At 40.9% G+C, this 220681-nt stretch overlaps 2 protein-coding genes and 1 pseudogene across 11 annotated transcripts; 2 read left to right on the top strand and 1 right to left on the bottom strand.

Annotated features, from left to right (window-relative positions):
* Nucleotides 1-14336: 14336 nt before the first annotated feature.
* Alpk2 (alpha kinase 2) lies at nucleotides 14337-134803 on the bottom strand. Of its 7 annotated transcripts, none has more exons than XM_074069733.1 (14): nucleotides 134201-134798; nucleotides 127096-129457; nucleotides 122830-122956; nucleotides 119444-119561; nucleotides 97985-99659; nucleotides 54772-58153; nucleotides 49875-50022; nucleotides 44405-44532; nucleotides 44269-44304; nucleotides 39465-39739; nucleotides 38305-38393; nucleotides 33564-33781; nucleotides 28451-28499; nucleotides 14337-15058 (listed from the first exon to the last, which is right to left on the bottom strand). In XM_074069733.1, the coding sequence occupies exons 3-14, from the start codon at nucleotides 122936-122938 to the stop codon at nucleotides 14845-14847; spliced, it is 6441 nt and encodes a 2146-aa protein (XP_073925834.1). In that variant the 5' UTR covers nucleotides 122939-122956; nucleotides 127096-129457; nucleotides 134201-134798; the 3' UTR covers nucleotides 14337-14844. The 7 variants fall into 7 exon arrangements, 6 of the variants coding, with proteins under 6 accessions (XP_073925834.1, XP_073925833.1, XP_020026119.2 ...); XM_074069732.1 differs by having other exon boundaries at nucleotides 127096-127131; XR_012447017.1 differs by lacking the exon at nucleotides 127096-129457 and adding an exon at nucleotides 31779-31829 and having other exon boundaries at nucleotides 14986-15058; nucleotides 134201-134800.
* Nucleotides 71117-71917, top strand: LOC141422463 (small ubiquitin-related modifier 2 pseudogene; annotated as a pseudogene).
* Nucleotides 134804-169177: 34374 nt separating the features above from the next.
* Malt1 (MALT1 paracaspase) lies at nucleotides 169178-220398 on the top strand. Of its 4 annotated transcripts, XM_020170531.2 has the most exons (17): nucleotides 169178-169571; nucleotides 175267-175433; nucleotides 185578-185699; nucleotides 188820-188979; nucleotides 189734-189912; nucleotides 190282-190378; nucleotides 191160-191192; nucleotides 194690-194716; nucleotides 196908-196940; nucleotides 202098-202301; nucleotides 208205-208382; nucleotides 209224-209298; nucleotides 210234-210361; nucleotides 213677-213826; nucleotides 216035-216192; nucleotides 217444-217569; nucleotides 218421-220398. In XM_020170531.2, the coding sequence occupies exons 1-17, from the start codon at nucleotides 169363-169365 to the stop codon at nucleotides 218859-218861; spliced, it is 2487 nt and encodes an 828-aa protein (XP_020026120.2). In that variant the 5' UTR covers nucleotides 169178-169362; the 3' UTR covers nucleotides 218862-220398. The 4 variants fall into 4 exon arrangements, with proteins under 4 accessions (XP_020026120.2, XP_073925830.1, XP_073925831.1 ...); XM_074069729.1 differs by lacking the exon at nucleotides 191160-191192; XM_074069730.1 differs by lacking the exon at nucleotides 202098-202301.
* The last annotated feature ends 283 nt before the right edge of the window (nucleotides 220399-220681 follow it).

Below are 220681 nucleotides of genomic sequence, written 5' to 3'. Positions count from 1 at the left end.
CAATCTCCTTAATGAACATTGATGCAAAAATCCTCAACAAAATAATGGCAAATCGAATTCAGCAACACATCAAAAAGATTATTCACCACGACCAGGTAGGCTTCATCCCAGGGATGCAGGGGTGGTTCAACATACGAAAATCAATAAACGTAATAAACCACATTAACAGAAGCAAAGACAAAAACCACTTGATCATCTCAATAGATGCAGAAAAAGCCTTTGATAAGATCCAACATCACTTCATGATAAAAGCTCTAAGAAAACTAGGAATAGAAGGAAAGTTCCTCAACATTATAAAAGCTATATATGACAAACCTACAGCCAGCATTATACTTAACGGAGAAAAATTAAAACCATTCCCTCTAAAATCAGGAACCAGACAAGGATGCCCACTATCTCCACTCCTATTCAACATAGTACTGGAATTCCTAGCCAGAGCAATTAGGCAAGAAGAAGGAATAAAAGGAATACAAATAGGTAAAGAAACTGTCAAAATATCCCTATTTGCAGACGACATGATCCTATACCTTAAAGACCCAAAAAACTCTACTCAGAAGCTTCTAGACATCATCAATAGCTATAGCAAGGTAGCAGGATATAAAATCAACATAGAAAAATCATTAGCATTTCTATACACTAACAATGAGCAAACGGAAAAAGAATGTATGAAAACAATTCCATTTACAATAGCCTCAAAAAAAATCAAATACCTAGGTGTAAACCTAACAAAAGATGTGAAAGACCTCTACAAGGAAAACTATACACTTCTGAAGAAAGAGATTGAGGAAGACTATAGAAAGTGGAGAGATCTCCCATGCTCATGGATTGGTAGAATCAACATAGTAAAAATGTCTATACTCCCAAAAGTAATCTACATGTTTAATGCAATTCCCATCAAAATTCCAATGACATTCATCAAAGAGATTGAAAAATCTACTGTTAAATTTATATGGAAACACAAGAGGCCACGAATAGCCAAGGCAATACTCAGTCAAAAGAACAATGCAGGAGGTATCACAAATACTGACTTCAAACTATATTACAAAGCAATAATAATAAAAACAGCATGGTACTGGCACAAAAACAGACATGAAGACCAGTGGAACAGAATAGAGGATCCAGATATGAAGCCACACAACTATAAGCAACTTATCTTTGACAAAGGAGCTAAAAATATACGATGGAGAAATAGCAGCCTCTTCAACAAAAACTGCTGGGAAAACTGGTTAGCAGTCTGCAAAAAACTGAAACTAGATCCATGTATATCACCCTATACCAAGATTAACTCAAAATGGATCAAGGATCTTAATATCAGACCCCAAACTCTTAAGTTGATACAAGAAAGAGTAGGAAATACTCTGGAGTTAGTAGGTATAGGTAAGAACTTTCTCAATGAAACCCCAGCAGCACAGCAACTAAGAGATAGCATAGATAAATGGGACCTCATAAAACTAAAAAGCTTCTGTTCATCAAAAGAAATGGTCTCTAAACTGAAGAGAACACCCACAGAATGGGAGAAAATATTTGCCAACTATACATCAGACAAAGGACTGATAACCAGAATATACAGGGAACTTAAAAAACTAAATTCTCCCAAAACTAATGAACCAATAAAGAAATGGGCAGGTGAACTAAACAGAACTTTCTCAAAAGAAGAAATTCAAATGGCCAGAAAACACATGAAAAAATGCTCACCATCTCTAGCAATAAAGGAAATGCAAATTAAAACCACACTAAGATTCCACCTCACCCCTGTTAGAATAGCCATCATCAGCAACACCACCAACAACAGGTGTTGGCGAGGATGCGGGGAAAAAGGAACCCTCTTACACTGTTGGTGGGAATGTAGACTAGTACAACCACTCTGGAAAAAAATTTGGAGGCTACTTAAAAAGCTGGACATCGATCTACCATTTGATCCAGCAATACCACTCTTGGGGATATACCCAAAAGACTGTTACTCCAGAGGCACCTGCACATCCATGTTTATTGCGGCACTATTCACAATAGCCAAGTTATGGAAACAGCCAAGATGCCCCAGCACTGACGAATGGATTAAGAAAATGTGGTATCTATACACAATGGAATTTTATGCAGCCATGAAGAAGAACGAAATGTTATCATTCGCTGGTAAATGGATGGAATTGGAGAACATCATTCTGAGTGAGGTTAGCCTGGCTCAAAAGACCAAAAATCGTATGTTCTCCCTCATATGTGGACATTAGATCAAGGGCAAACACAACAAGGGGATTGGACTATGAGCACAGGATAAAAGCGAGAGCACACAAGGGAGGGGTGAGGATAGGTAAGACACCTAAAAAACTAGCTAGCATTTGTTGCCCTTAATGCAGAGAAACTAAAGCAGATACCTTAAAAGCAACTGAGGTCAATAGGAGAAGGGGACCAGGAACTAGAGAAAAGGTTAGATTAAAAAGAATTAACCTAGAAGGTAACACCCACGCACAGGAAATCAATGTGAGTCAATGCCCTGTATAGCTATCCTTATCTCAACCAGCAAAACCCCTTGTTCCTTCCTATTATTGCTTATACTCTCTCTACAACAAAATTAGAGATAAGGGCAAAATAGTTTCTGCTGGGTATTGAGGGGGGGAGCGGGAGGGGGTGGAGTGGGTGGTAAGGGAGGGGGTGGGGGCAGGGGGGAGAAATAAACCAAGCCTTGTATGCACATATGAATAATAAAAGAAAAATGAAAAAAAAAATAAAAAAAAAAAAAGAAGAGATGAGCAATAAAAAAAAAAAAAAAAAAAAAAAAAAGAAAATTCTCTGGGCAAACTTTAAACTATTGCCAACCCATTATACATATATAAACTTATAAGCTTTTAGACCTTAATTTATATCTTGAAACAACCTTTGTAAAAATCCAAATTTATATAACACTGTTTTAGTAAAATTCTTAATAAGCTTATATTTTAAAAGACTTATATAAAAATTAAATTAAGCTATCCTTTTAATAATTGCAACCTACAAGAGCGCATGGGACAATAAACCTAATTATAAAAGAGTTAAATGCGAATTACACTTATGATAAAATGAAACAGATTATCATCCAAAAAATTTTGTCCGAAAGTGGAGGATAGTTAGTCCTGGTGGGATTAGAACTTTAGGTAGCTTTTGAGACAGTTGTACATATCAACTGTATAAAAGTAGCTTAAGAACCATCCTAAAGATATCTACACACGCACACACACACACACACAGATGCTTTAATCGAGGTATGATAAGGAATAAGTGCACATAATGAGCTCAAAATTTAGTGGCCACAAGTTATAGGAGACAGAGTAAGACATACACAGAAAGCACACACAATGACAAATAAAATAATCACATTAATTTAGAGCGCACTCTTAAATTAATTTTTGTCATTATCTTTAGATTAGTCAGCTAGATTTCTAAGTAGTTTACAACAGATCTCCAGTACAAACACTCTACCCTGTGTCCAATCCTTAACAGACCAACACAGTAAAAATGACATGTACAGAAACTGTATTTAGAGAATTTTAACCACCAGTTAGTTATAATTTTCCTAGAGGATGGCAAGATGGCGCTGAACACATGGTGGCTTCATTATGGTGGCAGTATTTCTTGTGATCACATGCTCTCTCCAAAGGGTCACAAAGATATGCTACACATATGGAACACAAATGGGACACAAAGATATGCTACATGCAACATACAGGCTCAAGATAGCAATCTGTTATAGGAATAAAAGACATTTTCCCCTGGGAGACAGGTGTCCATATGGTTAGTCATCCTAATGAAAAGACCAAATAATTGAAGCAAGCTAAGGTGGGATTTAAAAGGTTTTGTTGCCTCTTTGGATGTGACATCACATGATAGTTTTGGAGAACGAGTCATAGGTTATAGAACATTTTTTCTTTTGAATATAATGTCCTGTCTTTTAGTTTTAAAGGCTTATCTAAATTTAGGATTACTAGGGCTAGGGCAAATAGTAGTAAACCTTTAAGCTGTACATGGCTTTGTTAGTGCACAGTTTACTCCAGGTAGTTACAATTTGATTCTGGATTTCCTCATAAAGGGTATTTGTGATCACCTAGAAATCTAAGAATTCAAGTCCTGTAGAACCAGCATTTATAGGTCTACAGTTTGAAAGGACCTTAAACAAGTTTAGAATCTGACATACTAATCAATTGAGAACAAAGTTTTATTAATTTTAAAATAAAAATAATTGCTAGGAATAAAAACCTCTAATTAAATTGCCTATTTAAAATACCCACCCACGAGGACCTATTCTTTTAAACCTCTTGGTTTTAAGTAAGCCTAATCTTATCAACAGGAAACAGTTGAAGTTAGAATGTTTTAAAATGTTTATTGTATATTGCATTTTAGAATAATAATTATGATGGACAGCATTAATTAAAATCGTTAAGTTTTTCTTCTCTGAAGTATATATTTTAGTGTAAAAATGACATTATATTAATATAATAAATTATCCCTTTAAATTTTGCCGTTAGAGTAAATGAATTTCAAATAAGTTACAATTTTTTTGTTACAGATATACTTTATGAGTAACAATGTTAAATCCTTAATTAAATGGTAATGTTTTTAAGTTTAGAAAACATACTTAAGAGAATTTAAATACATTTAACATTTAAGGATAGCAACAATCAACATCACAGCTACACAGATGTAACCTACATGTTAATTAAGATTTTACCTTTGAATGGAATTTAGAATCTTTGGCTAAGATAGGCAGACAAGTCCTTGTTAGCCCCGGGACAAGGGAATGTGACCTTGGGGTGAGTGTTTCCTCCACAGCCTGCAGGCTATGGGGCCAAAGAGAGCATGGGCAAGAATTGGATGGGGTGTCTAGAGCACACAGGCATGGCAGGTAGGCGGGCAAGGAAGGGGTTGGCGGAAGAAGATAGAGAAGGTTGCAGATAGGAAGAAGGGGGTTTGACTAGGCACGGGACTTTGGTCACAAGAAATGGTGCCCTTTTAAAAAAATTTTTTTTGTTCCCCGGAGTGGGGAACTGTGGATCCAGGCGTGTAGCCCCCTCCTGTTGTCACCATTGCCATGGGGCTTGGAAAAGCATGCATGGTCCCAGTGGGCTGCTGAGCCATCACCCACCTAGGACCCGGTGACAAGCCTCCCTGGCCTTCCCCCTGGCGGTGGAGCTGCCATACCTTTGCGCTCCCTCTTAGCTAGCTCAGGCACTTGGAGCCTTCCAGCTGGAGGCTGCTGGCCCACGCAGAGGGCCCGAGCGTGCACACATGCACAGGCAGGTGCCTCGCCCCTTTTGCATGCTGTAGCCACGGCTGTAACTATTGCAGCACACACATTGCCAACACTACTGCCTCTGTGGTCACAGTTGCTCTGTGACCATGTGGCTGGCTAGGGGGGCTCCCAGCCCATGCTGAGAAGCTGGGCCGGGGCCTGTGCCAAGTGTAGGCCTGCGGGGAGAACTGGAGGACCACACTGAGTGGTGGCCCATGAGGCAGGATCCCAGAGGTCCTGCCAGGGTCCCACCAGACAACAGTGGGAGTTCCAGAGGTCCTGTGCCAGCAGCAGCCTGCGGGCAGGACCAGATGTCCTCCCAGACAGCAGCACTGGGAGTCTCAGGGGTCCTCTACTGCGGCATCCTGCTCCAGCCCCCCTGGACCTCAACTTCCGGTCCTCTGGAGGCGGGACTCCCAGTCCTGTGGAGGTGGGACTTCCGGTTGACTGGAGGCAAGACTTCCTTCCTCCCTGAGGGGCAGGCCGGGAGGCATGTGCACACACTCGTTCCCAGGTGCTGGCGGTGGTCAGCAGTCAGGATGGGGCAGTAAGGCTCTGTTCCCTTTTCTGCTAGAGTGTGTGTCTGGTAGGTCTAAACACCTGCAGTTTTTATTCCCCCCTGGGGCGAGTGCAGGGACCCCCAAGTGTACCAACCCATAGGTAGCAGTGTATTTGCTCCCTGTTCATGAGGCCCTCTCCCCTGCTCTCCATGCTGTGCCAGGCAGGTGTCAGTTAGCCCCTCCAGGAGTAGTTTTTCTTCTTTTTAAAAATAAGCCTGTGGCCTGGTGGGCTGAATGAGGTGTGCCTCCCATTTGTTTTCTTAAAACTGCTGGTTAGGGGGGAGAGGGAGAAAGAGAAAAGACGAAGAGAAAGAAGGTGTGTGGGGGGAGGTGGAGAAACCCAGTCCAAATGGTGGGGCAATTCTAATTGCCCCTGGCCACATGGGGGTTAGACACCTTGGAGTATGATCTCTCACAGCACTACTAATTATCAGCAAAGGAAAGCACGGGGTGGAAGGTTAAGGGTTAGGAAGTGTAAGGTTAGGGAAGGGACATCTAGCTTTAATGTGGTCCATCCCCGCGGACAGGATCAGGAACTCGGACATGAACCCTGTGCCTTGAGACACTTGGGGGAGCTCATGAGTCCTGCAGGTAGATGTTGCATCCTGCCAATCAGGGTGCAGCCTGTCTGCACCAGGGCTCTGAGTGAGTCATTGGGTGGATGTCCCAATATGAGGGTCCCACACCATCCAAGGTGTGGGTGGGATCAGAGGACAGAGAAAGATGGATTGAAATAAAAAGGATTAGCAGAGATAGTATATTGGGATCTTGCCCCTCGGTTGCTCCTGTCTGGCTCGCCACATATGCTATTGGCTTTCAGAAGATCTTGGTCCTTGTGTTCCAACTGGAAGAATCCAGGCAGAACACATGGATGGGGTGAGGTAGAATATCTTTATTGAGGGAAGGGGAATCACCCATTCTGCCAGGTGAGGGAGGAGAAGAAGAAGGGCTGTGGTCTATTGGTAGGTTGTTTTTATACCACATTGAACTTGGAGGTGGGGAGACAATACATCATCACCTGGCTCATCTCACCTGTGGGGTAGGGGGAAGAGCCCTTGAGCCAAGAGGGGAAGCAGTTCCAGACTATTCCTAACCTAGCCTGCCTCATGATTACTCCGCCTTGGAAGAGAGAACAGAGTGTCTTCAGCACTGGCTGCTCCTTAGAACCACTTGAGAACATCTAGAACCTCCATTCCCATCACTCAGAGTCCCTGAGGGGCACCAGGCTGTAGCAACTGGGAAGTGCCAAAGGACAGTCAGGACTGAGCATGCACAGGAAGAGGGGGTGTTAGCAAGATGTTCTGCTTTGAATGGCCTGGTGAGCAGGAGCAATTTACATAAAAGTATGATTCAAGTAATAAGTGATATAAATAAAATGGAGTTTTTTTTTTATCTACTATAATAAAACATCTGGCGGTAGAGAGCCTAGTCATCAGTTCTACAATGTCTTGAGAACTTGGGATCCTTCCAGATGGTCACTCCATCCAGTCTCCATGGCCACAGTTGGAGCTACCCACACTCATCTTCCAGAAAGAGAAACCTTACAGGAAAAACAAAAAGGGTAAACAAAAAGGCAGGTGCTATGTAACTCAAAGCTCTTTGAAGAACACTCCTGGAAACTCCACCCAGAGATTTCTGCTTAGATGTCATTGGTCAGAACTGCAACATAAGACTACTCTCAGCAGCAAGGGAGTCTGGGAAATGCAATATTTTAACCAAGCACTTTGCCATAGTGAACAATAATGGGTTCTTTTACTAAAGAAGGGGGAAATGCATATTAGCTAGAGAGAAAGAAGACAAGGTAAGCAGCTGCTAGTCCATTTCTACACTAGGGTTCTTGAGAGAAGAAGAACCAACAGGACAGTTAGAATGATAGACAGATAAGGTTAGATCCAATGCCTTGGAGCCAAAGAGCCCAGGGTATAGATTCAAGAGTGAGTTTGAAGACCTGAGAACTCAGAACACTGATGGTAGCAGATCAATGTCCCAGCTCAAGCAGTCAGGCAAAGTGAATTCAACCCTCCTCCACCTTTTGGTGCTATTCAGGGATGATATCCACCAAATTGAGGAGAGCCATTTGCTTATCCAACCAACCGAATGTTAATCTCTTCTGGAAACACCAGAAATAATGTTTAACTAGGTATCTGGGTATCTGGTGGTCCAGTCAAGTTGACACATAAAATTAACCATTACAGTTTCATAGATGAACAATTTAGGGGCATTTGTGCTACAAAACCATGTTAGACTCAAACATAGGAATTTCCCAGAATGCAGCAGGGCTACCACCTTTTCAGAATCAAAGGGTGAAACAGAACATAGTTTTCTCCCCATCCAGGAGGGGAGAAGGGTGCCCTGGGTTGGACGCAGTGTGCAGCACTAGGAAAAGGATCAGACGTTAGAACTATTGGTGTCAGATGCTGGGGTCTATAGAGGACACCCTTGAGCCTGAGACAGTCTCTAGAGAGTTGTGACGGTCTTAGGAGTTGTATTAGCTGTTTATCTGGTTGCTGTGAGGTGACATTTCTATGACAGTTACCTACTCAGACCTAGGGGATGCTCAGGATAGGATGTCCAGATGTCCCTTCCTACCTAAGATAACTTGAGCTCCTTCCCAAGGACCACAGATGACCAGATGCACTCTCACACAATGGCCCCTAACAATAACTCCCTGTCTCAGACTCAGGTGAGCCTCCAGAGCTGCTGTTTGGGTAAGAGAGGCAAAGCCCAGTCCCTGGACAGTGATGGATGCCTACCATCTCCAGATTCCAACACAGGCTAAGCATAAGGAGTGCTAAGGAGTCTGAAAGAGCAGCCAGCTCCAAACAAAGCCAGGAGGTGACCTTTAATCACCCACTCACGCGATGTGCTCATTGTATGAGTGTGTCTATAGATGATAGATAGATGATAGATAGATAGAGATATACACACACACACTAAAAAGCCCAGAGGTTTTCTTTTCAGTTGTTTGAAGATGGCAATTTAAATGAGCTGCTATACAATAAAGATAAAAGGATAAGAATAGAAGCGGTTAAGGTTATTTGATACAACATCTTGAAGGCATCCTAGAAAATTCACTACACAATGGGTGACGCAGCCACAAGTCTCTATCTCAATTCCAGTGCCAAGAAATAAATGTGTCAGAGGCAATGAGCCTTGAGAGAGAGAGAACTTGTTAGAGGGTAGTGACACTGGTTTCCCAGTGTTCTCTGTTGGCCCAGAGATCTTCAGGTGGTAGTGAGATGCCCTGTTCTTTCTCTTCCTTCTGCCTTCTGCTGGTACAAGCACTGCGCTCTTTAGGGTACTGCAGTTTAGCCCATGTTTACAGCTACCGAGCCCCAGCTTTCATGGAGTGCACACAAACAAACCCATCCCTGACCAATCAATAAAGACCCTGCCCTAGGCAAACCCCTAGTCTGCTCCTCTATGCTCCTTACTCAGGGATACCTCCTTTGTGGCCAGGAAATTTTGTCTATTGTTGTTTAAGGATGTTCTTATTCTTGCTTCTGAACTCTGCCTTTGAGAGTCTCAAATGGGTTACTTTCCTTTTTTCTCCCTGCTGGCCCATCACCTTCTTTTGATGCTGTGCTCAAAATTCATCTCTTTCAGAAAATTGGAAGATGAAAGAGGGGCAGGAAGCTGGAAGGGCTACTGATCAAAGCCATGCTTATCTAAAAGCAGTGTGAAGATGGCACACATGGGCTTGTCAACAACTCCTCGACCATTTTCAGGCAGCCAGGGCTCCTTGATGTTTCAAGTGAGTTTTTGAGGGTCCTGTAGCAAAATAATGAAAACTTCGATTGCCTAGGGCTCTAGGGAGCTGAGCTAATAGGGGGCTTTACAGTATGGGCCAATGAAACTGTATAGAATGACTTTTGAAAATCAACCCCTGAAAAAATCATTATATAAATCCATCATATGATATGATTTCTTCTCATTTTCTTCTCTTAAATGTCAACGACAGTGAAAAATACAGTTAATTTGTGGTTGTGATTTTTAGTTGTATTGCTTTCCCCCAGGGAATAGTAAAATGATTTATGAAACTCATTTCTTTATTATGAATGAGATTTAGAGATTAATATAGGTGGCCTTTGAGCTAAAAAAATATAAAACTTAGTCATTATAATTATTTATATTTTGGGATGCCACCCTTGGTCAGTTTTTTCTATTCATAAATAAATTCTCACATCCCTGTAAATAGGCTCCATTATACCAATTTATCAGATGGGGCTGGTGGGGTTCAGAAAGATTAAGCTGTTCTTTAAACTCCCTTAGCTGATATGTGTCAGAACGGAGCCTGGAGTGCAGCTGGCATGGTTCAGAGTGGGGGTATCTTACCACTCAGGCTGCCTTCCTGCTTTAAAAGTGTTTTGAGTATAATAATCCCATGTAAAGGATCGGGAGAAGCTAGAAATTTCCATCACATCCAATTGACCTAAAAAAAGGATGCAGTACCTCTCCATCTGGGAACACTAGCATAGATAGGCCAGAGATTTTCATCCAGTGAGCAAATGTACATCAAAAGTCTTCTATGTGCCAGGTATTGGGATGCAGCAATGAATAAACCAAGGAGAAAACCCTACCCTCAGGGAAATTACATTCTATTGTGGAGAAAACAGACAAAAAAGAACAAAATGCATAGTGATAAAAGCTCTAGACAGAAAGCACAGAGGGAGTTAAGGGGAGCCAGGAGAGAGGGCATAGGGAAATGAGAAAGGTATTTGGGATATAGTGGAGGGTCTTGTTGACCTACTGGGTGAATTTGGCCTTTCCTCTGAGGGAAATGAAAAGCTATTAGAGGGGTCTAAGAAGACAGCCAACATGGTTTCACTGTGCTTTAAACAGGATCAACTGAAGGACTGTGGTGCAATTTTATTGGCAGTCAGCTGAGAGCTCTGAGGACAGGTTCCTCCATTAGGTTCTTGAGGTCACACTTTAGGAGGGCTGGGACAGGCAGCATGATCATCACCCTGGTCCCTGGGATTTGGGCACAGCTGTGTTCTCAATGATAACCTGTACCTTTCCAGCTTTTGATTTTTCTAAAACTCTGGAAAATGGAACTGGGAATACAAATGATGGTATTTCTGTTCATGGTGAGGGTCAGAGAGAACCAGGGAACATTCCTATGGGGCTGAAATTCGATGATGCCAGCAAGAATGAAGTGCTGGAGGAACTTGAGGCATCATCTTTATTTCCTCTGGTCTGAGACTCTGAGCTGAACAAAATGCCTGGAAATAAATGTGGAAGTGAAGGATGAGGACATTGTCATGGATTTAATTGTCTCCCCCTTAAGTCCCAACTTACAGTACCTCAGAATATGACATATTATTTGGAAAAATTGTGTTTTACTAAGTTAAAATGAGGTCACCAATACAACCAGTGTCCATATGTGAAGGAGAAATTTGGATGCAGACATACACACAGGAAGAACATCATGTGAAGATTGGAGCTAAACCAAGAAACTCCTGGAAGCCAGAAGAGAAGCCTGGAGCAGAGGCCTCCCTCAAGCTTTCTGAGGAAGACAACCCTGCCAACAATATGGCCCAGGACTTCCAGCCTCCAAATGTGAGACACTGACTCTCTGTTGCTTATGCCACTCCAACACTTGTGGTACTTAGTTACAGCTGAGCTTTGGAACTAATACAAAGGAAGGCAACTCAGTGCTGGAGAGCAGCAAGCTGCTACCTTTTCATCCTATGTAGATGTAGAGAGAAAGAAGAAATGGTGGGCTGGTGGGGAAGATGGGGGCTAGATAGCTCAATAGAATTGCTTCTGATACTTCTGGGCTCCAAAATGGAAGCCAACAAATTGGCTTTTCTTGGCATTATGAAATTAAAGGTGTGACTTTTGGAAAAAAAGAAAACTCTTTGAGATGCTATTTGGACCATTTTGGCTTCTCATGAAAAATAGAATTAAAAATCTTGATCAATCAACTGACTCAATTAATGCTTGTAAAGATTTGCTTATCAAATCATAAAATTGAAGGTTGGCTTACATGATCACTTGGATAGAACTGGCTACCATCTTGGTTGCCAGTTCTTACAAAATCATCTTAGATCAAACAGGCTCTCCATGGATTTCAGATCCACCCCAGCAACATGGTGGAAAGCATTTCCTGTACTGAAGACACAGAGATTTCGTAACTCTTTGATTTTTTTTTTTCTAAACTGGTTAAGCTCATGTGGCATCTGCAGATGTAGGTGGGGAGAAATGTTGCTCTGTTCTCTTGGGCACACTGGTCCAGGGGAGCAGAACATATACAGACAAAACAAGCAGGAACCAGGTTATTGGCAAGCTCTTCCAGTCTACATCTAGTTGAACATATGCCTAACACACACACAGGATGTATGTTTAGAAAAGAGAACACTTTATAATTAGAAAGTAATGGTTGCTTCCTTTGGTTTTCTTTGTAATAGGATCCTATTAAAACCCTTTGCTAATATGAGTCTCTTCAGAAGCACGGCTGGGAGGCACTAGTACACAGATAACATGAAATATTAATACAAGGTAGCCATCCACTCAGCCAACATTGGACATCTCCAGAACAGGATGCCCACTGGCAAGAAGTCCTCATTTCCCTGCCATTCTCATTGGGGATGAATCTGTGGATGGAAACACAGGCCCCTTTTCATGAAGCTTTCATTTGTTTTGTGATCCACCCATCACAAAGCTTCATCATCAAGCTTCTTAGGAAACTGAGATATTTCTGTATGTGACCACCATGCAGGTATCAGGAAGAGACAAGTCCCACCTGGACCCATGGAGACATCCTAGCTCCATGGCTGGGTTGAGCATTCATGGTATTTATTGTCTTCCTAACACTGCACATTTGTGGAGAATGGGAGAATCAACAAAAACTGGGTTGCTGCAAAGTAGGCTATAACCACAGAAATGAGGCTGAGCATTTCTGAGACCCCAGAACCATACCACTGGTGCTCTCCCTGTTATTTGGCTTTGCCAGGAAAACAACACATTATCTCAGAACAGAAGGGCTTGTACAGATGGCCACATAGCCACAGCAAGGCCATCTCCAAGAGTCCCGGCTGGGCCAAACCCCAGAACTCTGCTCCTTCTGTCTCTGGGTCTTCAAATGTTTATAAACAGGTGGAACCAGATTGCAATAAACAATATGGGCACTTCGAGAAGCAAAAACTTAAGCATCTGTGAAAGGAGGTAGAGACTTCTGTCACCATGGGCTGACTGTGAAACCCAGAATCTGAGAGCAGACAAGCCTTTGTTTACAACTGTCTCTCCAAGACAAGAATCAAAGCCAGCTAAAGGGGAAGAGGTTCTAGGATGACTTTAGCTTTTCACTTTGTACCTTTCTATACTGTTTAAAACATGTGTTTTGATGTTATTTTTATAATTAACAATTATGTCAGGGTTTTTGTGTGTGTATGTGTGTGGTATTGGGGATTGAACTCAGGATCTCATACTTGCTAGGCAAGCTCTCTACCACTGGAGCTACACTTCCAGCCTATAATTATCAATTATTACCGAAGAAAACACCCTAGCTTGTCAATAAGGCTCTGATTGTACATACACTAACATATAAATGATAGATAGTAACAGATAGGTAGGAAGTAGACAGATGATTGATAGATGATGATAGATCTATATGATAGTAGATGATAAATGATATATAGATGAAAGATAGATGACACAGTGTAGCTAGAATAGATGACAGGTAATAGCTAGATGATAGGTGACGAAAGGCAGATAGATAGATAGATAGACAGATACCACAAATAATAGATGATAATGTTAGGCAGTTGATAGGTAGGTAGATGATAGGTAAACCTACTCAAAATGTATCCTGAGCCTTTTTGCCATTGTGGAATTTTCTAGAACTCCACTGTTGCATATATTTGAAGGCTCTCTATGGGCAAAGCAGGTTAGAGGCAAACTCATAGAAAAATGAGTATTTTAAATTCGTAAGTCAGAGGAATCGCTTCAGAAGAAAGGCTAGAAATGGCTGATTTTTTGAAAAAGATGAGAACTTCCTGACGAGGGTTTTCTCCTTCAAATCCCTTTTCAATACAAAAATCCCACCTATGCTCCATTTTTCATCAAAACATCGTGCAGAGAAGAACAAAAATAATAAAGCTAAATAAGCCAGGAGTCTCCTATTTGAGGCCACCTGCTGTTCCCTCAGAGGGCTGCATGTACCTCTACTTCCATAATGTCTGCCTTTTCCAGAATGTCCTATTGGGATATACAGGGAAGGAGGCTTGGCACGTGAGGAGACCAGCGTGGAGTCAGGCAGAGCAGGATCCCTGCCAGCTCAGTTACCCAAACCAGGATGAACACCCATCTTCTGGTGGGTTGGTCCTGGGCTTAGTGATACCACGTTTAAGGGAGAAAGGCAGAACTCAGCTCTAATGTAAGAACGGGGCAAAACACAGATGCAAATATTTTGTGCTCCATTAAATCTATTAGGAAATTTGTAAATTACTACATCCTGGGGGAATGTGAAATATGACACAAATTCCAAAGAGCAAGTATCTATGTGCATCTTACACTTGTTGTTAAATATGAATTTAATGAACAGAACATTTGTATCTGACTGTGTGAATAATAATGGGAAATGGCCTGATGGTTCAGAAGCCACTTCCAGCAACAGTAGCATACTTGACACTTGTGCAACAACTTGACATTCATGATTTCTGTTCACACCTTGGCTGGATATGTCTAGAAACCCTGAGGTGAGGAGGATTTCGGCTGTGAACAGACCCTGTGCAGCACCAAGTCCTGGACAACAAACCACGTGCAAATATACAAATGACACATAACATGAAGTTGGTAGACACGCTAGCTGTGTACACGAGTGGACTGTTTTTGAGACTGACTCTTGTGGGAGTCTCTCTCACAAGTCTTATTCCAAAGTCATTTCAGTAGATGGCAGGTGACAGGCGTGGAAGCCTCTGGGGCACAGTTGGCTGTGAGGAAATGTTGTCACAAGCTCTCTGTAGACTCCATGTTATTGTCCCCTGCTAGCTGGTGGCTGCTGGTTATGAAGCGATGAGGGCCCTAGGCTTTCTTTTCTGCTGGGGTCCCAGGTTCCGACTTCTTGGCCATTGCGGAGTTTGTCTGAACTCTACTTTTCCCAATTGGCTTCTTTGCTTGCTGGCTGTTGTTTTGAAGGGATTTCAGCCCCAGCATCTTACAATACTTGTTACACTGGTGTAGTGCTTTAAACTGATCAATGAAGCTTATGGAACAGTTGCCCTTAAATCCTTTGTACCTGTAGGTTTGGGTGAAAGGAAATAATTTTTTTTAAATGACACTTTGCCAGCTTAAAAAGAAACATTTGGAAGGAGAAAGTGATGATGCATGGGAAATGTATTTATCACCATTCTAGACAAGAATCCCACGTGGTTGACACCATTAGAGGAAAAAAACAAAGATGATGGAATTCATAAAGACAAAGATCCACTGGCATGCACGGTAGAGGTCAAAGGCTGATGATGACAGTAGCATTCCACTGCCATGGCTGCAACCTTCCAGCATATTCTCGTCCTTTTCTTCTTAGTTCTGGACTTTGATAAAGATTAGATTTTTTTTATGACCTAAAAGCTACTCCCATCCCACCCAAAGGTTCTGAATAAAGAATTTTAGAACTCTGGAATTGTAAGAAATTAATTAGTATAGACTCTTTAACTTAGTGTTGAAGGACTTCAGACTTAGAGGTGGCACCAGCCCAAGGAGCAAAGCCAGGTGATACAAGAGACAGAATGAAAACGCAATACTCTGAGTCCTCCTCATGCCACATAGCTCCCTCCTGTGACAGCCCATTTTATTCCCAGGAGATGAACCTCAGCCTTCGTCTCCAGCTGGTTCTAGGAAGGACCGTCTACCCTTGCCTGGAGTACTCTCAGTCTCAGGCTGTTACACTGGGTTGGAGCATTTAGTACTGAAGTAGTGAGTGACTGTGTTTTCCCATCCCAGTCATGGCATGGTAGTATGCTCCTGGAATAACATGTGCCCAGGCACCCACGTCTCCCTTTTTAAACCTCAGATGAACAAGAACCGTCAAGAAAGTTGGTGAAAGGCTCAGACCTCCTGGGCTCTGGGCTGAAATTCTAAGGGTAGCCAACTGTTGCTGCTTGTTTTGTGTCTGGGAAAGTGATCCTGCAGGTCTTTCTGCCAGCTGCAGAAAATCCCCAAATTCCACGTGCACTGACTCCACTCACACCTCCTTAGAGATGAGAACGGTTGGCCAAGGAGAATGAATATGGCACCAATTCTCTCCCCCATGAGTGGCATCTCCTTGAGATGTCCCAATGGTCCTCCTTCTCACCACAGATGAGCTCATTTGATTGCCAAAGGAATTCATCTTCCACTTGAATCCCCTGTGAGTAAAAGCTTGGGAGTAGTACCTACATACACCTGCATGGTCCATCTTGCATCCACTGGACCATGCTCCATCAATGCGTTCTGCACGTTGCCACCAGAGTGACCTCTACAAAGCCAAGTTATGTCATTCATGCTTAAAATTCCACTGTTGAAGCCAGGTACGGTGGTTCACAACTATAATCCCAGCTGCACAGGAAAGCAGCTATGTGGGAAGTTTACGTAGAATGATCCTGGTCCAGGCCAGCCCAATGTGAGACCCTACCTGAAAACAGCTAAAGTGAAAAAGGACTGGGGGCATGGCTCAACTGCTAGAGCTCCTGCCTAACAAGCTTGAAGCTCTTGAGTTCAAACCCAATACCTTCCCTCACCCCCCGCCAAAAAAAAAAATTCCATTACTGTTCAAATAAAGACAAAATTCCTTGCCCTGCCTACAATCCTGCCAGCTGGCTGCATCTCACAATCCTTGACCTCCTTTCAGGTCTCATAGAAGAGGCTATGCTCATGCCTTCTAAGAGCCTGTCCAGAGTGTTCCCCTGCGTGGGATGACCTGCCTCCCTTCTCTCTCTCAGTCCTACTTTCCTTCTATCTACATATCCTTCTACTCCCCTCAGGGAGCCTTTCTTGACCTCCCCCAGCCAAGTCACATCCCCAATTAAAGGAAAGCACCTTTCCTTCGCAGCATGTGCACAAGTGCCCTGCGGCATTGTGAGTGGAAGAGTTGGGAATGCCTGTCCCTTGTCACACTGCAAACTCTATGAGGACAGAGCAGAGGTCAGCATGCTCTTTTGCCAGTGCTCCCTGACACCTCATCTGGTGGAACTCAATACATAGAGGATGGTAGAAAACAAGCCTGATGGTACTTTTAATTTGTGGTTGTTCACTGTTTTTCCAATGTTCGCTTCATGTGTTGACCTGGGTCAATGCTGAGTTCTGGAGGAGGAACTCAGGTGCTTCTCTATTCAGCACCTAGTCAAGTACTGTGCTAGAGGCAACAGGTACAGCAGAGACCAAGCAAGACACAGAACCCATAGGCTTGTTATGTAGGCAAGAAGATGAATGTCGAATCACCCCAATGACATGTGATACTGGTAAAGTATTCATGGTTTGCTTGGTACCTTAGACACTGAGCCTCTTCAGGCTTCTTCCAGTTTTCTCATCTTCAAAGTGGGAAGAATGGTAATGCCTACCCCAAAGTGTTGTTGAGAGGATAGATGAGGAAATACACATAACCATCTAGCTTAATACACAACACGTAGTACATCCAATTGGTGATGGCCATGTTAATACTATAATTATCAATATTATAATTGGTGCAACTGAGTGAGTCCTCTCATGGAAGTAATGCTGAATCTCAGATTGAAGGATGAGAAATTTTCCAAGTAAAGGAGAGGGACAAAGGAGTACCTAGCATACAGGGATGCTGACATAATTTTCAGGGCCAAGTGCAAAATGAAAAGATGGCTCCTTTTTAAAAAAATTATTAAGAATTTCATGACAAAAGCAGCCAAACAGTAAACTAAACACAGGGCCTTTCTGAATGCAGGGTTCCACACTGCTACATGAACTGTATACCCATGAGACTTAGCCCTGCTGGTGGGAAAATTCAGGCCATTTCTAACAGGACCAAACACAAATTGGCAACAAGAAGTTTGTGATTCTGGCACAATGAAGTGTTATAGGTAATATGATTCAAGAAATCAGGTCTCTTTCATTTGCTGAAAGAAACCATAAATGTCCGCATGCATGGAATGGGAAGTGGGGCTGTGCTGCTTTGGATTCATGCCAGGTTTTAAGCTCTCAGGGCTTGAAAGCTTTCTTTCCTTCTGTAGCAACAGCCTGGGCCTGCAGCTTATCCTGACATGCGATATGTGAACTGCAAATCCAGCCCTGCTTCTTCTTCCTCCCTGCTAAGTTGCTGTTCTGCCCCCAGGAGCCCACAGTCTGTTTCATTGTGAAAAGTGACTCAATTTTTAAAAGCCAGGCTTGTTTGTCAGAGAAAAAGTCAACCAAAGACAGGAATTGAATCTAGCAGGGTAGGGAAAATTCCACTGCTAAGCGTGTCATTTTTATATCTCTATCTTCCTATGCAGGAGACTCCAGAAAAGGTCAGAATGCCAGCCTGCCTGCATTTCCTTCGTGCCTGCCCACTCCCTGGGAGACACACAGCCCGCTGCACCTGTGTGTGCAGACACAGTAGAAGGCTCATCCTACCTGCTGCAGGTGGGGATGGGGAACTCTGCTAGAAGCAACTCCTCTGCATCTCAGACAACGTGGGAATGTCAGGAACAGGGCAGCTACCCAGTCTAAGATCTGGGAAACAAGTTCTGGACATTTGTGCCAGGAGTGCCTTGAGGAGTTTAAACTTTTTGACATCTCACTTCTGTAGAGAAAAATAACTAATTCACACTATGACCTCCCAGAAAGGCCACTACTCCCTCCTGAAGCACTGCTTTGCAGCTGTGTTAATGCTGGGTAACAAGTTAGTTCTTACCTAACGGTCCCCACCTCTGGAATGGAAAAAGCAGAGTTTGCTTACAGGAGCATGACTTCTGGGCCCCTGGGAACTCAGACCTCTTTTAGGAATCCAGCTCCTTCTTTTCTTCCACTTATCCTACCTCCTTTATCCTTGAAGAAAGTCAGAGGCAGGCCAGAGAGACTTGAGCTGGATTGACTGTAGATGTTTGCGCATGGGCAGACCTAAGGCCTAAGGTGATGGTGTCCTCTCATGGTCTAGAAGGGTCTTTTCCTGCCCCCAGCCCTGCATCTCCTTGAGGACGAGATCCATTTCTTGGAATCAGAGAGGAATGCACATCTCTCTAGAGGCTGTGACTGCTCCCACGACACTTCTTTGTGCCAGTGATTCCTGTCCAGGGGAGCTCTTACATAAATGCTCAAGGAACAAATAAATGGATAACCAACCTCATCCTCCGGGCTCCCTAATCCTGGCTCAAAGGGCCTCCGTATCACAATTCTGAACTTCCCTTTCTCTCTGTATTTTTCTATTTTCTTTTGCTGTAACAAAACATCTGAGGTGAAGAACTTCATAAAGAAGAGAGTTATTTGGCTCATGATACTGGTGGTTAGATCCCAACATGGCATCAACATGCTGGTGAGGGCCCCTGGTTGCCTCCCTAGAGGAAAAGTAGGAAAAGAAACAGTTGGGTTTAGAAGAGGTCAAGTGTGTGAGTGGCCTTGCCTTACAACAACCTGCTCTTGTGAGAACTAACTACATGAGGCCCTTCTGAGGCCATGACCCATGACCTAATTACCTCCCACCAGGCCCTACCTGTTAGAGATTCCATGTCTTGAATACCACCACACTGAGGAGCAAGCTTCCATTCCAGCACATGAACCTTTGGGGATGGACACACTCAAACCATATCCAAACCAGAGCATTCTTCCTCTTCTGTTGGATTCTCACTATTTTCAAGATCAAAAGTCCCTCATCAGCTTTCTCAGATGCTGACTTTTTTTCCCTACACAGCATCTTACAGAAATAAGATTCTTTCTCCTTTCTTAATTTGGTCTCTGTCTCAGCCAGGATGTTGGACTTCAGCTTTGACCTATTATTCTCTCAAACTGGCAGCATTACCATTGCCTTTGCCCAGAAATTAAAAACAGGACAACATTCTTATGTTTCTAGACCGATTAACCCCAGATTTATTAAAACGACATGAGTCCAATTTTACCAAACTCTCATTTGTCCAAGCAATGGGAAACAGTCCTTCTGCTTGTGACCTACTTGGAGGGCCACACACATACCATCTGCTGCCCTCAGGATTGGAGGTGACCACATATCTAGCCTTTCATGACATCTGTATGACACGAGCACCATTGCAGAAACTCACCTTGATTTTTCCTATTGGAAAGACATACAGGGTTGAATCTCTCAAAAGTCATACCTTTCCCAAGAGCTCCAAGTATAACCTAATTTGGAAAGAGTGCCATCACAGATGTAGTTACTTAAGACGAGGTCATGCTGGAGTAGGGTGAGCCCTTACTCCAATGTAACTGGGATCTATATATGAGGAGGAGAAAAGACACGGGCACACAAGAGAAATGCCTTATAAAATCTGAGGCAGAGATCAGAGTGATACAGCTGCAAGCCAAGAAACCTGAAGGATTGCAGCCACACAACAGAAACCGGGAGAGAGAGATCCTCCAGAAGGAACCAGCCCCACCTAAACCTTGATTTCAGGCTTCCAGCCTCCAGAGCCATTAGATCAGAAATTCCTATTATTTTCCATCTCTAAGTTGGTGACGATTTGTTACTGCTGCCCTAAGAACATAATGTAAGAGGGAATCTTGTATTTGAGACTTTTTCACACATTTCTATTTTTAGAAACCTTAGCTCTGCTGAGTTTTACTAACTGGATGTTTCTATCTTCAATCTCCAACTAGTGTAATTTTGCAGCCCATCACTTTGTGTTAAGTAGCCATCCATTCACAGTGTCCAGAGTGGAGCATTAATTGTGTTCCACTAAACGTCCATCAGAGGACTCTTTTCTCAGACTTCCTTCCCTTGGAGAGAGTGGTGCATACGAATTGCCTACGAATCTTGTTCTAATACTGATCTCACAAAGAGCACCAGGTGACAGTGTGGCCCTTCCTCTCAATGTGTTTGCTCACAGCTTCCCTGTGCAATTTGCTGCCTGCAAACATGCCTAGAGAGAAGAGCGGATAGGACAAAGCTGCAGAAACTTCTCCTGGCTGTGTTGAAGATACTGAGGTTCTCAAATGACTTGATAAAGGCTTATTTAAAGAACACTAGGTGAAACAAGAAAACCCTACAAAGAATTTTCCCATCCATTGTTAGCCCTGTTTTAGAAGCAAGTCTGAAGCTATTTATAACACTTTTCATTTTTCATTTATAGGAAATAGCTATAAGGGCAAGGAATTTAGTTTGAGGATACAGGTAAGGAATTGACACAAACCCCTCTTTGGAGTGTGTGTGTGTGTGTGTGTGTACACACTCACATACACTATGACTTTACTCTGTGTTAAAGGCTTGGTCCCAGCCCATGTGAGGTGGTAGAACCTTTAAGAGGTGGGACGTGGTAGGAGGAAGTTAGGTCACTGGCGGCGTGCCCTTGAAGGGAATATTGGGATCCCACACTTCCTATCTGTCTTTGCCACCTGCCTGCTATGAGGTGAGCAGCTTCCCCCACCATGTACTCCAGCCACAATATGTTGCTTCATAGCAGAGCCAAAAGCAATGAAGTCAACCAACCATGGGCTCCAAAACAATGAGCCAAAATAAACTTTTCATTTTTTAAGTTGACTATCTCAGGTGTCTTATTACAGTAATGGAAAGCTAACAGTGTGTATGCCCATGTGCACACATTTTAAATAAAGCCAGGGCTGGATTTGTGCATTAGTAGGACAGATTGTCACCTTCACATACAACAAGGGGCACTAGGGCATTGTTGTTACTATGAAAACATCTACTAATTTTGGATTTCTATCAATGTCCTTCATTTCTTCAGGTTTAATTGATGAATTCTTTTAGTGAATGGTAGGCACTGGGAAACTAGAAGGGATTACTGAGCTATGTGGCTCTTTTCCAGAGGCAGCCACTTAAGGGCACACACATCAACTAGTAATGGCAGTATTTGGTGCAAAGTGCTGTGGACCTCAAAGGATGCAGTTTTTCCACACTGCTTTTGGAGTCCAAGAAGGTTTCACAGCAGAAAGATGGTTTGGGGTTTACCTGGCAGAGGGAATGGTACAGAACAGTCTCAGAAGCACATTCTAAGCAAGAGCAGCTGTTCTGAGGAGATATCAGGTCAGAGGACACTTGTGAAGTAGCTTTGGCATCATTTTTTGTGAATTGGCACTTCCTAAAATATGTTCCAAGGACCAAGAATCCCACAAGATGCCTTGGAAACAACTTTTTCATTCTTTCTTTTTGCAGTGCTGGGGATCAAATCTAGAGCCTCAAGCATGTAGGCAAGTGCTCCATCACTGAGCTACTCCCCCAGCTCAGAAACAACATTCTGTGGTACAAATTCTACGAGAAATGCTATGTCATCTCCCTCCCTGCTCCCTTTACACAATTAAAATACACATCAGCTTTTTAAAGATCCTATGAAATCTCACACTAATGAAACCTCCTGAACTATCCAACACAGGGTTTTCCCAAATTATTTGAAAAGAGAAATCTTGTTCTCATACTTTGAAAAATACTTCTGTTAGCCATGGAGGGCTGTGGAATGGGGACTTTATAATATGACTGTATCTGAGTTTTCTAGAGAAGTTGTGTTCTGAGAGTATCTGCTTGGTGACCTTCTCTTTGGCAGTTGACCTTCGGCATCCAATCTCCACAAAGTCCACAGGCACCCATCCCTCCCCTTGCCTACTGAGGTAGCCTCTTAGTGGTTGGCCCTTGCTTCCCACTCTGTCCAAATAGTCTATTCTCCTGCTGTCACCCTAGTGTAAGTCAGATTGTGGCCAAACATGTGCCAGAATGTTCCCTCTCCCTTAAAATAAACTCCCTTTCCATTGGCTTTACAGGTCTTCTCTCTCTCGCTCCATCCCACTCCTGCCCTGATAACCAAGCCCTTGGTTTCAGAATAGGCAACAGCCTGGGCTGCCTCCATGGAAACGATCGCTGGCACTTTCTTCCCTGACAGCCACTCCAGCTGGAAGAAAGAAGAGGGCTGTAGGCTTCTTCCTTTTGCAGGAAAATGAGAGAGGAGGGCAAGAGCACGCTGCCACAAGTTTGGTCTCATGGCATTTTCGTAGCACATTCCTTCTTCTATCCCTGTTGCTTGGCTCCCCACAGCTGTGCTGGGCTTAGACCTTCCTGAAGGCCTGCCCTTATAATGCTTTTCTGAACAGCTATGGTCTGGTCTTCACCCAGTCCTCTATACTTAGGCTGTCCTGATCCTGTGCCTTCCTTCTCTCTGTCTCCTCCTTCTGTTCCCACTCTGCCTGCCGGGGGTGGTCTCAAGTCTACCAGGCTTTTCCCTAGATGTTCCTTCTGTTTGAACTTGTCTCTAGGTTCAGACAACAAATGATAAGAAAACTGTCTATGAGTCCCTCAGGTCTTGGAAGTGGACTGGGCAGAGGGATAAAAAGGGAGTAGCATCAGGAGTACTGGGAGGAACACCACAGCTCCCTCTATTTTAACAGAGCAGTCCTTCGTGAAACTTCGGAGCAGGGGCCAGAAGATGGCCCTGCTACTTCCACCTAGTGAAGGGATGGCTCTTATCTGTTCTGTTGGGCCCTGAAAGCTCCAATTGCACACAACTCAGTACATTGCTATAGTGTAAGGTTTGCCAAAATAGTGAAATTATGGCCATGGGCTTCCAGAATTCCTTGATGGCAAAGACTGGCCAGATAAATCAGACAGTGGGCCAACTAGCTCTACCACTGCATGGCTTGATCAGATTAAAATGGGGTGTGAGCCACCTTCCAAGGAAGGTGATGGTGGTGGCAGTCTGGGAATGTAGATATTTGGGGTGTCAAAGCATCTGTCTCCAGTGCATTAGGCCTGTGAGATTGGTCCCAGGAGGGCTGGCATTGGTGAGGCAGCTAAAATAGTTAGTGTCCTACAGTGACACAATGGGTCCTGAAGTGAGACCAGTGGAAAGATGTTGGGAAATTCTGTCATAGAGCTCCCTTATTTCCACCCATGCTGGCAGATGCACACATTGCTTTAAATAGCCTGTCCGTGTCACCCTTCACACAAGCAGCCTTTCTAGGGCTGCAACCTTGAAGATGAGATGCCATTTCTTCCCATTATCAAATTGGTTTCAGCCCTTCCTCTCCACGTGTGCTGCTGTCTGGGTCTTGGGCCTGATTAAGCATCCAGCTGGCCACTGGCCCCTCTGTCTACCACTGGGCACACAAGGGGTCATCACTGGGCTGCTCTTGGGCCTGAGGGCAGAGCCTTGTCTCTGGAGCCCAGGGTGATTGACCCTTCCCTCTCCTTCATGGCGTGGAGAGTTGGGCAGGCAGGTGCCAAGAAAGGCAGCTGTACTCCAGGCGCATCTGTCTTGCTGCCTGGGCCCTTGTCACCTTACCATTGCCCTCTGCAGGGAACAAACCCTTCATGATTCTGTCCAGGGTCTCCTAAAAGTAGTTTCCATGTCAGGGATGCCTGAAACTTGTCATGAACCCTTAAGCCTTGTTGGTCTTTTTTCCAAGGTACAAAAGCACAGTGCTGGCTGGCAGACACACTGAGGGGTGTCCTTGGTGGCTATTCATAGCCATCTTATTTTGGCTTAGTGCTTACTGACTCAGAAATCTGCTTAGGGTATTTTTCTTTGTTTTACAATTCAGCAACAGGAACCTGGCTCTTAATTTTTAAGACTACAGAGGGCAAAGTATTGGCTCTGCTGCCCCCTGGTGGCTAAATCACAATCCTTCCTTCACCCCAGGAACTGAATGGGCCAAAAAACACAAACATGTGTTTGCAGGTCCATGACATGTGTGTGTCTGCTCCCCTGCACTCCTTGGTTTGGGTTGGTTACATTAAATTTCCAAATCTCCAGTTATAAGATTAGACATTTTTTCCTCATCTCCTTCAAAGAACTCTAAGTGTGTGAGCAACTCCAATTTAGAATCAAAGCTGCAGTTAGTATATTCAGTCTATCAGGAGAACAGATTGCTGGATAGCAAAACACCCTATTTGTGATCTGTTGTAACTCACAACTTTTGTACTCAAAACTACTGAAAGATGAAGGGTGTTGAGGTGTAAATGATGCACTTCTAGACACAATCATATCACTGACTCCCAGGAGAGATATTTTTGTCTTAAGGATCATACCAAGTCAAATTGAATTGAAATGAGTAAGTCATGACAATTCCTTATTTTCTTTTATGAGATTATAAGTAAATTATTTACTACAAAAATAGTACAACAACCTTTGACTTCATTAGAGAATAAGACATGTTGCATCGATTGGAGTGTCAGTGAAATATATGGTGCAGATTGAGACATAGAGAATATATTATTTAAATGACACAGAACATTACATCTTATGATGGTGTCTCTCCCCACAGTCTAGTGCTCCTGGGGCCAACCGGCCACACACCTCTCAACTCTCCCCTTCCATCACGAATGAAGTAGGCTTGCTGAGGAGAATGGGTTTAACCCATCTTTTATTCATCTGTCTCTTCTCTTCACTCTATGGAAGTCCTCTGCAGTCTGCCATGCTCTCCTCCCTTTCTTCCTGCTGTTCATTAGCATCCCACCTGGACATCTCTTTTTCCTGTCCACAGGAGTCTTTGAACTTGAACCTTTTCCAAGTCTATCACCATTCTTTTCACTCCACTTTGCAGCTGTGGCTTTCACTGGAGAGTATCTTCAACCAAATCTTGCCTCTCTGATTGGGATCTGACCTTCACTGTGGGGGTGCTTGGCCAGACATTGTGTGCTCCCTTCTTCTAATAGTGGCCCTCCTATAAGCAGCTACTGATCCTGTACTTCCTCTTCACTCATGAAGTCTGTGTGGTAGCTATCAGGTAGTTCTAGGAACCTATCTTTATATGCTTCTCACCCTCTAGTGGGAGAAGTCCCTCTTTCATCAGATTTTTAAACTATGCTGCTAAGATCTAGGGGTTTTTTGGGGGAGAGTCGGGGGAGGAATCTGTGGCTTTAAAAAAATTCTGATTTCTCTTCAACCTTTCAAAGAATATATTTTTTTAAATGGACAAGATTATCTAATATCCCTTTGAAAGTTCTCAAACACTTCAGAATTCCCTTCTTGCCCATCTCCCTCCACCCCTGCACCCGTCCGTCTCTCCTTGGGTGGGAAAGCAGTCAGTAAGTAACACTTTATAGGCAGCATTTTGCCCTGGGCCCCAGCCATCCACTTTTCTAATTGGGCCTTGGGCAGCAGTCCCAGGCCAAATAAGTCACATTAAAGCTGAGAACAAAACCAAGGGATTAGGTTTCTTTTTAAATTGGGGAAAAAATGTACCATTTGAAACTCTCAGATGGTTTGGGTTCCTGGAAGCTGTTGATGTACTTTTAAAAGATGTCTTAAATCACTGTGTTCTTAGGCCCATCTTAGTTTTTGGAACTTCTTGCATAGATTTCTGCTTTGTTTTGGTAGAAAGTTTCTCTAAGTAATGGTATGAAATTTGCCTGCTCTGATGTCAGGCTGATGTGTGAGAGGGGAAGAAAGCTAGTATTTACCTAGTTCATACTGAGCTTCAAGGTCTAGAGGCAGATTAACTAGCAGAATCCTCAGGGCAGGCCTGGGTGTCCCCATTCTATAGATGAATGGCTTCCAGAATGTCAAGTCGCATGCCCACACAGTTGGTATGATGGGATGCCAGAACTCAAATGGTCTGACTGGTGCCAGAATTTACCTTGGCTTACAGAGAACATGGAGTCTTTAAAGAAAGGCTCCATTCAGGAAATCCTCCTTAGGTCAGAGGCTTTCGTAAATAGGGCATCACTTAGTTATCTTCTAAATGGGAACACTTGTCCAGGACAAATGCTGAAGTAGATAGAGGCGAGAACATCAGGCACTGTCACAGCATTGTCATGGAGAAAAGGAGATGTACAACCACCCCCCTCCTCACATAGGCTAGACAGATGCCTGCAATGCCAAGAGGCAAGGCTACCACCAGGAGAAAAAGAAGTGTGGCCCAGATTTAAATCAAGTCTCTCTAAAGCCCCTGCTTTCCCAACTACATCATAACCCCTCCTAGTATGCATCTTTTACAGGTCCAAGGCCACGACCAAGGTCCTTGAGGCTTATGACATTTCTGTACAGTGCTAAGGGAGGAGTGTGGGATTTAGTTCTAGCATAAAACTTTATCATGGCTAAGTAGTTTGTCAGAAGGAACCACATCAGGGAATTTGCTTCTAAAGTCAAATTGGAAGCTTTGTGTGATCAGTGAGAACTTTAAGTATTGACCTACTGAATAAAGGAAAGGAAGTCCCTTTCTCCTTTCCCAAATCCCTCTACTCTCCTCTATCTTTCACTGAAGCTGAAAGTTAGCATATTTGTTAGAGCATAGTTGATACAACTATCTGAAATATCCAGAAAATTCTTATAGATAAGTCATTCCAGACTTGGGGGATCCAGCTATGTTCTTCATATATTGTATTTTCTATATTTTTATGTCTTAACATCACTGTCCATCTCAGGGCTTGACAATTCCTGGAGACAGCCAGTGACCCATCTTCTAGAACACCTTCATATGCAAACCACGAGATCCAAAGCCCACACCCCTCACCTCCTCTACCAGCTTCTCACATTCTAGGCCACCATCTACCTGCCCTGATTCCCTACAGCAGGTACCAGATAAATAGGAACAACCTCTATGCCCAAAACCTGCTGAAATGATTCAAATGAGAAAATCCTAAACCTGATTACCTTGCTTCCCCCATTCCTTCCTGTAAAAACTATACCTGCCTATGTTTTGCCCCCTGATTACCCGTGTGGCATGGTGTGCCCCCTCCTGTTGGGAACTGTACCAGACGATTTATGAATGGCAGTTGTCTCCTGATCTGTTGGCCTAACCACACCTAATCAATACTAAAATTTACATTTAAAAAAAGCCATCTGCTCCAGAGGGCATTGCCCTCTTCTGCTTACAGATGATTTTAGCATGCAGGAGGAGCAGTTTGGGGCAGGGCTAGGGCAGCTCCAGCAGAACTCCACAAATAGCCGGATTTCTCCTAAGTGGTAGCCCAGTTAACGCAGCAAGAAAGGACAGTGAAGATACCCTGGTAGAATGTTGTCCTAGCATCATCTGGGAAGTCTACTGAGCAAATGAACTAAACTGGAGAAACAAAACCACCACCAGCAGCAAGAAGTAACCAATCATAGCTCAATAGACATTAGTTCCTGTAATAATCATCATGGATGCCTGAGATCTGCCTAAAGTACTTTTGGGAGAAAATAAACAAAAATATGCAAGTGAATTCATTTTGCCTAACTGCAAAAAAATACATTTTTAAGAAGCTTTTAATATGAAGATATTAAATGGAGAAAAATGGAATTTTAATAGTTAAAAGCTATCCCAATACTGCTGGCATATTTTTTTTTTTCTCTGTGGCACTCCTGTGAGTAATTAATCTTGAAGTGTGTTTGCAACAGTTCTTGTTTGCTTCAAAGTTAGGGAACAAATGTGTTTCCCTGCGAGAACAAAGTCCATAAATATTTTATGTGAGTGAGAGAAGTGAATTGAATTCATCCCAAGAACATTTGTTGGCCACAGGAAGGACAAGAAATCCACTTTGCCCTCATCAGCTGAGCAGTGTTTGCTGGAAGCCCAATGTTAAATGACACCCACTTGATTTTTCTCTACTCACCCTTTGGCCAGTGTTGCTATGCCAACGTCAGTTAACTTCATTCCTACACCTATGGGAAGAGAGAGCACAGATGGAGTTTGAGTTACTGGGGGATCCTCAAAGGATCAGCTGGCTACTCTTAGGGAAGGGTAGGTGGGATGACTTTGCACTTTTCCTTCCTGTGCAACTGCTCTTTCCTCCTGCTTTCCACCCCCAGAGGCCTCTTTGTGAAGGCTGACAGCCTTTCTGACATGCAGCCTCTGCCATAGCAGTGCAGGGGTGTCAAGCCTTCCTGGTTCATCTCTCCTTAGGATGGAGGAGGGAACCAGCTGCTCTGTAATGCTGCTGAAGCCTGTTGTTTCCTCTGAGCTGTCTCCCCACAAATGCTGACTTGGGCTCAGGTCTGGAGAGTGGAAATCTTAACACAACGGAAGGAGGAGGGGGCATGGGCTGCAGTGGTCTCAGTTAAAACCAAACTCCAAACATGCATTTTCCCATTTCCATTAAGGTCATTTCCCATCCAGGGCTAGGAGTTTCTGGATCAGCTTCAGATCCAGGGAAACAATCCTGATTATAGGTGGAGTTTTAATCATTGGTCTGGAGAGGCTGACATTTGGAACTCATGGTTTGACCCATTGACACTTGTCCTAACCTCTGTCAATTGGACCATGAAGGGGGAGGGGTGGAAGTGTTGAGTACCAAACCCGAAAGGTCAAAACAGCACCCAAGCTTCCTACTGCGGTTCAGTGAAACACCATGGGTGTCCCAGGTAGAATCTCAAGCACATAGAAGTCTTCTGGTTCCTGTCCTCCCAGGAGGGGCAGCTGGAAGAGTCACTACAGAACCAGGGATGCCAGGAGAGTGGACAATTTACTTTCTTCTAGAAAGGAGCCATGTTGCTCCTTCCACCCCACCCTCAGCCTACATCCTTAACTCTCCAGAGTCTAGCAGGGAGGAAGAGCTTCTCTCTGATGCCCAGAGTGTGGTGGCTTCTGGGCTTTTCTAGCATCTTCTTCCCCCAACCAGGTAGCCATTCTGTTCCGATTTCCTAGGGCATGTGCCCCAACTCACTAGACTCCCATCTTTTATCACAGAGCATAGCGTCATAATGCCACTCCACCAGTGTCTGATCTGTTGGACATCTCCTCTCTAACCTATGACTGGTCCTTAATGGCCTGGGCTGTAAGCACTGGTATCCCAGCAGGTGAGTTGGCCATGGAAGAGCCAGACAGCCTAGAAACCAGTCTGGCTTAGAAAGAAGTAGCCAGGTCCCCCTAAAGCCAACCTGGGGTCAGATCTGATGCAACCTACTTCCTTGGTGCTCCATCCCACAGGCCCAGGAATGGAAAACTGGAGGCTCAACACTTTCAGCAGTGTCTGCCTGGAACGTGACAAAAATGCAGGACATGGTGCTAGTCAGACTGGTTAGTTGGACAGAAGCAATGAGCCTGGCTTTTCTGTACTGCACCTGTGAGCAAAATTAGACACAGTGCTTTGGTGGTGCCAGTGAGCATTTAAAGGCCTCTTTCACAGTTGGTAACTAATTCATCTCATTCTTTCAATGCTGCTAACAACCTAAACATATGTAGAAATGCTTCACATAGCTTTTATTACAGGCTCTATGGTTAAAAAAAAAAAAAGACTCCAAATTGTAAATGTCCTATTTGGACATCATTTCATGGAAAGTTGCATTTAAAAATTATAGCTGTAAGTGACATAGAAGTCCAATTTTTAAAAAGCCATTCAGCAAAAGGTCTTGAACTTGGGCAATTACTCTCCCTTGTGTCTCATAATTACCAGCTGTCACTTTCAGTTTAGAAAAATAGAACATAATTTGTTAAGAGAAACTTCTGTCTCATGGTTTAATAATCTCTCAGCAATTCAACCAAGGTTATTACCAATCACTTGAGGATAATAATTTAAGTTTTAGTGTACACCTATCAAACTGAGTTGAGGATAACAATGATTTACAGGTTGTTTCCGATGGATGAAAGGGAGTTTGACAGAATTAGGAGAACATTCTCAGAACTTAAGCTCATTGGTCTTGTGGGTGATGGTTCCTTAAAAAGCCTAGTGGTCTCACTAGGGCACAGGTCCTGGTTCCACATCACAGACTTGCCTTTTACTCCCCAAAAACCTGCAGGCCCTGGCACACTCCAATAAAGACCAGCGAGAAGAATTCAAGAGTCTAAGAAGGTGATGGTTGGGAGGGGGTGGGGGGAAGGGGGGAGTAATGATCCAATCATTGTATGCACATATGAATAAAAGAAATGAAAAAAAAAAGAAGGTGATGGTTGAGTTTTAGGCTTGTTTGTTTTAGCCTAAGTCCAGTGTCTCAGTAAAATTATAAAAAGTAGAGAGGTCATCGCTTAGAGAGCAGATGTGCTACCTTGTGCCATAATGATGATGACAATAGTAAGATTTTCTCAGCAGCAGAGAGGAAATAAACACTGTTATGAAACATGGCAGCAACACACTTAAGCACACACATCATTTATAGAGAGATGTAATATTCCACTATGGTAACAGTGCCTCGAAGCAAAACTAGCTGGGCATGAAGCTCCAGGTTGCTGTTTTTCAGTAGACAAACTATATTTAATGCAAAATTAACTCTGAAGAAGATGGAGAGGGGGCAACCTCAATTGCACAGCTATGATCTGAGTAGAATAAATGGCTGTCAATAGGAGAAGGGGACCAGGAACTAGAGAAAAGGTTAGATCAAGAAGAATTAACCTAGAAGGTAACACACACGCACAGGAAATCAATGTGAGTCAATGCCCTGTATAGCTATCCTTATCTCAACAAGCAAAAACCCTTGGTCCTTCCTATTATTGCTTATACTCTCTCTTCAACAAAATTAGAGATAAGGGCAGAATAGTTTCTGCCTGGTAGCGAGGGGTAAGGGGGCGTAAGGGAGGGAGTGGGGGGGGAAGGAAGGCAGAGGGGGGGGAGGAGGGGCGGAGGGAAGGGGGGAGAAATGACCCAAACAATGTATGCACATATGAATAAAATAAAAATTAAAATAATAATAATAATAAATGGCTGTCTGTTGAGAGCACATTTTGTGTGAGTGTGGCAGCAAAGTCTCTTCAAAGAAGGAGTCTTAAAGGTGCAGTTTAGCTCATTTGAAAGACAGTGATGTTTCATTTCCCAGATGACCTGCAAGAGTCCTCAAAAGGCTCAGGAGGAAGAAGGACAATACACGCATACCACAGCCTTTTAATATCAGGAGATACTTGGAAAGATGGGGGAAAAATCTCCTGCAAATTTGCTAATTTGTGGTTAATGGAGGAAAGCATGAGATCTGGAGTCAGAAAATGTGGTTGGAGTCTTGGACTTCTCTACTCACGAGGTGACTGGCAGCAATTAAGTCACTGCTGCTGATCCTCAGTTTTCTCATCTGTAAAATGGGAATCATGATATTTTCTTTACAGAGTTATTATGAAGGCTAAATAAAAATAATTTTAAAAACTGATGAGCTTCAAGTCAGTGAAAACATTGTGTCAGTGTCTGCCTCCTGGTTTTAAAAACATGCTATAGTTAAATGAGATGCTATCAAGAAGCAAAGCTGGGTAAAGGGGTACATAGGAACCTTTCTGTATATTTTTGAAACTTTTTGTGAGCCTATAGTTATTTCAAAATAAGGAATTTTAAAAACTAGGACACATTTTATTATGAGGCAATGCTGCAGTAAATGTTTCACTATCTCAGTTAATCCTCACAACAACCCCATGTAGAAGGTGCTGAGAGAAGCAAGTCATTTGTCCAAAGACTGACAGCTAGGAAATGGCTGAGCAACAGTGTCTGACATTTGATAACCATACAATGATATGGTTCAGACTGTTCTTAGCATTATTATCTGGAAAGAAAAAGGAATGGGGTGCCTTATGTCAGAAGCTGTTAGCAACCCACTTCTCGTCCTTACCCTAGCCACTTCTGAGTGTGCTGGTTCTTCCTACAGGGCCACCGCCAGCATTTCTTTCCCTAAGAACTTTCTCTGTTCATGTTTTCCCCAGTGTGGTTTGCTCATGTGGCAGGTGCCAGTGTGGGAGAGTCAGTGCCCCACCACAGCAGCCTTCAGCTGGTGTTAAGGGGGCTGGTAGCTAATCACCCCTGCTCCCCTTCTACTCCCCCCTCCCATGCATCTCCATCTCCCCATTGGCTGTCTACGCTTCTCTAATTACTCTTCCTCACTTGCCTACCACTGGTTGCTGGGATCCTCTCCCAAATAAGCTATCTGTACTCTATACAGGTTCTCTGGCCCTGCCTTCACATCTTGGATTTGGTCAAATCCAAGGATACAGAAGTATTCAAAAAACATTGCATCCGTACTGAACATGTACAGACTTTTTGGTCATTATTCCCTAAACAATACAGCATGACAACTATTTACAGAGCATGTACACTGTATTAGACATCACACATAATCTAGAGATGATTGAAAGTATACAAGAGGATGTGTGTCCATTACCTACAAATACCATGCCATTTTACGTAAGGGACCTATCTACTTATGTACAGGGGTCCCAAAACTAAACCTTGTGGATTCCAAGGGATGACTGTACTTGACTGAGATCTGTTCCTGGTGGAACTCTAACAATGACAATGCTTTTGCATATAAGAAATGTCATTCTTAAAAATTGTGTACAGATTGAAAGCAGACTGCAAATTCACCGGGGGAACTTAAAATCTCAAACATTCTAAAGACTCATGTTCTGGTTTATCCTATCACATAAATCTTTTCCCTTTTTACTAAAGACCCTTCCACCTATTGAGAAGGAAATATTACATTTCAGTTTATCTTTTGGTGCATCTGGATTTTTTGTATGAACTTCTGAGTTTGCACCTAATGAGGATATAACAATCAAGCTAATCTCTGGTTACTTTGGTAATGGGAAGGCATTACTGGAACAGTTATTAAGATGAACTTTGGTACTCCATTTGGATAGTCATTTCAGGCTCCTTTGCCAAACTTTGTTTCTGGTGAGATATAGGAACACCTTCTTTGGAAAAACGTGCTTAAAGTCACCAGCAGATCTCTCCTTTCCTTCCATATCCCTCTTCTCTCTCCCACCCTTAGGAACACCCTAGGCCCATAACTTCCCTGGAGCCCTGGTCAAGCTGCTTTCCTCACCCTGCATGTCTGTGACCAAGAGGCAGCCGCTGGTTTTCTGATATACCCAGTGCTGGAAGGTACAGCATTTCTGACCAGCCTCTGATTCTCTTCTCAAGAAGTTGATTTCCTTCCCATCTCTTATGGAATACTTCACAAATTCTCCAATCAGCTCCTCTTCCACTGTTGCATAAGGGATGTTGTTCTCAGGCCGATGGATAAGAAAAATAGGAATGATCCTAGCAGGAAAGAGAAGATAAACATATGTCAAGTTCTCAGATGGAAAGACAAGTGTCTGAGCCATTCTCCCCTCATCTGGAGCAGCAGGGAACTACAGAATCAATCCCCAGACTTTGTGTGTGCATGTGGGTGGGTATATGAGAGAGAGAGAGAGAGTGTGTGTGTGTGTGTGTGTGTGTGTGTGCATGTGTGGTGGTGGGGATCAAACCTGGGGCCTTACAAATAAATGCTAGGGAAGCAATCTACCACTAAGCCACATCCCTAATTCATTCATTAGATTTAGACTAAAAATCCTCCCAATTATTACGTAATGAGTAAGGAGACTCATTTCTGTTTTTATTTGTTTTTAGAATTATTTAGAAATTCCTTCTTGGAATTAATTTTAATTGCTTGTGTAGGAATGAATATTATCATTATAATCATATCCTAATAACTCATTGGTCTATGATTATCATCCATCTGTAACAGGTGCTTAAACTACTTTTGCTGAAAAGCACTGAATCATTACTTGGGCCTGTGAATTAACTAAAAATAAGAGAAGGTTTGTCATCCCTGCCTCCATCTTGTATTTATCTTTAAGCTATTCACTTTGCAGTCACCTAGGGTTCCAGGAAAGACAGGACAGATTGATAGCATCTTTATGACAAGGGACTAAAACTATCCCTAAGGAACAAACAGCACCTTGTAGGACAGACACTCCCTCCCTTGATTACCTAAAATGATGACGCTGCACCCAGCATCTCATGGGAAACAGATTTCTCCCTTCAAATGGTGACAGTGATAACAATTTCTCCAAACCCAGAACCCCACAGAACCATAACTGAGATAATAATCAATCAGGCCACACTTTGACCAGGCCTTTTTAGTTATACACCCTTTCTCTGTCCCAATTCTTTGTCTATTTAAACTTAGAGCTTATACCTGAAGATGGTCTGAAGTGTCTACTCTGCCATGTCCTGTCTTAGGTCAATTAATAAATCTCCTTTCTCTACCCTTTACTTGTCTGTTTATTTGCATATGGGGTAAGTGGTTGGACCTGACATGTAGAAGCTCACGAGTTTGGTCCTGGGGTTGGCATGGATGGTTTCACATCCATCCATCCAACTATTCATCCATCCATCCTTCTTTCCTTTCATTCAGTCAAAGAACATTCATTCTGTGGCCTCTATGTATCAGAAACTCTTCCATAAATAGCAAATAAAGAAAACAGGTTTTATTCCCAGGAATCTTACATTTAAATGATGGAGACAGTTGATAAATGACTAAATGCAAGGTGCTGAGTGCTAGGCAGAAACACAAAGCAGTGGAAAGGAGACATGTGGCACAGGGGAAGGAAGGGGCTGCCATTTTATTTAAGGAGGTCAGAGACTGTCCTTGCTAATTAATGAAGCATGTGTGAGCAGAGACCTGTAGGAAGTGAGAGGGGAGCCATGAGGATATCTCAGAGAAGAATATTCCAGGTGAAGGCATAGCAAATGGAAAAGGCCCTGAGCCTTAAAGCATTTTTTTTCCCATTTTAGGATGAAAGCTCTTTGTGTCTTGTTAGAGAAATTTCAAATAACAGCCATATGGGAGCAGGCAAATTGGAGGCAGTGGCCTATCCCATATCCCTAAAAACAGCCTGGTCACCAAGCCTCCATCTGTCACATGTCATCATTTTTGTAATATTCAGGGGACTCTCTGAAGACCCCCTCTGGGCCAGTGGCCCTTTTACCAAGCAAAAGGGTTCAAGGGTTTTCCTGGTTCTTATTAATTCCTCAGCCTTTGGGGAAAGGAAAAAAAAAAAAAAAAAAAAAACAGAAACAAGGGCTGGACATTATTCACTGTCTTAATTAGCCTGGTCTCTGCTCAGTGGGATGCAATTTGCATAGACAATGTGACGCCATTGATATTCATAAATTCAAAAACAGACTCTGCAGGAGTGTGGAGTATTTTCTCTTCAATATCCCATGGGCTGTGTGAAAGAGAACTGCTTGAGGCCCTCATCATTGTCTGGAAGTAAACATGAGGGGCCTGCAGTCCAGAGCTTTGGGGACCCAGTGATGTGGGCTTTTGGAGAAGGCTGGGAATGTGCAGAGCCAGCTCATGGTGTGTATGTGTGTGTGTGTTCCTGCTGTAGAGTCACTTACCCTTCCATATACTAAAATCCTCCATGTGGGCAGAAATTCTCCCATTGTAAGGAAAGCAAAATAGGTTTTGGCAGAAAAATGTCCTCATCTATCTTCAGGACAGTGGCCTGTTTATTGGAATGGTGATGAAGCCAATTAAACTCTACCCTGGTCCTTTCCAAGTTCCCCATCAGTCTCAATATTCATAATGCTGAACTCTTTTCCTTTCCAAGGACCCCAGATGGTGTCAAGCTGCATGATTTTTGGGTCTCCCTCCCTCCTGGAGGGCACTGTGGTTCCATGTGTGGGGATGCATTAGTTGATCCACTCTTTTCTCCTTTAAGGAGGAACTTAAGAGGAGACTAAAAAGAGGGTGGGTGGTTCAAGAAAGACAGCAGGCCAGCTCTTCTAATACAGACTTAACTCATCCCAGATTGCTGTCTCAGTGCATTTAACAGAAAAACAATTGATCTTTCTCTTTATAATATATTAATTTTTCTTAAAGTTGCTAACAAATACTTGTGTACTAAATAAATGTTAAGGATTTTTTTTTTTGGCAAAGAGCAGAAAGCATTAGACTTCTACATTGCCTGCTTAACATACCACCTAAAGGAAAGTATTTTTCTCATTTTGTGAGTTAACAGAGGAAAACTAGAGGAGAATTCTTTCCTCTTTCCCCTCCCAGTTTTTACTCATATATAAATGGCTGCTTTGCCTGGAATTTCCAATGTGTGCTAGCAAGGCCCTTTTTCTTTCCACTTAGTGTGTTAATACGTCTTGAACCAAGCAATCGGGGTAGTAAACACAAGCTCCAGACTCCCAAGAATTTGCTGAGGCCAAAAATACTTAGGCAGTGAGCACGTAAAAGTAACCAGTATAATTTATATCTGTAGGATTCCAAGAAGTGAGTGCTGTATTACTGATTATCCAATCCCCTTCCCTGTCACATCACCATGGTTTCTTTTCATCACAGGACTAATTGCATTAGAATAGCCTCTTGTTCTTTTGTGTTTGCTTATTGTTTATATCCATGATAGTAGATACTTCTTTTCTACTTAACACAGTAGGTACATTTATTGAATGAATTTATCTACTCATGTGTTAGTGTGAACATAAGGGAAGCCATGTTAGGATCAACGCCCACCCCCCACACCATACAGGCAGCTTACTAGAAATAAACCACCACTTGTAAGAGGTACTCAAATTGCTTTTGCTGAAAAGCACTGACTCCTTACTTGGGCACGCAATTAACTAAAAACAGGAAAAGCTTGGTATCTCCATTTTCTATCTGTCTTTGCTCTAACTCATTCTCTTTGTAGTCACTTTGCAATAACCTTGGATTCCAGAAAAGACAGAACTGATAACATCTTTATGATAAGAGACTGAAACTTCTCGAAAGGAACAGCAGAGACTTGCAGGACAGACCACCCTCCAAATGAGGACGATTGCCTATAATGAGGTGGCTGTACCCTGGAGCAGGAGCGATCATCTCATGGGAACCAGATTGCTCCACTCAAGAGATGACAGTAACATCTTCTCTGGAATCCTTCTGAGAACCCTCAAGCTGAGACAATGGTCAACCAGAACACACCTCTGACTGGAACTGTTTATGAATACCTTTGTCCCCGATCCTAGTTCATGTCTGCACCCTGAAGATGACTGAAGATGAGCTGAGTGCTTACTCTGCCTCTTCCTCTGGCATGTCCTGAGTCATGCAATAAATCTTTCTCTGCCTTCACCATGCCAGAGGCATGGAAGCTGGGGCAGGAAGCTGGACCTGGCATATGGAACCTCAGGAGTTTGGGCCTTGGGTCCAAAACTCCGGTTTCATACTTACTGGAAGGATCACCAGGACCACCAGGAATGACAAACTCTCACCTTGCGGGAGTGGAGGTGGGGAGACGAGATGGTGTGGGAGTTGGTTGAGCAACCAATCTACCTAATTACCACTTATCTTCTCTAACTTCCCCTAGCAATTTTTAACCCCAAACTTTCCCATCCAGCTAAACTTCCCCTCCAGACCCCTTCCCTATATCTACTCCAAGTCTGTAAGTGGCAATGGCGTTCTGGCTATGGCCAGATACTCCCCTCCATAGGGTTTCTTCCCGAGTAAACTCTGTGCTGGCGTTTGAGCTGCCTCCTGCCTATCTATTCTGTGCCTCTTTCAGTCTAACACCATCCATCCATCTACACATACATTTATTTAAAGACTATTTATCAGGCACCTCTCTGTATGCCTCTAGAGACCAAACAAGAACAATAGAAGCCATATGATCCCTTTAACAGCTTATAGACAGAGACCAACAGGACAGACAGAAGGACCTACAGGTCCTTCTCACCCTCCCACTCCTCTAGGTCTTCCACGGCCCTAGCAGGTCAGGGGTAGTAACACAGGACAGGGTTGGCACACTTACTCTGGCACTTCTCCGAAGCCTTCCAAAGGCTGTGCTTCAGCAGCATAGATCTTGGCATAGTGTCTGGCCATATTTTGAACATAGCATTCCTGTGTCATCCAAATACATGGGAAATTCATATGATTAGAAGAATTCAGAGTATTGTCAGCAAGACTGTTCAGGAGATTTTCTAAGATAGGTCAAGCCAGTGGATTCCTGGACACATCCCCAGGTTGGGGTCTTAAAAGCAAAACTTTTGGGTGAGGGGGTATTAGGGATATAACCCAGGGACTGCTGCATGCTAGGCTGAGCTATATCGCCCAGCCCCTGAAGCAACCTACGGTTCACCATGTTCAGAAGAGCCCTAAGATATGAGGAACTATCCAGGCTACAGTCAAGGTGTCCCTGAACTATAAAATTTCCATAACCAGCATGGCTGAACTTCACCCCTAAACATTACGGGACTGGCCCCTTGGCACGATGTGTGATAATGTTTGCTGGGGGCAGGGGGCCCTCTTGCCTTTCTTATGAGATCTCCCACTGTAATTCCTTTTGGAGTAGTAAATTATGACCATGATAAGATTTTTTACTTAGGAAAAGCAAAGTGGATTCTGCTTTCTATTCTCTCAAGTTCTGTGACCCAATAACAGAAAGAGGTGGGAACTTAGCTAGAGACTTGGGTCAATCTCCCCTCATAGTTTATAGGCTGACTTTGAACCAAACTCTGGAAAGCAGGAAACAAGCCAAATGCTGGCCCTTCTGAAGATGCTCTCCTTCTTCCCCAGCCCCTCCATAAAACAAAGCACTCCAGAATCTAGTGCTGATTTTGTCTGTTCTCAGGAATCTAGTGTTGCTCAGAATTCCAAACTTCCTATCATCCTCTGTCCAAGTAGATTCAAATTCCCAGGGACCTCATGGGCTTCTTAGGGATGAAAACGATCAGATCCCAGGTGAGAACTGGGGAGGTGTCTCCAAATACTGGCTGAGTCCCAACTGGCTGACATAAGCCAGGAAACTCCTCCTAAGAACTGAGAAGTGACACCCAGCCTTCAGCCTTAATCCATAGCCAAAATAAGACAAACACCCTGTGGAGACGCTCCCACACCTCCGAGTCTGATTTTCTCATGTTATCTCGGGTCACTCTCACACCTGAAGGGATACCTTTGAGCACACTGTCCCACCTGGGCAGCGAGTTTGTAGTTCCTCTGCACAAGCTCGTCATTGTTTTTGGTCCCATGGGCGACAGCATTGTGCACCTTGAGCACGCAGGCATGGCCTGGCTGGAAGACGGGCATGAGGCCTTGCATCACAGTGCTGCGGAAGGCTTTGCGGTGCACCCCCTCCCCAAAGTGCAGCTCTTCTGTGGCGATCTGGCCATGCAGGCGGTCCCCAAAATAGCTGTCATTGAGGAAGTCCTCTCTGAAGATGAGCTGACTGAATTCAATCTCTTCACATCCTAAAATAGCATAGGTTTGGTTGGACAGACTATTCCCCAGTCCTGATCCTTGGTCAACTAGTCTCCCTGGGGTAGGTTAAGGGCAAGATTGACTACACTTAACTTTCAACAGAGACATATCTAAAAGGAGGGGGGCAGAGAGGAAGAGAAAGGTCATTGAAGGAGAATAAGGAAGGATCAGACTGGAGCTCCAGTGGGTTACACACAAGGGAAGATCATTTAGAGCAAAGCTCAGAGACCAGGAAAAGAATTTTTTTTGTTTGTTGCTTTGTTTTGAAACATGGTTTCACTATATAGCCCAAGCTGGCCTTGAACCCTTGATCCTCCAGCTTCAGTCCTTGAGTGCTGGGTTACAGGCATGCACCACCTCCCCAGGCCAGGAGAAGAAGTTTAGACACATTCAGAAAACAAAAGCAGAACTACGCAGAGCAACTAAAAGCAATAGAAAAGGTGGGTGAAAGTACAGAAGAGGAATGGAGACCCAACGGCATCATATCAACCTTTTTCAATTTGCTCCCCCAGGAGACTCTTTGGGCATTTTTTTCTAATTGTTCCCCTTTGAAATGTTAATACTACAAATGTGGTATGTGAGCACCATGCTTGTACCATATGTAGATGGTACAAATTTATACCATATGTATATAGTGTGTAACATAGCATATCAATATTTACACACAGGAAGAATAAGATATTTTGCCCCCTGGGGGAGTGATATTACCTCCATTGAGAAGGCATGTGATACATATATGTCGGAGACAAGGCTCCCTTTGTGAGCCATTCTGTCTTGACCTTGCCCACGGTTGTTTGTACCAACTTCTCCACCTCCAGCACAAGATGGCGCCGTCCCTGCTTCTCTTCTGGGAGTTTACCTTGCCGCCGGCGAGAACGTGCACCCTATCAGAAGTCCTATAGCAGAACCAGCCAACCAGCCTGCACCTCGTCGTACCCCTCACCCCCTCAGCACATAAATACCCCTGTGTGAACAATAAAATTTTGCAGCTTGATCAGAACTCCTGTCTTGCTGTCATCCTTCGTGTCTCCTGTCCCTTCATTCTTCCCCTTCTAGGTTCGCTACCCACGCTGATGTGTCCTGCAGGACGGGACACATATATAAAAAACAAGTAGGCAAAAAATAAAACAAAAAAGTAAAGAGAATTGCCTTTGAAAATAAATGTTTTAAAAAGTAGAGTCATTTTGTATTTCTTTGTAAAAGAAAAGTGGAATTATTTTCTGAGTTTCCTAGCAGCTATTTTTCAGAGAGTAGATAATGGATTCTATCAGGATGCTCTATTTTCAGCCAGAGATGATCAAATCAGATCTGTGATTTGCTGAGAGAAGGAAATAGATAACTTTCAATGTAACAAGATTGTTGAGATTTTAAAAGCACCTTCCACTTCTCAGAGCAGATGAAAACTGACATATTTGGGTCATGTGAAAATCTCACTTCATGGTTTTGTACAGAATATTTACAGAAATATTTTTGTGTTCTTTATGAAATATTTTAAAGCATATGCTTTAAGAGCAGTCTGTCACTGACACTAGCTGTAAAGAGCCTGAACCTATTCCTAGGAGCATTGGTTGGTACCAGGTGGGGGGAAAGGGAGGTAGCTCAGTGGTAGAGTGCTTTCCTGGCAATATGAGAAGCCCTGATTTCAGTACCCAACACTGGAAAAAAAGAGAAAGTACTGGTTAATGCAAAGGCCTAGTTAGTACCAAAAAGAAAAAAGTAGGCGAAGGATTTTCAAATAGAAAAAAATGGGTGAAGAGCTAGAAGCTGCCAGAAGGAAGAGGATATCAGAAAATGCACCAAACCTTTTCATAAAGGCTAGCAGAAGAGTGGGGGGACCAGAACATGCCACTCCAAAATGTGTCTGTTTAGGAAAAGGGCTGCAGAGCCAAAGACAACCAAGAAGCAGATGTGGAAGAGCACTTGTCGAACATGTGTCAAGCTGTGGGTTAGATTCCCAACCCCACAAGAAAAAAAAAATCAAATTTAAATAAAGACCGAAGTTGTTCCAGACTGTATGCTTAGAAATGGGAAGGTAAAATTTGTTGCACAGTATTATATGTGGTATAATTAACAATCCTGACCATAAGTTCCAACAGAAATGTCTACTTAAGAAGGCTAAAACCATGAGAGAGAAAAGCAACTTCAGGACTGTTCTCCATCTCTGCAGAGTCCTGTGGGGAAAGAGCTGGAACTTTGGCTGAACATGCCTCTCTCTGCGGAGGAAGCACCTTTGCAGAGAGGACCTGCTGTCCAAAGATGCCTACAATGTCACCGTTAATGAGTGAGTCATTAGAGCTTCGCCCTCTTTTAAAAGGGGAGATGGCAATAAGAATTATTTATTTAGGCCATTTCCTTTCTGGGAAGAGTGATTCAGGTAGGAAGAAGGTGGAATTTTCCCTGAAGTTTTGTGAAGACCAACATGCTTGGACTCACTCCAGACCGCCTCAAGTGTCCAAGGGGGCAGTTCCAGAAGAACCAGGAAAGACTCCTTGGAATTAAACAATCAGGTGTGTACAGATGAGTGTTGGGAAATCAAAACACTTCACCAAGGCTCTGCTGCACCCAGGAATTGCAAAGTTCAAATCCTAAAGACAGAGAAACTGTGTGGGTACCTAATACCCCCGGTGCCAAAGGCTACTTTGAGGTTAGAGAAAAGTGATTCACAAATTTATTCATAAAATGTAACAACATCATTAAGGTGGGCTGCTTTGTGTTTTAGTCGGCCCCATCAATCGTCTTGACCTCTCCTATGAGTTTCGTTTTATTGGATTTTAAATTAGAGACTGACTTGCAAAGTGTTATTAATTCCTCCTATAGAACATTTAATGAATCAATTGGGCAATGAGAGAATCTTCCAAATAAAAACAGGTGATTAGAAGTAAATCAGCAGGGTGCAGTAGTGCACACCCATAATCCCAGCACTTGAGTAGTGGAGGCAGGAGGATTATGAGTTTGAGGCCAGTTTGAGACTGGCCTCATAGGGCTATAGAGCAAGACCCTTTCTCAAAAAAAAAAAAAAAAAAAGCATAAGTAATTTTCAGCTTCTACTTTACGGCCCAGACCCAAACTTTATGGTTAGAGTCACTGGGCCTTAACAGAAGTAGCATTTCCACATGGTGGCCTGTCACTTATCCCCCATGGGGTCTCATTCCTGACTCTTAAAAACCTTGAGAAATGAGTTTATGCAAACCTAAATGAGTAAACCTAAATGAGATGTGACTGCCAATTACTGCTAAGAAGCTGACAAGATGGTATTCTGAAAGTCATTTTGTTTTCTAAAGTACAAAAAAGGAAGGAGATTCTTGCATATTTTGATTTTTGGGTATACAGAGCAGAAAAAGGAATCATTTAAAATTATAGCACATTTAAAATTATAGCACAAGTACACTGTGCATTGAAGATAGGTATTTAGCACGTGAATGAGTTTGTGAGGAGCTTGTATTTAAGTTCATTGTTTTGGATAAATATTGCAATATTTGCTGGGCCACTTATAACTCACAACCCCAGCTTCTTGCCCTCCATGTACTGGATGAAGTGCACTTTCATTTCTTCTATTGTCCTTTTTCACAGAGTTTTCAGATGTTTGGAAATACATCTTTAAGATGCTAACCCAGTTTCATTATCAGGCTTTTTCCATATTTCTCCTAAAACTGACCAGTGGTCCTACACTGGTTAAAGGTTATATGACCATGGGGGCTCAGGAGGACTGCAGTGATGTGTGGGCTGGCTTGCTCCAGCTCCTGAGGACTAAGTGTGGGGATCTCTTCCCAGCTCCATAATTTGAGAGCACATAGGTAGTATAAAATTATTCATGCTTTGGGTATTTATGCCTCAGAAACTGAAAAACTCTACAAACCAGGGCTTCCCTGCTCCCCCAGCTCATGATGTAGAAGTAGGCATGGGTGTGTGGAGGCGAATAAATAATTTTCCCTAAGAGGGAACATAAGGAAAGCATGGTTCCACCATTCTGTGGGCAACTCTGTGGATGGCCCAGTGGCTGCAGAGTGTTCAGGAGCAACAGCTATTAGGCTGTAGTGATGCCAGATGTACATAAAAACCCATCTTTCATTTTCATTAGGATGCAGTCAGATGGGGTTGTACTCCATACACTTGGCTGTCTCTGCTCAGCTAGTCAAATGAAAAGGAAATTGAAGCAACAAAACCTGCTGTATAGTGTTAGGGAGGCTGGAAAACATGCAAGGAAGGCTGAATGCAAAACAGGCTTAGAGGAAAAAGTCAGATTTAAACTCCCGCCCCAAGGGTTCCTAACAATGGCACTGTCACAGTCTAATCTCGCCTTTAAATGATACACTTCTGGGTACTGGCGTTCGAAGGAAATGATAATGGGGAACATAGCCCTTACAATCATGTGCAAATGGCTCAGAGTTGTGGCTCACTTCTGTCCTTCCTGAGAGCTCCCCACTTGGTGCACAGGAACAATGCCCTACCATTCTCTCCAGGAGCAATTTGTGTTTTGGGGGAGTTCATTTCCTTTGGCAGGTCGCTTACATTGGCTTACCTTTGCTATCTGGGTGGCCTGCAAGCTGTTTGAGAACTAGAAGGAGACAAAGAAGAGACTGGCATTAGCACAGATGTCCACAGGAGCCCATCCAGCCCATGGGTTTTCACTTGGAGTTGAGAAGGCCAAGGCTTACCTTGAGCTGTGAGGTTGAACTCAGCAGTGACTTTTCCATAGCTGTTCTTGATGCAGCAGTAATAGAGGCCCTGGTCCTTCTGCCCAGCTTGAACAATAGCCAAGGAAACACTGGAGTTGTCCCCCGCACTGTAACGGGGGACATTAACATTCACATGCTTCATCATTCTGAAGTTTTAATGTCACGATGGAAAAAAAAGATAAAGTCTCCCGCCCTGTTGTTTTCAGCCAATGAGCTGGCTGAAGTACAAGGTCCCCACCCCCATCAGCTGATAATATAATTTGTTTATCCATAGGGGAGGATTATGGCATTTGGGCTTAATGCCCTCACTCCAATGTACGATATGAATACACAAGTGACATCCCAGAGGACTAACTGCCATCAGTAGAGCCAAGAATTGAAATTGTGAGTTTTGGGAGCTGTTGCTAATATCTCTGCTCAGAACCTAACCTTAGTTATATTAGTAATCCAGGTATTCTGTGCTTGAGGGAATCTGGTGACTCCAAACCCAAATCTAAACACAGGCATAACAAGGGACAAAAGAGACAGGGCTCTTTGCCTTACATAAGAACTCATAACTGCAGTCTCTCTATTTTTTATGATTTTTTTTTTTTGAGAAGGTGTCTTGCTATGTTGCCCAGGCTATTCTTAAGCTCTGGGGCTCAAGTGATCCTCCCATCTCAGTCTCCCAAGTAGCTTGGATTACAGATGTGTATCACTGTGCTCAGTTTTTTGAAGCCCCCCTTTTGTGGTGTTGGGTTAAACTCTGGGCTTTGTACTAAGTGCTATACCACTTAAGTCATACCCCCAGTCTTTTTGCTTTTTTGGTTTAATTTTCAGAAAGAGTCAAGCTTTGCCAGGGCTGGCCTTAGACTGTGATCCTCCTACCTCCACTTTCTGAGTAGCTGGGACCACCAGCATCTGCCACCACACCCAGCTTATTTTTGAGCTATGTCTTGCTGATTTTTGTGGAGGCTGACCTCAAACCTCAATCCTCCCAATCTCTGCTTCTTGAGTAGATGGCATTACAGATGTGAGCCACCACTCTTAGCATGGGTCCTTCTAAGTACCATCCAAGTGAATATCACCCATCCATCTATCCTCCCACCCCATGTTACCAAGTTCCAGGCATTGTGCTATGAATATAAAAACTGATGGTAGTGGTGGTAAATATGTGTGATGATGATGGTGGTGATAGCTAATGTGTATTGAGCATTTGGTAGGTATCAGGTATTGTGCTAAATCACCTAAATGTCATCCTCAGGACAATCTAATGAGAGAATGACAATTGCTATTTTCAATTCACAGGTGAGAAAACTGAGACACAGAAATTTAAGAAAACATTCTTGATCTCCTTATATTGCCTCCTCAAGTAAATTCTGATTTCTGCCCTAAAACTGGGGGTGATTTGAAATTGAAATCTTTATTAAAAAGCCTCAAAAAACTTACTTTGCAGCAAAAATTTCAAATATTGTTCTACATAATGAATTTTGCTTAAATACCAAGATTGTGTGCATGTAGGCAGTACAGTTCAGTCTGGGTTAATTTCATAGTTTAACAGCAAAAATCCATGCTACTTGTTTCTTTTATGTGCACATTCAACAAAAGTGTCTGTCATTGGTTGGTTTTTCAGTAGATTTCAAGTCTGACTTACACATGTCTCTCCTGGAGGCATGAAACCATGTGCCCATGGTTTCAAACAAGTCCACTAAATCATAACACTTCGTCCACTGATGGAAGTTCCAAACACATCCTGAATGTATGGTTAAAAGTAGCTGTGAGCAGGTCCAGCTCTAAGGGGAAGAGTTCCTGTTAGAGTACTGAAATGTTGAGCGAATCACTGAGTACGGTGGGATGACCTACAAGGATTCATAGACCAGCACACCACTTCCTCATGGAAAGGGGTGGTCAAAATCTTCCAAAAGGCTGAAGCTAAACTAGAACAATTGTCCTATGAGCATCTTCCTTGAAGCACAGAAATTCTTTAATCTTGACCCCAACTAGGAAGACCTTTGTCTGTCTTGGTCGTCCTCTGCTCCTCAAGGAGGAAATGCTGAGGAGTCAGAAAGTGTCTGGATTTCAATCCTGAGGCTGTCCTTGGACACATTATTCAGTTGCACTCTCCTATTCCTTGTGTGTGAAACTAGAAGCACAAGATCAGGATTGGATGTGTTGCAAGGAGCAACTGACACCAGACGTGAATCTCTAGCAAAAGTCCCCATCTTATGAGTTCCCATAAGCCATTAGTGTAGGGAATAGTGAATTTTCCCTATGATAGAAAACCACCTCTTTATGTCCCAAAGAGGACTGCCATGTGCTCGATACCAGGAGATTCAGTGAAGGGGAAGAAAGGTACAGTCCTTGCCCTTGAGGGTCTTCTAGCCCTGGTGGAGATGGACAAAAAAAAAAAAAAATGGCAATGTAACTGTGGAAAGTAAAAAGGTGCAAGATCACCTATAGGTGCTGTTTTTAAGCCACCCTAAGAGCCTGATCCTTCCCCTTTCCTCAGGGAATATACTTTCATGCTTTTACTCACTCTCTTTCAATAAAAATCTGCTAACTACTTTGTAATCATCCAAGTCTTTGTTTCAGAAGCCAAGGATCTGAGATCTTCTTGACCAGGGTGTTTTGAGATCACCCACCAGTAACAAGAACTTGTTCAGCTGTCAGCCAGGCCACTCCATGTGGACAGCAACTCATTCAAAAGCCCAGGCACTCCTAAGTGCTTCTCTCTCCAGAGTGGAGGCTGGGTAAGTGGTGACCAAGAAGGCCAGTAGCACTGGAGGGTGCCAGCTTGAGAGCTCCTGAGAGCTAAGACAGATCACTGCTACAAGAACACAGAACACACTACGGCATTCTTCTTCTTGGTGTCCTCAGAGTCTTGCCCTGGCCTCAGAAGTGTTCTGACATCTAGCTTCCAAAGGAAGCCCCCAAACCTTTGACAAAAGCAAAAATGGGACCATCACCATTTAACAGGCTCCCCAAGGGTTACTTTAGTAATAAGAGAATGCTTCTGTGCTTAACCTTGCTATTACATTAATCAGTCTTTTACATCTATTTGGATTTTTATTTCTACATTCCCTCACCTGATGGATTATAGAAATCTCCATTCTTCAAATGCTCATTTGAACAGCTTTGCTGTATTACTGGTTCCCTCTTTATTTAATGAGTTCAAGATTTTTGCATGTTCATATTACATTTGAGAGATTTCAACTCACAAAATTATTCCTTGACAAGTGAATTTTGAATGTCCAACAAAGATCCATGCAGTAAAGGCTTGGTCGCCCACTGGTGCTATTGGGAGATAAGTGGACATTTAAGAGGTAGAGCCTAAAGGAAGGCCCTTAGATCTTTGGGGAGATGGCCTCCAGGGGGATTATGGGACCCCAGCTGGTCCTCTCTTGCTTCCTGGTGATGAGGAAAGCCGTTTGCTCTACTACATATTTACCACATTGGCCTCGGGCAACCCCATCAGAGGCCCAAAGCAGTAGGTCTGCCTGACCTACAAAATAAAACTCTCTTTCTCAGTTAATTATCTCAGGTTATTTCATTATAATCATGGAAAGCTGACTAACACAAGGCAGTGAGATATTTCATGGAGGGACATGTGAAAGGAAATATTCTGCCGGAAGTAAGGGTCAGATAAATTAACTAATATTTGAAAATCTACCAGAATAACATAAAAGATCTGTCAATATACAAAGGAGTTATGACTCCCAAACATTCTCAAGTGTTAGCTTGCAGAAAGCAAATGGGTTCAACTGAGCAATTGCCAAGACGAAATGAAGAAAGCATCACTAAGAATTTAAAGGCTGAGCGTGCTTACCAATGACATATGTTCCCTAGAGGGAAGGTGAGTTTTTGTAAACGTGCCTCAAGTAGATAGAGGAACCTGGAAAATTCAAATACCAATCCTGGGCTTACAGCAAGGCTGGTTAATTGAAAAATGCTGAAAATGCTGGTTAACTGCTCTGGGATGACAGCTTCAGAAAATAATTAAAATGAATAATTAGTACTTTTTTATAAAGCACTAGGGAACCTCCATGATTTACAAATCAAACCACCACAATGAAACCCCTTTGTATAAGTAATATACACTAATAAAAAAGTTAAGTAGGGGGAAAAAAAATCAAGCTACTTCTCCCCTATAATTCTTTTTAAGCCACACATAAGACAGGCAAGGTAATGGTGACATTTTCAGCCAAGTGGTTATTACATCAATTACAATCCATTTAGATTTTCTGGAGTGATGTTAATAGAAATGAAACCATAGCTTAAATCTTCCTTAGTTGCATTTGAGAAATAATTTCCAGACATATGCTCTAAGCAGATGCATTTGATTTAATTATACAGAGAAGTCTCAGATTTTCTTACTTTTTCTGTCTACTTGTGACAAGATTAGGGAGATAGGAGTACTTCCCATAGCTCAGGGAACTGAACTGGGGCCTCCGTTGGCAGAAATAAGCTTCTGGGGGTTGTTTGAATTAGGGTGTTTTCCACAGAACCAGGTGTTTTGTTTCTAGAACGTACCAGATGAAGCTGGAGTTCAACAGTTTCTTTGAAATAGCATTAATGAACAGGAAGGTGCACTAGGGAGGCACGAAGCAGGTCCATCCCACATGGGGTCTCTCTTTCTCCCTTCCTCTCTTCCTTGTTTAAAAGCTTTTTTACTAGCATATATTAGTTGTACAGTGAGGTTTTATTATTACATTTGCATATATACTTACAATGTACCTTGGTTAGATTTACTCCCTCTGTCATTCTCACTCATCTCCCTTTCCCCACTTCTTAAAACAGTTCCAAAGAGTTTCACTGTTCTATTTTCATACAAGTATACAAAGTATATTGACCATATTTATCCTCTTCATCCCCTCTTTTCAAGATCAGGGTGCTCTTGGCAATGATTCTCCTCTCACCTCTTCCTCAGGCTCCTTTTCTGTAATGAATGTTACAGGGATCCAGAAATGAACTGGTCTTTCCACCTTAGAGATGGTCGCCTGTCATCTTCAATACCTATTACTTTTTTATAACCTCATGGGTTGTTTTTTCCTGTTGATTTGCCTTCTTAGCTTTGTTTGACCTTTGTCAGATTAATGGGAATTGATGAAACAGAAAACACCTATCAGCAAAATTCAGACCTACAGAAGAGAGCTCTTTAAACTTGGGACCACAGAGCTTCAGTCTAGAATATTTTTTGACATATTTCCTGATTTTAAAATGAGTGAAATGTTCTGTGGCTTACTATGAACACAGACCTCAAGGGTGGTAGAGTGAGTGAAAGCAAGCACCTTTCACCATGCATCCTGTCCAGACACATATGCGCCATCCTTATTCTTCTTGGATGTCACAGATGTGGAATCTCTGCTTCAACTTGCCTTTGCACTTCCTGTAACTGATTATTTTCTTTTACAACTGCTCTAAGAAATAGGCAAGCAAAACTATGAAGAGTAAGCAGGGGAAAATATCTCACCTTCTCTGAAATTGGGCTATTGACTTTGAATCTTTTGTCCACCAGATAGTAGAATCTTCATGAATTTCTGCAAACTGGCAGCTCAACTTTACATTTCCAGAGTGGTCAGGGAATCTCTCGGCTCGGATCTTTTTGAGTAATATTGGAGCTAGAAACAAGAGATTTGCAGGTCAGTGTAGGCAAAAGACTTTCCTTTTTATCTCCTTTAATTCTCATAAAAGAGAGGAATAATATCCCCAATTTTTGAGCTGGGGACACTGAGTGTCTAAGAGATGTATCTTGCTTAAGCATAAACAGTAGGAAAATGAACAACTCAATATAATATAAAACTCTTGCATTTCATTATTTAAAATTCCTTGGGTGAAGTCCACAATGCTCAAAGTGAGTTAGAACTTGAGAAATTGTTTTAGAAAAAGGGAGTAGGAGTGAGACAGATCATAGAGACCTAGTCTCTAGGATCTGATCTAAATAAAGATGCTTTTAAATAATTACCAGAAGATCCAGGTCAAAATCATATCTGGAGATTAGGGATTAAAATCTGGATTATCTAAGCAACTGTGGTTAAGACTCCAAAACAGAAAAGGCAAATCAATAATAAATTATTTATGGAACAATATTCATCTGTCTTTCCCCCTTGGTCACAGTTGTCTTTGATAAATAGGGCCTAGTGGATTGGACAGATGGTCAACATCAATCTTATTTACAAAAAAGGGGTCTACTTGAATAAAATAGGAGGTGATTTTCACAACCTTTGGTTGTTTGTTTTTTGTTATTGTTGTTTTGGGTGGTACGGGGACTTGAACTCAGGACCTCACTTTTGGTAGGCCTGCTAAGCAGGCTTTCTACCACTTGAGCCACTCCACCAGCCAGCCCTAAAACCTTTGAAACTTCCCACTGAATTTTACCAGTGGTGAGAGCTTGGCCTGCTGGGCAAATGTGTAATTGAAAAGGGCAGCCACTGGGTGGCAGCACAGACATTAGAAGATTAGGACTGTGGACCGGGCCCAGTGATCAGAACAATTTGGAAAGCAGTGAGATTACTGGAAACGTGGTCTCAGTTTATTAAAATCCAAGCTCCATAACCTCATAATTCAGTAATGCACAAGAGTTATCATTACAGACCATTACAGAATCCATAGGCAGGTCACATGTATTGGTACAAATTCCACTACAGTGAAACAGTTGAAGCCTTAACTGAGTTTCCCATCTCTCCTCAGCCCCAGCAGACACTTGGATAGTAGGATGCATATTTAAAAGCTAACTCTGTGCCCAGGAAGTGGAAATGGGCTGGTTAAATAACAAATCCCTCAACCGGACAGTAGCTGAGCCTACTGCCAACGTTATGGAAGTCAAGCCCGTCACGGAGAGAGATAAAATACACCAAATCCTTACTGATGGCAAACCTCATTTTGATTCATTTGACGCCAGAGCTCTTGCCCAAGCTAAGACTATTTAGGTGGACCATGGCTTTGACTGAGCCCATGCCCTTAACTGGGTCACTTCCTTGAAGGTCCTTCCAACGTGATGTGGTGGCAGTCTTCATGGGTGACATAGGAACAGAAAGAACATTGGAGGATGGAGGAAAAGGCATAAAATGGGCACAGAACTGAATGCCAGGCTTTGGGAAACATAAGGCTGGCTCTTGCAAGGAGCCTCAAGAAGGCTCCTGTTTATGTGAGAGAGGAGTAAAAATGAGCAAAAGGAGGCCTGGAAGTGCCTATAGATTTATCTTCAGTGCACATCTTTGCCAAATTTCTAGGGAAGACAAGAGGAAAATCCTCTGGGGAAGATGACAGATAAGTCCTCTGGTGGATATTAATACTTGGATGCCAAAAAAAAAAAGGTAACTCAGTCTTTGTTTTCTTTTTTTCAGAATCATCCATGTCACCCTCACATGGACGCATGCTCTTAACTCTTACCCACCAGGTCACTGGTGTGGAGGGTTGTGGAAACTAGGCTGCTTTGGGGAGGGAGGGGTGGGTACCAGGTTGCTGTGCATGCACAGTTGAGGCATTACCAAAGTCTAGAGTATCCTCCAGAGCAGTGATGAGGACTCAGGTCTTAAAAAACCCTGCTATCACAAGGGATGAGAACTTTTTAGCATTGCAAACATAACAAAACAAAAAACAATGAAATTACTGCAGCTGAAGCTGGGGAAACAAAACTAAAAATTTTTGTGTACTTGCTGGTGCAGTAGATTTTGAAAGAAATTGGTCATAGATAGAAACCCATAAAGAAGAGTTAGAAGATAATTAGTTAAAGGGAAAGGTAAGCCATTGTCAAGGGCAAGTCTTAGTACACTGTCATCCTAAATGGTAAATTCCAGAAGAGAACCATTTTTTTCTATCACTGGTCCTCAGTTATGTTAACTCATGTGGATTAGTGCACACAGAAGATGCTTATTAATACTACATAATTATCACAAGTAATTGGGGTTGATCCATACCATCAAGTCAGGTGAGGGCTCTCTCTGTGGGATGTCCTGGTGCTGGCTGTAGTTAGGGCAGGGAGCTAAAAGCCCAAAAGAGGGGGTGCCAGAGTTCCAGGCACCTGTTTTTCTATCTTTCTCTCCAAAGGAAATTCCCACACAACAAGGGAGATGCTGGACCTAGTGACAACCCCTCTGCAGCTGGGAAAAGGTGACAGGATGAAGACCTACCCAGGTATGAGCAAAATTTGCCTGGGACCCCCGTTGCGTGGCTGACTCAAGAGGAACTTAGATGAGGGTCCCAAACCTGTCCTCCACTAGACAGCTCCCACCTTCCAGCAAGGCCCTGAGTTCTTCGGAGAGGAAGGCTACACATACAAGAGCCAGTCTTTATTCTAATTCTAGGTTAGTATCAACTCAGACACAATGACCTTGTACCTGAACTAAGTTCTTAACTTACTTCACAAGCATAATATTCAGCATAGAAACTGCCTCATTCATACTTTATAAAAAAAATAATAATAATAACCAGTAGCTAACAATGAGGACTTGGGCTGAGCCAAACACCCTCCATATTGCTTTATATTTTTCTAGTGGAATGAGTCCAGTTATCTGTACCGTCATTTAACAAGTAAGGAAAATGAGGTTCTAGAGATTAAGCCATTTGTCCAAGGCTGCCCAGTTCTTGGCAGAAGCCAGAACTGAACCCTAGCAATTGACTCCTAACCTGTGCTCTAAACCACTATACCATAGCTTCCTCACACTCGGGGCCCAAACTCCTGCAAAAATCTCAGCTCTGACTCTGTGCCTCTCAGTGGTCTCTTGGCTTGGTGGTTTTGGAAACAGTCCTTCACCACCATGTTGGGTTGGAAAAGTCTTCGGTTGTCTCCATCTTGAGGTCTCTGGCAAGGGCCCTCTCAAGACTTGGCTCTCAGCTTTTGGTACCTGTTTCAGTAGCACTGCGCCCTCTCAGAACGCTCTGTGCTCTGCCTCAGCAGCCCTTAGTGCTGGCTGAGGTCACATTGACCACAGCAGCAGCAATCTGGCAAAAGTCATGTAGACAAGAATTTCAAATAAATTCTTCCCTCTTTACTGAAATCACTTTTGGGGGCTTTTAAGGCATTGCCTGTCTTTAGATACACTTACACATATGGACTAAAAACCCAGTTGGAGAGCTCTGCACTCCTAGTTGGCAAACAGTGCTCAGGACCTGTTTGATGTGGGCTGGGAATAATGAACACCAGCCTTCAGGTCTGAGGACTCGGGTTAAGACAGGAGAAAATTCCTCCCTTCAGATCAAACAGGGCCAGAGCCTCTGCTGCAGCACACAGGGGCCGCTGGAGCTCACTGAGGTTTTTCTCTCTGATTTCTGCCAGGTTGCGTGGGGATGGAAGATGAGCTCTGAAATAAGGGAGGCTAGTGTTGCTCTATGGCATAGGACTGGAAACCAAAGGGATTCCTTAGGTGAAGTAGAAGTGACTGCTGTGAGAGCCCTGAAACCTGGACCATGCTCCCCAGAAGAGGAAGATTTGGAGAGTTGGGAGGGAGAGTGGGAAAGAAATTTCATACTCCAATTTGGAAGAAAAACCAAAGTTTAAGCCATGTTTAATGAAAATCAATGACTAAAGACGAGAATCCCAAATTGTGCTGAAATACTTTTCTCTGTAACTCCTGCTTAGGGTATGGTCTGTTTAATTATACTAATTAGCTGCATTAATGAATGCTTCTGCTTATCTTTTTAAAACAGATTTTTTAAAAGGATAATCAAACACAAAGGCATTGTAATCACACTCCCTCAGTCAAACATACCTAAAGGCAGCCTTGTCCCAACCAGATCATCTGGAGACTTGATAGAAGTGCAGATTCTTGAGTTCCACCAACCCCACTGAACAGAAACTCTGGGGTGGGGCCCTGAAATCAGCAATTTTTTTTGGTGGTCCTGGGGTTTGAACTCAGGGCCTCATGCTTTGCTAGGCAGGTGCTCTACTACTTGAGCCAAGCCTTTAGCCCTTTTTTGCTTTTTAGGTGAGGTCTCCCACTTTGGGCCCAGGCTGGCCTTAGACTGTGATTCTCCTATTTATGCTTTCCACATAGCTGGGATTATAGACTTGAACCACCATACCTAGCTTGTTGGTTGAGATGAGTTCTCAATAACTTTTTGCCTGGGTTAGCCTCAAACCTTAATCTTACTGATCTCTGCCTCCAGGATAGCTGGGATTACAGGTGTGAGCCACCAGGCCCAGCCTACAATCTGCATTTTAACAAGCCCTCCAGTGAGCCTGATGCCTACTCAAGTTTGAGAACCACAGGCCTATAAGTTCAGGTCACTTGGCTATAACTATGGCTTCAATGCTGACCTGGTTGGTGGATGCTCATCTGAACTGCAAAGGACTCAAGAGGACACAGGAACCTCACACCTGGTTTTATAAACTCAAACATCAACAATGACAGAAAGTAACAGAGCCTCACCTTTTCCTTCTCTTTTGCAAGGTGCCTTTTTGGGGTCTTTTTTCTCATTGGTACATGATAATGATTTTTCGAGCTTAGGAATTTTTTTAAGACTCAAGTTCTTTCTGGCATTTTCCTTCTCTTCTAATCTCAGTCTCAGGGCGGCCACCCTGGACAGAATTTTCTTCTTGACTCCCTCAGCTAAATGTCCACTTCCTGAGAGTTCTTGCTTCTTCTTGACCTCTTCTGACCCAGCCCATGCTGACCGGGCACCTGGTAATTTGCCAGTCTGGTTGGCCACATGGCTGGCCTTCTCCCTGGACTTTTTTCCACTGCCCAGGGTGGAGCCCTTTTGATCCGGGTCCTGTAGTAACTCAGGGGCTTTCTCTGACTCATACTCTCTTGAAATGAAAGCCAAAGTCATTCCTGGGGAGGTAGATGGGCTTGGGAGTTTGGTTTCCCCAATTTGAGGCTCCTTCACTTTTAGTTCCTCAGTGCTATGGCTTATTGAAAAGTGTGTGACATTTCCTTTGGGTGATGGGGTAGAAGGCAACTGCATAAGAACGCTGAGCGAGGACACATGTTTCCCACACTCGCTCTCAATAGTTCCCCTTTCCTCTGAGTTGCAAGATATATTCTGATGGGTTTTGTGCTCAATGAAGTCATTCACAGATCCACTGTGAATTTGGCCTACCAAGCAGTGAGTATTAATCTCAACAGGAGTATGAGTCATTATTGCAGGACAACTAGAAAGAGGTGAAGTGGGGGAAATAAATTCAGCTCTGTCCTTTTTACTTTGCTCAGCCTCCCCCAAGCTTTTGTCACTGCCATCTTGAACTTGGCCTGTGCTGCATGCCCTTGGAATTCTTTGCTTAACTTCATTAGGACCTGAGACTTGCCAAATGACAGGCTGTATTTCCACTTTTGCTTTTTTGGGTTGTCTTTGTTTGGCCTCTTCTCTTTCACTGTCTGCTTGGTCTTGGTTGATTCTGTCTTTGTTGGGAATGGTTTCCCCTCTGTTATAGGGACTTGAAATTTGCAGAATGGCAGGTTGGACTTCCACTCTCTGGCCCAAGTTTCCATCAGTGGATTTGTTCTGCTTTCTGATGGCCCCCGATGTGGGGTCAGCAGGCCCAGTGTTCTCAGCCTGCGGAGGCTCCATCTTGCCTGGCTCATCAATGGGGTCTACGGAGGACTCTAGGATGTTAGAGAAAGTCAGAAGCTGGTTAAGGAAGGCAGGGTGACCCACTTTGAGCTGATTTCCCTCCTGGTCTTGACTCAGATCTTTAACTTTTTCCTTCCCTCCAATTTTGGAAGCTTCTGATAGGGAATCTGTGACATATAATTCCTTTTCCTCGACAGGGTCCACAGATGACTCCGGGAATCTGTATTGACTCAAACCCTGGGACCAAGGACTATTCCAATGTGCATTGCTGGCTGCTGTGTCTCCTTTACCAATTTCCCTGTCATTATCGAGGGCGGAGGCCATCTCAGCCTGGGGACTGTGAGCCCATGATGCTGTCCCTGACGGTTCCAGGTCAGGCACGGCAGCATCTGACTTCAGAGTATCAGATAGAGCCCAGGCCCTATCAGAGACTACGGGACCAGCTGCCTCCTTGTACTCAAGATCTGTCACTTGCCTTGGTGGCAAGATTTCAGAAGCAGAATCCTCTAGAGTGACAGCCTTCACCTTGTTACCTAGTACTGTGTCGTCAGACTCTCCCAGGAGCATTTCAGAGAGAGACGGAACGTTGCTCGGTACCTGGCTGTCTTCTTCCACAGTTGCCTGTGCCACCATGGAGACACTGGCCTCCAGGCCTGAGCTGTGCCCTCTCTCTTCCCTAGAACTTCCTGGGGAGGGCTCGGAGAGTCCCAGGTTGGCTTCCTCTTTTGCAGGAGATGAGGGGGACAAACTTTCTTGGAAATCATGTGCAGAAAAAGAACCGTGGTAGTGCGGGATCTCTGACTGGATTCTCTGCTTTGTTTCACTTCCTTTTTCTTGGAAATCCTCTTCAGGGCTCCCATTGTCTGCTCTGTCCCTGGTCTGGCTCTCATCTGTAGACTGGCCTTCAGTGTGAAGAGGACAATTGCTACAGAAACCCTCTCCCTCTGGGAGCGAGTGACCATGGCCAGGAATTCCTAGAACATTGGGGCTTGAGCAAAGCAGCTCTTCTACGGACTCCAGAGCAGAGCCATTTAACTTATGACCTGACTGCACATTGGAGGGAAATTGGAAGAGATTTTCATTTGGTGCCTCGGATGGGTTTTCCTCAGTGTCATCTGCATGGTTGTTTTCAGAAACTGAAACAGTGTGGTATTTGGCTAGGTGGGCCTTGGTGGCAACAGCAATGATTGATAGAGCCTCACTAGCCCCCGTCACCTGAAGACACTTAACATTAGCAGTTAATGCTGTTGACTTGTCCTGTGGGAACTTCATGACTGAACTATGGCTGGCTGGTGTGTCTGTGGCAACTGGGGCACTGATTTGGGGGCTCTTGTCGATGCCTCCGTTAAGGTGCACAAAAGAGTTATTAGAAGAATGGGGCTGTGTCCCCCCAGGTTCTCCTGAATCGAGGAGGCTCAGCCTCTTCTGGCCAGCCAGGGCTGTGGGGGACAAGACAGATGGAGCGTTCTCTACCTCAGTTAGATGTTCCCCTGTGGTACCTTCACTGTCCTCCTGCGACACGTTCCAGGTGAAAGCACTGAGAAAAAGTGGAAACATGGCCAAGTTTCTATCCTTGTTGTGTTTGCATGTGGCTTGTGCAGGCTCAGAACCTTGTGTCTGAGGAAGAGCTGCCAGTGTCTTGTCATCAGGAGAACATAAATCACATACTTTGCTTTGACCTTCTGTCCGCTCAAAGTCCGTGAAGCAAATTTCTTCAGGCAAATATTTATCAAGTGATGCTCCAACAGAAGAATCCATGGTATCATAACATGTTCCTTGGTCAGCGGTTTCAAAACACTCCATCATGCACACTTCTTCTCTGCCCCTTGGCCCACTGAATACATTTTCCAGGGTGAAAGCAGTGTCTGTGGGCTCAGGGGAGGTAACAAAGAGATCCTTGGGCTCCCTGCAGTCAGTGCTGGCATCCTGGGGGAGATGCACTGAGGGTACAGCCAGGGACATGCTTTCATCGGCAGCTTCTGGAGTGCTCAGCTCATGTTCTAGGTCTGCCCAGGACCTGGCAGGTGTGTTGCCTTCTCTGTCTTGTTTTTCTGCCTGCTGTGGGTCTTGAGTATAGTTTTCCAACTCTAGGTGTTGAGTCAATGATGTGTTTTCCTCATGAATCCCTCCTGAGTTGGAGAAGGACTCCCTTGTGGTCCCAGTGAATGGAGACTCCTTGCCAGCAGACTCTGAGAAAGCTGGCATCTGGCTGGAAGAGCTGCTATCCTGAATTTGCACCTAGGAAGAGGAAAATTGGTATTAATAGAGTTCTTCCTGGGAGAGGTCACAAAAGAACACATCTGTAATCCTGAGAGTGTTAATGAATCCCCCATGACTGTAATGGATAAGATCAGTAGCAGGAATGGCTGAAATAGGACCCAAATTCTCAAACGTAGTTAGAGATGTCTGGGCCAACTGCAAATTAAAATCATTCTGGGTTCCAAGGCACCCTTGCCCAAAATGCACCATTGTAGGCTAACGGCTTCCTGGCAATTAACATTTATTTAATGATTTAATAATTTATTTAATAATAGAAATAAATTAAATGGTAACTATGCTGATCAAATAAGTCACAAGAGCTGCATACATTTTTCTAGAAAGATAAATTTCACATGACCTTTACTAATTAAATATACAGTAGTTGCCAAGTAGCAATGAACAAAGTTTGTCACCAAAATAGGATGGCTTCTTGGTTAATAACATTACTAAAGAAAAGAGAGAGGCCTGTCTTTTGAGCCTGCCTCTAATGAAGTAATGGACCTGTGATTGGCCATCAGCTGCTAATCATCTCTGCCCCAGAAACATCCTGGAATGCCACCCAGATTTTAATACAGAGGCCCCGTGGCAGACAACCACCTCCATAAGAAATTGGGCATTCATGACTGGTTAGTTTGTTGGGAAAGTGGATGGGAAAAGTCAGAAAGAAAAAAAGGAAGGAAGGACAGGAAAGAGGGAGGTGGGAGGGAGGGAGGGAGGGAAAACAACAGGAAGAAAGAAATCTCAACATCTGAAGACTGAGGCCATTAACAGCACTATCCAAATGTTGTGTGATTGGAACGTTGTTCAAGGAAGCAGCAAACTCTTTGACCGCGTTCTTGTTTTTTGAAACTTTTAGCGCATTGATTATTTCAAAACAAACAAAATTATGTCCAAATTAAGCTACCCTGAAAGTCACTTTAACACAGATTTTATTGCCATAAAAATACTAACTGAAGAAGAAGAAATTAAATATGAACTCCATAAGGGTTACAACCATTTGAATGCCTCCTATGTACTAGAAGGTGTTCCAGTAATGAGGACACAAGACAGGAAAATGCTCAACTGTAAGAAGCCCCCATTCAATGCTTTTCATAGTGATAAGTGCACAGTATGTATTTAATAAGTATTTGTTGTAATAATAAATGAATGAAACATATACCAACTGAGACAGCTTTTACCTAAGGTCAGCCATGAAACCTCTGTATCTGGATGAATTTGGTCTTCAATCTGCTCCTAAGTTGGGAACAGTCCTATTTTAAAGGAGACTTCTAACCTTAGCACACTGGTACACAAGTTCAAATCTTGGTGTTCCTAAAAAGAAAGATATTTATTCTCTTTCTAAATCTTGTTTTCTTCCTCATCATATTAAGATGGAAATGGGAAAACAAGAAAGGTAATTTCTAGGGAGAAACAAGGGACTTTTAAATCATCTAAGAGTTTAATGACTGATGAAATATATAGTATTTGCAAAGTAGCCAAGAGCAATCTTTGTTCCTCAAAAGGGTTTCCTTCCTATACCTGAATATTTACATCGCATTGATGGAGTATTCTTATTTCGTGTTTTGGTTCAGATTTTTCATAATGTGCTATAGCATAAACATACCCAATTATTGAGCACTTCCTGGCCATGGTTGGAATGTGCAATCAAAAATGCCATACTCCTCTCAGGCCTAAGTATTCTTCCTGAGCCCCCATCAACCATGTCAAACCTTTATCTTAAGGTCTCACTGTCATCACAGTGTCATCAGTGCCAGTGGACATTTGAGGAATAGCTGCTATGTGGAGATCCTCTGCCAGGCACTCGGTAATTTTTCCCAAAGGGCTCAGTTTAAAAAGCTGCTATGATTCTTATTGAGATGCATTTTACCCTCTCATTAATGATAACTATCAACAGTGTAATTGGCTGATACAGAGAAGAGAATAACATCTGTAAACAAGTAAGCTCTGATTAGGACAAATTTGGTCACTGGACTATATTATCATAATATACCATGATTTACAAAATAGTGCATTTGTTCCTTCCCTTTCTTACTTTAAAAATAAATTTCTACTTTAAAATCCCCTAGAGAATTCAGGTGCCAGTGGCTCATGCCTGTAATCCTAGCTACTTGGGAGACTGATCAGGAGGATCATAGTTTGAAGCCAACCCCAGGCAAAAAAGTTAGCGAGACTCCATCTGAATGGAAAAAAGCTGAATGTGGTGGTATGCACCTGTCATCCCAGCTAAAGCAGGAAGTGTCAAATAGAAAGATAGCAGTTCAGGCCAGCCTGGGCAAAAAGCGAAATCCTATTTCCAAAATAACCAGACAAAAAAGGGCTGGAGGTATGGCTCAAGTGGTAGAGCCCCAGTCTAGAAAGCACAAAGTTCTAAGTTCAAACCCCAGTACCACACAAAAAAAAGAAAAATTCCTAGGGAAGCCCCAATGTAATGACATATGGTGGGTCAGTCCTTGACTGTAAACTCATCCATTTGAAAAACATGTAGTGAGTGTCTACTATATAACAAATGCTGTTCTAAGCACCTAGGAAATATCAGCAAACAAAGACTGCTGACCTTTGGAAGTCACCTTCAAGCAACAACCATGTCATTGGTCACTGCTGTTGTGAAATTCCATAAATTTGATTTTAACCAATGGGAGTTTTTCAGAGTAGAGACTTAGCAGCCTGCTCCCTATGCCCAAGGCCAAAGGCATCAGGTCCAAGAGCAGACTTCTTGGCTCACACTCAGGCCAGCTCTTAAAGGAGGGAAACCACAGGCGCTCACCTTGTCAGTGACTCAGAGCTTTCTCTGGAGAGCAGATCTCCTAGTTGAGTCACGAAAGAACTCCAGCAAATGGCTCTGCTGCCATGCTGCTGCTTTCATCTTAAGAGTGAGTGGTAAGACTCAGGAGTGTCTGTTATATGGAAAAATTGTTCTCATTCAGGTGAAAAGGAGCATTTAGGGCATCAAGGGAAGCCCATGATTGCGTATGGTATGTTGACTGGGACGACTGGCAACCTGACTTTGTGGCCAGGGTAATCCACTATGGCACACATGATCTTAGGTAACCTCCTTAACTTCTCTGACCCTCTGACTCCTCCTCTAAGGCTAACCACATGTACGTCATCATCATCCTGTTAAGTGCCTGGCATACTGCCTGGTACCCAGAAAACTCTCAGTTACATTAGTTTCCCTGTTCTCTGTGAAAAGAAAATTGCAGCTAAGGCAAAGAGGAAATGGAAGAGCCCAGATGAGCAGTGCCTTTTTTACCGATGAGCCAAATAACCGAGCTCTTATCAGGAGACAGAAACCACAAAGTAGGCTATTTAGAGAAGCTTAATACAAAAAACTGGGAACTGTGATGGAAGACCCCTATAAGACAGTAGGAAGCTAGGTACCCTAGTGTAAGGAAAGGGAATAGGGGAGGGCAGGCTTGGAAGGGGCTCATTCCCAGTTGGAGAAGGTTTGATTAGACCACCAGATAGCAGAGTAGTTCTCTGATTTAACCAGGCCAAAGCTGGTCTGGAATTGCTGTGTGATCAATAGGTGACCCATCCAAGTCAGGTAGGGACCAGATGGTCACATCCAGTGGTATGGTTATGCAGAGGAGTCTGGGCACTGGCAGGCACAAAGACTGAGGTGTCATAGCATGTGTAGTGGGGCTAAGGTTTGCAAAGGATCACTACTCCATGTGTGCCAGATCTCAGGAAGCCATAGGAGTTCATGGAGGGAGTCCAGGGGTTTCTATAGGCAGGAGGCCTTTGGGATGGGCAGGTCATGTTAGGCACTGACTTCAAACACAATGGACTGCAGGCAAGTTGGCACTGGGCTAAGCCTGCAAGGTCATAGATGGACCAGGTTCTGGGTTCACAGGTGGGCAGACTCTATGAATGACTAGATACCTCATTTTAGAGAAAAACAATGGATTTTTGGTACCACAGGCTATGTATTAAAGGATGGATTCATGCTGAAAAGTGTTGAGGACCTGTATATGAAGTAAATGATATTCAGGTGTTACAAACTCCCCAGTGTTCCAGAGTCAACAGCAGGGCAGGAATTAAAGCCATCTGTCTGGCTACAAAGCCCTTTCAACCCAGCTTCATCTTTTTCTTTTCTGCTAGGTGAGTGTTCTAGCATTGAGCTGCACCCCACCCATAAACCCAGTTTTTCCAAACAGAGAAGTTACAATAAACCTCATCCCACCAAGGGCCAGGAACTCCCCTTAATGTAAACCCAGAATTTCTTGAGCCGAGAGACTTAGGATGCAAGACCACAGTGGCCCTTCTTATATGCAATGTGACCGTGTGTTGACGTGTCTGCTTCCCTACAAGTTCTAAGGGCAGATACTCTCATATTTATTTCTGAGTCTCTAGAACACAGCACATAGAAGGGGCTCAAATAATTTCGCTGAATGAGTAAACAGGTGAATCAAGATGAGGAGAGAAAATGGTAAACTAAATTTAGAAACACTTCCATTTCCACCTCCCCCCCCCTTTTTTTATGGTACTGGGGTTTGAACTCAGGACTTTGTGCTTGCAAGGCAGATGTTCTACCATTTGAACCACACCTCCAGTCCTTTTTGCACTGGTTATTTTGGAGATAGGGTCTCACTTTTTGCCCAGGCTGACCTGGACCGCGATCCTCCTATTTTATACTTCTCACTGTAGCTGGGATGACAGGCATGTACCACCACACCATGATGAGATGAGGTCTCACGAACCACAATTCTCTTGATCTAAGCCTCCTAAGTACCTAGAATAACAGGCATGAGCCACTGGCACCCAGCTTTCCATAGTCATTTTCAAGGTTAATGCTTGAAAACTTAAACTTTTCCTGCATAGTATTTTCCAACTGAAACCCTATTCAACACACCTCTGATTCCATTCACAAACCTATTGCGTTCATTGATTGGTTTTGCCCAAAATTTTGCCTCCTAAGTATGTCTGCACTGGGTCTCCTGGAAAGGTGTGTTGCCTTTTTGTCACCCCATGGTGCTCAGGGTTATTCTCATCTGACGATAGTGTCCTGGATGACACCAAAGTTCATGATACTAATTTGAGTCTCTACCTATCAAAGGTGGTATGAGATAAGATCCCTCTTTGCAAATGGCTTATAATCCAGTTAAAGACACAAGATGTACGTGGAAAAAACAAAGAACAATTCTTGACAAGTTGTGCTAGTAACAAAATGTATAAAACTTCCCTATCGGTCCTGCTCTGTGACAGAATGTAGAAAGTCACCACTGAATTGTCCTCTTCCTCTAATGATCTCATTCCTCTAACAACAGGATTTTTGCAGTACAAAACCCAGAGGCTGTACTCTTCTGTTGTATTATCAATTCTGAGAAAGTTCCTAAGCATGCCAGTGCAATCTCAGGACATTCTCTACTGAGTAGAATGGGGAGGTATGGTCATACCCACTGGTAGAAAACTCCACAGCAGCCCTAATCCCGTTCTTTCTTGTTACTTCTAACTAAAGAGATGGAAAACCATGTATTCTCCCAGACTCCTGCACAGCCAAATGAAGCCACAGGGTCAGTCTGGCTAATCAGATATATGGGCAATTCTACCAAAGTACTTTCACAGAAGCATTGCTTTAAGATAATGTCTTAGTCCATTTTAAGTTGCTATAACAAAATACCTAAGACTAGGAGTAGAAGTGTATTTGATTATACTGGAAAGTCTAAGAGATAGCCCTAGCATCAGCTCAGCATCTGGTGAGGGCCTTCTCACTGCGCCAAAACATGGCAGAAGGCATCACATGGCAAGACAGAGCAAGTGTGTGTGGCTCAGGTCTCTTTTCCTCCTCTTAAAAAGCCACCAATGCTATGGGGGGGAACCCTAATGACTTCATCTAATACTAATGACCTCCCAAAAGCTCCACCTCCTAAAATGATTAGCAAATTTATTTGGGGACCAAGTTTATAATACATGAACTTTTGGGGGACACAGTCAAACCACAGCAGCACATATCTGATGGCTACCTTGCTTATCCCCTCCTTCCTTTCATCTAAATGTGATGCCTGCCAACATAGTATGACTATCAGCATCACTGAGCTGCTAGAATGACACCAAAGCCTTCTACCCCTCCCCCCCACTTCTTGTGATACGCAAAGGTTGTTTTAGGCCACTATTATTTGGTAATTCTGTTAATAGCAGCTAAAGTCTCCTAAAGAATATGAGAAAGGTTACTGCAGAGGGATAAGGAAGGCAGCATGTGAGGTTCACCTGGAGCCCTCCAAGGCACCAGGCAGCTCCTGATGGGATCAGTTATAAGAACAGTGTCACAAAGGGCAAGGGGTGTGGCTCCTGGGAAGAGAGCTCGAGGGCCTGGTAAAAATGCCAAGGGATCAAAAGGGCCCAGGCAAGGTGAACTTGAAGTAGAGCTGGGAGGGGCAATGGGGAAATATGAGAAGATGGATCATCAAAGGAGAGAGGCCAGGGTTCTAAAGGCCAAGTACACCACCAAGGGCCAGGAGAATCAAGCCACTTGGGCCATTCCTTCAGCTGGGAAACACTTCAAGAGTCCAATATGTCCTACTATAGGATGATGTTCTTTTTCTAACTCCTTTTTCTTTTTGTAGTGCTTGCTTATTAATTAATTAATTTATTTATTTATTTTGGCAGTAGTGGGGTTTGAACTCATGGCCTGGTGCATGTTAGGCAGGCACTCTACTACTTGAGCCATACCCCCTAGTTTTTTTTTTAACTTTATCTTTTCAGATAGAGTCTCATGTTTTTGCCCAGGACCAGCCTCAGACCATGATCTTCCTTACTGTACCTCTCATGTAGCTGGGCTTACAGAGGCACACCACAATACCCAGCTTTTTGGTTGAGATGGGGTCTAGCTTTGACTGGGCTGCTCTCGACCATGATCCTCCCTTCTCTACCTACGTTCTTTTAATGTTCTTTCCTCCTTATCTGGACTAGGCCCAGGTACCACTATGTCCTTCATGGTTGTCTACACATAATCAATTTACCCCATGGACCCAGGAATCTTTAAATGAGAATGTCCGCAGGCTCCTTACCATCTGGGCTCCTGTGGCCTCACCCACGGGTAACCTTTCCTAAGTATCTGCTGAGCCCTCGTGGCAGGCATGGCATCACTTGGTCATTCGATAGATCAAATCCATACCACCTGGGGCCGTGAAACTGAAAATAGATAGCCCAGTCCCAAGCCAAGGGAAGCTTAAAGGCAAACTAGAATATTCCAGGAACTTGAGTTTATTTTTAGGAGTTGTCTGGTTGCCCAGAAAGAAGCTTCACTTAAAACCTTTGAATGTGAAAATAACACTTAACCGAGTTGAGGTGCCTTATATGGTACTCGTTGAAAAGCTCCAATCCTCAAATTGGATCCCAAATACTCCTGTCCCCTGACCGGCTCTTCTTTGTCCCATTGCCTCTTGGGAGAAAGAGGTCTTCAGACAACTGTTGTCACAATCCTGTCTTGATTCCTTGGGAAAGTCCCAGTTTGTGAAATACAGTTTCGTCTCTCACTGGGAGAGGACGGGGTTTCCATGACTGGTCCCCTTCCTAGGGCTTTCGCTCTCTGTGGGTCAGTGGGGGTCTTTGTCTTGTAACGTGGTGTGAGCGGAAGAGCAGCAGAGCTCTTCTGTGTTTACTGTGCATCTTCCATGACGTGCGGTTGGTAGTAGTACCAGCAGTGCTTCTCATCGCTCATTCCCCAGCAATGTCCTCACCTGGTGTTAGTAAAATGACGTGGAAGGTTAGGACTCCAGGACCTTGTGGATCGTTAGGAGCCACATGCCACCCATTTCACCGTGGGAGATGACCACTTAGTGGCAGACTCTCACATAAAATGTGGCAGAAAAGGAGTCATTTTTCTTTGCTGTATGCATCTCAGTTTCCCTGCATCTAGGAATGGGCTCGGAGATGAGAGGGAGAGTCTTTACTTCCAGCAAGTGCAGCTGGGAAATACGCAAACAAGGAAAGACAGGGCTGGGAATTCCACTCTGCATCTCTCAATAATCTGAATTTTTTAAATTTTTGTTTGTTTGCTTTTGTCTTTGTTTTTCCTTTGACTTGAAGAAAGCAGGACTTGGATGAGAAGGGAAAAGGACTAGGGTGATGGAAAAAGGATTGGGACTCAGAAAACTCAGGTTGGTCCTGGATCTGCTGCTACATGGAAAGTGGCTTTGGAAGTCACTGGATCTTCCTGAGTCCGTTTCTCCCCAGTAAAGAAAGACGGATGGAAAGGATCTCTTGGTTCCAACAGCTTCCGTGTTCTGTGACCTGCTGCCATGCAAACAACACAAACACTGATATGGGGCTTAAGCCTCACCCTTCATGTGGAAACAGATTTTCCTTTGACTCCAAAGACTTCTAGACTTAATTTTCTCTAGCAACTATGAAAGTTGATAGGGAAAAGGATACCACATGTTAAAATATGTAGATGAATCCAAGAATGAACTGGTGGGACCCCAGAGAGGAGCAGGGGCGAGACCATGGACTGGAGTATCCTCAAGACATGTGCTTTCTGGATTCCTAGCTCTTCTGCCTCCCACGTTTCTTTGCTTTTCCCACCTGTATCTGTTTGGTGCCTCATCTTTTTGGTGAGCACATGGGCCCTAATGCTGATCCTGTAGCATTCCAGTGGCTCACAGACCTGGTCCAAGCCAATGAAAACCATCCCAGTCACAGAATGGAAGACCCATGGCATGGGCCCTCAACTTTGTTAAGCTTTTGTAAGTTGCAGCTCTCTGACGAGCCCAGAAAAGTTATGATTTCTTCCTAGAAAATCTTGTTTGACCCATATAATGATGCATATAGCTTCAGGTGACTCCAGGCCTCTTGGGGCTCAAGGATTCCCCTCCTAAGGGCCTCAGAATGAATCCCTGCTGTAGGCTGAGAGTCTAGGGTGAGCAGAATGGTCTTGTTTACTTCCCACAGATTGAAACTTCACTGCCGACTTCAGACTGGATGATAAGCGGAAAAATTAAATCTTATTCAGGTTCTAGGAGAGTGTTTCCAAATCAATACTTCTCTTTACAGTTTCTAGAATCTGTGAGCAAAATCAAAACCGAGGTAGGAGCAATTACCGTACTGCACTGACAATAATACCTTGTACAAAGTGAGTTCTTGTAAACTTTAGAAACAGGAAATACTTGTCACAGTTACTACAACTGTGCTTTGCCTACTCAGTGTGGGCTTCAAAGCATACAATAATGATGGCATTTGGCACTAGGAAAATCTGAATGTAAACATAAATATTAGGCAGGTCGCATACCACAGGTGGTCATTCCAAGGGATGGGGAGAGTACGGAGGTTTATGATTGGATATAGCCCACCTATCTCCTCTAGCAGGGCCACAGGAGAGCTATGTGTCCTTAAGTTTGGTTTCCTTTTTACATATTTTTCTTTTGCTGTGCTAGGGATGGAACCCAGGTCCTTACACATGCTAATCATGGGCGCTACCATTGACATACACTCCCAGCAGGTTTGGTTTCCTGATCAACAGAAAATATCCCCTGAGGCAGAATAGTTACAGGAGGGTATGATCACTCAGCAGGTGATATCTCACCCAATGTATCAATTCAGAGGCAGCTGTGCTCAGCCGAGGAGCCAACTATCTCCTGGGGTATTGAGACCCTTGAGAGTGAGGACTGGGTTAGTGTTGCTCAGCTGGGTATGAGGCACATAGCAGTACTCAGAAATTATGTCAAACTGATGAATATCCATCTAACCTGATCTTGGTCCAATTGTTCTTTGCCAACAGATGTAAGAAGGCTTGGTTTCTTTAGTCTGGTTCCCTCCCTCTCTCCTCCATTGAGACATTGCTCTCCTGCCTGAAAAATTGCCCCAGGGTGCTGTGCTTTGGTTAGTATGCAGTTCTTATGGAGCTAACACTCTGCACTACTAATAATTTGGTGCCTGGTTTCTCTGATCTTATTTAGGTCTGAGTTAAAGCCTTATGTTCTCTTTTGAGTACAGAGATAGGAGCATCTTGTGTGCCCTTCAGTTTTTGAAGCACCATGAACAACTGAAGTTTCAAACATATATACCCAGAGGACATCAGCACAGTTTACTAACTCTAGCTGGGCACTAGGTTCTTAAGGTAGCCATGTCCTATTTACCATGGACACAGAGCTATAAAGTTGCAATGCAACAGAAAGGTTAAGTCTAAACAACTTATGCTTCTTTAAAGAAGAATGAGAAGTGAGGAAGACCAGGAGCAGATTACACAAAAAAATCCAGGGTTCCCTTTGGATAAATCCATCCAAATAAACTTTCCTCTTGTAGATGGAAGAAAAATAATGACTTACAAAGATGTGATTGGGAAGTTGAAGTAGGTGGGGAGGTGCTTTGAACCAAGAAAGAAAGAAAATGTCTGTGACTCAGTATTGTGATGTGAGCTAGGAAGCAAAATATGCACTGAGTTGATATTTGCATATGATGGCTTGAACAATCTCATGCATTACTTCTCAGAGGCATGAGCAATTCCTTAATTTTTTTTCTCTAGAACTGATCCATATTCCTCATGGGCCCCAATCACATGCAGGGACATGGGGCGATGAGTGGAGAACAACAATATCCCCTCTGATTAAACCTGCTTCTCATTCAATACTTTGAACATCCTGTTGGAACACTTGTACCCTCTCAGTTCTGCATTCCTTTCCCTGCTGTTTGGAAGATGGTGTCTGAGCTGCCCCACATTGGTAACTAGAGGGCTAGCTAGTTCCAGTGTCCCAAGAATGAAGTAAGGAGAGTTTTCTTCCCCTAGCTTGCTAATGCAACAGGAAAAATGAAGTCAGGACTCAAAAGCCTGTCTGGCCCCGACTCTCTCTGTGTCATCTCCCTTTTCCCACTTGTCCACAGCCTCTCCCACTTTCTGATGGTGCAGAGATAAGACTCTCTGAGCTATGAAAAAGAAAGGAATTAGAAAAACCATTCTTAGAACAAAGCCCAGTTTTAAAGACGATTGTCCTGCTTAACAAAACCAATACCTGAAATCTGTTTCTTTTTGTTGGTTTGCACCCCACACTATAACTCTATCATCTGTATTCCCATCACCATCTCCAGTTCTCCACTGTGATGCCCATAGTGTCCTGACCTGCTTTGGAGGAAGAAATGGAAAATACCTTTTCTAACATTTCTAACATTTCAATGTCTACACCATGGGCAACTATGTATGTTCTCTAGAGCGTCATGCATCTATTTTCTCAGTTCTGGAGGCCGATAGTTTAAAATGAAGGTACCCCTGGGGCCATGCTCTCTCTGAAGGTGCCAGGAAAGAATCCTCCTTGCTTCTGGTGGCTCTTCCAGATTCTGGTAGCTCCCAGCAATCCTTGTGGCTCTCTGACTTATAGCTGCATCGCTCCAAGCTCTGCCTCTGTTTTCATGTGGTCACCTTCCCTCTGCGTGCCCTCTCCTTTTCTTATAAGGACATCAGTCACTGGAGTAGGGCCCACTCTAATCCAGTATGACCTCATCTTTAATTATAACTGCAAAGACCACACTACTAAATCAGGTCACATTTTAAAGTTCTAGATGGAAATTAATTTGAGTGGACACTGTTCAACCCAATACTATTCTTTTCCTGGCCTGTCTTTCCCCCTTCCCCATGTCCATTTTTTCATCTGCATTCCACAAAGAAAGCTGATGACTTGATTGGTTGGTGTGGACTTTAGAAAAGTCTAGAATGATATTGTCGTGGCAAGACAATTAAAAGGAGGCTGGCTTTCTTCTGGAGGTTAGATAAACAAAGTCTGTCCAGAGAGTAGAATGCAGTCAATCAAGAGTCTACCCTTGTCACTAGTGCAGCCTCCCAGGCTCTGTACTCAGCTCCAGGCCACTTCAGGGTATCTTATAAAGACCAACCTATACTTGAGCTGGATGGCTCCCAGCTGCTCATGGAAATGCAAGTAATTGGGGGTTCCTTATGTTCATTGTCAGACTTCAACCCTGAACTAGAAATCTGAAAGATGAAGGGGTAAGTGGTTCTCACAATGGTTATTCCCCCACCCAACCCTACCAGGTCAATGGTAAATGTGAAAGCACTTGTTTTTAAGCCATTGCTTTAAAAAAAATGCCCCGAATCTCAAGACAGTATCAAAATACCTGTGCTGACTCAGAAAGATCATTTTTCAAGCATCAGCAGAAAGGGGAACTTACAGAATTTGCAATTTTACCTCCTGTCCCACCTCTCACCCCCGCTCCAGCTCAGCAGAAGCGGTGGCGGCAGTCAATTGGAGGGGGTGGGGGAATATGGTTTTTCATATTTCTGTCTGGTCTTTTTAACTGGATTTAGTTCTGTTCAACAAATACTGATAGGCACTATATTTGTTCTGAGGCTTCAAAAATGATTCAAAGTCAACATCTGTTTCCACGTACTTCACAGAATAACATCCCAGCTGGGCAAGAGAATGACTGTACCATACAGTTGGCACTGAGATGGAAGTAACATGGTATGGGAGAAAGTCATCCTACTTCTGGGGGAGAAGAAAGTTCAAGTATACCAGAGAAAGATACAGAATGGATTCACTTACTGCCTATGCACTTATATTTATTAATTATTTCATTCCTTTATTTCACAAATAACTGTTGGAAGGCCTCTATGTTTTAGGCCTTGTCCTATCTTCTAGGGAAACTAACTTCCAGGTAAACTCTCTTTCTTCTTGGAACTTACAATCTGTGTAGGGAAGTGGTCAGGACTTAAGGACAGCAGATGTTCTACAAAGATCATTAGTGGTCTAGAAAGAAAGTTAGCACAGTGGCCCAGGGTCATAAAAGGATGAAGCCTGGGTTACAGTGGTAGCTGAAAAGATGGAAGGTATGTTGAATTGTGTGTCTCCCAAAAAGATAACTCTTGGTACCTGTGAACATGGCCTTATTTAGACATAGGGTTTTGCAGATATAATCAAGATGAGGTCATACTGGCTGGAGTAGAGTGGGCCCTAATCCAATGACTGGTATCTTTATAAGAAAAAGAAAATCTGGTCCTTCTGCCGCTGTGATGCTGCTTGTGTGCTCGTTTGGTGTGGACCGGGTACCTCTTTTGTGAAGTGGCAGCTGAGGAGACTCCGGCGTTTGCCATGGCTGACGAAAAGCCCAAGGAAGGAGTCAAGACTGAGAACAACGATCATATTAATTTGAAGGTGGCGGGGCAGGATGGTTCTGTGGTGCAGTTTAAGATTAAGAGGCATACACCACTTAGTAAACTAATGAAAGCCTATTGTGAACAACAGGGTTTGTCAATGAGGCAGATCAGATTCCGATTTGACGGGCAGCCAATCAATGAAACAGACACATCTGCACAGTTGGAAATGGAGGATGAAGATACAATTGATGTGTTCCAGCAGCAGACAGGAGGTGTCTACTAAAAAGGGAACCTGCTACTTCAGAACTTTGTTCTAATAGACCAAGAATACATTCTCAATTAGAAAACTGCAATTTGGTTCCACCACTTCCTGACTACTACAGTATAGTTTTCTCTATTCTTTCATTTTCCCCTTTCCCCATTCCTTTATTGTACATAAAGTAACTGGTGTATGTGCACAAGCATATTGCTTTTCTTTTTTTCTTTTTTCTTTTCTTTTTTTTTTTTTTTTTACTAAATGGCCAATGGTATGTTTTGATAAACATCAAATGGAGATGGAATGGGGAAAAATACTGGTTCTGTGAAAATATCCCCTTTCTCCATTAGTGGCATGCTCATTCAGCTTTTATCTTTATATTCCAGTAAGTTATTTTGCTTTCACTGTTTTAACAAAAAAACCAACAACATAAAAATCCTTGCATATCTTGTTTGATTGGAGAATTTTAATGTTTTCATTTATCATTGTAAAACCAAGGACAATTTTATAACTTTTTTGTACGTAGCTGTTACATGTAGGGCAATCTGTCTTTAAGTAGGGGTAAATTACTCTTTAAAAAAAAAAATCGTAGATAGTTTTCCCTTCAAGTCCAGCATCTTGTTGTTTAAGTAAACTTCTTGTTTAAAAAAAAAAAAAAAAAGAAAAGAAAAAGAAAATCTGAACCCAGAGACAGAAAGGAAAGGTCATATGGTGATGGTGGCAGATACTGAAGTGATACAGCCATGAGCCAAGGAACACCAGGGGCTGCCACCGGTCACTAGAAGGCATGGTATGGTTTCTCCCTGAGCTTCCAGATGGAACCCACCCTGATAACACCTTGATTTCAGACTTCTGACCTTGAGGACTGTGACACAGTATATTTCTATGTTTGAATGCCCCCAGTGTGGGGGGATTTGTTACAGCTGAAACTAATGCAGAGAGAAAGATTCCAACTAAGGGGACATTTTAGCATTAAAATAACAGGACTGGGGTGGGGGTAGGGTTAGACCTATGAATATATCAAGACCTTGTCTCCAGAGTCCAGCTCAGGGAGTTTCACTATGAAGAAGGTCTCCAAAGGACAGAGCCCACTTGCTACAGTACTCAGTACACTGAGTAAATGCATCATAACATGTTAGATCAGTGATTGTCCTTGGAGCTGGGAGGGAGCCACTGCACAAGTTCACCATTTGTGCCAAAGTTCCACAGGGGGCATCTGGGGAAGAGGAAGGCCAAGTGGGTTCAGAACCTTAACAGTGGAAAATCTTTCTCGAGGGAAGCACACTGGGCACCTGGTTGCTGTGCATGATGGTCTTCAGCGTTCATTTTGATCTTTGTTGCCATAGGTCACATCCTGAACTCTGTTCCTCCAGCCCTAATCACTAGACAACAACATCTCTGAGTAGATGCTGACCACCCAATGTGGGATGCCATCCCAGTAGCCTGTCAAGTGTGCCCGGCCTCTGCTTCTCTTGAGGACACTGCCTGGGGTCCCCTGGGATCAGTGTCTCTGCCACCTTAGTTAGTCCTTTGGATTAGCCACAGATCAGCAGGCTTCTGTGTCCTCTCTCTTCTCAGTGGCTTGGAGACACGAAGGATCTGGCCAGGGTTTAACCAGCCCAGTCCATGCTGTGTTGCTGGAATCAGCTCAGCATGCACATGGCAGAGCTGGCATGTCTCACAGTCCTCAAGTCAGAAGTTCGAAATCAAGGTGTTATCAGGGTGGGTTCCATCTGGAAGCTCAGGGAGAAGCCATACCATGCCTTCTAATGACTGGTGGCAGCCCCTGGTGTTCCTTGGCTCATGGCTGTATCACTTCAGTATCTGCCACCATCACCATATGACCTTTCCTTTCTGTCTCTGGGTTCAGATTTTTTTTTCTTATAAAGATACCACATGACACACCAAGAAGATGGGAACATTGAAGATGATCTGAGTAGCTCCAGGCAGGAGGATGACATTGTAGGTGCTGTGGAGCAGCTGGCTACTCTCTTCCTAGTGTTTCTTTTTGGGCTTGTGCGGCCCTTACCCTTTTTGAAGGTAATGAGAAGAGACTCTGGGTTATCAGGAGCAGACTCAAGGGTGACTGTCATTTGTTGGAACCTGGGCAACTCCTGCTGCTGTGAGCTTTGACTTTCTCTAAATTCAAATCTGATCATACCTCTTTAAGCCAATGCTCTGAGTTTCTGGGTCCTCAGAAAGGTCAACACAGCAACAATGATGAACACCAACTTCAGATAGGGGATTAGCAGCTCCATACCTTCTTACCGTCCATCAATCTTTGTGCTGCCCACCTACATGAGTCCTCTTAGTATGAGATATGGAATAGCCACACATAAATTTGAGCTGAGGAAATTGTAGGGATAGGGAGACCCTACAGGAGGTATGACACATGGCACTCCCTGTTTCATTACTTCATTGTTGAAGGACATTATACCAAGGTTGTTTTTCTCCATGGCTTTCCCTCTAGCTCTGTCTGCATTCAAACAAATGGAGAGGTTATTCATCACCAGGCAACGAATTGGAAGAGAACTAGCCTGCAGCCAGACTCTCAGTCTCCTGGGTAAGCTTATGGGTACTTAGAAGATTTGTAGAACAGTTAGAAGATTTGGAAGGATCTGACATTCTTCACAAAGAGCATCTGTCACCACTCCCTCTCCTGCTCTGTCCACCTTCATAGCACTCACTCATCACTGGCTGATACCACAGAGCATGTCTGTGTGTGCTTATATCTGTGCCCTGAGGGCTGGGACTTGCCTTTGCTCATTGTTGCATCCCTGGCACTTAGAAAGGGTTCTGACACTCAGTGGATGTATAGTAAGTATTTGCTGGATGAACAAAGAACAGGTAGGGACATTTTGTTCAAAGATTTGAAGGAAGTCTGACTTCTCCTGGAAGAGGAAGTCATCAGCCTGGGGGTGAAGGGAAAGAAAGGGTAGCCATGATGTATGTCTTCATCCACCTCTGCAGAGGCTTGCCCCAGGGAAGCAGCAAAATCCCAGAAAGGGCATGGCTGCATGGCACCCCGAAAGATGGGATATCAAGACTCTAGTGCAGCATAGAAAGGGCAGAGAGCCAGAAGACCTGAGGACACATAGGTCAGAGTGATAGTCACCTCTCACGAGTGTCCTCAGTGGACCAACAGCAGAAGGACAGGCCCTGGGCATCTTGCCACACCAAGTGGAACAGGAGACAAAGATCTTCAAAAGCTCCAGGGACTGTTCTGGAGTCTTGCAAAGCATGTGGTTCAAAATGACTCTTCTGTAGAGCTGCAGAATGGTTCTTACAACTGAGTGTTGGGCTGAGCTTTACTGCAGTGACATTCCTTCTGCTGATGGTCATAGGGACAGAGTAAGGACGACTGGACAATAAACATTTGTTAAGCAAATGAAAACTTTTGAGCTAATTATTTCTTCAGGGGCTGGATAGAAGTGTCCAAAGGTATTTTGAGCAGAGCAGAAGCATATTATTTCTTTGGCATTTGTCTGGGTTACTTCCCTTAGGCTGGTGACAATGCCCTACTAGCTTCTGGTCCCAACCTTCCTAATATTATAATCTATATGCACCATATTCCAGCCAAACTGGCCCTTGTCTTCCCCTAAGCCAACTAATACCTTAAGGTATTAATGTTAACTTAGGCCTTCTTTGCTATGACTAATTATACTGGAAACTGATCTGTTCAGTAAAAATTGGTTAGGCCAGAGTCTCTTTTTGTAAATTATTCTTAGTAATTAGATTCACTTACTGTGTGGATTTAGAAGTACTGAAACTGCACTGCTTTAGAACATATGTTAAATTCACATTTGTACGATCACAATAGTAAGGTTAGTGAGCTGGCATTGAATCATATCTGGGTACCCACAATGGTTAAGCTCAAACATTTTTTGTTGATATGCTTTTCTCCTTTTTATTAACGTGTGATGTCACAAAAGATAACATAGCAATCCAAAGCTGTGACATGCTGTCTGAGGGGAAGGAATTCTCACATTTGACTTTGAATATCACCATTTTTAACCAATGTTATCCACTCATCAAACTGTTTCTATAGAGACTACCTACTCTGGAAAAGTCCCCACCAACCAAGTAGTAAATGTATCACTTATCAACGGGAAGTTGCAGGTCAGCCTTGTTCTTTACATTCCCAAAGGATGGGCGGTATCTGGCCAGGGCTAGAAGAACTGCTCTCATCTTTGCAGTGATACTGAATGCTAACACAGAAGAGAACATCTCACCCCTCTACCCTGAGAACATGTCTTGAGAACAAACCCAGCTATTGGTTTATGGTTGTGACTACAAAGGCCATGGCTTATTTTTAAAAACTGTTTTCAAAACTATTCATTAATTTAATACACACAGAGTACAAAATGCACGAGGTATCCAGTGAAAGGGTAAATAGTGACAAACACATGTCCCTCTATCCCTGTACCCAGTTACTCTGTTCCGTGCACTAGAGGCAGCCACAGTAATGGACAAGTTTATTTTAGTTCCAGAGAGAGTCAAGGAAATCTGACCTAAAATGGAATTAGGGAAGCTATTGAATGTGGAGGATGGAGAAGAGGGCGTGGAGTCAGGCAGACTCTGCTCAAACAAGGTGTCACCACTTCCTATCACAGAGCCTGGATAAAAACAGGGTTTATCTCATGAGGTGGTTGAGATAATGAAATAAGCAACCCAAGCAGAGGCTTAGCACATTCCCTGGCATGGATTTCTACTCCATAAGTGTCAGTTCTGATTAGTGATGGGGCAACTGAGCATGGTAGAAGAAGCTGGGTGGGAAGGATGGGTGCATTGAACACTGTCTGGGGAAGCCCTAAACCTGCTTACTCAAAGTGAGTCACTGGAAATCCCTGGGAGTTTGTTAGAAACACAGGATCCCAGGCCTCCCCATACTGGTCATTCAGAAGCCGTGTGGTGACAAGCCCCCTGGGAGGACAAGCAGTGTTCCAAGTGATCCCTGGAAGCCTATAGGGCTGTGCTTCAGATCCCTGGCCTAGGGGAGATGGTGCTACTGTTTCCTCTCCTGTGGACATAAGCTTTTGGACTGGGCATGGTGAAAAGCTATCCCCACCCCCCAAGTCCATCCCTGCACCGCTCTTCCACACCTGATTTCCCAAGCCCAATAACCTGTGACCTTAAAGATGACTGGAATGTGTCCTCTTTTGTGCCATAGCTTGATGGTAACCTGATAGATGGCCCTGGGGCAGGGTGGCATGTTGTTTTTAAAGTAATACAAGATACATGGTAAAGCCTGCCCAACAAACAGCAGGGCTGCCAGGATGCCAACTGGGACACCTAAGCCCTGGCAGCAGGGGCTGCCTTAGCCAGAGCTGGTCATTAGAAATCAGTTCTGCCAGGCTTGAATGCTGAGAGGACAGAGGGGTCTCAGGTGACAAGTGCCACTGTTGCACCAAACCAGTAGACCTAGGCTAGGAATATATGGTGTATAGGAAGGCCCTTTTCTTTCAAATAGAATTACACACTGTAATGGTGGATATACATATGGTCCAAACATACAGAATACACAACACCAACCGTGAGTCCTTGTGTGAACGATAGACCTTGAGTGATTGTGAAGTGTCACCCCGATTCAGTGATTATGGCAGTGGGAAGAATGTCCCTATGGAGGTGCAGAAGGAGCAGAGGAGCTTTCTGGCCTTTCTGCTCAGTTTTGCTATGAACCTAGAACTGCTCTAAAAAAAATACAGTCTATTTTAAAAGAGAGAAAGAGAATTATAGCTTGTCACTGGTCAGCTGCAAAAGGAAAAAGAAAACCGAGGTTGAGGCCCGAAGCAGTATGCTTTTTTTTTTTTTCTGGAACTGGAGTTTAAACTTAGAGCTTCACACTTGCAAAGCAGGCACTCTACTGCTTGAGTCCATTTTGCTTTGGTTATTTTAGAGATAGAGTCTTGCAAACTATTTGCCAGGACTGACCTCAAACCTTGATACTCCCAAGTAGCTAGGATTACAGGTGTAAACCACTGGTGCCCAGCACAACATGCCTTTTAAAAATCACAACAGCAACAGAAACAATGTAGAGCTGGGCTATCCAACCCAGTAACCATGGCCAGATGTTGTTAGTGAGCATTTACCATGTACCTGTGTGACAAAGGAACTGAATTTTAAGTTTTACTTAATTTTAATTAATGAATTATAAACATAAAACACTGATGTGGGTAATTCCACTTGGAAAAAAATTCAGCAGGTTTGTAACAATTTGGGTATATGAATCTACACTTTTAACTGGTAATTGCCTGAATGCTAACACAGATCAAGTATTTCCAATGAAATACTCTGGAGTTAGTAGGTATAGGTAAGAACTTTCTCAATGAAACCCCAGCAGCACAGCAACTAAGAGATAGCATAGATAAATGGGACCTCATAAAACTAAAAAGCTTCTGTACATCAAAAGAAATGGTCTCTAAACTGAAGAGAACACCCACAGAGTGGGAGAAAATATTTGCCAACTATACATCAGACAAAGGACTGATAACCAGAATATATAGGGAACTTAAAAAACTAAATTCTCCCAAAACTAATGAACCAATAAAGCAATGGGCAAGTGAACTAAACAGAACTTTCTCAAAAGAAGAAATTCAAATGGCCAAAAAACACATGAAAAAATGCTCACCATCTCTAGCAATAAAGGAAATGCAAATTAAAACCACACTAAGATTCCACCTCACCCCTGTTAGAATAGCCATCATCAGCAACACCACCACCAACAGGTGTTGGCGAGGATGCGGGGAAAAAGGAACCCTCTTACACTGTTGGTGGGAATGTAGACTAGTACAACCACTCTGGAAAAAAATTTGGAGGCTACTTAAAAAACTAGACATGGATCTACCATTTGATCCAGTAATACCACTCTTGGGGATATACCCAAAAGACTATGACACAGGTGACTCCAGAGGCACCTGCACACCCATGTTTATTGCGGCACTATTCACAATAGCCAAGTTATGGAAACAGCCAAGATGCCCCAGCACTGACGAATGGATAAAGAAAATGTGGTATCTGTACACAATGGAATTCTATGCAGCCATGAAGAAGAACAAAATGTTATCATTCGCTGGTAAATGGATGGAATTGGAGAACATCATTCTGAGTGAGGTTAGCCTGGCCCAAAAGACCAAAAATCGTATGTTCTCCCTCATATGTGGACATTAGATCAAGGGCAAACACAACAAGGGGATTGGACTATGAGCACATGATAAAAGCGAGAGCACACAAGGGAGGGGTGAGGATAGGTAAGACACCTAAAAAACTAGCTAGCATTTGTTGCCCTTAACGCAGAGAAACTAAAGCAGATACCTTAAAGCAACTGAGGCCAATAGGAAAAGGGGAACAGGTACTAGAGAAAAGGTTAGATCAAAAAGAATTAACCTAGAAGGTAACACCCACGCACAGGAAATCAATGTGAGTCAATGCCCTGTATAGCTATCCTTATCTCAACCAGCAAAAACCCTTGTTCCTTCCTATTATTGCTATACTCTCTCTACAACAAAATTAGAAATAAGGGCAAAATAGTTTCTGCTGGGTATTGAGGGGGGGGAGAGGGAGGGGGCGGAGTGGGTGGTAAGGGAGGGGGTGGGGGCAGGGGGGAGAAATGAACCAAGCCTTGTATGCACATATGAATAATAAAAGAAAAATGAAAAAAAAAAGTATTTCCAATGAATACCTAGTGTCCAAGTTGAGATATGTTGTAATTATAAAATACACACGAGATTTTAAAGACTTAATGACAAAATGTAAAATATCTCATTAACACTTTTTATACCGATTACATATTGAAACAATGTTTTGATTATATTGAGTTAATAAAATGTTATTAAAGCTTATTTCACCTGTGTCTTTGTACTTTTTTAAAATGGCTTCCACCTAGGCATTGGTAACTCACACTTGTAATCCCAGCTACTTGGGAGGCTGAGATTAGGAGGATCAAGGTTTGAGGGCAGCCTGGACAAATAGCTCCAGAGACTCTATCTCCACAATAACCACAGCAAAACGGACTGGAGGTGTAGCTCAAAGGTAGAGCGCCTACTTTGCAAGTGTGAAGCCTTGATTTCAAATCCTAGTTCTACTCCCAAAAAATGACTTCCAAACTCCATAAAATAACACATGTGGTTACCCACATACAATGTAAAATGGTACAGCTGCTTTGAAAATGGTACTGCTGTTTTGACAGTTCCTCAAAAGATAACACAAAGTTACCCAGCAATTCCACTCCTAGGTATTTGCCCAAGAGGATTGAAAATATATGTCCACACCAAAAATGTTCATAGTAACATAATTCATAATAGCTACAAAGCAGAAACCACCCAAATGCCCATCAGCTGATGCATGGATAAAAACAAATGTAGTATATCCATACCCAATATTATTCAGCCATAGAAAGCCAGTGATACAACAAGGGGATTGGACTATGAGCACATGATAAAAGCGAGAGCACACAAGGGAGGGGTGAGGATAGGTAAGACACCTAAAAAATTAGCTAGCATTTGTTGCCCTTAATGCAGAGAAACTAAAGCAGATACCTTAAAGCAACTGAGGCCAATAGGAAAAGGGGACCAGGAACTAGAGAAAAGGTTAGATCAAAAAGAATTAACCTAGAAGGTAACACCCACGCACAGGAAATCAATGTGAGTCAATGCCCTGTATAGCTATCCTTATCTCAACCAGCAAAACCCCTTGTTCCTTCCTATTATTGCTTATACTCTCTCTACAACAAAATTAGAGATAAGGGCAAAATAGTTTCTGCTGGGTATTGAGGGGGGGGAGCGGGAGGGGGTGGAGTGGGTGGTAAGGGAGGGGGTGGGGGCAGGGGGGAGAAATGAACCAAGCCTTGTATGCACATATGAATAATAAAAGAAAAATGAAAAAAAAAAAAAGCCAGTGATAGACGCTGCCACATGGATGTCCCTTGGAAATATTGTGCTGAGCAAAAGAAACCAGACACATAAAAGCCATATACTATATGATTACATTTATATGAAATGCCCAAAATAGGCAAACCCACAAAGACAGGAAGTAGATTAGGGATTGCCAGAGGCTGGAGGTGACTGCCAGTTCTAACCTATACCCATTAGCAGAGAGTTCTTTGTGGAATGATATAAATATTCTGGAATAAAACAGTGGTCACAGTCATATAACTTGTGACTATACATAATTACAACAAATTACATGTGTGACTTGCATTAATTTCTGCTGGACAGAGCTACTTTCAGTGAGATATTGTCTTTCCCAGTTGTTACTAATGAGGGTTACAAACTTTAGCCAGAGCTAAACCGCACAAGTTTATTTCCACTCCTTTCTACTCCAGGGGACATTTGGCAGGGGTCATGTGGAAAGATTGCTGCTGGTCAAGGATGCTCCCAAACATTGATGCTGTACAATGCAGAGGGCAGCTGCCTGTATCAAAGAGCTATCCCACTCACAGCATCAGTGGCGTAGAGGTTGAGAACCCACGGAAGGCTGCTCAGAGGCCCCTTGTTCTAACCACTGCCTCCTTTGCACCCTCTCAGTCTTCCACTTTCCTGGATTCAGGCATAGCCTTTCACTAAAACTGTCTCCTGGAATCCACGAATTACAGGCATCCTCAGGCTTGGAGCTCTCAGTTCAACAGTGACTCTGGGGACATAGGGACAGCCTAATCAGTGCCATGAAGAGGACCAGGGGTTTTGCAATTGGCTATGGAAATATCTACTCTGACCTTATTCTGTGAGGCATTCTGAGACTCCAAATGTTAAACTTATTTTAAACTAAGCTGGTCCTATCCCAGGTAAGGGATCCATACTAGACTTTCTAAGCCAAAAACAAATGGAATTTATACTCTGTGTCATGAACAGGCTCCTCTCTGTTCCTTCTTTGTAAAATCCAAAGAAGGATATCCCATCTTGCTTTGAACTACTTTAAAGTTGCCTATTCTGCCTGTATGAGTTTCTGATGGCTAGTGTAACAAATTACCACAAAACCTATGGCTTAAAAGCATATAAATTTATTATCTAATCACTCTAGACATCAGAAATCCAACATAGGTCTCTCTGGACTAAACTCAAGGTGTCAGCAGTTCTGTGTACCTTCTAGAGGCTCTTAGGGAAAGAATTGCTTTTCTTTTTCCAGCTTTCAGAGGTGGCCAGCATTCCTTGGCACATGGTCCTTTCCTCGGTCTTCAAAGCTAGCAGAGTAGCATTTTCACATCTCTCTCTGACTCTAATTTTCTCATCTTCCTCTTTCACTTGTAAGGACCTTTGTGATTACATAGCTCCACCTGCATAATTCAAAATAATCTCCTCACCTCAAGGTGAGAAATTACCCATTTCTTTTGCCCAGCATGGTGACAAATTGACAGGTTCTGAGAATTAGGATATGGATATCTTTGTAGGCATCATTCTGCCTACCATACTATTAAATAGGCATAGGCAGGTGCCACACTCTGCAGCCTTCATTCCATGAGGAAAAGGAATTTTGCACTTTTGTTTTTCTTGAGTTGGGGGATTTGTGCAATCTTCATTTTGCTTTCTTTCCAAATCCTAATTCTCAGTGGGTTGATACCTTAGAATGGTCACTCAGAGGTTGATAAACTTCTCTTACATATTTATACTTTTGTAGTTGAAAACAAGTTTATATGATTCAGATATTTATGTTGTTGGTGGTTGTTCATGGTGTTTTCAAAATTGATGTCACACCTGTTAAGTCTAAATCCCTTTTACTAGGTGGACCCATCAGATAGCACACTGATTTTCAGCTCAACTGTTCTTGTCAAGTACTAGATGTACTCAATAAAGCCAAGCGCTGACACACAAGGAATTTACAGTCTAGTAGGGGCACAAACCAGCATATTGTCAATCTCACCCAGAGGGATCTGCAGCAAAGGTTCAGAAGTCAGTAAATTGAAGAGCTATAGGACCAGGGAAGAGGGCACAAATCAGGACTGCACAGTCATGCAGGATATTAAAATCTCCAAAGTGTTATGAAGTTAAAAACACTTGAGTCTTGGGTCCTAAGAGTAGGCCTGAATTCTTCAAGGCCAAATTCATACAGGGAGTGCCTCAGTTCTAGGGCATGGGAAAACCAACCTTCATGACAACCTTAGGAATTGGGGTGATTTTAGGTTATTCCCTCAGAGCAGACTCTGAGACAAGAACTTCGATGTAGTTTATTTGGAAATGATCCAAGAAAACGTAGGGAAAGGGGGAATGTGAGAGAACAGCCAGTAAATGGGACATGAATGAATGCTGCTGCTGAGAGTAACCTCAGCCTGATTACGTGGGGACTCTCTAAGGAACTGTGTGACACTTGCCTTGGAACCATTCCATGGGAGGCAGGGGAGGCTGGGATATTATCTACCAACTCCTACTCCCATTGGTTAAGAACTTCCCTGACTTCAGATGCACTGCTGAGTGTGACCACGCAACCTCCTAGTCATGGGGAAGGTTCTCAGGCAGGGTTTGCTGTTGAGTGCTGGAAATCCCTGTGTGGACCAAGCAACTCTGAGGCAGGACATCATCAGCCTCTGCCTAAGAAGCAATCAGGTAACTTCACAAATAGGCTGGACACTGGGGCCAGTCAATGAGGTTCTTTCACCTGAATGGTTCTGACTCTACTGTCAAAATTCAGTGGTGTCAAAGTCTTACCAGTCTCCACTGTGCTAAGATAATCTGATTTCCTTATGGAATTTGAGTTCCAGTTTTGCCACTTAAAACAGATATGCCCTGGGTATATTCATTAACCTCTTTAACTCTGTGTGTCAGCTCACAGTTTTGTTATATGAATTGCAGGAAATACTAGACGCTGGGCTTTGAGGCAGGATAGGGAACACACAAACACTCAGTAAATGAGTATTTCTTCTGTGGATGATGATGACACTCATTTCTCCCGCCGTCAGTGAAAACATTTTGACTAGGATCAGAAGTTGAGGTGTGATCTAAAAATATCTCTTCAGAATGGTGCCATCTTTGTGCTTTCTAACTACACAACTGATAGAATTTTTGACTTATTGCTTAGTTTTGGTAAATAAAAATTTTATGACAGAAAAATGCCTCACTAAGTTGTTGGGTATCATTGTGTCATTGAGCACAATGGTATCAACATTTCTATCCATTAGAACTTAGTCTCCCAGTGAACAGACAAACCTCTGCTATAAACCACACACATATGGAAACTATTTGTAACTTGGAAATGTCATAGTTTACTACATTAGTGCACCAAATGGTTCCCAAATTCATGGGCCCTGAATGTAATTTTTGAGGTGCACTCAGGCTGCTATCACAAAGTGTCATAGACTGGATGGCTTAAACAAGAGACATTTATTTCTTACAGTTCTGGAGGCTGAGAAGTTCATGATCAAGGTACTGACTGAATCAATTCCTGATGAGGGCACTCTTCCTGGGTTTTAGGTTAGTCTCACGTGGCAAAGAGAGAGGAAGCAAGTTCTCCAGTGTTTCTTTTTTTTTTTTTTTTCCAGTAAAGGGATTTGAACTCAGGGCGTCAGGCTTACTAAGCAGGTGCTCTACCTCTTAAGCCACTCCGCCAGCCCTTTTATGTGTTGGGTGTTTTTGAGATAGGGTCTCATGAACTATTTACCCTAGCTGGCTTTGAGCCACCATCCTCCTGATCTCTGTCTCCTGAGTATCTAGGATTACAGATGTGAGCCACTGGTGCCCAGCCTAGTGCTTCCTCTTATACGGGCACCAATCCTACCATGGGCGCCACCCTCATAATGCATCACCTCCCAATACTTTCATGTTGGAGGTTAGGGCTTCAACATGAGAATTTTCAGAGGACGCAGTGTAGAGGAAAACCTGTTTCTCACAGTCTCATCAGTGCAAGGGATTATCACTTCCAGATCTCTGAAAGCTGAGGGAGGGAGAAAAGAACTTAGGGAAGAAGGCAAAAGGAAGGGAGTTCATCAGTCTATGATGTATTTGTGAATCTTTTTATGAATTGCCTATTTGATTCCTTTGCCTGGTTTTGATTAAGCTAGTCATTTTTTCTTACATCATTTTCTTTGACTATACATCACAAATACTTTCCTAAGTTTTTTGTTGCTGCTGTTGTTGTTTTGTTTTGTTTTGGGTGGTTTCTTTTGGTTTCTTGCTGGTACTGGGGATAGAACTCAGAGCCTCAGGTTCACAGTTCTCTTTGTTTTTAAATTCAGTTTAGGGTGGGGTTTGTTGTGCAAAATTCTTATATCATCAGAGTTAGTCTTTTTGCTTTTCCTTTTATGCCCCTTACATGAAGAGCCACCTTTTTTCCACTTTATTTTATACTCACTTTGGCAGCTAATATAAAATTCAGAATTCATGGGAGAGTTAGAATTCTTCAAGTTTAGTCATTCAAAGATATGCTGCTTGCTCATGACTGGACAAGAACATTGAACCAGGACTAAAAGCAAGGATTTCCAGACATAGACTGGGAGGTTATGCTTTCTGTTTTCCTTTTCTTAGAAAAAAATCTGTTTCAATAATATTGGTAATAAATGAATACCATTATTCATTTATGAAATATTAATATTTCTTATAAATATGAAATATTGAATATTATTAATCACTTCACCAAATTCTAGATTCCTGCTTCCCTCCCCAGAGCTAATCACCTTCATCATTTTGGCATCTTCTCCCAGAATTTAAAAATAATAATTATTATTATTTTTTATCTATCTATATAGATAGATAGATAGATGCACATAAGTAACATACTATTAAGGTTTGGTTTGGGGCATAAATGATACAGTGGCATGAATTATTTTGCAATGGGCCTTTCTCACTGTTATATTCGAGATGTCCATCATTTGGACAGGCCCTGGTCTGTTTAGCCATTTCTGATGTTGCCTTCATGACTCCACAGCACATGTTATGGTACATGTGCAAGCTTTTCTCAAGAGGAGATATTGAGAAGTGAAACTGCTTTTGTCAGTTACTTTTCTTGTCACTGTGACAAAATACCTGACAGAAACCACTTAAGGGAGAAAGGATTTATTTTGGCTCATGATTTCAGAAGGGGCAGTCCATCATGGTGGGAAGGCCATGGTAGGTGATTGCAGCTAACATCATGGCAGCCAAGAAGCAGAAGAAGGGATACAGAAAGATGCCAGAGCAAGATATATCCAAGGTTACACCTGCAGTGACCTACTTCCTCCATTGGGCCCACCTCCTACCTCTCACTACCTCTCAAAAGTGTCATCAGCGAATGGATTAAGACAATGTGGTATTTATATACAATGGAATTTTATGCAGCCATGAAGAAGAACGAAATGTTATCATTCGCTGGTAAATGGATGGAATTGGAGAACATCATTCTGAGTGAGGTTAGCTTGGCCCAAAAGATCAAAAATCATATGTTCTCCCTCATATGTGGACATTAGATCAAGGGCAAACACAGCAAGGGGATTGGACTGTGAGCACATGATAAAAGCGAAAGCACACAAGGGAGGGGTGAGGATAGGTAAGACACCTAAAAAATTAGCTAGCATTTGTTGCCCTCAACGCAGAGAAACTAAAGCAGATACCTTAAAAGCAACTGAGGCTAATAGGAAAAGGGGACCAGGAACTACAGAAAAGGTTAGATCAAAAATAATTAACCTAGAAAGTAACACACACGCACAGGAAATTGATGTGAGTCAACTCCCTGTATAGCTATCCTTATCTCAACCAGCAAAAACACTTGTTCCTTCCTATTATTGCTTATATTCTCTCTTCAACAAAATTAGAGATAAGGGCAAAATAGTTTCTGCTGGGTATCGAGGGGGTGAGGGGAGGAGGAAGGGGGTGGAGTGGGTGGTAAGGGAGGGGGTGGGGGCAGGGGGGAGAAATGACCCAAGCCTTGTATGCACATATGAATAATAAAACAATAAAAAAAAAAGAAAAAGAAAATGTGGTATCTATACACAAAGGAATTTTATGCGGCCATGAAGAAGAACGAAATGTTATCATTTGCTGGTAAATGGATGGAATTGGAGAACATCATTCTGAGTGAGGTTAGCCTGGCCCAGAAGACCAAAAATCGTATGTTCTCTCTCATTTGTGGACATTAGATCAAGGGCAAACACAACACAACTTTATCTCACATGATAAAGTGAGAGCACACAAGGGAGATATGAGGATAGGTAAGACACCTGAAAAACTAGATAGCATTTGTTGCCCTCAATGCAGGGAAACTAAAGCAGATACTTTAAAGCAACTGAGGACAAAAGGAAAAGGGGATCAGGAACTAGAGAAAAAGTTAGTTCAAGAAGAATTAACTTAGAAGGTAACACACATGCATAGGAAATTAATGCGAGTCAACTCCCTGTATAGCTATCCTTATCTCAACCAGCAAAAACCCTGTTCCTTCCTATTATTGCTTATACTCTCTCTACAACAAAATTAGAGATAAGGGCAAAATAATTTCTGCTGGGTAGTGAGGGGGTGGGGGGGAGAGGGAGGGGGCGGGGGGGGTAAGGGAGGGGGTAGAGGATGGGGGGAGAAATGACCCAAACATTGTATGCACATATGAATAAAATAAAAATAAAGTGTCATTAAGTTATGAGTCTGTCAAGAAATTAAGTCATTCACTAGATCAGAGCCTTTATGATCTAATTGTCTCTAGAAACGCCATCTCAGACAGATCCAGAGGTGTGCTTCACTAATCCCCTAGGCATTTCTTAATCCAATTAAGTTGACAATCAGGTTTAACCATCACACATCCTGGGTAACACTTCTCTTAGTTTTAAAAGATATGGCCAACTACACTCCTGCTGGCAGTGTATCCATTTCCCATAATCTCAAATTGGTATTATCGTCCTTTTAACTTTTTTATCTAAGGGGTAAAAGACATATTTTTAAAGTCTGTCTTCTGCTAATTTCTCACGAGCTGGAGCATCTTCTCTTCTATGACCTTCAAATTTATTTATCTTTTAAAAACATTTTTGTAGTTTGGAGTCTTATCTCTGTTTCTTATATACTTTGAAAATTAATCTTTGTTATATCTGGTTTACATTTCTCCCAGTGTGTGGCTTTCCTTTTATTTTTATTTATATTTTTGTTACAGAAAATGTTTTCCCTTTGATGTATTCAAAATTATCATTTTTCCTTATTATTATTATTATTATTTTGGTGGTACTAGAACTTGAACTCAGAGCCTCATGCTTTCTAGGCAGGTGTTCTACCTCTTGAATCACTCCAACATCCCTTTTTCTTGTTTTTAAATTCTTCGTGTCCTAAACGACCTAGCTCAGAAAACCTAGCTCTTTCAAGATTATGAGAATAGTTTCCAATATTTTTTCTATTAGTTTATAGGGCTTTTTTTTTTTTAGATGTTTAACCTAGGGATCCAGCAGATGTTATTTGGGGTCCATTGGAGGGGACTAATATTTTCTCCATAATGGCTAATTACATTACCCTGCAGATGTTGGTTTTCCCTGAAAAGTTGAAAGGCTGCTTTTACCATAAACCCAGTTCCAGTACTGGATTTCATTCTGTAATCTCTACTTAATCTGATTATCTATTTATCTGATGGGGGCCACTGCCACACTGTTTTGATTACCATAGTGCTATTTGTCTCAAGAGATGGTTGGTTAAGCTTAATTTTTTTCATCTTATATCAGAGATGCAAGTTCATCTTCAGTCATAGCAAAAGACAGACCAATAAAGCATGGCTTTGGCACCCAGCTCCAACTGGCAGTGGTGAGAGATTTGGTATTGGGATAAAAACCTACCCTCTCAGCTAAATGACCCTCCTCTCACCAGCCTCCCCTCTGCCACCCAAATTCCTGTCACTGTACTACTCCTCAAAATAAAACTCAGCTGCAAATGGCACACCTGTTCTGGATTAGTTACAATAAATCAGGTCTGTGTTTATTTCAGTTGTGCAGACAGGTGAAGAACAAGCTGCATTTATAGAAAGCCAACAAGAAAGTGGAGGAAAATCCAGATCACTAGCAGGTAGTTTTCCTCTTAGGGTAAAGGGTTATGCTTGACAAGCTCTAAACTTCCTGATGTTTCCAAACTTGGGAGATTCTTTACAGAAAAGCCACGAGTTGCAGTAGTCACTCTAGGTTTGGCTAATGAAGCGTGTGGCTTCTAAACCTTAATGCCCACCAGAGTCTCTCAGAGAGCTTATTAAAAATGCAGGTTCGACAAGTCTGGGGTAAAACTTAGAGGTCTGCATCTCATCAGGGGATTCTGATGCAAATAAACCAGGCCTTCACTTTGAGAAACCTTCCTGTGGATGCAAAGCAAACTAAGACCTTCTAGGACCTTCTGCTTCACTGAGCAGAAGGCCATCAGAGCAGTTTCTTTGCTATAACACACACTTTTGAAATGAGTTGGCATGGGTGAATAATAAATAGGTTGCTAGGAGATGCGTCCTTGGGGAGTGAGGTATGCCTGCTACTGAAGGTGTGCTGGTTTCCGTGCAGGTTTTCCTGGGCAAAGGGATCCTGAATAGCTGGAACAAATTACAGAATCTCAAGCAGGAAAGAAAAACCCTTTAACACAGCTTTTCCCTCGGTCCCCAGGCCTACCTTGACAGCAGCTAGGTGAACTCACAGAGCCACTTCTGTTTTCACAGTCTCAGCACCCTTCAGCATGTTCTAAAGGGTGGCCAGCATCTCCACTCAATGTTGTATTTTTAAATCTTCATGACAGCCTCCAGCCAACCTGGGCAGCCCAAGTAAGTTCCTCAGTACATTTTTGTATTTATTCCCCTTTGGCTTTAAAATGGTCTATTTCCTAAATGACCTGCAGGGAATTCAGTTTTCCCCAGAACTCCTGATATGTAAGTGCAACATTTTGAGCCTATGAGGTGTTTCAGGAATATGGATATCACTGGGGCAGAAACATCTTAAGTGCAAAGAATGCCCATTGCCACTGTTGGAAAGTGGTATTGAATAACCTAGTGGTTTGTTCCTCGGCTAAAAGTATGGCAGGGGAAAAGAAGAGCTTCAGGATGCCTCAGAAAGCTTTCAAGTTTTAGGTCTTTGTGGCCCTGTTTGCAGGGTACAACTTGAATCCCTAGGCCAACCCTTGCATCCATTCTATGTGGACTCCAGGACTCTGCCAGGCTGTGCCTCAAGTTAGCTGAGTTTATGGGGTGTGTTCGCCAGGGCACACGTGCCTGAACCCTGCCCTGGAACTGCCACACTGACACCAGAACCTCTGGGGGGTAGGGGTTGGTTATCTGTATATTTAGAAGGTACCATGCTGGGTATGAAAGAAACTAGGACCCTCAACCTTGGAGGTATTTGTTGAATTACATGGGAGTTTTTTGTTGTTTTTATTTCTGTTTTTGTTTGGGGCAGTACTGGAATTTGAACTTGGAGCCTCCAACTAGGCAGGCACTCTAGGACTTGAGTCCCCTTGTAGCCCCTTTCACTTTTAGTTATGTTTGGGACAGGGTCTTGCTTTTTGTCCAGGTTGGCCTGGTTGGCCTGGATCTTCCTATCTATGCTTCTGAGTATCTGAGATGACAAGTGAGAGTCATCATGCCAACTATTGGTTGAGATGGGGGTCACAAGAATTTTTTGCCTGTGCTGGCCTTGAACCACAGTCCTCCCAATCTCTGCCTACTGAGTAGATAGGATTATAGGTATAAACCACTACCTGGGAACTTTTAAAATGCTCAACACCCAAGCCACACTTTAGGCCTGATCATGTGGGAATCTGGGATGGGAGTCAGACAGCTTCCAGATGATTCCAGATACAGCAAGGGACAAGAGCAATAGTTTAGCATCTTTTTTTGTAGCTCTAGGGATCAAATCCAGAGCCTCAGACATGCTAGGCAAGTGCTCTGCCACTTAGCTATATCCAAGCTCCCTTAAGATCTTTTCTAATCTGAGGAAGATCTTGTACTCTGTAGAGCAGGGCTTCTGAAACTTTGGTGCACATAGGAGTCCCCTAGGGAACAGTCAAAACGCAGACTCTGACTCAGTAGGCCTCGTGTGGGGTGGAAGAGTTTGCCCTTATAATCAGCTGGTCCACACACCACACAGTGGGCTGCAGGACGGGAAGCACTGATAATTTTTCTTTAATTATTTGACACTGACAGTACAATGACTGCCGTGAGCCTGAACTTTAACAGACCTTGTCCATCCAGGGTGATTAATGGTATCTGGCAGAAGTTGAACAGAAGGCTTTGTGATTAAAAACAAAACAAATGTTTGTGCTACTTCCTGGGTCAGTCATAAGTGCTGCTCAGCTGAGAGAGATGAACCAGTACAGCCCCCGCCTTACCTGTTACTGTCATTGTCAGTCATCATAGAGGGCTGGCTTATCAGCCCTCTGGAGCCACCGTTTTAACAGTTTTTTTGGGTTTTTTTGAGGTAGGGAACACATTTTGTTATGCAAAAGAATTCAAGATCTCAGATTGTTCTGCCCCAAATCTGAAAGCTTATTGCAAGAAGGCTTAGATCATTTGCATTTCTTTTCCTGTGCCCACCCCAAAATATTTCATAGAAACCTGCTTTGTGCCCTGCCTGCTACTGGATGGTCACACAAATTCTCGTGTTGCTGCATCCCTGTTCTTGTATTGCCTGCTGAACACCTAGGCTGAACTTAGCAAACCATCAGCTCATATACCTTTAACCCAAAAGAGGTAAATCTTCTGCTATGCTACTTAAAGCACCACTGGGAACTAATGCACAGGCTGGCAGTCAGCCACCTTAAGAAGCATATTCACCCCCAGAGACATGTATACATCATTCAGTAGGAACTGCTGGTCTTGGACCTCAAGATCTCTGTCTCTATGTCTCTCTCACCCTTTGGCTTATGTTTAAATCAGTCAGCGCCCAAACTGTGAGCAAATCGAAGACTGATTTACCCCAACTTTTGCCTTCATTCCAAATAGCACAAATTGTTATTATGTTCTACTGTTAATTAACCACCTCTTAGAATTCAAAGTACACTTGGTTTCTTTGACTTTAATCCATCTGAGCCCCTCTCTCCTACTTAGATCCCAAGCTCTTGACCATGAGGCTGATATTGATCTGGCCATTGGTAAAAATTCCTAGCAGGAAAGTGGTAATAAGCTTTTATCAGCTCTCAAAGAGGGGATGAGATTCTGACATGTATATTGCCTGGCAGTGTGCTAAGTGCTCTTTTTATAAATAGGTGTAATCTTATCAAGAAATGGTGTTAAAAGGATTGGACGCCATAGGAAAAAGAGAACCTCAATCTAAACCTTTATTCCTTCTTCAAAATGAGTCATAAAATTTAAATAAACCTTTGGAACTTACAGAATAAGTAGGAAAAATCCTTCAGAATGTAGGGCTAGCTAGAGAGTTCTTAGGCTTAACCAGAGCATAGCCATAAGGGGAAAACTGATAAAGTGGACCTCATCAAAGTTGCTAACTTTTGCTCTGTGGAAGTTCATGTAAAGATGGTGAAAAGACAAGCTATGGCCTAGGAAAAAATATTTGTAAACCAACAAAGGACTAGTGTCTAGAATAGACACAGAACTCTCAAAACTCTGCCATAAAACAGCAAATAATTCAATTAGAGGACGGATTTAGCAGACATTTCACTAAAGAGGATATACAGTTGATGAAGAAGCTCATGAAGAAAATGTCCAACATCATTAGCAATTAGGGAAGTGCAAATTAAGCCACATTAAGTTATCACTGCATGCATCAGAATGGCTACAAAAAAAAGTGGCAATAGTGACATGCTGGCAAGGATGTGGAGAAACTATACCACTTATAAGTTGCTAATGGGATTGTAAAATGATGCAGTTATCCTGGAAAACAGGTGGCAGTTAAAAAAAAACAAAAACAAAAAAAACTAAACCTGCAGCCACCATGTGACACAGCAACTGTACTCTTGGGCATTGATCTCGGAGAAATGAAAATTTATGTTTACGTAAAATCAGTACACAAATGTCTTATTCATAATAGCAAAACACTGGGATCAGTCCAAATTTCTCCATTCAGTGACTCAGTAAACAAATGGCAGAACACATACCATGGAATACTACTCACAACAAAAAATGACCTGTTTTTGTTCTTGTCTTTGTTTTTAGTTTTTTGAGACAGGGTCCAACCTAGCCTGGACGTTACTATGTAACCCTGGCTGGCTTCAGACTCATGATTTTTCTGTTTTGGTCTCCAAGTGCTGGTATTACAGTCATGTGCTACCCCATCTGGCTAGGAGTAAACTTCTGATACACACAATATGGATAAATCTCTGGGAATTATGCTGAGTAGGAAAAACTCCCAAAAGGTTACGTATTTTCTGATTCCATTTACATAACATTTTTTTGGCAGTAGTGGGGTTTGAACTTAGGATTTCATACTTGCAGGCTAAAGCTGTATGGCATGAGCCATGTATCCAGCTCTGTACAGCATTTTTGAAATGATAAATTTTTAGAGTTGGAGGACAGATTAGAGGTGGCCAGGGCATAGGGCAGGGGGGTGAAGGAGTGAAGGGTGTGGTTATTGAGGGTAATAAAGACCTTGACTCTGGTGGTGGATAAAGGAACTTACGCAGGTTCCTATATGCACAAGATTGAATCTAAGGCTTTGTACATGCTTAGCATGCACTCTACCTTTCAACTACACCCTCAGTTTCACTATAAATACATGTCAACACACATACTCACACAGGAGGATAAATGCAGCTGGAGAACTCTGAATAAGACTGTCAGGTCGTCCATATTGAGGTTGTGATACTGTGCTGCAGTTTTGTAAAATGTTTCCATTGGGAAATCTGGACAAAGTGTACAAACATCTCTGTGAATTATTTCTTTTTCCTTTTTCTTTTTCTTTCTTTGTTCTTTTCTTTTTTCTTGTTTGGTAGTATCCCTTAGCACCCTTTTTTGTTTCAGCTATTTTAGGGATAGGGCCTCACATTTTTGGCCTCAGCTAGTGATCCTCCTGATCTCTGCCTCCTGAGTAGCTGGGATAACAGTGTGAGCCACCACACTCAGCCCTCTCTGAATTATTTTCTACAATGACATGTGAACGTACTGTTAGCACAATAAAAACAAGTATAAAACCATTTGCAGCCAGACCTTAGGAAGTCTTCAATATGGGAAGAAAAGGCATGTGTTAAGAAGGTAAGTATGGCTTGGGACATAGCTCAGTGTGTGTGAGGCCCTGGATTTGATCCCCAGCATCGCAAAATAAAGAATATAATAGTAATAAAACAAAAATGATAATAAGACTAATACACATTAAATATTAACTGTGTAATAAGCACTGTGCTGAGCATTATATGTACAAGATTTTAATCCTTAAGACACTTGGAGGTGTTATTATTTCTCTTTTACGGGTGGAGACACTGGAGCTCAGCGAGCTTACACAGTTTTTCCTACGCTCACAGGGTTAGAAGGTGATAGGGTAGGAACAAAACTCACTCAGTCCCTCCACCCTATACAGTGGTTCCTTCTTATTCACAGGGGATATACTCCAGGACCTCTGATGGGTGACTGAAATCATGGAGAGGACCCAACCTTATCATTTAATGTCTTTTCCATCATAACTAAGCATTTATCAGACACTGTGGCTGTACCTTTTGCAGTTTGAAGTGCAACAGCAAAACTAGCATGAATGGTTTACTCATTCACCATTTCACAGGTGAAAGATTTATTACTATAGGGCTTAGCAACCTCAACCTATGATTGCTTTTCTTCCCTTACTAAGAGCTTTCACCTTTCCACTTAAAGAAAGCACCTTCCAGCTTCGCTTTGGCTTGGCAGATGAACTGCCCACATCTCTATGTGTACACTTTGTACCCATTATTAAGTAAAATAAGGGTTACTCAAACATAAACACTGCAGTACCATAACAGTCAAACTGATAACTGAGATGGTTATCAAGTGACTAACAGAAGGGTAGCAATTGAGAATGATACAAAATTTTAAATGTATGAATTGTTTATTTCTGAAACCACAGAAAGCCAAACTGCAGGTAAGAGGCACGGGACTATTGTATGAAGAATTCAGACAAGAATGCTATGAGTTTCTCTGAAGAGAGAAATCACAGTTAGGGATGAAGAAAGCAATCTGCCACACTTTGGCCTTGAAAGTACCAGGAAGGCTGAGCTAGTAACATACTGGCAAAAGTACGCCAGACAAGAAGATGGACATTGTCCACCAGGTACCTGAGAAGATGCTACATTTTCCAGATGAGGAAAACAGTGTGCATGCCTGCTTCGCTTCTGAGAGATAGACAAAGGCAAAATGGTGGAAGGTCTTGAGTGCTTGGTGAATTGTGGTTAGATCTTCTGGATCTAATCAGCATTTTATGACAAAGGAATCCAAATCCAAGGTATGAATGGTTTAGAAAAAACGGATCCATTTCCAGGGCCAAAGAGGCAAGGGAAGCACATTGTATTAGTGGGAGCTAGAGATAGCATCCTGTATGAGAATGCAACCACAGAATGTACTCAGGAAAATAAAGGCTATAAAGTGGTTGAGATCAGAGAGCATTAGAAACACACCTAACGAGGCACTTAATCTCATATGTTACAGGTACTTACTCATCCAATGACCCAGTGCCCATTATGTGGCAGGCACTATTCCAGATACCTGGGATTTATCAGTGACAAAATACACTTAATAAATTATCTTCTACCGAGGAGCTCTCCTTCTATGATTGGTGCTAATTCCTGGTCGGGAAAATTCTTGACTCCCAGAATCTGAGGATAGAAATACTGTACACTTGTGATCTCATGATCCCAAACAGAAATGCAAATCTCTCTGGGATGAAGCTGAGTGGCTATGCAAAAGGACAGACACAGCACTTCTGATTTAAGAGCAAGGATGATCTTACCCCAGTGTGGCTGGGGAAAGAAACTTAAGATGGGCGGATTGTCAGGCTTTCCTCTGAGTTGGATCAGGAAAGCAAGCTCAAAACCAAGGTGAAGAGTTGGCAGTGTGACCCTTGAAGAGGATTCCCGTTAGCCTGGGGCACCCTCTCTGTTTTCCACTCCCAAGGTGGAATTAATTTTGTAATCTTCCATAATGTAGACAAACCGGAGACTTTCCAATCCCAGCTTGGGTGGGTACTATTTCAAGACAAATTGTAACAAGATGGCCTTTCACTGTAAAAGAGAGACAGGAGGCAGGAAGTAAATACACCTGGATACATGTTTAAACGGGAGAGATTCTGCAAGAAAGCCTTGGTTGTAAGACAGAAAATTAGAGAGATGGAATTTTTCTCAGATTCCTAAAAGCACTATGCAGATGAAGATAAGATACTAAAAGCAGCTACTCACTTTCTGCAAAAAGACAGCTCAAGGTAAGTGAACCACCCAAGACTCAAGAGTGGCAAAATGTGTTAGTATTACCCATAACTCAAGATTTGTAGTCATTTTTAACTCTTTAGGCTGAAAATAAATATTTAAAATGTCTTTGAATTTAGTTATGGAAAGGTGCACTAATCTATTTCTTTTGCTAGGCACTATTAAAAAGAGTTTCATTAAATCCCAACAACCCCTACATTTCTATGTCAAATTTGCACTGACATTTTGTCATTTGCTATCACCTTGGTTGTATTTTACAGTGTGCAAGAAATACAGGCATCTTCTACAATTAAATAGTAACTTTTTGAATGGGTAAGAGAATCTGCATTTTCAAATGTGCCAATTCCTGTGGCAAAATTTTTTTGTTTTAGTCCAAGGAAAATAAATGCCACAGGTCTAAAGATCCCATTTTTAACTTGAAGCTGCACAGAACTGCTCTTGAATGTCCAGCTTCCATTCAAGTTTCTAGCTGTCCCTTGAGAGGTCAGTTCTGCTAACGACCTGCAAGGTGAGACATGTTCCCACTCCCTGAGAAAATGCAAGTTCTTTGTTTGGTTTTCTGAGCAGGAATGTTCATGGTTCTGGGACAATTGCCTTAGTCACCGCACAATGCCCAGGTCAAGGTGAGATGGATATATATTCATGAATGTTTATGAGAGAGGGTAGTAAGCAGAAGAGTTCCATAAGATCTCTGATGGATTCTACACAATAAATGACCTTGGTCCCATTTTATTTAGCTACACTTCCAGTAAATGAGTGAGCCTGTTGGCCACAGGGACTCTTTAGGGTACAAGCTGAGGATGGTCACAGGGTTCCTTCCTTCCATGAATTGAAAATTTCACCAGTTGAGGGAACTAGAACTTGCCTACCACAATGGTGAGTCTAAAACTGACACTGTCAATAGCTCCCTTCCTTTCCACTTTATAATAAAAGTGATTTGTCCAATGAAACACATGCTAAGTGGATAAACAACGATGAAAATGCACTTAGCTTTGCAATGAAGAGCTTTTTATGAATAGAAAGGAAATACTGTATTTACTGACATGAAATAGTAACACTGACACTTTATATTAATATTTGGCTAAACCACCTCCCTAGATGTATTTTGGGTCATCTGTGGTCACCAGTGTGTGAGCTGCTAAGAACTAAATAGGGTCTAAATTGGCTCACCTGCAAAAAGTAAAGTCTAAATGTGGTTTTATCTAGCTAAATTGACCTGCAGGAAGACAATAATTCGCTCAGTCAAAAGCTATCTCAGATCTGGAGATTTGTAGATCAGCTATTTTTGTGACAGGATCAGGGTCTTTTGAAATCAGTGTATGAATTTCTTCTTGTTTCACAAAGCACTCAATAGTTGTGTCTTGAAGAATATTTTTAGAAAGTCTTCTGTAAAAATAGTACCAGATTCTTATTGCAAGTTTGGGGGAAGGATGCACATGAAACAAAGTAAAAATAATTGATGGAAGTCAAATCTTTGTCATGGTACAGCACCAGTCCAAAAAGTCCATTTGGAACTCTTTAATATAAGAATATAATTAAAAATAAAAGTGGCAAATTGATCTCAACATGCTTTGTGCATTAATTATTCCTATGAATGTAATTCCATCTCTTTAACATCAGTATTAAAAGTACCCCCAAATCAGCATTAGGGGAGAATGTATTTTTTTCCTGGCAGGATATTCTTGGCCTCTTTTATATTTTGTAGTCTATGAAAAGCAAAATAAAGCAAGTATCCAATCAAAAACAAGTCCCCAGCACAGCAAAATCGACTTTGTCTACTTTCTCCAGCGTCACAGAATGAATCCTAGAAGTCTTTCACATACACTGACATCCTTTCATTTGGACTATGAATTCCAATTAAGCCAAATGCACCTAAAAGTGAGCCCCCAAAAATACTTTTTCCCTGTAATGGGTATTCCCAAAACATTTGCTTGAGAAACTTTCTAAATAGTGAACACTGCCTAGTAAAACACATGCAGTAGACAAAATATCAGGTTTCTTTTTCCAGCTGTCCAGAATCCCATTAGTGCTCTCACTTCTATCAGTCTTTTGCTATAATTAGGATGGCTTAGGGTTTATCTGGGCTTTTTTTCAAAACCAGATTTCCTTCCTAGCAGCAGCAGCAGCAGCAGCAGCAGCAGCTGTCATTCACAAGTACCCTGATGGTACTGGGAGACTTATTTTGATTTGCATTATGGTACAAGAATCATGTCTATGAAGTGAAAGAAAACACACACACACACAGTCCTGCACACATGCATGCAAATCACTTTTTTGCTTTAATTTTTATAAAGGGGTCTTACCTGAAGATGAGCACTCTGGTCTGGAATCTGGTGTGTATCAAATAAGCCATTAACCTGCATCACTTCTCCCTCGAAGCTTGTGTCCCTTTCCTTGGAAAGTGAGTCTGCAGGGAGTGGAACTGTTTCCATGTCTCGCTCTGCGGAGGATGAAATTGCACATGGCTGTGCATGGGAGTGGGAATTCCGGCAAGGAGCTCCAGCTTTGGTGGGTAGAGTCTCTCTTTGATGGCTCCGGTTTAGGGGGTGCTGCTTGGGTTCCTTGAGGAGGGGATTAAAGATGCCATCTGGGGCGCTCTCTTTGTGGGTCAGCTTCTTAGTGTTTCCCTTCATTGCCGACCACCACACTCTGGTGGGTCTCTGGGGGCCCCTCCTGAGGACTGCATGCTTTTCCTCTGGTCTTTTCTCAGCCAGGCTCTCTGAACCCTGCCTCATCCCTGACTTATCTGATCCCCCAGACAAGGGCTTCACCTCTGCCTCTGTCGCTGCCTTATCCATGGTTAGCAGATTGTCACTGGGAAATTCCTCTCCTGCTTGGTGTCTGTCTCTGGTTTCTCCTGGAATTCCTGGACAATCATCTTCAGCAGCCTCAGAAGCAGTGGGGAGTGGACAACTCCCCTGGCCGGTCACCGTACCCATTCCATCCTGGTGAGGTCCCAGAGTAAGAGTCATCCCTGTTTGCAGGGATGAGGGACTGTGCCTAGAGACTCTATCTCTGACCCCTACTTCTTGGGGTTGTGAGTGATAACCACAGACGGCAGTGATGGCAGCCATGGGCCTCATGTCACCTGACACCTGAGGCCCACAACCCATTTCACGGAGGAAATGCTCACACCCACCCAAGTCACACTCACTGAATTCCATTTCTTCGTCATGGCTTTCTAATAAAAAAACATGCTCAGTCCCCTGCAGGCTCTGTTGCCAAATTGCATTAGAGTAATCTGTCATAACATCGGAACATTCCAGATACTCCAGGTCATCATCTGAAAACTCCTCCATGTAGGTTAGGGTTATCTCTGGGCAAAGTTCATAGTCGCTGTCAGAGTCTTCACTGGAAACCTGGTGCTTGTTGACTGAGGCGCTGTCACCTGGATAAATGCATGCGATTGCCTCGGACAGCGGTACGCTGAAGCTAATGTATTTCTGTGCTTTGGGGTTTTCATGACTAGAAGCGATGGCTTCCTCACGAGGGCCATCATCACTTAGACCACCATCCACTAACGGTGAGGCTGTGGGACACACTGTCCTGTAGCAACATACATTGTGTTTGTCCGGAATATTATTTGAATTAAGGAAACTTTCTTCTGTGTTATTTGGATCATAAGCTTCTGCCTTTGGTATTGTTCCTTTAACATCCAGGGGATTTTCAGAACTGGGAGCAATAATGTCATGATTGGCCAATACCTGGGGTGAACATATGGGGCTGAATTTGCGGGGGGAGGAATCAGGTGGTGGGGGATCCCCCCAGGAGGCATGTTCTTCTTCTTCCTTACAAGGATGCTCTTCTTCATACGTCTCTGTTTCACATTTCCACCCCATGACCGTGCCATGTCTCAGGTCAGGAGAGCATTGTGGGTTCTCTGATGAAGACTTGACCTCCAGGGAAGCAGAGCAGCAGATCATCCCCAGACAGCTTTTAGCAGAGACTTGATAAACAGCAGCATCACTTCGGGTGCAGCTAGGATGAAGAGAACGTAGGGGTAAGTCTGGATCTGCATGCCGCCACTGCTCATTGACTGTGGGGTAAATGGCTATCAAGGGGCTGTACACTCAGATCTGTGGTGTCCCTGGAACAGGGCTTGCAGTCAGGGCAGCTGGCCCCTGGGCTCCGGCTATCCTAAGAGCTGAAATCCTGGGATGCTTAGAATTTTCCTACAATCTTACCCCAAATGAAAATGCTGAGAATTTCTTAAATGGGAGAAATGTTTGAAATTCTAATTTATTATTTTTGCCTTTTGAGTCATTTTTATGTTGTGGTGTGGGAATTCAAAAGAGGATTCTTTTTCTGGAGTGAGACATTGTACACAAATAAGTAAAGTAAAATAGTGTCAACAACTGTTCCTTTTAAGTTCATGTGAGAGGGCATGTTTCTTGCCAGGAGTTTGTAAAGATAACACCATAATAGTGTTATATGTATGGAAGCCAGTGCCATTTCCTCCTTAATTTGATGTCACTAAAAAATCTAAATCACAGCCATGAGCCCCACTGGCTGGAAACTCATGTCCACATGTCATCCTGACTAACATAGAACAAGCCAGGTGTTCGGCTTTGGCCCAACAGGGAAGAAACAGAATCCTGGATCAGACTAAGCCTGCATTCCCTGTTCCAAGAGGGATGGCACTCCTGTGGTTCCTCCCTATAGTGACTGGAGCCACATGGAGACTTGCTTTATTGACTCATTTCCTTCTAGGACCCTTCACCAGGCTCTGCCTATAAAGGTTCGTTACACTTGTATAAGTTATATTTATTTATCCCACTTGACCTCCTTGTGACATTGTCAATCTCCACTATGCATCATCCAGTTTAGAGGGCAGCAAACATTTTCAGAAGGCAGGAGTTGTAGGTCTGGCTCGAACTTGGAAACAATGCTTGTATCTTCATTGACTGTTCTCTGTGTAAAATATGTACAAAGTTCTAACTGGGGAGGGGTGACTGTTAGACACAGACAGATACTGTCATCCTTGTCCTTTCTCTTCCTCACTGGAAGGAACCCTTTGCTAAGGCCATAAGCCTTCAATTGTTGGGTGGTCGCTCACACAAGCCTCACTTTCAGAAACCATAGACTAATTCCAATGTCGATAATGTTTTGTTTTGTTGGTGACCTGGCTCCACTATGGCTTGGGCTTGACCATAACCCACATCTGATATCTGGCTCTGTCTCAGTCAACAGTACAAGCAGACTGAAATTCAAGGCAACTTTCTGGAGGAAATAGTACCTGTTCCTGTTTATTTCACAAACCCATTCAGGCTCAAATGAGAAAAATCAGCATAAAGGGGCCAGATATATTCTCTTAAGACTCAAATGAGATATATTCTCTTAAGATATATTATATTCAGATATATATTCAGATATATTCTCTTAAGACTGTAAAACTACCAAGACCAAGTATCCTCTGCTTCACCAGTGGTGGACAGAAGAATCACCAGAGAACTCTGCTAAAAGTAGCTACATCAGAATCCCTGGGTAAAGAACAGAGAATCAGATTCTAAAGATCCTGTGCTATTCTAATGCAGATTGTCCTCCACATCTACTTTGGAAACATCCCTTTCTCATCCTCATAAATTAGGAGATGGTCTCCTAATTTTTTGGTTAAAACCAAAAATTTAGCTGAAGAAAAGTACTTAGTTGCAGTTCCACATTACACACATCATTCCCTTCACAAAACTTTTGTGATTAATTCTTGGAGATTTGGCCTTAGTTAAAAGTTAAGTTATAGGGGGTATAAAAGAACATTATGGACTCTGGAAAACTTCCAAGTCATTCAGATTTCCTGACTTAGCCAGGGCATGCACCCTCTGCCGAGAAACCAACTCTTCTGAAGGTACCATGACTTGTGTGGAAAGAAGAGAAAGAAAATGAGGCAAAGAGAAAGATGCAAAGGGTCAAGTAAGAAAGGATAGGAATACAGATGATTCTCGAGACTCAAGGAGAGAAAATGAAAAGAATTTTAGAAAAATACAGAGAAAATAATTAGGTTAAATATATTTAACTTAGTGACTAAATAAACAGATTGGAAATTGTCATGATTTAGTGATATTTAATTTTATGCACCATGTGTTTTAGCTGATAGAAGATTTACAATCCATCCTAAGTATACTAAATAAAGTGGAAAAGCAACTGGATTAAGCATAATTAAGTTCTCACTGGTTAATGAATGCCTATGAGTTATGTTTAGTGGTTGACACATCCTTCATAATTATCTCTAAGCATCCTACAGACGATGGGGAGAAAATCAGGCAAGGAACCCAACATCTGTTAGACTGTGTTAAACAGTCTAGCTAGCTGCTTCCTATGTGGGAAAATGAGACTTAAAGGAATCTTCCCAAAATGGCAAGCTAGGAAACCATAGAGCTAGAATAAGCAAACAGAGCCCAGAGTTGTGGGACTCTGAAGCGTAGCTCTGCTCATGCTGGTAGAAAACTGACATTCAGAGAAAGGAAATTGTGGCAGTAGGGAGAGAATTGTGCAAATGGTGTTTCTGTCCTATCTCCATCTTGATTAGTTGGTTGGCAAACGCCTGGAGAGTATGTGCTTGACCCAGCATTATGTTAGGACCTGGAGATGATGGGGAGTCGGGGTGGGGAGGGGAACGGGTGTAAGTAATGAAGTTGTGTGAGACATCAGGTTTAGCAATTAACTTCTCAAGAGAGCCTAGTAGGTCAGCTCCAGGCTAAGCTATACTTTGCACAGGGGAAGGGGAAATGACGCTGACAAAGGGACTTTGGTGATGCTAGGCTAGTGGAGGTGTACAATCTTCACAACATGCTGGCAGAAGACCTGTGTGCCCCACAGTGATCTGACAGGAATGCAAAAACATCCAGAAGAAATTCCCTGAACAATTAATCGACTTCCCTCCTTGGTATCTTTTCTTTTGGCCGAGGGAAGCAGTAACATTCTGCCACCCTGCTCAGAAAGTCTTGAATGAATTCTCTAGGATCTTTTTAAGTTAATCATTCCCTTATTAACATAAAAGAGGTCCATGTTACTATAACTGCTGGGGCTTCTTGTGAGTTTGAACCCCCAGAATCAGCCTAAACTAGAGGTTCTGAAAGCATTTGACATCAGGACTTGTCAGACTTTAAAAATGGTTGAGAATGACAAAGAACTTTTATTCTTAGCTTATAGCTTGTATCTTATATTTAGCACATTAAAATTAAAACACAAATGTTAAATGTTTATTAATTCTTTTAAAAATAAATTCATAATGCACTAACATAAATAAATGTTTATGAATAACAACTATATTTTTCCAAAACAAAACAAAATGTTATGGCATTATTTGACATTGTTTCAGATATCTTTAATAGGCTTAATGGAAGACCACTGGATTTTTACTTCTATTTCTGCATTTGATTGTTTCAAATGAAGTATGTGAAGACAATTTGACCTCACATAGATACACATAACAATGCCAGAAGGAAAGGAGACAGGGAAAGAGTCAGGAAGATTATTTGAGGAAACTGGAAGTCCCTGGTCAAGAGAAGAGACTGAATGATAGTTTGAAATTTCGGATTTTATCACTGGCAAGAGATACTTTTAATTTTCCTTAGAGTTCAAACTTAACTTTGTTCATTACTGAGAAAATATCAGCCAAATACCCAAGGCTGAATAACCATCATTTGCCCACTGTTCTTTCATGTAAAGATTGTACTCTGTGAAGAAAGTGGCCAGTTCTCCTGCAAGTTAGACAATAATGCAGGTGCTTTTCTCAATCAACTCTAGGTAAAGTAGCAGAGTGCACATGTAGATGTCCCATTTGAGCACATGGGTATTAAAAGGACCTTTACTGAGTTATCAAGATTTAATAAAAGTATCTATTTTTTACTGATGCCTGAAGGACAATTAATTATCAAGTAAAACTCTGTTGTTTTAAACTATAACTATACTCAGTGAAGAATTTGATGACAGTTTGGTACTGCTGCCTTGATTCATACAAAGGCACCAATCAATTTCCCCTCCAATGCTTTTTGCCATCAGTGTTCATATCAACATAGAGAAAAAGGCAAATGGTATTTGAGTATTTTTATGATAATAGTTTTGACCTTATAGAACCCCCAGAGGTTTTAAGGAACCACTGGAGGCCCATGGAAAACTGGAGAACCTTTGGCATAAGCTAGTCACCAAGGGAAGCTGGAACATACAGCATCTTCTCACGGCACAGCACTGGCTATCAAAGGAGGGGCCTTCGCTTGGTGGGTAGGTTTGTTGCTTGGTATGATCATTTATGTGCCCTCTTAGGCAGATGACTTAAAGTTTTTGGTTTTCCTGATTTACAAAGGGGAAAGACCTATGTCTGGACTCCATTCCCAAAGATTCTGATTCAATGCTTAATGCTAATGCCTGTGTGGTTTAATTTAGGTAAGAGAAGGTGGCTTTCATCAAATTTGAGAGGGCTAATCCTCAAGTTCTTCAGGACTCACCAATTTAGCAGGATTTTGTACTTTGGAAACAAGGAGTAAAAATGTGAGAACCAAGAGGGACAAGAAGCCACAGGCATTTAGGTAACCCTATCAAATAGGAATGTGAAGACAAGGCATTAGGAAAGAGAAAGTATGTAGAAAGGGCAAAGGTAGATATAGACTTATTTTTTCTAGTTACCAGTACAAGGTCCTCATCAAAACTGGTATATTTTTAAATCTCTACATTTAATCTTTAACTGTTATCTCCACAGTCATCAGTATAGTACTCTCAGGGTGTTGTGTGCTCATATTCAATATTCATACATCCTATTGGTCATGAAGATGGGTGACTCCACTGGCACAAGTAAACCTAAAATCAGGATAGGAATTCCCATGTGGACTGAAGAATGGATCAGCTCAGCCATGGCTGCTGCTCTCCTGCCTATGGTCTACGCTGATGCCATGTCCCTGCTCCTAAACCATTTTCCCAGTAATACTAAAATTACTGAAAGTCAAACTGTTCCATTTGACCAGGAGCCCTGAAGACAGAGTTAGAGGACAGGCTAGAGATAAGATGTGGAATCTCTCTGGACCTTAGATATTATACAGCCACCATCCTGCATCATGGCCATTCCATTTTATTAGCATCCTACCTTCCAGTGGAAGTAAACAAGATCTGAGAAAGCAATGTCTGCAGGGTTTCACCTGTGTCCAGGAACACAGGGGTGGGGAATATCACTGAAGTTTCCACTGGCTGTGAATTGAGCCTTGCTTACCCTTGCTGCAGGGAGGGGTAAGAGGACTCAATAAATAACTACACAATGACATCTGTGTCCTTGTTTTTAACACCACGCTAAGGTCATAATATTTTCTTAGGCTATATTTTATTACCTGCCTAACTGATCTTAATTGAATTATTCAGAATAACTGAAGAAATAAGGAAGGCTTTGGTGATTTTGTTTTATGCTATACGACAGGGCTTTACCTTCTAAGGCCATGGCTTTGGTTTTTTTCTAAGCCCAAAAAGCTATGTGTATGTCACAGAAATGAAAAAATTATAATATAAGAAACACATAGAATTTCTTGATCATGACCAGAGTTGAGAAAAGAGGGCTCTTGCTCTCCAAACTCCATGTGGCCTGTGGTCCCATATGTCCAACTACATATACCTAGCTTGAGAAGGGAACAAGAAGTTAGTATGAGACTTGATTTCTCCCCTGGGGAAACTGCCAACATTATAAAGATAAGGCTTTCAGATATTAAATAGGTAGCAGTCTGGGATTTACAAACTCTATTTTCATCAAACTCCAAAAGGCAAATTGAGGCAGTGAGTGCTTAGGGTAGTTAGGAGGGGAGAGGTCAGGGTGGCCTGGATCTCTAGGGAACAAAGCCAGTGCAGGGAACTTGAACCCAGCAGGGAAGGATTAAGCTTTGGCTTTGGGAAAGAGGGGAGGGCATTCCTGGCAGATGTAATGGAGCTGGAATAAGCAGGTCATGTGGAGGGTCAGTAAAGCAAGTTGCTGGCATGGAAGTCCCAGCTAACTGGGGTTAGGGGAGATGACCTTAAGGACAGGAACAGTAGGCTGAGCAAAGACACTGAGACAGACTCAGAGCACCACATGGGAGGAAACTGCATAGCAGTTTTGACTCTTCACCTAAGTGCAATTCTGAGATGATGAAGTCAGTGCAGCATCATGGTTAAGGGACAGACGTGCAGCAAATGTGCCTGGGATCACACACCATGAGCGATGTTGGATAGTTACTTAACAGCTCTGGACAATGACTGTACCTATGCCAGTGGGGTGATATGAAGATTATAGGAGTTAATTCCTATAAAGTGCTTAAAGCAGAGCTTGGCACACAGCAAGCCTGATATCAGTAGTTCTCAGTCCTGGCTATGCATTAGAATAACTTAGAGAGCTTTTTAAAAATAATAGTGCCAGGGTAGTGTTCTATACATCATGATCCCTTTGTTTAGATTCATTGAATGGACCCTACCAAGAGGGATCCCTTTGTAAACTGTGGACTTTGAATGACAATGACATGTCACTTTGAATGACAATGACATGTCACCATACATTTGTAGACTTAAAAAACATACCACTCTGGTGAGGGTGAAGATCGTGGGGGAGCCTGTGCCTGTGGGGGGGAGTATATAGGAAATCTCTATCTTCTGCCCAATTTTGATTCAAACCTAAAACATTTCTAAACAAATGAAGTCTAAGGCTGGCAGGGTGGCTCAAGTAGTAGAGTGCCTGCCAAGCAAGCATGAGGCCCTGAGAAAAAGAGAGAGAAGGAAGGAAGGAAGGAAGGAGGGAGGGAGGGAAGGAAGGAAGGAAGGAAGGAAGGAAGGAAGGAAGGAAGGGGAAAAAAAGGAGTCTACTTAAAATAGTACAGTGTCAGGACCACCAGGAAAGATAAGCATCAAGCAGCACCTCAGGGGGAAAGTGCCATGGGTATTTTTTAAAGCTTCCAGGTGATTTTAGTGAGCAGCCAGCACTCAGAAGTACTGAACTAAGTGATCGTTAGACCTTGGTCAATTGAGCTTGAGAATCAGCAAGTCAGGGTCTTTTCCTAAGGATGTATCAGGAGTGGCTTCCTGGTTCTCAATGAGTACAAAAGCACTTCACTTTCGATGATTTTCTGAGCCCCCAGGAGTAATGTGAACCCACCAGAAATTCTTTGAACATGAAATGAGCAAAGTGGGGCTGGACATGGTAGCTCATGCCTGGAATCCCAATTATTGGGGAAGACAGGAGATAGGAAAACCACAGCTGGAGGCCAGCCCAGGTAAAGTTAATGAGACCTAATCTGAAAAACAAACTAAAAGCAAAAGGCTTGGGGAGAGACTCCAGGAGCAGAGCACTCACCTAGCAAGTACGAGGCCCTGAGTTCAATCCCCAGTACCACGAAAAAGAAAAAAAGATATGTGCAAAGTGATTTTAGAAATCACTGGAAATTACTACCACTAGACTTAATTACCCTTGTTATCAAAGGGCCAGGTAATTAGAAACAGTCTCCACCTCCACAAGTACTAGAGTACCAACCTAGTATAATGTTCCAGAAGTCTCATGAAGCATGGTGACGATATAAAAAAAAATCCTAAGTTAAATTGTGAATTTATTCTATGAAACACACAGCCCCTAAGAGCAGGACGGAGGATAATGTACCACTAGACAGGCCATAGTAGGTAGTCACAGTGTTCAGTGGCACAAGTGTCACTAGCCAGTGAGCCCAGCGTACTTCGGAAAAGCCAGGTAGCATAGCGTTCTGAAAGAATGATACTGCTAATGCATCAAACACCAACATCACTAAAACCAAACTATGCATGTTCCTACCCAAACTGCTTCTCTCAAAAACGCTGCCATTCCATTCTTCCAACTACTCAGGCCCAAAACACTGAAGCCTGACTTTCACTCCCCTTCTGCATCCAGGGCAACAACACTCATGTTGGACATAGTCACTTCTCTGACTTCTCCAGGACCCCCTGACCAAAGCTACAATCACCTCATCTGAGTTCCTGCAAAGGCTACTCGCTTATCTCCCCACCATCCCGACCTCTGTGCAGACAGCATACTCACAGCACTGCAGCCAGAGTGATCTTTTCAAAATTATGCCAGAAAATATTACGTCTCTGCTTAGAAATCCTCCAGTGCATCCCCATCTCGTTCAAAATAACTTCCAAGTCCTGATCAGCTGCCATGACCAACCAGACTCTACAATCTTGCCTTCTCATCTCTTGGATTCAGCCACAATGGCCTGGAGTGTTCCTACCTTTAGGCTTCAGCCCTTATCACTATTCCCTTGTTCGAGAACATTCTTCCCCCATATAATCACCACATCATCCTTCTGCCCTTCCTCGTCCCCTCTCTGCTTGTAGCACCCCATCAGAGAGACCTCCCTTCCTTACCCCACTTTCCCTCTCCTTGCCTCCTTTTGCTCTTTTTCACCAGAAACATTGCATAGTTGCTGGCTTGCTGAATGTCTCATGCCCCATATTATTTTTATGCCAGGAGATCAGGGACTCTTGTGTTCATTGCTATTTCCCCAGGGTCTAGAATGGTCCCTAGCACAGAGTAGGCCCTCAGCTAATCCTCACTTTTGAATAAAGTCCTTGCAACTACTCCTTTTTTGAGTTATATTCCAGCCTGGACATTAGTAGATTTTATTTTCTGGGACAGCACTGATAGCATGAGGTGCAGTGGGCAATGTAAAAACTCAGGGTCCTGAGAAGCAGAATACTTGGGTTCTAAGCCTAGCTTTGCTCCTAACTAGCTGAGTTATTTTGAATGGGTCTCATGATTTCTCTGGGCATTGGGTGGCCTGTAAAGTGTAAGTAGACCAATAGATTTGACAAAAAAAAACAAGCAGAATTTCTTCCAAGGTGGGGGATGGGATGGGTTGAGCATCAGGATTTGCTTTCTTTTTTAGTTTCCCAAGTGCCATATTATTGGAATGGGATAATTCTTAGAACCGGCCTTCTCCTGCTTAGCCATGCACATGAATCCACCAGGAGCTCATTAAAAGTCCAGGCTGGGATTGATTAGGTCTGCAGCTGGGGATGGGTTTCTGCCATTATATCAAGCTCCCAGGGGATGCTGATCCTGATGGTCCCAAATCAAGCGGCAAAGTCAGAGTTGCTTCCAGTTCTGTGGCACCAATGAGCCTATGAAAGCCCCCTTTATTAAATTCTCAGAAAAATACCAGCTGTCACTTGACTTGCTGCTCAATTTGGGCTGAGTTCCTAGGCAGTTCCTGCAAGCTGCCACCACCACCCCTACACCACAACTCTTGCTGTTGAGTTACTTTTGCTGTAAAAAAAAAAAAAATCATAGCAAATCTAATTTCTGAACCAAGACAGGAGGAAGGAGAAAATCAGCAGAAGACTTCTCTCTCTCAAAAGCTGGCTTACCTAGCATGCAAGAGGTCTGAAGTTCCATCCCCTGGTACCATACACAAATAAATAATAAATAGCAGACCAAGAGACTTGCCCTCAGGGAGAAAACCTGTCACAATTTAATTGCTTTTCTCTGCTTGCTGCTCTGTCCTCAGGGCCTGCATGCCTGCTGTGACCTTCTTCGTCTTCTTAATAGACATCTTGTTGTGCCTCTGCCACACTGCCATCTTGATGCCCACTGGGCAAGTGAAGGCAAAGCAGCAACTGGCAGATGAAGGGGAGAGCAGGAGGGCAGCATGGCACAGGGGTGGGGTGGGGTAGCAGCCCTGTGTTAGAGATTCCCTAACTAGCAGCTCTGACAAGAAGAACCTTCACCTGCTGGAGCAGCAGCCTAGGGAACAGAGGGTGACAAGGACAAAAAGGGCCAGCCACAGAATGACCAGAAGCTCAGACATCCCGCAGTTTAAATGGTGACAAGAGCAGCCAACAGAGTGGCCTTTTTCCACAGAGACAGCAGGAGGCCTTTAAAAACTGTTCTGTTTTCACAATGCTCTTGAACAGGAGTGCCTTTAACTACCAAGAGGGACAGTAATTCAAGTCATGTCCCCAGGCTCAGATGGCTGTGCATGGAATACTCTTCCTCTCTCCTCAAACCAGGGTCAGAAGAGTAGAACAAAAGCACTGGATGCATCTGCAACTCTTTCTACAAATCTTTATTGAAGAAACAGGCTAAATGCTAGAGGTATAGCAGGGACAAGGCTCACAGATCTGTGGCACTTGCATTCCATGTGAGTCCCATGCCAGTCAGGGACAAACAAATAAATATACACCATGACCGGGAACAACCCACGTGTCATCAACAGGTGAACAAACAACAAATTTTAATAGATCCAAACACTGAAGTACTGCAACACTACTCAACAGTAAAAGGAATGAGTTATAAACATGTCAAACAACATGGATGATGCTCCTAATTATTATGTGGAGGGAAAGACACCAGGGACAAGAGAACACAGCCTGTGATCTCTTTTATAGAAAATTCTAGAAAATATAAGTGAGACTATAGGGGCAGAAAAAAGCAGATTAGCTGCTATTTGGGGATGAGTGAACAGAGAGGGGCAAGAGGTGGGATTATAAGGGTACTAGAGACTGAACTCAGAGCCTACAGCCTGAGCCATGCCCCAAGTCCTTTTGCTTTTAGTTTGTTTTGCAGATAAGGACTAGTACTAACTTTGCCTGAGATTGACCTCAGACTTCAATCCTATCTTTATCTCCACAGTAGCTGGAATATAGATGTCCATTACTGCATCTGCCTAGAGAAATCTTCTGAGGAGGCTAGATGTATTCATAATCTTGATTGTGGTGATGGTTTCATTGGATGTATGCATGTGTTAATGCTTATCAAACTACACATATACACATGCATATATAGCATATATAGTACACATATCATGTCATACGTTCAGTGAAACATTAGGTGATTTTGTGCAGAAACCTGAAGTCAGAGAGCTAGCCACAGAGTTATGTGGGGAAAGTGCAAGTAGAAGTGTGCTACTAGATCTAATCTACATCTTTGAGCTCTGTAATGGTTCAGAACTGAGTTCATGCTTTAACATTTGAACTACACAATTGCCTGAGGCTCCATATGCCATCTATCTTTACATCTCTACTGCCCATCCATGTAGAGTCCATGTCCTGGCTTGTGCCTGGCTTCTTAGCACCTATACAAGGAATTGTCACAACACACTAGCTCTAGAGCTCAGTCCTAGGATTCTCATCAAGAATTCAGAGATGTGTTTGATCCAATCTTCTCTAAAACACTTTGGTCAGGCAGCCTGATTCCCACTTCATACTCTCATGACCAAGAGGGATTGATTCTGACAACACACAGGGGAGCTCAAAGTAAAAAGAGCTACCATTTACTTAGCCTTTTCTAAAGCACTTTTTAAAGAGACTATCTTATGTGTGTCACCTCATTTGATCTTACCCAGCCCTGCAAGGTAGATCCTACTAGTGTTTATAAGTATGGAAAGTGAGTTAAGCAACCTGGTCTAATAAGAGATGGGGCCAAGACTTGAATGTAGGCAGTCTGATTCAAAACTGGCCCGTGAGTACCCACACATGATCTCAGAGAGTGTTGCAAATCCCTGACTCTGAACCAATAGGCCCCTGTCCACCCACTACTGGCCTATCCCTAACCTGTCTCTGCACATGGCAATGAAACCTTTCATGTTTGGATTGGTGGTGTAGACTGAACTGTGTCCCCTACCCCAAATTTGTATGTGGAAGTTGTAACCCCCATCGTAATGGTATTTGGGAATGGGGCTTTGTGGAAGTGATTCGGTTCAGATGAGGTCATGAATTGATATCCTAATGATAGGATTAGTGCCCTTACAAGAGTGCTCTCTCTCTCTCTCTCTCTCTCTCTCTCTCTCTCTCTCTCTCTCTTTCTCTTGCCCCCCCTCCCCCACCCTCCCAGTACTGAGAAATAGCCTTCAGCAAACCAGGGCAAAGACCCTCACCAGAACCTGACCACATTGCACCCTGATCTTGAACTTCCCAACCTCCAGAACAGTAAAGAATACATTTTTTGTTGTTGTTATTTAGGCCAGTCTGTCTATGGTATTTTGTTAAGGAAGCCCAAGTTGACTATGACAGGTAGAATCAGAACATCCCATGTCCAAATCCCTGTTATAGGCCATACCATTATTTGCTTCATATGGAGGGTGATCTGGAGAGGATTCAGAGTGGTGGCCTTTTCTTCCATGTGAATGGGAGTCCAGCTGAGGCCTGGCCTGGTGTCTCAGGAGCTATGGGATGGGAGGTACTGAGATCTGCTAATGTTATGGGACACAGAGACAAGGGAACCCTAGCATGTGTTTCAGAGGAGGCAAGTCAGGAAGTCAAGGTGACAGAGCCCAGAAGAAGACTAGGGAGAGGTATACAGGACAAGGCAAACATAGTTCACAGAGAACTCTACCACAGGATGAGGGGTGGAGCAGGGTCAGGAGAGATTCTGAACATGAATGTGCAACAGGGAGGGACTTGGTGTCTTTCATGAGATGCCCTCAGCTGTAAACATGAGGGGGAAAAATCAGGCTGGGTCAGGATAAAGACATATTCTGTCAAGTGTGTCTGCTCCTGTCCCAGTGAAGCTAGGGAAAAGCCATTCCTTTCAACTCATAGGCCTGATTTGGTTCCAGCTCTGCCTTGAACAGCAAGCCACTCTTGTCAAGTGCCTTGGCAGGTGTCAGCCAAATGTTCTCAAGTGCTAGAATACTGTGGTTTCTCTGTTGGTGAGATGTCCCATCTTTTTAATCCTCAAAGACATCTGACCATAACTGTGATTACAAAGGAGGACCAAGAACACCCTTAATGCTTGTGGTCTGCTCTCAGGCCTCAGAGGGTGTTGATAAAGGGACATTTTGAGAGATATTCAGTATGTACTCAGTCTCAGTTACCTCTTCCTGGCTATCTTGAGGAGAGGCTCTTAGAGCAGTCTGTTCCCTGCCTCTGCACTAGCATGATTTTCCCTGAGTGATCAACACCACAGTGGAAGCAGCCACCAAGTTCTTGTCCCCAAGAAAAGGTGAGTAAGTTCCCACAGCCTGTCCTATGAGTATGCTCCTCTGAGACATTCACCTACCAAAGCCACAATTGGAATATGATGACAGGCATTGGATTCTCAGATGGAACCTATTACCTCAGGAACTGAATGGGTGTTTCTCGTCAAGACACTTAGAACCCATTCAAGTAGGGATCCAGGTGTGGCGTGAGCAATGGCCATGATGCACACCTGCTGAGTTCATGCAGGAAGAATGCCACAGAAGCCCTGTGCTGGGAACACAGGGGCCTTCCAGATGCCAGAAAAGTTCTCCCAGTCATCCTTAAGACTTGTTACACCTACTTAAGATCACAGGACATAAAGTTCACAAAATACTTTCCAGTCTTGGATAAGAAGCATTGCTGCTTAGCCAAGAAATAGCAAGATTCAGTCATCTTTATTTCTACCCAATGAGTCCTTAATCAAGCACATTAATTATACTTTACCTCCAAGAAGAGCAGAAAGGAAAAATGTTGCCATGCTAAGCTACCACCTTTTTTTTTTACTTTCAAAATGACTATTTTAATGAATTCCAAACTAGATTTTATTTATTTATTTTTTATTTGTTTGAGGAAGGTTTCACTATGTAGCCCAGGCTTACCTGGAACTCACTATGTAGCCCAGGCTGGACTTCAACTCATAAGCCTCCTGCCTCAGTTTCCTCAGGGCTGAGATCATAGTCATGCAACACTACTCCCAGCAATTCCAAGATTATAGTTCTGCTTATGGCACTTGTTTAAAGCAATAAAATAGCTACTGTTATTATTGAGTATCCTAAACTCATTGCATGTGTTGATTTAATCTCCACAAAAACCCTATAAATCAGGTATTATTAATATCCCCATCTAAAAACCATCCAAACACAGTTGCAAGTATAAACACAAATAAAAAAAAACAGCTTAACCCTTGCCTGGGCTACAGTGCTCCTGATAAACATCCACTTCTTTTTATCTGTCTGTTTCCTCAACTGGACTGTGAGATCATACAAGACATATTAGTGCTCTTATTGCTTGTTGAATAAATGAATGGACTAAAAACGAAGAAAATTATGCTACACATAAGGGGTAGCTATAGATGGTGGGAGGAGTTGTTTTTAGTTTGCTCTGTTTAAGCAGTATAAGACATCTACAGATAGGTGGTTTAAAAGATTCATTACACATTCTGTTGATGGAGGATGGAGTCAATTATAAATTTTGGCCACTAGTTCCTTCCATCTGAGTCTGCACACCGTACACTGTGTGACCTTCTCTCTCCCCTCTTCAAGAGGTGGAGCCTATTTTCCTGCCTCTTCAATCTGGGCTGTCCTGTGGCTTGCTTCAATCAAGAGAATGTGGAGGATTGGTGCTGGGGTGGGCTCAAGAGTTCCTTCAGCTCCAATGCCTTGGAACGCTGCCCAAGACTACCAGCTCGCACCTCCTGGAGATGAGAACCCAGATGGAGAACTGAGGTAGCCTGACCAACAGCAACATTAGTGGTCAGACCCCTTAGTAAAGCCATTTTTGGACCTTCCAACTCAACCAGTCCTCAAACTGGTACAAATGGAATGAATAAGCATGAGTGACCCATTGAGAGGTGGTGGAGCCTTTGACAGGTGGTGTTTTGTGGGAGGCCTTTGCATGATATGGAGTGTAGAATTCCAGGCTTCTCCTCACTCCCTTCTGTTTCCTGGCCATGGGATAAGTGGTTTTACTCCTCCATGTGCTCCTGCCATGATGTGATATCTCACTCACTCCAGGCCCAAAAGTAATGGGGCCAGCCAATCATAGACTAGAACCTCCAAAACTATGAGCCCAGATAAATATCTCTTTATAAGTTGACTGGCTCAGGTATTTGTTATAGGGATGAGAAGGTGACAAACACATTACCTAACTTGGATCACAATTAGAAAATGTTCTTTGACCCCTAACTTATAGTCACCTCCAGGTGGCCTGGATGTACTTGGCTGGTGTGTTGGGAGCCAGCTCTATGTTATGAGATGATGCTGCCAGGCCTCATGTCAAAGGGCAGCATTTTTTTTAGTAGACTGCTCATATATCATGTAAGAGTGTCCTAGAGCTGCCATAACCAACTCCCACAAACTAGGTGTCATAAAACAATAGAAATCTATTTTCTCATGCATTTGGAGGCTAGATGCCCAAAGTCAAGATGTTGTCAAAGCCATGTTCCCTCTGAAGGTTCTAGAGAATAATCTTTGCTTGTCCCTTCCTAACTCCTGGTGGTTACTGACAGTCCTTGGCATTTCTTGGCTCACAGCTGATTTATCCCAATCTCTGTCTCCATCTCCTCTGGCTGTTTTCCCTTTCTCTAAGAACACCAGTCACTTGTTCACCCTAATCCAATATGAACTCAGCTAAAGTCACCTGCAAAGATCCTATTTCCAAATGAGGTCACACTCTGAGGTTTCAAGTAGGTATGGATTTTGGGGGTGACACTATTCAACCTTGTATACTCCATGAGCCCACAGGCTTGTGGTGACTGTGCCGTTCTCCTGACCATCATCCCCACCCAGCACTCTTCAGGGCTTGCCCTAGCCCAGCCAATGCCAGAACTGAGTTTAGCACACTGGAAGGGCTGTTTCACCCTACTCTGACCAGGCACTGGCTGAGCTCCACTGTTCCTGCCTCACTTGTAACCTTTGTTCTCTTTCAGCACAGCAGAACCTGACTGTAACCTTCAAAAAGGCCTCCTTGTTGCAAAGAAGAGGTTGTCTCACAAGTGTGATCCCCAGACAGATTTTTATCTGTTTCTTTGCTGCCTTTTTAAAAATGATGTTCATGAAAGACCACAATTCCCCGTTTACACACACGTCGGTACCAATTGATTTCACGAGGTAAAAAAGTCTTTGAATTTTTCCTCCCTCCTTTCAACTCCCACATATTTTGAATAAAAAACAAAGCTCTTTTTCAAGCTACAGTACATGCTATGATTGATGTTTCTTTCCCTTCAAGTACTTTCTTGGCTTTCCATTTCTCCTTCCTGCCAAGCCCCCAGACCTGTGGCCATGTAAGGGTCACAGCACTGACACACCTCTTCTGTTAAGAATGGTATGAGAAGGAGAATTCAGGGAGGACTGGATGGGTTGTCACCAGGTATAGGAGAGAGGGAAAGCCAAAGAATGATAAATACAGCAGCAGGGGTCTTGGCTCAAAGCAGAGCTGCAGATTAGAGTTGTTAAACCCAAAAGGCCCTGGAGAAACAGAAGCTTTCAAATATCTAAGAGCTCAGATTTAATGACCCAAACTGAGGTAGATAAAGAAAAGTGCTTTTCTTTGGGCTATGAGCTAATCCAGTGGTTTACACTGCATTAATAATAGCAGGACAATTTGAGACTAACTAACAACTTGCTGAAAGAGAGCAAAGGTTACAAGTGAGGCAGGAACAGTGGAGCTCAGCCAGTGCCTGGTCAGAGTAGGGTGAAACAGCCCTTCCAGTGTGCTAAACTCAGTTCTGGCATTGGCTGGGCTAGGGCAAGCCCTGAAGAGTGCTGGGTGGAGATGATGGTCAGGAGAACGGCACAGTCACCGCAAGCCTATGGGCTCATGGAGTATACAAGGTTGAATAGTGTTAGTTGTCTAACAACTAGCCTGTAATCTTTGGAAGGCATTTGCATAAGAGACCAATGGTTTTCCTAACCAGATTCAATATATTGGTATAAGTCATATTACTTTCCAGTGAATTTTTAGGAGACAAAGTGTTTTTTGTCTTGGGCAACACATTGGAATGACCTGGCATTCAGATTTGATCAGTTAAAGGTAAAACCCAAACAAACATTGGTGGGGTTCTGCCGTTGATGCCAAGGGGCAGCTCCAGTCCAGGACAACTAGTGTAAAACATCAGAACATTCAAAGGTCATAGGTACCCAGCAAAGTGTGACCCTATCTATTGTCATATAATTCTATCATCAGATCTTCCTTTAGGACTGAATACTTCTCCCAGTAGGTGGGGCTACTTTTCAAAATGGTGGGCCAGGAGCTTGAAAAGAGTGAATACTGTTACGGTAAATCTTCAAGTTTTACAAAAACTACTACCCTGGTGGACACAGAGCAGAGAACAGTGACTCCCTGACCCTTCCATAGTACAAGTTCCCTTCCTATCCTGTCTTCCCCGCTTTGGCCTGCTCACCTGTCTTTGGGACTTCATCATAGCTTTCTGCATCCCTTACCACCATGGCCCTATATAAACAACACAAACGGTAACAGACAATCTCAGTTTTTAAAGGAATACACATCAAACTTCTCTTCAATCTAAAATGTGAGCACTATATTTTGGCTTAGCATAAAAATAAAATTGAGAAATATGTAGTAAGCACTTATAGAGAAAAAAAAGCAGCATATAAATCCTCAAATCTGCCCCCATTTTTTTTTCAATAAAATAAAATTTTTATAAAAATAAAATTGAGAAATATGTAGTAAGCACTTATAGAGAAAAAAAAGCAGCATATAAATCCTCAAATCTGCCCCCATTTTTTTTTCAATAAAATAAAATTTTTATTGGGACATGACTATGGTTTTTTTGGGGGGGTGGGGTTGGAGGTTGAACTCAGGGCCTTGCTAGGCACATGCTCTGCCACTTGAGTCATGCCTTCAGCCCTTTTTTGCTTTAGTTATTTTCCAGATAAAGTATCACATTTTTGTTCCGGCCAGCCTGGACTGAGATCCTTCTACCTAGGGCCTCCTGCATAGTTGGGATTGCAGGCATGAACCACCAAGCCCAGATTTTTGTTGTGGTATCCTTACTAACTTTTTGCCTGGGCTGTCCTTGAACCCAGTCTCTGCCTCCCAAGTAGCAAGCCCAGAGATCTTGCTTGTATTTAAAATATCATCTAGCCAGGCGTGATGGTGCACATCTATAATTCCAACGCTCAGGAGGAGAAGGCAGGAGGTTCAAGAGTTCAAGGCCAGTCAGGGCTACGTCATCTATGGATGCTTTTGCACTACAGTGACAGAGTTTAATTGTTGTGACCTATTTTTACATCTAGCCTGCAAAGTGTAAAATATTTCCTATCTTACCCTTTATAGAAAAAGTTCACCAAGAGCTGTGATGGAGCTCAGCGGTACACCACTTGCCTAGCATGCACGAGTCCTGGATGTAGATAAACTAACAACAGCAAATACATGTTTTAACAAATATTCATGTTGTGAGCACTGTACCAGGCTCAGGGGACATATTTATGTGAAACAGAGAGGATAACTAATGCCTATGAGACCCACAGTCCACCAAACCATGGCTCTAGCCTGATGGATGCAATAAATAAGCACCAAAAAGGAGACCTGTGCAGCAAGATCAAAGGGAAAAAGAACACTGAGGATGGAAAAAGCTATGAGTTGCCTGTGAGCCTCAGAGGAGTGAGGAGGGGAAGACTGGGCAAGATTGGAATGAAGAGGCAGCAAAGTCCAAGACAGGCTCAAGGGGCACAAATGTCACTGCTTCCCAGTTCATTGGTGTGGTGAAGGGTTCTATTTTCCATGCTGAGGTGGAAGTTCTGCCAGGGTGTGGACAATGTTTGTATTATTCACCTCCCCTCCATCTTTAGCATTCAGTAAAATGCTTAGCATGTAGTACCTATAGATATTATTCAATGAATTAAAGAACAGGTGAATAAATGGGTGTCTTGAATGTCAGGCTGGATATGCTGTGACATTCCATTTCATGATTCCATGAATCAGCCATGCATGGTAAAATGACCTCTGATCTACTTTAAACAAAAGGATGCATGAGGGAGATAAGAAAGTTAGTTTATTGAACAAGTACTATAGAAAAAGGGTTTACAAGTGTAAAATCATTTAATTCTCTTAAAATGAATGGTCAAATCACTGGCCAAGGTCACACAGTGAGAAAATGGCAGAGCCAGAATTCAACCCCAAGTGATGTTTTCTTATTCTCAGAGCCAGGGCTATAGGGACAGGCTCAGGTCTGCCAGTCATTTTCATACCACGCTCTTCAGCATCCTCTGTCTCCTCAGAGCTACATACAGGCATTACGACCAATTCAGTGACATTGGGGACCAAGAGCACAGGCTCCTTACCCAGGTTCAACCAAAAAAGTTCTCTCTCTTTTTTTTTTACACGTCAAGCTTCCTGATTTCATTCAAACATAGTTTCTGGAGGAACAAAAAAGACTTAGAAACCACTGTACTGGACCACAGTCACTTCCTGAAATAAAGCCTTGAAAGTATGGTTTCCAGACTTAATTCATCACCAATTGCTGTGGGATCAGGTCAGTCATTGCCGCTTCCTTTTCACACATGGAAGGCTCGATGACAGCAAGAAAAGTTCATCTAAGAGAAGAAAATGGCTGGTTCCTCCCTTGAATAAATTCTAGAGAAAGTTTAACTCTATCAATGGCAGTAAACTAGAGAAGTATAACTAGTTACTGAGTTCAGTAAATACAGTGGTCACTCAGTATCCAAAGGGGGTCAGTTCCAGGATTACTCCCACCTCTGGGGATATTAAGTTTCTTCCACAGAATGGTACAGTATTTACACATAACCTGTGCCCATCCTCGCTTGGGCTCTAAGTTATCTCTGGATTACCTCTAATACCTAATGCAATGTAAGTGTTATATAAATAGCTGTTATACTGAATTGTTTGGGGGAATGAAGACAAGGAAAATAGTCTAAAGTGTTTAGTACAGATGCAATTTTTTTCAAATACTTTCAATCCACAATTAGTTGAATCTGCATGACACAGAATGATAAATGTATCTTTGCTGCATGCCTTGGCTAACGCCTGTCAATGACACTGAAAATTAGGACTGCAGCAGCAAACACAATCTAGCACAGTAATCAGCACATGACGGAATACAGAATGTTAGTACAATGTCACAGGGCAAAGCCACTTACCAAGACAGATGCAACAAGTGAATATACTGGTTCTCAAGGAACTCATAACTGGAAACAATGCCACACTCATCTATGGCTTGACCATTCTTGTACCAAGTTACCTCTGGCTTGGGCTGGCCTGATGATAAAAAGAAAAAAAAAAAAAGAATATTCTCAATACTTTAAGTATATTTAATAGAAAAAAAGTCATAAAGCTATGAACAAAAATGACAATAAACAATAGGGATGAGCACAATGGATTGTCACTTGGGGAACTAGAAAGCTTCCTCCCACTGATACAAATGTGCAATTCAGTAAGTGCAACAGTATTTATCTGAGGATATATTATGTGCCTCTGATAGTGCTGTGCTGGGAAGGGGAATACAAAATGAAAAATGCCATCCCAAATCACAAGGAGCCATAAAGCAATATTATCTAATAAGCAAAGATATGAATGGTATCTTTTTTATTGTCACATGGAGGCAAGGCTCATCCAAGAATGATCTGGGGTAATGTACTTTGTTTTACTCAGTGGTTATTGATTGAAATGCCCAGATTCAGTGAAGGTGTGTTATATTCACTTGTAGGTTTGTATCCAACAGAAAGGCAAGTAATTTCCATCTAGCAGAGAAGATAACTCCATGAGCTTTTTTCTGCCCTACGGGACATTAAACAGTGTTATACCTAACCCAGCAAACTTATCCTAAAATTATAGGCAATCCTAGCTTCTCAGACCTTAATACTCTCTGGTTCCCTAATTAATGACTTGAATAAACCTTTGAAATGTTAATTTCATATTTGCATGGAAATCACTTTTCCTTTTTGAAAATTGTACTTTAATAGTGCTCAAAGTCAGGTGTATGGTGTGGTACAAAATACAGAGAAGAATGAAGTGGATGAGAAGAACAAAAATGGTATTTATTTTTACTTTCTCCTGAGGAGAAAGGAATTCTAAGTGTACATTTTCTGGGCTGACACTATGCATGTGTGACTGATGTTATCACAGAAATTGACCCAAGCTTTCTCCCTCAGAAGGGTTCATCCTTCCCTGGTATGATACTAATGGACAAATCAGGTAGAACCCCTAGGAATTGGCCCACCTCTTGGGATTTTCCCCCCCTCCTTGTTACAAGGCAAGAAAATCTCCAGTGTGTCCCACAGATCTCTCTAGCTTCCATGTCACTAAGAATTTCAAAATGTAAGGAAAGCCTGGTATTTTCAAATAATATACCATTCAGAATCCATTCCAGAAATGTTCTTGTGTTTTTGTCTTGTTCATTATATGAGTTTTGGAAAGCAACCCTAAACCATTAGGGTAAGAATGCCCTATGCTTTTTCTTTTTTTTTTTTTTTTTGTTTTTTGAGGCAAAGTCTCACTTTATAGCCCACACTGGCCTCAAACTCACAATCCTCCTGCCTCAGCCTCTTAAGTGCTAGGATTCCAGGTGTGCACCACCATGCCCAGCTTATGAATGTCCTTTTCTTCTAAGTCCATAGGAAGGAGAGTGCTAAAAGAGACCAGGAAGGTAATAAGAAAAAGTTGGTGAGACCTGTGCCATGGGCAGGACCTAAAACTGCTCAGAGCCCCTCTTTCTCCTTCTGTCTGTGCCAATGCCATGAATGTCCTTTTTGGCAACTAAGGGTTCTTCTTCATTGCCTCCTCCTTCAAGTAGGGCCTGAATAGCTATCCCCTGGGCTAGAAGCAAGAGACCTTATACAAGGACATGTCCTTCTCCAGCAGCTGCTTGCCTGAGTTCTTACAGGCAACCCTTCCCAAGTGAGCTTCCTGAAAACCATCACAGATGTTGCCTGGCAGAATTCATTTCTGCCTGTTCTTATCAACCTTGTATCCTGCATTCAGTTAGTTTTACTAGCTTGCTGTTCAGAAAGCACTCAATTGCTCCTCCGGTGTGTGTGCATGCCTTTTTTGAAGAAAGTGTATAAAATGTATGTGAGCTAGCCAGGGAAAGCTATTCTGGCCTCCGGGACCCCAGTTGTTCATTCAGACTGATCAGAGCTGGTTGATTTCCCCCAGGTTCCTGATGGCTGACTGATTTTTTCCCTTTGTGCAGTTTAGATCTGAACCATCAGCCAGAAATGAGAAGCAGTGTTTTGTACCTTGTGGGTGGTTCTCTTTTCTCCCTCACTTGCTGGAAATTTCACCTGGAAATTCTCCCTTCCCCCCCCCTTTTTTTTATTCAAAAGAGGTTTTGGAGGTACTAGAAATTGAACTCAGGGCCTCACACTTGCTGGGCAAGTGCTCACCACATGAACCATCGCTCCAGTCCAAATCCTTTTTTTAAAAAACTTAAAGATTTAATTATCTTATTTCACTTGTTTTCCAGTGCTGGGGGGTAGAACTCAGGGACTCACGCGTGCTAGGCAAGCCATTTACACCCCTAACCTTTCCTCCTCTTGTTTTTGGATCTGTGAGTCACATATTGATAGCCACCTCCTGGACATTTCAGAATTGTGCGGCTAATGTACACGTGTAAGGACCAGCAACCAAGTTTAGGTTCTAAACTTGGGCAGGGGTGGGGGGGGGTCTGTCAGAAGACTCAAGGTCAACTCATATCCCTCAAGGTCAACTTGTATCTCTCTGCCTGTCTAAATGATGATCGATGAACACAAAGAAAGCAAGCTCTGGGCTTGGGAAGGCTGAGCTCAGTTGGCCTCCAGATCAAAGACAAGGTTTTATATGACTTCTGCTAGCAAAGGGCAGCCATTAAGTTCCAAGGCCTCCACATCTTCTTTCTGGATTTAGTAAAAAGAGGACAAGAGATTTCTGTTTGCCCTTAGGAAACATCACTGGGGCATTCATGTTTTTGAAAGCAAGCCACAGTCTAAGAAAGAAAAGGGAACCACCCAGAAGAGACAAGGTATCCCTTCTCTATCCAGTTGCTATGTTAGTCTCTCTTAATCAGCAATCCTTTTTGCCATTTGTAGCACTAACACCTGATCAACTCTGACTTATTTTCCAAACCAGGGGAAATTCCAATCCTTGGCTTTCCTCCACCAGATACCCTTTGCCTCTGTTTTAAACTGTTCAATGTTTACTAGCATGCCTGAGGATGGCAAGCAGTGGGAAACAAATTTAGCCAATTTGGCAACAGAAGCGCTCAATCAACTTTCTAAAGTGAAGTTACTCGTGCCATTCCTAGGCGTCACAGGAAGTGAACTGTGGATTACGTGAAAAATTAGCCAGTGTCAGCGTCGCCCAACCAAGAACCACAACATGAAGTGAAGAAGATCACCAAACAGTTAGGACTTAGTTGCTTAACTGATTACTCAGAATAAATTTCCAAGATAATTTTCCTAAGTGATGTTTTCATTGTGTCTTTGTAAGCCAAAAAAGCTGGTCTGCGGGAAAGCATTTGAAGGTGAGCAGCCAGTCTAGGAATGGTTACCAGCTATCATGCAGCGAAGCACGGCGTTGGACTTCTCTGGAACCTTCTGGGAGAGCAACGTGGATAAAAAACACAGCTTGGGCTTCTGGGGCCTGCCTGAGTCTGTCATCCTTTCATGCCTTGTGATCTAGAAGAGAAACATGAAAACATCACCATGCCTTCTGCAATTGCCCTGGTGCTCCCCAGGAATTCCAGAAGCCAGATGGTGTGGCTTTGATGTTCACCTGCACTCAGGTCAATGGCAGGTGGAAGTTCCCTGTGGTCCTGGACCACAGTGCTACTGGTCCACGGTGCTGAGGGTCTTCCTGTGCCTTGTGGGATGTTTAGCAGTGTCCTGGGCCTCTATCCACTAGATGCCAGCAGCACTTCCCACTTCTTCAAGTATGACACTGTCCAGTGTTCCCTGGGGTGGAGGGCAGCCCTATTTGAGAGCCACTAATTCCATAGTGCTAGGGCCATTCCAAGGCAGACAGAGCCCAGACGTGGAGGGAAGAAACCCATGAACTTGGGACTAGTGCCCCCTCCTCTCACTTCGCTTTCTTTCTCTCTTGAACATTTTTTCATATTGGACTCAAAAAAGTTTGTATGGCAGTGGTGGTGGTGCATGCCTATAATCCCAGCACTCTGGAGGCTGAGGCAGGAGGATGGCAAGTTCAAAGCCAGCATGGGCTACCTAACAAGACCAGTATATACATATATGTCTTTGATTCCTGAAAAAGAAGCTGACTACGTTCCAGTGAATTTCCAGGTAGACAGATTTGGAAATTGGGAAACTGCTGCTTCTTTAGAGCTCCAGACAGGAGCCCCAGGGGAGGGCAGGGACCAGGTTGCATTTTTGAGCTAACATGCTTCCATTAATAGAAACAGGCAGTAAGCACTTGATTAGTCCCCAGGTACATTATTTCATTTAATTTGTCTTAAGCTGACAAAAGGATAGTTACTACTGCCTACTACATTTTATGGGCCAAGAACATGAGGCTCAGAGAGGTTCATCAACCGTCTTAAGAGCACACAGCCATAAGGCTGCCTTCAGAGCTGTGCAGCCAGACCTGTTTAGCATGTAAGGGGTCACCAGAGCTGCACAGGGCACAACTCACACGGATATGGGGCAGTTCTGAAAACACAGGTGGGTCTGAATCCAGACCCTTCTTCCCATTCATTCTACCTGCAGACATGTGTTAGCACCACTTGGGTATGAACTTAGGACTTTGCACTTGCAAAGCTGATGCTCTGACACTTGAGCCTCACCTCCAGACCATTTTGCTCTAGTTATTTTGGAGATGGGGTTCTCACAAACTATTTGCTGGGGCTGGCCTTGAAGTATAATCCTCTCGCTCTCAGCTTCCCAAGTAGCTAGGATTATAGGCATGAGCCACAGGCACCCAGTTCCAAACTTATCCTTCATGGAGCCCTGAGCCTGGAAATCATATCCAAACAGTGGGGTCCCACTTCCCCTTACAGGCCTCAAACACTAAGGGGCTCAGGAGAAGGAAAGAACCACACTGTGGTGAACAAGAACAGAGAAGAGGCAGTTAGAAACTGCAAATGGTGAGTCTGGGGATCCTGGGAGCCCTAAAACAGAAGCCCAAACTAAGCTTGTGGTGGGAAAGGCTGACCCTAAAGGATTCAATTGTACCACAGAAGAGGAACCCCTATTCCATGTGACTTCAGCTGCTCAACCATTGACAGACACCCAATTCCTGCCTTGCTCCTACTTTTTCAGGCTGTCTGATACCCTGAGAGATGGTTGCCTGAGCCAAGTTTCCTGACAACAGTTCAAGGTTTCACTAACACCTAAAAATCCTCCAGTGATTAGAAATGAGGAGAGGAAGAGGGAGCCCAGGTGGGGTTGCACAATGTTAGGAGAACTTTGCCTCAGCAGCAGGCTCTAGATTTCTTATAACACCTAGCACGATGTAAATTCTATGCAAATAGTTGCTAGATAATATTGTTTAGAATGACAGAAATCTATACTTGTTCAGCACAGATGCAATTTTTTTCCAAATATTTTTGATCTGCAGTTGGTTATATCCATAGATGTGGAACCGACAGATGTGGAGGGCAGACTATATTTCTTAGAGGTCATAAAAATGCATAATGAGAAAGTTGTCCCCACTAGACTGAAAGTGTTTTTTAAATTCCATTTTTTAAGCCCAGCATGGTGGTATACGTCTATAAACTACTCAAGAGACATGGGCAAAGGATTGTGAGTTTGAGGCTAGCCTGGACAAATACCATGTAAGATCATGTCTCAAAAACACAACCACAAAACAAAAGGTCTGGAGGCATAGCTCAAGTAGTAGAGAGCTTGCCTAACATGTGTGAGCCTCTGGATTCAATCCCCAGTACTGAAACAGTAACAACAAAAAAATAATTTTTTAAAAAAAGAATTGACAACTCTTATGATACCTATCTTACATGAGAATGAAAAACTTTAAAGAAAACTTTGGAGTGGGGAGGGTAACACAGTAATAGAACACTTGCCTATCATGTTGGGGGCCCTGGGTTTCATCCCTAGCACTGCAAAAAAAAAAAAAAAAGGAAAGGAAGGAGGGAAAGGAGGAAAAGGAAGGGATGGAAAGAAGGAAGGAGAAAAAGAAGGGAGGAAGGGTGAAGGAAGGAAGAAGGAAGGGAAGGGAAAAGGGAGGAAAAGGAGGAAGGAAGAAAAGAAAGAAGCTTGACTTGCAACAAGTATAGGTCTAACATTACACAGAGAACCAAGAAAAGTGAATGGAAACACACTGTCCCCATGCTGATGAGAACAGGTAGCCTACCCACCTTTGCAGAACAGATGGAAAGGAACAGCTTTCCTGTTGACAGCAGTTGGTAACAGAAATTTACTTGTCCCACTAGAGGTTCAAGTCAAGGACAGAAGCAAGAATTGTAAATTTGCTTTGAAATAAAGGGTTTATATTGCTCAGTATTACTGAGCAAATAATTTAAGGGCTAAATGTAAACATACGGCAGAAAGAACAAAATCTAAGTTCAATTTTATTTTGCTTTATTTTATTTTGTGGTGCTGGGGAGAAAGCCCAGGGCCTTACACATACTAGGCAAGTGCTCTACCACTGAGCTATATTCCCAGCTCCAGTTTAATTTTTTATGGTACCTTATAACTAGTGTGGCAGCACACAGCACAAGGATGGGACAAGGGCCAGCAAATGTATAAAAGTGTGGTTTTGAGTTGGAAGTGCCAGGTCCTGTGATCCACAGTAATAGCATCTCTTTAATATCTCTCTCTTTTTTTTTTTTTGTTAGAGCTGGGGTTTGAACTCAGGGCTTCGAGCTTGCAAAGCAGGTGCTCTATAACATCTCTCTTTTTAAAAACAGCTTTAATGAGACAATTCATATACCATACAATTCACCCACTTAAAGTATACAAACAACCCAATGGCTATCATTATAATTGGGTTGTACGACCATCATTACAATCATTTCTAGAATGTTCTCCTTACACTAAAAAGAATCCTATACCTCTCCAGTTCCCCAAGTCCATGCCCAGTGCCAACACATATGCAGCCCCAGGTAAACACTAGTCTAAGTTCTGTCCCTATAGACTTGCTTCTTCACATTTCATATAAATAGAATCCTTACTTAGACTGATGTACTGTGTGTACTGATGTATTTCATTCGTTTTTTTTTTTGGACAGCCTTCAATACTGCTTGGATGATGACTCTCCACATTCCTAGAGAACTTACCCAACAATCTGGAGGAACCTCATGGCTAGAAAACACTTTTCTGACCAGGAGGCATCACAGGTCTATGGACCAAACCCTGGCTGCCAGGGACAAATCTACATCTGGCTCTGCTGCTTACCTGGGCAAGGTGTTGAGCCTATTTTTTCAACTGTAAAGGAGGTAATGAGAACATTCTAAGGATTAGAAGAATGTGTGTCAGGTGCCTGGTAAGAACCTGTTACATAAATGGTGTGCATAATATTACTCAGGAGGCTTTAAGGAGAGACTTGAGTTGGTTCATGAGCTTCCTTTTCTGTTGTGGTTACCGCAGTGATCTCTTTTTAAAGTGATGTACCAATTAATGGTAAACATGTCTCCAGAGTAATGCTCACCTGAGAGAGTCATTTACAGCATGGCATTCTGGGGACCACTGCTAATGATGGAGAGGAAAGAGAGGGCATACTAACTTGTCAGGGCCCGGGCTGTTAATGAGGACCCTGTGCGTCAGCTGCGATACCTCCCCGGGTGACCACTTCCTGAAAGTGTTGTCCCACACATGAAAACACTGACACACACTGTTTGACTCACAGTTTAGTCACCACACCGTGGAGCACTGACTGTTCTCTGGAAGGCAAAAGAACAGTTAAGACAGACTGTGGTTCATGTTTCGTGGCTTCTCTGAAGGTGAGAAAGTCTGAGGACAGATTTATTATCCTCTGCTAGAGATGACAAGTCAATATCAAGTTATGTGTATTAACAGAGGGGTCATGGTAGGCTTCAAAGACAACCTTAGAGAAACAATGTGTTAACTGGAAAGAACACAGGATTTACCTTTCTTTCTTTTCTCTTTTTCTTTTTTTTTTTAGGGAAAGTTTATTATTTTTTTAAAGTTTTATGCCCAATTTAATTATACAGATCATAAATAGATACATTTTTGTTCCTAAAAATAGACAGGATGTCCCCCCACTCTCTGCACCATCCCTGTATCTCAGTATGCTCCCAGGAGGGAAGGATTTGGTTAAACTTTCAGGCATTTTTCTACTTGTTACATGATAGTAAATTTTACTGTACATATAGTATTAAATTGTATTTACTTTCTTTGCAATTGGCTTCTTTTACTTTATAATAAATTTTGGGAATCTTATAATGTCAATCCAATTCCAAAGAACTCCATCCTTTTTTAAAAACAGGTAGGTAGTATTAGTATCTCAGTACAGCAGTCCCACACTTTGTCTACTCTTGTACTGATGGTGATGTATAGCTTGGCTAGAGTTTTTTAAACTTACAAATGTGTCTCAGTGAACATTCTGGCACATGCCTCCTCAGGCATGTACTGGTTCTCTAGACTATGTACCAAGAAAGAGCACTGTCTGATTGAAGAGTGCTCACATGCTACATTTTTAATAGCTAGTGCAGAATAGCAGAATAATGTGATGAAGGGCACAGATTCTTATACCATGTTGCCTGGGTTCAAATCTCAGCTCTGCCATTACTAGTTTATCTGCTCCCTGCCTCAGTTTCCTCATCTATGAAATAAAGATAATTACAGAATCTGTTTGATTTGGCTGCTGTGACAATTAAGTGATGGGCTGGTTGAGTGGCTCAGGGGGCAGAGCACCCACCTAGCAAGCATGAGGTCCTGAGTTTAAACCCCAGTTCCATCAATACAAAATAAACTTGAAATTAAGTGAGTCTGTCTATATAATGCTCTTCTGAATAGCATAGTAAACCCTGCATGAGTGTTAGCTATTGTCAGTGACTTTGGGTTTAATATCAGCAAAATTACAAAAATAACACCTTTCTCTCAAATTGGAGAGCAACTGAGAGGCAATAAGTGAGTTCTTGGAATGTTCCAAACACTCAAATGATGCCAAGTTTTATTTTAGCTAATCTATCCCACCTAGATAGCTAGTAGCGTGGTGTGGCTGCTGTCAGCAGGGAGCCTGCTGTCAGTGAGGGGATCAGGGAAGAGGTCACAGTCTATATGCAGAGCATGGGGAACTGGCTCTTATGGAGTTGGCCCAAAAGCCAGTCGTCGGAGTGTCTTCTCACTGGGACAGAAGGGATTAGTTCTGATTACCCAGCCTAATCCAATGGCAATTGTGTTTCTGAATTTGCCCACTCAGTTACTGTAGATTTTGACACAATACCCACTGCCACTTAGTACTCAGTCCCATGTTAGTTAGGGGAAGTACTCTCACAGAAATGGGTTCTGCACATCTGTGTGGGGAGGAGTTGGAGACAAACAACACGGGAAAAGTAAGACATTTTGGTGCCTATACTTGACACCACGGCTTCACACTTCATAGATGTGGCCATATTTAATGCTCACAGCAAACCTGCCAGGTGCATGTTTTTTCCTACCTCAGAGATAATGACTTGAAAGCTTAAGTAACTATTATTTTTCTACTTTTTTTAAAGACAGGGTCTCACTATGAAGCTCAGGCAGGCCTTGAACTTCGAATCCTCCTGCCTCAGCCTCCTGAGTGCTGGGATTGCAAGATGTGTGCCACCATACCTGGTATAAGTAACTTTTAAAGGTTACTTTAAAAGTAACAAGCCTAATTTCTTATGGCTTGAAAGCGGCAGAGCTGAGATGCTAGCCCAGGTTTATTGGAACCCAAATGTTGTGTTCTTTCTTGGGTACAAGGTTAAGGTTGTATGTGAGGAATAGAGACAAGACAATATACACATGAAAAGATGCTCAAAATCATTAGTCATTACAGAAATGCAAATCAAAACCACAATGAGATACCACTACATACCCACTGTGATGGCTATAATAAATAGACAGTGACTGTTGGTGAGGATGTGGAGAAGAACACAACCCCCATATATCACCAGAGTGGATGCAAAAATAGTACAGACATTTTGCAGAATGGTTCAGAAGTTTCTTAAAGAGTTAAATATAAATTTACCAAATGACCCAGCAATTCCACTCCAAGGTATCCTGCCAAGAGAAATGAAAACATATTTACACAAAAACTTTACACAAATATGCTTTGCAGGATTATTCAGAATAGTCACAAATCAGAAACAATCTGAATGTCCACTAGAAACAACCTAAATCTCCACCTAGCAAATGGATAGACAAAAAGTGGCTTAGCCATACAACTGAGCAACAAAATGGAGCAAAGGACATATATGTGGTATGACATGGATGAACCTCAAAAACATTCTCATTCTATTTGAAATAAGCCAGATATCAGTGACTGTATACTGTATTGTTCATTCTTATGAAATGTTCAAAGAAGCAACAGAGGACACAAAGTAGATTTGTGATAACTGGTTACAGTAGGGAGAACAGTAATTAACAGTAAGAGTGACTGAGGGATCTTTTTCAGGTGGCAAAAATGTTTTAAAACTCATCTATGGTGATGCTTGTACATTTGATAAATTTACTAAAACATCATTGCATTGAACACTTTAAAAGGGTGAATTATATGACATGCAAAATTCTCACCTCCATACCCTCCTTCACTACTCCATTGCGCCTATGTTTAATCAAACAAGGCTCAACCACAGCCTTTGAGGAATGGCTGTGCTTGTGCCTTAGTTTTCATACTTTCCATAATACTCACAAACACTGTCTTGTATACATGGATTTACCCTACATTTCATGGCTATCGATTCCCAATGAAGCGACTTGGGTCCAAACCTCACCCTTCCTACTTTGTGGGCTCTGACTGGTGTGCTCACTGATTGGTTCAGTAACCCAAGTCTAAGCCAATCAGCATGGAGCTCTCTCCATAAAGTTAGCTCAGGGGATGACCCAAACAGTGCAAAACTTAGGTCTTTCACTCTCCTTAACAGGAAAAAGAAAGCATACATACAGCAGGGTCTCTTTCTTCAGAGACAGCTGTCTTGAGACTGTGTGAAAGCTGGCTTGAGGTTGAAACCAAAACGGAGAGACGTTGAGCCTCCATAAATGCACAGAAACAGAGCTGGGTCCTGACCAATCTCTTGGACTTTTCCATTGTGTGAGCAATTAATTCTCATGTTGTTTAAGCTAATTTGAGTTGATTTTTCTGTTACTTGTAGAAGGCATATTGAAGCAACCACATGCTCTCCTCCGCTACCCACAGCTCCTGAAATTCTTATCATTGGTTATTCATTCCAGATCTTGGTGTTGGACACCATGTTAGAACTAAGTTACTGACAGAACTAATGGATTTAAGATTAGATGGCTTAATCACAGATTGCTTCCCCAAGAGAGTTCTGGGGAGAACTATGAAAAGCCAAGCCCAACAAACTCACTTCTGATTTCCATACTAATTCCACCTCTTTCTGGCCTTCATGTTTTTGTTTTGTTTTTCTTACCAAGAAGGACCACCTACCATCTCCATCTGTTCAAAACCTTCCAGCTTTCAAACACCTAAGCTCAAATGCTTGCTTTCTTTGAAGGTGTTCCCGATATCTTCAGCTGTAAAAAAGACAGTCCTCTCCAAAGGATGAACCACTTTGTGGTACAGGGTGTGCTCCCCACACCCAGAATTCCCTCACAAATAGCTAGATGTGTACTGTTTGCCTGCAAGGTACCTGTTTGGTTTATCTTTTGTGTGCTCCATAGCACTAGCACATTTTGTTCATGACCTTGGCAACTGTGAGAAGCAAAGCAAAGTAAGATCAGTGATTGAAAACAAGCACAGGGAGGTGACCCAAATAATGTATACACATGTAAGAAAATGCAAAAATGATAAAATAAAATAATAAAAAGAAAGAAAACAAGTGCAAATAGGTTTTCTTCAGGAATTGCATAGTTCTCTCTGAGTGTGGTTCCTGCCCCACACCATCAACATCATTTGGGAACATGGAAGAAATGTAAATTCTTGGGACTTTCAGAACCAAGGTCCCTGGGGATGAAGCCCAGCAACCAGTGTTTTAACAAGCTCTCTAGATTCTGATACACTTGGAAGTTTGAGAACAACTGATTTACAGCAAGTCTTAAGCTAGGGAGGAGCAGATGAGCCTAGCAGTCTAGAGTGAGGATCAAAGTGAGCTGTACCACACCAGACGTGTTGATGGCAGCCATGGAAGATTTGGCCCTGGAGAGGTGGGTGCAGGGTATCCAGAACTGAACTTCTCTTTAGCCTGGCATTCAACTCTTTGATCCAATGTTCAGACTGTCCTGACTAGTTACGTCCACATAGGCCATGCCCCTGTGGAGACCCCAAGGAGGACTCAGACACTTCTAAATGTTCTTTTCTCTCATGTAGGTCAGGTGTTTATTCCCTCCTTTTGCCAGCCTTAAGATGACACTATTACATTCTCCCAAGTTTCTTTACAGTTCTGCATTTAAAATTTTCCTTTTTGGCAGAATTAGCTCCAAATAACACATTCCTTGTGAACCTGTGAACCTGCCAGTAACTCAAGCAAAGAATTTAAGATACTCTGATGTCCCATGGGAAAAGCCCATGGGTATCTCAATGAAAAAGGGAGGGGGACAAGAAGAAAAATATCTAGCTAAAGTTCTACAGAGCTATCCCACAAGCCCTATGATTCTTATCAGCCCCGTCCTGTGCCTCACCAGCTTTTACCCAGAACAAAGGAGCACCCTGTTCATTGTTAGCTTTCACCACAGACCCCAAAGTTCCAGCCCAGTGCGCTCCTTAGACCAGAAACTGTGCTGTTCCCAAGGTGGCCCATGCAGGTGCTGCTGCTGCTGCTCAGCCCCACCAACTTAGGCCTCTTTAGAAAGTCTTCACTTCCACTTCTACTCCCACCGCTCCTCAGTGCTATATTTCATCAATGCAAGGCTCAACCACAGCCTCTGAGGAATGGCTGGGCTTGTGCCTGTGTTCAGAGTTTCCATAATAATCACAAGCATTGTCGTATATGTGTGGATTTACGCTACCTTCCATGGCTATGGGCTCCCAAAAACTCATATCTAAATGTGGTGCTGGTAGGTATTAAAAAGTATTTCATACTCAAAATACATTTTGAGATGATGTTGATGAATCTCCACCTCTTTTTTTTTAGAAATTAAACATGCCACCAACTATTTTCACCAATTTCTTTTCTTATTTATTGTAGATACATTCTAAAATAAAATTGTTTTTAAATTTTGCCTTTGAACCCATTATTTCCAAATATAGAATTTTCCTCAACCTAATTTTCTGTTATTTTAGTCATTGCACCAATGTCAATAAGGTGTAGTTTCTACTACTTTATATAGTTAATAACATAATCATATCCTGAAGTCTTACAGAGAGAGACTTTTAATAATTAAAGAGGAAGAAATATGACAGATACTTTAAAAGTAGACATTGCTGTCTTCATTTTACAGACTGGAAAAACTGGGCTGAAGTCACACATTGATGTCACATCTAGCTCCAAAGTCTGGGCTTTCTTCCCAAGGACCTCTAATTCCCCCAGCTCCATCTAGATTAGAATAATCACAACTGCTTCCTTCCTGCTTCGGCTGATATCTGCATACATGTGCACGGAGCTGTTAAAAACAAATGCAGTTGGAGATTCGGGTGGCACCTTTGCAGGTGAGTAAATAGGAATTCCATACTCCTAAAAACATCCTCACATCGTGACAAAATGTTCTGTAAGAACTTCAAAAGGGCAATGTACTTTGCATTTAGTTTCTTTTCCATCCTGATTTCCAAGATCTGAACATGTTTATTAGCCATCAGCACCTTTTAATATAGGATGTGTCAAGCTGTTGATTCAGAAGGTAGCTGACAACAATCCTTGGTTTCAACTGAGAGCACTGAAAGCAAACAAGTCCCTTACATTTCCCCTTAGCTGGTATGCTATTATAATCAGACCACAGGCCTGCAGAGTAATTGAGTCACCAATATCTGGTTAGTTGATCTTAACCATTCCCACTTAGATAAAGGCTACTTTCACACAAGGAAAAGATGGTGGAAAGGAAACAGTTCAAGCAGAAGTGGCTCTAAATGCTGTTCTTGCTATTATCTATTTTTAAATGGTTGTCAGATGTCTGTAACTGACACCCTTAACCAGTGGTTCTAAAGTTTAGATGTGTTCATTAAAATGTAACATGACATGGTGTCATTTTATTGACAGGTTCTTTTTTTTTTTTAACTAACTTTTTGCCTTAATTAAAAAAAAAAATGTGCTTAACTACTGGGTGGATACTTTTTGTATGAGCCATTTTGAAATACCTGATAGCTTTTCAGCAAGTTGCATTACCTTTTGTCAGACAAGACACTGCTGTGTCCATTCAGAGAGAGGAGATTTTCAATCATTCAGATAACCCACGGGAAAAGGAATAACTTTTAACTAAAATACTCAAATATTTCAGGCAGAGTATCTGGGGCTGGAGTTACCTAAATAACTACCTCAATTTTTCATGCTGGTACTGCCTTTACAAATCACTCCTTTGATTCATCCTTTATGTTTGTTTTTTTTCTAGTTGTTGAGACATACATTATATGAAAGAAACTATTTTAATTATTGTCAAGCCAAAATAAACATTTTAAAATAATCATCATTTTCCAAAAAAAAAAGGTCAGAGTGGTCTTAAACTACAAGACCATGAGCATTTGGCTGTATTAAAACCCGGTATGTCCCAATATCCCTTCTAGCCTTTGCTTGGTTCATCTTCTTCTAGTTCATAAGGAAGCAATCTGTTTTGTTCTTTGTCATAGAAAATATGTTTATTTATATATTTAAAGTGCAGCCATTCCTTACGTAAAAAGCCAAAAGTCTCCATACTTACTTTTCAATACTGTTTGTCCAAGAGATGTTATTGGAGGGCTGGCTCAATGCTGGGCTCCCCAGGCTCTGTGTGAGGCACTGAGTGGGAGTCCCTGCCCCCAGGACAGGGACTCAAACACAGGGTCTTTTCCACAAACAGGTCAAAGCACACATGGGTTTGTTTTCAGAAAATTTCATGTCTTCTGAAGAGGAAAAAGTCCATGCCCAGGCAAGTTCTGGAAGAAGAGCATTTTTCCCTGCCCTTGAGTGAACTAGGTCATTGCTGAAGCTAGGGAACATTTCTTAGCATCACTGTGAGGGCCGTTTCTGCAGTAGGTGCGATACGCCGCCAAGGAGGCCCTGGCAAAGAGACCTGGTGAAACACAGCCCAGTGAGCTGATGAAACCCAGACGTGCTGTCACTGACTACTGCTGGGGAGATGGGACAGCTCTTTGCAAAGGCCATGCAGGACCTGGGTTTAACTGCTCACTTCTTAGGAAAGTAAAAGGTTGGAGTAACACAACCAACTGGTTTTCATGCTGAGGGGATCAGGCGTTTGAAGTACACATTGGAAACCTATGAGGAGGGTGGGAAGGAGGTGAAAATAAGAGTCATGTGTTGTTCATTTAGACATGGCACTACAGTTGTCCTCTGCCACAGAAGCAAGGCAGGATACTGGTCCCAATCTCTCTCTCTCTCCCCACTTCTCCCTCTATCTCTGTCTCTCTCTCTCTCCTCCCTATTTTGCCTGCAGTAGGAAGAACTAAAAGAATGAACAGAGATCAAAAGAAATTCATAGAAAAAAACACCAGGGGCCCTGTTTGTAGCCTTCAAGTGGTCAGGAATTATTTCTGCTGACAAAGAATGTTGATAATGTGGACATTTCTTTGAGTGATTTTTGTTCAAATCCTAAAAGAACATAGAAAATTCAGAGGCATCCTTCAGTAACTACTTTGACTCACTACAAAAGTATTTTAATGTGTGATACCAGGAAACTGACAGCTTAGAAAGAAACCTTTTGTGAGACACAGAAGGCTAAAATTAGCAACTCCAAGTGGGTGACTTTGAAAGAGACGTAACTGTAAGTTTTCACTTTGTGAAACACACTATAATCCTCAAAAGCAAAGTGTCTTTGCATGCACAGTGTATGCACCACTATACCTTGATGGAATGAAATTTTTTACAAGGCAAAAAAATCCTCAACTAAAATGATTAAATCTCAAGCTCAGTACTGAAAAATGATTAAATCGCTGGAGGTGTGGCTCAAGTGATAGAGCACCTGCCTAGCAAGCATGAAGCCCTGAGTTCAACCCCCAGTACCACTCATCCCTACCCCCCCAAAAAATATATATGTATATATACACAAAAAATAAAAGGGCTTGGGGTATGGCTCAAGTGGCAGAGTGCTTGCTTTAGTACGCACAAAGTCCTTGGTTCAAACCCCAGTATCACAAAAAATAAAATTATTAAATCACAAGAAGTGTACTGTACACTTGATGTATTCTGTTTCTAGTTTTATCTTCATTTGAGAAGAAAGATATTGAAAGCTGAGAGACTCTAAAGTAATCCCTGTCTCTTTGGGAACACATCTATGAAACAGAAAGTTAAAACTCACTATGAAGCTTAATTTTGTTTCAAAACCAATTCCTTCAATTCATAGCATTCATCTTCTAACAAATGTAAGAACACAGGAATACACAGACACACATGTATAGCAGACTTGACTGGGCCTTATTATTTATCTCATTACCCTGCAGCTAATAGAATATTTATTTTAATTGCAGGTTTTTGGGAGCTGCGATAGAGGAAAATCAGAAACAGAGACCTTGGAATTAAACTCAAGTCAGGACACTTGCCCTGAATTTTCTGATTATTCAAAGGCAGATGGAAGAGGTAAGATGCTGAAGAGAAAAAGGTAGGCATGTGTTGACCTTTGTTACATTAAAAAAAATTAGCTTGTGGTTAAAAATAAAGAGATGAAAATATTTGTATCATTCCAAGTAAATGTATTAGATTTTCTGTGTGTGGGACTGGGGTTTAAACTCAGGGCTTTGCACTTGCAAAGCAGGCACTCTACTACCTGAGCCATACGTCCTAACAGATATTTTTTAATACCCTCTTTGAAAGGCCTTTAGGGCTTTCTAAAATTCCAAATGTTATTTTCTTAGCTTCACGAGTGAGTAGGTGCCCCTGTGGCCACCAGACACCCTAGGCTTACTAGGGGTGGGGATCTAGTCAGTTTCTAGCTAATCTGAACACTTAAAGCAAACTCATTAGGTTCTCATGCTGTTCTTTGCTCAATAACTTGGGTTAAGATTGGTACATGAGAGGTTCATCTGTTCATTTTAGTCCTTCTGGCATATAAGTCCATGAATACTGGTGTAGAATGGCACAAGTGATGTCATGCCCTTCTCAGCTGGGCACATTCTTGGCTGAGGCCTAGTACCAATCACATGCCTGATCACAGTTCTGCCAGGACCCTCAGGCCAGGCTGGAACTGCACAGGTCACTCCTGCTACAGAGAGCTGGCAACACTTGGGTACCCCAAGCCCAGAGCATCCACTCCCTCTCTCAACAATTCATTGATCCAGGGGTTCTCAGTTGACTGGACATGCAACCTTCATTCAGTTCACCTGCCACCACTTAGGCAGGTCCACTTAACAGGCATTTTCCTCTCAAGTACAGAGCAAAAAAATATTATAACCCTCTGTCCTCTTGTGGGGTTTTTCACTCCAGGTGACAGACTTCTATAAAAGCCTGCAGGAAAAGATGTCTAAAAATACTTGCAAAATAACAATAAAAATACAATTTTAGCAGAATTGGTATATTTGAGAGGAACTTTTCCAAACCTGTTCTTTGAAACCTAGAATTTATTTTCCCCAGAGTATACAAATTACTAATGGGAGTTAGGTTCACAGGATATAGAAGTATTTAATCTATCATGTGCATGAAGTACTATATTTTAGCTACCTATAACCAAAATATCAAAATCAGGTTAAAATTCAACTTAACTAAATATGAGAATCTAAATGCTTAGAAAACACCTGCAGATTTCCAAGAGAATACTCTGTCATGATTTATTCCTGAGCTTCAGTTTGATTTTTTAAATACTCATAAAAAAGCACCTCAACTCTTAGAATAGGAGCAAAATTTCAATTACTTTTTTTAGCTGTACTGGGATTCCAATTCAGTGTCTTGAGCCAAGCTTCTAACCGATTTTGCTTTAGTTATTTTTCAGATAGGGTCTCATGTTTTTGCCCAGGGTTGGCCTCAGACTATGATTCTCCTACCTAAGACCTACTTATAGCCAGGATGACAGGTGCACACCACCACACCTGGATTATTAAGATGAAGTCTTGCCAACTTTTTGCCCAGGATGACCTCAAACCACCATCTTCCCAATCTCTGCCTCCCAAATAGCTGGGATTCTATAGGCATGAGCCACCGCATCTGCCTGTAAATTTTCAATTTTCAGAAAGTTGTATGATCAGCCCTAGGCCCCACTGTACAAATGCTAAGAAAAAATTAGTTGGATAGTGTGTGAAAATTGAAATTTTGGAAAAAATGCATATGCTATAAATTTCTAATTCCTCATCGCCCACAGACAGCTCTATTAACAGTTTGGTGTATTTCCTTCTACCCTTTTTATTTTCTCTTTGTGCATGCTTCACACATATATGAAGACACAGACAATTTACATTATTATTATGCACAATTTTCTTCTCTGTTCTTTTTTTTCACTTAATAGGAGCAGGTTACTAAGAATTCTTTAGGAAAACCTGCCCACTATCTGTCATATAAATGCATTATACTTTATTTAGCCAGGATTTCACAGTTAGATATCTGGATTTTTGTACATCTTTACATTTATAAGTAATGATGTTCTAAACATTCTTATATATAAATTTTTAGGTTCATCACTCTTGTCTAAGGACAGGATCTTAAAAGTGACATTACTAGATCAACAGTTATCAATATGTGAAGGTTATGAAACATATTGTCAAACAAAACTCTAGCAGTTGCACTGCATTATGTTTCCAAAAGCAGGTAGGAGATGGTCCACCCCACCAAGGGAGTAACTCCCAGCACTGAGCACTGTCCTTCAAAATGTTTTTGCCCATCTGAGATGCAAAGCTGGTATCTCATTTTAATGTGCATTTCTTTGATTGCTAATGAGGTTATAAATTCATTGGCCCTTTCTCTTTTATGGATTGTTCTTTTCATGTTTCTGGTCAACTTGGCTGAGTGTTATCCTTTTGCTCATTGCTATGATTTGGATATAGTTTGTGTCCCCCAAAGGTCCATGCAGGCTTGGCCCCCAGGGTGATACTATCAGGAAGTGGTGGAATGCTTTAGAAGTAGAGCCTAGTAAAAGGTTTTTTAGTCTTTGGAGCTATGCTCTACAAAGGTAGTTCTCATGTGAGCCCTTGAGTTCTTGCCAGAGGGTTGTTGTTATAAAAGGACCAAGCCCACTCCCTCCAGCTCTTTCTGCTTCCTGGCTCAAGATGTAATGTTCTTGCTCCCTACAAGTCCTCACTTCATTGCTGTCTGCTATGAGGTGAGCAGCCAAGGTGCAGGGGCACAAAACAGAGCCTGTGCTATGCCATATAGACTTTCAGCCTCCAAAACTGAGCTAAATAAACCTCTTTTTCCACAAGTAGCTTGTGTCAGGTATTTCACTATAATGATGAAAGCTACTGAAACATTCACATAAAAGCATCTCACATATAATTTGCCATAAATAGGTTTCCAACTTTTAATTTTAAGTTTTGACATATAGAACTTACAGATTTTTATATAATAAAAATTATTTCAGAGGGAGTGTTAGGAAAAATGCCGCTCTCAAAGAAAGCTCACGAGAAAACTCACGTCCATAGAGCAAAGTTTAATGGCAGGCCCAGACTGCCAGGCTGGCCGGGGAAAAGATGGCACAGCCCCAAGCCTGGGCGAGCAGTGGCTTTTATAGAAGGGGGAGGGTAAGGAAGTTAATACATGTACAGTAGTCTATGGTAGGGGTGGGGCTGTCTTAGAGCACGGGAATTTGTTTAAGGGCGGGGCTGCCATTTTGGCTGATTCACAAAATGGCGACATTATTGTTCTGTCATTCCCCCATATTTTCTTTAATAATGATGAGGGTAGGGGCTGAGGATCAGGAATTGGGGCGAAGCATCGATCTCTTTAGCTGCTTCCTGCTGGCAGGGGGCATTGTATGGGGCAGGATCCTGTGGGTCCTGGATGGGGCCTGCACAGTAGTTTTCAGGGCAGTTTTGGAGAGGTTGGTGTCCCTGGAGGTACAACTGGTTAAACTTTTGATTAGCAAGAGCAGACATGCAGTATGACACAAGGGAGGAAGCTTAAGAATAGGAGAGCAAGAACATAGGCATTAGGATGGGTGTTGGCCAGGAGAACCACTGTGAAATGTTCTTCCCTAGACAATTTCAAGAGTCCTCCAACTACAGAGAGAGAAATGGGTGGCCATACATTATCTAAGACCCAAATAGGAATATTACGAGGAGCATAAAAAGGTGTCTGTTCAGGGACTACATACCTAGGAATCTAAATTCTGCAAAATCCTATAACTGCCAGGAAAACTGTAAGCCATCTTATGGTATGGGGGTTGGGAAATGGAAGATTGGGTTGATGCATTTATGTCTCAGGGAGTGAGTCTGTCCCTTTAACGCCACACCTAGATAGGTGACCTGTGGGAGGCAGGGACACTCTTGGATAAAAGAGAGCTTTAGCTCATTATTTTATATAAATTGTCACTTTTAACTTTTTAATGTTTGTACCATATTTAGATAAAGTATAACATAACACTGTTACAAGGTGGTCATTTAAGACACATAAGCAAATATATAAATGAACTCTGATTTAGTAGCACTTAAAAGCTTGACAAGATCAGCAGAAAACACAAATAATTTCATTGATAAAAATCTTTCTCTGTAATGGTTTTTGTTTAATATTGCCCTCAGAGCAGAACAATATTAAGATAACCTTGTTATTTTATACACACAGAGGATTTGATTTTAGTTTGACATGACCCTAAAAATCTTTTAGGCAACTCTTAGATTATATTCAACTTTAACTTTATTACACACTGAAGTTTCTTATTATGCACTTTTAAAACTTACTTAGATCTTTATATCACATACTAAACCCTTTGATGGCTTGTTTTTATCCCTCCTATTTGAAACAATCTTTAGGATAAACCCTTTTTTTAAAAATCCCTTCTCATCCAAAAAAAAAAATTCCTTTTTCCCTTAACATCTCAAAAAACTACATTTATTACCTATCTATATCCTTTCCAGTTGTTTACTTTGTAACTTGTATTTTAAAATTAACTTTTATAAGAATTTTAAATTTATTACAGGGGCTGGAGCAACTAACTAGTAGCCCTTGTTGTTTTAAGGAATTTATGAGAGGCATAAGTCCTCATTGTTCCTCAGGCTTGAGGGGATATTGTTTTAGGTGTGGAAACTGTGAGGGCCTTTTGAGTTTTATTTGAATAGGGAGGGCTGTCCTGGCTCACCCTACACTCATCTCATCAGTCCACACTGTGGAATCTCTTTGTTCCTGAAGGAGGGGGCAGCAGAGATAGCCGCCTGGGGGGAGGAGAATTTGAGCTTTTAATTGAGATAGTAAATCCTGTCTCATCAGGGGCACTGGAGTTTCAGGTACTATGGGGAAAAAGTGACAGAAGAGCAGGTCTCCCCAAGAGCAGGCCAGAGGCCAGGTAAACTAGTGCTCTAGGGGCTAGCCAGATTTGCCCCAAACAATAACTTTTGTCATTGGACCGGGGACCAGGAGAAAAAGGTAAAACACAGAAATGGGCTCCACTGTCTAGGAGGAAAATGGCCTTTTGTTTTTCTGCCATATGGCTCCTCAACATTGATGCCAAGAAGTGGAGTGTGGACAGGAGGCTTGGACCCCTCAATCCATAGGAAGGTGGAACCTCACCTTGCATCTGGTGACGGGGGCACTTAGACCTCCAGTGGTTACCCTTGCAGAGGGCAGGGTCCCGGTTGGGGGCGGGGCTGTCTCCCGGGCTGTCCCCCCTTAAGCATTCTCTGCAGAAGTGCCCCTCCTGTCCACCATGGTAGCAAGTTCAGGATACAGGCCCCAGTCAGGTGGGGCCCTCTCTGAGAGCAGCAATGAGGCCATGGTGTCTCTTATCTTTTTCTCTCTGTTAGTAAGGTCCCGGACATACAGACATGGCCATAAATACAGACATGGCTAGCTGCATTACTTGGTTCAGTGACTTTTCCCTTCAGCCACAGTCTGAGTTTTTTACGAATATCTGGGGCTGACTGTTAGAAATTTATCTTTGAGGAGAACCTCTCTCACCTGTGACTCTGAGTCCACTGTGGTATGCTTTCTGACAGCCTCCTTAAGATGCTGTAGAAAGGTAAGAAGATTTTTTCTTTTTAAGTTGTTGCTATAAAGTAAAGTTGTTATTTTACATTGACACCTGACACTCTGGAGAGCAAGTCTCTGAACTGTTCTGGGCCTCAGTTTCCTTGCTTGAAGAATGAGGGATCTGGTCTAGGTTAAACTACGTTTTTCTACTATGAGATGACTGAAGTGACATTAGTGCCACTTATCTTCTTTACCATTTTTTATTTATTTATTTATTTTAGTAATGCTGGGGAATTGAACCCAGGGCTTTGCACATGCTGGGCAGACATTCTCCCATTGAGCTACTTCCTCAGCCACAAATATTATTATTATTTTTTTTACTTTGGCTGTACTGGGCTTGAACTCAGGACTTTCTGCTTGTAAAGCGGCACTCTACTGCTTGAGCCATATAATCGTTTCCAACCTGAGTGGCCTGGGCCAGAACCCATTGCTTCTCTAAGGAGATAAGAGTCTGGTCTAGTAGAAGCATAATATCCTTTCGTGTCAGTTGAAAGGTTTGGATCACAGAGATAAAGGCTTGAATGTATTCGTCTGGGCATCAGTAGAGCTGTTTAGATGTTTTTAAATTTCCCTTAGATCTGATAACTGGAAGGGGACATACAGTTTGCCCTCTTCATACCAGAGGGAAGATGCTGAGGCCAAAAGTATAGAAAATTCTAAATGAGAAATCTAGAGACCACAGTATTGTCTATTTAGTTATTTCTGGAACTATAACCTTGAGCTAACAATTGACTTTCAAGGGTCTGATGCCCTGAGGTGTGAGATGGGGCTAGGAGCAGGGCTTGTGCAAGGCGCCACTCCCTCCACACACACCTGGGACAAATGACCCTGACTGCCTAAGCCTGATCCTGTGGCCTGTCACCCCTCCCCCCTTCCTGTGTACTCTGCATGCGTTTATTCTAGGGGAAGTGGCGGCAGGCTGCAGCCATCACCACGTGTGCCTGGCGGCCCAGGATGTGCTGGGTCCTCTCTATGGATTTTCTTAGCTATGGCAGGCATTTTTGCTGTGTCCAGGAGCTGGCATCCTGTGCACAGGTGCGCCTGTTGCTTCCCCTCCTCCCCTTGTGGGGGTGAAGTTAGAGCATAAGCGTGGCAGCCACAGTTTTTTGTAAGCACTTTTGTAAAGCGGCTGATTTAAAGTTACTTTAGACTGAGAGGCCTGGAAAACTAGTTGGAGTAACTTAAGTCATAAGGTACCATGCTACAGGTTTTTCATGGGAGGCAGGGTCCCAGTAAGCCCAGGGAGGGGAAGGCAGACAGAGACAGAGGACACGTGGTGAGACCATGGAGGAGGCAGAAAAGGTGTGCTGACATCTTAGGTAAGGGGGGGGGAAGGCAGAGCCTGAAGGCATGACACACGCTTAAGGGATTAGCCATCACCTGTGTCTCCAGGTTGCTCCCATTGATTGGTACTGGCAGGCTTTCAGCAAAATGAAACCTCCACTCTCTGGTAGCCGAATAAATCCAGCCCACAAGAAGGGAGCATGAGCTCTCCCAGAGCTGGAACCGCTTGAGGCCAGACTTGGCAAGGAGTGGCTTGCTTAACTCCATGATGGGGAAAGTTTTTCAGGAAGATAGGAGGAGATAGGCATGGTAAGCAGTGCAAGAAGTCTGCTTACATGGGGAAGGAGGAGGTTTGGGAGAGAAATGGGCTGATTTAGAAACTGGTTTACAGGCTGATAGAATCTGCGCAGGGGAACAAAAAGTACAGAGGGAGGGTTTGATGCAGAGATAGTGAAAGGATTGGACGTAGGAAAGTTCCTTCCATTTACCAGCATGCTCACAGAGATTGTATAAATCCCTTAAAATATTGGGATTGAAAGTGCCATTAAGTGGCCATTTGGAGGCATTGTCCAATGGATATTGGGGCCAGGCCTGATTACACAGAAAAATGAGCTTTCATGGCTTAAGATCAGGCGTTAGGCAGAGGGGCCCAAGGTTGGCCAGGAGACATCCCATTGGGGAGTCTGAAGGAATTTGGGATGGTCCAACTCCCATGGTGAAGGCCTGACCTGAGGAGAGATATGGCAGGCGTCCCTGAAATATCAGGTCCTCAGGAGAGAGAGAGAGAAATGTGGAAAACAACCCCTAGAAGGAATGTCTTCACTACCTGGGCATCCACAGTCCCAAGTGGGGAACCCAGTTCCCGGGACAAGAGCGAGCTGCGACCTAGCACTAGGGTTTTCAAGGAAATGAGAGAGAGAACACAGCTCTGCATGCAAGGAGGACTCACCGAGGGAGAGAGGACCTTAAGGGAGGATTGGCCGGTGGTGGATGGTGGTTGGAGGCGCACTGGGGAGGAGGAACTTCCCTGTGAGCTAGTGAGAGAATGGCACTTTCTAGGATCAGGGGTCCCGGTTAGGCAGCTCAGATCCCAGAGGAAAGCCGGGAGAGCAAGGTCAGTGCCGGGAACTCAACCCGATCCTGGGTTTCAGCACCAAATGTTAGGAAAAACGCCGCTCTCAAAGAAAGCTCACAAGAAAAGTCATGTCCATAGAGCAAAGCTTAATGGCAGGCCCAAACTGCCAGGCTGGCCGGGGAAAAGATGGCGCAGCCCTGAGCCTGGGCAGGCAGTGGCTTTTATAGAAGGGGGGTAAGGAAGTTAGTACATGAGCAGTAGTCTCTGGTACGGGTGGGGCTGTCTTAGAGCATGGGAATTTGTTTAAGGGCGGGGCTGCCATTTTGGCTGATTCACAAAATGGAGACATTATTGTTCTGTCAGGGAGGGAGAAAGTCTATAACATTCAATGACTATGGAGTTTCAGATCTGCAGATGAAAAGGTTCTGGAGATGTTTCTCAACAATATGCATATACTTAACACTGCTTAAATATACATTTTAAAATGACTAAGAAGATAAATTTTATGTTGTTTTCTTACTGCAATAGTTTTTTAAATAGCCCTTTTTTGTTAGTTTCTTCATTTGCTTATAAAGTCTCTGTACCTCTACAAATTTGTCCACTATTTCATACTGCTATAAGGTATATAGTAGGGTTGGGTTCAAATCATGCTCTTCTCCTCCTTTTTCACTCTACTTGGTCTGTGCTAACCTACAGGATCAGGTTGTGCCTTTTCTTATCTGGATATGTAATGTTCTCAAGTTTCCCAGCACTTAGGGACATCTACTTTTTGCAACTAAGAGATTAACATAGGCATAGAACTTTGGCTAGACAATTCTATATTTTCCCCCATTAAAAACAGAATTACATGGGAGTTAAGACTGTCAGCTATGACTGAATGAGGAAACTTAGAAAATCCTCTTGCCAAAAAGAAACTACAAAAATGGACAATATCATACGTGGGATGATGGCACATACTTATGATCCTAGCACTTGGGAATCTGAAGCCAAGCTAAGCTACACAGTAAGTTTTAGACCATCCTGGACCACTTGCAAGATTCTTTAACTTAAAAAAAAAAAAGAAAATATAGATGAATAGCCAGTGTTCTAGAAATCAACCAAAGGCACACAACAATTTGAGAAGTATTTATGGGTGAAAACCTTCAATTTTGAGTAATAACAGTTAATCTCTGTGGTTCTTGCCTGGAGCTGCTCTTATTCCACCACCTGGCTCTGACACCACAGCAGTTCTACCAGGGAAGGCTCTGAGCAGGGGCATTTTCAAAGCCACTGTTGAAGGAGGTTCACTGGATTTAGAGCAGTAGATCATGCCTGTGCTATGGATGGATGTGATACTGGCAGCAGGTGAGTAGAGAGTGTCACCACCTTTACAAGCTAAAGGATGAGACAGGGGTTGAGACAAGCATTGGACTGGCTGTGTACATGGGCACCAGAGACCAGGGAGGACCCAGCATGAACAAAAGAATCAGGACAGGGTCCAGCAGAAAGAAAACCTCAGAGCAGACTCAAAAATGGCAAAAAGTTGAATGCACTCCTCTATTCACATATTAATCCACTGGCAGAAGGTGGAAGCTTTAATGGCTGAGATATTGGAGCACAATCTTTGTCCAATCACTAGGTGACCATTAAGCTATTCAGAAACAGGGGCCACCCCTAGGAAGTCAGGATTTTTAAAAAGTAAGAATTGAGCCAGGTGCAGTGGTACACACCTGTAGTTCCAGCATGTGGGAAGGTAAGCAGGAATATCAGTTGAGTCTAGGAGTTTGAGACCAGCTTGACTAACATAATAATACCCCACCTCAAACAAAACAAAACAAAACAAAACAAAAAAGCAAGACTCTAAAAAAAAAGCTGAGCAGAGATATTCAGGTCCAACACTTTGGGGAAGATGGATTTCATAGATTTAACCCAGGTGAGTTATTAACTAGCGAACAAACAAACCAAATAGAAACAACAGCTTTTGGGAAGGAGAAGATAATCCAGAATTACTACAACATACTATCTAAAATTTTATATTATCTAATTTTTACTTTTAACACAAAGTTATGAGACATGAAAAGAAACAGGAAAGGGTACTCTTGGGAAGAAAAAAGCAGGCACAAACTGTTTCTCAGTATTATTCTGCTACTCTAGTCCAAGATACTGTAAGAAAATAAAACTAAAGACCAATATTTGGGGGAATATAAATGCAAAAAGCCTCAACAAAGCCAGGCATCGTGGCTGAACACTTATAATCCCAACTAGTCAGGAGGCAAAGATTGGGAGAATCGCAGTTTGAGGCCAGCCCAGGCAAAAAGCTAGTAAGACCCCCATCTCAAGCACTAATAAGGGTATGGTGGTGTGTGCTTGTGGTCCCAGCTATGTGGGAGGCCATAGATAGGAAGAAATCTGTCTGAGGCCAGCCCTGAGCAAAAAGCTTGATATCCTATATGAAAAATAACCAAAGCATGATAGAGAGAGAATGATATTGAAATGCAATTCATCTATGAATGAAGATAGTATGATGTAATGCACTGTAAACTGCTGAATAATAGGGGAGCATGGTGATGGGGAAAGAATAATAGATTAAAGCACTATATATACATGTCCAAAATACCAACGTGAAACGCCCTTGAACAATCAATGTACACTTAAAAAATGAAGGACAAGGAGGTAAAACAAGTCCTATCTACAGGTGGGTACCAGTGGAAAGGGGAGGGTAAACAGAGAGAAGGTGAAGGAGAGTGAATATGATGGGTGTATTTTGTATTCGTGTATGAAAATAGAACAATGAAACTTACTGAAATTGTTCTAGGAAAGGGGGAAGGAAATGAGGGAGAATGATGGAGGGGTGAATCTAATTAAGATATGTTGTAAGCATATATGTAAATGTTACAGTGTATCCCTCTGTACAACTATTACATGTACGTAACTTTTAAACATAACTAAAGAAAAAAAAACTTACCAAAATATTCAGATGGAATCCAGAAACACAATATACCCCATGATTGCCTGGATTGATCCTAGGAATGTAAGGATGGTTTAACATCTGAAAGTCAATTAATTTAACACACTGTTGACAGAATAAAAGACAATTGTCAGGCCAACAGAGACAAAAAAAAAAAAAACATATGGCAAACCCCAATAGCCACTCATCGTTAAAAACTCTCAACAGCTGGGCACGATGGCAAGATGCTTGTAATCCCAGCTACTCAGGAGGCTGGGGCAGAAGGATCATGAGTTTGAGCCCCTTCTGGGCAACACAGCAAGACTCCACCTCAGAGTGAGAGAGAGAGAGAGTAGAAAGAGAAGGAGAAGACGGAGGAAGAGGAAGAGAGAAGAGGAGGAACAGGAGGAGGAGGGGGAGCAGGAGGAGGAACCTTCAACAAATTAGAACTATAAGGGAGTTTTCCACTAATTATCTACAAAAAATACCCACAGGTAATAGTCTACTTAATAGTGAAAGACTATTGTTCCCTATTATTATGAACAACACAAGGATGTCCACTATTGCTACATCTATTCAACACTGTCATTCCAATAAGAAGAAAACATAATGCATTCATATTAGAAAAGGAATAAGTAAAAATGTCTTCATTCACAGATGACATGACCTTTTATGTAGTAAATCCCAAAGAATGGACAAACCTCTAGAACTAATAAACAAGGTTATCAAAGTCACATTTTGATATAAATCAAACAAAAATCAATTGTATAATTATATTTCTATACATTAACAACTGTCCAAAAATTAAATTAGGAAAACAATTCCATTCACAATAACATCAATAAGAATAAAAGATTTAGGAGTAAATTTAACAAAAGATATGTATGCTGAAAACTATAAAGCATTGAAAAGAGAAATTAAAATTCAGTAAATGGAGAAACATTCCATGTTTATGTATTGGAATACTGTCAAAGTGAAAATTCTCCCCAAGTTGATTTATATATTCAATATAACCTCTATCAAAATCCAGCAGGGTGGGGGGGAGAGGGAGGGGGCGGAGTGGGTGGTAAGGGAGGGGTGGGGGCAGGGGGGAGAAATGAACCAAGCCTTGTATGCACATATGAACAATAAAAGAAAAAAAAAAAAGAAAAAAAAATCCAGCAGGGTTTTTTATAGCTATTAATGAGTTGATTCTAAAATTTATATGAAAATGTGATGGAATTAGAATAATCAAAACAATTTGGAAAAGAATAAAATTGGAGAACTTACACTACCTCACTTAAAACTTACTAGAAAGCTAGTCACTACGATAATACTAGTATAGTATCATATGGATACATTATCTATGTAGGTGCACAGGTACCAAGACAATTTAACAAGACAAAGGATGGTCTTCTTAATAAAGGTGCTGGAAAAATTAAGACAGCCATATACAAAACAAAACAAAACAAAAACATCAAAAGCTGAACCTAGACCCTGCCTCATACCATGGCGAAAGTCCACTCAAAATGGATCCATGGACCTAAATGTAAGTGCTACAATGATAAACTTCAATAAGAAAATACAGGAGAAAGTCATGACCTTAGGCCAAGCAGGCAACTCCTTATATATGACACTAGAAACATGATCCATAAAAATAAAAGAATGAGAAACTATATTCCCTCAAAATTAAAAATGTTTGTCTTCAAAAGACATTACATGCTATAAATTGAGAAAAAAATTTGCAAACCATATCTTATAAGGAACTTATATCCAAAATATTATTTTTTATATTGCTAAAACTCAACAGTAGAAAGACAATAACTCAACTTAAAAATGGGCAAAAGATTTAAATAGACATTTCACCAAAGAAAATATACAGATGGCTAATGAGAATATGAAAGGTTGTTCAATCATTATTCATTAGGGAAATGCAAAGTAAAACACAATGAGATACTACTACAATACACACAAAAAAATTACTCTCCACTAGGGAAGGTGAAAGAAAAAGACAGACAACATCAAGTATAAGGGGGATGCAAAGAAACGCATTCTCATACAGTGCTGGTAGGCATGTCAAATGTCACAGCTGTTTTGGAAAACACTTTGGTTACTCCTTAGAACATAAAGCATAACCTACCATATGACCCAATAATTCCACTCCAAAGAACCTGCCTATGAGAATGAAAACACATGTCTGAAGATGTGTATGCCAATCCAAAAAAACAATTCCAATGTCTGTCAATCAGTGACTGGATTAGGCAAACTATGGACAGTAATATGATAGAACACTATTCAACAATAAAAAGCAAAGAACAACAGGTGCTTGCTACAACTTGGATGAACCTTTAAAATACAATGCTAACTCAAAGAAGTAAGCTATAAAAGTCTGCATATTGAATTTTCCATTAATATGGAAGTCAAAGGCTGGGAATGGGGCTCAAATGGCAGAGTGCCTGCCTAGCAAGCATGAAGCCCTGAGTTCAAACCCCAGTAGATAAACTAATAGAGACACAAAACAAATCAGTTCTAGGGCTGTGGAGGTGGGAGCAGGGATTAGCTGCAAGTAAACTTCAAAGACTATTTGGGGGAGATGGAAATGTTCTTAGGAGCTGGGGGTGTAGTTCAAGTGGTAGGGGCCCTGAATTCAAACTCTGGCACTGCCTAAATAAATAAATGTTCTCAAACTGCACTGTGGTAATGATTACACAACTCTATACATATAATTTAAAATTGCTGAATCATCCACTAACCATGGGAGGATTTTATTTTATATACCTGATATCTTAATAAAGCTTTTTAAATAGTATAATAAAACAATTAATGGACTTCCTGCTTATCTTGCTCAACAATATGACATTTTCTGACCTTTATTCTTAAGTAGCACTATGGTTCCATACAAATTTTAGGAATGTTTTTTAGGACTGAAGAATGTCATTGGTATTTTGGTAGGGATTGCGTTGAATCTGTAGATGGCTTTGGTTAGCATGGACATTTTATTGAGTCATTGCTTGGTAAACCTGTGTCTCTAAATGATTACTTCAGATTTTAAGTCCCTTGAGACACTGAAGCAGACACCTAGTAAAGAAATACTTCTGAACATGATACTCCTCATGACAGATGCCAAGGGGCAACAGTACAAGACAGGAATTATCACCAAGCACTCGTGTCCCTTTTGCTTGCTCCACAGTCTTATTATGAAATGCCCTTATGTAACAAGGCAATGTGTGGGACTGTCCTCCATCCAGTGTGAAGGTGACAGAAAGAACAGTGTGCTCCACAAGCAGTGTCAAGATCAGGAATGTTACTCCTGAACTGGTCTACCACTGGTTACCTGCTGGTCAGGTAGCCTTGAAGAATTTCATGTCAAGATTCTGCATTACTAACACTAATATTTATTTGGTCTTAAGTCAGAATTTGTAGCAAAATATCATGTTTTCTGTCCCTACCATTTACTTTCCTAGTTACATGGCCAGTTAAGAAAATCATCAGTTCTTCTTGATTGATAAATCAATAGGAAAAGTCGAAGCTCCTTGTCTGGAGCAAAATTTCACAAAGGAGGTCTACTCCAAGTTTCAGCTTTTGGAGGCACATCTCCTCCCTCCCTCCATTGCCCTCTCTCCCATTCTTGAACTCTGAGGTCCTATCCAAACTTCATGCAGTTAAGTTAAACCGTTTTTGGTAAAAGACTCATGTGGCTGAGTTGTGGAATTTTTCTTTTTCTTTTTTTCTGGCAGTTCTGGGGCTTAAACTCAGGGCTTTGTGCTTGCTAGGCAGGTGCTCCATGTGAGCCATGTATCCAGCCAAGATGTGGGTTTTTTGCCAGTCCAGCAAACTCCCTTCTTTGCTGCACTGAGAGGGCTATGACTATACACTTATGAACCTGGTCCTGCTCTATATGTTCCACAGGCCCTCTCTGTCAGAAGTTGTCCAAATCGGTGTTCCTGACAATGGAGAAAGAACTGCATTCCAGGGTGGAAGAGTATGATCTCAACCTGAAAAGGAAGCTGTGCCATGAATTTGCATGTGCTATACATATACTCCTCCATACTCATTTTCTTTATGCATGTTCAGTTATGCGTCCATTGTTTTTCCTGTCCAGAATCCTGCACCTACCAGAGATGGGACCACAGGAGTCGCCTCTCAAACTCCTCTTCCCAGGTCCACTATCACCACCACCTCCCAGCACCACAGCCATCACCAGTTGAGGATCCCCAGCAGAGAGCTTCCAGAACAGACTTTTCAAATATCTCCCTTCCTTATAAATCTTACCTGAAGCTCATGATAAAGCTAAAACATCTCAGCCTGATATTCCTGAGTCCTCTATTGTCCTGTGACTGAGCCCACCAAGAAGTGAATTCTGAGAACAATGTATATCCTGTATAATCCAGGGTTCTCCAGAAAAATAGAACCAATAGGGAAGAGATTTATTACCAGGCATTGATTCACATGATTACAGAGGCTGAGAAGGCCAACAGTTGTCCATATGCAAGCTAAAGACCCAGGGAAACTAGTGGTGTAGTACCAGCTCAAGTCTGAAGGCCCAAGAACCAGGGCAGCTAATACTATAAATCCCAGACCAAGGACAGAAGACCAAAGTCCCAGCTCAAGCAGGGAGGCAGGAAGTGAAAAGGATGAATTCTTCCTTTCTTCGCCTTTTGTCCTGAAGGCCCTCCATGCATTGGACGATGCCCACCTACACTGGGGAGGGCCATCTGCTTTATGAATTCATTGATTCAAACAGTAATCTCATCTGGAAACACATATACAGAAGGAATGCTCAGTTTGGACACTTCTTGCCCAAACAAACTGACACAGAATTAAGTAGTATTGCCCTGTTTCTGGAATAATCTTCTCTTCTAGTTTCCTCGATTTTCTTACCAGTTGTCAGTCATACCCTCACCTTTAGTGGGTTGGTAATGTACATGGATCAGAACTTAATAACATGTGTTAAGGGTATGGTTCAAGTGGTAGCATGCATAAGGCCCAGGGTTCAATCCCCAGCACCACAAAAAAAAAAAAAAAAAAAAAAAGACTTACAGACATAGATTGCTATGGCATATATTGTTAGCACCTCAAAGAGAAAAAAAAAAAATTTTTTTTGAGATAGGATTCCACTATGTTGCCCAGGCTGGTCTCAAACTCCTGTGCTCAAACAATCCTTCTGCCTGCACTTCACTCATTCGCTCTCTAAAGACTAACTTACTAAATGATACTGACTAAGGTGGAAGGTAAAATTAATTGCAGTTATTGTGGGAAGTCTTAGCAGGCACAACACCAGCCCTACTTGGAAGGTCTACCCCAAAAGCACACCAAAAAACTAGATAAAATGCTTTATGCACACAGCTGCCACAGCGTAGCCATTTTCACTAAGCCCTTGTATCCTTTCAATAAACTTTATGCTTACTTTACTCTTAACTCCTCGTACTACATCTCAAGCATCAACTTTATCAGGACATGAACTCAGGATCAACAATCCAGTATCATCATCAGTCCCATACTTCCTGGATTCCAAGGTGGCCGCAAGGCGAATGGCTTAGAGCAGAGATGAAGAGAATGCTACACATTTTTCCAGCTTTTAGTTAATTCATGGGCCCAAATAAGGAGTACTTTTCAGCAAGAGCAGTTTAAGAACCTGTTACAGTATCTTTTCATATTTAAAAAATCCATTTGAATATTTTTGACCATGAACTGCCTGTTCATATTCTTTGCTCATCTTTCTGAACTTCCTAATTGACTTATAAGAATACATATTAAAAATAACACTTGTAACATATTTGCCAGTTTGTCATATTTACCTTATTATCATATGGTTTCATGAAGAAAATCCTAATTTTTATGTAAAGAATTTATCAGCCATATTTTGAAGGTTTTTGAGATTCTTCCATTTTCTGAAAACCCTACTCTGAGTATAAGGATATTCTCCTGACTACTCTTCTTGTTTTTCCATGGCTTCATTTTTATTAAATATTATTTAAATATTTTATAGATGCTTAAAATTTGTTTTGTTGTGATGCATGAGTTAAGGAAAAAAATTTTTCCAAACATCTCAATATTTGGTTACTCAAGGAGTAAAGGAGAGTAATGGAAGTGTTGAATGGAACAAAGTAAACTATACTCACAGCAGGGATACACTGAGAAACCCCACTGAACATCGACTTAGATATTAATAACAAAAGACAGGACTGTAAATAGATGCAGTGTGGGGCGGTACTTGTGGGAGGGGGAAGGTGAACGAAGGAGATTAAGGTGATGGAATATAGTTGATGGACTTCATATATTTATACAAAATAGAACAAAGAAACCTCTTGCAACAGTTTTAAGAAGGGCAGTGAGGGGGTTGAGGAAGGAGAGATGATGGGGGTGATTGAACCAATGTATAATATAAGCCTATTTGGAATTGTCACAATAAATCCCTCCTGTACAATGAATATGTCCTAATAAAAACTTAATGGAAGAAAAAGTAAAAGGAAGGTCACAGAAAAAAAAAATCTGCTTTCCTTCCAATACTTCTGTGAGAAAAAAAAATTCAGTTACTCAAAATCAAAATTTCTTCACTGATTCAAAGTGGCACCTTCATTATAATTTCAATTTACTTCTATTTTGGGTCTCATTTGTGGTTCTGCATTCTGTTCCATTTTAATACTTGAGGTTTTAATAATCTGTTTTGATATTTGATGGGGCTGGTCTCTTCTCATTATTCCTGTTTTTCACAGATATTCTGATTGTTACCTCTTTTCTTTCCATATGAATTTTATAGTCTTCTTGTTTGATTCCCCCCAGAAATCCTTTTGGATAAATTTCAAAAAGATCTCTTTGGCTACAATGTGAAGAACAAGAGTGCATGCAGGATGGCCAGCAAGACATGGTACTGCAGGGGTTCACATGTGAGATGAGGGTAACTTGGGTCAGGATCAGAGCAGTGGAAATGGAAAAAGTGGTATGTAAGAATAAAAATTGGGAGGATTTGGGTGGATATAATTTGACACTTTGGGAAGAGGTGACATTTTTCTAGTTTTGCCTAGAGCAACCATAAAATTTGGTCCAGTTCTGTAAAGGCCCCAGTCTGCTTCCATCCTAGGATGGCAAGAGTTATTTTAGGAGCTGTCCTGAAATTCAGTATATCTAGCTATCTATCTATATCTATCTATCTGTCTATCTATCTATCTATCTATCTATCTATCTATCTATCTATATAATTGAGCCTTAAAAAGTGTAACATTCTGATACATGCTACAAAATGGATAAATCTTTATTTTTATTTTATCTTATTTTTCTCATTTTCATTGGCATACAGTAATTGTACAAGGAGGATTCATTGTGACATTTCTGAATACCCTTACATTGTACATTGCTTAGGTTTGCCCCCACCATCTCTCCTCTACATCCCCTTCCCTTCCACCTAAAACAATTGTAAAAGGTTTCATTGTTCTATATCATATATGTATACAAAGCACATCGACTATTCACCTTCCTTCATTTCCTCTACTCACTCTCACACAACAACCCGCCCCAACACAGGACCTACTCCAGTGTTCAAAGAGGTTTCTCGATATATCTCAGCTGTGAATATACTGTGCTAAGCAAATAACCCAGACACAAAAGGATAAATGTTGTATGACTGCACTTACATTTTGTAGTCAAATTTATACAGACAGAAAATAAAATGGCAGCTAGCAGGGACTGGGCTGAGGGATGGTGAGGACTTGCTGAGTAATGAGCACAAAGTTTCTGTCTGGGATGATAAGCAGTTCTGGGAATGGATCAAGGTGATGGCTATACAATACTGAGAACACAGTGCCACTAAATAATACACTTAAAAATGGTTGAATGGAAAGTTTTATGTCGTTTCTATTTTGCACAATAAAAAGAATTTTTGAAGTTTTCTTTTCTTATGAAGGAACAGGTCTTGTAGGCATGCCCTCCCTCACCACTGGAACAAATTATGATCACGTGACTATGTTTACTTAGCAGAGCAGCTCTCTGAGACCAAGGTATCACAGGGTAGGCAATGTACTTTCTTGCCCAAAACAATGCAAAATCCTTTGGGAAGCAAACTGAAGAGTGTGTGCATCTCTGGAAGTCCCCTCCCAAGTGGCTAACCACAAAGGGAGGAAATATAATAGGCTGAAACCAAAAATCTGTAGCCAAATCTCAAGTCCATGTTATTATATTCTGTATGGATTAATGCAGTGCAAATATGCATGCAAAAATGATAGGATTTAGTCTTTGTTCCCTATTCTAAGGATAGTCTTGTTCTCAAATGCTTTTTGAAATAGGTTTGAAGCATTCAATTAAATCGAAGCCATCTAAAACTCAATATTAAGTCACCAAAATTAGGCAATGTCCATTGAAGAGCCCAGAAGGCAGATAGGGATGAAACTGAGTTACTATCAGTCAAACTGATGTCATGCACCTAATACTATTTTCATTAAAAAAAAGGTTTTAGTCCCAAAGGACACCCTTACTGGACTCTTATGAAATGTGGGAACATATAAATGCACAAACAACCCAGGAAATGAATAATAACATGGTATCCAGGAAAAGGAAGGAATAATTGATTAACATTGTGCAAACTAGGGGATATAAATTATTTATAGTGATAAATTCTTTGCAAAGTTGTATACTAAAAACATTTTTCTAAACACACAGTGATCTCAGGATTAAAAGGATGTGGAAAGGTTCAAGCATGGGCTTGATGATAGGCAGTGAAGGGTCAGTATAAAGGGGATTGCTTCTCATGGGATGAAAGAAATGGGTCTTCTGAGAGTTGTTGTAATGTATGGCACATATATGTTGACACATGGTCCAGGGCCACTCTAATAATCACCAGGTACAGGTAAAGAAGACACAGAGACAATCTCTCTAGGCCCCAGGGCTCTTGTCTGAAATTGAAGATGTTGGACTAGGTAAGCTAAGGTATGCCTTAAGGCTGACATTCCAGGACTAGTGTTAAACAAGTGACTAAACATGCAGTCATCCTTTGTTACCTGAGGAGGATTGGTAGTAAGACCCCTTCTGGGTACCAAAATCCACAGATACTCAAATTTTCTAGTTTTTGTGGAGAACAATAAGCTTGAGAAAATTCCCAAAATAAAGAAGATTAACAATAACAGGATGCTAAAATGAATATTCCAGCCAAGACACCTGAAAAAATAAACATTTCATTTTAAATCACATTCATGTGGAACAATTTATTTCTTGTCCATACTCAGTTCCTGGAGGACTGGCCCCTTCTTTATTTTTTCTTTGTTCAGACTATTTCTGGAATGATGTTAGCCAATAATTGAGACACTTATCATCTCTACTACATAGCTCCCAGGTCTCTCCTTCAACTTTCCTCCTTTGACTCATGTTATTAATCTTAACACCCCAAGTCCCAGGCCAGACTATGTTGTGTTCCCTTTTGTAGTAGATCTAGGATTATCCAGTTATCAAATGATGGTTAAGGAGAGAACAGCAAAGATCAATTCTGGTTTCCCATGACCCTGCACAGTGCCAGCTGTGTCTTTATCTCCTTCTTCCTTCCTCTTCTGCTGAGACCCACCCCTGGGCTGTTGCCCACAAATGTGCAAGTAGTGTCTACCCTTTTGAAGATGGTGTGCTCCACCCTTCAAAGCTGTAGGGAGATAAATTTAGACATAAAACAGGAAGTAATCTCTATGTGACTGAGAGTCACCTAAGAGAAGTTACTGTCTCAAAATATTTGAAGCTGAAATGTCGGGGAGCAGTTCTCAAACATTAGCATGTGGCTTGTGAAGCCATACGGTTGGGTCCATCCTCAGATTCTCAGATTCAGGCAATCTGAGTTGGGCCCTGAAAATCTGCTTTCTAAAAAGCTGCATCATGATGGTGACACTTGGTCCAGGGCCACATTCTAACAACCACTAGGTAGAAGTTAAAGAAGAAACAAAGAAAACCTCTCTAGGCCCCAGGGCTCTTGTCTGAAATTGAAGATGTTAGACTAGGTCAGCTTCGGTATGCCTTAGGGCTGACATTCCAGGACTAGTGTTAAATGGGTGACTAAATATGCAGTCATCCTCTGCATATAAGAGCCTGGCTTCAGGACGACCCTGTGGATACCAAAATCCACAGGTGCTCAAGTCTCTTATATAAATGACACAGCATATTTACACATACCTGTGCACGTTAAATTATCTGTAGCTTATTTAGAAAACCTAACACAATGCAAATGCTATATAAATAGTGTTATACTATGTTGTTTAGGGAATAACGACAAGAAAAAAGTCTGTACATGTTCAATACAAATGCTGCTGGCGGCTCATGCCTGTATATCCTAACTACTCAGGAGGCAGAAAGATCAGGAGAATCGCTGTTTGAAGCTATCCCAAGCAAGTAGTTCAAGAAACCCTATCTTTTTTTTTTTTAATTTTTATTTTATTCATATGTGCATACAATGTTTGGGTCATTTCTCCCCCCTTCCCGCACCCCCTCCTTTTACTCATAATTTCAACTAGCCTATGGAAAAAAAAGTTTCAAGGCAAAGCTTTCACTAATGTTGCATTGCAGAACAAATTTAATTAATAATTACCATATAATGATTAGCATATAACTAAAGTATAAATGCCTTAGGTATGACTTAAGCTACCGAGTCAACTAAATACATGTATCATTCTCCCCCTTTCCTCAAGTCTTGTCTACATTTACTGTGTCCATCCTCCTGAAACAGGAGGTCAGTGAAGATATTGCCCTGGAAAGAAATTAGTAGCTCACTGGGGACCCAGGTCATTCCCTAAGAGAGGGTTGTTGTAAAAGTAAAAGACTGGCCCCTCCCCAACCGCTGGCTTGCTGTCTTACCATATAATCTCTCCCTCTAACACACAGTTCTGCCATGATATCATCAGCTATGATGTGATGTGGCTAAGGAAGTCCTAGGTAGAGGCCAAACCAATGAGGCCATAAGATCATGGACTTTGGGCCTTCAAAACTCTGTGTTACATAAACTTCTTTTATTTATACATTTCCCAGTTTCATGCATTTTGTAATAGCAACAGAAAAGAGATTAATACAGCACATGAAACCTGTGCAGAATCTGCTAAATTCCCTCTATCAAGAATCCCAGGTATTAGATTGGAGACATTTAAGGTAGAGTATTTCACCACCTTTCTACCTGAATATACATACCTGAAAAGGTTTATATCTCCACTAACCAGAAATGAGCATGTCTGTCACGTTTTAAAATAATAACAACATAAAATAAAATAATAACAATAAATTACACTATTACTGCACAAGAAACAGTCATGCCTTCATTGGTCAGATTCTTTTAATTCTTTGGGCCCACTACTACTAATCCTAAAAAGTTATTTCTCTGGGTTTCTGGCCCATCCTTAGGCATTTTGATAAGCCTCTGAAAAACTCCTGAGCTACATACACCATTCATACAGAAATGCTAAAGTTCAAAACTGTGCTTTGTCACTTTGCTGTTTGTATATTTTATCTCCTCAGCTAGATCATGAGCTCCTAAAAAACATGGGTTCTGTTTTAAATTTTGTGTCCCGGGTCAGCTGTGTGAATGGATAGCCCAGTTCCAGAATCCCAAGTCCCCTTGCTAATGTCCTCTTGGTTCTCAAGGACATATATAGGGAAGAAGGGCATTGTTATGCAGGGACAGTGCAGGAAATGTGTTCTCTTTACCATTGGTAAATCACTAGTTGAAATCTTTATGGTGGTTTGAATATGGTTTGCCCCCTCCAAAACTGTTGTGAAAGTTGATTGTCATTATGGTGGTGTTGGGAAGCGAGGCTTTAAGAGGGATTCATGCTTCCTCTGGGGAGCTGGTTCATTTGCCCAAGAGTGACTCGTTACCAACCACAGCTACTCCTCGCACTTTCCTCCATTTGCACAGCTGCCCTTTGTCTTTCTACCATGAGCTTAAGCAGCATAAGACCCTCGCCAGAAGCTGATGCCATGCTCTTGCACATCCCAGCCTCCAGAACCATGAGCCAAAACAAACTTCTTTCCTTATAAGTTATCCAGTCTTGAGTATTCTGTTACAGCATCACAAAACAAACTAAGACAATGGGCTTCTACCTGAATGGAGTGGGATAAATAATAAGGAACCACCTCAAGGTGAAGAGCACAGCTGGCTTCATCTGCTCTCCATACTTCCTCTCTTCTAGTGCTACCCTAATCCCACACTGCCTTTCAACAGTGTATCTAAATCCCCATCCTACTCTAGTTTGCCTTGCTTCTAAGAACCTAGTGCTGGATTAGGGCTTTCCCAAACAAGGTAGCAAGAATGTAACACAACCTAAAAAACAGACTAGCTGACACCCACATAGAAGTTCAGAAATACAAATACTAAGGAAGATAAAGAGATAGTGTATTTCTACCCCTTAATGATCTTTTAAATGAAAACTGGCTCATTGTTCATGCACCAGTTCTATGGTCCCTGTTTCAGTCTGTCTGTGCCGCTATGGAAGACTATCGCAGGCTGGGTAATTTCTAAACAATAGAGATGTATTTGGCTTAAAGTTCTGGAGGGTGAAAAGTCCAAGATAGAGGGGCTACATCTGGTAAGGACCCTCTTGCTGCATAAAAATGTGGCAGAAGGCATCATCTGGTGAAAGAGTGCATGCAAGAGAGAAGGGAAAGGCTCTCAATTTATCTTTTATCAGGAACCTACTCCTGAGATAATTAACCCAGTCCCAAGATAAACAACATTAATCCATGAGGACAGGGCCTTCTAGATCTCATTACCTCTTAAAAGTCCCATCTCTCAACACTGTTGCATTGAGGATTGTTTCCAACACATGAAATTTGGGGTATAAACCATAGCAATCCCTTGACTGGAATATTCTCAACAAGCCTGAGTCTTTAGAACCCTGGCTGAACTCTGAGCCCTTTCTGAGCAGGGAGAGGAATTTAAATGGGAATTAAGAATGGGGCTGAGGAACAGGGGATCAAAGGCCCATTAGAAGCTGGGAGGAGCTGGAAACCTGGTAAAGAATAAAAAATCTGCCTTCCTTAAGACTAAGCCTAATAGATTGATCTTCACTCCTTTTCTCCTGGGCCCTCTACTGGTCTCTTTTGCTTCTCCAATTTTTTGTATTCTGAATCCACAAAGGGAAAGAGGAAGAATCAAGTGAGTTTAGAGAATCTGGCACCTTGACTCTCACCAGAAACTCATGTGGCTGTGCCCTTGATTTCATCATTGACATGTAAAATATTTGTTCTCCAAAGGTAGAGTAAAAGGCTGAGATCCAAGGGTCTCTTGAGAGTAACGGTTCACCGCCTCAACTACATATTAGATTCAGCTGAAGAATTGAGGCAAAATCTCAAGAACCAGACAGCAGTTCCAAGCCAATTAAACAAGAATTTGGGGTGTGAAACCCAGACACTAGTATATTTTTAAATTCTCAAATGATCCTAATAGCAGTGAAGGATGAGCACCACCAACCCAGAGACTATGCATTCCTTCCCTGCCTGGCTGCATGGCACATTAGGTTTATCTGAGGAACTTAAAAACTACCCCATCCAAGGCAAATTAAAATCAGAGTCTCTGAGAGTTTGGACCAAGGTATCGGTATTTTTTTAGGGTTCTTCAAATGAGTGGGGGCAGGGTAAAGAATACATAACATTGAATATATCATCTTAGCCGTTTTTATTTTTTGTACTTATTTATTTATTTATTTAGGTGGTACTGGACTGGTACTTGTTAGGCAGGCACTCTACCACTCAGTCATGCTCCCAACCCTTTTTGCTTCCAGTTATTTTTTGGGATAGGGTCTTGCATTTTTTTCTCAGGTCATTCTGGACCACAAGTCTCCTATTTATGCTTCTTAAGTAGCTGAGATGACAGGCCTGCACTACCATGTCCAGCTATTCGTCCAGATGGGGTCTCAAAAACCTTTCCCTGGGCTCACCTTGATCCTTGACCCTCCTGATCTCTATCTCCCACATAGCTGGAATTATAAGCATGAGCCACTGAGTCTGCCCCCATTTTAACTATTTTTAAGCATATACATTACTGGCATTAAGGACACTTACAGGTTACATGACAATCACTACTATCCATTCCCAGAACTTTTTCATCATTCCAAATAGAAATTCTGTATCCATTTAATGTACCCCATTCCCTTGTCTCCTAGCCTGACAACCACCATTCTATTTTGTCTCTGACTTTGCCTGTTCTAAATACCTCATATAAGTGAAGTCATACAATATTTGTCCTTTTGTATCTGGATAACTCACTTACCACAACGCTTTCAAGTTTGTCCATGTTGCAGCATGCATCAGTTTTTTGCTGTTCATTTTTCGTGTTACGGATTGAACCCTAAGCATGCCTAGCATGTACTCTTCCACCAAACTGTACCCCCAACTCCTGTAGCATGGATCAGAATGTTGCTCTTTTTTAAGGCTAAATGATATTCCACTGTATGTATATGAGATATTTTGCTCATCCATTCATCTGTTGATGGACATTTGAGTTGTTTCTACCTCATTGCTATTGTTATCAGTGATGCTATGAACACTGATGTGCAAGTATTTGTTTGAGTCCTTGCTTTAAATTCTTTTGGGTATACATCTAGCAGTGAAATTGTTGGCTTGTATGGTAATTCTATGTTTAACTCTTTGAAGATCTATCATACCTTCATGAGATGCTTATGTGTGGACAAGTGTGAGGAATTTTGGTATGGTCAGCATAATGTCTTAAAACCTAAGACAGTACAGATTGGTATTGGTACTGATTAATGAATTCATTATTGAATGAATGAATTTCTTCATAAACTGCATTGTAATCCAATGCATTTGTTACTGTCAAAAATTCAAAACCTTGTTATATGGATTAATGTGGTGATTACCCTTTTGAAAACCCCAACAGTGTCATATTTCCATTTGAAATAACACCTCAATTATAATTCCTACTTGTAGTTGAAATGTGTCTCCCATGGTAATTTAGGTATCAAAGTTTCTGGATGTTTTTCCTTTGAAGATAACAAATTAGATCTGATTCAAGATTTTTCCTATCAGAATGCCATTTCTATCATAACGCCTAGTGTTATTCTTGCCAAAATACTCCTGCTTTGATAAGTTTTCTTAAATAGAAAGGATAAGATGGTACTATCCTTGGGCAGTATTGCATGTATGAATGTCTTCTACCTCTTGAAACATTACTAAGGAATCCTTTTCTATAGGCCTAAAAACTTCTACTAGAAAAGTAACTGCAGGGATTATCTACTATGTCATAATAACCCTTCCTCCCCAGGAAGCATCTACTCTAAGATAGCTCCTACCTTTGGGAATGCTCTGTCATCCTTTTATAGACTGGACTGCTTCTGCAAGTTCACAACTGTTTCCACACAGGAGCCAACTGGAATCCTGGATATGAGGCAGAGAGGAAATGAAAGTCAGAGATGAAGTACGTATAGTGTCGTACACTTCAATGTGGACAAATCTGTAAAATGCATATGTGCATGAAATGGATGAAGTGCAGAAATCCCAGAGTGATCATTGAAAAAAAGGAAGAAAAAGTTGACAACAGACCTAGGCAATAGGGAGCGAAGGCTACTCTTGCCACTCTGTGTTATCTAAAATAGTTTATTAACCTCTTCCTTTTGACTTGTAGCTTTACCAGTTTAAAAAATGTGTCTGAAGTTTGACAACCGTTCCTGGATGTGAGGGAAAGGACAGAATTTATAGCATGTATAGTGGTCAGTGAGAGAGGTGGAAGGAATAGTGGTGAGTCACAGCTGCTTGGACAATCTGAGAGAAGCAATGGCAGCAGCTGCTAATCTTGAGATCTAGGTAAATTCTGAGGCAGCACTTTCTCCCGGATAGCCCACAGAACACTACATACTGAGCAAAAACAGGTCCAGATTGGGGAGGGGGGGGTTGGAGGGTGGGAAAGTTGAGGAGTGGGGGCAGGGCAAAAAACAGGCCAGTAAGCAAGTAAATTTGAAGAAATACTGTCCAGACAGCCCTCCTTATCCACAGGTTCTTAATTCACAGATTTGTTGAATGAATGATCAAAAATATTCAGGAAAAAAAGTTATATCTGGGGCTGGGGGTGACTCAAGTGGTAGCATGCTTGCTTAGAAAGTATCAGGGTTCAATCCCTAGTATCACAAGGTTTTAAAAGAAAGAAAACTTGCATCTTTACTAAACAGACTTTTTCTCCCAAAACAATACAGTATTACAAATGTTTACATAGCATTTATATTGTAAGAGGTATTATAAGTAAACTAGAGATGGTTTAAAGAAGGATATACATAGGTTATATGCAAATATTATACCATTTTATGTAAGACACTTGAGCAGCTGAGGATTTTGTTATCTGTGGGAAGGAGAAGCCTAGAATCAGGCCGAGGATACTGAGGGACAACCGTGCAAGTGAAGTCACAACATACTCCCATGTAGTAAAAGCTCTGAGACTTAAAGAATCCTGGATAAGTTTAATGCAGAGATTCTCAAGTTTATTTTGCCATGGAACCTTTTTCTTAAACAACACACCATCATTTCAAGGTTCTTGGAGTCACACCTCAGGGCATTCTGCCCTAGAGCCAGGGAAGTGGATGTTCCTGCCACATTGCCTGGTATCCAAAGCCAGCTATCAAACACAGCTCTTTACAACTCTCACTTCCCTTTACTGTCCACTTCTCCTCTCCATGACAATATGTATCTTATCCCTTAATTGCTGAAGTTCACCCCTTATACCTCTGGCACTTGAAACATATCCATTCCTTCCTTTAAGATCCAGCTCTACACTCTGCCATTTAGGAAGCCTCTGCTGAAAAGGTCCACTTGCTCTGAGTGATGAGCGATTTAAACCTTACGTTACTTAATCCCATTAATATCACAAAGAACATGCTGACCATATGTAGTTACACAATTATTCTCTTGGGAATAATTTGTCATCTCCACCTTTCCGGTTTCCTCATTTAACAACAGGGCCTGGGCAGGGGGTGTGGCTCAGTGACAAAGCACTTACCTAGCCTGTACAAGGTGCTGGTTCAATCCCCAGCATGGACCAAAATAAAAATGCTTGTTTCATGTCCTTGTGAGTAAAGAAGTCATAATACAACCAAATGTTTAAACAACATTCTTTTTTGTTTCTTCCGTCAGACTGGAGTTTGAACTCAGGGCTTCACACTTGCAAAGCAGGTGCTCTACCACTTGAGCCATCCCTCCTGTCTTAAACAAGTCTTTAATGCATAGTGATTCATGCAACCTGGCACTACCGAGAAATATGTAACCCCAAATATTTTTTCAATCTCTCTCCTCTCCACACCCAGGGGCATCATACTACATTGTAATACTTCTTTCTGTTTGTTTGTTTGTTTCATTTTTGGAGAGAAGAGTCTCACAAAGTAGCCCAGGCTAACCTCAAGCTCTCAATCCTCCTACCTTATCCTCCCATGTACTGAGATTATAAGCATGTACCAAGTCCAGCTGTAATATTTCTTAAGTCTCCAGTCTTGTCCCTCCCCCCATTGCTACCAAGTGAGTTTTCAGAAATCTAAAAGTGAAGCCTCTGTCCTGCTGAAAAATTTTCAACTTTCCCCATCACTCACTAAAAGCAGGATTACCAGCTTTAGAGGAAGGGACATATTCACATACTACCTGTACTCTTGGATATTTAAACAAATCACATTTTACCTGAAATAAATTTGGCGCTGTCTTAATACTGTTGTAGAAATGGCAACTCTAATTGGCAGATTTCTTTTCTGTACTAAATTAACATAGCGCTAAGATAAGAACACACATGTACTACTCAACAACATCCTATATAACCTAATGGGGCACAGACGATCCTGTGGTAGGCACAGACATACAAGATAATATCTCAGCCTTTGGCATGACATAATCTGGTCCTCACTGCCTTCTTCATTTTGGTCTCTGTCCCTTTGTCATCTGTATGCACACCTCTTCTGAACTAATCATGACTTGTCAACCTTGTGATATTTGTGCTTTTACCTTGGTACTCTTTCTACCCCATTTCTCCAAGCATTCTCATCTTTCCACATGGATGGAAGTGCTGTCCTCAGGATTTTTACACTTCCTTTTTATCATTAACTGAGTACTCACTACTCCCCTTCCTTGTCTTAAGCAGACATTGATTTAGTCAACACTGAGATCTAAGAATCTCAAAGTAAAATTGATAAGGACTAAAATGTAGTGGGTGTCCTGGCTAGCTCATATATCTGTCTTCGCCTTTCATTGTCTTTGAGCTGAGCTATTTTACAACTCTGAGAAACAGTAGCCAACTTGAAGAAAACTGATAGTAATGCAAATAATTCTTGTCAATAAGTCCGGTCAGGTAGTTTAACTGATTTCCATCTACTGTGGAAGAAGTCAGTTTTGCATTGATAAAGCAAACCCATTCCAACATTTCTGATGGGATTACACATTTTCAAGTCTTTGGACTCTGCTCTTTAGTGATTATAATATTTCTCTGGTTCCTTTATTAATTGAGTTAAATATAATCTTTGACATGTGTCCATCATGTATTTGTTTAGAGTCATAATTTCAACTTTCTTAAAAAAAAATATTCTTTAGGGCCACATGTGATAGAACAAACCTGTAATGCCAGCTACTAAGGAGGCAGAGATCTGGGGCTCAGTGGGAAGAGGAGTAGAAGAGTGTAGTTAGCAAGATCCCATCTCAATAAACAAGCCAAGTATGGTAGTACACGTATGTAATTCCAGCTATATGGGAGGCACAGACAGGAGGATCATGGTCTGAGCCAGCCCAGGCCTCAAAAAAAAAAAAAAAATGTGAGGCTCTATCTGAAAAATAACTAAAGCAAGAAAGGGTTGGGAGTGTGGCTTAAGAGGTAGAGCACCTAACTAGCAAGCTCCAGGCCCTGGCGCAAACCCCAGTATTGCCAAACAACAAAAAAACTATCCTTTAAGAGTATTTGGCACAAAGTCTGGCACAAAGTAGGCAAATATAACAAATATTTGTTAATAATTGAATGAATGAATTTAGGCAAGTAAATGTGGTCTTTGCCATGGTATCAAGTATCTATGTCTAGATGATTCATCCTGAAAGTAGGGTGTGCAACACTTAGCTACTACTCCAAAATTGAAATTGAAATGAGAAAATTCTTCCAATCCTTCAGGAGAGGTCAGTAAGAATGGGCTGCATGGGATGTAGCCAGTCTGAGGGCGGCCTGAGTAGCTCCACCCCAGGGGTGAGTTAGGGAGATCACTAAGGGTCCTGGGTATGGAATAAGGGATGGAGACAAGGAAGCCATTTGTCACATAACTTCTGTTTCTTTTCCCTTCATTGTATGCAGATCCAAGGACCTGTAGGTATTCTCCTATACTGGATCTTCTCAAACCTGTTCATCTATGAAATGTATCACTCTGGCATTTTTAGTTGGCATCTACAACCAAAATATGTAAAGGAAAAAAACAAACCTATGAGTCAGTTTCCACATCTACAAGTGTTTTTTACAGATTACATCAGCAGAGTTTTATAAATTGGAACCACAAACTTCCTGCAAATTGTCTGGATTTACAAATATCTGTATCACTTTCAACTAATGAGGAAAAACTCCCAAGGATATTATCTACAAACATGCAAAAACTTTTAAGGGACATTTAAAAGGCAAATCTCCACTCTCAATTTTTCTCCTAACCTGATGTAAACATAATTGTTGATACAGAAAATGAAGCTGAATTTCTGATTATGTTGTCCTCAAAATGAATGTGGCAATTTTGAGAGTACTACTGTAGCCACATGCCACATAACATCTTGGTCAAGGACAGACTGTTTATACAACTGTGGTTCACCTAGGAATTTCATAGCCAGCTCAGGCTGTGCATGTATTATGTTCACACAATGACGAAATCACCTAATGAGGCATTTCTTAGAACATATCCCCATCTTTTTACAATGCATGATTGTAAATGATGCACCTAACCTACTTCTCCCAGACATTATACTAGTAGTACTGTTATCTCCACTTTTTACAGGTGCACAAATTGAAGTTCAGAGAGACTAAGTAACTCACTTACGGTGATACCACTAAGTGGCAGTATCAAGATCCAAATTTAGGGGCTGGGCTGGGGCGGAGTGGCTCCAGTGGTACAGCACCTGCCTAGCAAGCACAAAGCCCTGAGTTTAAACCCCAGTACTACAAAAAAAAAAAAAAAAAAAAAGCTGGCAACAAAGATTCAAATTCACGGCTAACTTGAACATTCTTTGTACTATACCATTATGCCCTAGAACAGGACTGAAAATTATGTAGTAGAAATATTAACTTTTTTTTTTTTTTTGGTGGGACTGGGGTTAACTCATGGCTTCAGACTTGCAAAGCAGGCACTCTACCGCTTGAGCCACACCTCCAGTCATTTTGCTCTGGTTATTTTTGAAGATGGGGGAGGTCTCTTAACTATTTGCTCAGGCTGGCCTGGAACTGCGATCCTCCTATCTCAGCCTCCCAACTAGCTAGGAATTCAAGTGGGAGCTAGGGGTGCCCAGTGAAATATTAACATTTGATTGAGAAAAGCAAGAGACCAATAATAAAATGAAGTGTCAGTCTAGGGTACAAGATAAAAGATGGTGGATAGCGTGGAAAGGTTATAAAATGGGTAGGTAGATAATAAGGTTGGGAGGAGGATGAGACAATGGAGGCACTCGTTTCAGAAGTAGGAGAATGGGAAGGGGACTGTCAATACAATTCTCAGCTGGCTCTACTGAATAAGGAAGCACTGGATGAAGCTGGGAAGGATACTCTCAGGGTAAATTACACAGGTATCCATTTTAAGCCATATTCACATATGTGGAGCTGCATAAGCAACACATTGCACGAGGCAGGTTTAGAAAAAAAAGAAATCTGTTAAATTTAAATTAAAAGGTAGAATTCCAGAAAAGATTAGAATCCTCAATTTATGGCACACATAGATCATAGACTCAGAAAATATTTGGAGTACATGTACACATATGGAAATGTCACAAAACTCCCTGTACAACTATTATATACTAATAAAAATGTTTAAAAAAATTTTTGTTCAGTGACCAAGGACAAAATAGGAGAGACTGAAAAGGCTAGCCATGTTAAGTGTGAGACTAAGTATTTGTTTTGGTAAGGCTCAGAGCCAGTGCCATCACTGAATTAAAGTGTTTTATGTACATCAAATCCTTTCACTCTGGCAAGCACTCTAAATAAACTACATTTCAGTCCCATTTTAGCAGGTGAGGCACAGGAATTAAGTAACTTACTCAAGGTCGTAAAACCTGAATCCAGCAGCACTTTCTGGATTCAAGGTTCGTGCTCTTAGCCATCACACTGCTTTCTGAACTCTGAACTTAGGCTAGAATGAAACACTTCAGTGCTGACTGTGTTAGAATGTGGTGTAGCCTGCATGGAACCTACCTCACCAACAGCTCTGAGAATCTGGGCGTCTGAATTATTGCTGCAGAAAGTCCTGCTGTCTGGAGTGATGAAAAAGCAAATGGCACCAGAAACTGAGCCAGGAAGACTTGTACTCAGGGTTACCTGGCTGGTCACACTTCTTTAAGTTGCTCGCTTCTATAACCTATCATTGGTCTTGGACGAAGGTAAGACTAGGAGAGTTCAAGTATACCTCTGTAGCTATTCTGAATCATTCCAGGGAAGGGAATCATCTACAAGATTACCTGCTTTGACTATGAAGATTGTGGGTGGCACTCTGACCTGAAGGTAACCAGATGATTCCGGTCAAAAACACTAATTTCCCAGATCTGATTAGTCAAAATATAACACACCTTGCTTGCTTTTGCGGCGCTGGAGGATGAACCAAGGCCCTTGGGCATGCTAGGCTAGCGCCCACCACTATTTCCGAAGCCCAACAGCTCAGCTTTAAAAAGAATGTAAGTTTAGGCAGAGACGTCGGCAATTCCTGTGCGTCTATCTGAATCCCCAGCACTTCTTCCCTTTGGCAAATCCAGACACATCTAACCCTAAAACGAGGAAGCATCTGCTGAGGTTGCCCAACGCGGGGAGCTGCGAGCGTAGCCCAGCACACGCAAGCCCCGGAGTCAGCCGAGGGCGGATGGCCCGGGGGCCGGCGCGTGGGGGCCGACGACGGGGAGCTGCCTGCTCCCCTCTCCGGCGTGAGGCAAGCCTCCTCCCACGACCCCGGGAAGCCCCGACGCCGCAGGCTTCCTCGGGGTGGAGGAGCCTCCGGGGCGTAGTTCCTCCACCGTTTCCTCCCACGAAAGAACCCACCCGTCCCTTCCTGCTCCGCAAGGTTTGAAGGGCGCGCCACGCCAGGCCAGACGCGGCGGGGAAGGCGCGGCCGCACGCAGGCGCGCAGCAGAGGCCCCGCCCAGGCCCCGCCCCCAGAGGCCCCGCCCCTCGGCGCGCCTGGTGCCGCGGGAGGATTCTCCGGCGAACCTGTCTCGCTCAGGCGGGTTGGGAGCTGAGCTTCCTCCACTCAGGGCTGCAGCGCGCGGCGGAGTTTTTCTTCCGCCTCCGCAATTCAGAGGCGGACGAGGGGCGAGCGGAAGGTGCAGCGAGAACCGAGGCAGGACGCGGCCGGCGCGGGCCATGTCGCTGTGGGGGGAACCGCTGCAGGCCCCGCCGCCCTTGGCGGCGCCCTCCGGGCCGTCGTTCGCCCTTCCGGCGGGCGCGACCCTCAACCGCCTGCGGGAGCCGCTGCTGCGGAGGCTCAGCGAGAGCTTGGACCGCGCGCCCGAGGGCCGGGGCTGGCGGCGGCTGGCCGAGCTGGCGGGCAGTCGGGGGCGCCTCCGGCTCAGGTGAGCTCGGGCCGGGCGGAGGGATGGACGCCGCGGACGGGGCCCGCGCGAGGGGGCGGCAGGGGTGCGAGCGGAACCCCGGGCCGGGGAAGGGAGGGGTCCCGCCCCTCTTTCTACCGTCGGTGCAGGGAGCTGAAAGCGAGGACATGGGCAGTCATTCCAGAGGACGAAAAGAGCCTGGGAGGGGGATGTGGACACTAAGGGGGATCGTGAGGGGGCCGTGCGGGTAAAGGGGAGTGGAAGCGAAGGATTGGCCAGGTGCAGGGATTCGTGATGGTTGCTACTTTTTTTTGGAAGGTATTGGGGTTTGAACTTGCTAGGCAGAAGCTGTGCTACTTGAGCCATGACCCCAGCCCTCGTCAAGGTTTATTTAAGAGAGAAAGACTGGACCTAAGCTCACTGCCCTCCTGCATCAAATCAATTACCCGGTTCTCTCCTTGGGTCTTTTCCTGGTGAGAAAAGCATACACGGGTAGGCTTGGCCACCACTGTTAGCGATTCTTGATGTTTAGGGTCTCACGATTTCTTGGCACTTTTAAGAATCATTGAAGACTGCAGAGAGCTTTTGTGGGGTTACATGTAATATATGTACTGATACTGCTTGAAATAAAAAACAAATTTTTGAAATATTACTTTATCCTAAAAGAATAATTCTGGGCTAGAGGCGTGGCTCAAAGTGGTAGAGTGCCTGCCTTACAAGAGTGCATAAAGCCGAGTTCAAACCCCAGTACAGACAAAATAAAATAAAATAAAATAAAGCTTGTAGGATAACAGATACAATATTTTTGCAGAAAAACATACATGTCCAAAAGAAATTTTTTTAAAAAAATTAGAAAAGTGTCATTGGTTTGAATTTTTTGAAAATCTCTCTTTTTTTATTGTTTTCGTCGAGAAAGGGTTTCACTATGTAGCTTAGGGCTCACTATGTAGCCCAGACTGCCTCCGATTCATGATCCTCCTGCCTCAGGCTCCCTAATGCTGGGACTACAGATGTGTAGCACAATGCCTGGCTTGAAAGTCTCCTTAATGTCTTGGCTTAATTGCATAGCTGGATTCTGTTACATGTTTCTCTGCATTCAGTCTGCCGTATCACAGATCACAGAACACTGGAAACTCCATTGTAACCCTGAAAGAATGAATAAAAATATAAATGGGATCTTAGTATTATTATGAAAAAATTTTAACCTTTCAGACCCCCTGAAGGGGTCTCAGGAACTGCACTGGTGTTCCCAGACAATACTTAGAACCACTTCTCAATATCATTGTTGTGATTTCAGCATGCCTTTAAATTTCTTAGAAGTTTTTTTAAACTTCTCAAATGACTAAACTTTGTCTTTTACTATAATTGTGTGTACACATTAAGACAGGGGCCATTTCTTATTTTGTGTTATGCATAGAATTCAGATAGCATGCACTAGTTAAATTGAGAGTGGAGTCATTCATTCAAAATTGTATTTGAGTGCCTTTTACTAGGTAGATGTACCAGAAGATAAAAAGTTAAATATTTCATTCCTGTTCATAAGGGCTTCTAGTAATGGATTGGACATACTATATGCTATATTGGGTGTCAATAATAAATGGGGTTTTAACATATATTGAACACATATACAAGACAGTGTACTAGGTGTTTACATGAATTATTTATCTTAACCCTCCCAGTGGTCCTGAATTTCATAGTTTGGGGTGGAGGCAAAGAGTAATGATAATTTAGGATTATTGTTTATGCAGAAGAGGTCCATGTGAAAAGGTGAGAATCAAGGTGTGGTAAAGTAGTTTGGCATGGTGTTTTTTACCTATAATTTCAGCACTTGGGAGGTAGGGCAGAAGAACTGTCAAGTTCAAGGCCAGCATGTGCTACATATTGAGACCCTGTCTTTAAAAAGACAGGTAAGCTAGCAAAGTTGAGCAGACAAAGGGCATAAGTTTATTTCTGTTCTGTAAAATACATTGGGCTTTTGGGTGTGCAAGGAAAATCCAAAGTGCTTTTATTCTAGGCCCATAAATTTCTGGATTTCTAGACTTAATCATAATGTAAAAATTTGTCTTTTTTGAGGGCAGAGCTCCAGAGTATGATGTTAACTAGGAATGTACTTAGGGAAGGCTCTGGGCTTCCTACAGAAAGTGTGGCATAAGTACTCCTATATGGTGATGAAGGAAGGGAGGAAAGTCAGTAAGGCTCTGACAGGGAGAAGCATAGCTGCTGGACTCTAAAAGTGGTGGATACCTGATATTGGGTATTAAATTTTCCTCTCCAGGTCTTCAGTTGAGTTTTGCTAAATAGGCTGCAGAACAGTGTTATTTTTGTCTGGGAGACTTAAGGAAAAGTTTGAGGCACTTTTCTTCTGAATAGTATAGAGAAGAGGTCAGTTGCCTGTTGAGATGTTTTAAGCACCAAAAGGCATGTATTTGTGGAATCTGAGAATTCAGGGTGGGAGGATTGGAGGATAATAAACTACTCTCTGTTGAGATCAGAAGAATTAAGCTGCCCTTACAAAAAGGTTAGCTCTGAGTACTTGGAGAATGGAGAGTGACAACCAAAGGGGCAGGAGCAGCTAGTGAGTCTTAAGACCTAAAAAAGTTTAAAAACTGTTTCGTACTGATGGGAGAAGAGCACCTGTGATCATAAAAAAAGTCATAAAGGCATTTTTCTCTAGCATAGATGTAGGAATTATAGTGGGAGAGTCTGGTCCAAGAAGCTAACAAGTCCTGGATGTGAAGTGCTTTCCTTATAGTCACTGGATTCACAGCCCTAGTATCACAAAAGTTTACCTCTTCTGTTTTTTTTTTTTCTTGTCTCTTTTTTTCTGACTCTTTACATCTTTCCTCAAACTAAATGATTATTTATTTGAGACTACAAATACATAAACCACAAGAAGAGTCCATTCAGAACTATGTACCAGAGATTAGTACTTGTAAATGTTTTCAGATGGCTATTGATGACTCAAATGAATTCTTGTTTGTAGTTTAGTTTGCTAGAGCGATGTACCTATGAGAATGCCCTGCATACAAATTCGGCCCTGATTCTGTTCCAAACTGATCTCATATTGGCCCACCCTTTGCTGTTACTTTAGATAAGCACAGATCTTCAGTGTCCGTGTAATTTCTGTGGTGGTTGGAACATCTAAGCTCCAAGGAGAGCAGAGTTTTCAGGAGGCCCTCAAATGCCTCAATTCTCTGAGCAGGGTTCTTAGAAGTGGGGCTGTGGAACATGTACTAAGGGAAAAATCATCATTGCCTGTCTGCTGTGTAGAAAGTACCCTTTTAGCTGCAGAAATCCTGCCCTTATGCAGCTTATAGTAGGATTGAGAACATTTGTTTTTAAAAAAAAAAAAAAAAAAAACTAACAAAAGTGTTCCTCCTTATCTCTGTCTCCTCTGTCTCTGAATTTTGGGATGCCCTAGGACTCAGGCTTTACATCTCTTTAGTTACACTTCTTTACCTAGTCTCCTGACACTATGCTTCAGTTTCCTGGCTTTATACAAATCTAGGTTCATTGCTCCCACTATCTCTGCTTTGACCTCCCAAGTATGTATGTATTTATGTGTGTGTATATATATATATATATATATACATATATATATATATATACATATATATATATATACATATATATATATATATGTATATATATATACACATACATATATACAGGTCTCTTGCCATTTCTCTTGAGTAACTAATAGACATCTTAAACGTAGTGTGTCCAAAATTTAACATGTGATCACCATAAACCTCTTACCATAATCTGGGTAAATGGCAACTATGTCTTTCCAGTTTCTCAGGCCAGAAATTTCAGTCATTACTGACTTTCGCAGACATCATTGCTGTGTCTTAAATATATATATTTAGAATCCAGCTTCCACTATTGTCTCTTATGTGGATTATTCCAGTAGCTGCTTACTTTCTCCTTCCTTCTGCTTTGCCCCCACCCCAGTCTGTTCTCAGTACAGCAGAAAAATGACTCTTTAAAAACATTAAATCAGCACATCCCTGTATTTCCAAGGAGAATTGTGAGTTCAAAGGCACCCTGTGATACATAGTAAGACCCTGTCTCAAAATTAAATAAGAACATTAAATCAGATCTTGTCTCTCTGCTTAAGCCCTCCAATTGCTTTTCCATCTCAGAATAAAAACAACATTTAACCACCAATTAACTCTTGGACCTGATACCCTGTATTGTTTCCGTCCCTTTGCTCTAGTCATTCTTGCTGTTTTGCTTTTCCCTGAACACAGTGGGGTCTTGTACTTTGATTACTCAGGCTAACATGGTCTCCCAGATAACCACCTAATTTGCTTCTTTACCTTTTCAAGTGTTTGCTTAAAATTCATCCTCTTAATGAGGACTTTGCTGATTATAATATTTGAAATTACCCTGTAGCTCTGTTTCAGCATTATCCCTCTTGTTTTGCTTTCGTTTTTTCCAAAGCATATATGGCCATTGGACAGATTGATATGCACAGATGTGTGTGTGTTTGTGGATGTTAACATCCACTCCTCTCCTTTAGAATGAAATTCAGGAGGATTTTGTTCACTGCTGGATCCTCAATAACTAGAAAAAAATGGCCTCTTTTAGGTGTTTACTGAATAAATTAGTGACTAAAGATCTCAAAGAGTAAATGTACCAAGAGAAGCAGGGAACCCAAAAGCAGTTCTGTGGTTTAGATCCAAAAGGCATATATCTTCTATTTGGTTATATATTTCTGAAAGTATAAATAATAAAGCTGTTTTATAATTCCATATTAGGGCTTGTAGAAACCACTTCAAAGTACACTCTTACAAGAATGTAACTAAAAAAGGAAAGATAAAAAAAGTTGATTGTGATACATATCACCTGAGCTGAAAGCCAGTGCCTGTGTGGAAAATCATTAAAACAAAGAAGATAGAAAAATCTTGTTTTTCTCTGTGACTCTTGTGTTGGAAAAAAAATAGTCTCTTTCAATTTGATCTTTGTTCTTTGGTGAGAAGAAAAATCAGACTGTTTTTCATTTCCTTCATATCAATGTAAACAAAGCATCACTTGGTTGCATTTGATGAGATGACTTCTTAGTTTCATGTACCAGATCCCGGTAAACTTCTGTATTAAGTATATTTGGCATATAGCATCCTATTTACAAATTTCATAGTCTAATCATTTGAAAACATAGTAACCCTTAAATTATTTCTAAAATGTAATCGTTGGGCATTTTGAGTCTTTTTCAATTACTAACTTTGTAACTATGATTGTTCTATCTAGTGTCATTTTTGAGACATTCACTTCTCTTTCCCTTCAGAGTTCTACCAGCACATTTATACATGTCCATGTGCCACAGCTTAAGATATTTTGGCTCCCTAATGGAATGTGACCATATTCTTTTCACAAGGCAGCAGTATCTAGCCTAGTACCGCCTTCATTTGGGGTCACCTTGTACATCATCAAAAAGTAGAGAAATTTTTCTGGTTTTCCTATTCCCATTTTCAGATTAAAGGCAAAAATTTTGATCAATAATAAGGCTAAATTTCTCTAACATCTTGCTTCAAGATTTGTCTCACGTCCTTATTTAATAGTCATGGGAGCTGAGTGGAAGAAGGAAATGATAGAGAAGGAGAAAGAGCAGTAGTGTTCTCACCACTCTACCAATATGTGGAACCACAGTGATCCAGATAACAGTCATATCATGAAGAATGTCATTGACTTGAATTCAATCTGTTGTTTTCAGTTGTCTGGACCTGGAGCAATGTTCTCTTAAGGTTTTGGAGCCTGAGGGAAGCCCAAGCCTCTGTTTACTGAAACTAATGGGTGAAAAAGGATGTACAGTAACAGAATTGAGCGACTTCCTGCAGGCTATGGAACATACTGAAGTTCTTCAGCTTCTTAACCCCCCAGGTAGGTTTAACCCTTAGGAATATTCTCCAGAAGTTCATGGAGTTAAACTTAGAGAAAAATATCTCTTTTGACCAGGTAAATTGTGTTAGAAATTGTTGGAGAATATAAATGTGTAGGACCTCATTTTTCCCCCATGTTGAAATCAAAGAAGACATAAAAAGCAAATAAAAATGCATGAGTACTGATTGGGTTTTAGTTCAAAAAGGAGACATTTTTTAAGAAGTTGGAAAAGTTTGAATATAGCCTACATATTTGATATTAGTGAATTATCATTGATAATGCTATTGTAGTTGTATAGAAGATTGTTCTATAGTCCAGAAAGATGTATGCTGAAGTATTTAGGGATAAGTTTTCTATAACGTGTATTGAAATAGTGCAGCTAAAAATGAATACACATTTATTTTTATGTATTTGTGTATATGGATGAGATAAAGCAAGTAGGACAGTTGTTTGTTTTTTGCAGTGTGATGCTTTGTAAATGTTAATTAACCATATGAATTTTCCTTACATAACCAATATTGAGTGAGGCTTCTCACTTCCAAGGTCAGGTGAAAAATAGGAAACAGTCCTTCTGATAGTGGGTCAGCTGCAGTGGTATCAAGTAGGATGGACATGCCATGAAGGTTGCCTGATAGTGGCAGCACTACAGACCCCTTCCTAGGGGTCTGCTTCACTGTATGTCTCACTAGAAGCAAAAAGGCCACTCAAATAGATTATGGACTTGATGCTCTTTATTTTACATGATTTTGGCATACTCTGTTTCATTATACAACCAACTTGGTTATTTATTTTTGATGGGGCTGGGGTTTGAAATCAGGGCTTTACACTTGCAAAGCAAGCACTCTACTGCTTTAGCTATACCTCCAATCCATTTTATTCTGGTTATTTTGGAGATGAGGGGGGTCTTGTGAAGTATTTGCCTGGGCTGGCCTCGAACTGAAATCCTCTTGATCTCACCCTCCAAAGAAGCTAGTACAGGCATGAGCCACTGATGCCGAGCTCTCTTTGTTTTTTTGTTTTTTTGAGATAGAGTCTCACAGCACAGATTGGCCTGGAACTCACTGTGGAGCCCAGGCTGGCCTGGAGTTCATGATCCTCTTATCTCAGCCTCTTAAGTGCTAGAATTACAGGTGTGTATCACCACTCTTGCTCAGGTTATTTCTTCCTAAAATTTGTGAGCTTTAAAAGATCCCAAAATGTTTCCTTTTAAATAATTAACTTTCACATAACAATCAATTCCTATGGAGTCTGTATGGCTAATATGACATAAAACTTCACACAAACAGTGCACAAATGGTAATGTAGACAATGTTTTCCTTTTCCTGTTCTTTCCTCATGGAAAAACCCTTATGGGATGATCTTGCATGTTTCTTTTGCAGTGCTGGGAATCAAACCCAGGGCTTTATGCATTTTAGGTAAGCAGTCTACTAACTGAACTACATTTCCCACCCACTACGTTATGATCATGAAAAAGCTGCTGGCCAAATATCAGAATAACCTGCCCAAAGGAACACTGACAGGAAAGTGCTAATCCTATTTGGAGAAAAACACAGCAAAAATGGAGTTTTAAAAGAAAGATTATTGATGTTTATTAGGGTGGTACTTTGTGTGTGTGTATGGGTTACTGGGGTTTGAACTCAGGGCCTTGAGCTTGCTAGGCAGGTGCTCCACCACTTGAGCCACACCCCCAGCAGGTAGTACTTTCTTAGCTGCTCACTTTTTCTCATGGGCTGGCCTTGGACCATAATCTTCCTACGTATTCCTCCCATGATTCTGGGATTACAGCTTTGAGTAACTGTATCAGCCCTTAATGACAGTATTGAGAATAAAAACTATCCTACTCATATTAAGAATGTAAGCTCTGGCCAGGTACAGTGACTTACCTGTTGTCCTAGATACTGAGGAGATGAGATTGGAGGATCACCATTGGCGGCTACCCCTGGCAAACAGTTCTCAAGATCCCATCTCAACCAATAAAGGAGGCATGGTGGAATGTACCTGTCAGCCCAGCTGCCCAGCTACTCAGGAGGCATAAATAGGAGAATCGATACTAAGGCCATCCCAGTCATAAAAACAAGACTCTAGCTGGCAGTGTGACACAAGTGGTAGAGAGGCTGCCCAGCAAGGGCAAGATTTCAAACCCAACTACTGTAAAAGAAGAATGTAAGCTCTGATCAAATCAACTGAATTAATAACTTTGCTCATTCATTCAATAAACATTTGTTATATTCCATTACCTTTGCTATCCCAGGCATTAAATTAACTCTTGTGAATTCAAAAATGAATGAAACAGTAGTTTCTGTGTATTGAGATGTCATAGTATAATAGCAGAAGCAAACATACCACATTCGGAACAATTACAAAAATAGGTATATATAAACTAAGTTTATCTGATCTCCAGTTTTTACTTTTTGGTTATTCTGTATTTTTGAATCTTAGCAAAGATTCAAAGTAGAAATATTCTAATATTTTCTCTCTGTTTTATATTTAACACCATTTCACAGAAGGACATTCATTCTTACTCTGCAGAAAGTCTGGTGATTTTTCTCTGATGGTCCTTTCAGAGAGAGATGGTTAAGATTAGTAAGATGAGTTCTATCAAAGACGCTGTGAGCTTGTAACAGGATATTCAGGTCCAAACGCAAGAAGGGGAAACTGTAGATTTATTCTGACTAAAGGAAGAACTTTAGTTTTAATTGCCACAGTCCATTCCCGTTGTTAAAGAACAATAGCCAGAGATAGATCTGAGAGAAACAATGTGGAGTTTCTCTGTCCTTTGAGAGCTTGACCAGGTTACCTTTATGTATTTGTTTTGGTAACATCTATTTTTTTGTTTGTGGCAGTGGTGGTAGTGGTGGTGTGTTTTGGGGAGGTTGTGGAGGGTTTTTTTTTTTTTTTTTTTTGAGATAGGGTCTCACTGTGTAGCTGAGCCTGGCCTTCCTGTCTCCACCTCTCAAGTGTCGGGATTATAGATAAGCACTACCACATCCAGCTAGCATTTGTTTTGGTAGCCCAGAAATAGCTAGGGCAGTGAGCTAGAAACCAGCATTAATGGTCATTAACATGAAGTCTAAGATAAGTGTAAACTCATACTAAAATTTCTGATCTCTCTACTCTGGCAAATAATATATTTTCTAAAGGAACCCATAAGACTGAGAGGTTCCCCCTCTTTTTCTGTCTGTCTGTCTTTCTCTCTCTCTCTCTTTCTCTGTCTCACTCTTGAGACATGGTCTTGCTATTTCACCCAGGCTGGCCTGGAAATCACTTTACAGCCCAAGTTGACCTCCAACTCAGTCTTCCTGCCTGCCAAGTGATAGGATTACAGGTATGAGCCACCATGCCCAGCCTGCTTTGTCTCTCTCTCTCTCTCTTTTTTATTATTTTTTTGGTGTTACTGGGGTTTGAACTCAGGACCTCCTGCTTGCTAAACAGCCACTCTACCACTTGAGCCATTCTGCCAGCCCTTTTTTGTGTTGAGTGTTTGTGAAATAGGCTCTCACAAACTATTTGCAAGGGCTGGTTTCGTGCCTAGCCTGCTTTCTCTCTTGTTGGGCTTTCCTACCACACATGGGTTGGCCAGTTTGCTCTTAGTCTGGTCTTCCTTGAACTGATGTTAGAGAAATTGCTTCTAGTTGTTATATGTAGCTGGTGTCTGTCCCCATTTCCCAGTTCTGTAAATTGCTTCCCAATTTTTATTCCTTTGGTAATCTCAGTGGGATTAGAGAAGGAGTTAAATGGATGTGCTGAAATTGTTTTGAGCAGTTCTTTTATTTAAGCTGCTAAGACTCATTCCAAAGCAATCCTAATATTAGAAAATTTTTGTTTTTTATAAGGTAGGGTCTTTATGTAACCCGTGCTTACCTTTAAATTCACTGTGTATCCCAGACCGGCCTCAAACTCACTATCCTCCTACCTTAACCTCCCAAGTACTGGAATTACAGAAAGGTACACCCAGCTTCCAATATTGGAATCTATAGTTTTGGCAAATATAGATAAATTTAAATGTATAATTCATGATGCTTTTGTTTACTTTAGTGAAAACATTTTGAGTTCAGATTTATAGGCTCTATCAATTATGTAGTTATATATGTAGATCATTAAATAGATACCTAAGGAAGTAATGCCCTTACCGGGAATTGACAAATCGGAAGCCTGGAAAATAGGGCGTATTAAAGAGAATTAACATGTAAAATGTTAATGTGGGTTTCGTTAAGATGATCGTAAGCTTTCCAACTCCAGTTTTGTGATTTAGAAATAACAGATTTTTACCTATATGACAGCCATTTTATTTCATTCTTCATATAAAAGATGCTTCATTAAAGGTACTTATCAGATGACTAGACAGGGTCATGTGATTTCAGTGACTTTTTTTTTCCATTTGCCCTTGCTGCTCTTTTTAATTTCATTTCGCTTTTTTTTAGTCCAGTGTAGCATACTCATTATGTTTCCAATATTGATTTTTTTTTATTACTTTTATTATCCCAAGATAAGTCCTTGCACTTGCAAAAACTATTGCATATTATTCTTTAGTTTGGAAAATACCTTTACATTTTATCTTCACACCTTGTGAGGTGTAAGCATTTAAATTTTACCAGCAAATATTTATATGGAACATGAAATTTCCAAAAGCTGTCATTTGGCCAAAGTCAAAGTTTGTTATTGACAGATCTATGATTAAAGACTATGTCTTCTGACCCTGACCTGCCCTCAATGCCGTTTTCATAGTGGCAGAAAATTTCTAAGTTGTTTAAGAAATTTAGTTATGGATTTTTATCTCAACTGCCTCTTGGACCCAGGAATTTCAGTTTTTTTCTTCTTGCCAAGTGAAAAGAATTAAAATACTGTGTCTTTTTTATAAGGGACTTTTCTTATTTCATAGATGTCAGGAAATTGGCAATCATTTCCAAAAAGAAAATATTAAGAAGTAAAAAAAGACAAAGATGGTATGGAGGAGAATAAGGATAAGGAAGAAGTAGAGATAGAAAAAGAGTAGTCAATGAGGTCTGAAAAAATGTGTTTCTGTGTTGAGTGTTCAGTCATGGACAGTGTAACAGGATGAGGAATGTGATGTGGGAGGCTGGATTTAGCCTAGTGATACAAATGTAAATTGGTTTGTAAGAGGAGCACATACATTGGTTGTATAATTGGAGAGATTGTTGGAGGAAGAGGAAGAGTATTCTGAAATGCTGTGAGGCACTTGGGTACTTTTCAGTGATATCTTAGAAAGTTTCAGAGTAACCTTGAAAGAAAGTATTGTAGATTGAAGCCTCTGAAGGAAAGGACCTTTCATATATTTAACAGAGTTGTTCTGGAAAAGGTGTTTGTAAAGTATATCAATATTTAAATGCATTGTGAGTGAGAATAACTTAAAGAGAACCTATGATAAATCCTTTTGTCAAATTCAGGGTCATTCTAATTTACCTTTCTTATAATTCTAGCAACGTTCTAAATTTTGTTTTATTGCTTAATATCATGTATCTATTTACGTGTGTGTATGTGTGTGTGTCAAAAGCACAATCCTTAGTTCCATCACACCTAGTCACATTCTCCCAGGCTTACAGGAAATCAAGTAACCTCTCTTGACTTATTTGCAGATGTTATCTGAAAATTTGCTTGTTTGCCAGGAAGTTGTGCATTCACCAGTTAAAATAGAACTTTAACTTATATGCCTGGGTACATCCTACCGTGCCAGATTCTTTCCTCACCTTTGCTTAGCACCTTCTGACTAGTGGACACTGCATAAGGATTAACTATGCGTCACTATAGCACAAGGCCATGTGAGAGAAGAACAATATGTGGTTAAAATGGGAAGTAGTCAACTTATTTTTTTACATACTTACCAGGGACAATTTCCAAATCACATTTCGCCTTTCGGTGCTCAGTCTTTGAAACAATAAGTGATGTATGTGTGTGTGTGTATATGTTTGTTGAAGACTTGACTACTAAAATTGTCAGTTATAGGACCCATTTATAAATGGTAAGTTGGAATGTACATTAAAAATCATTTAGTCTGCTGTAATCCCAGCTATTCAGGAGGCAGAGGCATGGAGAATCGGGCCAGTACAGGCAAAGTGGTGGCATGAGGCACTGTCTCAAAGAAAAACAAAAAGGCTGGGGGCTCAGCTCAAGTGTTAAGAGTACTTGCTTAGCATATACAATGCCCTGGGTTTAATCCATAAAACTGACTCCACTGCCCGTCCCTGAAAACTTCCCCATCTTGGGGAAGGTCAACTAGTCTTACACACTACCACCATCAGTCCAGGTATTCAGGACAGAAATTTAGCAGTCATTCTTAAATGCATCCTGCTGTTTCTTCATTCTGCACATGTAATTTATCTCTAAGTCCCATCTGTTAAGCTTTTCATTGTCTCAACCATCTTCAGTGCCACGATCTAAACACAAACTACCATCAGTTCTGGAGTGAGCTATTGTTGTGGTCTGTTTACTTCTTTCCTTGCTTCTAACCAACACTCCAAATATCTTTTTGCAACATAAATTAACTCATATCACTCCTGTGATTAAAATCCTTTTAACTAATTCCCACCATACCTGGGATAAAGTCCCAACTCCTTACCCTGGCCCATGAGACCCTATATAAACTGATTTTTACTTCTCATGCCCTGCCTTTTCCACCCTCTTGTCCACCATGTTCCACCCTTAGGGTCCGCTTTCCTCTCACAAGCCAAGCGATTTCCACCTTTCCACTCAACGGACCTCTGCTGTGTCTTGCACCCAACTCCCAGGTTTCGTGGCAGACTTTTTTACTATGTCATCATTCAGGTCTCTTACTAAAATGTTACCAGCTTCTCTGGGAGACTTCCTTTTTTGTTGTTTATTTGTTTGTTTTTGAAATGCTGGAGATTGATTTAGGGCCTTGCACATACTGGGCAAAGTGCTCTACTACTAAGCTGTACTCCTGGCCTTTGGTTTTTGTTGCTTCATTTTGATTTGGTTTTTGGTTTTTAATGAAGAAACTCATTATAAAGGGAAAAATGGGAATGGGAGGCAAAATATTAACAGCAAAGTGGTTTATAATTGAAAATATTAATGTACAAACATTAAAATACTAAAGCATATATGTTGCATACAGTGCAGAACTATGAGTTACACTATACTGATTAGTGCATAACAGAAGAAATAGTTAACTTTGTTCTTCCCAAAGTATATACACAGTTCATCTCCACATCATTCTCCTTTATAGCCAGCAAGTTTTCTTTATTTACACCACATTGAAACCTGAATTTTAAACTTAGCACTTAAAAATATGAATATTCATTCATGTGGAAAGCCAATAAATTGCTCTTAATATTTTGAGACAGGATCTCACTGTGTCGCTCAGGTTGGCCTGGAACTCCCAACCTTCCTGCTTTCACCTCCCAAGCTCTGGGATTTACAGGAACAGGACACCACACCCAGTTTAGGGGATACCTTTAAATTAGCTACTTCCCTGCCCTGGATTCTCTATTATGTTTATTTTATTTTGTGTCCTTCATTGCACTAATCATTTTCTGAAAACTCTTTTCTTGCTGCCTATCTCTCCTACTAAAATAGAAGTTCTGAGAGAACAAGGACTGTTTGTATAGTCACCAAATTATCCAACTCCTAGAACAGTGACTGGCGTAAGGCAAAACAACTGGGTATCCAAACAAGTAGTTGTTGAATGAATATTCATAATAATAAAAATTACTGTAGCAGCAATTTACTGACTCTTAATGCATCAGACATTTTTATCTCTAACCTTCGAAATAACCATACAAGGTAGATATTAATTAAGTCTATGTTGTAATAATAAAAAGAAATTTGTAGTTCACCCAGATTACCTTTGGTGAAATATTTAATCTCTCTGGGACTAAAGTTGTGCCATAAGATTACCCAGAAAGATCAATGGCAAATTAAAATTTAATTTTAATTTAAAATGCTGTGAATTTATTGGCCTTATTTTCCAAGTTTCTACCAACACGCATCACAGAATTCAGAAAAATTCTACATTTCATCCATCCTGGCTTGCTTTGCCTCAGCTATGCAGTGTAAAAGGTTAATGAACACTGGGGGTATGGCTTAAGTGGTATAGCACCTGCCTAGAAAGCAGCAAGGCCCTGAGTTCAAACTCCAGTACTCAAAAAAAAGTCAAGGTTAATTAACATGAAGGCCCTTGTCAAGCTAAGATTTTTTGGGGTTTCTACAGACCCTCAAATGTGCTAGGTATGCAATAAATAGTTACTCATATGGGTTTCATATTATACTTTTTTTAATAGAAAATTTTGTACCTTCGATATATTAAGATTGCTCTTTTTTTTGGGTGGTACTAGGGTTTGAATTCTGCCTCATGCTTACACCTATCCAGCCTTTTTTTGCTTTAGTTATTTTTTTAGATAGTCTCGAATTTTTGTTTTTGCTTTTGACCTGGGCCAGGATCAAGATCCTCTGATTTAGGCATTGTGCACATCTGGGATTACAAATAAACACCATCATGCCCAACTGTTTTGTGAGATGGGGATCTCAATAACTTTATGCTTCTGTTGCCTCAAACCAAAATCCTCCCAATCTCAATTCACCAGGTAAACATTGCTCTTACTTACATTTTCCTCATCGCTTGTAACCTTGTTTTGTCCCTCAGGTTGGTGGAAAGTAGAGGGAAAAGACACTGTTATAATATCATAGTCAGGATAGCTAAAGATAACAAAAGTAGATGTAGAAAATTAAGTTTAAATGATCTTTTCTTACTCATTCTTGAAAACCAATGAACCCAGTAACATCAGCAAATGTAAAATTTCCTAACTTTGTTTTGTTTTTATATCAGTTATCTATTGTTGCATAATAAATTTAAGCCAAAAGCTTAAAACAACAAACATTTATTATAACAAGTTCTGAAGATGGGAATCTAGGCTAGGGTCTCTCAAGGTGGCAATCTGCTGACCAAGATTACAGCCATCTGAAGGTTTGGGTTGGAAAATCCTCTTTTCAGATGGCTCGTTTACATGCTGTTGTCAGGAGACCTCACTTCCTCACTGGCTCTTTGTCAGGAGGACTGTTTCTTTTCTTACCACTCAAGCTTCTCCACAAAGCTGCTTGTGTGTCCTTATGACACGGGTGGTATGCTTCCCCAGAGCGAGTGACTGAGGGAGAAGTCAAGGGACGAGAGGGTGTTCTGTAATTGAACCAAGGAGTTTTCTTCCGAGCTTCTGTCAAAAGTTTTCTGAATTTTGTTGGTAGTAACCATTCCTCAGACAAGAAACATTTGCATCTCAAGTATCAAATTTATATCCTGCTGTTTCTGTGCCTTTCTACTTGTAAAATAGTTTTTGTTTCAATGCTAAATGATAATATGGGCATTTCATGATATTTTCATTTCGCTTTCAATCATTTCATGGCATTGTCTTAGTTTGTTTTATGCTGCTACAACAGAATTCCATGGATGGGATAATTTTATTAAGAACAAAGGTTTATTTTTTGTTGTTGTAGAGACTGGGAAGTCCAAGACTGGTATGTGATAAGGGCTTTCTTGCAGCCTCTTCTCGTGGCACAGCCTCTTCTTCAAGCCAGAACAAGCAGCAGAAGAGCAAGCAAACTCACTCTCCAAAGCCTTTTTATAGTGTCATTGATCTGTTAGTGAGGGCGAAGTCCCTGTAATCTAAACACCTCCCACTGGGCCCTATCTTCCAACTCTGTTACATTGAGACATTGAGAATTGAGCTATCAATACATGACTTTGTGGGAACACATTCAGCCCATAACAAACATTTAAACTTAATACTTCTATCATTAATAGTGCTTCTAATTCATTTGAAGTGCTGGCCGTATGAGCATTTATAATCAGGTATTTGTATAAGCTGGCTGAGATCTACATTATGGTGTCTGCCTGGCAGGTATCTTTTATAAGATGCATCCTGATTTCAGAAGTATTAGAATATGGGGGAAATTTTTTTTTCTAAGAATTTAAGAAATGTGACAATTAATTTTTCCTCTCAATCATGGGAAATAGAGTAGCTCAACATCTTCTGCGGGTAAGTTTTTTCCTCAAGTATTTGCTTTATGACAAAGATGAATATAACAGGTAATTTCCAAAATATTCCTGGTTTTGGTTTCATATATATATATACAAGAAAATCCTCATCTGTGACTTCTTTTATTTAATTTTTTTTAGGATTAAAAATTACTATACACCCAGAATCAAAGGCAGTCTTGGCTGGACAGTTTGTGAAACTGTGTTGCCGGGCAACTGGACATCCTTTTGTACAATATCAATGGTTCAAAATGAATAAAGAGGTAATTTGTAATGCCTTTTAATTCTTCTGTTATAAGAAGACAGAAAGACAGAAAATTAATTAACATTATCATACTAAATGTGATTTTAGGAATTTGGTTAAAGAGTGGGATTTTTTTTTTTTAATGTAAGCAATCTTGAAATCACTTCACTGTAAAAATTGTGGAAAATAGACATCACTTAAGTCAACACCATTAGCAGATATGAGCTATCACCAATCCATTCTAATATATCTCTATAAAATTCTTTAAAATAGATCATCTTACAACCAAAAATTTTAACTAGAAGATTTTCAATGCTACATGGAAAGCTAATACAATGTTATTATTTTAAGAAGTCCAATTATATCAAAAGATTCAGGTCATTCTAAAATAAAATTTGGTCATGAAATGGGAACTAGGGATTTCTTACTCCTGGCTGCCCTATGTGTGTTCCACTTCTCTGGGTTTTTTTATTCTACTCACTCATCTTTCTCCTCTCCTCTGTCCTTCTACATTATACCTTGAAACTCTGTATTCTTTTCAGCCTAATAGTTCAGGTACTTTCCAAACTCGATGCTAAGACTCCATTTGCAAATCTGAAACCAAACAAAGCTATTCCTAGTTTATGATCTTTCCTTAAATGAGGTCACCTTATGCCATAGAAGAAATTTGTGGTTTTATACAAGTCTTTTATTTCTGTACCTACATACTATTAAAGTAGAGCAACCGTGTTATGTAGTAAGAGATTGTGTGTAGGTTTTGGTGTAAGATGAACTTATGCTGGAAACCTGACTACCATAACTGGTCATTTAAATTCCTATCATCCAGTGAGTGTTATGAGATTTAATTATGTGCCTAGGCTTTTTGAGAGAGAAAAGCTAAAGGTATTTTTACCATATTTTCTGTACTGGAAAGATGCTTTTATTTCAATAAACGTCTCTTGAGGGTGGCATATGGAAAAACATCCTACAAGTATACCTTTTATAAAGTATGTTCTGACTGGAGAAAGGTAGGAATGCAGGGCAAGTGGAGTACATCCCAGATTTGAAGAGTTGTAATGGATTTTAAAATTCTAACTTAAAGTTGAGTTTTATCAGCCTGCTCTTGTGTTCGTAGGTCTGTATTAGGAGATACTCATGTAACAAGTTTTGTTGAGCAACTACTACTTTATGCCAGGCTGCATTCTAAGGCATGTTGATGCAGTAGTGGCACACAAGGTCCCTTCCCTTGTGGAGCCTGCATCCCAAGGGGAGGGATGGGTAGTAGGCAAAGGCAGTTGTTTCTGTGAGTTCACAGCTAGTAGGAAAATAAGCAGGGTGGGTAATAGGAAGTGAGAAGCCACTAAAGGGTTTAAGCAAGGGAAGTAACATGGTATGATTTATGTTTTTAACACACAAACTTGCAGCTTCAAGGAGACAGAGAACCACAAGAAGACCAATATCTAATGCCTATGCTTGACTAGAAATAGACATAGTGTGGACCTTGCACACAGCAAGGTGTATCACAGGGCATTCAGTGTATATTTTAGAGATACCTTGCCAGCCATACTCCTAGAATGGATGTGGAACATGTGGGAAAAGAGAGAGAAAACTAGGATGATCCCTGGGTTTTCCACTTGAACATCTGGGACATATTTATGCTGAGGTTTTGAGAAGAACAGAGAGGAATATCAAGAGTTTGATGTCAGACAAACTAAATTCGACATGTCTAACTGAATCAGATCGTTAGAATGTTTTACTACATTGAGAATTATGTAGTGAAGGGAAGGCAAGGAAGGGCCAGTAAAAAGATTAAGAAGATTAAAAAGGAAAAGTTATTTCAAGAAGAAAGGGGTAGCCAGCTTCTTCAATGCTACTTAGAAGGGCCATAAAGACAAGGGAAAATTTGGGAGGTTTTGTTGGCTAATTTATGATAGAAGGTATTAGAGTTTGTTTTTGAGAGTGATACAGTAAAAGGGAGAGATAGATGCTAAAGCAGAGAGAAAACAAATAAATGTACAAACAGCTGAGCACAGGGGTGCATACCTGTGGCCCAGCAACTCGGAGTCAGAGATGGGAGGATCACTTGAGCCCAGGAGTTCAAGGTTAGCCTGGGCAAAACAGTGAGACCTCGTCTCAAAAATTAAAAAAAAAAAAAAAAAAAAAAAAGTATAAAGCAGAGAGAAAATTGCAGGAGCAAGGTCAGAAAGGATGGGATTGGTGGTGAGGAAAAAACTTTTCCTCTTTTCAGCTCAGTGCTGGGGACCTGCAGAAAACTGTGATCAGGTAGATTAGCAAGAGAAAAAACTTTATACATATCCAGGAGCCTACCAAATAAGTAATGTATTAAATGGTTAGAAGCTTATATACCCAACTTAGTAAGACAAGTTTAAGTTCATTTGGCTGGGGTTTAGAGAGGGAGAGCTGTGAGCTTGCTGAAGTACTTTGCAAGGGGCTATTATAACATAGTGACACCTTTGAGGAAGCCCCTTGGCAATGTGCAAGCTGGGTGAAGCTGAAAAAATGCTGGAAGCAGCAAAAGTGAAAGAAACTTCACTGTGAAGAGCTAGAAAGGCCATTCCTTCTCATCACTTGCATGTTTCCTGCAAAGCCCAGACCTTGAAAGAAGCTGGATATGGTTTAGTTATGGAGTCTTTCCTTTTACTGAATTTTGCAGATGAGACAGTGAGGTCCCCAGGTGAAACAACTTCTCCGGGTATTCACAGCTAATTCGGTCAGAACTTAAAGTAATAGACAGTCTTGCTCTCTTTCCTTTCCCTGTTACTGCTGTTTGTCATGTTGTATGTCACTCAAAAAGGTTGCAGCTGTAGGTGCTTTCCATACTGAACAATTGAACTGTTTTAATGATAGAGCAGATGGGTTTCTGTTACTGAGCTTCTGAAAGATATTTGGAAGATAGCTTACCTCTCTGGTTAATGGATTTGTTAAAACTGTGTGGATTTCTAATACTTCAGTCCTCAAAATGTTATTGTTTTGTTGTTTATTTTGTAACAAACAAATATTTTAAAACTTGGAAGAGGAAAAAAAGGTGCTTTCAAAGTTCCATAATGAAATCATAGATTTTGCACAGCTTGTTTTATAAGATGCATGATTTGTTTTTGATGAATCATTCACTTATATTCTCTTATTGATTCTTTCACAGATTCCATATGGAAATGCATCAGAACTAATTTTTAACACGGTACATGTAAAAGATGCAGGTTTTTATGTCTGTCGAGTTAATAATAATTTCACCTTTGAATTTAGTCAGTGGTCACAGCTGGATGTTTGTGATGTGACAGAAGTAACAGAAAGCTTTAGGGGTAAGTGACAAAAGAAGATTAATGTTGGTTAGTAGGTTGCCTTATTTTATTAATGTATTTTTTTAGTGGCACAGGGTATTTTTTTTTTTATTTTACTATTTACTTTAAAATAACTTCAAGGCTGGATTTGTGGCTCAAGTAGTAGAATGCTTGCCTAGTAAGCTCAAGGCCCTCAGTTCAAACCCCAATACTGCCAAAAAGTAAAAATTAAATGAAAAGTAAAATTAAACAAATAAATAAAATAGAAATTTAAAAAAAAACCTCAGAATATCAAATAATACCTAAAGTTCAACAAGTCGTTTATCCAATACAGTGTTACTGGACATTAAGATTTGATCCCACAGGGTTTGATTGTCTTTCTTGTGTACATGGCTGCACCTACTCACAGATCCCTGGTCCTTGCTTCTGTGCTCTTCAAACTTGCCAACTTTCATGTCCTGGTGCCTTTTACCCATGGCATCTATAACTCAAATTTATTTTTTCCTTATTACTTCCAGTTTCCTGAGTATGCCTGCCTGTTAACTTTGTTTAACCCAGAATTTCTAAACCTACTTGTCCACCATACTCTTTTATCCACAGAACATCTCTTCATAGTTCAGGGAGTACTATAATTTTGTGAAATATAGTGTAGAGATGTTTTTAAAGGTTGGAAAAACTTAAGTATAAACTTGGGCATATCTATTTGCTTAAATTATAGAAAATTTTTGTTTCTATGTTTAACCTAGAGATTTTATTTTTTTTCTTTTAATTTAAGGAAATGTGGATGGCATCTCAGAATCCAAGTTGCAAATCTGTATTGAACCAAGGTCCCAAAAGCTGGTTCCAGGCAGCACATTGGTTTTGCAGTGTGTTGCCATTGGAAGCCCTATTCCTCACTACCAGTGGTTCAAAAATGAATCACCATTAACACATGAGACAAAAAAGCTATACATGGTAGGTAGTCAATTTGGGGAGTTAAGTAAAACAGGTGGTAAAATTAAAACATAAACATTAAACTCATGTGTTTTAGAGTGTTATAATGTTCAAGTCCCTTGTGATTTAACATTAATTTATTCTTAATATTTGCAAAAGTACTATAATTCAACTTGTCTTCTGTGTAATAAAGTGTCAAATATTATATCAAACTCACCACTATTAAGATCATTATATCATTTGCTTGCTATTATTTATCCTTCTGAATGGAGATAATCTAAGAATGTCTAAAGCGTTCGAAATGTTATGTTTAAATACAAAATGATTTTTCTGTAAACCAGTTTAAATTAAATTTGAAGGGAAATATGAATGTTTCTGCTATTGATGTAGGTGCCTTATGTGGATTTGGAACATCAAGGAACATACTGGTGTCGTGTGTATAATGACCGAGACAGTCAAGAGAGTAGGAAGGTAGAAATCATCATAGGTAAGCAGTATTACTCAGTGTTCTGACAAGGGGGTGTAATGTAACTAAATGTGAAATGTTTAAGCAAAGCAAATTCTACTACTTTTCCCCATAATGCTTAGTAGTGTATTAAGTATCAGAAGTTATATTGTTTCGTTTTGCTTTCCTTGGACTGAGGATGGAACCCAGGGCCTTGCACATGCTAGGCAAATGTTCTACCACTGTTCCACCTCCCTAGCCTACATGTTAGCTTGTTCATATAGAAATGTTAGAGTATGCATACTAAATTTATAATGTAGGCTCATGTACAAAGAACAAAAAGAAACAAAAAAATTTGTTTTAATTAGATCTTATTTTTTTAATGTAATTTATGTTAAACATTATGTCAAAAATATATTCTTTAAAGCTTTGAATATGAAAGTCTTGATCTGGTAGAAAAGACTTTTTTTTCCAGAAGAAAACAGATTTATTAAGACACCATTAAAAGAAGAGACATTGGCAGGTGGCTATGCAAAGGAGCATAGCGCCTGGTGGAAAAGATTTTTGATGAAATATAACACTATCACAGACACATAAAGGAAAAAAATGAATGTCAGTACTCCCCATGATGAATTGCATGACTTGGCAGTTTGTTCTGTTTACATTTAATGCGTTTGTAGCTATGTTGCTAATAGTAGGAGATATTGATGAGGGTGTTGGTTTGACAACATATTTCTGTGATATTTATTTCTGTTTGCTTAATGGCTGCACTTCCTAAGATCATGAGTTACAACATATTCGAATTTGTTTTCTCTGACAAAAGGAAGAACAGATGAGGCAGTGGAGTGCACTGAAGGTAGTATAATCAAGTCTCCTGCATGCTGGTTACTCTGGGGATCGTTGGAGTACTCTAGCTTACTGAGTGCAGTGATGAAAAAAATACTAGCTGTAAGAAATTATTTTGACTGAAGAATGTTAATCTTTGAGGTTTTACAAATTGCCACAGATACCATTAAGCTGACACACTACTGAAGTAATCTTCAGTTGTTATTTTTTATGGCATATAAGAACAAAGCTCCTCATAACATGTTTTCAGAAATGAATATTTTCAATTCTTTTTTGAGTCAAGGTCTTACTATGTAGCTTACGATGCCCTCAGACTTAACATCCTACGTCAGCCTCCCGAGTGGTGAAATTACAGACATATGCTACCACACCTGGCCATTTGCACTTAATTTTTAACGTTAAATTTTATCTTCAGAACATGTATATAAATATCTATTTTGCCATAAATATTTGTTTAGATTATTTTATCTCTTAACCATGGATAAGATGCCCCTCAAATCTAAATGTAGCTTCTATTAAAGTTTCAGGACAGATTTATTGTTCAGCATGTTTTATCAAATATTAGATATTCTGAAAATAATATTGATAAGGAACTTTTCAAGCTACAATGCTGTTGGCTAATCTACCATGGCACCTTTACTATCTAAAGAGAACTGAATATATTTCAACATAAACTTCTAACTTCTTTTTTTTTAGTTGGACTGCAGTTTGAGCTCAGGGCTCCATGCTCCCAAAGCAGGCGCTGTGCCACTTGAGCCACACCTCCAGTCCATTTTGCTCTGGTTATTTTGGAGATGGGGTCTCAAGACTTATTTGCTCACTCTGGCCTCAAATCATGATCCTCCTGATCTTAGCCTCCTAAGCAGCTAGGATTACAGGCATGAGCCACAGGCACTCAACTCTAATTTGTTTTTATTAACCAAAGTATTGTACTTATATTATAATGAGTAAATACTAGAACTTGGATTACCTTTCCTTAGTATGATGTCACATTTGTTTGCTAAATTAGGGGTTTGGATAGCAAAGTATTTTTTTCAGTTGCTGCCTCTTCAGACTATTGCATAATCTTGAGCTCTACTTGGGTAAAGATGGAAAATAATGTTAAAATCTTATGTTTCTTGTCTTTTCTGTCATTCATATCTCTATGGTATCATTTAAAAATACTAATAATTATCCTAATACGTAGTCGTTAACAAGAATCTCACATAAGAGTTCTAATCCATGATCTGTTAACCCTACGTGAGAGAACTTTTCTTCGTCTCTGACTCCTTTTTTGCCTAGTGCATGATTTTTTAAACTTCCTAACCTTGGAGGTCTCTAAGAATAAATATAAGCAAGCACCACTGTTTGGCTTCAGGGTGAAGCATGTGATCATCACCCTGCCATGCTGCTGCTATACCTGCATGACTCACTGTATGAAGATAATATAGCACAATGCACTGTAAGCTGTTGAATAATAGGGGAGCAGGGCGATAGAGGAAGAGTAAGTGATGGGGAGGTTACTCTCATTGAAGCATCATATATACATGTCTAAAATGCCAAAAACCCCTTGGACTATCAATATACACTTTTAAAAAATGAAGGACAGGAAGGTAAAACAGGTCCTTTCTTGGGGAGGAAAGGGCATACAGAGTGGGTGAATGTGGTGGATCTATTTTGTACATATGTAGAAAAATAGAATAATAAAATCTGTTCAAATAAGTTCTAAGAAGCAGGGAAGGGAGATAAAGGAAAACAATGGAAGGGGTGAATCTAATTAAGATGTACTGTAAGTACATATGTAAATATCACAATGTATCCCCTGTACAACTGTTACATGCTAATTTTAAAAATGCAATAAATTCTTAGGCAAAAGAATAATAGTTTTCAGATAACTGTTCAGAACACATAAAGGGTTTGGGGATATAGCTCAGAGGTAGAGCTCTTGTCTAGCATGCACAAGGCCTTGGGTTCAATCACCAGTGCCACCAAAAAACAAATAAGGGGGTGAATTCAACTAAGATATATTGTAAGAACTTTGGTAAATATCACAATGTACCCCTAGTACAACAATAATAAAAAAGAAACAAAAACACACATGGAGATGAAAATCCACCTATGAAGTTGCTCTAAAACTTTCAGATGGAAAATTAGAACCAACTTTTTTTCTCAAAGCCTACAAAATTTAGACATTTTACAGTTGATGGATTGACAGGAATTGTGAACAGTGTCCTTTTTGTCTTTTCTTCAACCACAGAACATGATATCCTGTTTTTCATTTTATGTATTTCTTGATTAGGACAAGAAGTGGCAAGTAAATTTCTAGTTTTATGGCAGTGAAGCAATCCTGTATGAAAACTATAACAGCAAATACAAACTTTAAATGATCATTTAGAAAGCCAGAGGAAGGAGCCCCCAAAACAGAACACAGACTGACAAAAGCATCTAACTGTATTCCAAGTACATGAACCATCCTCACTGAAGAAAGGTGGAAGAAGATGCTGACCTCTGTAACTGCATATAATCCAGTCTATGAGACTGAAGGCCATTGAAATTGTACATACCTCATGCTGTGGTTGATATCATTTTTAGACTGACTTTGTCAGTCTAAACACCTTGTAAATGCTGTAACATTTACAATTTATTGTGAATGTTAAGTTTTGCCTTCTTAAAACTTTTATAGAAAAAATAGATGATGACCATAATGTCATGGACATTTACTTGGATTATTTTAACTAGACGTTAGCCATGATAAAATGACCCACAGGGGGTACATGTTAATTCTGAAACAGGTCTACCTTCTGAAAGCACGGCACGTCTTGAGAAATGATTAGTCTAACCATGAGAAAAACATCAGACATCCCAATTCAGGGACATTCGATATCTGGCCAGTTGCTGCTCAAAACTGTCACAGTCATCAGTAACAAGAAATGTCTGAGCAACTGTCACACCAAGAGGAGCCTAAGGAGACACAGTAATGTGTGTATTATCCTAGATAGAGTAACAGAACAAAAAAGAACATAAGTGGTTCATTAGTCATGACAAATGTATCATCCTACATAAGATGTTAATAATAGGGAAACTAGGTTTGGGGTATATGGAAACTTTCTGCACTATCCCTCAATAATTCATAAATCTTCCAAAGTTCTAAAATTAATCATTTGAGATTATTAGTTTCAAGAAGTTCACATTTGAGGCCACAGACAGACCTATCTCTTGATTCTTTTTGTTCCATAGTTGGTCAGAATATCTAAAACTTTGAACAAATTATGGATGAATTTATTTGGCTTTTTGTCATTTAATGAAAGTAGCAATAGCTTAAAGTCCTAAATGACATCCACAGCAGTATTCTTTCCTATTTGGTATTTGCATGCCTTCTTCATTTGATTTGAAAAGTTTTAAACTGATAAAGCATTGCAACATGATTTAGCAGCTCAAAGATTTCATTGTGATTAAGTTTTAGTGTTTGTATTAAACTAGCATTTAGATTATTTAAAAATTAATCTATTTTATCTTACTTTGTTTTAGATGAATTAAATAATCTTGGGCATCCTGGTGAGTAATACAAATAAAATGCTTTAGTTTTAGATTGTTAAGTTGAATATAACAAAGATACTGTAGATACTCTCACAACAGTAATCCTCCTAACTTTTTTCTTTGTTGAAATAATATAATTTAGGGTTGAAATTCTTACTTACATGAAGTTCAATGTCATGTACCTGAAATGTAAAGAATATTCTTGATTATAAAATCATAAGAGTAGGAAAGTATTTGAGGCAACATAAAACATCAGTAAATTTATTTATCTTGTGGGTTACTCCTTCTTTCAAAAAAGGAAGTAATGGACATTCTGATAGACAGTGATGGAACCTGTGAATATATTTGAATAAAATCATACAGAAAGGCATTAAAAAGGCAATCGTGTGATTTAATATTTGTAGAAAGCCCTGTTTTTTCTCTCATGCACTTTTTTTTTTTTAATCATGGGCCTGGGGTTTGAACTCAGGGCTTAGCACTTGCAAAGCACATGCTCTACTACATGAGCCATACCTCCTGTCCAGCTATTTTGCTTAGTTCCTTTCTTTCCCTTTCTTCCTTCCTTCCCTCCTTCCTTTCTCTCTTTTCCCTCTTCCCCTTCCTTCTCTCATTCCTTTCCTTCCTTTCCTTCCCTTCTCCCTTTCCTCCTTCCTTTCTCTCCTTCTTTCCTGCTTCTTTCCTTTTCCTTCCCTCTTCCTTTCTCTCCTTTCCCTACTTTCCTTCTTTCCTTTCCTGCTTCCTTCCTTCTTTCCTTCCTATCCTTCCTCGCTTTCCTCCTTCCCTCCATCCTTCCTTCCCTCCACTGGGGAGTGATCCCTATGCCTCACACATGCTAGGCAAGTGCTTTACTGTTGAGCTATATCCCCAGCCTCAGTTTGCTTAGTTTCATATTTCGTTAATAAACATCTCTTATTGTAAATACTGTTTGGGCTATACTGTAATTGTAAGCAAATTAGACAAAGAAGAAAGCCACCATTACCAGTATATCTTTCTGCTTGCTGTAGTATCCTCAAATTCATGCAAAGCCTCAATGAGACTTGCTTCAAGCACCCACACCTAAATACTGTTGAGAATCATACTAGTAATTGTTTCTCTTGGTATAGATAGAATCTCATTTCCTAAATTTGTTATTTCTTGCCCTTTAATGAACACCGTGATTTTATAAAATCTTTTGCACATGCCTACCACCAAGCTTCTAAAATTTTCCTGCTCCCCTCTTTCCTTATTTCCCCAGAATCAGACCAAAAATTTGATTCTAAAAAGAGTGATATGTGGGGAAAGTTTATAATAGGCTCCCGTAGCAGTTATATTACTAAACATGCAAACAGAATTGCCCTCCCTATAGTAGGGGACACGCCGTGGCCATGGATTGAACTATATCTTTCCCTGCATCTCTTGATGGTAGTGCTCCAGGGTGGGAGGAACTTCATTCTATATAGAGTAGTGATGAAAGTGTAGAATCAGGAACAAGATGCCTTTAGTTACAATCCAGATTTGCTACTATTAGCTTTACAACTTTGAGCAAGTGACTTAACCTCTCTATACTTTGGTTTATTTATATAATAATATAACATACCAAATAGGGTAGAGTGAGATTTTAAATCTGTTATGTATAAAGCATGCTGAATTGTGCCAGCCAATGTGTCCGTAAGTGTTAATGACTGCTGCTACTACTTTTTATTAACACTGCTGCTATGCTTACATTATAATTACTATTAAGGTGTTAAGGATTATCCTCAGCTATGTAATCAGTTACCAGAGGAATTCCCCTGCTCAGTTCCAATTCTGTCCATCCTGAATTTTTATCAAAAATCTTTAAATTGTAAGTTAGCTGTTACCAACTGTAGTCTATATTTTTTCCTTTTAAATTATGTTTCTCTAATTGATTTGAAATATTTGTACTTATTTATATATTGTAACCTGTAATTGAACCTTCAAATGTTTCTCCTCTAATTATTTTGAAATGTATAGCTGTCATAGAGTGTAGTTGTCCTATTGTGCTATGTAACATTAGAACTACCTGCCCTTTTCTTTGTTTAGGTACCCATTTTCTCCCCTCTCCCTATCCCCCTGCCTTTCCAGCCTCTAGTGAGCGATGTGTTTTAATGATGTTACTCCTGTTTTTCTTCATTGCTTTTCTTCTGTCTTTAACTCTGAAAATATTTGTCATGAATAATAACATCTTTTTTGCTTTTTTATCTTTGTGTAGATAACAAAGAGCAAACAACTGACCAGCCTTTGGGTGAGTAGAGTTTAAAGTACATTATCAAATATAATTAAATATGTAAGTATATTTTGATGACTATGAAGGGATTTAAAATATTTTATCTTGTTTTTATAAGTATTTGGATAACACTGGGACCAAATTTTTATTTCTGATATTTTAAAAGAAACTATAAAAGAAGAGGCTCAAAAAAATTACAAATTACATTCATGTGGTCAAGTCAACTTCTGCGGAGTGATTTCTGTGTTTCTGGAAACGTAAGCAAATATAAACAAAAAGCAGCATGTGCATGTTCCATAGTTCAGAGAGAAAGAAGTAATTAACACTCTCAGTGGTGTAGGGCTTAAGAAAACTCTATAAAAGTTGTAGTAAGCTTTGGAATTTGCTTTCCTGTTTTCTCCAGTGGGAAGAAAAGGATTTAAGATACAGTGTAAATGGGTTGCAGTTAGGGAATACCTTGGAGGAGAAAAATATAAGGGAGAAAACCAAGAAAATAGGAAAAGATAATGGAGATTCATAAAATAAAAAAGATTAACATTTAAGGGTAGTAAAAATAGTCAACATCTTGATCCTGGCAGAAATAAGGTAAAATAATTTCTAAAATTTGTTCACAAAGCTACTAAAGAAGTGATTGATGACTTTCAATGAGATGTTGAAAGAACCTACCTAACATGAGTCAGTTGCTGAGTTGTGCCAGGGATTCAAATATGGACAAAGTGCATAGTCTAATTCAGAAGTGAACAAGGGAAGACATAGCAAATTAACTTGTTAGAAGAAAGTGGTGATCTGAGATTAACTAGATGGCACATATAACTCACAGTTCTTAAAAAGAAAGGAAAATATGAGAATATTCACATTAAGAGGAGGGATAACCTAAGACTGTTCTAGTTAGAGGTTAGCATATGCCATCAGGACAATTTATGGAACAAGTTCCTTGAGACCCCAGGGATTTGGGCCAAGATAAAACAAAAGAGAAATTGGCTTTAATCAGAATGTTAAAACTTTTTTTGGCAAATAGAAGGAAGGAGAGATTGGTGATTTGTTAGGAAGTTGACAGTTTTCCTTTCTAGGTAATTCTGCACAAAGGATTGAAGAAAAGAGGAGAATAAGACTGAATATAAAACTTAGACAGTGGCACAGGTTTAATGGCTTAAGGAAATGAAAGCTACAATATACAAGTAAAAGAATATTGGCAATAGTCAAACGAAGACTTTTAAAAATTAAGAGTTTGTAATGGTACAGATCAGTTGTGTGGTTTTTCTGTAGCAGAACTCAGCTTTAAAGCTGAGAAGGCAAACTGATAAACGGGCCCTTCTGTCTGTTTCTGCATGCAGGCACTGTGGTGATCACAGTTTTTTAGGGCACATCCATAAGGAGCAAGGGAGTTTGGGATTAGAGGAATTAACCAAAGGATAAACTGAATAGGGAAAGAAAGCCTTGAAAAGATTAATGAGAGGGGAAAAAATAGGAGATTAAAAGATTTCACTGAGTTGGAAGAAAGGTGTGCAGAACAAAAATGTTAAAGAATCAGATGTTACTGTGGTTATAGAAAGAAAATGCATTATTTGAGATTTTAGAGGTACAGCAGCTTAGGTGACAGCAAGGTCCAGGGTTTTATTGTAGAATTGGGTGACATTGAAGGTGAAAGTGCTTAATGTTGAAAAAGAATGGACTATGAATTACTGCTTTTGAAAATATCTGATGGTAGGGCACGGTAGCTCACGATTGTAATGCCAGCTATTTGGGAGGTGAAAATAGGGGGATCACCATTCAAGGCCAGCTCAGGCAAAAAAAGTTAGTGAGACCCCCATCTCAACAAAGCAAGGTGGAATGGTGGCGCACACTTGACATCCCAGGTACATGGAAGGCATAGGTAGGAGGATTGTGGACCAAGACAGGCCCCAGGTAAAAAGAAAGACCCTATCTGAAAAATACCCTATAGCAAAAAGGGATAGGGGCATGGCTCAAGTGGTAGAGTCCTTGCTTAGCATGCACAAAACCTGAGTTCAAACTCTAGTACCACCAGAAAAAGCTGTCTTAAATAAAAAAAATTATATTTCATTTATAGTGATAAGTTTTCATGTATTCCAGCTTCATTATCTTTTCTCACTTGTTAAAAAAGACCTATTAAAATAATATTCTGGGGACTGGGGGGGCATGTCTCAAGTATAGAGTACCTGCCCAGCAAGCACAAAGTCCTGAGTTCAAACCCCAGTCACACCACACACACACAAAAAATCAGTTTTATTATCCCTCATAACTCTGTAGGTTGATTGGTTTCTACAGCTGGTTCTTCTTCTGGTCTCTCTTGGGGTTTCATGTGGTTGCATTTGGTGGCCAGAGCTACAACATCCAATGTGGCTTCACTCACATACCTGGTACCCTAGTGGGGACTGATGAAAGATTTCCTCTTCCTTCTGTCCTTCCTCCCATACTAACTGAGTTACTGTTTTCTTTGCATGGTGGCTGGATCCCAAAAGATGAAACTGTCAGGATTTCTTAAGGCTTAGACCCAGAACTGGAAATGTCACACTACATTAGGTTGCTCAGAGAAAGTCACAGGGAAGCCCAGATTCAGGGGTGGGCTGACTGTACCACACAAGGGCAAGAATACCATAGCTTCTCAGGGGCCTGCTGTTACTGCAGCTGGACAGGTAAGCATAGACTAGAATGTGAATGGCCCTGTATCCCAAACTGAGGAATTAGGACCTTATTTTATTAGGATGCAGAGAAATCCCCAGTCTGCCCAAAAAAAAAATTAGAAAATAACAAGCATTATATATTCAGCCAATCAGATTTGGTGCTAATACTCAAATTTCATGGGTATCCAAAAATCCAAAGGCTTTTTATTTAACAAAGAGTAACAATGTGTCAGGCCCTTTTCTAGGTGTTAGGGAATATGAACTCACTTTGGATAAGTAACATAGTTAAGTTATTATTAAAATAATAATAACGAAATAATATTTTATTATTAACTCAGTATTGGTATATATAACATTGTATCAATTTTTGAAGAATCCATTGTATTAAATTCCCGAAGATATCTGGGAACATGTAGTTAAACTGTATTTCTAAAGTGGTATCATTATTATTCTTTTGCAAATCAACTATTTCCTTTTTTTATTTTGGATACTGGGAATCAAACCCAGGGCCTCACACATGCTTACTATGGGTTCTACCACTAAGCTACACTCCCAACCTTACGTTTACTTTTTCAAATAAATGGTTAGTGTTCAAAAACTTGTGGGTGGCTCTTATAGTAAATGTTTTCATAGAAAATTTCTTGCATTTATCACCTGAAAGCCATCATAAATTGCTTATTTAGCTAACTTTTTGATGTTTTCTTTATTCTTTTCTCTTATCTCCTCAAATGAAGATTTTACTCTTCCTTTCTCTGTCCTATCTCTAAAATATAACTTTCCCTTTCTACAACCAATTTCCTGGAATGGGTCTTTGTCATCTTATTTCAGCTACAGCCTCTGCTTTTCCATTCTCATTTCACCCCATTCTCCTGTGGCCCAGGAATTGATCCACAAGTAGATTGAGCAAGGTAAGATTTACTTACCCTCTGCCTTTCTTACCATTACATTTAAGGAAGTGCTCTGTAAGACAGCTTAGGAAGTGGCTTAAAAAAAAATTGCCATTGGGGAAAAAATCTTACAAGTATTACAGACAGTTATTGATACATATGTTTTAATACATAGTTCTTAAAATGTTGAACTCTTGCATTTTGTAAAATGTGCTTTCTTTCCTAAATACAGTCATGCATCATTTAATGGTAGGGATACATTTTGAGAAATCTACTGTTAGGTCATATAGGTCAATTACTCAATATGGCCTCAATGTGTTCAAGAAATACAGCAAACACAAGATGTATGAGGCTACTGCTAGCATAACACACCATACTATTGTACAGTTAGTTTCTTTCTTATAAGTACGAAGCATATACTTTACAATATCAAAGATTAATTTAAAAGTTTTTAAAATAACAATGAAGCCAGGCACCAGTGGCTCATGCCTATAATCGTAGCTACTTGGAAGGCTGAGATAGGGAGGATCACCGTCAAGGCCAGCCCAGGCATAATAGTTCTGGAGAACCCATTTCCAAAATAACCAACGCAACATGAACTGGTGGTGTGGCTCAAGCGATAGAGCACCTGCTTTGCAAGTGCAAAACCCTGAGTTCAAACCGCAGTCCCATCAAAAATTAAAATTAAAATTGAAAGTATAGTAAATAAACCAGGAACGTAGTCTTTTATCATCATGGTCAAGTATTGTGTGCTGTGTGTAATTGAGTGCACTATAATTTTATACAATGGGCAGTGCAGTAAGTTTGTTTACAGGCCTGGCCCCACTCCAGACCCTGAAAGACAGGTACAGTGTTGAAGCAGTAAGCTGCAACTATTCATGACTATTCAGGACAGGCCACATAGCTGATTAAGCTGGCTGGTAGTTTTTAAGGCATAGGTACAGATCTTTTAATCTGTTCCCCAAAAACCTGTTTCTATCAGAACCCACTCTTTGAGAAAAGTCTCAGTGCAGTAAGTTCAGAAAATGAACTATTAAATGACACTCATATCGTCATCACATACCCCTCAAGCAGCCTATCCCAAACAAGTATTTTTTAAGAAGTTAGGAAACAGTTCATGTACTACAGAAACAAAGAATATGGTTCTTGTGACGTTCCTGCTTTCCCTACTCACTTGCTCTGATGTGACCTCTTCAGCCCCTCTTTTGAGTATTTCTTCTGTTTTACCTCTCCCACTCTCAGCGAAACAACCTAATTTTATGGAAACACATTTTGAACATTCTTTGTTTTAAATTTCGTCTAAAACTCTACTTGAATATTATGTTCTTTAGTTTTGTTACAGTTCAATAAAAGTATGTTTTAATATTAATTACCATTATGCTTTACATATTAGCTGATAAATATCTTGTGCCTGGTTCTCAAATGCATCCATAAGTTTAATTTTAGTTGTTCTGTGTTTTAACCTGTTGTATTCAGCACAGTATATTGGTCTCCTATATAAAGTAATGGTTTTAAAATGAAATTTAGTAGCAGTGAAAACTAATTTAAAATGAAATAATGCAGTCTTAAAGCAAAAATTTGCATTATAATGGTATCATTTCTACTTAATCTTTATATCCTCCTTTAATCTCTTCTCTTTTTTACAGCAAAGGACAAGGTTGCTCTTTTGATAGGAAATATGAATTACTGGGAGCACCCCAAGCTGAAAGCTCCTTTGGTGGATGTGTATGAATTGACCAACTTACTAAGACAGCTCAATTTCAAAGTTGTTTCATTGTTGGATCTTACTGAATATGAGATGTGTAACGCTGTTGATGAGTTTTTACTACTTTTAGACAAAGGAGTATATGGTGAGATATTTCTAATCTTCATTTTTATAATTACCATTCTCATTGTACAAGTTAGGTTAAGGGTTGAAAATCAGATAAAGGTAAGATAAACTCATTGTTAAAGAGTTTTATTTTTCTTACAAAAAAAAATAAGTTTGATCTTCAAATTATTCAAGTTTGAATAGTGAATTATTCAAGTGAATAATAGTAAATAAGTGACTTTACTTTTGTTTCTTGTTTTGTCTAAACATTGTTATTAGAATTCTTACCTATCTTTCACCTTTTATTGACTTTTTATTGACTGTGAGACTTACTGTATAATAAATCTTGATGACCAAATAGTAAAATGTAAATTTACACATGCAAAATGCACTGGGTGGGGGATTTTTGTTTAATATGAAAGACGTTAACCTAATTCTTTTAAATATAAAAAGTCCTGACTCTAGTTTTTAATAGGAACTAGATTTTTTTTTCCTTTGATGGTTTGAACTCAGGTCCTCATGCTTGTTAAATAAGTACTCCACCACTTGAGCCATGTTCCCAGCTTGGAACCAGAATTTAACAAGGAAATCTTAATGAATGAGTCATACAAAAGCATTTTTTTGTTTGTTTTCGGTGCTGGGGATTGAACTCGCACATGACAGGCAAGCGCTCTACCAGTGAGCTATATGCCCGACCCATTTACAAGTAAATTTTAATGGTTTTTCCTGTTTTTTCACTTAAAGTATTAAGAAGACTGCATGTCTGATAAAGAATTTTAAGAGGCAGAATATGCTGGTGGTAATTTCTTTGGTAATTTATGGTAATTTATTTCTTATAACATGTATAGCTTCAAATATGGGAAGACCAGGTCTTGAGCTCATTTGCACTGTATTTCACAGGGCTGTGCTTACCAGGACCGTGCAATAACATTTGACTGCCAGGAAAGTGACATCTCCAGGCCCATTGTCAGGCCTGCCAGTGATAAACAGAAAGTATCTGTTGACTTGTATATGTTTCAGATTATTTTACTTTAAATAATTCATAAATTAGCTTTTCCTGAATTTAACTGTTTTATTAATAATTAGATTGATATGATGAGACAAACTTGGTAGAAATTCTAGTGGTTCTCAAGGTAGAATTTCTAAAGGAACAAAAAAATGTTTTTTTTCCAAGATTTAATACAGTATTGTATAAGGAATGGGGAAAAGGCTAAAATCTTATTTAAATGAGTTTCCTTCTCCATAATGAGGATTACTATGGCAACACAAATGAAATTAGCAAAGTAACCACCTCACATTTGCCATTTCAACTATCATGCTGATGTTGTAATAATAGAACTTTTCTTATGAACCTTATGGAGTTATGACTAATGGTGCATCCATCCACTTTTACTATGAAAATAGGAAAGAATCTATTATATAAATACACCCTCTTGGGAACATTGCATTCTAGAATCAGGTGGCTTGGGCTGGCAGAGTGGCTCAAGCGGTAAGTGTATCTATCTAGCAAGCGTGAGGCCCCGAGTTCAAACCCCAGTACTGCCAAAAATAAAAGAAAAAGCTAGAATCAGGTGGCTTGAGTATATTTATATTATATAATTTATCTCAGTTTTTAGGGTACCTGTCTGCTTAAACAGAAAAAGGCTTCCAAAAATTCACTGGAAGCAATGAGGTATAAGAAGAAAATAGGACCAAGCATGCTGGTACATGCCTATAATCCCAGCTACTCACGGGGCAGAGAGCAGAAGGAACAAGGATCAAGCTCAGCCCAGGCAAAAAGTTGGTGAGATCCCCAACTCAGCAAACAAGCCGGGCATGGTGTTTCACAGCTACTCAGGTAGAAAGTTAGTGGTCTGAACCAGCCCTGGGGAAAAAAGTACAAGACCCTACCTGAAAAAAATAACTAAAGCAAAAAAGATTGGGAATGTGTCTCAAATGGTAGAGCACCTGCCTAGCAAGCATGAGTCATAGTTCAAACCCCAGTACCACCAAAAAAAAAACTGATGAATTTAGATGTTTGAGTTGGTAAAAGATCTAAAGAGTAAGGGAATTATATGAATAGTTATGTATTTTATTATTTCTTGCTGACATTGTCATCTTAGCTTTTTAATCTGAAAGCCTGTTTAAATCAGAAATTTTAATTTTACATAATAGAGAATCAGAAACATAAAAGGATGGGGCAGGAGTCCAGTTTAAGCCAAAGACGCATCATCTTGTACACAATAAAGAGGCATATTAGAGCAAAATGGCGGCTTAAGAAAGGTAGAAAGTTTTTAAATCCTACTGATTCATGTCTTAACAGGGTGGCTGCATTATATTTTGAAGTATTGTGACTATCCAAAACATCAGACACATCTACTTTAAATGTAAGTGTGGTAAAGGCTCGAGGGTGTAGGGCATGTTGTAAAGAAAGCCTCCATTTCTCTTTTGGACCATGCCTTTGCCACTAGTTGATATTCCCAGTCAACTAATGGGATTTGAGGGCTGGAGAGAAAGCAAAGGCAGAGTATTAGGAATTTTGGCATAGACAACTTTAAATCTGGAAAACATACATGCTCAAGTTTATGCCTCTATATTATATTGCCCGTGGGTTTGTAAAAGATGTAAAAGTTAAAATGAAACAGAAAAATGAGTAGTTCACTTTGAAACACAAAAAAACAAGAATCAAAAACAGAAATAATTGACTTATATGTCCTCGATAATAAATGAGGGTAAAGATTTCTAGTTATTTTCAGATAAAGAGTAACTGTTCAGCATGCCATCCGCCCTTCCTAATGCTTTCTGTGTTCATCACTGACTGCTGCTGAGCTGTGCCTTTGTGGGTAAGAGTATTAAAGGAGTCTGGTTAGAATGTGACAAACGCCTCCTCACCCTGGAGGAGTTAGTCTTTCACTTCAGAGTGAGTTCCCCCAGGCAGGTCCGAGGCTTTGGCTTTTCTGTCACTAGTTGTGTAACTGATTATTTAACTTTTCTAAGACAAAAGCAGTCTGTAAAATGGACAGAACTAAATTAATGAGGTTGTTACAGGAGAAGATAAAGTAATTACCCATTGGCACATTCAGTGTGCTTATTGTTATAGCCTATAGCCATTATTACTGTTTTTTATTTTGTAGTTTTAAATTTATTGAAGGCATTCAAGCCGTCCATTATCTTTAAATTGGGGATTTGCACTAGGTGTCTTGATAGAGAAGCCCAGCTTTCATCAGGTTTTATGTATTAAGAGTCTGTCTGAGGTTTCTTTAAAAAAAAAAAAAAGCAGGAATTTTAGAGCTATAACATAGTATAAACAATGAAATACCAGCACTATGTAATAGAAACAATATTACCACTTACCAGTGGTTAAGATGGCCTGTATCCATCTGTATTCTGGTTCTGTCACTTACTTGTCATTGGAATTTGAGTGAACATTTAAACTTCTCAATGTCTCAAGTTCTTACATATGTAAAAAGGGGATGATATGCAGTCACCTAACTGAAGTGCTTTCTTGGGTTGTACCTGGCATATAGTAAGTGCTCCAGAAGTCTCAAAATAATCCTTGAGGCAATTAAGATTTGGTAAAATAGAAGAGTCACTTGAGCAAAGTCATAGAGCTTAAACATAATCTTGTCTGTGTATATGAAGATACTATAATGAAATGCATTGGAAGTTGAGAAATAGGGGAGCAGGGAAATAGAGGAAGAATAAATAACACAGGGGGTTAATCTGAGTAAAGTATCTGAAATACCAAGGTGAAATCCCCTTGAACAATCAAAATACAGCTAAAAAAAAAAAAAATGAAGGACAGGAAGTAAACAGAGAGGGGGAGGGAAGAGATATGAATGGTAGATGTATCTCATATACCTGTGTGAGAAATTGGAACAGTGGAACCTGTTGAAGGGGGTGAATCTAATTAAGATACATTGTAAGAATATATGTAAATGTCATAATGAACTTCACCACTACAACTAATATATGCTAATTTTAAAAACTGTAAAAAAAACCAATAAGCTTGTGCTAGCTGGGCATGCTGACTTGTATCTACAATCCCAGCTTCTCAAAGGGCAAAGAACACGAGGTGCAAAGTTCAAGGCCGGCCCTGGTGAAGAGTTAGCACGGCCCATCTTGACCAGTGGCTGAGCACTTGTCATCCCAAGCTTGTGGAGGCTAAGATCAGGAGAACTGTGGTTCCAGGCCAGCCTGGACATGGTAGCATGTGCTTGTCATTCCAGTGACAGCAGTAAGCATAAGATAGGAGGATTGCAGTCCAGGATGGCCTGGACGAAAAGCAAGACCCTATCTCCAAAATAACCAAAGCACAAAGGGCTAGAGGCATGGCTCAAACTGTAGAATTGCCTGCCTTATAAATGAGAAGTCCTTAGTTCAAGTCCCAGTACTGCCCCGCCCCCTAAAAGAGAGACCCTACCTGCAAATATAACTTAAGTAAAAAATGGAATGGAAGCTTGGCTTCAGTGGTTGAGTGCCTGCCTAGCAAGCTCTGGGTTCTGAGTTCAAACTCCAGTAGTGCCCCCCAAAAAGGTTTTCTTGCTCTAAAAGCAGTGGAACTGTAGGAAATAGTTTTCCTACAGTTTTGAGAACTTGATTAAAAGTATAAATCTTACTCTTTTGAAGTGTGTAATCCAGTGGGTCAGTATATTCCTAAAGTTATACATAGGACACAATTACTTGACCTCATTTTCATTATTCCAGAAATAAACCCATACCCCCTTGCAGTCACTCCCATTCCTCTTTACCCTAGCCCTTGGCCACCACAAATCTACTTTCTGTCGTCCAGCCTTGCTTATTCTGGATATTTCATATAAATGGAATCATTCGGCATTATAGCCTTTTTTATCTGGCTTCTTAGATTGAGCATAATGTTTTCAAGGTTCATTCATATTGTAGCATTTATCAGACCTTTTTATTTTAGGGCTGAAAAATATTCCATTTTATGAATATACCGTATTTTGTTCATCAACACATGGACTTTTGGGTTGTTTTCACTACTGGGATATTATGAATAATGCTGCTGAAAGCATTTTTATGTTCATTTTGGTGTGGACTTAAGCTTTCAGCTCTCTTGGGTGTATTCCTGGGAATGGAGTTGGTTTGAGGCGTGTAGAATTCTATTTTAACTTCTTGAGGAACAGCTAAACTCTTTCTTTCCAAAGTTCTTAAATCATATTATATTCCTTCCAGGAATGAATGAATGTTCTAATTTCTTTACTTCATTACTAATGCTTGTTATTGTTGTTTATTATAGCCATGCTAGTAAGTGTGAAATGGTATCTTATTGTTGTTTGGATTTACTAGAAGTGAATGATACTGAGCATCTCTAATTATGTTAGCTTGTTCATCTGTTGAAATATTTACTAAGCTCCTTCCCCTTGACAGGAATACATGTGTAAATGTAAGACTGTCCATGCCCTGAAGGAGATCCTAGCCTCATAGAGGAAATAAGTCCTAGCTGCCTTCTTTTTTATATATCATGACAAAGTTATTTTCTGTAGTATACCTTTAATTATAAATGCATTACTTTTATGAATTAGATTCTACTTCATATAGCATCTTGATTTTTGTTTTTAGCAGTGCTGGCTTTTGAACTCAGTGCTTCAAGCTTGCTAGGCAGGTACTCTACCTCGTAAGCCATATCTCCAGCTTGATTTTGTTTTAAAATGCAGAATTTAAGGGCTGAGGGTATGGCTCAAGTAGTAGAGCACTGGATAGCAAGTACAAGGCCCTGAGTTCAAATCCCAGTACCAAAAAAAGCAACAACAACAAAAGCACAGTATTGACTATTGCCAGAATAATTTAAAATGCAAATCAGTATTGACTATATTTACAGTTGGTTATTTCTTAAATTGCATGCATCAGCCTGAAGAAAATGTCTTATTTTTATATGTGTGTATTATCTACATGTTCAGAGTACATTTAGAGTTCAAATCTACTCTCTCTCTCTCTCTCTAGGGTTATTATATTATGCTGGACATGGTTATGAAAATTTTGGGAACAGCTTCATGGTTCCTGTTGATGCTCCAAATCCATATAGGTCTGAAAATTGTCTGTGTGTACAAAGTATACTGAAATTAATGCAAGAAAAAGAAACTGGACTCAATGTGTTCTTGTTGGACATGTGTAGGAAAAGGTAAAATTTCTCATCTTTATTGAACAAATTAAACCTAAGGCAAACCTGCGAGATGCTAAGAGCCATTTGAGTTTATAAATTTCTGATTATACATTGAAACTGAAAGCAGACTAGAGGAAAATATATTTTGACTATGGATACCCAATTTTTTTTTTAACTCTTTTCCTGGTTGCTGTAGAACAAAAGAACTAAAACACAAGGTATCTACTCATACTATAAGGAGTCACTCTTCTGCATGCCTATACATGTCTCCTGTCACTGCAGTTATTCCTTCAGGAATTAACAAAATCACACCCATAGTTAGGGCATGTGAACACTAACTAGTCTTTCCTGGTCCTGCAAATGTTGAAAGTGTATGTTTAAAGTCTTAGTTCCCATGTATCTGCCATTGCATCCCTAAGAAGGAGAACCAGTGATAATTCCTTGCAGGTTTACTATTTTTTGCTTGCTAAGCATTTACTAATCAAAATCCAATGCCAGAGCTCAAATGCAATTTCAATTTTAAAGCTTACAAAAAAGCCAGGCATGTTGGTGCACATATGTATACCTGCATCTAGAGACTGAGGCAAGAAGATCTCAAGTTCGAGGTCAGCCTGAACTGCATAGCAATATCCTGTCTCAAAAAAATAATAATAATATTAATGAAAGATATGATTGTTTATAAGGAGCCCTGGATCATTTTTGGTAGATGTGTTACTGACTAGATGAAAGAATTTTGAGTCTGTAATTTTAATTATGTATACTAAGATGGTACTATATTTGTAATTATTTTCTTTGAAGAATATTGTTTAACTTTTCACATTTTTATCTGCCCTTCTCTCCTTCCCCCACTTTTCAATAGAAATGACTATGATGATACCATTCCAATCTTGGATGCACTAAAAGTCACTGCCAATATTGTGTTTGGATATGCCACGTAAGAAAACTTTTATGTTGAGACTCCTTCATCCTTTGATGTTAGATTGGAGACATAGAAGTATCCATAGACATCTAGGCATAAATTGACTCCTTGATGTTCTTGATAGAAAGCTTTCAATAATTGACTTTAGCACTTCTTGGTATCTTATCACTAAACACCAATGCATTTTGTTCCTGCTTAAAGATTAACTCTTAAATTAGGAATGTCATTCAAAGGGCAGAGGAGAGAATGAGGTCATCATTGTGTGTGGACATCTCAGTGTTTGCTTCTTCCAAATCTATTTTTTTTAGCTTTACTGGAGTTTGAACTCAGCCTCACACTTGCTAGGCAGGTGCTCTACCATTTAAGCCACACCTCCAGTCCTAAAAATCTCTTTTTAAAAAGCTTCTATTTCCTGGGTGCTGGTGGCTCACACCTGTAATCTTAACTACTCAAGAGGCAGAGATCAGGAGGACCACAGTTTGAACCCAGCACAGCAGAGTTGACAAGACCCTATCTTGAAAATACCCAACTCAAAAAACCAGGCTGGCACAGTGGCTTAAGGTGTATAGGCCCTGAATTTAAACCTCAGTACCTCAAATAAAAAAACAAAACAGAAACACCTAACATTTTTATTGGATATTGGATATTGACAAATTATAAGTGTATGTATTTATGGAGCACAAAGTGATGAAATGTATACAGTGTGAAATGACAGAATCAAGCTAATTAATGTATCCATCGCCTTAGGTATTTACTCCTGTTTAACAGAAGCACTTTGCCCTTTGACCAGCATCTCTCCTCTCCTTGTACTTCTTGGCTTCTAGTTACCACCATTCTGCCTTCTGCTCCTATGTATTTGATTTTTTTACCTTCCACATGTAAGAAAGAACCTGCAGCATTTGTTTCTCTGTGCCTGACTTACTCCACTGATTTCTCTTGGTGTTTTTAAGGTGTCAAGGAGCAGAAGCATTTGAAATCCAGCATTCTGGACTGGCAAATGGAATCTTCATGAAATTTTTAAAAGATAGATTATTAGAAGACAAGAAAATTACTGTGTTACTAGATGAAGTTGCAGAAGGTGAAGTTTTTTAGAGAGGGGAAGACAAGCCTACGCAGTAGTTACTGTTGGTGATTGCTTTATTCTTACTGGTACTGTGTAGATTGGGAATCAACATTTTATTTTATACAGCAATTTTTAATGTAATGTGCAACACCCCTTCTGCTATTTCATTCCTTCCTTCTTCCCCTGCTGACTTAGCTGAATACCATCTGTGCAGCATCACTTAGGTGACAGGGCTGACCCCAGACACAGTGGTGAAATAAAGTTTAATCCTCAGAGCTCTACCTTGTTTCTATGCCTAGTGCCTTGCTGCTGCCAGTCTGCTTGTTTGGGGGGAAAAAAGTCCAGTGAGCAGTTTCTTTGACACCCTGCTGGAAAAAACCAAGGTCATTCTTTTCTTGATGAATGTAGTAGTTTTCAAATCTTGCTTTAAGAACATGATCCTAGAGCTCTAACACCATGTCCTCCTTGACTTTTTGTCATCTTCTCTGCCTGCTGGTACAGTACTGATGCCCATGTCCCGGCCCAGTGAATACTTGTTGCATCTGTACACTGCAACGTGTTTTTTGAAGTGCACTTTTATAAGCCAGACCAAAAGGAAGGTAACTCTTGCAAACTACAAATACTAGAAAATGGAGTTTCATGGATGATCCAGAGATTATAAGAATATTTCACTAACAGTTGTTATATTTATTTTCATGTTTTTATCAGTGTAGATGTTTTAGCTAGGCCACATGACTTAACCACTTTCCTATTTAACATAGCCAGGGCTTTGGACTTCCTCCCACCCTTGGTTCAGCCAGAAGTTCTGCTTTTATCTTGTTTTGCATATTGGGCTTCCCTTTAAGCTTTCATTTGAAGAAAAGGTCCTACTGCTTTAAAATAAGTAAAACCCTTGGATTGTGACAGTTACTTTTAAACTGAGGTCCACTAAGGTGCTTCAGAACCTCTAAACTGTTTTAATTTCATTTTAAAGTATGTTTTAACTACTTTAAAACCTAAAAAATACCATGCTCACTGATAAATCTACCAGTTTGCCACAGCAATAAATGGCATCCTAGTGTGTGTTGTTAGTATATCTGAACTTCATATAAACTTAATGGAAAGTTTTGTTTTTTTCTGATCGTTTTCAGACCTGCCATGTCTTCTTAATTAAAATTGCCTAAGCAATTACAAAACTACAGTATATATGTATCACACTTAATTCATTGCCATGCACATTGTTCACATCATGGGTAATAGCCAACCAGTTATACAAAATAAGTAAAGGCTTGATAGAATTATGATAATACAATATAGTTAAATATAGCATTTATTTTGAGTCTTGGGTGTTTTATTTCTGACCTTTTTTGTTTGGTAGTGAGAAGCAAAAGTAGTAGTGGTAACAAATTGTTCACAAGTCATCCAACTTTGAAATAAAAACATTTCTGCTCCTCCCTTTGCATCTTCTAGATTAGTTAAAAATATTCAGAGAAGCTGGGCTTGGTGGTACATGCCTATAATCCCAATACTTAGGACATGGGAGCAGGAGGATCAGGAGTTTGAGGTCAGTCTGGGCTGCATAGTGAGTTCTAGGACAGCCTGAGCTATATAGTGAGCTATATAGAGCTGTAAAATTAAAACATATATTGGGGATAAGGGGGGAAGTATAAACCAAGCAGTTGAAGGGGAAGAAAAAAAAAACTTGCCAATTTTAACTGTGCTAACAAATTATGAAGTAATTCCTTGTTGTGATAAGCTACTGTTGTCAGGCTACAGCCATAGATTTTTTTTCTTTTCTTTTTTTTTTAAACTATTCAAGACCTTATTAAGTTGACTAAAATGGCAAAATGAGTGCTTACTAATTTAGTGTGTCAGTATGGTTTTCAGGTGCCAGAAAAACATCTTGCTATATAAACTCATGGATCTGCTAGCAGAAAATATTTAGTGAGTTAATTATTTCTAGAAACAAAAGTATCCATGAAAGTACTTCTGAGAGTTTTTATTGTAAATGGGTGTTCAGTATAAACCCAGGACTTCACTAGTAACCTGTGTCTAATTATGCATCCTGTCTCTTCCCTGGTCCCACTTTTGTAATAACCACTGTTCTGAATTTTCTTGATAATTCCCTCAATATTCTTCTTAAGTTGTTTCATTGAGTTTATATATGTTCCCAAAAAGTATCTGTATTTGTGTTCAGATTGTTTAACTTTATAAAAAGAAATTACGCTTTATGCAGCCTCCAAGTAGCTGGCACTACAGGCACCTGCCACTTTACCTGGCTTAACTTCATTTTTACATTATTAATAATATATAGAAGTAGGATAAATAAGCTAATTTATTCAAACCAAAAATATGAAGTTTTGTCAGTGTACAAAAATCTGTAACTAAAATGTGTTGTATGAAAATATTACATTACAAAAACATGGTTATAATATTTCTGTTAAGTCCAAAACCTAAGACATTGGTATGTGCTTTACAAATACTTACACGAGTAAAAATAAAATCATGCGTGGGAATATACATGCTACTTTGGGTAATGGTTACTGCAAAGTGAAAGAAAGGAGGCGACGGTGCTTTGGCCAGACAGGTGGTTTTAACACATTATTTCCTGTTTTAAAAATAAAGACATCTAGGACTGGGGGGTAGTCAAGTGGTAGAGCACTTGCCCAGCCAGTGCAAGGCACCGAGTTCAAAGCTCAGTACCACCAAAAATTAAAAATAAACTAAATGTAGCATGTTGTCTTAATTTTCTCATACAGAGGCAATCATTTGTTTTTCTAACTAGGGCATCACGCTTGCTAGACAGATACTCTATCACTTGAGCAACATATCCAGCCCTTTTTGCTTTAGTTATTTTTCAGACAGTGTCTTGCCCAGGCCAACCTGGACTGCAATCCTCCTATTTACACCTGCATAGCTGGGATGACAGGCACACACCACAACACCTGGCTTGTTGGGTGAGATGGGGATCTTGCTAACTTTTTGCTCAGGCTGTCCTCGAACCATGATCTGACCTCTGCCTCTGAATAGCCAGAATTACAGCCATTACCCATGTCTGCCCCCTAGGTGAATGTACTTCTTGACACAGTATGGACATAGAATTATGACTATATCCTTTTAGAAAAGAAACATGCTTTCATCTCTTAGGAACTGGTGTGATATTTTCATATGTTTGCTCACTACCGTATCACCAGCACCTTGAGCTGTGCATGGCACATAGTAGGTGTTTAGTAAGTATTGTTAATAGATTATTTTGAGAGTATAACCTTATTTATAAGCATGTTCTTGGCCTAAATATTTAAAACATGAGAAAAAATTGAAGTCTTAAAAGTAATATTTCTTATTTTTTAGATATGGGTAAATGTCACCTTACCAAAGGCAGACAGGCTCTAGAGATTCGAAGCAGTTTGTCTGAAAAGAGAGCACTCACTGATCCAATTCAGGGGACAGCTTGTTCTGCAGAATCTCTGGTGCGGAATCTGCAGTGGGCCAAGGCACATGGTATGGTAAAGTCTTTCTTCTGAGATCTTTCTCCCATAAACTTATTTTCAATCCTAAATAATAGCCCTCTGCCCAATTTAGAGTGAAAAGGTCTTGGCATTGTAGGCAAATCCAAAACTAAGCAAATGTTTCAATTGTAGATATTATACTGATTTGTTTAATGTTAGAAATGTCAAACTTTTTAGCCCATTGTTTATACCGTTGGTAAAATTTAAGTGATGTTTAATTCTTCTGTTTTTCAAATGAGTGAATTTTTATTTGTCTAGTATGCAGTCCTTTGTCTTCTCCTGTACTGTCACTGTTGAAGTGTGCAGCTGTGGAGAGTCAGGTCTAGGCTCTGACCCCAATTTAGCAAATTGTAAACTTGTTGTCTGTAGGATTACTGAGATTAAGAGCTCACCTGTGGAGATGAGCATGGCTCGTAAACGTTACTGTCATTCTCTGTGTGACACTTGATCAGTGGGTGGGGGATAACAAAAGAAGATGAAGTGAAAAATCATACTGGTAGCTTAATTACTTTGTGGTAATTCTCCATGATTTAGTGAAAAGATTTTGGATTGTCTATAAGTCCCCAAATATCTATTCTGTGAAAAGCTTATTAGAAATAATTTCAAAATAATTGTATTTATTGAACTCCTCCTATAAGGTATCTTTTTATAATACTTTGTTGTTCTTTGGATATATTTTTGGTAAACTAACATGTTAGAACACGTTAAAAGTTAAAGTGCTGTAGATATATTATCTTGGCATTCCAGATAATTACAAAATAATTGAAATTGAATGTCTTTTCTGCAAAAGAAATCTAAACAAAAAAGTAAAATTGTAATGGGATAAGGATTAACAGTAAGGGCTTGGAGACATAGCTCGGTATGTTTAGGTAGAACATGTCTCTACCTAACATGCATAAGGCCCTAGTATATTTCCAGCACCACAAAATAAGATAAAAGAATAAAGATCAACAGTAAGCAAAACCTTTTTTAAAATGAAACGTGGTGGTGCATATCTGAAATCCTGGCACTTAGGAGGCTGAAGCAAGAGGATCTCAAGTTCGGTGAGACCCCATCTCTCTGGGATGGGTAGGGGACTAAAAGGTCAAATAGAAGGTATTTGTAACAAATTTAATAAGTAGGTAAGCTTGGTTTTTTTTGTTGTTTTATTTTCTTGGTGAGATTGGGGTTTGAACTCAGGATTTCGTGCTTGCAGAGCAGGTGCTCTACCACTTGAGCCACGCCTTCACTGACTTTGAAGATGGGGTCTCGAAAACTATTTGCCCAGACTGGCCTTGAACTATGATCCTCCCAAGCACAGCCTCCAAAGTCACTAGAATTATAGGGAGAACCACCTGCATCCAGCCAAGGAGGTTTTTTTCTCACTAAATATACAAATGGTGCAAGTTCAGTAATTCTCACAGAAATGTATTTATAATTAAGAAGGAAATAGCAAATGTAAATAGTCATTAAAGAAAGTTAAGTAGTATATTTCTTTTTTATTGCATCAAATAGACAAACATTTTACAAATTTTCCTTCTTTTGGAACTGCCATAATGAAACTACATATTTATATTCCATGTAAATTGAAAACAGTTTGTCTTGTATGTAAGGAACCATCAAATATCTCTGTTCAACAATCCTAGAAGCATTAGATACATTTAAGAAATATTGACTGATAGAAAAACAGTAAGATCCAGGAATCATACAGCTATTCAAGAGTAGTAGAATGATTAAAATTAACATTATTGTGTGGTGATTTGATGACAGTATGATTTATTACAAAATTACATCATGGTGGAGTAACTCAAGCATAAGAGTTCAAATCCCACTGCTGTAAAAAAAAAAAAAAATTATAATATGGTACTAGGATGTAACTTAGTAGCAGAGCAGCAGAGCACTTGCTTAGAATGCACAAGGCCCTGCCTGGGTTTCAATCCCATCACCACCAAAAAAAAATATCTGTTAGTCTGTCAATAAAGATTGAGGTATCAGTGAAATACTTGTATGTTTTTGATTACCACTACAAATATATATGCAGATGAACAGAAACTGTAGTAGAGGAAAGATTTGATTTGTTTAGTCAGCAGAAAAGGTTTTTAAGCAAAAGAAAGGCTATAAACATATTCTGCCTCATATAGGATATTTGCTGTTTATCAGAAAATTTACCAGCCACTCTTCATATAAATTTTTATAAGTTGTTCTTATTGCTATTTTCCAGAACTTCCAGAAAGTATGTGTCTTAAATTTCAATGTGGTGTTCAGATTCAATTAGGATTTGCAGCAGAGTTTTCCAATGTCATGATAATCTATACAAGTATAGTCCACAAACCACCTGAGATAATAATGTGTGATGCTTATGTTACCGATTTCCCACTTGTAAGTCTCTCTTTTTTTCTTTTATTTAAGACACAGTGATATGTTCTTACTTATTAAAGACTGATCTTTTGAGCTGAGGATGTTAACCCAGTCGTAGACCACTTGCCCAGCACCGGTGTGGTCCTGGGTTCCATCTCTAGCTCCACAAAAAAAAAAAATTACCTAAATGTGTAAAAATTTGAAGTTGATGATAAATATAAAGGAAACATTTATATGAATGTGTGTGTGTATATATATGTGTGTATATATATATATATATATATAATGTTTCTTTGTAGTTTAGTAACACCAATCATATTTAATAATTCCCAAAATACCTTAAATTTGCCAAATTTATAAATGTCTAAAGTTCCCTAAATAGGATATCAGATGTGAAAGAAGAAAATATACTCACTATTCCTATGTCAAGAGTAATTATCTTTTAAAGATTATTTCCAATATAAGTTAATATAACAATGGAATACTTGCTTGTCAAGTTATGATAGCATATTGGAAGAACGTAAATCTAGTTCTGTTCTTTCCAAACATTTATTTATTGTATTTATTTTGTCTTGGTCTAAAGAATCCAATAAATAGTCCCCTTCTTATAGACAATTTGACAAATTGAGCAAGAACAAAGAAAAAATCACTTTTATTACTTACAGCGGTTTCATCAAGGGTATTGCTTTGTGAGAGGAAATGATGTAGCACAGAACAGAAGCAGGCAGGCTTGCCCTGTCCCCCATCACAGCAGCACTGCACAGGGTAGGCCACCCTGGAAGCATCCATGTGCTTCCCTTTGAGGAGCTGAACACCTCTTTGTCCTTCAAAGGTGGCTTGACTCTAAAAGAAGAAAAAGGAAAGTGCAAACTTTAGCTCGCTTATTTATTCTTTAGATATGCTAAGTATAAAAATCCCCCTACACCTTCTCAAAGTAATAATAAAGATGGAAAGAATTCAGGAGTCAAATACTAATGGGTCTCAAGTTTCTTGAAAAGGAAACTTGAGTAGGATAAAAAGTGTTTCAAGGAATAGTTTAAAAAGAAACTATCCTTTCAGAGCTAACTTTATGTTTTAAATGTATTAGTGTAGAATTTAGAATTCCTACTATGACCATAGAATGTTGTTTTCATGTTTCATTAGTCATGGATAAGGTATTATTACCTACTTAGGTAGAAACTCATGAGAGAGCAAAGCTATTAAAATGTTTATGTCATAAACATGACTTCTATTGGTTTCATTATTAACATTCACTGATTTTTTTTTTAACAGGACCTAGATATTGATCCAAAACATGCAAATAAAGGGACTCCTGAAGAAACTGGCAGCTATTTAGTATCAAAGGAACTTCCCAAGCACTGCCTCTATACTAGACTCAGTTCACTGCAGAAACTAAAGGTTACTACTTTTCCTGATTATAGCTACTAATGAAAAACTATATGAAACTGAGTATTGAATGTGTCATAGTCTATAAATGTCTTATTGGGTATTAAATCAAAATTTTTCTCCATATTATTGAAAAGTTTTAAAAATAGAGCATATTCTATTTTTAAATATCTTAGTATTTTCAAATAATGATTTCCTTTTTGCTTTACAAAATAGAGCAAATTAGAATTGGACTTTCTTTGTAATTTTTTAGTTCTAGTTAACATAAACAGGCTAACTGCACATGGTAAACTTTCTAATATAAGCATATTCTTGCAAAAATTGAATGTTTAGCTTATTTATAGCTGCCTGACCATAGAATGCAGCCAAAACTTGGAATTAAATAGGCACCTTACAGTTACATGAGGACAACATACACCTGTTGTTACTTGTTCTTAGACAAACTACTTAGTCTTTTCTCTCAGAGAGGCCACTACCTGATTCAGTTATTACCTCATAATATGTTTTAAATATCTTAAGCTTCTGACATAGGTGTAAAGACAGATCATTTTTATATTAAAGAACATCCCATCTCCAGTAATAGGGAAGGATAAGGTTCCAAAGCCCCACTGCTTGGAACTCCTTTTCACTCTACATCAAGACTATAAGTTCTCTGTGATTTTGATTACTTAACCTTAGAACTCTTGTTGTACCAAACTCCTGAGTATTAAGTGAAGGAAAAGGAAGATTGCTTGATTTAGGGGAGATGGAGAGAATGCCTTCAGGATTTGGAACCTGGGAAAGAGTTGGGGGGAGGGGGTAATATTTTAAGATATTTTTTCACAGTTGATAAAAATGATAAACTTTTTTCTTTGCCTTTTTAGGAACATTTGATCTTCACAGTATGTTTATCTTATCAGTACTTGGGACTGGAAGACACAGTGGAGGAGAAGCAGGAAGTGAATGTGGGAAAGCCTCTTATTGCTAAGTTAGACATGCACCGAGGTGTGGGCAGAAAGACTTGCTTTCCAACGTGTCTTATGTCAGATGCTCCTTACCACAGCACCACACCCACCTCAGGGGTAGCAGGCCATTATCATTCATCTCAAGACTCATTCCATGGTGTCTACCATTCACATCTTGCTAATTCAGACAGTGTTATGCCACCAGACAGGTGTCATTGCAGCCGGACTCCAAATGCCTTTATTTCAAGTTATCCCACCCACCACTACTCATGTCAGTTTGGTAGAAGTAACGTGCCAGTTGAGACAACTGATGAAATGCCATTCAGTTTCTCTGATAGGCTCAGAATTTCTGAAAAGTGACCTTGTTTTTGAAAATTAGTCTAATTGCTGGTTACCTCATGTGAATAAAATGAGGCATTGTGAAAAGACAAATATGTATATATAGAAAGAAAATGTTCAACAACTGATTCATCATAGGCTCAAGACTTTGAGATGTTGTAATCATAATATTTAATCACAGACTTCCTCTTAACTCTTTTTTTCTATTTTAAGACTGAGAATTGCTTAGTTCTGTAAGAATGAAATATGGTATTTGAGAATGTAGCTCAGTGGTAGAGCACTTACCTAGCATGCGTGAAGCTAGTATCCCCACCACTGGAAAAAAAAAAAAAAAGAATGAAGTGTACATGTGTGTATACATAACAAAAATATGATCCCCAGCACCACAAATTTTTTTTTCATTTTGACCACTCAGAAGTAAGAGCAATGGAGATTGCATTATTATAGAATAAGCCATATTTTTAGTACAGAAAGGACCCTCTTGATCATCTGGCTTAACCAAGTTTTATTATTGGGAGAACTAGATAGAGCACCTTGTCTAAGCTGGAGTTGGCACCATAGCTGACACTTCCAGACACTTCTAGTCCATTGTTCTACTACCTACTGCCATCCAGACAGGTTCTGAGACAGGTTTTATTTTTGTAGACAAGTCAAAAGATAGATATCTATATCTGCATATTTTCTTGTAGAATGTATAAATTTTAGTTCTTGATTATAGGGCTTTGCTGCAAGGGTCAGGTTTGCATATAAATCTTACATAGAACAAGCTGAAATTTTTTGTTCATATGCTTATGAAACCACATGAGGTGATGAAATATTTATGTTTAAAGCTAGACAGCAGAGGTTAAGAATAGAGATGTAAACTGGATGGTTTTGACTGCTGCTTATCTGAATCTTCAAACATTGAAATTGTTGTCTTTGATAATATGTATTTCTTTTTTAACTTTTCTGGCCTTAGGAGATATCCTTAGCACTTTTTGTTATACCCTAAAGCAGGCTTAAAAGACAAGTAGGAATAACTTGACAACTGATAATAAAAAGGTTGATTTCTAAAAGTTTCACAAAAACAATCCCAGTCCCCCATGATTTCACTACTGCATTCTACCAAACATTAAAATTAGCACCAGCTGTTCCCAATTAGCAAACTCTTCCCAAAAAGCAACACTTCCCAGCTCATCCTATGAACCACTGTTAACCTGACACCAAAACCAAAGACATCATACAAAAAAAGGAACCTGAGATCAATATCCATTATGAATACTAACTCAAAAAATCACTAAAAAAACACTATCAAGCTGAATCTGCAAAATATAAAGAGGATTATATACCATGATCAAGTGGGATTTATCCCAAGAACAGGTTGGTTTAACATCCAAAAATTTAAGTTAATATACAGTTGATGGTCACTATTCACAATAGTTATGTGAATAGCTATTCACACTCCATTGTGTGTGTGTAACATTTTCTTAATCCATTCATCAGTTGTATGGCAGCTGGGTTGTTTGCGTATCTTGACTATTGTGAATAGTGTTGCAATAAACATTGATGTACAAGTGTCTTTCTTGTATCCTGACTTATATTTCCTTTGGGTATATGTCCAGAAGCAGTATCACTGGATCATATGGCAGTTCTTTATTTTTAGTTTTTAAAGAACTCTCCATACTGCTTTCCATAATAGCTGTACTAATTTACATTCCCATCAACAGTGTATAAGAGTTCCTCTTTAATCTCATCCTCACCAACATTTGTTGTTTGTGTTCTTGATGATAGCCATTTTAATTTGGGTGGGATGAAATTAGTGTAGTTTTGACTTGAATTTTTTTTATGGCCAGGGAAGTTGA

This window comes from Castor canadensis, chromosome 4 (genome assembly GCF_047511655.1).
Source record: "Castor canadensis chromosome 4, mCasCan1.hap1v2, whole genome shotgun sequence".
Classification (NCBI taxonomy): Eukaryota; Metazoa; Chordata; class Mammalia; order Rodentia; family Castoridae; genus Castor; species Castor canadensis.
The sequence above is the reverse complement of the archived record's forward strand: the minus strand, read 5'-3'. Positions and strand labels throughout refer to the sequence as shown.

Coding starts and splice junctions, on each gene's coding strand:
- Alpk2 (XM_074069733.1), bottom strand. CDS start 122,938: ATGACAGACTCAGGCAGGCCCCAGAAGCCCAAGCTGTGTTTTTTATCC. Junction 58,154..97,984: donor ACCAGAGTGCTCATCTTCAG/GTAAGACCCCTT, acceptor TCCTCTTCCTAG/GTGCAAATTCAGGATAGCAG. Junction 50,023..54,771: donor TTGCAAAAGAGAAGGAAAAG/GTGAGGCTCTGT, acceptor TCTTGTTTCTAG/CTCCAATATTACTCAAAAAG.
- Malt1 (XM_020170531.2), top strand. CDS start 169,363: ATGTCGCTGTGGGGGGAACCGCTGCAGGCCCCGCCGCCCTTGGCGGCG. Junction 185,700..188,819: donor GGTTCAAAATGAATAAAGAG/GTAATTTGTAAT, acceptor ATTCTTTCACAG/ATTCCATATGGAAATGCATC. Junction 208,383..209,223: donor TTGGACATGTGTAGGAAAAG/GTAAAATTTCTC, acceptor ACTTTTCAATAG/AAATGACTATGATGATACCA.